The sequence below is a fragment of the Mirounga angustirostris genome, unplaced genomic scaffold, assembly GCF_029215605.1.
Source record: "Mirounga angustirostris isolate CCGP_5_RB_7025 unplaced genomic scaffold, mMirAng1.0.hap1 SCAF_6, whole genome shotgun sequence".
NCBI classification, from domain to species: Eukaryota; Metazoa; Chordata; class Mammalia; order Carnivora; family Phocidae; genus Mirounga; species Mirounga angustirostris.
The window spans coordinates 101,623,151-101,911,508 of record NW_026991714.1 but is presented as its reverse complement, the minus strand read 5'-3'; the positions used below and the strand labels follow the sequence as shown (position 1 = coordinate 101,911,508).

The window sequence follows — 288,358 nt, the reverse complement described above, 5'->3', positions numbered from 1 at the left end:
ACACCTAATGTGGGGCTCGAACTCACGACCCCGAGATCAATAGCCCATGCTCTTCTGACTGAGCCAGCCAGGTGCCTCTCACAAAGCTATTTAGTGGTAGAGGCAGAGCTATAATCCAAGTTTCCTAACACTCAAGGCAATTTTTTTTTTCACTATACCACAAAATCTGCCCCTCCCTCATTCTCTTCCTTCAGAGGTGGGTATTGGTATCGTGTCCAAAGTTCTTATTGACTCTTTAAACGGACTGGTTATGTGAGACAGGCAGGCTCTTTCATTAAATGCACACAGCTTCCCCTTCCTGGTCTGCATTCAACTCCACCTCTGGTTTGATACATTAGCAGACTATGTGTTGTGCTGAAAAGTCCCGTTTCAAACTGCTCTACATGACCTTTCCCTTGATACTTCAAACTCTCACAGTGTTTGCTCCTTTGGGTGGAAACACTGGAAACCTCTGTTAAAATGCCAACGGACAGTATAACTAAAGGAAGGTCTTGTCGATTCCTTAGTTTGAATTAGTTTATGCAATTAGCCCTCATCTCGTGGAAGAGTCCTGAAGGGATGGGGCTCTGGAGAGATTAGGATTTTCATGGCAGAACTGAATGGCGTAGGATGAGCTGAGAGAGGTGAGACAGTGGAAGCTGCAGGGACAGGTCATGGCCATATGAAGTCATTGAGCCCCTGGAGAGGTGAGAAGAAGCGAAAAGAAAGTGGTACAGAAGTGGGGTTGAAAATGGAGCACTTTGGTACAAATTCAAAAAAGAGCATCTTGGAGAAAGGAGCACAGACTAGATTTCTACTTTTACTGGCCCAACTTGCCCACTGAACAACCATTTGTGATAAACTTGTGTGAATCACATGCATCATCATGTCGCTGAGGGGCTGCCCTGCCTGCCACCGAGGCTGTTGCTACTCATTTCCCTGAGATAGCCACAGGAAAAAAAGAGAACTAACCTTCCCAATGCCTGGCCACAGCCCTCAGTGAATTTACTGAGCTCTTACTCTGTGCAGTCAGTCATCACAAAAAAACTCAGTGAGTTAGGTATTATTTTCCCAACTTTACAGATGAGAAATATAATGGCCCCCCAAATTTAAGTAAGTTCCCTCGGGAAACGCAATGAAGACATTGTTCAAAGAGGCTAAGTACAGTGTAAGGAGCTGAGTCAAGCTGGGTCAGTCTGATTCATGCTTATCTTTGTCTCACTATACCACACCTCTTCACAGAAAACTGCTTCTCAGAGTTCACGTACTTGTACATGTTCAATTATGCCAACACTATTCTTTACTACACTGCATTGACCTTCAAGGGTCTAATTTAACACAAGTAAGCACACAGGTTTCTCATTGGTAAGTGGACCATCTGGCAGGCAGCATATGGAAACAGACCCTTGGACAAGGTCATAAGAAGGTTAATTAAGTCTAGATTTTAAAGTATTTTTCTAAAATCTGAAAGAAAGAAAAAAAAATACTGTTAATGATAATATTGAGTAATAGCAGGGCGCCTGGGTGGCTCAGTCAATTAAGCGTTTGCCTTCAGCTCAAGTCCTGATCCTAGCATCCTGGGATCAAGCCCCACATCAGGCTCCCTGCTCAGTGGGAAGCCAGGTTCTCCTCTCTCCCCACTCCCCCACTCGTACTCTCTCTCGATCTCTCTCTCTCAAATAAATAAAATCTTAAAAAAAAGTATTGAGTACTAGCTAACAGCAAAGAATTATGCTGGGTGCTGTAATAAATATTACATTGTAACATCTTGCTTAAGCCTCACAATATTCCTTTGAGGAAAATACTATACAAGCCCCCATGTTTCAGATGAGAAAAATATGACATTGAGAGGTTACTTGCAAAAGATCTCCTGGATGAAGTAGTGGAGCCAAGATATGAATCCAGGATATCTTCTACCACATACTTTTTCCTCTGTATTATCTCCCCTGATAAATGGAACGGTTCAGTACATGAACATGTTTCTCAGAGAAAATCCTGTAGTATCTTATACTATTAACTCCAAAGTAATCACCTTAGGGGTTAGTGTCATGATAAAAATAGCAATATAAAGGAGATTTTGTGTTTTTTAAATAATTCCATTGATACATTAATTTCTTTGGTATGTTTCAGTATATTAGATGATTAGCACCTTCGGGTAAATGCCATGTATTTGACTTTTTCTGTTTCCTTCACTCACTCAATCATTATTGACTATTATTGAACAATATTGATATTTCACTGTGGAGAAGGCACCATAATGCCTAACACTGAGCTTGGTGTATAATAAACTCAACTTTTCATTGAGTGATTAGTTATAGAAGGAAGAGGTTTTACCTGAAGTTCTCTCGATGTAGTTCCATAGGAATTAATCATTACTGATTTTGATAATTTCATCACCAAATTACTAAGACAATATTCCATAGGCAGGGGTTGAGTTAGAATCTATGTTTAGTGTAACAACTTGTGAGTTGGTGGTGGTCAGCAAATGCTAGTAATTATAACCTTTCTAGGGAGTAAGTAAATTGAAAATAATACTTGTTTGCTTTTTCTCTAACATTTTATTTATTTTTTAAATTTATTTATTTTAGGGGCACCTGGGTGGCTCAATTGTTAAGCGTCTGCCTTCAGCTCAGGTCATGGTCCCAGGGTCCTGGGATCGAGCCCCGCATCGGGCTCCCCGGTCTGCGGGAAGCCTGCTTCTCCCTCTGCCACTCCCCCTGCTTGTGTTCCCTCTCTCGCTGTGTCTCTCTCTTCAAATTAAATTTATTTTATTTTTTAATTTAAATTAAATTAATTAACATATAATGTATTATTTGTTTCAGGGGTACAGGTCTGTGATTCATCAGTCGTATATAATTCCCAGTGCTCATTACAACAATGTCCAATGTCCATCACCCAGTTACCCCGTCCCTGCATCCCCCACCCCTCCAGCAACCCTCATTTTGTGTCTAACATTTTAAAGGCTCTCTAATACCTAACATTAGGCTATGCTAATATCAAAAGCTTGTAGCCCAGTTTATTCATTAGTGTCCTCTATCTTGCTTTACAAAGTAGAGGAAATCCTTTATTAACAGCAAGTCAACTCCTAGTTCTCATCAGGACTCTGCCTACAACCAGCAAGTTCACTTGTAGTACCTTTAGTGAACCCAAAATGAATAGGCATATGGTGCCCAGACTTTTGAGGAAGTGCATTTCTACCTTCTTGCTGATTCATACCTTCTTTAATTAAACAGAGATGATTGTTTCTAACTTATAATGTCTTTTTTCTGATACCTAATGAACTTCAGTCAACCAAGATCCTTTTTATATCACGCAAGTAAATACTCAGATAACAGAAGAAATGACAATGTCCAAAAACAATTCCAACTTAAGATACTTTTTTCCTGTAGGTAAGCCAAAATATGAATTATTCCGTCCATCTATAATGAAAAGTTAACTGAACTCATGCTGGGTTGTCTCTAATAGCATTAGGTTGCCACTTTTTGATGAAGTTCAGTAATTTAGTCCTGCAGCATAATGGCAGGATCAACGGACAAAGAGTTAGAACACTTGGACTCTATTTTCAGTTCTAGCTGTGGCTCATTACCATTTCTTTGCCCTGACCATCTTCTATTATTACTTGAAATCTCAATTATATTAGTAAAGCAGAAAGATTTAGAAAAACCACCCTGTAAGCTAACAACTAAGATGCAGTGGTCTTATTTCTGCAATTGGTGTACCATTGTGGTCTCAGGCAAGAAATTGGCTAACTTGACACCTCAGTTTCTTTATCCATGAAGACACGATAAATTATTTGTTCCTCTTTTCCCACCATTTCCCTCACAGAAATGCAGTAATGGAGATGAACCATGAGAGACTATGGACCCTGAAAAACAAACTGAGGGTTCTAGAGGGGGGTGGGGGTGGGGGGATGGGTTAGCCTGGTGATGGGTATTAAAGAGGGCACGTTCTGCATGGAGCACTGGGTGTTATACGCAAACAATGAATCATGGAACACTGCATCAAAAACTAATGATGCAATGTATGGTGATTAACATAACAATAAAAAAATTTTTAAAAAAGAAAGAAATGCAGTAATGGCAACCGTATTGACGCTATAAAAGATTTTGATCTCTCTAGGCTGTTGCTACATAAAGAGAAAGTCCTTTTTATATTTCAACTTGCATTTTCAGGTACTTAGTGCCCCCTGAGTTTGCACCATATCAATTCTATTTGGAAAAGATTACTATGTATACTGTTATTCTTTGCAGAACCCTTGCAGAAATAAAATGAGTCACGAACAATATGCTTTAAGAAAACAAAATTATTTCACAAAATTTGTGATTGTTGGCTGTTAAAAATTCTAATTCAAATTATCACCCTAATCATCTTAACTTGAAAGAGACAGCTTGTTCATTCAGAACTGTCTATTGCCATGTTGTCTAGGTAGCAAATACCAGCTAAAAAATGAGGATACCACTCAGTTGATCCTCGTTATTCCAGGATTTTTGTAAAATATCTAAGAAAAGTATGTAGGTATGAGGGATCTTAAAATCTAACAGCTGACAGATAGCTTCTAATCTTGGTTTTGCGTGTGTCAAACCTAAGAATGTTATAGGAGTATTCACCTATCTCACGTAGATAATAGGAGCGTTGACAGCAGATAATAAGTGTATCTTGTCTAATTGCTAGAAGAATGATTATCCTTACAATGCCCATTTTAGTTTTTGAGGATTGTGATGGTAATGTATCTTGTTTTACAATCTCTCTCTCTCCTCTCCCCTCTTTTTTTTGTATTCAAAATGTGTTAATTGGGATGGTTTCCCCCTCATCTTGATTCAGGGTGCTTTTAGTGCTTCTTCTATCTGAAGGAACATCCTTCTCTAAGCCTTGCTTTTCCTCCTATAGCCTGGCTGAGGACAGTGGAGAAGCCAACATAGAAATTACTATTTGTGCATGGCTAAAGATGGTTGTGATTTTATAGCATCCTGGGCATGGCCATGAAGTAGGAATCAGGCTCTGCACCAGGTGTTTCCTCTTGTGTTTCCTCTTCTCTTCTGGAAAGGGAGGGAGGAGATCCTTCTCAAGGGGCATGTTCTCACTGGGAGGTCATCACTGCTGGAAAGGCTGTTACACAATATCTTTGTCACAGAATACTAACAGATCCAAAGCTCAGACAGTAAAGGAAAAAATTCTTAGACTGAGACATGAAATTGTATCAATTCAAAGACAGGTCTGAAACTGAAAGATCAATTTACAGGGTAAAAGGAATAGAGGAACATATGTACCAAAATCTGCAGCAAGGAAGACCCAAGACATAGAATTGAGCTGGTAACTGACAGATTCTTATAGGCAAGTCAGAACTGCATGTGCCTGGCAACAAGTATTGGGGATTAGTCACTAGGAAACTGGAATCCAAAGGTAGGAAATCCAGTTACTTTGGTTACAAAAGATACACATAGAAAACCTATAAAATTCTTTGAGGACAGATCATTCGTTCATTCAGTAAATACATGTTAAGCACCTATATATGCTAGAGACTATTTTAGACACTGGGAAATAAGCAGTGAACAGAACAAAGTTCACTGAACTTGTGTAGCTAGTTGGGGTGGGGGAGCAGACAATAAACTAAGAAGTAAAATACATAGTTTGTCAATAGAAATAAGTTTACAGAGAAATTTTAAGTGGGAAATTTCTGGGCATGGGAAGTAGGGTTGTATTTTATTTATTTAATGATTTATTTATTTATTTATTTGACAAAGAGAGAGAGAGAGAGAGCACAAGCAGGGAGAGCTGCAGAGGGAGAGGCAGAAGAAGGTTCTCTGCAAGCAGGGAGCCCGATTTGGAGCCTGATCCCAGGACCCTGGGATCATGACCCAAGCCAAAGGCAGACGCTTAACAACTGAGCTACCCCGGCACCCTGAGGGTTGCAATTTTAAACAGAATGATAAAAAAGGCCTCACTGAGAAGATGGCGTATAAGCAAAGACTTGGACTAGACAAGAGGGAAGGAGACAATCATGCAGGTATCCATGGAAGAGTGTTCTAGGCAGTGAATAGAGCAAACACAAAGAACTTGAGGCAGGATCCTGCCCAGCACATTTGAGAAAAAGTCAGGAAGCCATGTTGGAGCAGTGAGGCAAGGGGAAGAGTAGTAGATGATGTCAGAGAAGTAAGAGAGAGACACCAATTATGTGGGGCCCTAAAGATCATTGCGAGGTGTCTGGCTTTACTTTGAGTGAGATGAGAAATTATCAGAGAATAGTGAGCAGAGAAAAAGCACAACATGACTTCCAGCTTAAAAGGGTGCATCTGACTTTTGTTTTGAAACTAGACCATAAGGGGGCAAATATGGAAGCAAGACCATTTAGGATGCTATTCCAATAATCCAGGGAAGAAAGAACAGGAGCTCAGACAGGCTCTTGTGCTGAAGTGGCAAGTGATCAGAAGTGATTCTGAAGGTAGAGCACTCAGGATATGCTAATGGACTTGAAATAAGAAGGGAGAGAAAGAGATGAGTCAAAGATGACACCAAGATTTTTGTCCTGAAAAACTGGAAAATGGAGACGCTCTTTATTGATATAGAGAAGAATGTGGGAGGAGTCTTTTTTTTTTTTTAAGATTTTATTTATTTGAGAGAGAGAGAGAACGAGAGACAGAGAGCATGAGAGGGAGGAGGGTCAGAGGGAGAAGCAGACTCTCCACCGAGCAGGGAGCCCGATGCGGGGCTCGATCCAGGGACTCCAGGATCATGACCTGAGCCGAAGGCAGTCGCTTAACCGACTGAGCCACCCAGGCGCCCTGTGGGAGGAGTCTTAACCTTTCTTGTGTCCTCATGGCCCTAGCACAAAGTCAGACACTTGGGAATGTTCAGTGAATACCAATAATCTAATCTGAATCTAGTTTCTGTGTATTTGAGATCAGAGTTGTTCTAGATACAGGGCTGACTCGTTGGAGTTACTCAACTAGGGCCTAGTTCTAGGCTCTGGGACGAGGTTAAAATCATTGACGTGCTAAAGCTAACTTGTACTAGCTAGCAAGAACCAACTGTTAAATTTTTGAGATACTGCAAGCCAGGTGTTAAACACAGTTGTTTTTTAAACTTGTTGTATACACTTACAGTTGGTAATTAAAAACAAAGGTAAAAATACCTAAAATTCATCACTTCCTAATTATTTTACTACATTTTACTATTATCTGTGCCCTTGAGGTTATTTGTGTTTGTTGTATCTGTACGATAGAAATACTGTATCATGGTGTGCTATGGTGCATCTCTCTCCAACTCTGTGTTCAGGGATGTTAGGTCAGTAGCTTTTTTTTTTTTTTAAGGTTATTTATTTAGGGCGCCTGGGTGGCTCAGTCGTTAAGCGTCTGCTTTCAGCTCAGGTCATGATCCCAGGGTCCTGGGATCGAGCCCCGCATCGGGCTCCCTGCTCAGCGGGAAGCCTGCTTCTCCCTCTCCCACTCCCCCTGCTTGTGTTCCCTCTCTCGCTAACTCTGTCTCTGTCAAGTAAATAAATAAAATCCTTTAAAAAAAAAAGATTATTTATTTATTTACTTGACAGAGAAAGAGAGAGAGCACAAGCAGGTGGAGTAGCAGGTAGAGGGAGAGGGAGAAGCAGGCTTCCTACTGAGCAGGGAGTCAGACGCGAGGCTCGATCCCAGAATCCTGGGATCATGACCTGAGCCGAAGGCAGATCCTTAACCGACTGAGCCACCCAGGCACCACAATAAATACTTTTAATATACCTCAGAGCCATTAGAAAAATACAGGATGGAAAAATTCAGCTATCAATAAGGAAAGTTTAAGCATTGCTACAAAAGAAATTAGTGTTGGGGCGCCTGGGTGGCTCAGTCATTAAGCGTCTGCCTTCAGCTCAGGTCATGATCCCAGAGTCCTGGGATCCCGCACTGCATCAGGCTCCCTGCTCAGCGGGAAGCCTGCTTCTCCCTCTCCCACTCCCCCTGCTTGTGTTCCCTCTCTCGCTAACTCTGTCTCTGTCAAATAAATAAAATCCTTTAAAAAAAAAGATTATTTATTTATTTACTTGACAGAGAAAGAGAGAGAGCACAAGCAGGTGGAGTAGCAGGTAGAGGGAGAGGGAGAAGCAGGTTCCCTGCTGAGCAAGAGACCCAATGCAGAGCTCGATCCCAGGACCCTGGGATCATGACCTGAGCCGAAGGCAGATGCTTAACAGACTGAGCCACCCAGGCACCCCTGTCAGTAGCTTTATATTGGCCATGGTGTGAGTATCTACAGTACAGAAATTGGCAAATGCTACAAATGAGGGATCTCCCCCGCTCCCTTTCCTGCCCCAGAGTTGGTTAAATCTATAAGTGGAAATTTAGTCATGCCAGCTTTGAAGGCAATGATAGGGGATGAGCAAACTGTTACATTTTGTAGCTACACACAGGAACAAGCACTGCACACAGAGTATTATAGTAATGGGTATGCAAGAGGTTTTCCCTGTTCTGATGAGGGAGGGTTGGGGCCTGAGGAAATTGTAGTAGGAGAAAGACACACAAGGAAATTCCACATAGGGAAAGAAAGGCCTTAATGATTGACCAAACTAGTAATTGCTAAAAAAGATTAGCATCTACGGTCAATCAATGGCTTAATAGAATAAACCTGGAGCAAATTACACACTTAACAGAGGAGATTAACAGCTTTGGATGGCTTATTTGTTTATCTGATATTATAAAGGATGAGGAAAAAATGGGGACTAGTCAATGCCATGAGTAGCAACTGCATATTAGCAAAACTTTCCTGTATTAAGAATCTTATATTTTGTTAGGCCTTGTAGAAAAGAAACATCAAGAATACTAAAGATACTATCTAATTATTCCTGTGAGAGAGCTAGAAAAACAGCACAGTTTATTTAGGTTTGTCATTTTTATTTTGCAAAGAAGGAAGCTGGAATCCAAGAAATATAATATAAATGGGTTATTGAAGATAACAGAGTGAGTGAGACAATTTAGGGGGAAAAGTGTATTCATGTGTGTGTGTGTGTGTGTGTGTGTGTATGAAACAGACAACAATGAAAAAGCCCACAGCATTTAGTGATTCATTTTTCAAGGGAAGCAGGAATAAAAATATGTATATTAATTACAAATGTGGCAGTCAAAACAACAAAAACATAGAAATGACAAAGGAGACTATGAAAAATACATCTTTGATCCCCAATTTTCCTCAAGTCTTTCTACTTCACTGATTTTCTTTTTTTAAGATTTTACTTATTTATTTGACAGAGAGAGACACAGAGAGAGCAGGAACACAAGCAGGGGGGAGTGGGAGAGGGAGAAGCAGGCCTCCCTCCAAGCAGGGAGCCGGATGTGGGGCTCGATCCCAGGACCTGGAATCATGACCTGAGCAGAAGGCAGATGCTTAACGACTGAGCCACCCAGGTGCCCCTCTATTTCACTGATTCTAAATGGTTCCAAAACTGTTCTTTTTTCCTATTCCTTAAATATATTCATTCTTCATCTCCCAATCTCCCCCATTGGCTTTTTGTTCAAAGCTCAATCTTTTTTATTTATAATGTTTTCACAAAGTTGTTTTGCATAACACAGTAAGACTTCATATTTAGCAGAATCACTTGGTTTGAGCATTAGTCTTATTTCCCCCAGACAAATTTACAGATGTGAGGATGTAGAATTACTAGGTAAAAGAATAGGAACATTTTGAAAGCTTATAGGTTTATCAAGACTTTAGTGATGTATGAAAGTACCTGTTCCTTGTACCCAGACTGCTTTGATATGATTGTTTAAAATATTTACTAAGTTCCTAAGTGAAAATGGATATTTTATTATTTTAGTTTTCATTTCTTTGATTACTAGTGAAACAATATTTTTTTCATTGTGCTCACTGTATAACGTCTTTTACTACCCATTTCTTTGAGGCTCAGTGTGCTTTTATCAATGTATCAATTTCTTTATATAAGAAAGATAACAGGGGTGCCTGGGTGGCTCAGTTGGTTAAGCGACTGCCTTCGGCTCAGGTCATGATCCTGGAGTCCGGGGATCGAGTCCCGCATCAGGCTCCCTGCTCGGCAGGGAGTCTGCTTCTCCCTCTGACCCTCCTCCCTCTCATGCTCTCTGTCTCTCATTCTCTCTCTCTCAAATAAATAAATAAATAAATCTTAAAAAAAAAAGATAACAGCCCCTTAAACTTGGTAGTTTTGCAGATATTTTCAGATTCTATTGTTGTCTATTCACTTTGGTTACTTAAAAAAAAGTCATATTTTCCTTTGAGTTTTAAAAATTGCTGCCAAGTGGGTGCCTGGGTGGCTCAGTCGTTAAGCGTCTGCCTTCGGCTTAGGTCACGATCCCAGGCTCCTGGGATGGAGCCCCGCATCGGGCTCCCTGCTCCGCAGGGAACCTGCTTCTCCCTCTCCCATTCCCACTCCCCCTACTTGTGTTCTCTCTCTCACTGTGTCTCTCTCTGTCAAATAAATAAAATCTTTTAAAAAAGAAAAGAAAAAATAAATAAATAAAAATTGCTGCCAAGTGTATAAAATAATCACCTTCCAGAGGCTTATTACATATTCTGTTCTATTTTCTTCTGACTTTTCCATTGTTTAATATTTTATATCTACTCTTTAATTCATCTGGAATTTATTTTGATATATAGTATGAGAAGATGATCTAAACTAATTTTTTCTTTTTAAAATTTTTTTAAAAGATTTTATTTATTTATTTGAGAGAGAGAGAAAGCGAGCACAAACTGGGGGAGTGGCAGAGGAAGAGAGAGAGGGAGAAGCAGACTCCCTGCTGAACACGGAGCCTGACATGGGGCTCAACCCCAGGACCCTGAAGAGAGCCAAAGTTAGATGCTTAACCGATGGAGCCATCCAGGAGCCCTAAACTAATTTTTTCTAAATTGATAACCATTTTGGGGGCACCTGGCTGAGTCAGTTGGCAGAGCATGCCACTCTTGATCTCAGGGTTATAACTTTGAGCCCCATGCTGGGTGTAGAGATTATTTAGAAATAAAATCTTAAATAAATAAATAGATAACCATTCCGGAATGGTTCTTCCTTTCTTGACTGATTTGTGAAATCCCCTATATTACACTTTATTTTTTTCTTTAAGATTTATTTTATTTGAGAGAGAGAAAGTATGAGCAGGAGGGGCAGAGGGAGAGAGAATCCCAAGCAGACGCCACACTGAGTGCTGAGCCCAAAGCGGGCCTTGATCTCACAACACTGAGATCAAAACCTGAGCCAAAACCCTGAGCCAAAACCCAGGGGGATGCTTAACCAACTGCACCACCCAGGCACACTGACCCTGTATTACACTTTAAATTCCAATGTATAATGGACTATTTCTGCACTAGGCTATTTTTTCTTTACTTGTACTTCCCTATTTTATTATTTATTTATTTATTCTTTTAAAGATTTTATTTAGGGGCGCCTAGGTGGCTCAGTCGTTGGGCATCTGCCTTCGGCTCAGGTCATGATCCCAGCGTCCTGGAATGGAGCCCCAGGTTGGGTTTCCTGCTCAGCGGGAAGGCTGCTTCTCCCTCTCCCACTCCCCCTGCTTGTGTTCCCTCTCTCGCTGTGTGTCTCTCTGTCAAATAAATAAATAAAGTCTTAAAAAAAAAGAGCTGGACACTTAACAACTGAGCCATATGCCCAACTGGGCACTCAGGTGCCCCCATACAATTTTAAAATTGTCAATCATACCTCAGTAAAGCTGGGGCGGGGGGAGTAAAAATTAAATGCCATTTATTACTAAATTTTCATGCTTTTAGATGGTTCTCTACAGGGCTCCACTACACCATCTTCTCTTTAATATATGAGTATAACTCAGATGAAAGGTAGCAGAAATATTGGATTTGAAGAACTTTCATAGGAGTCTATGATAATTCTTGAGAGTCTTATTTGCAGTTGTTCAATACTGCAATGTTTAAGTTTCTTTATTACGTGACAAAGGTGTTAGCCCTCCAAAAATAACCTGGAAACTGGACTTGCCCAATAGCAACAGGGCCTTTTTTTTTTTTTTTAAGATTTTATTTATTTATTTGACAGAGACACAGCGAGAGAGGGAACACAAGCGGGGGGAGTGGGGAAGGGAGAAGCAGGCTTCCTGCTGAGCAGGGAGCCCGATGCGGGGCTCGATCCCAGGACCCTGGGATCACGACCTGAGCCGAAGGCAGACGCTTAACGACTGAGCCACCCAGGCGCCCTGCAACAGAGCCATTCTTTGTAAGTGGGAAGCAGAAGGCATGAGTGGGAACTCACACACACACACACACACAAAAGCTTCATCTGCCCTACATTTCTTTTTCAAAATGACTCTATCATAGATACTTTATTATAATCTTGGTTTCTTTTATAATTGGCTCCCATTTCAACAGAAGCTGGCCATGTTGGAAAGAATGTCGAGTATCCAAGAGTTCCCTTTTGTCATTTCTATGTTCCCTTTTGTCATTTCTAAAGTCTTTGAGGTTTAATTTTCTCATCTTGCTTTTCTTTTTTTTTTTTTTTTTAAAGATTTTATTTATTTATTTGAGAGAGAGAATGAAACAGAGAGAGCATGAGAGGGGGGAGGGTCAGAGGGAGAAGCAGACTCCCCGCTGAGCAGGGAGCCCGATGCGGGACTCGATCCAGGGACTCCAGGATCATGACCTGAGCCAAAGGCAGTTGCTTAACCAACTGAGCCACCCAGGCGCCCCTCTCATCTTGCTTTTCTAAACTCTTGCTTATAAAACATCTATCTTCTACCTCTGATTTGTCATGTTTCTTTCTTTACACTGAATATTTATACATTTTCTAGGTCTCTGTAATTGCTTGATTTCCAGTTGTTGAGCCTTGCTTTGTTATCTGAATAAAGCATAAATGGTGTCTGCTGTGCAACTGGGTTTACTCGGGCCATTGAAGGACCACACCCTTATAATTAGAGATTTGGTAGTCACCAGAGTGTGGTATAGTCAGCACTAAAATATTATGCCACAGGCATTTATGTAAACACTATTTTTGAATGAATCTGGAAACCAGCCAAGAGAATCACTAAACACCACCATGCTGCTTATTCTTCATCTCTTTGAAATTAATAAGCTAAAAATTTGGTCAGAAAGATCTCACGGTTACAAAAGTATTACTTTTTATGCTTTCCACAGCTCAGAGGAAGTCTGCTTTTCCACGTTAACTAATCTTCCCCACGTGAACTAATAACCTCCAATGTTTGAATTATGCTGGGAAAACTTAGAATAAGAGGATTCTGGAGGGAAAGTGATAAGAAATCAGCAAATGTCAGCTTTAGTGCTTTTTCAGAAAACAGTCAAAAGCTTTTGAGAGCTATCTGCAACAACAGGGGTGGTTAAGTAAACTATAATTAATTTACACAATGGAATATTATATGGTCATTAAGAATAATGAGTAAATCTGTCTTTATTGACATGGAGAGATATTTATAACACATAAACTGATAAAAGGAGCTTATAAAAACATGATCTCACTTTTGTTTAACATAAGAAAAAATACGGGTGCCTGGGTGGCTCAATTGTTAAGTGTCTGCCTTTGGCTCAGGTCATGATCCTGGAGTCCCGGGATCAGGTCCCGCATCGGGCACCCTGCTCGGCGGGAAGCCTACTTCTCCCTCTCCAACTCCCCCTGCTTGTGTTCCCTCTTTCGTTGTCTCTCTCTCTGTCAAATAAATAAAATCTTAAAAAAAAAAATAAGAAAAAATAGTACTTGTATATAATGCATGAAAAGATATGTATCAAAAATACAGCTTGTGGGTATTGAAGTAAATATAATTTTAATTTTGAGTTTTTTGTATTTTCTGAATTTTTTACAATGAATATTTTATTACTTTCATAATCAGAAAAAACAAGAAGGATATTTCTATTTAAAAAAATATATATTGTTTGCTGATGAGAAAACAGGTTCTCTCTCACCTTCTCCATCTTTTAATTCTGCTTGCCTCTAATTGGTGTACATACAGGTTCTAGTCCCAAAATGAGAAAGATGACTGTTGCTGGCTCCAGACTTCAAAATGGTATCCACAATTAAGTCCAGCAGATAGAGACAATCTCCCCTATGAGCTCCAGCAAAAAATTCGTAGGGCAGACTGATTGTCTTGACATGAATTAGGAACCAAACTGTGGAGGGAAGTGAGTGGGAGTAAATAGATGCAGTTTTCTAATGGGATAGGTCTTGGCCACATTACACCCCCTATGGCCAGGGAGGAGAGAGAGTCTACATTGAGTTGGTTCCCAATAGGGAGGAGGGGTTTTACCACCTGAAGAAGAGAGGAGGAAATGATGTTGAGGAGACAAAAATAACAACTATCCATTCCAGTACTCATTCTAGACACTCATAATAATGATAATGAAGTTCTTAAAAAGTTACCACAGGAATGCCTGGTTGGCTCAGTCTATAGAGTATGTGACTCTTGATCTCAGGGTGGTGAGTTCAAGCCCCACATTGGGCATAGAGATTATATACATACATATGTATATAAATAAGAGTTACCACAGAGTTTTTCAGTGTTTGAGACTTGGAAACCACCCTTCAGTACCTAAACCACAGTACTTACTCACTCAGTAAACATTCATCTACTATGAACTTAGTAGTCCATATCCTACTGGGATGAGCAATAAATAAACAAACAAAACAAAATACACCTGCCCTCATGGATCTTACATTTTCAGATAATAGTAATAACTCTAAAAACTTAGTCTGAAATTGACCTCTGGCTGGAAATTTTACTGCAGTAGTTGAGATAAAAGAAAATGCAATTTGGCTTTCATGTAAATTTTTTTTTACTTGTCTGTGGTAAGATCCTTACTCTTGAAAGAAATTAAGCTGAGTCATGAGATTTACAAGCAAATGAGAAAACCATTGGCTTTTTTTTTTATTCTTATGTTAATCCCCATACATTACATCATTAGTTTTAGATGAAGTGTTCCATGATTCATTGTTTGTGCATAACACCCAGTGCTCCATGCAGAATGTGCCCTCCTCAATACCCACCACCAGGCTAACCCATCCTCCCACTTCCCTCCCCTCTAGAACCCTCAGTTTGTTTTTCAGAGTCCATCGTCTCTCATGGTTCGTCTACCCCTCCGATTTCCCCCGCTTCATTCTTCCCCTCCCGCTACCTTCTTCTTCTTTTTTTTTTTTTTAACATATATTGCATTATTTGTTTCAGAGGTACAGATCTGAGATTCAACAGTCTTGCACAATTCACAGCGCTTACCAGAGCACCTACCCTCCCCAGCGTCTATCACCCAGTCACCCCATCCCTCCCACCCCACCCCCCACTCCAGCAACCCTCAGTTTGTTTCCTGCAATTAAGAATTCCAACCATTGGCTTTTGATATTGATGGAAAATTACATTATCTAGACACACCCCAAGGTGTTCTGTAGCTTCCTTGAGGTTTCATTTCTGTGTTACCTTACCTGCCTTTACAGTGACACTGGCCAAACCAATTTCATGGTATATATTTAATTTCAAACAAAAAGTCTTGTTACAGTTGACTGGTAGCAATGAGCAAACTTCTTTTTGCAGGTCAATGGGCACATGGATCTAAGCAAGATATTCTTGTTCTGTTTTGTATCTTGTTAGTGTTTTTTGTTTTTTAAAGATTTTATTTATTTATTTGAGAGAGAGAGAATGAGAGAGAGCACATGAGAGTGGGGAGGGTCAGAGGGAGAAGCAGACTCCCTGCCGAGCAGGGAGCCCGATGCGGGACTCAATCCTGGGACTCCAGGATCATGACCTGAGCCGAAGGCAGTTGCTTAACCAACTGAGCCACCCAGGCGCCCCTGTATCTTGTTAGTGTTTATCTGCTATAGACTGCAAGTCTGTGTCCCCATCTCCCCCAAATTCATATGTTGAAACCTAATCCCCAATGTGACAATATTTGAAGATGGGGCCTTTGGAAGGTGGTTAAGTCATGAGGGTGGAGATCCCATGAATGGGATTAGTGACCTTTATATAAAAGAGACCCCAGAGAGTGCCCTTGCTCTTTCTGCCATGTAAGGACAGAGCAAAAAGACCGGGAGCAACTGACGAACCAGCCAATACACTGATCTTGGACTTCCCAACCTCCAGAACTGTGAGAAATAAATTTCTGTTGTTTAAGCCAGTCAATGATATTTTGCTATAGCAGACTGAACAGACTAAGACATTATTCTTGGTATAGCAAACACCTAACACTGAAAAAAGCTTTGGAAGGAGAACAAAAGCAAGTTTTGGCAAATGTATCTTTATGCTATGCTTCTCTCTTTTTCTTAAACCTTGAAGAGCATAACAATTATAACTCCGTAACACAGCGATTCTCAACTCTGACTACACATTAGAATCGCCTTTTAAAAAAATACCGGGGTGGGGTGTTGGGGGGTGGGAATGTAGGGTGGGGATGGAGCACTGATTGATAATCCTATAAAAAGTAACTTTGGTGATTTTAAAATGCAGATAGGGTTAAGAACTACCTAAACAATAAGACATATCCACTGGGGCGGTGGTGGATATTTTTAATCTAGAACACTTGGGTATGTTCTTTTTATTGCCAGTCTGACTGTCATCAATGAATCACTTTAATGCTTACCATTTATCCACCTTTAAACGCTTTTTTTAAAAGATTTTGTTTATTTGACAGAGAGAGAGCAGGAACATAAGCAGTGGGAGTGGGAGAGGGAGAGGCAGGCTTCCCGCAGAGCAGGGAGCCCGATATGAGGCTCGATCCCGGGACCCTGGGATCATGACCTGAGCCAAAGGCAGATGCTTAACAACTGAGCCACCCAGGTGCCCCCATTTATCCACCTTTAAAAGAAGGATAAATGATCCTACATCCATTCATCCACCCATCTTCCTTTCATTCTTTTTCTCTCTCTCCTTTTCTCTTTCTCATTCATGTATTCATTCAATCACTCATTCATTAAACAAATATTTATTAATGATAAGTATGTGCTAGGCACTAAGGATACAGAAATATAATTCACACTTTCATTCCAGTTTTATAATATTAATAAGGTAGCACATGTAAATTAATCATCTTGAGATTCTCAAGTTCAATTTAAAAAAAATAGTTGCAAAAAACACACACCAATCTTTCTCCTGCTTGATTTACTTTGTAAAAAATTGTGCTGAAACTTGAGTTGCTGTGTTAGACAAACATCAACATTCCTGAACTTCTGTGCTTTCAGTAAGTCATAGAGTAAGCTCTCCATCTGCCACAGTGTAATTTTCAATCTTTCATATATTGAATGAAAGAATGTAAATGCCTATAATTCATTAGGTTCTACTTAAGAAAAGATTCAGATACTATCAACTTTAATTAGAAATTATTCTTTGGGAGCCTGGGTGGCTCAGTTGGTTAAGCGACTGCCTTCGGCTCAGGTCATGATCCCAGGGTCCTGGGATTGAGTCCCACATCGAGTCCCACATTGGGCTCCCGGCTCAGCAGGGAGCCTGCTTCTCCCTCTGACCCTCTCCTCTCTCATGCTGTTTCTCTCTCGCTCGCTCTCCAATAAATAAATAAATAAAATCTTAAAAAAAAAAAAAGAAATTACTCTTATTTAAGACTGTTCAGATGTCGGGCACCTGGGTGGCTCAGATGGTTAAGCGTCTGCCTTCGGCTCAGGTCATGATCCCAGGGTCCTGGGATCGAGTCCCACATCGGGCTCCCTGCTCCTTGGGAGCCTGCTTCTCCCTCTGCCTCTCTCTCTGTCTCTCATGAATAAATAAAAATAAAAATCTTTAATAAAATAAAATAAATTTAAAAAAGACTGTTCAGATGTCTTCGGAATATTTTGTGAGGTTCCATTACTTCTGATATACCAAATCCCATGCAGGGTCCAGCGACATATCTTGATCTTTGACTCCTATCCAGTTCCCAAATCAGGTTACTTTGTAGATGAAGGCAGAACCCTACATATTCAAAGATAAGTAGATACTTTTTCCTCTGGACTGTTCATGCCATTTTCCCCATTTTTAAGCTCCAGTTTGCAGTATAACAGCTGGTCAAAAAAACACGTCAGTGGCCAGGTCCGAGACTATGACTGCTAGATCCCTCTTGGGAAGTTGGACATTATCATACTACTGAAATAGTTACACATATTTAAAGCTAAGAACACATGCAGGCAGACCTCACCCACAGAAGCACCATAATCATTTCTGATGCAGTAGTACACCCACCTAACTCCAAAAGACAAAAGGAAAATATTTTGAATTAAAATCAACATTAGTAGGAAAACAACAGCAAGGAATAAAGGGAGAACAATCTTCCTGCCAAGAACAAATTCAAAGCTAATAGTTTCCCAAAAAAGCAAGCCTTACCCATAGCATAAAGTTCCCTGTAATCAGGAATCTGACATTGGTACTACTACATAATTGTAATTATTATGAAGCATGAGTTTGCTCAGAGGAAGAGAAATACCATCAAAAAAGAAAAAGGAGAATCAACATGAAGGGAATAAAGTAATTCCATAACTAGGGGCAGACAGATTTACGTTTCTGAGATACATAACCATTCAGTACTCTCCATGAATAAACCATTGTGGCCTATGAAATAATAACGTTATTACCAATGATAGTAAGAATAGGTAATAATTACTGAACACTTATTTATATTATGCCAGGCAGTGTTAGTACTTTACATGCTTATCTTATTTAATCCTTACAACAACCTTATTTACTATTATTCCCATTTTCCAGATGAGAGCAGTGAAGCTGAGAATTTATGTAAGTTGATTAAGGTAATACGGTTTATAAATACTTAAGCTGTGATTTGAAACCTAGGCCTGCCTGACTCCAAAACCATGTTCTTAACCATCACACAACCCACTATCCTAATTTCCCACTAGAGATTATAGAGCTACAGCCATTAGGGACTTCTTAAGCCTTCTGTATCGTTGCAACTACTCTGGGCCTTTTGCAATGTATCTGTCAGCAGTAATAGACAAATCTCTAATGGTGATAAAGTACACTGACAAGGAGTTGCAACTAGAAAGCAATTTGTAGCTGCTGAGTGTGCACTGCACAAAGTTAGTTGTATCCTCCGGTTGGGTGGCAAATGTGAAACAGCAAAACCCATCAATATATATTGAGGTAACTAATTACAAGGAAGAATATTACTAATTCCTCCTCTTTAAACTTAAAAAAAAAAAAGAGTTAAAATGGTTATGGGTTGGGGTGCCTGGGTGGCTCAGTTGGTTAGGCGACTGCCTTCGGCTCGGGTCATGATCCTGGAGTCCCGGGACTGAGTCCCACGTCGGGCTCCCTGCTCAGCGGGGACTCTGCCTCTCTCTCTGACCCTCCGCCCTCTCATGCTCTATCTCATTCTCTCTCAAATAAATAAATAAAATCTTTAAAAAAAAATGGTTATGGGTTAAAAAAAACTATTTGTTATCCCTTTGTATTGAAAAGTAGTAAATACACACACACACACAATGTCCAGATTGTCTTGGATATTGTTTGCTTTATGGGGATATTAGGTATGTTGAGCTGATGTAGCAGCTTCAAACTCTGTTGGGGGAAATTATCCTAGGGAAGTAATTGATTTTCAGAGAAATTTTTTTAAATGAAGATTTTTTCTGGCAATACCAACTCTTTTATTATATTGCACCAAATGGAGCTGACTTCATTAGGATTGTGAGTTGCTAAGGACAGGTTCTGGCCCACGATATACATTTCCATATGTTTTGAACAGCCTACACACATCTGATGTAGGTCTCTATTTGACTTCTGAATTTTAAAACAAGTTTTAAAACTTGTTTTAAAATTCACTACCCATAACTTTCAGTTTAATAATGATACTTAACTTCCATGCATATATTGGAAGTTTTTTTAAAAAATCACTGAATCAGGGGCGCCTGGGTGGCTCAGTCGTTAAGCGTCTGCCTTCGGCTCAGGTCATGATCCCAGCGTCCTGGGATCGAGCCCCACATCGGGCTCACGGCTGGGCGGGAGGCCTGCTTCTCCCTCTCCCACTCCCCCTGCTTGTGTTTCCTCTCTCGCTGTGTCTCTCTCTGTCAAATAAATAAATAAAATCTTTTAAAAAAAGAAATCACTGAATCAGGAAAGGAGCAGGGAAAATTCTGGTGATAAGCTTCAGGAGATATAAATAGGCAGATGTGTAACTTGCTTTGGGAACCCCTTCAAGTGTATCTACTTGAACATTTCCAAAAAATATAGGAAGGTTTGGCTAATATTTATCAGCTACCTACCCTGTGTTGGTCATTGTGTCAGAAAAACCAGGGTCACATCCCCAAAGTTGATATTGCTGGTGGGTCCCCCAGGAACACAGTTGAATCTAAGTGTGGTGATACACAGATACAACAGTTTAACAGTGGTTTCCAGCAGTTGCAAGTGATCTAGTGTTAGTGCATCTCACACTTGACGGTGCATAAGAACCACCTGGAGAGCTTGTTAAAGGCAGTCTAAAGATAACTAGTCTTGGGGCGCCTGGGTGGCTCAGTCGCTGCCTTCGGCTCAGGTCATGAACCCAGGGTCCTGGGATCGAGCCCCGCATCAGGCTCCCTGCTCAGCGGGAAGCCCGCTTCTCTCTCTCCCACTCCCCCTGCTTGTGTTCCCTGTTTCGCTGTGTGCCTCTCTGTCAAATTAATAAATAAAATCTTTTAAAAAAAATGATAACTAGCCTTAACCCCAGAGATTCTGATTCTGTAGGTCTGGGGTCATCTGGGAAAATTTGCATTTCTGATGAGCACTTAGGTGAGAGGGAAGCTGCCCATGGAAGGACCATACCTTGAGCAGTACTAACATTATCTGTGAATAGAAAAGTTCACAAATTCTGAACTTTAATCCCATTCCTGTTTGAGTGCAAATCTGAATGTTGTACAAGGTAAGCTCCAGAGAAAGTAGAAACTGGCAAAAGTTGTATATGCTTTGGCTGGTTAGAACCATGATTCTTAGAACAGTAAAAAGCTATACATCTTCAATAGAGGTCCTCCATGAAACAATCAAGAAAGGCCCTTTTGCTATCTGATGATGCTGGAATACAGAAACTAATGAGAGTGTTTGTTGAGTTGATGGGCTTAGTCATAAGTTAGAGAAATAATTCAGCTTGAAGCAAATATCCTGATTCTAAGCCCTTCACAGTTATAATTTCATGATCCTGGGCCAGTGGTTGCTAAACTAGCAACATCAACATCACCTTGGAATTTGTTAGAACTAAAATCCTTGGGCCACACCCCAGATTTATTGAATTAGAAACTCTGGGGTGGGGCCTAGCACCCTGTGGTTTATCAAGCTCTCCAGGTGATTCTAATGCATACGAAAGACTGAGAATCACTGTCTGACTAGTGAGTCTCAAATTCACTGTGAATTAGAATCGAAATTACCTGGGAGAACTTATTTAAGACATATATTCCTGTTACTTCCTCAATGAGGGCCTAAATTCTATATACTTTTGGGGATTCCAATATAGACAATATTTACTGAAACAGTGCCCTAACTCAGAGGCTTTTAACCTTTGTTGACCAGGACCACTATTTACATGAGGACTCAATAAATATAAACATATTTGTAACTAAAACAAGAGTTTCATAAAACAATACCCTTACACATGTAATACACTCTAATATTTTCTGTTCTATTTCATTTTTAAAATGCTGGGAATGGAAGGACTCCCAACCACCTCCATTTTGACCTCAGTCTGTACTTTCTAATTGACTGAGTTCTTCTTTTCAGTTTATCTCTTAACTCAGTAATGGAAATGGAAACTACTCCCTCGAGCAATAACAACTGCCCTGAGCCAGCAAGACCCCGAGTGATTGACCCCAAGACAATGATCAACGTGACCTTCACTGCCCACCTGCAAGTACCCGCTGACCTTTGTCCCACATTTTCCTCATATAAACCTAGAGGTCTTTTCAGCCCTTAAGAGGCAGCCTTTGAGATGTCATCCACTGTCTTCCTGGTGGTGGCCTCACTGAAATAAATTCCTTTCTTGTTTCACCACTACTTATTCCTCTCCTCTGCCTTTGGATTTTGTCAGTGGCGAGTGGCCAAACCTGGTCTGTTTGGGACTACCTTTTTTTTTTTTAAGGATTTTATTTATTCATTTGAGGGAGAGAGAGAGCACAAGCAGGGGGAGAGGGAGAAGCAGGCTCCCCACTGAGCAGGGAGAATGACGCTGGGCTGGATCCCAGGACCTGGAGATCATGACCTGAGCTGAAGGCAAACGCTTAACCACTTGAGCCCCCCAAGGTGCCCCCATTTAGGACTTCTGAAGTCAGGAGCCCTTGCACCCTTGGGCCCCGGTTAGAGTGGCAGAACTACTAAATTGATTTCATGAGCCATTAATGGGCTGCACCAACAGCTTGAAAAACACACCTCGGATCAGCGCTTCTCAACTGTTACAATATATTTGATTCACCTGGAGACCTTGCTGTAATGTAAATTCAAATTCAGTAAGACTAAGGGCTTGAGATTCTGCATTTCTAACAGGCTTTGAAGTGCTGCAAATGCCGCTGATCTGTATATTACTCTTCCAGTGGCAAGGCCTGGACCACAAAAAGTTCAAGTGTTGCAGGACTTTTTCTCCATCAGTGCCTGTGGTTCTTGGTCACACTGCTTCGAAGAATGAAGAGGTAGATCAGACAGAGTGGTGGGCAGCAAAGAAGGTTTATTGAGCAATGGTACAAAGTTCCCAAAGAGGGAGGGGACCTGAGAGGGTTGCCCCCAGAGTTTCTAAGTCTAGGGGTTTTTATAAGCTTGTTGGCGCACTGTTTTAATCTGATTAACACTCCCTGTGACCATCAGCCTGTCATCCAATCAGGTTTTTGTCACCCAAAGGGTGGAGGGCTTGTAAGGTGTAAAATCCTTTTAAGGGTGGTTTCCTCTTAGGGCAGGGGGGGCCCCTTGTCCCTGCCGGCCTGCCTTCCAATTATCCTTCATCACAAGAAGATAACAGCAAACTTGATGCCTCTCCCAGTCATGAACCTATCTGTCTTTATGATAGCAAGCTTTACAAGAAATTGCCAATAGACTGTGGTATTTATCCTGCCCAGATGTAACGGACAGTGAGTTGTCCTTAATATCATTGTCAGTACTTATGGGGTTCAAATTCTCAACCTATGTGGGTATAGATAAGCACTGATTCACAACAGATCATGTCAGATTTGTCCATTTGTGGGACGCCTGGGTAGCTTAGTCAGTCAGCATCTGCCTTCGGCTCAGGTCATGATCCCAGGGTCCTGGGATCAAGCCCTGCGTCAAGCTCCCTGCTCAGTAGGGAGTCTGCTCCTCCCCACCCCCACTTCCACCCTGCTCGTGCTCTCTCTCAAATTAAAAAGAAAGAAAGAAAGAAAGAAATCTTAGTATCAGAATTGGAAAAATAAAAGACTAACTAGGATCATTTAGTTTTAGAACAATGATATGTATGTCCTGTGTCACATTATTAATATATCCCTTCATATAGGTGAGGACGTTTAAAGGAGAAGGTGATACGTAGAGAGGTCAGGGTATTGCCAAGGCAATGCTGGCTGCCTGACCCCATAGGTGGGCACCACCTGGGTGAATTCACAAACCAGTATCTGGCCCTCAGCGTTGAAGACGGAGAGGCCTGAGATGTCATCCACAAAGTTGCGCCAAGACGCCAAGAAGGTTGGCTGACATTAACCTAGTTCATAGAGACCAATAACATAAAATACAAGTGCTGGATGGTTTATTTTACAATAGGAAGTATAACTGCCAAGAGGACTAACGCTTGTGTCTTTAGGCTTGTGTGCTTTCTCTTCTTTTCGGAACTTTATATGGGAAGCAAATTATAATTACAAGGTTGCTGGGAGGACAAAGAATCAGAAAAAGATGTTCATTAAATATTTCAAATGTTTATACATCATTTCCAGAATATCACACCTGCTACAGAGCACCTGTAGCATTTGGTCAGGCTTCAGAGGGGCCCTTCCATTGTCTGTCTCTGGAAGTTTCTGTGTTCTAGACTCCTGCAGCTGACTGATCTCCATTTTGATGGAATCCTCAACCACATTAGCACATTAAGTCAAGACATCAAGTATTCTGTATCTTTTAGATACATGTCTCTGCTCTAACCCATAATTACACGTTATTTGTGTTCTCCCAGAGAACAATTTAATTTCCATTTTTTTGATGGACATCTCATTTGCTCCCTTTTATTAACTACCATAGGGTTAACTATTAGAGTCAAAGAAATAGCATTCTCTGCCTATTTCAGGCTAAATATTTTCCATTCTTTTTTTAAACTTTTATTTTTTTTTTTTATCAAATGAAGATAATACATTGCCTAGATTTAAAAGCCAATAATGCTAAAATGATTTTAACAAAAAGTGGTGGAACACTGTCCCTCCTCTCCCAACACTTTCTCTGCAGCTTGGTACAAAGAGGCAGCCATTTTCAACTTTTACGATCTATTTCTACTGACACTTTCCTCCATCCATGTTTCTAAATAATATCTTTAGGCTGTTATTTCTCGAATTTTCTATTCTAGACATTATTGACTGACTTCTTTCTTTTTTTTTTTTTTTTTAAGATTTATTTATTGGGCGCCTGGGTGGCTCAGTTGGTTAAGGACTGCCTTCGGCTCAGGTCATGATCCTGGAGTCCCGGGATCGAGTCCCACATCGGGCTCCCGGGGAGTCTGCTTCTCCCTCTGCCCTTCCCCCCTCTCATGCTCTCTCTCTCTCTAATAAATAAATTAATTAATTAAAAAAAAAGATTTATTTATTTATTTGTCAGAGAGAGAGAGAGAGAGAGCACAAGCAGGGGGAGTAGCAGGCAGAGGGAGAGGGAGAAGCAGGCTCCCCGCTGAGCAAGGAACCCGATGTGGGACTTGATCCCGGGACCCTGGGATCATGACCTGAGCCGAAGGCAGACACTTCACCGACTGAGCCACCCAGGCACCCCACTTATAAGGATTTTAGATTTACAGAAAAATTATAAGGATACCTATCTATAGGATATCTATACCCCACACCAGGGTAACTTTTATATTAGTGGGGTATATTGTTACAATTAATGAACCAATGAGCTAGAGTTCATACTTAATTCAGATTTCCTTAGTTATTACCCACTCTCCTATTCCTGTTCTAGGATCCCACATTCTATTTTTATTAAAGATTTTATTTTTGGGGGCGCCTGGGTGGCTCACATGGTTGGGCGTCTGCCTTCGGCTCAGGTCGTGATCCCAGGATCCTGGGATCAAGTCCCACATCGGGCTCCCGGCTCGGCGGGGAGCCTGCCTCTCCCTCTGACCCTCTCCCCTCTCATGCTGTTTCTCTCTCGCTCGCTCTCTAGAAAAAAAAAAAAAAAAAAAGATTTTATTTTTAGGTAATCTCTACACCCAACGTGAGGCTTGAACTCACAACTCCAGGATCAAGAATCATATACTCCACCAGCTAAACCAGCCTGGCGCCCCGCCCACGTTCTAATCTGCAGTTATGTCTCCTTACACCTAAGTCTGACCGTTTTTCAAACATCCATGTTTCTGATGACCTTGACAGTTTTGAGGAGTGCTGGTTGAGTATTTTTGTAGAATGTCACTCAATCAGGATTTGTCTGATAGCCTTCTCATGGTTAGCCTGGGGTTTTAGTTTTTGAGAGGAAGATCGTAGGGGAAAAGTGCCATTTTCATTTTTCAGTATAGTCACTGTCTGCTTCAGTTTGTTTTTCTCTCCTGGAGGCATTTCTTCTAGAACCCTCTGCCCTGCTCCAGTTTGGATTTGGTGTTGCCTGCTAATTGTCATCCCGAGATTTACCTTCATTCACTTTTTTCCTTGAGATTCTTTTCAAGGTTGTTCTGTACTGGATTTCTCCTCCCTGGATCTCTTTTCTTCTTCCTCCTCCCCTCCCGCTCTGGGTGCAAACATGCCAGGAGTTGAAGGGCAGTCTCAGGATTTCGGAAACTCAATCTCCTTTTCAAGTTTCATGTCTCATTCCTGCTCTCTACTTTGCCTAATATCTCTGACCTCAAGGCCTTTCTAGTTCAGTTCAACAGCAGGTTGCTAGAGAAGGGATACTCGCTGACCCTGCCAGAGGACAGAAGGGACCTGTGGGCCCAACATTCTTTGTATATTAGACTATCAACTTACCTGTTTTCAGCTCACTCCTTAGCTTCTAACATACCCGGTTCCTTCAGTTACTGACATTTTACAGTTTCTGCAACAATCAGCTTGCTGCTTGTTGGTTTCTCCTTTGACGAGACAGATTTCAGTTTCTCTTTCTCTGTTTTACCAAATTAGTGACTAGTCTTCCATCTATTTTGCATCATTTTGGTCTTTTCCCTTTCCATCTTTATCCACATGTGATAAATCATTTGGACCTTTTGATTCCACCTCCTAATTATCAATGAAGTTTACTCCCTATCTGTCCATTCTCATTGTCATGGTTTTAATGTAGGCCCTCATCATTTCTCTCCTATATTGTTACAATAAAAGTCTGTGTGTTCTCCATGTTTTTTCATCTTTTTCCATATCCACTACTGTCCCCATTTTCTTTCTAAAACATAATCTTACTTTTTTCACTTCTCTGTTTAAAATTCTTTGAAGAGTTTCCTGTTACTTGCTAGAATAAACTCCAAACTCTTCAAATACTATCCTCCTTCAAAATCTGGACCCTGCATACCTTTTCCAGTCCCATTCCTTGCCACCATCCCCAACATGGTATTCTACCTTGCAGAGCAAACTATTTTCTGACACACCTTTAGAACTTTTCATAACTTCTTTCCTCTTCCTAAACATCATTCCATTTTCCTCTTTCTGGAAAAGTATTTACTTATCCATCCAAGCTCAGATCAAACATCACCTCAGAGAAGCCTTTCCCAATCTCCAAAATGAATTAAGTCATTCTCTTCTCTATACTCTCATAGCACCTCTCAAAAACCTCTATTACAGCCCTTTTATATTGTGCGGTGATTGTTTATGAGTCTATTTCTCACACAGCCTATCCTTCTCATCTTTGTACCCTTCTTTTTCTTACCCTCCCCCTACCTCTCAGGTTATAGCATGATACCTTTAACACAGTAAGGCAACTAACATATGTTGAGCACTTAGGCTCTTAATAAATATTTGTTGGGGGCGCCTGGGTGGCTCAGTCGGTTAAGCGGCTGCCTTCGGCTCAGGTCACGATCCCAGGGTCCTGGGATTGAGTCCCGCATGAGGCTCCCTGCTCTGCGGGGAGCCTGCTTCTCTCTCTCCCTCTGCCTGCTTCTCTGTCTACTTGTGTTCTCTATCTCTCTGTCAAATAAATAAATAAAATCTTTAAAATAAATATTTGTTGAATAAATGAAGGCAACACATGAAAGATTTCAGGAAGTCTGAGAATCCCTACTGATGCAGTTTCCGAAGGTTGGTGAGGTCGGGAGCCGACCTTTTTGATGCAAAAAGGTGGTTTTATTAAAGCACAGGGACAGGACCCTTGGGCAGAAAGAGCTGCTGCCCTGGGGTTGTGAGGAATGGCTGATTATATACTATGGGTTTGGGGGAGCTAAGGAAAAAGAGAGGTGTCCAAAAGGACTTTCATATACTAAAGAAGACCCTAGGATACCGGAGACCTTGCTATTATCAAGCTAAGGTTGTTTTTCCCTCTAGCACAACATTAACATTAAGATAGTTGGAAGAAGGGGGGCCTGGGTGGCTCAGTCAGTTAAGCGTCTGCCTTCAGCTCAGGTCATGATCATGGGATCGAGTCCATCATCAGGCTCTCTGCTCATCGGGGAGCCTGCTTCTCCTTCTCCTTCTGTCTCTCTCTCTCTGTCAAATAAATAAATAACATCTTTTAAAAAAGAGAGAGTTGGAAGTTTCCTGGAGGAATGTCACACATGTCCCACCCAGGAGTGGGGTGGGGGGAGGTTGCTGGGTGTCAGCTTGTGCTTTGCCCTCAGCTGGCCTTCTGTTCCCTCATCACCTACCCTTGGGATTTTCTGAGGTCCTTATTTTAGGGGTTTGCACAAAAATACGCTTGCAGGCACAGGTGTGCATTTCCTTAATTGTGACTAATGACAAGACAGGCAGATAAACTTCAGACCAGCAGGGCTATAACTTAGGCAGTCTTGCCTGTAAGACACTTTTTTCTTTTTTTAAAGATTTTATTTGTCAGAGAGTGAGAGAACAAGCAGGGGGATTGGCAGACAGAGCAGGCAGAGGGAGAAGCAGGCCTCCCACTGAGCAGGGAGCCCAATGCGGAACTCGATCCCAGGACCCTGGGATCATGACCCGAGCCAAAGGCAGATGCTTAACGACTGAGCCACCCAGGTGTCTCTGCCTGTAAGACATTTTGAGGCTGGCTAGAATGTAATCTCCAGAAAGTGGGAATTTTTATCTTTTTGTTTACTGTTGTATCCTCAGTGCCTGGTACATAGTAAGTACTTGTCTTAGGGTACTAACAGAAAACTGATGGCACACACGAAATAGGATAACTCAAGGGGAGACCATTTATAAAGGTGTAGGTGGGGTGTAGGGGAATCACAAATGATAGCAAAATGGGGCGCCCAGGTGGCTCAGTCGTTAAGCGTCTGCACTTCGGCTCAGGTCATGATCCCGGGGTCCTGGGATCGAGCCCCGCATCGGGCTCCCTGCTCCGCGGGAAGCCTGCTTCTCCCTCTCCCACTCCCCCTGCTTGTGTTCCCTCTCTTGCTGTCTCTCTGTCAAATAAATAAATAAAATCTTAAAAAAAAAAAAAAAGAAAAGAAAATGATAGCAAAGTAGCCCAGGGCTTATAACAGTGAGAAGCCGTTACACCAGCCTAGGTCTAAAAGGGAGAAGTTATACAGACTCAGCTACCCTGCCCTTGAAAAGAACACTGACCGGCAGTCACGGCCAACTGGTTGCTGGAAAGGCCACCTCCATGAGGGTAACCTCAGTCTAAATCACAAGGTTCAAGAGCACATGGAAAAACTCCGGCTTAATGGCTGGCATTAACGCAAAAGGACTCTGGTATGGGGATCAAGCAGCAGGAATCTCTAAGCCAAGGTTGGCAAATGCATGGCATACGTGCCACCACCTTTTCCTTCCGCATTTCCCAATCTTGCCCTGAAGGCAGACTTTCTTGGTCAATTACGGTTCTCTTTCTTACTTCACCCAGAAAAGGCCCCACAGTACTCTTAGGCACAGTGCTCCAGGCAGCCAGCGACCGCCCGTAAATTGCTGTTACCTGATATGAAACCTATTTGCCAAACTGGCCCGGGTCAAATAAGAATAGAAGTGGGGTTAGTAGGGGTCTTTCCAGTTTGAAATAGGTCCCTGGCAATCAGCTGGGGATACAAAGGTTGGATCAGCTCCCGGGAGAAGAAACTGCCAAGTGCTAGACTAAGCAGATTTTGGGGGGCCCCAGAGAGCCAGGTTTAAAGTTTAAGTTAGGATTCTGGTCCTAAGGGAGGGAATGATGCAAATCACCAAAGTAAAAATTCTACAAACTGGTCAAAACAATTGAGAGTTGAGGAAAAGGCATATAGTAAGCACAGAGGATACGTTTTCCAGAGTAAGATTGATGTCAGACTCGTTTGCTGGGGGAAGTGCTATTTCTAACCTGTCATTAGGGATGGTGTGGATTGACTCCAGAATCTGCTATAACAGGATTCACAACAGCCATGTCTTAGGTACCTGCCGCTGAGCAGGGAAAGATAGGGAAAGGAGTAATGATCTGCTTTCTTTTTTCTTCTCCCCTCCTTTTAAAAATGATTCTAAATTAAGCCAAAAGCTTTTGCTGTGAATGTTTAATTAAAACAAGCGTATGAGGGCGCCTGGGTGGCTCAGTCATTAAGCGTCTTACTTAGGCTCAGGTCATGATCCCAGGGTCCTGGGATGGAGCCCCGCATCGGGCTCCCTGCTCCGCGGGAAGCCTGCTTCTCCCTCTCGCACTCCCCCTGCTTGTGTTCCCTCTCTCGCTGTGTCTCTCTCTGTCAAATAAATAAATAAAATCTTAAAAAAAAAATAAAACAAGCGTGTGAGATCATAATAACTACTATTTACTGAGTATCTGTTTTACGCTTTAGATGTATTCTCATTAATCTACATAACAACTCTATAAGGTGGATATAATTATACCTATCTTATAGATGAGGAAATGGAAGTTTAGAGTAATAAAACAAATAAGTTGTAACTTTAAGGTTTCGATCCAAGCTTACTTGGCTTTAAAGCCTGAATTATTTCTGGTACTTCAGCTGCCTATGCTATCCTGTTGAGACCCATGATTTCAATCAACCTCATCTTGGATTCCTCTGGGTCATTATAAATGATGAGGACAAGCAAACTTAATGTGATAAGGCCAAAGGAGGATAGATATTAGCACATTACAAAATATCAGCATGGTTAAGAATAACCAGAATATTTTATTCATCTTTAAATTTTTTTATGTTAAGTATTGTACCTGCCCATACTCAAAGTACTTTCTAAGAGAAATCGTCTCACTCATGGTTTCTGAGGACAGGGTAATTTGTACTATGCTATTTTTCTCTTGCATACTTCCCCTCCCCAGACGTGTGGCCCAGAGACAGGCAACTGTCCTAAGAGCTGCTAGTCCTTCAGCTAGCCTGGGACCTCCCACACAGCCTGAAACAAAGTAAGACACTTGCCTGAGATTTTCTCACTTAGAATTTGCGAATACAGAGAATGTTAGGGAAGGGTAGAATGGGAGGCTTGGTGGATCATGGCAAACCAAAGCAGAAGCTGTGAAATAAAACACACACAGAAAACAAGATAAACAAATATGTAACTCAGGGTTCTAACAAGAAACAAAAGACATGTGCAAATGACAAGTTGAGGAGAGTTTAGCTACAAAGGTACTAATTAGAAATGTGTGGGCAGGGTGTAAGGGAGCTATAGGATAGTAGAGGAAGATAATCTGGGTAGCAAGGGAGCTTTTACCACCCCTAGACCTGAAGGGACATGGGAAAGAAGAGGTTGGTGGGGAAAGTGGTGTCGAGTGAGTCACTTTGAGAGGAGCAGTGATCTTTGGTTGAAGGACAGTGTGCCTAAAGTGACCTTGCAAGGAGGGAGCTAGGAGGATAAATACACTGACCTCATTCTGTACAGGTCAGGATTTCAGGAAAGAGAGCCCTGTGGTGAAAGATGAAAAGTGGATCTGGAGGAGCAAACTGAAGATACTTTAGAAAGATAAAACAATGAGTAGAGGGAGAACAGAATAGACATGCAGAGAGAAAAAGTTACTATAAAAGAAAAAGAGATGCTACCTACAAGGAAGACTGAAAGGGTAGCTAATTCCTAGAGTTGCCTCAGATCTTGATGACTTTCCAGTTGGAAATCCAGTTCCAATTTTAGTCTAAGCATAGCTTTACAATAGACTCTCTTCCTTTAAAATAGTCTATGAGCAATTCATGGTTTCTTGTAGCCCTTATAAAATGCTGGGTACAATGAGAGTAGTTTATTCCTCTTAGAAATCCTGCAAATAGGGGCACCTGGATGGCTCAGTCAGTTAAGCATCCCTAACTCTTGATCTCAGCTCAGGCCCTTGTCTCACGGTTGTAAGTTCAAGCCCCACTTTGGGCTCCACCCGGGGCATGGAGCCTACTTAAAAAAAAGAAAAAAGAAATCTGCAAACAAAGACATTTGAGACACATAGGCCACTTACTGAGAAAGAATCATGACACTCTCCTCAGCCTTTTTAAAGTGTCCAGATTTAAAAATAAAGGTGTCAGTGTTGTGAAAACCACTTACCGTCAAAATTGAGAAGTTATAAAACTGACCTAATTAAGTGAATTCTCTTGAATTGTGGAAAATAAGTTGCTCTTTGAAAAAATCACAAACCGTTCTATAAGAAATTAAAACAATAATAATTTTCTTCTTTAATCACCTCTCCCCCAGCTTTATTGATTTATCAATATACCAAACTACTCATTTAAAATAAAAAATTTGATATATGTAATATGTCAATTTTGATATATGTATTCATCACCACAGTCAAAATAACATTTCCATCCACTCCAAAAGTTTCTTGTACCTCTTTGATCCCCAGGAAACCATTCATTTACTTTCTGCCACTTTGCATTTTCTACAATTTTATATAAATAGATTAAACCATATATTCTTTTGTCTGCCTTTTTTCTTTTTTTTTAAGAAGAGATTTTCTTTTTTTTTTTAAGATTTTAATTATTTATTTAAGAGAGAGAGAGAGAGAGCCAAAGCAAGGGGAGGAGCAGAGGGAGAGGGAGAAGCAGACTCTCCAGTGAGCAGGGAGACCTATGTGGAGCTTGATCCCCGGACTCCAGGATCATGACCTGAGCCGAAGGCAGATGCTTAACCGACTGAGCCACCCAGACGCTCCTTACCTGCCTTTTTTCATTCTGCAGAATTTTTCTGAGATTCAACTATTTTGTTGTATATATCAATAATAATTCTTTCTTTTTTATTGCTGAATAGTTTGTCCTTATATGAATATACCTCAATTTCTCCATTCACGTCTTTTTTTTAAAAGATTTATTTATTTGAGAGAGAGAGGACATGCATGTGCATGGGTGGGGGGAGGGGCAGAGGGAGAGAGACAGAATCTCAAGTAGACTCTGTGCTGAGCCTGATGTGGGGCTCGATCTCATGACCCCAAGATCATGACCTACACCGAAAGCAAGAGTCAGATGCTTTAACCAATTGAGCCACCTAGGCGCCCATTCATGTCTTTTTTTAAAATTAAGGTATAATTGACATAAAACATTATCTTAGTTTCAGGTATATGACATAATGATTTGACATTTGTATATATTGCAAAATTACCACCACAATAAATCTAGTTAATATCTGTCACCACATATAGTTGCAGAATTTTTTTTTAAGATTTTATTTATTTGACAGAGAGAGACACACACAAGCAAGGGGAGAGGGAGAGGGAGAGGGAGAGGGAGAAGCAGGCTTCCCGCGGAGCAGGGAGCCCGATGCAGGGCTCAATCCCAGGACCCTGGGATCATGACCTGAGCCGAAGGCAGACGCTTAACGACTGAGCCACCCAGGCGCCCCAGTTGCAGAATTTTTTTTTCTTGAGAGGACTTTTAAGATTTACTCTCTTAGCAACTTTCAAACATGCAATATAGTATTATTAACTATAGTTGCCACGCTGTGCATTATATCCTCATGACTTACTTATTTTATAACTAGTAGTTTGTATCTTTTGACTCACTTCACCCAATTCACCCACCTTTCACTCCCTTCCTCTGGCAACCTATCTATGAGATGATTATTATTATTATATTTTTAAAGATTCTACATACAAGTGAGGCAGTGTGCCCAGTGGTCCTGTGGCTCTGTCTCTTGCTTCAACAGTGTTTGGACAGAACAAACCCAGAGACGCCCCTTCAACCAGCCTCCTACCACCTTCCAACCTTTTTTCCAGTGTTAACTTTCAGAGCCACCTTCTTGGCCATCCTCTGGCTCCGGGACCGGCTAACACCCTATTTTGAGCTTAGCTCATTACCAATCAACCATGAGCACCCAGATTTGTCAGAATCAGTCCAACAAGGTGGAGGCCACCATCAGCTGCCTGGTCAACATGCATCTGCGGGCTTCCTACACCTACATCTCTCTGGGCTTCCATTTTGAAGGTGATAATGTAGCTCTGGAGGACACGGGCCACTTCTTCCACAAGTCAGTGGAAGGGAAGCACGAGGGAGCTAAGCGTCTCTTGAAGATGCAAAACCAGTGCAAAACCAGTGCTGCGTCCTCTTCCAGGAAGTGCAGAAGCGGTCCCAAGATGAGAGGGGCAAAGTCCTGGACACCATGGAAGCTGCCCTGGTTCTGGAAAAGAGCCTGAATCAGGCCCTTTTGGATCTGCATGCTCTGGGTTCTGCCCATGCAGACCCCCATCTCTGTGACTTCCTGGAGAACCACTTCTCGATGAGGAGGTGAAACTCATCCAAAAAATGAGCCACCACCTGACTAACCTCTGCAGCCTGGGTGGTCCCAGGTGAGTAGCTCTTCAAAAGGCTCACTCTCAAGCACGACTAGGAGCGTCTGGAGCCCAGCAGCCTTTGAAGGGCCCCTCTGGCATCCCCCTGGTGCCAGGGCTTGTGCCTGAAGCTCTCCTGCAGCCACTAGGCAACTTTTTTTTTTTTTTTAAGATTTTATTTATTTATTTGACAGAGAGAGACACAGCAAGAGAAGGAACACAGCGGGGAGGTGGGAGAGGGAGAAGCAGGCTTCCCGCTGAGCAGGGAGCCCGATGCGGGGCTCGATCCCAGGACCCTGGGATCATGACCTGAGCAAAGGCAGATGCTTAAAAACTGAGCCACTCAGGTGCCCAACTAGGCAGCTTTTTAACCACCCCTGGAGCCCTCTCCCAAGCCGTGGACCAAATGGAAATAATAAAGCTTTTTGCAGGGAAAAAGAAAAAAAAGATTCTACATAGACGTGAGATCATAGGGTATTTGTCTTTCTATGTCTGATTTATTTCACTTAGTATTAATGCCCTCAAGGTCTACCCATGCTGTCACAAAAGGCAAGCTTTCATTCTTTTTTACGACTGAGTAAATATTCTACACCACGTCATTATCCATTCTTCCATCAAAGGACACTTAGCTTGTGTCCATATCTTGGCTATTTGAAATAATGCTGTGACAAAAGTGAAGGCACATCTATCATTTTGAGTTAGTGTTTTTGTTTTCTTTAGATAAATACCCAGACTTAGAAATTGCTGGATCATTTGGTAGTTCTATTTTTAATTTTTTGAGAATCTCCGTACTGTTTTCCATTATTGGCTGCACCAATTTACATTCCCACCAACAGGGCATGAGGATTCCCTTTTCTCCACATCCTCACCAACACTAGTTATTTCTTGTCTTTTTGATAATAGTCATTCTAATAGGTGTGAGGTGATAGCTCATAGTGGTTTTGACTTTAATTTTCCTGATGATGAGTGATATTGAGCACCTTTTCATGTACCTGTTGGCCATCTCCATGTCTTCTTTGGAAAAATGTCTATTCAGATCCTCTGCACATTTTTTAATAAGATGTTTTTTGCTATTGAGCTTTATGAGTTCTTCGTATATTTTAGATTGTAATTTCTTTATTTTTATTATTATTATTATTATTTTTTTTTAAGATTTATTTATTTGACAGAGAAAGACACAGTGAGAGAGGGAACACAAGCAGGGGGTGTGGGAGAGGGAGAAGCAGGCTTCCCGCAGAGCAGGGAGCCCGATGCGGGGCTCGATCCCAGGACCCTGGGATCATGACCTGAGCCGAAGGCAGACGCCTAACGGACTGAACCACCCAGGTGCCCCTAGATTGTAATTTCTTATTAGATAAACAATTTGCAAATATTTCCTCCCATTCAGTAGGTTGCCTTTTCATTTTGTTGATGGTTTCCTTTGCTGTACAGACACTTTTTAGTGTGTCATCCCACTTGTTTATTTTTGCTTTTGTTGCCTTTGCTTTTGTGTCAAATCCAAAAAATCATTGCCAAGACCGATGTCAAGGAGCTTACCACCTATCTTTTCTTCTAGGAGTTTTATGGTTTCAGGTCTTATACTTAAGTCTTTAATCCATTTTGCATTACTTTTTGTGTATAGTATGAGATAGTGGTCCAGTTTCATTCTTTTGCATGTGGCTGTCCAGTTTTTCTAACACCATTTATTGAAGAGACTGTCTTTTTCCCAATGTGTATTTTTGGCTCCTTTGTCATAAATTAATCAACTTGGTTTTGGTTTATTTCTGGGTTCTCCATTCTACTCCACTGATCTATGTGTCTCTTTTTATGCCAATACCATACTGTTTTGATTACTGTAGTTTTGTAGTATAGTTCGAAATCAAGATGCATAATGCCTCCAGTTTTGTTCTTTCTCAAGGTAGTTTTGGCTATTATACAACTGTCAATTTTAAGATAGGAAATAGGAATAATATTTTTATGGGAGACCAAGAGATGTTAGAAGCAATTGCTTCAGTAAATGGAAATTCAAAGCACTAGACCTGGAGTTAGTGATCTCGGTTGGTCATTCATTGGCTATGGGACTCGGGTCCAATAACTTTAAACTTGCTGAGCTTTGATTCCCTCATCTGTAAAAGATTAATAATACTTGCCTTGCGGGGCGCCTGGGTGGCTCAGTCGTTAAGCGTCTGCCTTTGGCTCAGGTCATGATCCCAGGATCCTGGAATCGAGTCCCACATTGGGCTCCCTGCTCGGCGGGAAGCCTGCTTCTCCCTCTCCCACTCCCCCTGCTTGTGTTCCTGCTCTCGCTATCTCTCTCTCTGTCAAATAAATAAATAAAAATCTTTAAAAAAAAAAATACTTGCCTTGCACGGTTTTGTGAGGATTAAATGAGATAATTTATATATTTAACTCTGTTTAAATATTAACTTTGATTACTATGAAAGTACAGGCAAGAACATTAAAAAGTTAGGTCCTCTTTGTGGACTCCTATACTGAGGGCCAAAAGACACGATCAAGCATCACGGCTCTGAGCAAAAAGTTAAAATATGTTAATCAATGTTTCTTCCTCCTTCATCCTCCACTGGTATGGTACTCCATACCAGTTAAAAGTATTTTCTTTCTAGAACATTGTTTCTAATTTAACCAGCATGCTAAACATGGCCTGAGGATTAATCATATCCACTTTTTCTTATCTCATCTTTTTTTTTTTTAAAGATTTTATTTATTTATTTTAGAGAGAGAGAGAGAGCCCAGGGAGAAGGGCAGAGGGGAAAGGAGAGGAGCAGAGTGGGAAGGGAAAGGGAAAGGGAGAGACTCTCAAGCAGACTCTCCACTAAGCGTGGAGCCCTATTTGGGGCTCCATCTCACGACCCAACCAGGAGATCATGACCTGAGCCAAAACCAAGAGTCAGATGCCCAACTGACTGAGCCACCCAGGCACCCCGACATTTTTTTTGACCTATTGCAAAGATGTAATAATTTGTAACATAATATATCCATTTTGCATTTTTTACCTATTTAGAAAGTTCAAGGTTTTCATTTTTCTTTTGGGTTAATCTTGCTTCCCCTAACTCTCTCCTAAAAGGGATTTTTTTTTTTGTCCTTTAGATAAAAGAACATAAAATGGTTGGGGATGTTTCTTGTACAATCACTTTGTATTTCTTGGGGCGCCTGGGTGGCTCAGTCATTAGGCATCTGCCTTTGGCTCAGGTTCTGATCCCAGGGACCTGGGATTGAGCCCCACATCGGGATCCCTGCTCCGCGGGAAGCCTGCTTCTCCCTCTCCCACTCCCCCTGCTTGTGTTCCCTCTCTTGCTGTGTCTCTCACTGTCAAATAAATAAATAAAATCTTTTAAAAAAGAAAAAATCACTTTGTACTTCTATTGCTTGATCTTAAATTAGATGTTATCTCATAGGATCTAAATTGGTACTTTTTATGGTTAGCATATGACAAAGAGCTCGGCAAATGCACCTGACATGGGATAAGCTGGACTGTGTACTCTTCATAATTAAAGTTGTTGATGTTATTACTATAACTTATTTTGAAAATACAATAAAAACTATTTATTATAAAGAGGGACTCAATCTAGCTGGATTACAATAATTCTAGCTCCTCTAATGAAAGTGAATTGTTAAAGAGATACAAAAAGATAATAAAAACTTAGGTAAAATATTTTTCTATTCATTTTCATATAAATGAGATTTCATATTTCATAGTCTGAGTTTATAACAAGGCTTGTAATATATTAAGTTTCTCAAAATCTAGAAACTTATAAACCTAATTTAAAAATTTTTGATTAGTTTGATACTAAATGCTCTATTAATTAAAGAATGCTAAGAGTTTTTAACTATAAGAATTATTGGCTGTGGTTATTTATTTATTTATTTATGAGAGAGAGGGAGAGAGAGAGCACTAGTGTGTGCATGCCTATGAGCAAGGGGAGGGTCAGAGGGGGAGGGAGAGGGACAAGCTGACTTGGCACTGAACAGGGAGCCCTATGCGGGCCTCAGCTTGACCCCACAACCGGAAGATCATGACCTGAGCCGAAATAAAGTCAGATGCTTAACCAACTGAGCCACCCAGGCACCCTGAGAATTATTGGCTGTATCTTATTTTATTTTAAGTTTTAAGATTTTATTTATTTATTGGACAGAGAGAGACACAGAGAAAGAGGGAACACAAGCAGGGGGAGTGGGAGAGGGGGAAGCAGGCTTCCTGCGGAGCAGAGAGCCCGATGCAGGGCTCGATCCTAGGACCCTGGGATTGTGACCTGAGCCGAAGGCAGATGCTTAATGACTGAGCCACCCAGACACCCCTATTGGCTGTATTTTAAATGTACTAGGTAGCGCACCTGTCTTGTTCTATAGTTGGTAACAATCCTAGGATACTTTAGACTGATACTTTAGCAAGCCAAAATTGATAGATAAAGAAAGACAGACCTAAGTATATCCTTTAAGATTCTAAAGGTAATTACTGGGGCACCTGGGTGGCTCAGTCGGTTAAGCATCTGCCTTCAGCCCAGGTCATGATCTCAGAGTTCTGGGATCGAGTCCCACTTTGGGCTACTGGCTCCACAGGGAGTCTGCTTTTCCCTCTGCCCCTGCCCCCTACTCGTGCGTTCTCCCTCTCTCTCAAATAAATTTTAAAAGTCTTAAAAATTAAAAAAAAAAGGTAATTACTAGAAGAAAACAAAAACTGAGGGGAAGAGTAGATAAGGTAAAGTGAGAAGTAATTTGAGTGCTAAATTTTGTATCTTTCATAATTAGCAATCAATAGATGTTGAAAGTTGAAAAGTCAAGAAATGTAAATATCTTTATTTTTATTTTATAACTTGCAGTCCTGTTTAAAAATGTTTAGTCATGTGCAAACATTATATAATTAAAAAATTAAAACATGTCATAGTACTATTTTTAAAATACCACTTTGCTAGAACAAGTATTTTGAGCTCCAATTCTCTATCCCTTCACTGATTCAGGAGACAGGAAAGTTGTTTCCCAGGGATGTGGCTGTACTTTGCTGCTGGGGCTCAGAAGAAAGCCTTATATAGGCTGTGGATTATGTTCATTACTCCTCACTGAGCAACTAAAATAACTGGACTCTTTCTACCTACAGCGTAAAGTGGAAAGCAGGGAGACAAAAGGAGGGGATTTGCCAGCCTTTGGTCAAGTAGTTATAGTCCCTTGATAGAGAAATATTTATTGCACTTATAGAGACATAGGACATTCAAGGATGGGAGTTCCTACCTGTATATAGTTAGCATTGCTGATTAAATGCTTTAGCTTAGGGGCACCTGGGTGGCTCAGTTGGTTAGGCGTCTGCCTTCAGCTCGGGTCATGATCCCAGAGTCCTGGGATCGAGCCTCACATCAGGCTCCCTGCTCAGTGGGGAGACTGCTTCTCCCTCTCCCTCTGCCTGCTGCTCTCCTGTTTGTGCTCTCTCTCTCTCTCTGTTAAATAAATAAAATCTTTTTTAAAAAATTTAAAAATAAAAATAAATAAATAAATGCTTTAGCCTAGAAAGAAGTTAAGTTTTGAAGAGGCTGGAACCCTAGCACAATATTTTACACATAGTGAGCACTTAGTAATTTTCTATTGAACTGAGAGGAATGTGTAATGATAGATATTGATGCTAATACTGAGCCCTCCCTATGAATTCAAAGTCATTTGAATTGAGAAGCCAGCCTGGAAAAACAAAGCAGGGTGATGAGGAGGAGCCACACCACCTGTTGAATTGGAAGGAGAACCCTCTAACATAGAAGGTGCCCAGAGGACCTGATGTTTATTGTTCCTTTTATTTTTATGAAACTTCCTTCTGATATAATCTGACTAGCATCCTGGCTGTCTGATAAATAGATTTCCCAAGCATCCGGATGGAAGTTCAAGCCCAGCAAAGTATAACACACCTATAAAGTGTATCATAGTTTCATGACTACCTCTGACCCATGAGTCATTACTGTAAAGTCTTGTTGGTATGTGTACTTAGCAGTATTTACACTGTGTACATTCTCAAAAACATGTCATCAAAATTTCAGTACAATTAATTACTGGTAAAGGAAGTTAATAAATCAGTCTCATTTTAGAATAAACAACTGTACAGGATGAAGCTAAGTTTACCATGCTACAAAGTACGGTAGTTCAGTCCTTCATGCTTAAACGACTTTTATATTTATGAACAAAGAGGTTGTGCTGAGATAAGGATGCCCTAATATTTCATTGTCTTCATTCAGGGTTCCCCTATAAGCATGCCTAAGATTCAAATGCGAGTAGTTTATTTGGAAGGGCAGGGGACTGGGGAAGTAAGATAGGAAAAGGAAGGCAGTCAATAAAGGGTGCATCATTAAGGTGGCTACTGAGGTAATATGGGAGGGGCACCATAGACAACAAGACCAAATATGCGACTAGCTTTCAGAATTGGGCTATGACTTTAATTTATTTTAAAAAACCAAAAAACAGTGTATCATTTCTTGTGCACCCAGGTTTGTTGAGTGAGAATGATGCTCATTTAGTTCACCCTGTTAATATTATTTAGTTTAGAAAGAAATTAAGTTTTGAAGAGGTTGGAACCCTAACACAGTATTTTGCACATGGTGAGCATTTAGTAATTTTCTACTGAATTGAGAGAGGAATGCATAATGACATATGATGATACCAGCACTGGGCCCATCCCCATGAATCCAGAGTCATTTGAATTGAGAAGCTATCCTGGAAAAGATGGGGGTGGGGGCGGGAAGCCCCACTCCGTAAGAATTATTCTAGACCCTTTATGATTCTGGATCACATCTCAGGGTCATCTTACTAAGTATGTCAATCAGATTTATGGCAAAATATGCAAGTATGTGTTCTTTTTAAATGTTTATTTCAGGCATTTATTTTTTTACATTATGAAATATATCAGAAAATTGTACAATAGACACGAAAACATACAGAAAATTGTACAATAGACATCTATATATTCACCATGCAGATTTTACTTTATTTGCTTCCATTTTTTTTTTAAAGATTTGATTTATTTATCTGACAGAGAGACACAGCGAGAGAGGGAACACAAGCAGGGGGAGTGGGAGAGGGAGAAGTAGGCTTCCCGCCGAACAGGGAGCCCGACGCAGGGCTCCATCCCAGGACCCCGGGATCATGACCTGAGCCGAAGGCAGATGCTTAACGACTGAGCCACCCAGATGCCCCTCCATTTTTTTTTTAATAAAAAGATCTAGATAAGTTCAAGCACCACCTTTGCATCACCCACCTGCTTGTATTCACTAACTTTTGTCTTACATTTTTCCGTAAGTCTTCTTTCAGGCTTACCTCTTAACTCAGGCAAATGAAACCTGAAACCACCCATCAGGTGATGGCAACAGCCCTGACATGACCTCCAGTTGGCTCAGAACACCCAGGCTTTCCAGCTAAACCCCTGACTCATGCCCGTGCAGATGGGTGATGGTGTGACCAAATATACAACTGGAATGACCAGCAATTGCCTTTACCTCATTATGTTACTAAAATCTCCACCCAAGAAGGAGCATCAACCTCATTTCCATAATATACAATGTATGTATAGGCGTGTTTCCTTAAGGCGCACTCGAGACTTTAGGCTTCCCTCTACATGCCACGACAAGGCTTCCCTATCTAAATATTCATCCTAACCCCAAGCAAAAGTTCCCCATTCATGCTCTCTCGAGGAGTCCTGGTTTCTTATTTGCTGCAAATAAAAGTTTTCTTTGTGCAGCAACCCAAACTGGTGCAGTTTCTGACTCACCAAGGAGTGAACTCCCGTTGGTTCAGTTACAGTATATATGTTTGTTTTTATACTTCTACCTTATATGTATCCATCAACAGCCTAGTATTTTTGTGTTTTTAAACTTATATAACTGGCATAGTAATTTATATCACCTTTTGAAATTTAATTTTTTAACACATATTTTAGAGATTTATCTATGTTGTTACATTTGGTGCTGTATAGATTTCTACAGTATGAATAAATTACACAGGTTATATTCTTCTACTTGTGGATATTATTTCCAATTTTTGCTATTATGAAAAATGCTTCAGTGCATATGTGCTCAGTTTTCTCTAGGATATCTACATAGAAATGGCTTGTCTTTTCACGCAGCTTATAATAATTTTTGTAGGATGAAAGTTTTACCTTTTATGTCTTTTTCTTTTTTTAAATAAAGATTTATTTATTTTGAGAGAGAGAAAGCATGTGCATGCACAAGTGGGGGAAGGGGCAGAGGAAGAAGGAGAGAGAGAGAATCTCAAGCAGACTCCATGCTGAGCACAGAGCCTGATGCAGGGCTCAATCTCACGACCCTGAGATCATGACCTGAGCTGAAATCAAGAGTTGGATGCTTGACCAACAGAGCCACCAACATACCCCAACCTTTTAGGTCTTTAACCTAGTTAGAATTTATTTTTGTGCATGCTGTGAGGTAGGGATCTAATTTTATCTTTTTCCATGTGGAAAAAATACGAAAATTTCCCATTTTTTTCACATTAAACTGACACATTTCAGATCTGTATCTCTCTAACAGATAAAGACTAAAAACAAAACAAAACAAAAATGAAACACCTATAACCACAATGCCATTATCACACCTAACAAATTAATAATTCCTTAATATTATTTTATATCTCATCCATGTTCAAATTTTCCCAAATATCTTTTTACAGTTAGTTTCTTCAAATCAGGATTCAAATAAGGTCAACACATTGTATTTGGTTGACACATCTCTTAAATCTTTAGTTTATTACAGTTCCTCCTCTCCCAATTTTTTATGCCATTCATTCATTCATTCAACTCATTTATTTTATTATTTTTATTTTATTTATTTATTTATTTATTTATTTATTGTAAAGATTTTATTTATTTATTTGTCAGAGAGAGAGAGAGCGAGAGCACAAGCAGGGGGAGCGGCTGGCAGAGAGAGAAGGCTCCCCGCTGAGCAAGAAGCCTGATATGGGGCTTGATCCCAGGACCCTGAGATCACGACCTGAGACGAAGGCAGACACTTAACCGACTGAGCCACCCAGACACCCCTCATTTATTTATTTTAAAGAGAGAGAGAACATGAGCGGGGAGAGGGGCAGAGGGAGAGGGAGAGAGAGAAAGAATCTCAAGCAGACTCCCTGATGAGCAGGGAGCCCCACTCAGGGCTTGATCCCTCGACCCTGAGATCATGACCCAAGCTAAAACCAAGAGTTGAATGCTTAACTGACTGAGCCACCCTGGAACCCTTATGCCATTTGTTTATTTAAGAAACAGTCATTTGTAAAATCTGGATTTGGTTGATTGCATCCTTGTGGTATTGTTTAACATAGTTATCTACTCACCACATTTCTTATAAACTAGTAATTTGTTGTAGATGCTTGATTAGATTCCAGGTTTGCAGGAATACTTTGTAGGTGGTTCTATGTAACTCCTATTTCATTGCATCACAAGGAACTAATATCTGGTCATCTGAATTTTTTTATTAATAGATTTTACTTTTTTTTAAGATTTTATTTTTATTAGAGAGAGAGAGTATGAGCAGGGGGAGGGGCAGAGGGAGAGGGAGAGGAAGAAGCAGACTCCCCCTGCTGAGCAGGGAGCCTGACATGGGGCTTGATCCCAGGATCCTGAGATCATGACCTGAGCTGATGGCAGATGCTTAACCGACTGAGCCACCCAGGCACCCCAGATTTTACTTTTTGAAACTGTTAGATTTACAGAAAAGCTGAGCAGGCAGAGGGAGAAGCAGGCTCCCTGCTGAGCAAGGAGCCTGACATAGGACTCGATCCTAGGACCCTGGGATCATGCCATGAGCCGAAGGCACACCCTTAACCGACTGAGCCATCTAGGTACCCCTCTGCCTGCCACTCCCCCTGCCTGTGCTCTCTCTCTCGCACAAATAAAATCTTAAAAAAAACAAAACAAAACAAAAAAATAAATAAAATTCTATGATTTCTTCTGCAATTATTGCCTAGAATTCACCTACCAAGAAGAACTTTGCTTTTTCAACCATTTGGTTACCTTTGAAATACTGTACAATTTGTCTTGCATATATTTTAATCGTTCTAAATATTAATGATTCTAAAATAACCACGTGATATGTGTGAAATTCCAGTTACTTTTGAAATTTTTTAAATTATTTGCACAAAAATACAAAGAAAATATTTTATATTGCAAAATAAAAGCTGTGGCTTTCATATTCCTGAAAGTAATATCTGCCATTTATGCAGACTGCACAAAAACATGTTGAAAGGCTAATTAAAATACTTAAAAAGAAAACTATTATAGCATATTTGTTTTGAGCCAAAAAATTTCAGGCACTTAACTGGCATTAACAATTAGTTCTCATAGTTTTTTTAAAACTTCGTTATAATAAATACTATTCCTAATTAATGTGCATGTTGTAATAACAAATAACATGATAGTTTATAGCTGAGGAACTGAGACTCAGAGAGTTAAAGGAAGTAGCCTGAGGGAGTAAATAATTTAGATACACAGACCTATTAAAGGGAATTAGCAATGAAAATACAAAAGAATATGACTCCTTCTACAAAGGTATGGCATGTTAGTTATTTTTCTTCTTCCAAATAAAACCTACTTGTGTAGAGCAAACTTAATTTTCTTTTGTTTTTTTAGAGAGGGAGAGGTGGGGGAGGGGCCGAAGGAGAGGGAGAGAGAATCTCAAGCAGATTCCACGCCCAGCACAGAGCCCGATCTCACAATCCTGAGATCATGACAGGACCGGAAACCAAGACTTGGGTGCTTAACCAACTGAGCCACCCAGGTGCCCCAAACTTAACTTTCTAATAGTAAAAAAATTACATAATATTAGCACTATAGAAAAAGAATAAATACCTAATAATCAGTCAAAACTTGTTTCCAATAAAACACAATGGCCTATTGGGTTCTAATCAACAGAATATTCTCCGTGATTCACTATTTTGCTCACAAATATCAATACCACAATTGTTTAGAAATTAAGAGGGCATGATCCAAAGTTTTAGATATGTAAGGGGTTGTTGGCTAGTTCTTTTTTTTTTAAGATTTTATTTATTTATTTGAGACAGAGAGAATGAGAGAGACAGAGAGCACATGAGAGGGGGGGAGGGTCAGAGGGAGAAGCAGACTCCCTGCCGAGCAGGGAGCCCGATGCGGGACTCGATCCTGGGACTCCAGGATCATGACCTGAGCCGAAGGCAGTCGCTTAACCAACTGAGCCACCCAGGTGCCCCTGTTGGCTAGTTCTTGAAGGAACTTTTCACATTGTCCACTCATAAACATAGTATCAGAATGTATGTTCCTAAAATTAGACATGTACTCCATTGAATATGCTAGACTTAACTGATTCATGTCAATGACCTGGGAAGCAAGCAGCTGAAAGTGAGAGAAAGGTGGAATGAATAGTGAAGTAGGGAAATGATGAATACCTGTTGTGGCCTGAGGCTAACTGCAGGGATGGGAGACAATAGCTCATCCCACTCATCTTCCTCTTCTAAGCTTCTCCTTAGGAAAAGAAGCCCACAGGAACCATGGCAAATCTGCTTCCTGAACATATATGGAGAGATGGATCAGGACAGAACAAGAAGTGGACTGTGGTAGTCATGCGGGTGCTCCACTCAGATCTCCTTTCTAGAGATACTGCAGGAAGCATAGCCGACTGACGGTGGGCACACTTTGGGCTCTAATGCATTCATGCCAGGCCTGGCTTCCCCTAAGCTTCTCCCAGTCAACAACGAGTACAGCAGGGTAAAAGACCCAGTCTATTGTTGCACAAAGCAGGATTCCTATAATTGCAGCTTTAACTCAGGGACTTCCCATTGGCCTGGGTAAGATTTTCTTAGAACTGCTCTATGGTCTGAGGCTCTTCTCACTCAATCCTTTCTTTCCTCTTTTCCTGTCATAGGTGTTAGACCTGTATCACTCTCCCTGTCTACTCCTACTCCCTTGCCCTTTCTCTTTCATAAGCACTCCCCCCAGTAAATCCCTTGAACATCTAATATTGGTGTCTGCTTCTCCATGGATTCAAATTGATACACCTAAACAAGAATTTCGCCCATTAGATTAAACTCACAACTGTTTATAGCAAGTACAAACAATTTCTTAAAAAACTATATAGATCAATAGGGTGGCCTACAATTAGAATACATACTTTAATTTAAAAATTAATATTAATGCACATTTACATGTAAATTATTGAATGGTTTTAGGGTCTTAATGAGCAATCAGAATTTCTCCTGTGTTTTTGGTCTTAGAAGTTACATCTATCCACTATGTAACTGCTGTTCTCTCATTTGGGGATGCTGTGATTATGTACATCAGAACTTTCCTTCTAGGGATGCCTGGGTAGCTCAGTAAATTAAGCGTCTGCCTTCAGCTCGGGTCATGTTCCCAGGGTTCTGGGATCGAGCCCCACATTGGGCTCCCTGCTCAGTGGGGAGCCTGCTTCTCCCTCTCTCTGCAGCTCCCTCTGCTTGTTCTCTCTCTCTCTGTCAAATAAATAAATAAAATCTTAAAAAAAAAAAAGTGGCAGCCTACTTATTTTGCCTTTTGACTGAGAATTTTGTTATTAAGTCCTGGAATATGTTGTTTCTTTCAGTTCTCTTTCTGTACTATTGTGCAAATTTTGTCTCATAAATAACAATTTAGACACCAATCTGAGTGCTTTTTTTTTTTTTTTTTAAGATTTTATTTATTTATTTGACAGAGACACAGCGAGAGAGGGAACACAAGCAGGGGGAGTGTGAGAGGGAGAAGCAGGCTTCCCACTGAGCAGGGAGCCCAATGTGGGGCTCAAACCCAGGACCCCGGGATCATGACCTGAGCCAAAGGCAGATGCTTCACAACTGAGCCACTCAGGTGCCCCTGCTGAGTGCTTTTTTAAAAAAGTTACCACATCTGAAGAAATTCTGAGAGAAGAGAGAAAATAGATAGGAGGAAATTATCAAAGAAATAAATCAAGAAGTTTTCTTAGAACCAAAGGACCGAAGTCCTCTGATAAAGGACCTATTGAATGGCCAGAAAATTCAATTTTAAAATTTAAATGGGGTGCTTGTGTGGGCTCAGTCAGTTGAGTGTCTGACTCTTGATTTTGGCTCAGGTCATGATCTCAGGATTCTGAGATTGAGCCCTGCATCAGGCTCTATGCTCAGCATGGAGTCTGCTTGAGATTCTCTCTGTCCCTCTCCCTCTGCCCCTCCCCCTGCTCATGCCCTCTCTCTCTCAAATAAATAAACAAAATCTTTTTTTTTTTTAAAGATTTTGTTTATTTATTTGACAGAGAGAGATACACAGCGAGAGAGAGAACACAAGCAGGGGCAGTCGGAGAGGGAGAAGCAGGCTTCCTGCCGAGCAGGGAGCCCGATGCGGGGCTTGATCCCAGGACCCTGGAATCATGACCTGAGCCGAAGGCAGATGCTTAATGACTAAGCCACCGAGGTTCAATGGGTGGGTGAAAAAGATTTTCTTAAAATCTTTTAAGAAAAGATTTTATTTTTGGGTGGCGCCTGGGTGGCTCAGTTGGTTAAGCGACTGCCTTCAGCTCAGGTCATGATCCTGGAGTCCCTGGATCGAGTCCCGCATCGGGCTCCCTGCTCGGCAGGGAGTCTGCTTCTCCCTCTGACCCTCCCCCCTCTCATGTGTTCTCTCATTCTCTCTCTCTCAAATAAATAAATAAAATCTTAAAAAAAAAAAAAAGAAAAGATTTTATTTTTAAGTAATCTCTACACCAAACATGGAGCTTGAACTCACAACCTTGAGATTAAGAGTCCCGTGCTCCACTGATTGAGCCAGCCAGGCACCCTAGAAAATTATTTCTAATCTAGAGTTTTATACCTAGCCATACTATCAATTAAGCATACAGCTGGACTAAAGACAATTTCAGACATATAAAATCCCAGAAACTTTGCATTCCTAGGGGGCTGCCACCAAAAAGAAAGAATAAACTAAGAAAAAAGAAACACTATTGAAAAGAGGGAGAGGGACACCTGGGTGGCTCAGTCGTTAAGCATCTGCCTTCGGCTCAGGTCATGGTCCCAGGGTCCTGGGATTGATCCCTGAATTGGGCTCCCTGCTCTGCAGGAAGCCTGCTTCTCCCAATCCCACTCCCCCTGCTTGTGTTCCCTCTCTCGCTATATCTCTCTCTGTCAAATAAATAAATAAAATCTTAAAAAAAAGAAAAGAAAAGAGGGAGAAGAGCAAGAAAGTTAAGGGTCTGGGTACTAGGGGATCTACCCTAGGAGAAAGGTGAAGATGATACCCGAATTGATAATGAAGGCAGGTTCATAGTTGACAGCTACATAGGAAGACAAAAAAACAAATGATAGAAATGGGGAAGGGGAGGCTCCAAGAAGCACAAAAATTGGAAAGGATAGTTCTTCTGATGAGTTTGAACATATTAAGGGAAAATATATTCATTCATAATAAATATTTTAGTGACCACCTTGAGCCACAAACAATATTCTCATTGAGCTTTCACTGTAGCATAGGGAGTAAGATAATAAACCTAATAAATAAATTCTATATTAGAAGGCAATAATATCTATGAAAAAAGAAAAAGTAAAGTTGGATAAGGAGGATTGAAATTGCTATAGGTGGGGAGAGGAGGGTGTGTATTACAATTTAAAATAGGATAGAGAGGATAGACCTCACTGTAAAGTGACATTTCAGTGAAGACCTGAAGGGAATTAGGAAATTAGTCATATGACTATCTGGCAGAAGAACTTTCCAGGCAGAGAGAACTACCAGAGGGGGTGGAGAAATGTGAGAGGGGTAGATGCCAGAGCAGCAGTAGGAAATGAGGTCAGAGGTATAGGGTGAAGGATATGTCATGTAGGGCCTTGTAGAACACTGGAATAACTGATGTTTTTTCCAGGGAAATGGAAATCCATCGTAGGAGTGGAATGGCTTATGTTTTAAAAGGATCATTCTGGCTGCCTGTGTGAGAAAAGACTCTGCAGATAAGGGTGGGAACAGGGAGATAATAAGGAGACAAATGGATTGCCTAAGGAGGCAATTATTCCAATAATTTGGACAAGAAATGTTGGTAGCACAAACTACAGTGGTCCATCTGTTGAAGGGTCCTGGGATCAAACCCCGCATTGGGCTCCCTGCTCGGCAGGAAGCCTGCTTCTCCCTCTCCGACTGCCCCTGCTTGTGTTCTCTCTCTCGCTGTGTATCTCTCTCTGTCAAATAAATAAACAAAATCTTTAAAAAAAAACAAACAAAAAATTAAACAAAATTAAGAAATGAGCCAAGTATTAACTATGGGAAAAACAGAAATGGTATTGGTACTTTAAGAAAGGAACAGTAATTATAGTAGTCCTTATGACTCAGTTGTGAACAATGTTTCTGTAGTCATAATCACCTAAACCCAAAATGTTAATTTAACCAGCTATTACCATATGGTTATACTGGAAAGGTATGTGGTGAGAGTATGGCTAGTTTCCCTAACAATGAGTCACTATATATCACATAAAAAAAAAAAAAAAACAACCCAATAGGAAAATGTGTGAAGGCTAAAAACAGACAATTCAAAGAAAAAAAAGGACAACTGGGTCTTAAACTTATGAAAAGTTCAACTTCCCTCAAATAAAAGGAAGGAAAATTAAAACTACACTGAGGGGCGCCTGGGTGGCTCAGTCGTTAAGCGTCTGCCTTCGGCTTGGGTCATGATCCCAGAGTTCTGGGATCGAGCCCCACATCGGGCTCCCTGCTCCGTAGGAAGCCTGCTTCTCCCTCCTCTCCCACTCTCCCTGCTTGTGTTCCCTCTCTTGCTGTCTCTCTGTCTAATTAATTAATTAATTAATTAATTAATTAATTAAAAAAATTAAACTACACTGAGGTATCATGTTTCACTGAATTAGATTGGTAAAGATCCAGAAGTTTGATTAACACTCCATGTTGGAGAGAATATGAGTAAATAGGCATTCTCAAACATTCTTAATGGGAATATAAATTGGTATGGCAATTTGGCAAAAGCGATCAAAGTCACAAAATGTAGATACCTTTTTGGGTTGGATATGGAGGTGGGACACCCAGGTATCCTCCTTCAGGGAAGTTCTTGCTGTCTCAGCTGCTAGAAGTTCTGCAGCAGATAATCTTCAACTGGCAGCCCCTTCAAGTTTTGCCTCAGCTGCAAAGAGTAACCTCACCCAGCGTCATGCCTTTAAGGGTCAGCCCACATCTGGTGTCTGATGGAGGAGGGGTATAAAGGCCAAGCCATAGCCACCCAACGCAGGCTGATTCTGATAGGTCATCAGCTCCACTGCTTCCCTATGGGGTGGCTGAAGCTGTTTCAGGTGCCTCGAAGCTCAACTTCTTCTGCCTGATCCCACTGTCTCCTTCTTCCTTCCACAGCTGTTAAACCCAACGTTACTCCCTAATAAACATCCTGCATTCTAAAGGTCTGTCCCAGAGTCCGCTTCCCAGAGAACCTAACTTGTGAAACTTTTGACCCACAACTCCATTTCTAGGCATTTATTCCACAGATCACTTACACCTAGTCAAAAATTGTATATTCAAAGTTATTCATAGCAGATTATTTGAAAGAGCAAAAACTGGAAACACTCTGAATATCTGATTAAATAAATCAAGTGACTGCTTAAATAAAGGCATATCTATATTGTGGAATACCACACAGCTATGTAATAAACTGAGGAAGCCCTTTATTTAATGATGCAAAAAGATCTTCAAAACGTATGTGTGTTTATATGTGTCTATTTGTATATGCAAGAAGGATGCATAAAAACTAATGTCATTTGTTGCCTTTGAGTAGATTTGGGTGTCTCAGGGACAGAGGTAGAAGGAAGATTTTTCATAGTGTACACCTTTGTACTTTTTGAATTTTAAATCATGTGAATGGGTTACATAATTATTAGAAAAAATGTTCACTGGGTGAATTATTTGTCTTAAAACTACATATAGAAAACTACATATGCACAGCTTTGAGAAAATAAAAATTAAATTTAAAAAGACCTGTTACATAAGAAATAAAGGAACAAATTGTGCAGAATGATTTCCATTTTAGGAAAAACTGTCTACATATACAGATACACACACTGATATAAACATGGAAAAGGGTCTAGAAGGAATAAAAAATGTAATAGTTGTTAATTCTCAATTGTTTGAATTTAAGGGAATGTATATCTTTGTATCTAAAACATAATTTTTAAAAATCATGAAACAGCCTGGGGCGCCTGGGTGGCTCAGTTGGTTAAGCGACTGCCTTCGGCTCAGGTCATGATCCTGGAGTCCCGGGATCGAGTCCCGCATCGGGCTCCCTGCTCAGCAGAGAGTCTGCCTCTCTCTCTGACCCTCCCCCCTCTCATGCTCTCTATCTCATTCTCTCTCTCAAATAAATAAATAAAATCTTTTAAAAAAAAATCATGAGAGAACCTAAAACTTAAAAATAGGGAAAAAACCCTGACTTACCAATTATTTTAGAGGAAACTTTAGATGATGCTTATAGAAGGCTGAAAAACTAATAATTTGAGGAAAATGAAACAAGTGTACTACCTTTGCTTTGCCTGCTTGTTTAACCTGGATTCAACTTTATAATTGGCTGAATTAGTCCATTTCTTAAAACATCTAGAATAAAATTTGAGTTGCAAATATAAAAAGTTCCTGCAACTGGGATTAGGAAATTTTTTGGCCTTTTATAAATTCAGGTGCTTTTCTCCTTATTGGCTGTATATAATCAACTAAAATTATAAAATATAACTATCACTTGACTCTAATAATAATAGTGGAAATAGAAGGACTAAAACCAGTGGAAAGATTCATGATGAATGTTCTAGTCCATTTTGGAACAAAGTCTAAGACAGAGAGAGAGAGAGATTGGAGAGCCCTTAACTGTTTGCTTTTAAAACAATTTAAACATAGGGGGACTTGGGTGACTCAGGTAAGTGTCCTGACTCTTGGTTTCAGCTCAGGTCATGATCTCAGGGTCATGGGATTTAGCCCTGTGTGGGGCTCTGCTCTCAGTGTGGAATCTGCTGGAGATTTTCTCCTTCTCCCTCTGCCCCTTCTCTTCTTTGTATTTATCATGGGCATTCTCTTTTTAGGAATACTCCGAATGAACGAATAAATAAATAAATGAAATCCTAAATTAAAAAAACCAATTTAAACATACAGAAAAATTGCAAGAATAGGACAGAGAACTCCTGAATACAATTTATTCAAATTCACCAATTCTTAACATTTTGCTGCATTTGCTTTATCATTTTCTTTCTAGGTTTTTGGCTTTATTTTTTCCAAACCATTTGAGAATAGATTGCATACAGCATGCCCCTTTAACTCTTCATACATTAGTATATATTTACTAGGAAAAAGGATACTCTTTTATATAATTATCACACGGTTATCAAATATGGAAGCTACTTTAATCTATGGTCCCTATTCCTATTTTGTCAATTGTTTCAATAAATCTTTTCTAGCATTTCCCCGCAACTGGTACAAGTTCTAGTTAGGATCATGTATTAACTTCAGTAGTCAAGTCTTTATTCCCTTGTAACATGGAAGTTAGTTCCTCAGCCTTTTTTTTTTTTTTCATGATGGTTATTTCATAGAATGTTCCTAGTATGGGTTTGGTTGATGTTTCCTCATGATTAGATTCAAGTGATAAGTCCTTCTCAGGGTATCACATTAGGAGGCACATGATCACTGATGAAAGTGTTGCCTAGTTTCTCTACTGTATAGTTACTATTTTTCATTTCCAACAAACACACAGTATGTGGGGAGATACTCTGACAACATAAAGATATGCTGCTTCTCATCAAGCTTTCCCCCTGGATTTAGAATACATTGATGATGTTTCCCCAAAACAATCATTTCTGATAGTTGCAGAGTGGCAAATTTTCCAACTCCACCACTCTCTCTTTATTTACCATGACATTTTCTTTTTAGGAACATCTTTCCTCTTTCTCCCACTTCTCTCGCTCTCATTAGTATAGACTCATGGATTTGTATTTTATTCAATGGATCATAATTCATCCTTGTTCTTATTTTGATACTTGAGTTATCCCAGATTTGACCAAGGAGAGGCCCTTTAACTCCTGTTGACATGCCCCCATTTTATTTTCTGAGCATTCCTTATTTCTGGATTCCTCATTTCTTTTCTTTTTTTTTTTTAGATTTTATTTATTTATTTGAGAGAGAGAGGGTGAGTGAGAGAGAGAGAGAGAGAGAAAGCACAAGCTGGGGGAGGGGCAGAGGAAGAGGGAGGAGCAGATTCCCCACTGAGCAGGGAGCCTGATGTGGGACTCGATCCCAGGACCCTGGGACCATGACCTGAGCCGAAGGCAGATGCTTAACCAACTGAGCCACCCAGGCGCCCCTGGATTCCTCATTTGTTGTACCTTCCTGCCCTAGCCCTGAAATCAGCTGTTTCTCTCGGAAGCGCTGGTTACTTTTCGTGGGGACAGGTATTTAGAAATCAAGATCTGGGCAGGGAAACTTTAATTTTGAAGTTAGTTTCGATCATAAAATCAAAAGGAATATATATGGATTTTTTTTTTTAAAAAAACCTTTCTTTTAAAGTCTAATCCTTTATTTATTTATTTATTTTTAAAAGATTTTATTTATTTATTTGTGAAAGAGAGAATGAGAGAGAGCACACGAGAGGGGGGAGGGTCAGAGGGAGAAGCAGACTCCCCGCCGAGCAGGGAGCCCGATGCGGGACTCGATCCAGGGACTCCGGGATCATGACCTGAGCCGAAGGCAGTCGCCCAACCAACTGAGCCACCCAGGCGCCCAGAATATATATGGATTTTTACAAATCATCATATTTATGGCTAATTTAGCTATTTCCTTTTTTCCCTTTGTGGTAAGAAAAAAAGAAACTTTAGCTTGTTTTTTTGGATTTTTCTTATTTACTTGAATTTAATTAATTCTGGCTACAATTATTAGCAACAGCAACTGTGGATCTTAAGTCTCTAGATAACTATTGAATATAATGTATCATCAAAATAAATTTGTGATGGAGGATTGCATAAGTTTTGAAATACTATAACAATCTGTGGAACCCTGAAGATAAGTGTAATGAAACATGGAACATCTCACTGAATTCATTTTAAAGAAATTGAATCAAAGCTCTATAAAATAACACTTTCTGCAGTCAGATGCTTGTTGCAAAAGATGTTTTGCTTTTTACAGTGGTGTGATATGTTGAAAACTGCTGTGGTAATACCTCACATTATTATTTTGATGTGATAAAGGCAAATGAAATATTAAATGTTTGAAATAAGTACATCAGTTTCTATTTTAACTGAAATTAAATATGTACTCTGTCTCTTGATAACAGATTTTTTTTCAACAATGACATACTTTTGAAATATTGAAGATGAAATAAAAAGATCATATTTTATGTGTAATAGTACTAGGGGCAAAGACCAAATTCATTTGTTTGTTGCATATATTTCTCATTGCATTGGAATCACCTGGGTCACTTTTTAAAAAGCCAAATTCCTGGGGCACCTGGGTGGCTCAGTTGTTAAGCGTCTGCCTTCGGCTCAGGTCATGATCCCAGGGTCCTGGGATCGAGCCCCACATTGGGCTCCCTGCTCCGCAGAACACCTGCTTCTCCCTCCCCCACTCCCCCTGCTTGTGTTCCTGTTCTCACTATCTCTCTCTGTCAAATAAATAAAATCTTAAAAAGAAAAAATCCAAATTCCTGAGCTCCACCCTGGTCCACTTAAACAGGATATCTCATGATCTAGGAATCTGTATTTTAAAAATCTTCCTAGATAATTCTGAGTCATTTGATCATTAAGCTGATTTGGGAACTATTGGACATGGCAAAAAAAATACATTTATATCAGGATGTAAATCTCATTATATAAATAAGCTGCCCAAGGGCAGGAACTGTGCTTATAAATTTTTATAAGCCCAGCACCTATTATGAGCCCTGCATATAGTAGGCATTTGATATATGCTCATGAAAAGAATTTTGACTTCAAATTTTATTGCATTCTTAATACCTAGTTTGTGCATGGAATACAACCCACATTAGGGATATTCTGTATTCATGTAAGAGGAACTACTTTGCGCAGCAGCCTGAAAGACAGTATTGGATTGGTGGACTGATTTCTAATGCAGAATAGCTGTGTTCAGTTATAACCCTGAATTCTAACATACTCTATGCTTCTGAAAAATGAAGAAAGAATGCTTACATTTATGATTGATCTAGTCTATACATTTCTCTGTCTTGTTCCCCTTTCCACTAAATGTTCTACTTATTGCCAGTATGGCTAGACAAAAAGAAAATAGTAGCTAACATTTGTATGGTATAACACAGTGGTTCTCAAGGAGTGGTCCAAGGAGTCTTGGGGTTCCTGAAACCCTTTCCGGTGATCCATAAGGTCAAGACTTTTTTCCTAGTAATAACAAGCTGTTATTTGCCTTTATCACTCTCATTCTCTGAGTGTACAGTGCAGTTTTCCAGAGGCTACATGATATGTGTATCAAAACAGATTAGGGGCACCTGTGTGGCTGAGTCAGATAAGTGGCTGCCTTTAGCTCAGGTCATGATACCAGGGTCTTGGGATTGAGCCCCACCCTGGGCTCTCCACTGGGTGGGGAGTCTGCTTCTCCCTCTCCTCCCAGCTTGTGCTCTCTCTCATTCTGTCCTTCTCTCTCAAAAAAATAAAATCTTAAAAAAAAAAACAGATTAATGCAGAAAAGATATGAAAATTAGCTGTCTTCTATAACCTGGACATTATAAAAATTTGCAGGAATGTAAAACCATGCTGCTTTTCTGTGTTTTTGGAAAGTGTAGTTATTATTCATAAAGTGTTATTTATATCAGCATAGAATGGGTTTATTATTTTTAATGACTGAATATTAATTCTAATTTCTAATATGTTGAGTTTTAATTTCTAACACGTTAAGTATTAATAAGTACAATACACTTATTGTACTCAGTTGCTTGGGATCCTCAATAATTTTTAGGAGGGGCGCCTGGGTGGCTCAGTTGTTAAGCGTCTGCCTTCAACTCAGGTCATCATGGTCCCAGGGTGCTGGGATCGAGCCCCACATCGGGTTCCCTGCTTGGTGGGAAGCCTGCTTCTCCCTCTCCCACTCCCCCTGCTTGTGTTCCCTCTCTCACTGTGTCTCTCTCTGTCAAATAAATAAATAAATCTTTAAAAAAAATAATTTTTAGGAGAGTAAAGGGTCTAAAAAGACCAAAAAGTTTGAGAACCAGTGATTTATGTTTTTACATCTTATTTTGCTTTATATAGACAAATATTGCCTGAAATTAGATTAAATTACACCAACTCTTTTTTTTTTTTTTAGATTTTATTTATTTGAGAAAGCGAGAATGAGAGAGAGAGAACACATGAGAAGGGGAAGGGTCAGAGGGAGAAGCAGCCTCCCTGCTAAGCAGGGAGCCCGATGCGGGACTCCAGGATCATGACCTGAGCCGAAGGCAGTCGCTTAACCAACTGAGCCACCCAGGTGCCCCTAAATTACACCAACTCTTATTAATGGAATTTTGTTCAACATTTATGTAATGATGATTTAACTTCTCTTTTCCCTTGTTCTGAGAAATGTTTGAGTTAGCTAGTACTTAACATTCTATGGGACCCCCAAGATGTTCCATAGTAATCTGTAACACAACTAGAACTTTCCATTATGAGATTTAATAGACATGCTGCCTGGGATTCTTTGTTTTCTTTTCTCTTTCTTTCTCTTTTCTTTGCTTTCTTTCTTTCTTTCAGATTTTATTTATTTATTTGAGAGAGAGAGCACAAGCAGAGGAGAGGGGCAGAGGGAGAGGGAGAAGCAGACTCCCCACTGAACAGGGAGCCCAATGCAGTGTTCGATCCCAAGATCCTGGGATCATGACCTGAGCCAAAGGCAGACACTTAACTGACTAAGCCACCCAGATGATGCCCCTGGGGAAGGATTTCTATATCAGATTTTTCATTTAACAGTGAGCAGGCTCTAAATGGAGAGAGAAACGGAAAAGGTTATATTGACAGTCGAGAAGCAAATAAGCAAAGATCCCTAACCCCTGTAGCAGGTAGATCCAGAGGACAACAGATTGAAGAATACTGCTACAAGTCCAGACCTTGGTGTCCTTCAGATCAGAACTGTGTCCCACTTGCAGAATTTACTGCATTACTTAGAGTCTTAGCTTTCCCCCCTGCAATTGAATACAAACTATCCATCCCACAGGGTAGTTGTAAATAAACATTGGGTTGTATGTAAAGTGCTAGCACAGTGGCATGAACACAATGATTTGTTTTTCTTAGGTTAGTGGGGAGGGAGGGTCCTCTGAGAAGAAATGGAGAAAATAGTTGTTTCGCTTACTTCACAACTTAACCCAGTGAGAGTTCTGTTAGCGCCTTTTGTTTCCATGGTTGAGCCTTTTTCACAGCTCTTCGAAGGAAACTCTTGAAGAGGAATTTTTTATTTGAAAGTCCTCTGGTATCATAATCAAAATATTTTTATTCTATTTCTATAGCAAGAGAAGATCCGTTTCCATCCTCACTTCTGACAGTAACATCGTCGGAGAAAAACACGTTATCAGTAGCTTAGGGGCTAAACTCTCCCACAGTGTTACTGTGCAAAGAGAACAGCTGAAAAACCCACAGAGTAGAGGAAGTGGTGAGGTTTCTAAATTCAAAAAAGCTTCAAGGTCAGGAAATAGAGAAGTTTTACTAGAAGCCTAAACCTAAATACAGTTCAAAAGGAATAATTCCCAACTCACTGTAGTCCAGTTTTCTTTTCACTGACTCCTTTATGCTTAGTCAACACGTAAACGGGTACCAACGAAGTGGCAGTAGGCACAAAAAATTCAGTTTAACAGACTTTTTTGTGTACACTCACGTGCGTTGGAAAGAGGGGAGCAGAGGGAAAGGCGGAGAGCTTCTGGGAGCCCGCCCGCTTTCCCGCCGTAACATTGAGGGGGCGGGGCCCGAGGCCGGGGCGGGGCCCGAGGCCGGGGCGGGGCCCGAGGCCGGGGCGGGGCCCGAGGCCGGGGCGGGGCCCGAGGCCGGGGCGGGGCCCGAGGCCGGGGCGGGGCCCGAGGCCGGGGCGGGGCCCGAGGCCGGGGCGGGGCCCGAGGCCGGGGCGGGGCGGGTTCTCCGTGCCCTTCCCACACGTATTTCGCCACTATCCCAACAGGCCTAGCGGCTAGGAGAGTCACGTGAGGGTGGGCGGTGGAGGTGGAGTATTCTCTCCGCTGGTTTTTCATCTCTATGATTGTCAGAGGCGGGCGGCGTTGACCCAAGAGAATTGGCAGCTCTAGTGTGGACAGGTGAGTCCTGGGCTCTGAAGGATGTGAAGGGACAGCCATTTAGGGAGGGCGACAGGGAAGGCAGGGCGAAGCAGCTTAAGGGATCTGACCTCCGGGGCCGCCCGTTTGTCGGCTCTGGGATCAGGCGACTTCTCAGGTCTGGCGGCATAGCTGTCTTCCCTCTTGCGCTCAGCTCAGGGGCCTGAGAGGAGTCCTTAGTCGTGTCTGCTTCCAGTCCTCCGCTTTCCTTCAGCTCACCTCGTCCCATTTCGCTGTCCCGGGAGATCGGCCAGTGCCGAGTTGCCAACCGCAAGGTTCACTTGGGCGCCGTCGTCTCTCGCTTCTCGGACAAGCAGGAGACGCACAGGTATATTTGACTGGTTCAGCTGGGATTTGTGGATGTGGGTGGAATTGGGTGATGGAGTTTACACTTAGATCTCTAGTGGGTAGAAATATTAATCATTAAATCGAAAAAAAGTAGAAAATCAGTGGGGACCCGAAGGAGCAAAACAAGTGCAGCCTTCTTGGACTATTCAGTTTTTATCTTTTCCAGTGTTTTCCTGTTCTCAGTCTCACTCAAGTTTCCTTCACCGTTCCGTCCTGGCCCACCATAGGATGTTTTGAGAATGAGCCGAGTGTTAACTCTGTGCGAATGTTGAGAGAAGAGTTTAAAACTGGCTGTTCTTTAAGTTGCTTTCTCTGCGATCTTACGGTTTTCTTTTACTTCCCTTTCAGATGCCTAAAAAGTATTGTAGGTATTTGTAAATATAAGCAGAATAACCATTTTGTGGCTAAGGACTAGAGTAAAATATTCCCCCTGTGCATCTGGAAAGACCCATTTTCTTTGTTACTTTTATAAATGTTTTTATTTCAGTTTTTAAGGTGGTTTGGATATACCTTTGTTTATGTTAAAGTATTCCTTGGGGTCATGTGTGCAAGTGATCTAGCAGTAGAAGAAAGGAGTTTGCAGACAAAGTGTACCGATTTGGGGTTTGATAGATGTGGGAGAGTTAAGGTTTAGAGTTAAGTTAAACCATTTGACTAATTAATAAAACGTCCACATCTTGAGGCATAGCTGTTGCCCAGGATGACGAACAAGCTGTCTTTCTGGAGTTGGACAAGGTAATGAGCTTGTTGAGTATCACCTTATCTAAAAACGTTTTAGAACCTGCCGCTTGTTTGTAAGAAGATGCCTCTGGCCTCCAGATGCTCTCTGTAGTCACCCTTGATAGGTCATTATCTCTTCCACTTAAGAATATCACTCTGACTCTTAAAGGTAGAAAACAAACTGAGGGTTGCTGGAGGGAGGTGGGTAGGGGATGGGCAAGATGGGTGATGGGTATTACAGAGGGCACTTGTTATGATGAGGACTGGGTGTTGTATGTAAGTGATGAATCACTGAATTCTACTCCTGAAACCAATACTATACTATATGTTAACTAACTAGATTTTATTTTTTTATTTTTTATTTTTTTTTAAAGATTTTATATATTTATTTGACAGAGACACAGAGGGAACACAAGCAAGGGGAGTGGGAGAGGGAGAAGCAGGCTTCCCGCTGAGCAGGGAGCCCGGTGTGGGGCTTGATCCTGGGACTCTGGGATCATGACTTGAGCTGAAGGCAGACGCTTAATGACTGAGCCACCCAGGCGCCCCAACTAACTAGATTTTAAATAAAAATTGGAAGGAAAAAAAAGAACATCACTCTGGCCATCTGATTATGTCAAGAAAGTGTCATTGGCGCCTTCTGAGTGTCCTTACTGAAGATTATAAAACACAGAGTAATACTTACAAAAAGAGAAGATTCAGGAGTAGGTTCTGAGCTTAGGAAGAAAGGGAAAGAGTGCTAGAAGCTAACAAAAGCAAGAGAATAAAAGCATGTATTGCTGTCTTCCTTTGTAATTTATAGACTATTTACTGTATTCAGTAGACCTTTTACATTCTCAGAGACTGACTTTCCTATATTTAAGAAGAAACAATGGTATGGGGCGCCTGGGTGGCTCAGTTGGTTAAGCGACTGCCTTCGGCTCAGGTCGTGATCCTGGAGTCCCTGGATGGAGTCCCGCATCAGGGAGCCCGCTTCTGCCTCTGACCCTCCCCCCTCTCATGTGCTCTCTCTCATTCTCTCTGTCTCAAATAAATAAATAAAAATCTTAAAAAAAAAAAAAAGAAACAGTGGTATGTAACTTCTCCCATAATGCAATATTATGTAAAATAATTATAACTAAAAGATTTAACTGACCCTTCAGGTCTTATATTATTTAGAATTTATAGGACTGAAGTAATTGATAAAGTTATTAAACCTAATTTGGTCACTTTCTTTCTTTTTTTTTTTTTTTAAAGTAGGCTCCCTGCCTATCATGGAGCCCAGCTCGGGGCTTGAACTCAGGACCCTGAGATCAAGACCTGAGCTCAAGACCTGAGCTGAGCTCAAGAGTCAGAAGCCTAACCGACTGAGTCACCCAGGTGCCCCCTAATTTGGTCACTTTTAATCTTTAGTTTTAGTGAGTAATTTTTATAGTGGCTGTAAAACTTGCTGAAATGTTAACCAATTTTTTCCATACAGAATTGTTTCATATATTCCTTTTAAAAAGAGAAACTTTTTTTTTTTAAGATTTTATTTATTTGACAGAGACACAGCGAGAGAGGGAACACAAGCAGGGGGAGTGGGAGAGGGAGAAACAGGCTTCCCGTGGAGCAGGGAGCCCAATGCGGGGCTCGATGCCAGGACCCCGGGATCATGACCTGAGCCGAAGGCAGACGCCTAACAACTGAACCACCCAGGCGCCCTGAGAACCATTTTTTTTTAAGAGAACCAATTTTTTTTTTAAACTTTTACTCACAACCCCCCCCCACTCAAAACAAAAAATGGCTTTTGTGCCAAGAGAAAAAGTTGATTCTTTTAAAATAGATTTTCTCTACACTTTGAAAATTATGATAAAATTGTTAATGCTTTTAAGACATTAAATATTGGTATCTGAGCATATTTGAGAAGAAAACAGGCAGTATTTTTTAATGTTTTATATTTCCTATTATAGAAGTGTATGTGCCTGTTTTTGAAAAATGGAAACATTATGGAAAATATAACATTGAAAGTCGAAATCCTAGTTTATCTTTTCCCCTGCCAGCAGGTAACCACTAGTTCCTTTTGGATATTTGGGAATCAGTATGGAAAAGTAGAGTCTCAAGTAAAACTCCCTGGGAGAGATGGCACTAATAGCATCAGGTTTACATCCTACAGCCTTAGAAACTCCAAAAGAGAGAGAACTTCCCTTTCTCTATGATTCCAACAGACTACCGTGTGGGAATTTCATTAACCTGACTGTGTCATTGGGGCAGCTGGGTGGCTCATTTGTTAAACGTCTGCCTTCAGCTCAGGTCATGGTTCCAGGGTCCTGGGAGCCCCGCATCGGGCTCCCGGCTCCATGGGAAGCCTGCTTCTCCCTCTCCCACTCCCCCTGCTTGTGTTCCCTCTCTCGCTGTCTCTCTCTCTGTCAAAAAAAAAAAAAAAAAAAATAGTTGTGTTTAACCTGACTGTGTCATTGCCTATCCTAGAGGCAGTCTCTATGGCTAGAGTGACAGAATGCTTTGTGTAGTCAGGGTTGGATCTTGTTCTCCCCATGGAGTGGGGTGTAGGCATACAGTTTTAAACCACATGAATTAAGAGTAAACAACATCGGGGCGCTTGGCTGGCTCAGTCGGTAAAGCATCCCCCTGTTGTTGTGGTTGTGAGTTTGAACCCATGTTGGATGTAGAGATTACTTAAAAAAAAAATTAGGCAACAGAAGTATGGTTCCTCTTTAGGAAAATTGAGGTGTCGTTTCCTGGAGAGGAGAGAAAGATTGCTGGACAGACAAAAAACATATGTTCACTGAAATAATTTTACGTGTATTTGTTTTTTTTTAATTTAGAGAACTTGCTTTCCTTTCCCAATATAAATTAATTGTATTTTACAGTTTGAGTGTTATTTTTTTTAAATGTCTATTTTTTAAATGTCTTTTATTTTATTAACTAATGGAACTTGAAATTTAAACTCTTCAAGTAGTATATATTTGTTATATGTTTAGTACCTGTGCTCTGGAGTGTTCAGTTTTTCTAACTTTATATTATATACACAAATATATTGTGTATTTAGCCCTTTTGTTAAAATCATTTATTGGTAAATATTTTTATTACTGTGGGTAAACTTGATTAACAAATTGCAGTTTATAAATAGTATGTAAAAATGTTCTGAGTAATTTAAGTATATGTAGTCAATATGGTTGAATGCTTGATTCTTTTAATTATTATGTGTTTAAAAACCTGTTAGTATAGAAACCACTTCATTTTGAGCATTGTATGAAAATTAAATGACTATAATTGTCACAAATTGCTGTCACTGGGTATTAACTTTAAAACTATAGTTAACATTAATGTCTGCTTTTGTATCTCTGTGGATTATTCTGAGGGTTCATTATATATATATTTTTAAATTTAATTTTATTATGTTAATCACCATACATCATTAGTTTTTGATGTAGTGTTCCATGATTTATTGTTTGCATATAACACCCAGTGCTCCATTCAGTACGTGCCCTCTTTAATACCCATCACCAGGCTAACCCATTTCCCCCACCCCCTGAGGGTTCATTATATTTTAAGAGAAAATATAATTGAAATAACATTGTTTACTCCACTGTCTTGATTTTGTTTAGAAGAAAAGTTAGCAGTTCAATTCAGTGGACATTTGAGCTTAATTGCTACCACAGGTGTACACACTTTAGACAGATTTATATTCTTAAAACCCAATTCCATCACTTCTTGATGTTGAGCAGAATTTGAGTTTATTCCATTTGCAAAATAGAAATAATAATTCTTATAGGGGTCTTGTGAGGAGTAACTTAATGTATGCCAAGTGCCTAGGATATAGTAAGGTTCTCATTAAATGTAATTGTTAGTAATAACAACAAGTTAGTAATAACAAGAAATAGTGTCTAAAAGATTTTATCTCCCCAATTTCAGAATGTTTAGCCCCAGGAGTTTAAATGTATATATAGGTGTTAAGGAATTAGTCAGATAGTTCTTTTTTCAGGTTTGTCTTTATTTTAGCAGAGGGGTGTGTGTGTGTGTGTGTGTTGGCGGGGGTGGGAGGGGGCTTGAACTCAAAATCCTGAGATCAAGACCTGAGCTGAGATCAAGAGTCGGACACTTAATCCACGTAAGCCACAATTTTAGCAGATTTTTAATTCCATGTTGCGCATATAGCAATGAACTAGAAAACTTTGTTTGAACTACATAATTATTGGTGGACTGCCCAAGTATTTGAAGATTGCCTGGTCCAAGTATGATGACTGTTAGCCTGGAGGGATTTATTGAGAGATTTTTGCACAAATTCTCAGTAAAGTTTAATATTAAGTAGAAGGTCTCACATTCCTTGACTATACAAAGGGAGCTAGGTGTTGAGCACCTTGGGTGTTCAAAGCAGAATTTATGGTGACTTGTGGTTGTAGGCAGAAAAATAAAAATGGATTTGTTTTTATTTTTAAGGAAAAGTTCAGGGTGATATTTCTGTGAAGTAATGCTTTAAGAACATGTTATGTTGGACACCTGCAGGAGGAAGAGATAACAGTTTGGAATGCTACTTGAAAAACCAAAAAAGGCAACTGTGGAATTGAATAATTGTGAAAAATGATTGACATTAAATATAATTAATGATCTGGCATTGGGAAGTTGGTAATTGCCATATTGGGAGGAGAGGTGTTTTAGCCCTATTTATGAGAAAATAAATAACTAGAAATGGACTAATCTTTTTTCCCCCAAAACTAATAGAGTAATCAGTTTTTGCAAATTGTAAACATTTCCTAGGCCAGTAATAAGTTCAGGGTGGGTTTTACTGACTATGAGAAAATTGAAACTTTAGTGTAATCTTGGATAAATATATTCCCATAATTCATGTCAGGTATACAAAAAATGTTTACATTTCTCTTCAAAGTGATTTAATGTTGGTCATTTAAAAGTTAAAGTTCCGGGGTGCCTGGGTGGCTCAGTCGTTAAGCGTCTGCCTTCGGCTCAGGTCATGATCCCAGGGTCCTGGGATCGAGCCCCACATCAGGCTCCCTGCTCAGCGGGAAGCCTGCTTCTTCCTCTCCCACTCCCCCTGCTGTGTTCCCTCTCTCGCTGTGTCTCTCTCTGTCAAATAAATAAATAAAATCTTAAAAAAAAAAAAAAGTTAAAGTGCCTATCCTAATACCTTGCTTGTTCAGAGTTGGACAGTTACTTGGTATCTATGATAAACACTATTTATAATTTTGCTTTTGCTTTTTAAAGTTTGTTCATTGAGTAATGGAATTAAATCTGCCCACTACTTTTTTCCTTTTTAAAAAAAATAAACATCAGTACTTTGTTTACTGTCCTGTTAGGATTAGGTGGGCATTCTATAACATGACACATAAAGAGCATTAGAATTTAGCTTTAAAAAAGATCTTCCTTGACTTATAATGGGGATATGTTCGATAAGCCATTTTAAGTTGAAAATACCAGAGTGAAAAATGCATTTAATACACCTAACCTACTGAACGTCGTAGCTTAGCCTAGCCTACCTTAAACATGCTCAGAACAATTACTTTAGCCTACAATGGGCAAAATCATTTAACACAAAGCCTGTTTTATAATGAAGTGTTGAATATCTCATGTAACTTACTGAATACTGAAAGTGAAAAAAAGAATGGTTGTAAAGATCCAGAATGGTTGTAAGTGTGTTGGTTGTTTATTCTCTTCATCGCATGGCTGACTGCGAGCTGTGGCTTGCTGCTGCTGCCCACCATCAGGAAAAAGTATTGTACCATGGGGGCGCCTGGGTGGCTCAGTGGTTAAGCGTCTGCCTTCAGCTCAGGTCATGATCCCCGGGTCCTGGGATCGAGCCCCGCATCGGGCTCCCTGCTCCGCGGCGAGCCTGCTTCTCCCTCTCCCACTCCCCCTGCTTGGGTTCCTGCTCTCACTGTGTCTCCTTCTGTCAGATAAATAAATAAAATCTTAAAAAAAAAAGTATTGTACCATGTATCATTAGCCTGTGAAAAGTTCAAAATTCAAAATTGGAAGTACGATTTCTACTGAATGCCTATCACTTTTGCACCATGGTAATGTTGAAAAATCCAAAGTCACACCGTCGTGATTTGTGGACCATCTGTATATCTTTCTAGTTTAGCTCTTAGGACTCTACCATGCCTTCCCCCGTGTTCTAGTCATAGTGAACTACTTTTTGCTCCCCCCAACAAGCCATGCCTTTTTGTGGGGTTTTTTTTGTTGTCGTTGTTGTTGTGTTTGGAATGCCTCACCACCATCCTGCCATCTCTCAACTGGTGAGCTGCTGTTCATCTTTAAACTAGATTGAGTTGTTCTTCAATTTGTAAAACTTTCCTCTACCCTCAAGTGGTTATTATTATTATTTTTTTTGGTGGTTCCTGTAATAATTATTTTTACCTTTTAAAAGTATTCTTACTTTGTGGAACAGTTGCATGTATTTTTCTATCAGATGGAGTGATTCTTGATGCCAGAAACAAGTCTTATTCATCAAAATATCCTGAACATGCAACAGAGTGCCTGTAGTCTATACAAGCTCAGAACATGTTTGGTGAATATATGAGTAAGATACTTCATTTGCTTTAAAAATCAGAATAGATATAATCCAATAGATTAAGTCTGCACACTGTAACCTGTATCAGCCTGACACATTTAGAAAACTTACTTGGACACTTCTAGTAAATTCCATCCACACATTCTACCACACATCAGTAAATGTGTATACCAAGGCACTGGAGAGAGAGAGAGGGGGGAAAAACATTCCATTCATTAAGGAGCTCACAGTCTAGTGGTAGAGACAGACCAATGAATTGATAATTACAACTTAGATTTATGCTAATTAAGATTCAAATTAAAAACTCAGTTTATCAGTTTTAGTAGACATCCAATGCTCAGTAGCCACATGTGGCTAGTGCTTACTGTATTGAACAGTAGATATAAAATATTTGATATTGCAACACATTCTATTTGACAGAGCTGTTGCAGAACATTATACACTTGAACCTACATTCTCTAGTTTCAGATGATAGTTAATATTCATTTCAATCATATTCTTTATTCAAATTAAACTTGCTTTTAGATTTGAAAGTTGTATTTTTATAAATTATCAAGTGGATTTATAGTACACTTCAAATAAAGCAGCATTGCTCATTTTTTCAGGTCTTTGATCAGTGATAGCATTTAAATTAAGTAGTTTCAGAATTTGATTTTTAACTTCAGCATTGATAACATCTGACTTTCTATCCTAATAATTCCTGAGATAGCAGTGAATCATAATGGTTAAGAACAATGGCTTTGGGATCAGAGAAACTTCTCTGTCATCTATTGGCTGTGACCTTAGGCAAATTTCTTAAAAGCATTGAGTTGTGGCGTCCTTGGTAAAATAGGAGTAATAACAATACTTATTGCAAGGGTTATAGAGGATTAAATAAGGCAACATATATTAGGCATTTAGCGTAGTACCCCTCACAGTGTTCATTAAATGCTAGCATTAAAGAGAGTTTTGAACAACCAGATGTTTATTTTTTTTAGATTTTTATTTATTTATTAGAATGAGAGAGAGAGAGCATGAGAAGGGGGGAGGTCAGAGGGAGAAGCAGACTCCCTGCTGAGCAGGGAGCCCGATGCAGGACTCAATCCCGGGACTCCAGGATCATAACCTGAGCCGAAGGCAGTCGCTTAGCCAACTGAGCCACCCAGGCGCCCCTGAACAACCAGATGTTTAAAAGAAAACCAACTTATTAGGAAGTTGGAGAAACTGGAGTAGAGACTAGGTATTAGAACATACCAAACAAAGGAAGTGAAATTTGTTAAGTGTAAGAGTGACATGATCGTGTGGAAGGAAAAGTCCGTATTTTTGGAGACATACTAAAATATATAGCAGTGAAATGACAGAATGTCTGAGAGTTGCTTAAAAATAATTCACAAAGACTTAAGAATAAAAGAGACAGAAAAATTGGTTTTAATATCCATTTCTGGTGAAGAAAGAGTAACAGGTACCACATGTACCTTCCTGCCTGAAACAGCTTAAAAAGGCAGATGAAATATACAGAACAGTGGTTTCCTAGATTTTGGACATTGTACAGCAAAGGGAAGTGATCCCTGAGAGATGGGAAACAAAAGGGGTGAGTTCTGTGACTGCTCTGGTTTGCTGTCTGGAAAGTTTCCCGGCTGTGGGGGATCCCATCCAGAGAGCACAGTGGTCTCCTTGAATTGAGTCAGTCTGGGGAGGTCAAGGCAGGTGGAGTTTGCAGAGCAGAATACTAGAGATGAGAAAGCTAAAAGGAGACTTCCACTCACGTATTCAGCTGAGAACTATGATCAGTGCATACATGTGAGGAAACTACTGAAGTTAGGAAAAGAACCACCTGAAAAGAATAGTGAACAGTACTCGGAGTTTCTGCAGAGGCAGAAATCGTGCCAGAATGGAAAATGTCTTAACAGGTCATCATGTAGACTACTCACGAGGGCTTTGTCTTAGTAGTGGGATAAAATTCAGAGCTCCAGCCCAACCTAGAAAGCTTAAATGCAAGACCTGAAAGGGTCAGACTGTTTCCAAGAAACTTAATTATGTCCCAGAACTAAGCTCAAGAATAGTTATTGGAATACAAAATATCCAACACCCAACAAGGTAGAATTCACAGTGTCTGGCATGCAATCAGAAATACTAAGCATACAAAGGAACAGGAAAATATGACTGACCTATGATGACAAGAAAAAAAAGTCAAAACCAAAACAAGTGACAGGTGATAGAATTAGTAGAGAGGGATATTAAAACAGTTTTTATAATTATGTTTCATATGCTTAAGAAACTAGAAGAAACATTAAAAGAATTTTTTTTTTTAGAGAGCATGTAGGAGCAGGGGGTGGGGGGGAGGGACAGAGGGAGAGGGAAAGAATCTCAAGCATGCTTAATGCAGGGCCTTACTTGGGGCTTGATCTCAGGACCACCCTCCCCCCTCTTTTTAAGATTTTATTTGTTAGAGAGCACGTGCAAGTGCACACAAGCAGGGGGAGCGGCAGACCGAGGCAGAGGGGGAAGCAGTCTCCCTGCTGAGCATGGAGCCGGATGTGGGACTCAATCCCAGGATCCTGGGATCATGACCTGAGCCGAAGGCAGATGCTTAACCGACTGAGCCACCCAGGCACCCTTGATCTCAGGACCTTTATTAGATCATAACCTGAGCTGAAATTAAGAGTCAGACACTTAACCAACTGAGCCACCCAGGTGCTCCCAGAAAGATTGAGTATGTTAAATAGAAACATGAAGATAAAAAAAGACCAAAATGTAGTGGGGGAGGTTGTGCATGTGCAGGGATAGGGGGTATGTGGAAACTCCTTGTACCTTACACTCAATTTTGTTGTGAACCTAAAACTGCTCTAAAAAATAAATTTTACTGGGGTGCCTGGGTGGCTCATTCAATTAAGTGTCTGCTTTCGGCTTGGGGCATGATCCCAGGACCCTGGGATTGTGCCCTGCATCTCTCCCCCTGCTCATGCTCTCTCTCTTAAGTAATTAAAATATTTTAAAAAGCTAAAATTAATTAAAAAGAAAAAGACCAAAATGGAACTTTTGGAGATGGAAACTATAATGTCTGTGATGAAAAAATACACTAGGTGGGATTAATGGCAGATTAGACATTAGGGGAGAAAATTATGCCAAAGCTCATAAAATATACAAAATAATCTATGAAGAGTTCTTTTTTTTTTTTTTAAGATTTTTATTTATTTATTTGACAGAGAGAGACACAGCGAGAGAGGGAACACAAGCAGGGAGCGTGGGAGAGGGAGAAGCAGGCTTCCCGTGGAGCAGGGAGCCTGATGTGGGGCTCGATCCCAGGATGCTGGGATCATGACCTGAGCCGAAGGCAGACACCCAACGACTGAGCCACCCAGGCGCCCCAATCTATGAAGAGTTCTTAATTTGAATTTGATTATGCTTTTATTTTCTTTAAAGATTTATTTATTTTTGAGAGAGCAAGGGAGCAAGTGGGTGGAGGGGCAGAGGGAGAGGGAGAGAGAGAATCTCCAGCAGACTCCCCGCTGAGTACAGAGCTTGACATGGAGCTCGATCTCATGACCTTGAGATTATGACCTGAGCTGAAACCAAGAGTCAGACGCTTAACTGACTGAACCACCCAGGTGCCCATCGAATCAAGCTTTTAGATGTAACTTGAGTATATAGGAAATAAAGGGACTGGAGAAACATTTAGACCATACTAGGAGGAAGCAACTAGATAAATCCAGAATTTGAGAAATGATGCAATATAGTTGCTCTGTTCTCCTTTTATACCTCCCCGACCCATCACTGGCATCATCAATCTACTTTCCATTTTTATGAATTTCACTACTGTCATATAAATGGAAGCTTAAATTATTTGTCTTTTTGTGACTGGCTTATTTCACGTAATGTCTTTAAGATTGATCCATTTTGTAGGATGTATCAGAATTCCCTTCCTTTTTAAAAAATTGTTTTTGTTGTGGTAGAATGCACAATATAAAATTAACCATCTTAACCATTTTTAAGCGTAGAATTCAGTGGTATTAAGTACATTCAGATTCTTGTGATACCATCACCAACATCCATCTCCAGAACTTGCAAACATATATTAAATACATCTGTTAAGTAGTAACTCTCTATTACCACTTCCGCTCCCCCCTGCCCGGGCCCTGGTAGCCATGATTCTGCTTTCTGCCTCTGTGATTTTGACTACTCTAGGTACCTCATATAAGTGGAATCATACAGTGTTTATTTTGTTGAAACTGACTTTTTTTACTTCACATAATGTTCTCAAGATTCATCCATGTTGTATCGTTTGTCAGAATTTCCTACCTTTTAATGGTTGAATAATATTCCATTGTATGTATAAACCATATTTTGTTTATCCATTCATCTCTTGAAGGGCACTTGGGTTGCTTCCACTTTTTGGTTATTGTGAATAATGCTGCTATGAGGGGCGCCTCGGTGGCTTGGTCGGTTGAGTGTCTGATGCTTGGTTTTGGCTGGGGTCATGCATGATCTTGGGGTCGTGGGATCGAGCCCCATGTTGAGCCCTGTGTTGGGCTCCCTGCTCAGTGGGGAGTATGCTCGAGGTGCTCTCTCTCGCTCTCTTCCCCTCCCCAAACCCACATGTTCTCTCTCTCTCTCTCCCTCTTTCTCTCTAAATAAAATAAAATAAAATAAAAATAATGCTGCTTTGAGTATGGCTGTGCAAATATCCCTTCAAAGTCTCTGCTTTCAATTCCTTTGGATATATTCTCCAAAGTAGAATTGCTGGATCATATGGTAATTCTGTATTTAATTTTTTGAGGAACTGCTATACTGTTTTCCATAGCAGCTGCACCATTTTATATTCCCATCAACGGTGTACAAAGATTCCAATTTCTCTAATACTTGTTTTTTCTGTTCATTTCCTTGATTAGAATGGCAAGATTTATGGTTAGAGTCTTACTTTGCATTTTGATTGTTTGCATTAAAAGAAAGATATTTAGGTGTAATATATTTATATAATGTCTTAGGGAAATTTATGTTACATAATACAGTTTTTATTTGAATTATCACCATCAGCAGCATCCTGTTGTTAACTTCCAAACAAATATTTATTCATAATTTACTGTGTTAGACACTGTGTTCAACTTTATACAAGCATTTTCTCATTTAATCCTCCTCATAGTCATTTGCAGTAAGTACTATTATCCCTGTTTTATGGAAGCATAAAGTTGCCAAGTCAGGAATCAAACACAAATCTGACTGACTTCAAGATTAATGGCCAGTAAGAGGTCAAGTTAGTAAGTTCTAGTATCTAGAATTAATGAATTAGCTAGATTACCTTTTTTTTTTTTAAAGATTTTATTTATTTATTTGACAGAGACACCAGCGAGAGAGGGAACACAGCAGGGGAAGTGGGAGAGGGAGAAGCAGGCTTCCCGCTGAGCAGAGAGCCTGATGTGGGGCGATGTGGGGCTCGATCCCAGGACCCTGGGATCATGACCTGAGCCGAAGGCAGACGTTTAACGACTGAGCCACCCAGGCGCCCCTTAGCTAGATTACCTTGGTACAACTTTCTGGTCCTCAGCTTATAAAAACAAAAGAGAACAAAACAAAATACACAACAACAATACAAACTTACCTACATGTTCAGTAAAGCTTTAATTTATGATCTAATTTTGCTAATTAAATCCTAAAGTTGAAAATAACATCTTCAAGTAAGCAAAGGAAAATCTTTTTTTTTAAAGATTTTATTTATTTATTTGAGAGAGAGAGAGCACATGAGAGGGGGGAGGGTCGGGAGGGTCAGAGGGAGAAGCAGACTCCCTGCCGAGCAGGGAGCCCGATGTGGGACTCGATCCAGGGACTCCAGGATCATGACCTGAGCCGAAGGCAGTCGTTTAACCAACTGAGCCACCCAGGCGCCCCAAAGGAAAATCTTTAAAAAAAAAAAAAAAGTACCTGGGGAATAGAAATTGGAATAAAGATAAAAAAGATAGGACAGTATCCAGTGAAATATCTAATATTGCTGTCAGCCTAGCAGGTTGATTTCTAGAGAGAACATAAATACAGACAGATTGTTATAAAGGAGTATCTATAAAGATGTCTGCTGCTGTGAAGACTAAAAAAAAGTTCCACTGAAATTGTTATTTATGTAGAAGGAGACTTCCTTTGGCAGAAATATGTATTATTCTTGCACATTGGTCCATAGCAGTGATCAATTCTTTGCTGTTGAACGGGACTCTGAGTAACATATCATGGACCCACAGTTGAGTTCTGACATGGAATTATTGTTCATTTTAATCCTGGCACCCCATTTTCCATATCTGAAAATCAAATATAGTGCAAATGAGAGATATTCATTGGAGCTCTTATAAAATATAAAGTTCTGTGCAAACAAGGTGACATGGTTATCAAATACTGATTCCTTTGTTCTGTCTTCACATATTTCTATATCACAGGAGGATTTAGAGCTTTTAATTTAATAGGGAAGCCTGTAAAGTATCCTAACTCCGGGTTCTATAGTGCTTGTAATGCACTATTGTTGATCAAAGTTTTATATTTTCCTTATTTAAAAAACATTTGCTCTTTCTGCAGTCAGTCTCAGACTTTTGTAGAGTTAGGCTTAGTCAACTGGTACTTTTATGATACGTTTCCATGTTAAAGCTTTATGGACAAAGCAAACAGACTTAGCAATGAATGAATTAGCTAATTAACAAATTACAAATAGGGACATGGTTTCAGTAGACCATTTAGGTTTATGCTGTTGTATGATTAGATTAACTCAACCTAATAACAGCTTATTGAATGGTTGAGTGTCTTTTTTTTTTTTTTAAGATTTATTTATTTATTTGATAGAGAGAAACAGCCAGAGACGGAACATAAGCAGAGGGAGTGGGAGAGGGAGAAGCAAGCTTCCTGCTGAGCAGGGAGTCCGATGCAGGGCTCATCCCAGGACCCTGGGATCATGACCTAAGCCGAAGGCAGATGCTTAAGGACTGAGCCACCCAGGCACCCCTGAATGGTTGAGTGTCATTAAAATAGAATTTTATATTATCTATATTACATATAGATATAGCATATATAAAGAAGACTACATGAAACATATATGTATACTTTAAAGAATAATTATAAAAGTGAACCATGTAGATAACCATCATCCAAGCCAAAAAAGAACATTCCCATCACCTGAGAAGTCCCCCATGTGCCTTTTCCTAATCACAGCCCTTTTCAGGAGACAAATTACCACCCACAATTTTGGTGATAATCATAGTTATGTGTATCATTACATACTTTATTCGTTTTGCCTTTTTGGGGGCCATATATATATTCTTCATGATTTGCTTCTTCACTCAACATTACATTTGTGAGACTTAATCATTTGTTACTTGTAAAGCATTTTTGGAGGGATGCAAATTTTCCTAAAATTGATCTTGTGATTCTCTATCTTCTTTTTTCTTTTATTTATTTTTTAGTAATTTCTATATCCGTTGTGGGGCTCGAACTCATGACCCCCCAGATCAAGAGTCGCATGCTTTTTCGACAGCCAGCCAGGTGCCTCTCAATTTTTTTTTTCTTTTTTAGGGACTATTAATAAAGTTTGGTTGTTAGTCCTTTGATGGTTATATGAGTAGCAACTGTTTTGTCCCTCTGTGGACTTGGTAGTGTTTTTTGATGTAATCTTTTATATTGTTTTTGTGGTATCTTTTATGATGCCTTGTGTGTTGTTTTTATGGTTGCTTTTAATATACTTTATCAGTTTTTTATATTTATTTTTTTGTCTTGTTTTAAGTTTTCTTATTGTAATGTCATAGAGATGTTCTCTTATATCATCAGTTAGAAACTTTACATTTTTTTTCCTTGTATATTGAATGTTTAATCCACTTAGAACTGATATTTGTGTATTGTGAATCCATTTCATTCTTCCCCTATGCATACTCAATGTTCCAGGCTCATTTATTGGGTAGTCTTCCTTGTCCTACTGATTTGGTATCCCACCTCTGTCATGCTTGAAGTATCTATTTATGTGGATATGTCCTAGGGCTTTAAAGGTTTTTTTGCTGTTCTATTTGTACCTATGTGGCAATATCACATTGTCTTAGATACTAAGATTTGTAATTAGTTTAAATGTTAGAGTAGGTTCTCCTATCTTGAAGTGTTTTTTTTTTCTTCCTAAGCATGTCTTAGTTTTTCTTGTCCTTTTGTACTTCTATATTCATTTTAGGGTCAGTTTGTCAAGGTCCACTAAAATCCCATTGAGATTTTCATTGGGATTGCATTGACAGTGTAGTTTAGCTTGGGGAGAATTGCCATCTTTACAAAATTTTGCTGTTCAGTTTATTAGCATTATACTACATTTATTTAGGTCTCCTTTAAGGAGGTCTTTCAATGAGGTCTACTAATTTTCTCTCTCAATTTTTGCACATCTTTTATTAGACTTATTCCTAGGTCCTTTATAGTTTTGCTTTTTCTATTTTAATTTAATTTTATTTTTAAAAAAGATTTATTTATCTGAGAGAGAGCAAGAGAAAGAACAAGAAGGGGATGGTCAGAGGGAGAGGGAGAAGCTGACAGCCTGATGTGGGACTCAGTCCCAGGACCGTGGGATCATGACCTAAGCCAAAGACAGACACTTAACAGACTAAGCCACCCAGGTGCCCTAAGTATGTTTTGAGAGAGAGAGAGAGAGTGTGTGTGTGTGCAAGCAGAGGGAGGGGCAGAGGAAGAGGGAGAGAATCCCAAGCAGACTCCCTGCTGGGCACAGAGCCTCACATGGGGCCGGATCTCATGATCCTGAGATCATGACCTGAGCTGAAATCAGGAGTTGAGCACTTAACCGACTGAGCCACCCACACACCCCACTAAGTATTTTCTTTTAAATAGTGTGTCCCACAAGTATTTTATAAAAGCAACTATATTGAGATTTATTGAAGTATAGTTTACTTACAATAAAATTTACCCTTTTTTTGTATACTTGAAGTTTCAATAAACACAATCATGTATTCACCACAATAATCAAGATATAGGGCAGTGCCTTTTACCCCCAGAAATTGCCTTATGCTCCTCTGTAGCCAACCTCTTCTTCTAATTTCCACCCCTGGCAACCTGATCTGTTTCCTGTTAGGGTTTTGCCTTTTCTACAGTGTCATACAAATGGAATCATACAGTATATAACTTGGCTTTTAAGACTGGTTTTAAGGGGCGCCTGGGTGACACAGTCAGTTGGGCATCCAGCTCTTGGTTTAGACTCGGGTCGTGATATCAGGGTCCTGGGATGGAGCCCTTCCTCGGGGTCTGTGCTCAGCAAGGAGTCTGCTTGTCCCTCTCCCTTTGCCCCTCCCCCCAGCTCTCTCTCTCCCTCTCTCTAAAATAAATAAAAAAATAAACTCTAAAACTGCTTTAAAATTATCATATAGTAAAATTAAGTTTTTTCTCTTGGTGTACAGTTCTATGAAATTTAATATATAAATTTTAATAATATAGATTCATTTTACTACCACCTCAGTAGGATACAGAAAAGTTCTCAACCCTCTCATACCCTCCTCCACCTCTGTTTCTTGGCAACTTACTGATAAGTTCTTATCAATAGTTTTTTCTTTTTAAGAATGTATATACATGGAATCATACAGTATGTTATCTTTGAGACTGGCTTCTTCCAATATAATGCCTTTGAGATTCATCCAAGTTGTTGTATGTATCAAGAGTTCATTCCTTTTTAATTGCGGTTATATTCCATTGTATTGTTATGCTGGAGTTTATCCATTCAGCTGATGGAAGATATTCGAGTTATTTCTAGATTTTGGCAATTAAAATAAATGTAAACCTTCAAATACAGGTTTTATGTGAGCACAAGTTTTCATTTCTTCAGGGTAAATACAAAGGAGAATTGTTGGGTCATATGATAAATATATGTTAAATGTTATGAGAAAATGTCAAACTGTTTCCAGAGTGGAGGTGCCATTTTGCATTCCCAACAGCAATGTATGAAAGTTTCACTTGTTTGGCATTCTTGCTGCATATAATATTGTCAGTAATTTTTCTTTTAACCAAGTAGGTATATAATGGTATCTCATTGTGGTCTTAATTTGCATTTTGCTAATGGCTAAGGATGTTGACTATCTTTTTACGTGCTCATTTATTTAGGAATAGAGCTGCTAAGAATATTAATTTACAGGTTTTTGTGTGTGAACATGTTTTCATTTCTCTGTGGTAATTACCTAAATTCAGCTAGAATTTTTCATACATTGCTAAAGATCAAGTTTGTGGTAGTGCAAGGGTATGGAATCTCTAGAAACCATAGACAGAGGAGAGTTCACACTCACTTGCGGGCTCTTTTCAGTAGATCTTACCCAGAAGCTTACCTGTAACACTGGGGCCTTAAAGGGTAGGAGACAAAGTGCCTCCCAAGGATTCCGGCCTGTAGTAGGGAGCATGCAGTACAGTGAGAAAAGCAAAAAGCTCGATTCAGATCTAAATAACAAAGCCTTAAACCACTGGGGAAAGATAGCAAACCCAGTCACCTCAGGTGAAGATCCATTGAATCTAGAGGAGGGGAAAAGAAAAATCCTCAACCCCTGAGGGAGGGGCAGAAAACTGTCAGAAGCCTAGATTATCAGAAGTCTGTATCTGAGGAGAGACAGGGCCGTAAGACCCAGGAGCCTGGGATCATGACCTGAGCCGAAGGCATAAGTTTCTCCTGAAAGTTGTGGCTATCCCAGGACAATAAGAGAACCCATCACCAGGCTAGCACACACCAAATAACAAGCACTCAGGAAAAATGACGTGGATTATCTGCAAAGGAACAAAGATAAGAATTACAGCAAACTTCTAGGGCGCCTGGGTGGCTCAGATGGTTAAGCGTCTGCCTTCAGCTCAGGTCATGATCCCAGGGTCCTGGGATCGAGCCCCACATCAGGCTCCTGGCTCAGTGGGGAGCCTGCTTCTCCCTCTCCCTCTGCTTCTCTCCCTGCTCATGCTCTCTCTGTGTCTCAAATGAATTAAAAAAAAAAAAAAAAAAAAGAATTACAGCAGACTTCTCAGAAATGACAAAAGTTTTTTTTTTTTTTAAGATTTTATTTATTTGAGAGAGAGAGAATGAGTGAGAGAGAGCGCGCACATGAGAGAGGGGGAGGGTCAGAGGGAGAAGCAGACTCCCTGCACAGCAGGGAGCCCGATGCGGGACTCAATCCCAGGACTCCAGGATCATGACCTGAGCCGAAGGCAGTTGCTTAACCAACTGAGCCACCCAGGCGTCCCCACAAAAGCCAGTTTCTGTTGCTCTTCCTTCATTCTTGAATTTCCAGGTTTCCTTCCAGTATTTGTTTTTTCCCATCTGAAGAACTTTTTGTAGTTTTTTAGAGCAGGTGTGCAGGCAGAGAATTCTTCTAGAATATCATGTTTTGACACTACAGATCTTATTTAAATTGTATGAAGAATGCTGGGTGCCTTTTTTTATTTTTTGGCCTTAGCAGGCAGTTGGAGTTTAGTTAGTTAGAGTTAGGCTGCAAATTCTGACCCACCTTTTATGGGTTGTAGTTCCAATGTCAGTTCAGTTTTCATAACTTTGAAGTACTATCCAGACTTTTCCCTGTGTTTACCACACAGTAGCCAGTGGTGGTGGTCTACCCCATATTTTAGTTCACATATCCTTTATTTTGCTGTTTATGGTGGGATCCATACCTGTGCACCTTGGACATGAGCTCAAGATATCACACTGAACCTTATGGTTTCACTTTATTGAGCTTTACTTCTCTGTGATATTCCCAACATTTCTTTGTTCCAAAGGACCCCTCTTCTTTTGACTTAATCCTGAAATTTTCCTTTCCCTACTCTGTCACATAATTTGACTCTTATCAGTCTCCTGGATCTAGTGACCAGAGGATAGAAAAATAAGCAGAAGAGATCCTTCAGTGCTTTTGGAGAAGACTTCCTCCGGTCAGAGAGAATTTTTCCCTTTTTTCTGATTTTAGATGCCTTCCTAGCTGCTAGTTATTCTGTACTACTATAGGTGTGCTTTGTTTCTGGGGTGGGAGAAAATGAGAAAAGGTGCACGTGCAGGTGCGCACGTGCACACACACACACACACACACACACCCCCAAGGAATTTCTCCCACTCTCCCTTTCTCATAGAAGCTCTTTCCCCACTCATCAAATCAGAAATAAATGGCTCTTCTTGGAGATCTGCCTGCATCCAGTGCACACATCTGGTGCCAGGCAAACTTTGAATTTTGGTATGGGGAGACTGGAGGAAAAAATTGGGAAATTCACTGCCATTTCAGTGCTACTTTGAGTTCTGTTTCATTTTCCATTCTGCCTGCTAACATATTACTTTTCAGAGTCCTCAGATGCTTATTCCATCCAGGGCTTTTATTTGCATTCAGTGGGAGACAGGAAGGAGTGTGCTGACTTCATCTTAACCTGAGCCAGAACCTCTATCTATAGTTAAGTTTTAAATACTTTTTATTATGAAATATTTTAAACATATACAGAATTATGTATTGTCATACATACACAAAACCACCATGTACCCATTGCCCAGCTTCACCATTAATCAACATTTGGCTAATCTTTTTCATCTGTAGCTTCCCACTCACACTGTCTCTTGACTTCATTTTTTTAAAAAGATTTTATTTATTTGTCAGAGAAAGAGAGCACAAGCAGGGGGAGCAGCAAGCAGAGAGAAGCAGGCTCCCTGCTGAGCAAGGAGCCCAGTACGGGGCTCAGTCCCAGAACCCTGGGATGATGACCTGACTGGAGCCGAAGGCAGACGCTTAACCAACAGAGCCACCCAGGCACCCTGTCTCTTGACTTTTAATTGCAAAACCCAATTGTCATTTCATTCCATTTTATATGGTCAATTTCTATAATTTTTATTTGTATTTTTTTTTTAAGATTTTATTGATTTCTTTGACAGAGAGAGACACAGCGAGAGGGAACACAAGCAGGGGGTGTGGGAGAGGGAGAAGCAGGCTTCTCATGGAACAGGGAGCCGGATGCAGGGCTTGATCCCAGGAGCCTGGGATCATGACCTGAGCCGAAGGCAGACGCTTAACAACTGAGCTACCCAGGCACCCCTTTTATTTGTATTTGAAAAGAATGTATAATATGCAGTTGTTCAGTGTTGGCTATTAAGTTGTTGATCATATTGATAAAAATATTTTATATCCCTACTGGTTTTAAAAATGTTTTTACTGAGGGGCGCCTGGGTGGCTCAGTCATTAAAAAAAGTCTGCCTTCGGCTCAGGTCATGATCTCAGGGTCCTGGGATCGAGCTCCCGCATCGGGCTCCCTGCTCAGCGGGAAGCCTGCTTTTCCCTCTCCCACTCCCCCTGCTTGTGTTCCCTTTCTCGCTGTGTCTCTCTCTGTCAAAGAAATAAAAAGTCTTTAAAAAAAATGTTTTTACTGATAAATTTTTTTTTATCCTGCGCAATATTTCTTGAAGCTCTGTAAAACAATAATCTGTAGTTGTATTATTTAAGTCTAATATATTTGTGTTCCAGGGCACTAAAGATAGTTACCTTTTTTTGTGTGGCCTTGAACTCTTTGTTCAAGTAATTCTTTTAAGCTATTATGGAAATTAATATTTAAGAGCTTAGAACTACATATGATAAACATTGTGTGATGTACTGTTGTCTTGCCAGTAGGTTAATTGAGTTCTAGCTTAAAAATCTTAAAAAATGCATTTTCACTTTTGACAGTGGTCATCCTAATAGGTGTGAAGTGGTATCTCATTGTGGTTTTGATTTTCCTTTCCCTAATGACTAATGATGTTGAACATCTTTTCATGCACTTATTGGCCATTTGTATAGCTAATTGGAGAAACATCTGTTCAAGTCCATTTTTAAATTGGATTGTTCTTTTTTTTGTTGAGTTATAGGAGTTCTTGATATATTCTGGATATTAATCCCTTATCAGATACATCATTTGCAAATATTTTCTCCCTTTCTGTCAGCCATCTTTCCAGTCTCTTGATACTGTTCTTTGATGCACAGAAGTTTTTTTATTTTGATGAAGTCAGTTTATTTTTTCTTTTCTTGCCAGTGCTTTTGGTGTTCAATCCAAGAAGTTATTGACAAATCCAATATCATACTGATTTTCTTCTTTTTTTTTTTTTTTTTAAAAGATTTTATTTATTTATTTGACACAGAGAGACACAGCGAGAGAGGGAACACAAGCAGGGGGAGTGGGAGGGGGAGAAGCAGGCCTCCCATGGAGCTGGGAGCCCGATGTGGGGCTCGATCCCAGGACCCCGGGACCATGACCTGAGCCAAAGGCAGATGCTTAACAACTGAGCCACCCAGGCGCCCCTTCTGTGTTTTCTTCTAAGAGTTTTTTAGTTTAGTTTTTTTTTTTGAGTTTTTTAGTTTAGCTGTTATGTTTAGGTCTGTGGTTAATTTTGAGTTAATTTTTGTATATGGTGTAGAGTCCAACTTCATTCTTTTGCATGTGGACATACAGTTTTCCCAGCACTGTTTGTTGAAAAGAGGTCCTTTCCATATTGAATCGACTTGGCATCCTTGCAGAAAATCAATTGTCCATATACGTGGTTTATTTCTAGGCTATTTTATTCCATTGGACTGTGTATCTGTCTTTATACAAGTTCCACAGTGTTTTTCTTGCTGTTGCTTTGTATTTTTTTTTTTTTAAGATTTTATTTATTTCAGACAGAGAGCATGATGGGGGGGGCATGGGGGGGAGGGGCAGAGGGAGAAGCAGACTCAGGGAGCCCCACATGGGGCTCTATCCCAGGACCCTGAGATCATGACCTGAGTGGAAGGCAGGCACTAAACTACTCAACCAGCTGAGCCACTCAGATACCCCTATATTAAGTTTTGAAATCAGAAAGTGGGAATCTTCCAACTTTTTCTTTCTCAAAATTTTTTGGCTATTTGGGGTCTCTTGATTTCATATGAATTTTTTAAGAAAAACATTTCTTTTTAAGAACCATTTTAGATTCACAGCAAATTGAAGAGAAGGTACAGAGATTTTTCCATATACCCTCTGCCCTCACACGGGCATGGCTTCCTCCATTGTCAACGTACCCCACAAGAGTGGTACATAAATTACAGTTGATAAACCTACTGATACATCAAAATTGACCAAAGTCCATAGTTTATATTACGGTTCACTCTTGGTGGTGTACAATTTATAGATTTGGACAAATGTCTAATGACATGTGTCCATCCTTATGGTATCATACAGAGTATTTTCATCTCCTAAAAATCCTCTGCACATTGCCTATTTATTTTTCCTACCATCCCAACCTTTGGCAACCTGTGATCCTTCCATTGTCCACACAGTTTTGCCTCTTCCAGAATTCATACAGTGGGAATCAACTGTGTGTAACCTTTTCATATTGGCTTCTTTCACTTAGTCACTTGCTTTTAAGGTTCCTCCATGTGTTTGATGAACTGATAGCTCATTTCTTTTTAGTGCTGGATGATATTCCATTGTCTAGATGTACCACATTTTATCAATCCATTCACCTACAGAAGGACATCTTGGTTGCTTCCAGGCTTTGGCAGTTATGAAGAAAGCTGCCATAAATATCTGTGTATTGGTGTTTGTATGTAATTAAGTTTTCAGTTTCTTTGAATAAATTCCAAGGAGTGCAGTGCTGGATCATATGGTAAGAGTATGTTTGCTTTTGTGAGAAACCACCAGACTGTCTTCCAAAGTTACTGTACTGTAGGAGTGCCAACAACACTGACTCCATCCTTGGCCCTCTGGTGCACAGATGGAGCTACATAGATAACCAGTAGAGAGCCTCTCTGGCACACAGATGGTGCCACTTTAGATAACTACCCTATGACCTCACCACTGTGCCCCTTGCTCCATAAAAGCTAGGAATTAAGGTCCAGATAGGGGTGGAAGATAGGGGCAGAGAATAGTGGTAAAGGATACCTGCGTACTGCCTAGATGTCTGTCCCCTGAGCCTCCCTGCTGTGTAAGTTACCCTGAATAAAACTCTGTGTAAGCAGTATGTAGTGACTTGCTTTGTTTTTCTGTACTGAAGTGTCTTCTCAGTCTGGAGGATACATTACTGACCCTCCTCCACCTTCTAACATTCACCTTCATGCATTCCTATCAGTATTGAATGGGAGTTCCTATAGCTCCACATTCTCTCCAGCGTTTGGTATTGTCAGTGTTCCACATTTTGATCACTGTAATTGGTGGGTATTGTATCTCAGTGTTTTAATTTGCATTTCCCTGAGGACATACGATGTGGAGCATCTTTCTGTATGCTTATTTGCCATCTATATCTTCTTTGGTGAGGTGTCAGGCAATTCGTTATAAATTTTAGGATTTAAATTTTGTGTTTCTTCTAAGTGGTAGAAGTTGAGTTTTTAAAGAAAAAACCACATATATCCCATTTCCTAGTTTTCTTCCTTATCTGCTTTAAGGAAATTTTGTGTCCTTGTTCAGTTTCTTTTTTTCATTATCTGTCAGTTAACACCAGCATTTTAATGTTTTGATTCTTAAATATTTTTTTTATGTGGGGTATTTATTTTTGTAATGCATGAATTTCTCATATTGTTTGCTCTTCTTGTCTTGTTAAAAGATAAAGCAAGAAGTACAGATTTCTAGAAAGATGAATATATGGGATTTAATTGAGAGATTAAAGTATTTGAAGAGGATAATGAAATCTGACAAGTGCTTTTTCATATATCTTTTAAGGTGACAGCAGAGGTCACTTGAAATTACTAGGCAAGCACATTGAAATCAGAAAGAAAGAAAAAATTATGTGTCTTGCTTATTACACCTTAAATGTCAGCTGTTAAATTCAGAATCAGGGATTTTTACTACCTTTAATATTTGAAATTTTATTAAAAAATTAAGAGAATAGGGAAGCCTCATTGTACTGTGTGGTTGATAAAGTAATTAAAGTGGAGTTGAAAACATTTCAGGCAACAAAGACCATAGGCTATGAAAGTAGAATATAATGGTTTTTATTTTATTTTTTAAGATTTTATTTCCTAGAGTAGGAGCAGGGGTGAGGGGCAGAGGGAGAGGGACAAGCAGCAGGGAGCCTGATGGAGGGCTTGATCCCAGGACCCTGAGATCATGATCTGAGCCAAATCGAGTCCGATGCTTAAACAGCTGAGCCACCCAGGCGCCCCTGATTTGGACATTTCTAATGTACATTTTTAAAAGATTACTCTAGAAAAAAGAAATCACTCGCTAATGTACAGAATGAAAGCAAGGAGTCTGCTTAGGAGACAATTGCAGAAATCCAAGCTTGATAGGATGGTGGTATAGACTTGGCTGCCAACAGTGGAGATAGAAGTTTATGGATTAGCATATTGTTTAGAAAAGTGTGACTTACAAAAATAGTTTGAAATAATTTCTTTTGATAGAAGAATATTTAACATTTAAATATATCGAGACCATAATATACAAAGTAATGGTTTTATTTTTAGTGAAAGGCTTCAGATGCTACAAGGAAGGCCAGAAAAGACTTACATCCAGTATGTGAGGAAATGTTTGTTAGTGGAGTGTGTATTGGGTTTTCAAATCTCTGAGGCTTACATTGTAGTATGGCTTTACCTAGTTCAGATCGGATTGGGCCTGCTGTTGGAAAAGTCTAAAGTGATGAACTGTGTACTAGTTTCTTTCTTTCTTTTTTTTTTTTTTTAAAGATTTTATTTATTTATTTGAGAGAGAGAATGAGATAGAGCATGAGAGGGTCAGAGGGAGAAGCAGACTCCCTGCCGAGCAGGGAGCCTGATGTGGGACTCGATCCCAGGACTCCAGGATCATGACCTGAGCCGAAGGCAGTCGCTTAACCAACTGAGCCACCCAGGCGCCCTAGTTTATTTCTTAGTAGAGTAAACTATTTAGTTTTTACGGCTGATATCATTTATATTTTTTGGCTTTAGCAAGGTAGAACCAGCATTCAAGGTCAAAATAACAAATTTATGATTAAGAAATATATAAAAATTATCCCATTTATAAGACTGAAAATAATTTTCTAAGTGACCTCTGCCTTTTTATAATTATTTATAATAATAATTTTTAAAAGGCCTTTTGACTTAAATGGGATCCTTTAACCTTTCTGGCTTTTACCTTTCTTTACCTTCTTAGAGCTACTTAGTGTTTCCTAAGTACATTTTCATCGCCTGAGATAGGTAGAAGTGGAGAATTTAAACCAGTCACTAGGGGAAAAACAAACATTTTGTAGAAACTACTTCTCAAAATAAAAAACAAAATGATCATTAGATGGTAAATAGGCATGCCAAAGAAACAGTTTATTACTATTTTTTAAAGATTTATTTATTTATTTTAGAGAGAGAGCGTGCGTGCGAGTGTGCACTGGTGGGGAAGGGGCAGAGGGAGAGGAAGAGAGAAACTTAAGCAGACTATGCTGGGTGTGGAGCCTGACACAGGGCTTGATCTCACAACCCTGAGATCAGGACCTGAGCCGAAATGAAGAATCCGATGCTTAACTGACTGTGCTATCCAGGTGCCCCAGAAACAGATTATTTTTATACTATTTTAACCTGCCTAGAGCTTAGCACACAAATTATTGCTTTACTACATTATTTAAATTTGAATTTAAGCAAAACTTGACAGAGATGAGAAAAAAGACTACAGTTAATATAGATATAGAAATCTTAAATAGAATTTTAAAATCATATTTTAGTATACATTAAAGTTGACTTATATTTTTGTTGTGCATTTCTTTGAGCTTTAGCACATGTACAGATTTGTGTGACTGTCCCACACGGAATATAGAATTTGTCAGGATATAGAATATCCCCTCCAAAATTCTGTGTGGTTCCGTTGTAGTAAAATCTTCTACCTACCTGTAACCTCTGGCAGTCTGATCTGGTCTCCATCACTACTGTTTTACTTTTCCAGACTGTCACATAAAAATATGTAACCTTTTGAAACTGGCTTCTTTGATCATCAGCATAATACCTTTCAGATTCTTGTTGAGCATGTCAATAATTCATTCCTGATTGATTGATTACTGAGTTTTCCATTATATGGATGTACTGGAGTTTGTTTATCCATTCAACTGTTGAAAGTCATTTACGGTATTGACAGTTTTGGTAATTATGAATAAAACTGCTGCGAACATTTCATGTACAGGTTTTTGTGCAAATGTTAGTTTTCATCTCTGGAGTATCTAGTAAGAGCGTATCATCTTTCATTTCCTCCAGCAATGTGTGAATGTTATAGTTGCTCTGCATCTTTGATAGTGTCAGATATTGTTAGTTTTAGTATTTTTTTAGCCATTCTACTAGGTGTATAGTAGTATCTCATTGGGGTTTTCATTATCATTTTTCTAATATCTAATGATGTTGAGCATCTTTTCAAGTGCTTATTTGCCATTTATATATCTTCTTTGATGAAGTGTCTGTTCAAATCACCTGCCCATTCCTTAATTGGGCCTTTTGTATATACTTTATGATTATAGAAAGTTCTAGGAAATGCAGACTCATCTATAAGGTTGTGGTGGCCCCGGCACTATGTAGGCACCTAAAGTCTGAGAAAGGGGAACTCTTCTTTTTGACTAAAGGAACTGTGAACCTAAGAATGTAGGGAGGATTCCTATTGTGGTTTTTTTTTTTTTTTTTTTTCTTTTCTATCCTCTGGCACACTGGTTTTCAACTAGGCCTGATTTTGCCCACCCTCCCTCCCCGCACTGGCCTGGGAACATTTGCCAATGTATGGAGACATTTTGGGTTCTCAAAATAGCACCTACCTGGATAAAGGAAGAGGAAACTTTGGGTTAGAGGAGAAAAGTGAAGTCTAGGAGAATTGAAGGGCTTTGTGAATTTGGGGCTTCTGAGAATTTTGGGTAGGTGATAGGATATTTCTGTGAATCTTCAACGTTTACATCACAGAATTGCAGAATGTTAGATAGACTCGTAGAGACTTTGTAACCTGATTCCCTTAATTTTATAGGTAAGGAAATTGAAATCAGATAATATCTAGAATTTAAATTTGAATAGCTGGGGTTTGAATTTAAGACTTTAAGTTGGGGCACCTGGGTGGCTCAGTTGGTTGAGCATCTGACTCTTGATTTCAGCTAAGGTCATGGTCTCAGGGAAGTGGGATAGAGCCTTACCTTGTTGGGCTCCCTGCTCAGTGGGGAACCTGCTTCTCCCTGTACCTCTGCAGCTCCTCCTGCTTGTGCTCTCTCTCTCTCTCTCTCAAATAAATCTTTTTAAAAAATTAAAAAAAAAAAAAAAGACTTACAAATCTAAGTCCAGTGTACTTTGTTTTTTTTGGTTTTTTTGTTTTTACACATCATTGCTCCCTTCTCTCTTTTTTATTTAGGACTACTTTCTGTTTACCAGAAGGCCAAGATGATCACTGAAAGCTAGGGAAAGATGAGCGGAGGCATTTAGATTACCATCTACTTTGGCTTACCTGGCAGAAGCTCTGTATAAGGATAAAGATTGAGCATTTGATGTTTCCTTTGTGCTCTGACTTAGAAACCTGACCATGGATGATGGAACAGGAAACTCAATTTTTAGGATGTATTAGTGTTGGGAACTGTAAGTGAGGCTAAAATTTCCTTGGAAAGACTTGTACGCTTAAGGTATGAATATGAGTAGAAGAAGAGAAAAAAGAAAAAAATCAATAAGAAAAGAAAGCAGGAATAGGGTTGCATTTCTTGGGTTTGGTAGAATGCACTGAAATGTGTGTGTGTGGTTTTTTTTTTTAGACTCTAAATAAATTTTACAGTGGTATTATTTTAATATTTCATTTTTAGGAGCTTCCTGTGTTTGAATTTGGTCAGAGACTAATCCTGGCGTTTCCTTATAACTATCATCAAGATTGTAGTATATTCTCTCATAGTAATTAATATACATATCAGGAAAATATTAATGGTTATTCTTGGTTTATGGATATATTTGATTAAAGTGATCTAAAGGGGGGCGCCTGGGTGGCTCAGTTGGTTGGGCGACTGCCTTCGGCTCAGGTCATGATCCTGGAGTCCCGGGATCGAGTCCCGCATCGGGCTCCCTGCTCAGCAGGGAGTCTGCTCCTCCCTCTCCCGCTCCCCTCTCTTGTGCTCTCTCTCTCTCTCTCTCACTCTCTCTCTCAAATAAATAAATAAAATCTTAAAAAAAAAAAGACTCAAAAATTAAAAAAAAAGTGATCTAAAGGGTTTAGCAGAGGCAACTTAAGATATTTTATTTCTTATTTTTATTTTTTTAGAAGATTTTAAAAAATTTATTTGAGAGGGAGAAAGAATACAAGCAGGGGGAGCAACTGAGGAATAAGGAGAAGCAGGCTCCCCACTGAGCGGGGTGCCTGATGTGGGCCTTGATCCCAGGACCCTGGGATCATGACCTGAGCCGAAAGCAGACACTTAACTGACTGAGCCACGCAGGCACCCCTTAAGAAGATATTTTAAAAGATGTATTTTAGGGGCGCCTGGGTGGCTCAGTCAGTTAAGCGACCAACTCTTGATTTTGGCTCAGGGTCATGAGATCAAGCCCAACGTCAGGGTCCACATGTACAGAATCTGCTTGGGATTCTCTCTCTCTCGTTCTTCCTCTGCCCCTTCCCCTGCTCATGCATGAGTGCTGTCTTTCTTTAAAAAAATCTGTAAAAAAAGTAAAAGATGAAGTTTAAGTAGTTCATTTACATATCTTACCCCAGTGTTAACATATATGTTTTTATTTTGTTAGTTCCTCTGTTCGCTATACAAAATAAGGATGGGATGACTAATAGTATTAGCTACTCCTAATGCTGTAAGTTCTGGATAGTTTTTCATATCTCTAATAGTCTTTTGCAACCAGCGTTGCTCATCTGAACTACAGAACAAAGTAAATTATTTCTGTGATTATTTTCTCAGTCCTAATCCTATTGGTACAAAACTACTGCCATTCTAGATGTATATGAGAAAAGTTAAGTCATTGCCCAATGAATATGTTAATTCTCTTGTGTAACACCTGTTGAGAAAAACTGCAAGAGGTCAGTAACTATGCTGTGTTAACTCCCTACCATTGCTACATAGGGATAAAGTTGATCACAGCTGGTGAGAGTGCAAGTAAAAAAGATTGTGCACATTTTTATCTATTTCATCCTGTTTGGAGAAATATTGTGAGCAGTCATAAGTGTAATTGAGTATTTCCTCAAGAAGTATGAAACATGTATGATCATTGTGATCGAATCCAGGTAAATGATGTTTATAAATGGAAAATACTTTATATTAGGAAATATTTTTTTAATTAGTAGACTTTTTTCCAGTGTCTTTTTAAAATTTGAATTCAGTTAATTAACATATAATGTATTATTGGTTTCAAAGGTGAAGGTCAGTGATTCATCAGTCTTATATAATACCCAGTGCTCATGACATCACATGCTCTCCTTAATGCCCCTCACCCAGTTGCCCCATACCCCCACCGTGCTCTGCTCCAGCACCCTCAGTTTGTTTCCTATGATTAAGAATCTCTTATTTCCCTCTCTGATTTCGTCTTGTTTTATTTTTTCCTCTCTTCCCCTATGATCCTGTTCTGTTTTTTTAAATTCCACGTATGAGTGAGATCATATGATAATTGTCTTTCTCTGATTGACTTATTTCACTTAGCATAATACCTTCTAGTTCCACTCACATAGTTGCAAATGGCAAGATTTCTTTTTTTTTTTTTTTGATGACTACTTGGTATTCCATTATATGTGTGTGTATACATACACACACACACACACACCACATCTTCTTTATCCATTCATCTGTCAGTGGACATCTGGGCTTTTTCCATATTTTGGCTATTGTGGACATTGCTGCTATAAATATTGGGATGCAGGTGCCCCTTTGGATCACTAGATTTGTATCTTTGGGGTAAATACCCACTAGTGCAATTGCTGGATTGTAGGGTAGCTCTATTTTCAACTTTTTGAGGAACCTCCATACTGTTTTCCAGAGTTGGCTGTACCAACAGTGTCAGAGGGTTCCCCCTTTCTCTGCATCCTCACCAACATCTTTTGTTTCCTGACTTGTTGGTTTTAGCCATTCTGACTGATGTGAGGTCATATCTCATTGAGGTTTTGATTTGTATTTCCCTGATGCCGCATGATGTTAAGCACTTTTTCATGTGTCTGTTGGCCATTTGGATGTCTTCTTTGCAGAAATGTCTGTTCATGTCTTCTGCCCATTTCTTGACTGGATTATTTGTTCTGTGGGTGTTGAGTTTAATATTGTTCTTTGTAGATTTTGGATACCAGCCCTTTATATGATATTTCATTTGCATATATCTTCTCCCATTCTCTTGGTTGTCTTTTGGTTTTGTCGACTGTTTCCTTTGCTGTACAAAAGCTTTTTATCTTGATGAAGTTCCAATAGTTCATTTTTGCCTTTGTTTCCCTTGCCTTTGGAGACGTTCTAGCAAGAAGTTGTTATGGCCTGTTTTCTCCTCGAGGATTTTGATGGATTCCTGTCTCATATTTAGGTCTTCCATCCATTTTGAGTCTGTTTTTGTGTATGGTGTAAGGAAGTGGTCCAGTTTCATTCTTCTGCATGTGGCTGTCCAAAATTTTCCCAATGCCCCTTGTTGAAGAGACTGTCTTTTTTCCATTGGATATTCTTTCCTGCTTTGTCAAAGATTAGTTGACCATAGAGTTGAAGGTCCATTTATGGGTTCTCTATTCTGTTCATTGATCTTTGTGTCTGTTTTTGTGCCAGTACCATATTGTTTTGGTGATTACAGCTTTGTAATAGAGCTTGGAGTCTGGAATTGTGATACCACAAGTTTTGGTTTTCTTTTCAACATTCCTCTGGCTATTTGGGGTCTTTTCTGGTTCCATACAAATTTTAGGATTATTTGTCCCATTTCTGTGGAAAAAGTTGATGGTATTTCGATAGAGATTGCACTGAATGTATAGATTGCTCTAGGTAGCATAGACAATTTATCAATATTTGTTCTTCCCATCCATGAGCATGGAATGCTTTTCCATTTCTTTGTGTCTTCCTCCATTTCTTTCATGTTTGTTCTATAATCCTTTGCCTCTTTGGTTAGCTTAATTCCTAGGTATCTTATGGTTTTTGGTGCAGGTGTAAATGGGATTGACACCTTAGTTTCTCTTTCTTCTCTCTCATTCTTAGTGTAGAGGAATGCAACTGATTTCTGAGCATTGATTTTATATCCTGTCAGTTTACTGAATTCCTGTATGAGTTCTAGCAATTTTGGGGTGGACTCTTTTGGGTTTTCTATATAGAGTGTCATGTCATCTGCAAAGAGTGAGAGTTTGACTTCTTCTTTGCTGATTCAGATTTTTTAAATTTCTTTTTGTTGTCTGATTGGTGAGGCTAGGACTTCTAGTACTATGTTGAACAGCAGTGGTAATAGTGGACATCTCTGCCATGTTCCTGACCTTAGGGGAAAAGTTCTCAGTTTTTCTCCATTGAGAATGATAATCACTGTGGGCTTTTCATAGATGGCTTTTATGATATTAAGCTATGTTCCCTCCATCCCTACACTGTGAAGAGTTTTAAGAAAGGATGCTGTACTTTGTCAAATGCTTTTTCTGAATCTATTGAGAGGATCATATGGTTCTTTTTCTTTCTTTTATTAATGTGGTGTATCACATTGATTGATGTGGATGTTAATCCACCCCTGCAGCCCAATAATAAATCCCACTTGGTCATGGTGAATAATCCTTTTAATGTACTGCTGGATCCTATTGGCTAGTATTTTACTGAGAGTTTTTGCATCCATGTTCATCAGGGATATTGGTCTGTAATTATACTTTTTGGTAGGTTCTTTGTCTGGTTTTGGGATCAAGGTGATGCTGGCCTCATAGAAAGAGTTTGGAAGTTTTCCTTCCATTTCTATTTTCTGAAACAGCTTCAGAAGAATAGGTATTAATTCTTCTTCAAATATTTGGTAGAATTCCTCTGTGAGGCCATCTGGCCCTGGGCTCTTGTTTGTCAGGAGTTTTTTGATTACTGCTTCAATTTCCTTGCTGGTTATGGGTCTGTTCAGGTTTTCTATTTCTTCCTGGTTCAGTTTTGGTAGTTTATACATCTCTAGGAATGCATCCATTTCTTCCAGATTGCCTAATTTGTTGGCATATGGTTGCTCATAATATGTTCTTATAATTGTTTGTATATCTTTGGTGTTGGTTGTGATCTCTCTTCTTTCATTCATGATTTTATTTATTTGGGTCCTTTCTCTTTTTCTTTTATCAGTCTTACTCTAAAAGAAGCAGTTCCTAGTTTTGTTGGTCTGTTCTACTGTTCTTTTGGTTTCTATTTCATTGATTTCTGCTCTGATCTTTATCATTTCTCTTCTCCTGCTGGGTTTAGGCTTTATTTGCTGTTCTTTCTCCACCTCCTTTAGGTGTAAGGTTAGGTTGTGTATTTGAGACCTTTCTTGTTTCTTGAGAAAGGCTTGTATTGTTATATACTTCCTCCTTAGGACCGACTTTGCTGCATCCCAAAGGTTTTGAACAGTTGTATTTTTTTTTCTTTTTTTAAAGATTTTATTTATTTATTCATGAGAGACATAGAGAGAGAGAGGCAGAGGGAGAATCAGGCTCCCAAGGAACAGGGAGCCCGACGTGGGACTCGATCCCAGGACCCTGGGATCGTGACCTGAGCCGAAGGCAGACGTTCAATGACTGAGCCACCCAGGTGCCTCCGAACAGTTGTATTTTTATTTTCATTTGTTTCCATGAATTTTTAAAAATTCTTTAACTTCCTGGTTGACCCATTCATTCTTTAGTAGGATGTTCTTTAGCATCCATGTATTTGAGTTCTTTCTAAATTTCCTCTTGTGATTGAGTTCCAGTTTCAAAGCACTGTGGTCCAAAAATAGGTAGGGAATGATCCCAGTCTTTTGGTACTGGTTAAGACCTGATGTATGACCCAGGATTTGAGCTGTTCTGGAGAATGTTCCATGTGCACTCAAGAAGAATGTATATTCTGTTGCTTTAGAATGGAATGTTGTGATTATATCTGTGGAGTCCCATCTGGTCCAGTGTGTCATTCAAAGCCCTTGTTTCCTTGTTGATTCTGTTTAGATGATCTGTCCGTTGCTGTGAGTGGGGTTAAAGTCCCCTACTATTATTGTATTATTGTCAATGTGTTTCTTTGACTTTGTTATTAATTGGTTTATGTCATTGGCTGCGCCCATGTTAAGGGCATAAATATTTACAATTGTTAGATCTTCTTGTTGGATAGACTCTTTAATTATGATATAATGTCCTTCCTCATCTCTTACTACAGTTTTTGGTTTAAAATCTAATTTGTCTGGTGTAAGGATTGCCACCCCAGCTTTCTTTTGATGTCCATTAGCATGACAAATTGTTTTCCACCCTCTCACTTAAAATCTGGAAGAGTCATTGGGTCTGAAATGAATCTCTTGCAGACAGCATAATCAATGAGTCTTGCTTTTATCCAATCTGACACCATGTGTCTTTTGATTGGGGCATTTAGCCCATTTACATTCTGAGTAACTATTGAAAGATAGGAATTTAGTGCCATTGTATTACTTGTAAAGTCACTGTTTCTATATATTGTCTCTGTTCCTTTCCGGTCTATGTTACTTTTGGGCTCTCTTTTCACTTAAAGGATCCCTTTTAATATTTCTTGCAGAGCTGGTTTAGTGATGACAAATTCTTCTAGTTTTAGATAAAAAGGAAGCTTTTTATCTCTCCTTGTATTTTTGAATGACACCCTAGCTGGATAAAGTATTCTTGGCTGCATATTTTTCTCATTTAGCACCCTGAATATATCATGCCAATCCTTTCTGGCTGCCAGGTCTGTGTAGTTAGGTCTTCTGCCAGTCTAACATTTCTACCCTTGTAGGTTATGCACTTCTTGTCCCCAGCCACTTTAAGCATTTTCTCTTTGTCTCTGAGGTTTGCAAGTTTCACTATTATATGTCAAGGTGTTGGCTTATTTTTATTGATTTTTTGAGGGTGATTCTCTGTGCCTACTGGATTTTGATACCTGTTTCCTTTCCCAGATTAGGGAAGTTCTCCGCAGTAATTTGCTCCAGTAAACCTTCCCCCCCTCCCCACTTTCCTCTTCTGGGATCCCAATTATTCTAATACTGTTTTATTTTATGGTATCACTTATATCTCAGATTCTCCCCTTGTGATTTAGTAGTTGTGTTATCTTTTTCTCAGCTTTCTTCTTCATCATTTTGTCTTCTATATCACTGAATCTCTCTTCTGCCTTATTTATCCTAGCAGTTAGAGCCTCCATTTCTAGTTACATCTCATCATCAGTACCATTTTTTATTTTGACTTGATTAGATTTTAGTTCTTTTATTTCTCCAGAAAGGGATTCTTTAGTGTCTTCTATGCTTTTTTCAAGACTGGCTAGTATTTTTATAATCATTATTCTGAACTCTGGTTCCGACATCTTACTTATGTCCATAGGTCCCTGGCAGTCAGTACTTCCTCTTGTTCTCTTTTTTTGAGGTGTTTTTCCATCTTGTCATTCTGTCCAGAGAAGAATAGATGAACGAGAGAACAAAATAGTAAAAGGGGGATAACGACCCCAGAGAAATATACAATAAACAAATCAGAAGAGACCTGAAATGGGGGGGGGGAAGAGAGGAAAAAAGAGAGAGAGAATATAATCAGACAGGTGAACAGAGTAGAGCAATACACTGGATCCTGTGTGTATTTTGGTCTGTTAGAAAACTAGGTCCCAAAATTGTAAAGAAAGAAAAACATATATACAAAAATAAATTTAAAATGGAGTCTGCTTGTCTCTGTCTCCCTCTGGTCACTCTTCCTACCTCTCAAATAAATAAATCTTTAAAAAAATTATTTCCAGGTGAAAAGTTAGAGATTTGTTTTGCAACAAATTGCATATACTTAGCACTACTTTACTGTACAATTAAAAATGTTTACAATGATGAATTCAGTGTTGTGTTTTTCACAATAATTTAAAAAAAACAGAATATCAACAGAGAATGGATCCTAATATTAATAAATGACTTATTTAATAATAATGTATCAATATTGGATCAATTGTAATGTATTATACTAATGCAAGATATTAAAAATAGGGGAATTGAGAGAGTAAAAGATAGTAAATGACATTTAGCTCAATGTTTTCTCTCAACCTAAAACTGCTTTAAAAAGTCTACTAACGGTGGATAGTCCCAAGATGGCGGAGGAGCAGAAGACCTTAGTTTCGTCTGGTTCCGGGAATTCAGCTAGATAGCTATCAAATCATTCTGAACACCTGTGAACTCAACCAGAGATCTAAGAAAATAAGAGCTGGAACTCTACAAATAGAAAAGCGACCACTTTCTGCAAGGTAGGAGGTGCAGAGAATTGAATCTGAGGCGCTACACGGGAAGATAAACTGCAAAGGGGAGGGAGCCTCCCTAAGCCGGCACCTGAAAGTGATATAGCAGTAGAGCACAAAATCAGAACTTTTAGAAGTCTGCTCTGGTGAGGGACGTTGCTGCTTGAAAGGTGCTCAGGTGGAGAAGTGGGGCGGAATCCAAGGTAGGACAGTGTGGTGTCAGGATCCCTGGGGTTACAGGAAGACCAGGGGTGCCTGAGTGTGGCAGAGTTCCCAGACATCACAGCAGGGAAGCCAGCTGCAATTAGCAAGCCCAGGAGTGTGCTCTCAGCTCCTGGTTGGCATATACCTTGAACCACAACACGGTTGGGCAACCGCTTTCCAAGCAGGGGCCCAGTGAGCGGCAGAACTGCAGCAAGACCTCGCTTCCTGCCCTGGCAGGAGCAGCCCGGGTGCACAATGCAGGAATCTGCAGGGTTTTACAGACTCAAAATGGGGTGGCGTGCCTGAGATAGAAAGGCTTAGTCATGGACTGGGTGAGCAGAATGCGGATAGAGACCAAGGAGACAGGAGTGACTGACTGCTTTTCTCTGAGGTCACACTGAGGAGTGGGGCCTGAGCTCTCAGCTCCAGGGCTGGAGATTGGGAGGCCACCATTTTCATTCTCATCCTCTAAAGCGGCCTGGAAAGCCTTCAGAGAACAAAAGCCACAGAGAGCAATCCTGAGCTGCTTACTTAGCCTGGCCCCCTGGCAAGGGCGGTACAATTTCACCTAGGGCAAAGACACTTGAGAATCAACGCAACAGGCCCCTCCCCCAGATGATCAGCAGGAACATCCAGCCAATAGCAAGTTTACCGATCACTGAGAACTGCAAAACTCCAGTGCTAGGGGAAAATAGTATATAGATTTCATGTGTTTTTTTCCCCACGATTCTTTAGTCTTCCAACTTTAAATTTTTTTCCTCTTTCCTTTTTCAACCAATTTATTATTTTATCAACTTTTTTTTAATCTTTTAAAATTTTCATTTATAGTTATATTCTGTCCTTTCATTGTATTTAATTTTATTTTTGTATATGTTTTTTCTTCTCTACAATTTTGAGATGCAGTTTCTTCTAACAAACAGACCAAAACACACCCAGAATCTAGTGTATTCTCTTCACTTGTCAATCATATATTTTTTTTTTACTACTAGTTTTTTTTTTTTTTTTGGCTAAAGTCTATCCTTTCAATGTATTTAATTTTAAATAAAATTTAAAGTCCCCATTGAGCAGGGAGCCCAGTGCGGGGTTCAATCCCAGGTCCCTGAGATCATGACCTTAGCTGAAATCAAGAGTCAGATGCTTAACCAACTGAGCCACCCAAGGGCCCCTAGAAATAATTTTTTAAATGTGTTGCAGTTCTGATATATATATGTGTGTGTGTGTGTATATAAATATATATGAGACTGATTAAATTATAAATTTCTTTTTGACTTTTTTTCTAACTTTCTGTATCCTTAAAAAAAAAAAAAAAGAGGAAGAATAATAAGCTTCTGTTGGGAAGATTGCTGACCAGTGGTAGTGTTAGAGATCATATTTTCCAGAAATTGGGACATCTTTTTTGAGCTTGACTAGACCTGTGTGATCCTCCATGGGTATAGTTAAAGGTAGCAAAGAATTTCATGCCTCCTACATTAGGAACATGGACTTTGGTTTTGTGATCATAGTGGTGAGAAGTGTGGAAGAAGTGATTAGTCGTTTTCCAGATTCTGCCTGTATTTCTGCTAATCGTCTTGACATTATTCCTCTAAATACTGTTTTTATCCTAAGTGTATATGGTCTTATAAAATTGGAATGACTGTCATGTTCCATGTCCCTAGATAATCTCTCTCTTCTTGGATTTGACACATGGAGAGACACAGAATTTAAACTCTAAGAAGAGTGCTCATATTTTCAACAAAATGAGAGGGATGTACCTCAACATACAGCCATGTATGATAGGCCCACAGCTAACATCGTAGGGAATGGTGAAAAGCTGGAAATCTTTTCTCTAAGAAGAGGAATAAGATAAGGATTCCCACTCTTGCCATTTTTGTTTCCAACATAGTACTGAAAGTCCTAGCCAGAGCAGTTGGGTAAAAAAGAGAAATAAAAGGCATCCAGATTGGAAAGGAAGAAGTAAAACTGTACTATTTGCAAATGACATGATATTATATATAGAAAACCCTAAACACCACACCAAAAAACTATTAGAATTATTACATGGATTCAGTAAAGTTGCATGATATAAAGTCAGTATACAAAAACCTGTTGTGTGTCTATACACTGATAATGAACTATCAGAAAGAGAAATAAAATAATCCCATTTATAATTGCATCAAAAAGAATAAAATACTTAGGAATACATTTAACCAAAAGTTGAAAGACCTGTACACAGAAAATTGTTAAGTCATTGATGAAAGAAATTGAAGATATAAATAAATGGAAAGATACTGCATGCTAATGGATTGGAAGAATTACTATTACTATTAAAATGTCCATACTACCCGAAGCAATGTACTGAATCAGTGTAAACCTTAGCAAAATTCCAATGGCGTTTTTCACAGAACTAGAAACCTGAAATTTGTATGGAATCAAAAAGACCCCAAATAGCCAAAACAGTCTTGAGAAAGAAGAATAAAGCTGGAGGCATCACACTGCCTGATTTCAAACTATGTTACAAAGCTGGAGTAATCAAAACAGCTTGGTATTGGCATAAAAACAGACACATAGACACAAAGATCAAGGAACAGAATAGAGAGCTTAGAAATAAACCCACACATATATGATCAGTTCATTTATGACAAAGGAGCCAAGAATATACAATGGGGAAAGGATAATCTCTTCAATAAACAGTGTTGGAAAAACTGGACTGCCACATACAAAAGAATGAAACTGGACCACTATCTTATACCAAACACAAAAATTAACACAAAATGGATAAAGAGTTGAATGTAAGGCCTGAAATCAAAACTCCTAGAAGAAAATATAGGTGATAAACTCCTTGATGTCAGTCTTGGTGATGATTTTTTGGGTCTGAGTCTAAAGACAACAAAAGCAAAAATAAACAAGTGGGACAACAAACTGAAAAGCTTCTGCACAGCAAAAGAAACCATCAGCCAAATGAAAAGGCAACCTACTGAAGGGGAGAAAATTTTTGCAAATTGTATATCTAATAAGAGATTACAATCCAAAATATATGAAGAACTCATAAAACTTAATAGCAATAAACAACCATATTAAAAAATGGGCAGAGGATCTGAACAGACATTTTCCCAAACAAGACATACAGATGGCCAACGGGTACATGAAAAAGATGTTCAATATCATTAGTCGTTAGGGAATTACAAATCAAAACCACAGTGAGGTATCACCTCACACCTGTTAGAGGGGCTATTATCAGAAAGACAAGAGGGGTGCCTGTGTCGAACAGTTGGTTAAGAGTCCTACTCTTGGTTTTGGCTCAGGTTGTGATCTTAAGGTTGTGAGATCAAGCCCCACGTTGAGCTGTGCACTCAGTGCAGAATCTGCTTACGACTCTTTTCTCCCTTTGCCCTACCCCTCCCCCCTGCTTGCACGAGCTCTCTCTCTCTCTCAAATAAATAAAATCTTAAAAAAAAAAATAGACAAGAAATAACAAGTACTGGTGAAGATGCAGAGGAAAGGGAATGCTCATATACTGTTGGTAGAAATGTAAACTATGCAATCACTATGGGATACAGTAGGAAGGTTCCTCAAAAAATTAAAAATAGAACTACCATATGATCCAGCAATTCTACTTCTGGGTATTTATCTGAAGAAAATGGAAACACCAATTTGAAAAGATGTATATACCCCCATGTTCTTGCAACATTATTTACAATAGCCGAGGGGTGGAAATAATGTGTGTCCATCAGTGGATGAATGGATAAAGAATGCTGAATCATACGATAGTTGCGTTTTTCATTTTTTGAGAAACTTCCATACAGTTTTCCATAGTGGCTGCCCCAGTTTACATTCCACTTAATATAAATTTTTAATTTCAGTTTATATTTCTTTTTTTACCCAAGTGTTGTTAATAGTTGTTTTATTTCTATTTTTAGCTGGTAGGACCTTTTTGTTATTTTTATTAATTTCTAGTTTTATTGTTTTTAGAAAGGTTTTTTGGGGTAATATTTCTACTTTTATGTGACCTAATATTAATCTGTTTTTATTAATGATCCTTGGGGCACTTGAGAAAAAGGTGCATTCTGTATTACCAGTGTATTGTTTGATATTATCTGTAAGATATACTCTACTAATTATGTTGCTTAGGTGTTCTTTAGAATTTGTAAGTTTTGAAGGAAGACTTTCCAAATCACATATACTTTTAATTTTAAGTCCTTCTCAGATCCTTTTTTTTTTTTTTTTTAACATTTATTTATTTAGAGAGAGTGAGCAGGGAAGGGGCAGAGGGAGAGGGAGAGAATCTCAAGCAGACTCCCCGCTGACCGCAGAGCCTGACACAGGGCTCAATACCAGGACCCCAAGATCATGACCTGAACCAAAATCATGAGTCGGACGCTCAACCAACTGAGCTACCCAGGAACCCCTAGACAGCTTGCTTGCTTGCTTGCTTGCTTGCTTTTTCTTTCTTTTCTTTCTTTCTTTTCTTTCTGATTTTATTTATTCATTTATTTGAGAGAGAGAGAGGGAAACAGCATGAGAGGGGAGAGGGTCAGAGGGAGAAGCAGGCTCCCCGCTGAGCCAGGAGCCCGATATGGGACTCGATCCCAGGACTTAGGGATCATGACCTGAGCCGAAGGCATTCTCCCAACCAACTGAGCCACCCAGGTGCCTGACAGATCTTTTTTTAAAAAGGATTTTTAGGATTTATTCCTGGGATGCAAGGATGGTTTAATATTCCCAAACAGGGACGCCTGGGTGGCTCAGTTGGTTAAGTGTCTGCCTTTGGCTCAGGTCATGATCCTGGGGTTCTGGGATCGAGTCTCACATTGGGCTCCTTGCTCAATATTGAGAGCCTGCTTCTCCCTCAGCCTGCTCTACCTGTCATTCCCCCTGCTTGTGCTTGCTTGCTCGCTCTCTCTTTCTGTCTCTCACAAGTAAATAAAATCTTAAAAAATAATATTCACAAAACAATCAACATGATACGTCCCATCAAGAAGGGAAAGGATAAAAACCATATGATCATCTCAATAGATGCATAAAAACATTTGACAAAGTACAACATCCATTCATGATAATATCCTCTGCAGAGTAGGTCTAGAAGGAATACTTCTCTGTATGAAAATCCCACAGCCAACTTATACACGGAGGTGAAAAACAGAGCTTTTCCCCTATGGTCAGGAATAAGACAAGGATGTCCACTCCCACCACTTTTATTCAACATAGTGCTAGAAATACTAGCCACAGCAATTAGACAACATAAAGAAATAAACAGCAACCAAATTGGTAAGGAAGAAGTAAAACTTTCACTATTTGCAGATGACATGATACTATATAGAGAAAACCTTAGACTCCACAAAAAATAAAAACAAAAAACAAAACTAGAGCTGATAAAGGAATTCAGTAAAGTCACAGGATACAAAATCAGTGTACAGAAATCTGTTGCAAACCTATATACACTAATAATGACAGAGCAGAAGTGATGGTAAGGAAAAAATCCTATTTACATTTGCACCAAAAACAATAAAATACATAGGAATAAACAATGCAAGAAGTGGAAAACCTGTACTCTGAAAACTATAAACACTGATGAAAGAAACTGAGTATGATTCAAAGAAATGGGAAGACATTCCATGCTCATGGGTTGGAAGAAAAAGCATTGCAATGTCTATACTAAAGCAGTCTGCAGATTTAATGCAGTCCCTATCAATGTACCAACAGCATTTTTCACAGAACTAGAACAAACAATCCTAAAATTTGTACAGAACCACAAAGACCTCGAATAGCCAAAGTAATCTTGAAAAAGAAAAACAAAATTGGAAGTACCACAATTCCAGATTTCAAGTTATGTTATAAAGCAGTAGTAATTAAGACAGTATGCTACTGGCATAAAAAATAGACACATAGATCAATGGAATAGAACAGAAAACCCAGAAATAAAACCACAATTATATGGTCAATTAATCTTCAACAAACGAGGAATGAATATACAATGGGAAAAAGATAGTCTCTTCAACAACTGGTGTTGGGATAGTTGGACAGCCATATGCAAAAGAATGAAACTGGAAAACTTTGTTTTACTGTACACAAAATTCTCAAAATAGACTAAAGACCTAAATGTGAGACCTGAAACCATAAAAATCCTTAAAGAGAGTACAGGCAGTAATCTCTCTGATATTGGCCATAGCAACATTTTTCTACCTACGTCTCCTGCAGCAAGGGCAATAAAAGCAAAAATAAACTATTGGGACTACATCAAAAAATTTTTTTTCTGTATGGCAAAGGAAACAGTCCATAAAATTACAAGGCAACCTACTGAATGAGAGAAGATATTTTCAAATGACATATCTAAAAAAGGGTTAGCATCCAAAATATATAAAGAACTGATACAACTCAACACCCAAAAACCAAATAATCCAATTTAAAATGGGCAGAAGGCATGAATAGACATTTCTCCAAAGAAGACATACAGATGGCTAGAGATACACGAAAAAGATGGTCAACATCACTCATCATCAGGGAAATCAAATCAAAACTACAGTGAGATATCACCTTATACCTGTGAGAATGGCTAAAATCAAAAACAAAAACAAGTATTGGTGAGGCTGTAAAGACAAAGGAGCTTCTTGCACTGTTGGTGGAATGCAAACTGGTACAGAGACTGTGGAAAACGGTATGGAGGTTCCTCAAAATAGTAAAAATAGAACTACCCTACAATCCAATAGTCACACTAGTGGGTATTTACCACCCAAATAAAAAAACCCACTAATTCAAAGTGATACATGCACCCCTGTACTTTTTTTTTCTTAAAGATTTTGTTTGACAGAGAGAAAGAGGGAGAGAGAGAGAGCACATGCAGGGGGAACAGCAAGCTCCCCACCCAGCAGAGAGCCCGATGTGGGGCTCAAACCTAGGACCCTGGGATCACAACCCGAGCCAAAGGCAGACATTTAACCCACTGAGCCACCCAGGCGCCCCACACCCCTATACTTGTAGCAGCATTATTTAGAATAGCCAAGATATGGAAACAGCCCAAATGTCCATTGATGGATGGAGGGATAAAGACAATGTGGTATATGGGTACAATGGAATATTACTCAGCCATAAAAAGAATGAAATCTTGCCATGTTATTTGCAATGACATGGATGGAGCTAGCGAACTAAGTCAGTCAGAGAAAGACAAATACCATATGATTTTACTCATGTGGAATTTAAGAAATAAAGGAGCAACGGAAAAAGAGAAACTAAAAAAACGGACTCTTAACTATAGGGAACAAACTGATGGTTACCAGAGGAGTGGTGGGTGGGGGTATGGGGGAAATAGAGGATGGGAATGAAGAGTACACCTACAATGATAAAAATAAAATGATTAAAAAAACATTTTTAGACTTAGTGTGGACTTAGATCACCCATTGTGTTTTCAGATCAACCTTAGGCCCTATTCCTAGTTTCCCTTCTTCATTATTCCTGACATGTATTCTCAGTCTACTTTTTTCACCACAAAGCCTTGAGGCAGGAAAGGGATGGGGGAGGCACATGAGATCACACACCAAGATTTGGTTCTTTTTCTTTTTTTACTTAGTGTATTTTTAAGTTTAGACTGTCTTCAAGTTAGGCAGAGGACATGGTTTTCATATAGCTATTTTTTTTTCCTTGTTATTGTTCTATATTGTTTGTGGAGAAAATATTGTGAGATTGGGACGTAAGCATCTGCCATTGTCTTCAGATGCTCCGTTGTCTTTAAATCATATATACATCATAGCAGAAGTTAATCTAACACTTTATACTTTGGTTTGATGATAAAGATTAAGGTTTACGTTCTGTGGGGGTTTAGGCTTACAGAGTCCCAAGTGAATAATCAAATATTAATTAATATCATCTTACTGGATTAACCTTATAATAAGAATTGTTTAAACAGAAACATTTTTATTTCTTTTTTTAAAAGATTTTATTTATTTATTTGACAGAGAGAGTCACAGCGAGAGAGGGAACACAAGCAGGGGGAGTGGCAGAGGGAGAAGCAGACTCCCCGCGAGCAGGGAGCCCGATGCGGGGCTCGATCCCAGGACCCTGGGATCATGACCTGAGCCGAAGGCAGCCGCTTAACGACTGAGCCACCCAGGCGCCCCATTTTTATTTTTTTTTTTTAAGATTTTATTTATTCATTCGAGACACAGAGATAGAGAGAGAGAACACGAGCAGGGGGAGAGGCAGAGGGAGAAGCAGGCTCCCCACTGAGCCAGGAGCCGGATGTGGGGCTCAATCCCAGGACCCTGGGATCATGACCGGAGCCAAAGGCAGATGCTCAACCATCTGAGCCACCCAGACACCCCAAACAGAAACATTTTAAATGAAGTTTTATGTTATATGTTAAGATTTTGACTGCTGGTATTGCTATAAAATAAAGCAAAGTAACTGTAAAATGTGTGAAACTTAGATTGGGCTTAAAATTGAAATGTGTCTTTGTTTTGGACAAATTAACATAAACCTAAGAGTTTGGGGGAGGTGGAGAGTAAAAAATGGTTTTTCACAGGATGCCTGGGTGGCTCAGTTGATTAAGCATCTGCCTTCAGCTCATGTCGTGATCCTAGGGTCCTGGGATTGAGTTTCAGATCGGGCTCCTTGCTCTGTGGGGAGCCTGCTTCTCCCCCTGCTTGTGCTCTCTCTGTCAAATAAATAAATTTTTTAAAAAAGTTTTTTCACAATGCTTTTTCTATACTGTTCCATATCTTCTTCACTTTTACACACCCTCCTCACCTTTGCTTTATACAAGTTAATACTTCATTGACACGAATTTCTTTCTTTTTTTTTTTTTTTAAAAGATTTTATTTGACAGAGACACAGCGAGAGAGGGAACACAAGCAGAGGGAGTAGGAGAGGGAGAAGCAGGCTTCCCGCGGAGCAGGGAGCCTAATGCAGTGCGCGATCCCAGGACTCTAGGATCATGACCTGAGCTGAAGGCAGACGCTTAACGACTGAGCCACCCAGGCGCCCCAACACTAATTTCTTTTGTAGCAATGCTTAAACTTTCCGTATTGATAGCTGAATTTTTCCATCCTGTATTTTTCTAATGGCTCTGAGGTATATTAAAAGTATTTATTGTGGTGCCTGGGTGGCTCAGTCGGTTAAGGATCTGCCTTCGGCTCAGGTCATAATCCCAGGGTACTGGGATCGAGCCCCGCGTCTGACTCCCTGCTCAGCAGGAAGCCTGCTTCTCCCTCTCCCTCTGCCTGCTGCTCCCCCTGCTTGTGCTCTCTCCCTCTCTCTCTGTCAAATAAATAAAATATTTTTTAAAAAAGTATTACGGGCACCTGGGTGGCTCAGTGGTTAAGCGTCTGCCTTCGGCTCACATCATGATTCCGGGATCCTGGGATGGAGCCCCACATCGGGTTCCCTGCTCAGTGGGGAGTCTGCTTCTTCCTCTCCCTCTGCCTTCTGCTTGTGTTCCCTCTCTTGCTGTGTCTCTGTCAAATAAATAAACTCTTTAAATAAATAAATAAATAAATAAATAAATAAATAAATAAATAAATAATTAAAAGTATTAACCGTTAAAACTCTACAGCTACCTAATTTCCAAATGAGTGATTTCTGGGGCTGGAGAAGGGTATAAGAATTGTGTTGCTGCAGCTTAGGTCATAGGAAGCAGGAGAGAAAAATCATTATTTTCCCACTTTGTCCATAAGAGCAGGATTTAGCTCCAACTTTGAAATTGGGCCTAGGTTGAATGAAGAGGGCTAGGGGAAAGGTTTACTTAAGAGATTATAGGTATAGGTCCCAGAGAAGAGTTAGTAACTGGCTCCATGATCTTAAGAGACAGCTAAGTAATCTAACTTTGATTTGAACCCAAGTGGTAAAAGACATACTTTTCTTAGTATATTGGGTCTTAGAAGTATATTTAAATGTTAGGAGCTAGTACCTGTGTGATTTGTACCTTTACTTTCATGTGAAAGTACATTATGTAGTTAAATGTTTTAAACACCTATAATGTAACAGGCCCCATACTAGACCATATGTTTATGATGAGGAAAAAAATAATTTTGGCAAGGCCAAGTGGGGAAGGCAGACTTACATATGAACAAATGTATTAATTGCCATGGAAGATATGTATAAAGTCCAAGATAATTTAAATTAGGAAGCAGTGAACTGTGCTTGGAGACAATCAAAGGGGAGGAAAATGAATACTTTATGTGATTTGAATGAATTGCCACTATAAAAAGTCGTATAACCAGGAGGAAATGCCCCTTTCTCTTTCAGTCTGCCTGCTGGAATAAAAGAATGAAGACTATACTCTGGCCTCAAGATACTGACTAGAGGAAAAAATCATTTTCTATCAATTCTCTTTATAGAGGTGCCAGAACTGATCCTGTCATTTGGGGTATCCATGAAATTTCTTTGAGTTGATCAAAATTTTATACCATTCTGAGTCTCAGAACTAAACAAAAGCCTTTGCTGACCTAGTCTTACCCTGGTGTTTAAACGTTTTTTTAATTCTCTAATATCTATACCCTAATATTTTTATACTTCTTCAGGATACCAGCTTAGAAACGTATCATTTGAAAATGTTTCATGTATATCTTGGCTAATTAGAATGTAAAATTCTTTTTGACTTTTTAGGTCTTACATAGGGCTGAATAGTATGAACTTAGAACATTTTTGTTGAGGGGCGCCTGGGTGGCTCAGTCGTTAAGCGTCTGCCTTCGGCTCAGGTCATGATCGAGCCCTGCATCAGGCTCCCTGCTCAGTGGGAAGCCTGCTTCTCCCTCTCCCACTCCCCTCGCTTGTGTTCCCTCTCTAGCTGTCTCTTTCTTTGTCAAATAAATAAATAAAATATTTAAAAACAAAACAAAACATTTTTGTTGAATGAGAACTTCCCAGTAATTCTCTTATATGCTGAATTAGTTAGCTTTTGCTGTGGCAGTAAACAACCCCCGATTTTAGTGGCTTATAATCATAAACATTTATTTCTCACTAGCATTCTGTAGGTTGGTTGTGCTCAGCTGGCTCAGCTGATCTTCACAGTGCCTGGCTCCAGCCTGAGATATGTTCGTTATTGAACCCAGGTTGAAGGATCATGTCTATCCTGGACATGATCTTCTCTTCATAGAGTGTAGGAGCACAAGAAGGCTAATAGCAATACTTCTTAAAAGTGCTTTATGGAACTGGCCCACATTCTGTTGGTCAAAGCAAGGTCAATGGCAAGATACATATCCAAAATAAAGAGTGTGGAAAATTGTATTTGCCTATGGGATGGGGGATGGGAGAGTGAATGTTTTTTGAACGATAGTATGAGCTAATACAGATATTTCTGAGTTCAACAATGAGAGGAACAGGTGAAGTTATAAGTATGAAACTAAAGAATTTAGTGGGTAGGAGCCCTTCCAAGGACCTGGGAATGAAAAAGATTTAATTAAAACTTAAATTACTTTAACAAAAACAGTATCATCACAAGGTAGGGGGGGCAGCAAAGTGTCCTAGAACCTGTCCAGAACCTGGGTTCTCATGTTAGTCCATTTATTTTAGATTCTGGATCTACTTCTAGCTGCATACTCTAGAGCAAGTCACTGTGTCTCAGTTCCCACATCTTCAAAATGGTTTGTGCCACTTATAAATCTGTTGCTTTGCAATTCTAAATTCCTCCTTCAATGTCCTTTTTGTGATACTGGAAATTTCTCTCTTGCCACCTTTTGTTAAGGTTTGTCAGTAGAAGGGCTAGAGGGAGACTAAAGAAGGAAGAAGTTTGTCTTCCTGATTCTTGTATGCACTGTAGCACACAGTGGCCAGCAGTGTGTGGGACACCCTGGGACTCTCAACCCGTAGGTAGTTTTAGCAGTAGTACTCCCAAGTGCAGTTTCCCAGGGAGTTCCATACTCTGACATCTCCCCATGGATACTTTCCTGAGTTCCACTGGAATGTTGAATTCTACTAGATGACTGGCCTGGCACTTTAGTAAATTTCTCAGATATCCATGGCCGTGTCCTCACCACGGGCCTGTAGCTCAGCCCTGTTGAGAGTGGCCCCGTTACATATTTATTCCTCTCCTATTGTTCTGCATCAGCCTTTGAAATAGTAGCTGCTCCCTACATCTGTTATCTCTTTAACCCTTAGTATTTTACCCCTGTTATAATTAATAATGCTTTACTTAAACTTTTCCTGTTCAAGTTATCATGTGTTTTTCGTCTTCTAATTGTACTTTGATATATCAGGTTTATAAGTAGTATTTTTTTCGTACAGTTGTTCTGAGGATTAAGTTGGATACTATATGGTATTGCAAAGTGTTTAGTGTCTGCCACTGAGTAAGTCCGTAATGTTTGTTGGCGACGTTGATACTGTCATCATCATCATTTCATCATCGTTGTTGCTACAGCTAGTTAGGAGTAACGTTTTTACTTTTTATCCACAGAATGTTTCGTCTTAACTCCCTGTCTGCACTGGCAGAACTGGCTGTGGGCTCTCGATGTTACCATGGAGGATCACAGCCCACCCAGATGAGGCGACGGCTAATGATGGTGGCTTTCCTGGGAGCATCTGCAGTAACTGCAAGTACCGGTCTCCTGTGGAAGAGGCGAGTGTTAGCTGAGGATCCTCTTGCTGCACGTGCTTTCATTTTTCCAGTAGTCTCTGTTATCTCAAAGGATTACATTGATTTCTGGCATAACTTTGTACCAAAATTTCTTGCCCAAATCATTTGGCATTGATAATATGTGCCTATGAGATAAGATGTTTCAAAGAATTCAGCTATTGTGTCAAAGCAACAAATAGGAAATATTCTGCTTCAAGGTCTGTCTGTCTCCTCTGCTGAGCTATTTAAATAAATAAATAATATATAATAGTAAGTGAATAAATTTAATAATTTACCAATTTAGCATGTACAATTCACTGGTTTTCAGTATATTTACAAAGTTGTGCAGCCATCGCCACTATCTGTTTCCCAAAATTTCCATCACTCCATAAAGAAACTCCGTGCCATTTAGCAGTTATATCCTGCTTTATCCATCCCTGCCAACCCTAAGCAACCACTGATCTACTTTCTGTCAATAAACAGTAAAATGGGGATAATGATAACACCTATCTCAGAGGGTAGTTACGAAGATTAAATGAGTTATTGGGTTTTCAATTTTTATTTATTTATTTTTATTTTTAAAAGATTTTATTTATTTTTTGACAGCACGAGAAAGCACAAGCAGGGGGAGCAGTAGAAGGAGAGGGAGAAGCAGGCTCCCCCCCAAGCAGGGAGCCTGATGCGGGGCTCGATCCCAGGACCCTGGGATCACGACCTGAGCTGATGGCAGATGCTTAACCATCTGAGCCACCCAGGCGCCCCAGGGGTTTTTTAAAAAAAGCATTTTGCTTTATTTAATTTTAAAGTGGGCTCTTCATTTCACGATTCTCAGATCAAGAATTGCACATTCTACCAACTGAGCCAGCCAGGTGTCCCAAGTTTATATGTTAAATGCTTAAAAAAGTGCCTGGCACTTAACTTTGTAAATAAAAATCATTTATGGAAAAAGTACTTGGCACATAGTAAGCTATCAATAAATGTTAACTATTATTATTGGATATAATATGAAGATGAGAAGTGAAGAAAGGAGATAGAGTACTAGCAGAAAAGACTGGGTTTCCAAGAAAAGTTGGAGTTGTGATATAAAAGATCCTATATGCCATGCCAAGAAGTTGCAATTTTAATCTCTAGGCAATGATGAGTTAAGAGGTTTTGAAGCAAGAGACTGATCACAGACAAGTTTGAGGAGAGATTAATACAGCGACAACAGAAGAATAAACTGGAATGGGAAGAAGCTACTGACACTAATACTAGTTTGAGATGATGATGGGGGTACTGGAATCTTAGAAAGGAGTGCGTGAGTTTAGAAAAATTTCCAGGTAAAATGGACAGGAAGAGAGACAGAAAGATATAGACTGTGGGACACAGACAGAAGGAGGAAGATAGGCAAAAGAAGGAAAGGAGGAATAGGAAATGCACCCTTTGTCCTTTCACTGTGATAAATAGTAAATGCTTAGTAATTTCTTCAGGGATGCTTTCCTACAACAGAATTAGAGGACCCCATGCAGGTGCATTTAGCATTGTCTTTGGCTTAGTCTGAAATCAAAGATGACAACAGCGGTACCTGAAGAAATTGAGAAGTTGTTTGATGATTTGAATGTTTAAGAAGAGTAGTAAACTCTTTCTCTGAGTCACTTTGTTTATACTACTCAGTAAATGCTGATGAACAAGTTTAGGTTATTTTACTTTTATTAATTTATGAAGTTTTTATGTAATATTACTCCCAGGAAAAGAATAAGAAGATAATTAGGAGTGTTATATAAAGGAAACATTCCTATGTTTGTTGTAACTTTTAAACCCCAAAACATCCAAAAGCAGAAAATCTACATATTGACAGTATGTTCCCAATATGAGGCTTCTTCTAATGTATATGCTTTTATCACAGATTCTAATTTCATGAATGTTTCAAAATCATAAATATACCAAGTGCCAAGATTTTAGTGCTCAAAGATTGTTAGGTTTGTGCCTTTGCTGTGCTGTTTAAGAAGTTATAATGAGATAACTATAACTATTCTCAAGTTTTGAAATAAAAAATAAAACTCAAGATCAATAGCAAAAACTCTCTAAAATGGTTGTGAATTATCTTGTCAGAGAATGCAGGCATAGAGTTTGCCATTTAATTTTATATCTTTTTTCCATCCTCTTTTAAAAAATCTTGAAATGAGCAGAAATAAAATGTTTTCCTAAGAAGCGAGATTTAAAGCTCTTTTTGAAAGGGGGCAGGATATACTATTAAACTTAAAAATTTTTAAATTTATGAACTTTAAATTTTAAAACTTTAAAATTCATAAATTTAAATTACAAAGAATATGATCCAAAAACTAATATAGAAGTAAAGAAAAAAAATTTTTTTTCCATCCCCAACCCCTGTACCTGAACAAAAAATAATATAATACAATAATGTAGTTTTGAATCATATAGGTAAATAACAAAGAATACAATTTGGAATGTTTGCCTTCAAAGTGAGTATGTTCTGGGATATATAATTAGGTATGTGTATAGACCAGATATACTACTTAAATCCATTAACATAAATTATGATCCTCAGAAACCATATTACAATACTGTTAGAGAAGGACCATTTGTCATTTTACTTTTTTTTTTTACTTCCTCAGTCTCAAGAAAGATACTGAGATATAGTGGTAAGGATTGAAGGTTTGAAGTCTGAGTATGTGGGTTTAAACTGGCTATATAATCTATCTAATATCATTCTTCTACAGCCTTAAGTAATTCCTTCACTCGGGGTTCTTATCTGCTGGAGATAGATTCTATCAGCTTTTGTCTGGAAATGTCTTTATTTTGCCTTCACTTTTGAAGGATATTTTCACTGGATATAGAATTCTAGGTTGACTGTTTTCTTTCTGGCACTTTAAGGCTGTCATTCTATTGTCTTCAGTTTTGATTTTGTTTTGTTTTGGCTTTTTTCAGCATGGTATCCTCATTATATTCTAGTATTCTTTTTTTTTTTTATTGTGGTAAGGTATATGTAGTATCAGATTTACCATTTTAACCATTTTTTAAGTTATTAACATTAACTACATTCACAGTGTTGTGTGACCATCACCACATTCATCTCTAGAATTTTTTCATCATCTCAAACTGAAACTCTGGACCCATTAAACAGTAACCCCTCAGTCACTTCTCCCCCTATCCATGGATATTCTGCTTTCTCACTTTATGAATTTGACTATTCTAGTACCTGTAACCAACTGAGCCACCCAGGTGCGCCAAGCATGTGACTCTTGATCTCAGGGTTGTGAGTTCTAGCCCCACATTGGGTGTAGAGATTACTTAAAATTAAAAAAAAAAAAAAATACAAGTACCATTTAGAAAATATTTTAGAAAATATCGTTAATTGGAGGATCTGAAAAGATGGCAGCATAGGAAAATCCTGAACTTACGCACTTCCTTAAACATACCAAATCTGTGGCTACATATGGATAATTTCCCTCTGCAAAAGATCTGAAAACTATAGGAACTGCTCTCCACAACAGAGAATATAAAGACCACATCAAGATGGGTAGGAGAAGCAGAGAGAGACACAGTCCTACAAAAAACCCCACCCCCTGAGTGGCAACATTTCAATAGAGAGGGAATTTCACCAGGCAGTGCTTCTCCCAGAGGAGGGAGGAGTTGGTGCCCCACATTGGGCACCCTGGCACCTGGAATCTGCACTGAAGAGACAAGCCTGAGAGTATCTGTCTTGCAAAACCAATGGGTTTGACATCCAGAAAATTCTATAGGAAACTGAGATACCCTTCTCAGAGGGCTCACGTGCAGTCTCGCTTGCCCTGAGACCCAGAAAAAAAACAGCAACAAACAGAAACAAACTTTTCAAACAATTTGAAAAGGACTTGCCAGTGACTCACAAACAGAAGGCATAACAGGTGTGGAGGTCCTTCCTGAGGAGCAAGGGATTCAAGCCCTGCATTGGGCACTCCCTGCACCACCCCTGCACCGGAAAGACAAGCCTCCATTTTGTCTGGCTTTGAAAATCAGCAGGGCTTAACTCTAGGAGAGGTGAAAGACCATAGGAAACCAAAACTGTTCTTAAAAGGCCCATCGACAGTCTCATTCACTCTGAGATCCAGCATATTAGAAGCAGTTTCAAAAGCACCTAGGCCATATATGAGGGTTTATTTACTAATTGTAGGGCTTGTGTCAGAAGGGCAGGGTTCTGTAGGAACTTTTTCCAGGAATGGAACTGCTAGCAGCCACCATGTCTTTTGCCTTCCTTCAGCCTAGCTGGCCCAGTGAAGGTGCCGGTTCTGACACTCTCCATTTACATTGCTGGCACTGCTTACCCTGCCCTGGCGCTTCCCTGTGGACCGACCTGTCATGGCAGGTACTCCTCCAAGGCAGCTCCTCCTTTGCCTCACCTGATAGGCAGTCTCAGTGAGGACCGGTGTCCCTCCAAAGCGACTCCTTGGGAGAGTTGGGGGGTCAGCCCTGCCCATGAGCACACCCGTAACAGTTGCAGCCAGGCCTTGCAGATAGCCACACCAGGTGCTGGCCCCACCTGCTAGACACCCACAGCAGCTACAGCCTGGCCTCTAAGCCTGCTAGGCTGGGGTCAGCCTCATCCACCAGTGCAACCACAGCAGTTGCAGCCCAGTCACAATAAAAGGGTGCCTGCAGCCTACATAGGCTGCCTGTTGTTGGGAAGGCTTTTAGAATGTATTGGACCTTAAACAACCAGCAACTTAAAATAGACTGCTATATATATGAACCTCATAATAATGTAACCACAACCCAAAAGCCTATGATAGATACACAAAAAATAAAAAGAATCCAAGCATCACACTAAAGAAAGTCATCAAATCACAAGGGAAGAGAGCAAGAGAAGAACCACAAAAGCACCCAGAAAACAGAATCGCAGTAAGTGTGTACCTATCAATAATTACTTTACATGTAAATGGGTTAAATGCTCCAATCAAAAGACATGGAGGGGGCGCCTGGGTGGCTCAGTCGTTAAGCGTCTGCCTTCGGCTCAGGTCATGATCCCAGGGTCCTGGGATCGAGCCCCGCATCGGGCTCCCTGCTCAGCAGGAAGCCTGCTTCTCCCTCTCCCACTCCCCCTGCTTGTGTTCCCTCTCTCACTGTGTCTCTCTCTGTCAAATAAATAAAATCTTTAAAAACAAAGACATGGGGGGATTGAATGGATTCATCTATATGCTGCCTAGAGGAGTCTCACTTCAGATCTAAAGACACATACAAATTGAAAGTAAAGGTTGGAAAAAGGTGTTCTGTGCAAATGAAAGTGGAAAAAGAAAAGCTAGGGTAGCAATACTTAGACAAAATAGACTTTAAAACAAAGATTGTAATAAAAGACAAGGAAGGACATTAGATAATGATAACCGGATCAATCCAACAAGAGGTTATAAAGGTTGCAAATACCTGTGTATCCAACACAGGACTTTAACACCACACATACATCACTGCAGAGACTCTCTAGATAAAATCAGTAAGGGAAGAGTGGTTTGTTTTTTTTTTTTTTAAAGATTTTATTTATTTATTTGACAGAGAGAGACACAGCGAGAGAGGGAACACAAGCGGGGGGAGTGGGAGAGGGAGAAGCAGGCTCCCCACAGATCAAGGAGCCCGATGCGGGACTCGATCCCAGGACCCTGGGATCATGACCTGAGCCGAAGGCAGTCGCTTAACCAACTGAGCCACCCAGGCGCCCGTAACAGTGGTTTTGAACAACACATTAGACCAGATGGACTAAATAGGTATATACAGAACATTCCATCCCAAAACAGCAGAATGTACATTCTTTCCAAGTGCACATGGAACATTCTCCAGAATAGATCACATGTTAGGACACAAAGCAAGTCTCAATAATTTAACATTGAAATCACATTAAGCATCTTTTCCAATCACAACAATATGAAACTAGAAATCAATTACAAGAAAATAAAAATGGAAAAAACACAAACGCATGGAGCCTACAGCATGCTACTAAACAACAAATGCATCAATGAAGAAATCAAAGAGGAAATTTAAAAATACCTCAAGATAAATGAAAATGGAAAGACAGCATTCCAAAATCTTTGGGATGCAGCAAAAGCAGTTTTGAGAGGTTTATAGTGATACAGGCCTATACCAAGGAACAAGAAAAATGTCAAACAAATCTAACGTTATACATAAAAGAACTAGAAAAGGAGAACAAAGTCCAAAAATGGTAGAGGAAGGAAATAATGAAAATCAGAGCAGAAATAAACAAACTAGAGACTAAAAAACAATAGAAAAGATTAATGAAAATAAGAGGTTGTTCTTCAAAAAGAAAAATGAAATTGATAAACCTTTAGGCAGACTCATTAAGAAAAAGAGAGGACTTAACATCAGGAATGAAAGAAGTTACTGCTGACACCATGGAAATACAAAATATTACAAGAAACTACTATGAAAAATTACATGCCAACAACTTGGACAACCTAGAGGAAATACTAGATAAATTCTTAGAAACAAAAATTATTCCAAGACTGAATCAGGAAAAAATAGAACATCTGAAAGAACGATTACTGGTAATGAAATTGAATCACTAATTATAATAATAATAAAACCTCCCAAGAAACCAAAGTCTAGGACCAGATGGCATCACAGGTGAATTCTACAAAACATTCAAAGAAGAGTTAATACCGGTCCTTCTCAAACTATTCCAAAAATTGAAGAGGAAGGAACACTTCCGAATTTATTCTATGAGGCCATCACTTCCCTGATAGCAAAACAAAAGACCCTACAGAAAAAGAAAATTACAGGCCAATATGTACCTCATATAACTGGAATCATACAGTATTTGTCCTTTTATATTTTGCATATTTAGTGTAATGTCCTCAAGTTTCATCCATATTGTAGCATATGTCAGAATTTCCTTTTTTTTTAAAGGCTGAATAATATTCCATTCTATGCGTGTAGTCCATCTGGACTGTTGTAACAGAAATACCACAAACTGAGGAGCTTACAAACAAACATTTCTTATAGTTCTGGAGGCTTAGAAGTCCAAAATCACGGCGTTGGCAGATTCAGTGTGTGGTAAGCATCAGCTTACTAATGGCTTTCTTGCCACTGTAACTCTTCATGGCAGAAGGGTGCAGGGGAGCTTAGCCTTTTTTTTTTTTTAAATAAGCGCACTAATCCCATGAGGATAGAGCCCTCATGACCTAATCACCTCCTAAAGGCACCACTTTCTGATACCGTCACCTTGGGTGTTAGGTTTTTAACATATGAATTTTGGGGGGACACATTCAAGCCATAGCACTGTGGATACCATGTTTTGTTTATCAGTTCATCTGTTGATGGACATCTGAGTTCCTACTACCTTTTGGCTATTGTGAATAATGCTGCTGTATAAGTATTTGTTCAAGTTCCTGCTTTCACTTTTTGGGGCTACATGCCCAGAAGTGGTATTGTTGGATCTCATAATAGTCCTCTTTTTAAATTTTTGAGGAATCTTTATACTTTTTTTCCGTAGCAGCTGCACCATTTTACTTTCCCTCTAACAGTGCATAGGAGTTCCAATTTCTCTATATCCTATGGGTATAGAGGGAATATACTCCAATATAATAAAAACCATATATGACAATCCCATATGTAATATCATACTCAGTGGTAGAAAACTGAAAGCTTTCCCTCTAAGATGAGGAAAAACACAAGAATGCTCACCCTTGCCACTCTTATTCAACATAGTATTGGAAGTCCTAACCAGAGCACTTAGGCAAGAAAAAGAAATAAAAGGCATCAAAATCAGAGAGGAAGAAGTAAAACTTTCTATTTGCACATGACATATTATAAATAGAAACCCTAAACACTCCACCAAAGTAACTATTAAAACTAATAAATTCAGTAAAGTTACAAACTGAATATACAAAAATTTATTGCATTTCTGTATACTCTAACAGTGAACAATCTGGAAAAGAAATAAAACAATTCCATTTACAGTTGCATCAAAAAGAATAAAATACCTATTAATAAATTTACCCAGTAAGTGAAAGACACATACACTGAGCACCATAACATACTGATAAACAAAATTGAAGAAGATACAAATAAATGGGAAGACACTCTGTGTTAATGGATTGAAAAGTTAATATTGTTAAAATGTCCATACTACTCAAAGCAGTTTACACATTTATTGTAATCCCTATCAGAATTCCAATGCATTTTTCACAGAAATAGGGGGGAAAGTCCTAAAATATGTATAGAACACAAAAGACCATGAATAGCTAAAGCAGTCCTGAGAAAGAAGAGCAAAGCTGAAGGGAGCAAATCGTACGTCCTGATTTCAAACTGTATGACAGAGCTATATTAATGAAAACAGTGTGATACTGGCATAAAAACACACATAGGCCAATAGAATAGACTAGAGATCCCAGAAATAAACTCCTGCATATGTGGTCAATTAATATTTGACAGGGAGCCAAGAATTCTCAATGGGAAAATGATAGTCTCTTCAATAAATAGTATTGGGAAAAGTGGGTAACCACTGCAGAAGAAGGAAATTCAACCTCTATCTTACCCCATTTATAAAAAATAATTCAGATGGATTAAATACTTTAACATAAGACCCCAAATTGCAAACTCCTAGAAGAAAACTTAGTGGGGGAAAAAAAGAAAATAAAACTTAGGGGAAAAGCTCCTTGACATTGGTCTTGGGACTGTTTTTTGGATAACAAAAGGACAAGCAACAAAAGCAAAATCAGCAAGTGGGACTACATTAAGTTAAAAAGCTTGTGCACAGCAAAGGAAACAGTGAACAAAACAAAAGGGCAACTTATGGAATGGGAGAAAATATTTGCATACCATATGTCAGTTAAGAGCTTAATATCCAAAATATATAAATAATTCATACAACTCAGAAGTTGTATGAATGACATTGGTTTGGGAACTATTTTTTGGGTAACAAAAGGACAAGCAACCAAAGCAAAATCAGGAAGTGGGAGTACATTAAGTTAAATGTAAAAAAACAGATGATCTGATTAAAAAACAGAGGACCTGAATAGACATTTTTCCAAAGAAGACATGGAGATGGCCAACAGGTGCGTGAAAAGGTGCTCAACATCACTAATCATCAGGGAAATGCAAATCAAAACCACAAAGAGATATCACTTCATAGCTATTAGAATGGTTATTCTCAAAATGATAAGGCCGAACAATTGGTATAGATGTGGAGAACTAGGAATCCTTGTGCACTATTGATGGGAATGTAAACTGATGCAACCACTATGGAAAACAACATTGAGGTTTTTCAGGAAATATTACCCACCATTCCTACTTCTTGGATACATATCCCAAGGAAATGAGAACAGGATCTTGAAGTTGATATCTGCATTCCCATATTTAATTCAGCATTATTCACAATAGCCAAGATATGGAGATGACGTAAGTGTCCTTCAACAGATGAATGCATAAAGGTGATGTGCTGTATGCACACACATACACACACAACTCATAAATATTATTCAGCTATGGAAAGAAGGAAGTCCTGCCATTTGCATCTACATTGATGGGCCTGGAGGGCATTCTGCTACTGAGATAAATCAGACACAGAAAGATAAACTGTATGGTATCCCTTATATGTAAAATCTCAAAAACTTGAACTCATAGAAACGGGCATTAAAATGGTGATTACCAGAGGCTGGTGGTTGGGGAACTGGGGAGTTGTTGGTCAGAGTACAAACTGCAGTCAGAATATAAATATGTTCTCGGGTCCAATGCACAGCATTGTGATTATAGTTAATAATACAGTATTGTATACTTGAAAATTGCTAAGAGACTAGATAGATTTTAAATGTTCTCACTCAAAAAATGTGATAATTGTGTGATGTAATAGAGGTTTTAGCTACTGCAATGGTGGCAGTCAGATTGATACACATAAGTGTATCAAATTAATACATTGTACACTTTAAACTTATAAAATGTTATCATCAGTTATATCTCAAAAAACTGCTTTGAAAATACACTTTTATGTAAAATATACTTTCAGGTAAGGGTAAAGAAACTAATTATAATCATAATTATAGAAATGAGTCTGCAAAGCTTGCAAAGATCTTCTGGAAAAGACCTTACTAATTTGTGGACTCTTCTAGTTGATGGCCAGTATAAAAAGTAAGGATAAACTAAAAAAATGTGTGGTTTTTTTTTTTTTTTTAAGATTTTAATTATTTGAGAGAGTGAGTAGCACGAGCAGGGGGAAAGGCAGAGGGTAGGGGAGAACAGACTCCTCCCTGAGCAGGGAGCCTGATGTGGGGACCAGGACCCCAGGATCATGACCTGAACTGAAGGCAGACGCTAAACCAACTGAACCACCTAGGCGCCCCCAAAATGTGTTATTTTTAAAAGTACAAAACAAGATAACTTCAGTCACATACAAATATTCTGTACTTTTATTCCTTCCTTTCTCACTTTTTATGGTACTGATATCACAAGTTACATCTTTTATATTGTGTATCCATTAACATGTTTTTTAGTTAAGGTGGGGTTTTTTTATTTTTTTTAATTTTATTTTTTATTTTATTTTTTAAAGATTTTATTTATTTGACAGAGAGAGACACAGTGAGAGAGGGAACACAAGCAGGGGGAGTGGGAGAGGGAGAAGCAGGCTTCCCGCCGAGCAGGGAGCCCGATGCGGGGCTCGATCCCAGGACCCCGGGATCATGACCTGAGCTGAAGGCACACGCTTAACGACTGAGCCACCCAGGCGCCCCAAGATGGTTTTTTTTAATATTTGATCTTTGATCTTCTGTTACAGAATTTAAAGAGATCGACACATCATCATTATAGGACAACTGTATTCCGTATTTGTGTATATATTTGCCTTCACCAGTGAGCTTTATACTTTATCTGCTTTCATGTTGCAGTATAGTTTATTTTAATTTGAAGGACTCCCTTTAGCTTTCTTTCTTTTTTTTTTTTTTTGGTAATGCAGGTTTAGTGGTGTGAACTTCTTCAGCATTGTTTATCTGGGAACATCTTTCTTTCTCCTTCATTTCTAAAGAACAGTTTTACCAAATATAGTATGTTTGGTTGGCAATTTTTTCTTTCAGCACTTTCCATATTTCATCCTATTTCTTTATGGCCTACAAGGTCTTATAGTTTTATGGGTTCCCCTTGTACATGATGAGTCACTTTTCTCCTGCTGCTTTAAAAATTCTCCCTTAGTCTTTGACTTTTGGCAATTTGATTATAATGTGTCTTAGTGTGGATTTCTTTGGGTTCCTCCTCTCAGAAGTCTCTTGAACTTCTTCAGTCTTGATGTCCATTAACTTCCCCAAATTTGAGTTTTCAAGTTTTTTGCCATATTTTCTTTAAATGAACTTTTTACCCCTTTCTTTCTCTTCCTTCTCCTTCAGGCATGTAGTGGTTTTCCATAAGTCCCTTAGGCTTTTTCTTTTGTGTTTTGTTCCTCTGACTGGATAATGTCAAATGATCTATCTTTGAATTTACCTTTGAGTTTATATTCTGCTTCATCAAGTCTGCTTTTGAGCCACCCTAGTGAATTTTTCAGCTCTGTAATTGCACTCATCAGCTCCAGAATTTGCTTTTTTTAAAAAAATCTCTATTGGTAGTAATTTTTTTAATGCAGTGCTTTTTTGAGCTTATAGAGCATCTTTATGATGGGTATTTTGAATTCTTTTTTCAAGTAATAAATATTTCTATTTCTTTAGGATCCGTTTCTGGAGCTTATTTTGTTCTGTTTGGGCCACATTTCTCTTTCTTCATATATCTTGCAACTTTATGTTAACAGTCACATTTTTGAGAATCAGCCACATATCACAGTCTTTATAGACTGGCTTCATACAGAGGAAGACCCTCAGAATCAGCCCAGTTACAGATTCTGGTGCCTCTGAAGCTTTTTTGGGAGAGGTTACAGCTTCTCTGGGTCTGTGTAGGCATTCTCAATTACAGAAGCTTGCCGATTTCTGTTTCAAGAGCTTTTCATCTCTTGTTCCCTCTGGTGTTTATCTGCAGCACTGCAAGTTCTCTAGCGCAAGCCACCTACTGTCTCTTCTCATCAGCTTCTGGGCAGGCAAAGTATGCCACCTTCCCATTCCCACCTCAAGTCAGGTGAGGCACATACCAGTCTTTCAGGCAGCCTTCTGAAAAACTAGAACACCAGACACACCTTCCACTTCTTGCCCTCCCTCCTGAGGGAGAAGACATGTTTTGCATCTTTTCCTAATTGTGCCAAGCTGTGCCAATGCCACAAACCACCTCCCACTTTTCTTTTTTCTTATCCACCCTCAGGAATGCAAACTATGCCACCTTCCGTCAGCACTCCAAGTGAGGTGAACAGAAGCCAGTCCCTGGAGCAGCCCTCTGAATAGTTAGAATGTTGAACACCCTTCCATTCTCATTCCTCCCTGTAGGAGATGCTGAGCTGTGCCTGCTGGGGGGGAGGGGCTGACATGGGTAAAATGAAATTGTTCTTCTTACCTATTTCATTGTGTCTGTTTTTGGCATTGTGTCTTTCCTGGTGTACTGCAACTTCTTAACTGTATTTGGGGAATCTCATAAAGGTATTTTGATCTGTACATTGTTGTTAAATCAGTGTTTCTGTGGTGGACAAAGCCTGTGACATCCTATTCTGCCACCTTGCTGACATCTAATAATTACTTCATTAGATATTTTTCATTGTGTATGTTAACATTTTTGAGGGTCTGGATTTTTTTGTTTTCCTTTAAAAGTATATTGATTTTTGTATTGGCAGGCAGTTATTGAAGAATCTGATCATCCAGAGCTTGTTTTTAAAGTGTTTTGTTTTTGTTTTGTCAGCATGCTTTAGATAGAGTATCCTTTGCTCTAGGGCTAATTTAGCCCTACTAATAAGACATGGCCCGTCTGTTGTGTTTGCTAAATGCCTTGAGTGTTCAATGATTTTTCACAGCTTGAACATTTCCTGCTTGTGAGTTCCGGAAATTATTTGGCCAATAGCTCTTTGGTAATTGTTCTTTGCCCAACATTGGATACTTTAATCATAAGAATGTACTACTTAATATTAACTTAAGGGAGATCCCATTAGGTTCACGGAACTTTGTCTTTTTGTAACTTCCTCCTCTCCGGTCCTCTTCCCCACCAATTCCTGCCACCTCAGCCTCTCCAAACTGTGATCTCTGTCTTCTCAACTTAGGATGGTCACTCTACATTGCTTGGGATCCTGCTCCTGATCTGGAAAATGTCTGGAAAATGTCTCCAAATAGAACTTCAGGACAGTTATAGGCCTAATTTTTTCAGAGAGTTGCTGTCTATTGTTCAGTATCTGAAAATGTGTTATATATTTTGTTAAACTTTCTGTATTTTTCCTTACTCTGGGAAGGCAAGTCTTGTGTAGTTACTCCATTGTAGTTGAACACAGAAGTCTTCTTTCTGTACAGCATTATATGTCATCAGTTTGATAATGTTTAAATCACTGTATTTTTATATCATTACCACTCTTGGAAGTGTGCAACTCCTAAGGTGGTAAAAGTTGCAAGGATGTAATAGGGTGTAACCTACCTACTACACATGAGCAGCATTCAGATTATCAGGGATATCAACCTGTAAGTTTTTCAGAAGAAGTTATGAATGCTGTTTAATTAATTGAACTGAATAAAACCGTGTGGTTAGAGTGTTTCTGTTATACCAGATGATATTGAATGTCTGTAGATTTTCTTTTCTAGAACATTAGGTTTTTGAGAAATCAGGTTATGAGTCGCCCTTTCTAGGAGGCTTTTCCTGACCCTATTCTCTGTCCTTATGTGTTCTTTATCATTTGACTTATCTGTTTTCCCTATTTACTGTGACTCTCTTGAGGACAGAGATAGTCTTATTTATACTTACCTTAGCAACTAGTGGAGCTCCTACAGCATTTGAATGAAGAAATGAATGAATGCTGTCTCCTTTCTTTGTGAATAAATACCTTAGGTCTCTATTTTACCAGCCCCTTATCATTTGGTTCCACAAACTCTTCAGAGGGAAATAAAACAGGGAAATGATCCAACCTTGATGAGTTGGGGTCAAGGTTGAAAGGAAATTTGAGCTATGGTCAAAAGATTGCTTTTGAACCAGGTGGGGAAATCTACAATGAGTTAGTTTCTTTTTATTTATTTCTTTATTTTTTATTAACATATAATATGTATTTCAGGGGTGCAGGTCTGTGATTCATCAGTCTTACACAATTCACAGTGCTCACCATAGCACATACCCTCCCCAGTGTCCATCACCCAGCCACCCCATCCCTCCCACCCCCCTCCACTCCAGCAACCCTCAGTTTGTTTCCTGAGATTAAGAGTCTGATGGTTTGTCTCCCTCTCTGGTTTCATCTTGTTTCATTTTTCCCTCCCTTCCCCTATGATCCTCTGTCTTGTTTCTCAAATTCCTCATATCAGTGAGATCATATGATAATTGTCTTTCTCTGATTGACTTATTTCGTTTAGCATAATACCCTCTAGTTTCATCCACGTCTTTGCAAATGGCAAGATTTCATTTTTTTGATGGCTGCATAATATTCCTCTGTGTGTGTGTGTGTGTGTGTGTGTGTGTGTGTGTGTGTGTGTGTACACCACATCTTCTTTATCCATTCATCTGTTGATGAACATCTAGGCTCTTTCTATAGTTTTGCTGTTGTGGACATTGCTGCTATAAACATTGGGGTGCATGTGCCCCTTCAGAAGTGAGTTAGTTTCTTCTTTTTAAAAATGTGTTTATTTTTAGGACTTAACCTTTAAAAAAAAAACAACAGTATTTTTCTTGCTTACAATTCACATACTTCTTTGCATTTGTTAATATGCATAAAATATTATTTGCAAGTAAAGGAAATAACTATTGGTTTATATCTTCTTTGAATAGTCATGTGAAAGGAATGCGTTAAGAATTTTCTCATATTGCAGTATTTTAATCCCAGTGTATATTTTTCTAATCCCTTTTCTGGTCAGTATAGATGAGGACTTTGATTTTTGTTCCTTAGTCAGCCATAGACACATTGCATACTTTGTCTGTGTAAGGCACTGGGTTGGGAATTCTGGATAATTAAAAGAATAGTATCTAGTCTCTTTTTTAAAAAAATTAGTTTTAATTAATTAATAATTATTCCAGTATAATTTATATACAGTGTTATATTAGTTTCATGTGTACAATATAGTGATTCAGCAATTCTCTGTGTTACTCAGTGCTCATCACAATAAGTGGACTCTTAATCCCCTTTACCTATTTTACTCAGCCCCCCACTTGCTTCCCCTCTGGCAACTACCAGTTTGTTCTCTATATTTAAGAGTCTGTTTTTTTGTTTTGTCTCTTTTTTCCTTTGTTCATTTGTTTTGTTTCTTAAATTCCACATATGAGTGAAATCATATGGCATTTGTCTTTCTCTGACTGATTTATTTCATTTAGCATTATAACCTTTATACCCTCTAAGTCGATCCATATTGTTGCAAATAGCAAGATTTCATTCTTTTGTATTGCTGAGGAATATTCCTTTGTGTGTATGTGTGTTTATACACCACATCTTCCTTATCCATTCATCTATTGATGGGCATTTGGGTTTCTTCCATATTTTGGCTATTGCAAATGATGCTGCAATAAACATCGGGGTGCATCTGTCGTTTAATTAGTATTTTCATATTCTTTGTGTAAATACCTAGTAGTGGACTTACTGGATCATATGGTAATTAGCTAGTTTTAACTTTCTGAGCAACCTCCATGCTGTTTTCCACAGTGACTGCACCAGTTTGCATTCCCAGCAGTGCACAAGGGTTCTTTTTTCTCCACATCCATACCAACATGAGCTGTTTTTTGTGGTTTTGATTTTAGCTATTCTGACAGGTGTGAGGTGATACCTCATTTGTGGTTTTGATTTGCATTTCCCTGATGATTAGTGTTGTTGAGCATCTTTTCATGTAACTCTTGGTTATCTGGATGTCATCTTTGGAGAAATGTCTGTTCATGTCTTCTGCCCATTTCTTGACTGGATTATTTGTTCTTTGGGTGTTGAGTTTGATAAGTTCTTTATAGATTTTGGATACTAGCCCTTTATCTGATAAGACATTTGCAAATATCTTCTCCCATTCTGTAGGTTGTCTTTTTGTTTTGCTGATGGTTTTCTTTGCTGTGCAAAAAAGCTTTTTATTTTGATATAGTGCCAGTAGTTACTGGGGTTTTTTTGCTTTTATTTCCCTTGCCTCAGGAGACATATCTAGAAAAATGTTGCTACAGCCGATGTCAAAGAAATTATTACCTGTGTTCTCTTCTAGTATTTTTACGGTGCCAGATCTCACATTTAGATGTCTGATCCATTTGGAGTTTATTTTTGTGTATACCTTAAGTGCTTTGGTTTCGTTTTTTTGCATGGAACTATTTAGTTTTCCCAGCACCAATTGATAAAAGATTGCTTTTTTCCCATTGCATTTTCTTTCCTCCTTTGTTGTAAATTAATTGACCATATAATTGTGGGTTTATTTCTGGACTCTTTATTCTGTTCTGTTGATCCGTGTGTCTGTTTTTGTGTCAGAACCATACTGTTTTGATTACTACAACTGTACAGTATCTCTTTTTTTCCCCCCTTGGAGCCCAACAGGGGGCTTGAATTCATGACCCTGAGATCAAGACCTGAGCTGAGATCAAGAGTTGGATGTTAAAAAAAAAAAAAAAAAGTTGGATGCTTAACTGACTGAGCCACCCAGATGCCCCTGTAGTGTATCTTGAAATCTGGGATTATGATACCTCTAATTCTTTTCTTTTTCAAGATTGCTTTGGCTATTTGGGGTGTTTTGTGATTACACACAGATTTTGGAATTATTTCTTGTAGTTCTGTGAAAAATACTGTTGGTATTTTGATAGGGATAGCATTAAATCTGTAGATTATCCTGGGAAGTTTTAGCAATATTTAGCAATATTCTTTCTCCCCATCCATGAACATGGAATATCTTTCCATTTATATGTTTAATATTCAGTTTCTTTCACATTGTTTTATACTTTGCAGAGTACAGGTCTTTCACCTCCTTGGTTAAGTTTATTCCTAGTTATTTTATTATGTTTGGTGCAATGGTAAATGGGATTGTTTTCTTAATTTCTTTTTCTGCTACTTTATTATTAGTGTATAGAAATGCAACAGATTTCTATATGTTGATTTTATATCCTGCAACTTTACTGAATTCATTTATCAGCTCTAGGAATTTTTCGGTGACATCTTTAGACTTTTCTATATGTAGTGTTTTGTCATCTGCAAATAATGATAACTTTACTTCTTTATTGCCACTTTGGATTCCTTTTATTTGTGTGATTTCTGGTAGCCAGGATTTCCAGTACTATATTGAATAAAAGTGGTGAGAGTAGAATCCTTGTCTTGTTCCTAATCTTTTCCTAATCTTAGGGGAAAAGCTCTCAGTATTTTACTACTGAGTATGATGGTAGCTGTGGGTTTTTTATATATGACTTTAGAGTTATGTTCCCTTTAAGCCTACTTTGTTGAAGGTTTTTATCATGAATTGATGTTGTAATTTGTTAAATGCTTTTTCTGCATCTATTGAAATGGCCATATGGTTTTTATCCTGTCTCTTGTTGATGTGAGATATCATGTTGTTTGATTTGCAAATATTGAACTATCCTTGCATGCCGGGAATAAATCCCACTTGATTATGGTGAATGAGGTTTTGATGTATTGTTGGATTCTGTTTGTTAATATTTTGTTGAGGATTTTTGTGTCTATGTTCATTGAGATAATGGCCTGTAGTTCTCTATTTTTATAGTGTCTTTATCTGGTTTTGGTATCAGGGTAATGCTGGCCTCATAAAATGTATTTGGAAGCTTTCCTTCCTCTTATATTTTTGGAATATTTTGAGAATAGGTTTGTTTTTTTTTTTAAGATTTTATTTATTTATTTGACAGAGACATAGAGAGCACAGATAGGCAGAGCGGCAGGCAGAGGGAGAGGCTCTCTGCGGACCAGGGAGCCTGATGCTGGGCTCGATCCCAAGACCCTGGGATCATGACCTGAGCCAAAGGCAGACACTTAACTAACAGCCACCCAGGCGCCCCAAGAATAGGTTTTAACTCTTCTTTAAATGTTGGATAGAATTCACCTGTGAAGCCATCTAGTCTTGGACTTTTGTTGTTTGGAAGTCTTTTGATTACAGATTCAATTTCATTGCTGGTAATTGGTCTGTTCAAATTTTCTATTTCTTCCTGATTCAGTTTTAGGAGGTTATTTGTTTCTAGGAATTTATCCATTTCTTCTAGTTTTATCCAATTTGTTGGCACATAATTTTTCATAATAATCCCTTATAATCCTTTGTATTTCCCTGGTGTCAGTTGTTATTTCTCCTCTTTCATTTCTGATTGTGTTTCTTTGCGTTCTCTCTCTCTCTTTTTAATAAGTATTGCTAAAGGTTTATCAATTTTGTTGATCTTCTCAAAGAACCAGCTTCTGGTTTCATTGATCTTTTTTTTTTTTTTTTTTAGTTTCTATTTTCTATATTTGTACTCCTAATTTTTATTCTTCTTTCTTCTGTATAGCTTGTCTCTTAATGATCTTATGTTGGCCATATGACATTGCTGATATTTGACAGTTTTTGATTTGTAAAAAGAACAGAGTCATTTCACTCTCTAATAGTTAAAGAGCAAGGTAGATTCTGGAAATATAAAATAACAAATTATGTGATATGGTTTAGTCACTAAACATGTAGCAGTTTGAAAGAATAAAGTCATTACCTTGGATGAAGAAAATAGGAAAAATCTTCATAGAATAGAGTTTCAGTTTCAATCTCTAATCAGCTAGAGGGGCTTCTCCTGAACATTCAGTTTTTTCTTGCTATTAATAGTTGAATTAACCTGGTAAGCCCATCAAATTTTTGTCTTCATGTAGAATTTTTTTATGTACATGTTTTTATTTGAATACCAGTTTTTACTCTTTTGGTCCCACATTTATTCTTTCAGTTCATTTTTTGTGTTTAAAAAAATAACAAAATTTATCTCCCTAATCATTTTTAAGTGTACAGTTCAGTAGTGTTAAGTATATTCACACTGTTGTCAAACAGATCTTTTTAGAACTTTTTCATCTGGCAGAACTAAAATTCTTTATCCATTAAATGCCTCTGTTCCCCCTCCCTGCAGCCCCTGCTTATGATTATTCTATTTCCTGTCTCCATGAAATAGACTATGTTAGATAGATATATCCCTCATATAAGTGGGATCAGAGAGTGTTTGTCTTTTTGGCTCATTTCACTTGGCATAATGTCCTCAAGGTTCATCCATGTTATAGCATGTGATACAATTTCCTTTCCTTTTTAGTTTTCTTTCAGAGTTACTTAAAAAAATTTTTATACAAAAAATACAAAAAGCTGTACATAACTAATGCAGACAAATTAAGGAGTTAGAAATAAGTGTACACCTGTGATCATCATTGCAATCTATGCCATAAACCTGTCCATCACTTTTAGAAGTTTTCTCCCACCTTCTCACTTGTTATTATTTTAGGTTGTTTTTTTATTTATCTTTTATTATTTTTAAAAAATTTTTTAAAGATTTTATTTATTTATTAGAGAGACAGAGAGAGAAACAGCATGAGAGGGGAGAGGGTCAGAGGGAGAAGCAGGCTCCCCGCTGAGCTGGGAGCCCCATGTGGGACTCGATCCCAGGACTCTGGGATCATGACCTGAGCTGAAGGCAGACGCTTAACCGACTGAGCCACCCAGGAACCCTATTTTAGGTTGTTTTTTTTTTTTTTAAAGATTTTATTTATTTATTTGTCAGAGACAGAGCACAAGCAGGGAGAGAGGCAGGCAGAGGGAGAAGCAGGCTCCCTGCTGAGCAAGGAGCCCAATGTGGGACTCGATCCCAGGACCCTGGGATCATGACCTGAGCCGAAGGCAGACGCTCAATGACTGAGCCACCCAGGCGTCCCTATTTTAGGTTGTTTTAATGATAAACACTTAATATAAGGGCTACCCTCTTAGCAAATTTTTAGAAGATTTTATTTATTTATTTAAAAGAGAGTGTGAAGGGAGGAGTAGAGGGAGAGGGACAAGCAAACTCTGCACTGAGCATGGAGCTTAATGTAGGGCTGGATGTAAGGATCCTGAGATCACTACCTGGGCCGAAATCAAGAGTGGATGCTTAACCCACTGAGCAACCCAGGCACCGCCCCACTCAGCAAATTTTTAAATATACAATACAGTTTTGTTAACTATAGGCCCTGTGCTGTTCAGTAGATCTCTAGGACTTACTTTGTGTAACTGAAAATTTGTACTCTTTGACGAATATCTCCCTCCCCTAGCCCCTGGAAAGCACCATTCTACTCTCTGCCTCTATGAGTTTGACTTTTTAATAGTCACAATGTAAGTGGTATAATGTAGTATTTGTTCTTCTGTGTCTGGCTTATTTCACTTAGCATAATGCCCTCTAGGTTCCTCTGTGTTGTCATAAATGGCAAGATTTCCTTCCTTTTTTGATGCTAAAAAGTATTCCATTGTGTGTGTGTGGCACACACATACCACATTTTATTTATTTGTTGACTGATAGGCATTTAGGTTGCTTCCGTGTCTGGGCTATGGTGAATAATGCTGCAGTGAACATGGGAATATAGATACGTCTTTGAGATCCTGATTTCAATTTCTTTGGATATATATCCAAAGTGGAATTGCTGAATCATACTGTACTTCTGTTGTTAGTTTTTTGAAGATCTTCCATCCTGTTTTCCAAGGTAACTGTATCAATTTACATTCCCAACAACAGTGTACCAGGGATCCCTTTTCTCCACATCCTCACCAACACTTGTTATCTTTTTTTTTTTAAATCATATCCGTCCTACCAGGTGTGAGGTAATATCCCATTGTAGTTTTTACATTTCCCTGATGATTTTTGATGTTGAGCACATTGTCATATATATGTTGGCTACTGATGTATCTTTTTAGAAATGTTTGTTTACTTCCTTTGCTCACTTTTAATCAGGTTATTATTATTTGTTTTTGCTATAATGTTGTAAGTTCTCTATATGTTTTGAATATTAGCCCTTTATTAAATACATGGTTTGCAAATATTTTCTCCCATTTCATAGGTTGTCTTTTCATTTTGTTGGTTCTTTCTTTTGCTGTGCTGAAGCTTGTTAGTTTCATGTAATCCTGCTTGTCTCTTTTTCCTTTTGTTGCCTGTGCTTTTAGTATCATAACCTTTATTTTTAAGGCTGAATATTATTCTTTTGTATGTGTATGCCACATTATCTTTAACCACTCATCTATCAATGGTCATCTCAGTTGCTTCAAACATTTTAGCTATTGTGAATAATGCTGCTATTAATATGAATGTGCAAAAATCTCTTCATGACACTGCTTTCAATTCTTTTGGATATATAACCAGAAGTGGGATTGCTGGATCATATAATAGTTCTATTTTTAATTTTTTGAGGAACCTCTTCATGTCGAAGTTTTCACAAGTTTAATTGCTGTTGCTTCTGCTAAACTATCTGAAAATCTTTATTTCTTGATTAATGCAATTTTTTTTTTTTTTCATATCCAGGGCCCTTGCAGAATCTCCACCATCTGTAAACAACCTCAAGAGTGAACTTGGTGATAAAGGGAAGAATAAAGATGAAGGGGAAGTTTGTAACAATGAAAAAAAGGCTGCAGGTGTTTGTCTTGAGCCTCACCCAGAAGAGAAAAAGAAGAAACGTTCTGGATTCAGAGACAGAAAAGTATGGAACACAGTCTTATAAATTAGTCAGAACTGTTCTTAATTCTAAATTAGAATAATGCAGTTGAGTCTCTTTTATTGTTTATTTCAGATGGTTCGTATTCTCCTTGCAGTGATATTCACCTTTCTGCTATTTTCTTTCCTTTTTTTTTTTTTTAAGATTTTTTATTTATTTTTTGACTGAGAGAGACACAGCGAGAGAGGGAACACAAGCAGGGGGAGTGGGAGAGGGAGAAGCAGACTTCCCACTGAGCAGGGAGCCTGATGTGGGGCTCGATCCCAGGACCCTGGGATCATGACCTGAGCCGAAGACAGTCGCTTAACCAACTGAGCCACCCAGCACCCCTTTTTTTTAACATTTAAAAAAAAGATTATTTATTTTAGGGAGAGAGAGAGAGAGAGAGCAAGCGCACAGGTGCATGGGGGAAGAAACAGAGGGAGTAAATCTTCAGGCACACTCCCTGCTGGTCAGGGAGCCTGATGCAGAGCTCAGTGTCATGACCCTGAGATCATGACCTGAGCTGAAATCAAGAGTCGGATGCCCAACCAGCTGAGCCACCCAGGCACCCCATCATTTCTCTTTTTGATTTGAGGTGTGAGGTGATATCTCCTTATAGTTTCAATTTGCATTTTCCTGATAATTAGTGATGTTGAGCACCTTTTCATGTATCCATTGGCCATTTGGATGTGTTCCTTGGAAAAATGCCTATTTAGGTCATTCTGCCCATTTAATTGAATTGGTTTTGTAGGTTTTTTGTTTTCGTTTTTGCTTTTTTTTTTTTTTGGCTTTGAAAGTTTTTATTTTAATTCCAGTTTGTTAACATACAATGTTATATTCATTTCAGGTATATAATATAGTGATTCAACAATTCCATACATCATCCATTGCTCATCATGACACTTCTACTCCTTAATAATCCTGTCACCTTTTTAACCCATCTCCCTACCCTCTCCCCTCTGGTAACAATCAGTTCTCTATATTTAAGAGTCCATTTTTTGTTTGTTTGTTTGAGTGTGTCTTTTTAAATAGACTCCTCACCCAGTGTGGGGCTTAAACTCAAAAACCTGAGTTTGAGCTGAGATCAAGAGTCAGACATTTAACTGACTGAGCCACCCAGGTGCCCTAAGAGTCTGATTTTTTGTCTTTTTTTCCCTTTGTTCATTTGTTTTATTTCATAAATTCCACATATGAGTGAAATCATATGGTGTTTGTCTTTCTCTGACTGACTTATTTTCATTTAGCCTTTTACCCTCTAGATCCATCCATGTTGCAAGTGACAAAATGTCATTCTTTTTTTTTTTTTTAAAGATTTATTTATTTATTTATTTGAGAGAGAGAGAATGAGAGAGAGCACGAGAGGGAAAAGGGCAGAGGGAGAAGCAGACCCCCTGCTGAGCAGGGAGCCCGATGCGGGACTCGATCCCGGGACTCCAGGATCATGACCTGAGCCGAAGGCAGTTGCTTAACCAACTGAGCCACCCAGGTGCCCAAAATGTCATTCTTTTTTATGGCTGAGTAGTATTCCATCGTGTGTGTGTGTGTGTGTGTGTCCGACACACACACACACACACACACACAACCTCTTCTTTATCCATTCATCTGTTGATGGACACCTGGATTGCTTCCATATTTTGACTTCTACAAATAATTCTGCAGTAAGTAGGGGTGCATGTATCTCTTAAAATTAGTGTTTTTGTATTCGTTGGGTAAATACCCAGTAGTGGAATTACTGGATCATATGGTAATTCTGTTTTTAATATTTTGAGGAACCTCCATACCGTGTTCCATAGTGGCTGCACCAGTTTGCATTCCCACCAACAGTGCACAAAGGTTCCTTCTTCTCCACATCCTTGCCAACACTTGTTGTTTCTTCTGTTGTCGATTTTAGCTATTCTGACAGGAGTGAGGTGATACCTCATTCTGGTATTGATTTGCATTTTCCTTATTAGTGATGTTGAGCACTTTTCCTGTACCTGTTGGTCATCTCTGTGTCTTCTTTGGAAAAATATTCAGATCTTCGGCACATTTTTAAATCAGATTTTTTTTTATTGTATGAATTCTTTGAATTTGATAAAAGACAATGTCTTTTTGTTATAAAAGCCCTCAACAAATTGGGTAGAGAAGGCACTTACTGCAACTTAAGAAAGGCAGTATATGACAAACCCACTGCTAACATCATAGTGAACACTGAAAGGTTGAAATCTTTTCCTTTGTAATGAGGAAGAGGGCCCACAGGGGTGCCCACTCTAAACTGTCTTTTACTAAAGTACTGGGAGTTCCACCTAGAGCAATTAGGAAAGACACATATAAGGCATCCAAATAGGAAAGAAAGAAGGAAAATTGTTATTAATCTGGAGATCATATGATCTTACATAATGATAATCCTAAAGACTCACTCAAAAAGCTATTGGAACTGATGAACAAATTCAGCAAAGTTGCAGGATATAAAATCAATATGCAGAATTGATTATGTTTCTGTATACTAACAGTGAATTATCTGAAAAGGAAATAAAGATAATTATTCCATTCACAGTAGCATCAAGAACAATAAAATACATAGGAATAAATTTAACCAAGGTAATGAAAGATCTGTGCAATGAAAACTCTAAGTCTTTGATGAGAGTTATAAGAAGACACACACAAATGAAAAGATGTCCTGTGTTGGGACGCCTGGGTGGCTCAGTTGGTTAAGCGACTGCACTGTCACTTGCATTCACTTGGCCTCAAGGTATTATAGCCTTGATTTTCCTTAGGCATTATACCAAAATTAAACCCTAGCACTGGTTTCAGGACCAGCAGTTTTATTGAAGAGAACTGTCTTAACATCATGAAGTTCAAGAATGTTTTAAGTAAATGATTGAATGTAACTATTATAATTCTCTTAGTAAATCTTTTCACCAGGCTAACCATTTCAAAATCCTACAGTTATCTATATGTCTTAGCTTCTAAGCCTTTGTTATCTTAGAATGCTGTATTCCAAACCTTTTATAGTTTGTTAGCATTCCTTTGAATATAACCACTTAAAGGAGGCAGCTTTATATCATTTAATGTGGTGTGATCTCCAATATATATTGCTAAGTGAAAAAAAGTAAAATATGTACTGCACAGTGTATCTATATTAAACTTTAACAATATTGGGAATGCAAAAATCTGTTACATTCCTTGGCCTATTGTTTTAAACTAAAACTAATAATATTCAGCAACATAATTTAGGGACTTGTAACAACCCAGGAATCTGGTGAGTCTGAAGATTATTGACTTTTAAGGTGTTGTCTTTCTATCTTTATCTTGTATAGGATGGACTTAATTTTTCAGTTCACGAAAACATCTTTTGCAGTAGCTATAGTTTATATCCTGAACATTGCAAACTGAATATTTTTATTGTTGTTGTTCAGAAGAACAAGAATACAGATGTCCTAAATAAAGTTATTTATTCTGTAGCCAGTATTATCCAGCAGGTAGTTGTAATATAATATAAAATGCCTTTGAGTTAAGACTTGTAGCTAAGTTTTAAGGCCGCTAAGGGGTTGAAAAGCTCCTTAGTGTGTTTGCCACATGCCGAATATTTTGATAAAATCTCTGAAGTCAGTACTCAGATTTTAATGCAAATTAGCATTGGAAGATTCTTGTGATGTATAGTTACAAATTAGCAATCCTTTCATAGTTACTGAATGCACATCTGGTAGTGGAATTAAGACCACCACAATAGGGGCGCCTGGGTGGCTCAGTCATTGGGCATCTGCCTTAGCTCAAGTCATGATCCCAGGGTCCTGGGATCGAGCCCCACATCAGGCTCCCTGCTCAGCGGGAAGCCTGCTTCTACGTCTCCCACTCCCCCTGCTGTATTCCTTCTCTTGCTCTCTCTCTGTCAAATAAATAAAATCTTTAAAAAAAAAAAAAAAAAAAAGACTGGGGCGCCTGGGTGGCTCAGTTGGTTAAGCGACTGCCTTCGGCTCAGGTCATGATCCTGGAGTCCCGGGATCGAGTCCCACATTGAGCTTCCTGCTCAGCAGGGAGTCTACTTCTCCCTATGACCCTACCCCCTCTCGTGTTCTCTCTCTCATTCTCTCTTTTGCTCGCTCTCAAATAAATAAAATCTTTAAAAATTAAAAAATTAAAAAAAAAAAAAAGACCACCACAATAGCTGTTGTCAGTGACCTCAAAGTGACCAGTTAGCCAGGAATGGCATGTAGTGTTAGTTGTGTTAATATGGTAAATTAAAAACATTCATAAAGTTTTTCTTAACACTAGCAAATGACTTTTAGACATTGAACTATTAGATTTTTAGATCGTATTGTCTTGACACATTTCTTACCAGTTACTTATAAGATACTGCTTATTTTTGGCTACCTCAACATCTAAAATTCAGGTATGAGAGAAATCTTTTCACCAGAATACTATGTAGTCGGTATTCTGGTAAAAGAGATTTCTCTCATTCCTACATTTGTAAAAGAATATTATGTAGAAGGTACAGTGTTTTGTATGTTTCATGCACAGAATCACAGCTTGGTTGCCAGATTAAAAAAAGGGCATATTAATATTATACTCTTTTAGTAAAATGCGTGCCGTATTTTATTTTGTTACTATTCAAATACTATTCAAATATTGTGTTCTTCCCAGCTTTTTTCTAAGTATGGTGTTTGTAAAATATTTCCTAATCTAATAGTCAAAAGTAAATGTCTTATTGCTTCAGACTTGTTAATAGTTTCCATGATATGTAATTTTATTTTTTAATGCTATTATTTAATGTACTTTGTGTTTGAAAGACTACTAGCTATTTAAACCTATGAATTCCCAATTCTGTTTTGTTTGGGGATTCAAGAAATTCTGTCAAAGTAAAAACTGTAAAATCAATCCCTTTTTAAAAATTTGGTATTTAAGAATCTGTAGGCTACCCTATATGTGTCATTATACCCTGTTACTGAGACCTTTTGAATTCTTGTATGACAGTTTTCAGTTTTATAGTTTTCAATGATTTAAGACCTTAAGAAATTATTTGCAAAAAATTCTAAACAAAAGTTACAGAAGCATTGCCTCAACTGGAGTATGAATAGTATTTTGGAGGGGAAAGGTTTGTAAGTTTTTGAAATTCAAGTTTATGTCTAATATAAAAAAATTAGTTATAGAAAAAAAGATATAATAAAATATCTCCAAAAACAAGATAGAAGATAAATGAAAATGAGAATTACTTAATATAGAAATACTCTGGATTTCTAATTGTAGGTGATGGAATATGAGAATAGGATTCGAGCATATTCTACACCAGACAAAATCTTCCGATATTTTGCCACCTTGAAAGTAATCAGTGAACCTGGTGAATCTGAAGTGTTTATGACTCCACAAGATTTTGTGCGATCTATAACACCCAATGAAAAACAACCAGAACGTAAGTGCTAAAGTGAAAAATGAGATTATGATATTAATTTTGTTATATGCTTCTTTGTTTCTTTCTTTGTATTGCCTAGCCATTATAGTTATATGCAATAATTATATTCATTGTGTAGTGACTGAATGTCAAGCATTATTCCAGTCTATCGGAGTACAAAAAAGGACTATCCTCGACCAGGGTATGGGTTGAGGAGATTGTACCCAGGTGTCATCTACTAGAAAAATTTAAAGACATATACTTGTTGCCACTGGGCCAGAGGGGCACAAATGGGACAAGCAGCAGACCAGAAAGCCTGGAAAGGAGGAGACCGAGAAGGAAGACATTTCAGGGAGTAGGAGTTTTGTAGGACACTGCATACACCTGTAAATCCAGAGTATGCCCAGGGCCAGACATGTTTGGAAAAGACTTGAGTGGGCTTGTACCCCTTGCTGATCTTCGTGCTCCATGTGAGGAGGTAGTGAAAGTTAAAGCAGAGTTGTAGGAAGTCTAGCTAAAAATCAAAGGAAGTCCCCAGCTCAGAGCCAATCTGCAAATGTTAGGAGAGTTGGGGTGTTTTTTGTTTTATTTCTTCTTCTTTTTGCCTCCGGCATTTAAAGAAGTCTCTGTCATGTCACTTGCTGACTGTTTAGGTAATAGAACAGAAATTTCAGTAGTGACACATGACAGAGAACACGATCTTTGCAAACATATTTTGGAAAAAAATCACTAAACACTGATGACTGTAGTCCTCAACAAGGTATATAAATCAAACACTGGGAAATAGGGAGAATCTGTTTTAATTACCCCATTATAATATTCAAAATGTCCAATTTTAATAAATTGTATGGCATACCAATAATCAGGAATAAATAACCGATCAACAGAAAGAAAAAGAAATTAACTAGAAACCATCCCTGAGGAAGCCCAAGCATTACACTTATTAGACAAAGACTTAAAATCAACTGTCTTAAATATGCTCAAAGAGCTAGATGAAACCGTTGACAAAGAGCTGTAGGAACCAAGGTGAACAATGTGTTAATAGAGAATACCCATAAAGGAATAGAAATCATAAAAAAGGAACCAAGTAATAATTCTTAGGCTTGAAAAGTACAGTAGCTAAAATAAAAAAATTCACTAGAACCGTTCAACAGTAGATTTTTTAGTAGGGAGATAGAAGAATCACAGAACTTAGATTAATTGATACTGTCCAATCAGAGGAGCAGGATGCAAAAAGAATGAATAAAAATGAACATAGCCTAAGATACATAAAGTATACCAACATTTGTGTAATGGGAGTCTAAGAAAGAGAAATTAAGACATTTCCAGATCATCAAAAGCTGAGAAAGTTTGTAGCTTGTGGTTCTTCCATACCAAAAATGCTAAATGGAATTCTTTAAGATGCTAGACAGTAACTTGATGCCATACAAAGAAATTAAAAAATAATAAAGACCCGTAAAGGTAATTACATAGGGAAATATAAAAGCCAGTATTGCTTTATTTTTTGTTTGTAACCCCTTTTTGCTTCCTTTATGATTTAAAACACAAATTCATCAAACAACAATTATAAGTATGTTAATGTTGAATCAAACTACATTATTTTCTTTTCCTTTTTTTTTTTTTTAAAGATTTTATTTATTTATTTGACAGAGAGAGAGAGAGAGAGAGGAATCACAAGTAGGCAGAGTGGCAGGGAGCGGCAGAGGGAGAAGCAGGCTCCCCGCTGAGCAAGGAGCCCGATGTGGGACTCGATCCCAGGACCCTGGGATCATGACCTGAGCCGAAGGCAGACCCTTAACAACTGAGCCACCCAGGCGCCCCTCAAACTACATTATTTTCAATTTAAGATGTTAATTATCCCTAGATTAGCCACGAATAAAATAACTAAAATCTACAGAAAAGGAAATGAGGAGAAAATAGAAATGGTACACTAGAAAAAATTAAACACAAGAGGGCAAGATTGGAGGATTCAAGGGACAAAAAATATGTAAGACATATAGAAAACAAATTACAAGATGGCAGAAGCAGATCCTTTCTTATCAGCTGTCACTTTCAAGTGAATTAAACTCATCATTTAAAAGAGAGTGAGAGGAGAAGAAATATGATTCAACTTTATATTGTCTACAAGAGACTTACTTTAGATCCAAAGACACAAGTAGGTTGAAAATGGAAGTGTATAACTAGTAACCAAAAGAGAGCTGAGGTGATTTTACTAATATCAGAAAAAAATAGATTTTTCTGAGAAATTGTTACACAAGACAAAGACATTATGTATTGATAAAGGGTCAGTTCATCAAGAAGATATAATCATGATAAATACATACATACCAAATGACAGACCCCAAAATATATGAAAGAAACATTGACAGAATTGAAGTGAGAAATAGTTTTTCAATAATAGTTGGGGTACCTGGGTGGCTCAATTGGTTAAGCATCCAACTCTTGCTTTCAGCTTCGGTCGTGATCTCATTGGTGGTGAAATCGAACACTGCATCAGGCTCCGTGCTCAGCAGGGAGTCTGCTTGAGGTTCTCTCCTCTCCCTTTGCTCCTCCCCCTGCTCTCTCTCTCTCAAATAAATGAAGCATTTTTTAAAATGCTAAAAATGGTTAAATTAAAAAGAATAATAATAGTTGGGAGACTTCAGTACTGCCATTTCAATATAGACAGAAGGTTAGTCAAGAAAGAGGACTTAATGCTATAAACCAATTAGACCAAAGATATTTACAGAACATTCCACTCAAGGAGAGCAGAATACACAGTCTTCTCAAGTGCAAATCAAATAGTCTCCAGAACAGACCAGATAAACCATATGTTAGGTAATAAAATGAATCTTAATAAATTTTAAAAGATTAAAATCATACCAAGCATCTTTTCTGCTTACAATAGAATGAAACTGCCCATCAATAACAGAAGAAAAACTAGAAAATTCATAAATATGTAGAAAGTAAACAACCAGTGGATCAGAGAAGAAATCACAAGAGAAGTTAGAAAATACTTTGAGATAAATGAAAGAGAAAACAGAATTTACCAAAACTTATGCAGTGCTGCAAAAGCAGTGCTTAGAGGTAAACTTACAGCTTTGAACACCAAAATTTAAACAGAAGAAAGATCTCAAATCAGTTTCGTAAAAACTGGTATTGGAATTAAAAAGAAAAGCAGCAAAACCCAAAGATAGTAAAATAGGGAAATAATAAATAAATGAAATGGAGAATAGAAAAATGAAAGAGAGAATCAATGAAACAAAAAATTGGTTCTTTGAAAAGATCAACAAAAATGAGAAGGCTTTAGCTAGACCAGGAAAAAGAGAGAAGGAAAATAACTAAAATCAGAAATGCAAGTGGGGAAATTACTACCTACTTATAGAAATAAAAAGGATTATAAGAGAATACTATGAAGAATTTTATACCAGCAAATTGGATTATACCTAGATAAATATGGACAGATTCCTAGAAACATACAAACCACCAGAACTCTTTTTTTTTTTAAAGGATTTTATTTATTTATTTGAGAGAGAGAGAGCGCATGCATTCTCTCACAAGTGGGGGTGGGAGGGGTGGGAGAGGGAGAAGCAGACTCACTGTTCAGCAGGGAGTCCAATGCAGGACCCTGGGATCATGACCTGATCGGAAGGCAGATGCTTAACCGACTGAGGCACCCAGGCACCCCCAAACTACCAGAACTCTTACAATTCAACAAAAAGACAAACAACTCAAGTAACAAATGGGCAAAGGACTTGAATAAACATTTCTCCAAATAAATAGGCAAATGGCCAATAAACACATGAGAACATGCTTAATTTATTAATCATGAGGGAAATAGAAATCAAAACCTTGATATACTACCATACCCACCAGATTGGCTATAATTTAAACACAAACAAATGTTGGTGAATATGTGTAGAAGTTGACTTGTTGCTGGTGAGAATGTAGAATGGTGCAAACACTGTGGAAAGCAATTTGGACATTTCTCGGAAACTTAAACGTGGAATTAACCATAGGACCCAGCATTTCCACTACTAGTATAAGCCCGAATGAAATGAAAACAGGTGCTCAAATGAGTACGTACATATGAATATTCGCAGCAACACTATTCACAGTACCCGAAAAGTGGAAGCACCCCAAATGTTTAACAGCTGAATGGATAAACAGATTATAGTATATACATACAATGGAGTATTTTTCAGGTGTGGATGAACCTTCACAACATTATGCCAAGTGAAACAAGCTAAACACAAAATGCCACATATCATATGATTTTATTTATATGAAATACCTAATATAGGTCAATCCATAGAGCTAGAAAGTGGGTTGTTAGTTGCCAGTAGCTGGGTTGGGGGAATGAGAACTGATTGCTTAATTGCTTTGAGGGTTTCTTTTTCGGAGTGGTGAAACTAGATAGAGGTGGTAGTTAACACAACACTGTAAATGTACTAAATGCCACTGAACTACACACTTTGAAATGGTTATTTTATTTTAATTGAATTTCACCTTAATTTTATTTTATTTTATTTTTAAGATTTTATTTATTTATTTGACAGAGAGAGACACAGCGAGAGAGGGAACACAAGTAGGGGGAGTCTGAGAGGGAGAAGCAGGCTTCCAGCCGAGCAGGGAGCCCGATGTGGGGCTCAATCCCAGGTCCCTGGGATCAGAACCTGAGCCAAAGGCAGATGCCTAATGACTGAGCCACCCAGGCGCCCCCACCTCAGTTTTTAAAGGGGGGAAAAAGTGAATGTGCAGTCAGTCCTCATTTGCAGATTTTGTGTTTGCACGTTGGCATACTCACTCAAATGTACCCGTAACCCCATAATCCCTGCTTGCAGTGCTTTTGCAGTCATCTGCAGATACGTGCAGAAGAGCAAAAATTTGAGTCACCCCTTACATATGTTGGCCAGCTGAAGTTAAGCAAACTAAAGCTCTGCCTTTTTGTTTCAGCTTTCATTCTTTAAACAAGTGTCCTTGGAGGGAGGGCAGGAGAGAAGAGGGGGAGAGAATAAAATGTCTTTAAACAGAAACACCCGTAAAACAAGGTTTTTTATATATTGATTGACTAACAAAAATGTTGTGACTAGAGGTTCGAGGAACCTAACCCCATATTCCCCCTAGGAGAAATTGGTCGGTATTTAGCAATTCATTTTTCACGGCAATTTTATAGAACATAAGTACCACAATTAGCAAGAAATGATGATATGATGTCTTGATTGGCTTTAAAACAATCTGGAGTGAGGAGAAGAAGTAAGAAGGTTATAAATGAAATAGGGTTGGCGATGTGTTGACAATTGTTAAAGCTAAGTGATGAGTGTATATATGTTGATTATATTATTTTCTGTATTTTTATACTTGAAAATTTCCATAACAAAAAATGTAAATATGTAGATTTCTTCCACCTTTGAGGGGGTGATAGTTCTACCCAGAGTTTTCATTTGTCCTAAAGATGTATTAATGTTAATAAATAGGGGCAAAACATTACAAACTCCCTCGTTAGAAAATGTCATAACTCTTTCTGGTTCCCCAAGCTCACACTGCTATTTCACATGTTTGTATTTTGACCATATAATTTACTCACCCTGAGTGATGCCCTTTCCCTCTCAAATACATGATGAATTCTTATTTATTTTTCAAAACCCAACTCAAATGCCGCTCCTTATGGTGCCTTCCTTAAACATATCGTTTTGTTTTTATATCCTACTCCTGTACCATATATGCTTTAGAGGATCTCTGCTGCTGTAGCATGGGACCTCTGCAGGAGCCCACTCAACTGTGTTGGAATATGCACACATGTGGAGGTACAACGGAGTTTACTCTTTGTTGAGATTTGGTGGATAAATACTCTCTTCTCCACTGTCTTGGGTGGTCAGTTCTGAGACATAAACTACATGGTTTCTCAGATGGACCAAGGAGAAGTGAGCCCTAGTTGTCTAAAGCAGTAATCAGCTCAATAACACACCCTTGAATTGGTTTTCCCTCCTTTCCTGTTTGCCTTTTCCTGATCCTCTTGCAATGATTCCCTACTTTTCAGAAAACCCAATCTAGACATCATTTATTTTACCTCATTTGTATTATAAAATTTCACACATTTTGGATTTTCCTGATTGTATCCCTATGGTATTATTTAATATGTTCTTCTATACTTTGCATTTCACCCATGTAGAAAATATATAGAAAGCAACTGAAAGAGAATATATCAAATGTATTCTCTAAATGCTGAAGTTATAAGGAATTATTTTATTCTTCTTTATGTGTTCCTTTATTTTCTAACAGACTGCATATACATTTATTCAACGAGTATTCATTGATTGACCTCTGCTGTGAGTTAGACACTTTTCTATGTGGAAGGGATGCAGTAATGAATAACATAGACAAAAATTCCTCCTTTTACAGAGTAGACAGTCTCTTATAATCAGAAAGAAGGTATATAAGGTTTCTACTAATTGCATTGAATTTTAGATTAAGAACCTTTTAAATTAGTTTTAGCTCCTTGTGAGATGTGGAAGGAGAGATTAAAGAAGGCTTCCGTTTAAGATGGAGAAAAAAGGATTGTAAAATATTTTCCTGGTTTTTATGATAGTAAAATATTTTCGTACCTGTCAAATTATTTCTGAATCTAATTTATATCAGTAACTTTAATTTAAATAAGAATGTGCTTTGCTTCCAGTGTGACAGTGAAAATGAAGCAGTATTCTAGGCATGTCACTAAAGATTATTTGGTCATTTAAGGAAGATTTTTTTTTTCCCTTTAGAAATCATATATTTTAATTGCTTCTACCCATTTTGATATTTAACTTTATAATCTTTTGTTTTTTAATTATTGAAAAACCTGTTACATGAGCAGAATAGTTACTAAATATCTAATATGCCATGCATATTCCTGGTTTTCATAAAAAGCCAGAATAATGAATAATTGCTTTTCTTTTAAGGTGATGATCATGAGGGAAAATTATAATATATTAAAATGAGATCCATTTGGGAAATCTGGCTTCATTTTTGTTTGCTCATGAACAAGAATTTCCACAAATGTTAATGCAGCAGAAGTAAAATATGTATTATTCCTATATGGGTTGAAATAAAGAAAAGAATAAGGCTATTTCTTTTTATAGTTTGAATTTCTATCATCAGATGGCTGGACTATAGCCAGTAGTTCATATTTCAACTTTGTTGTGTCATGTCTTTCACACATACCATATCCCAGGATACCTAACAGATCTAAATTTATAAATTTTAGTTTTAGAACAGTTTAAAGCATACAAAGTCCTAAAAGTGAGCAGTTTTTTTTTTTTTCAAAGATTTTATTTTAGAGAGAGAGAGAATGCAGGCAAGTGGTGGGGAGGGGGGACAGGGGGGAGAGAGAGAGAATCACAAGCAGACTCACCACTGAGCAGGGAACCCGCCATAGGGCTTAATCCCAGGACCCCGAGATCATGACCTGAGCTGACATCAAGAGTCGGGCACTCAACAGACTGAGCCACCCAGGTACCCCTAAGCAGTTTTGAAATGAGTGGAGAGCTAGGGGTGCCTGGGTGGCTCAGTCGGTTAAGTGTCTGCCTTCAGCTCAGGTCATGATCCCAGGGTCCTGGGATCGAGCCCTGCATCGGGCTCCCTGCTCCGTGGGGAGCCTGCTTCTCCTTCTCCCTCTGCTTATGCTCTCTCTCTCTGTCAAATAAATAAAATCTTAAAAAAAAAAAAAAAGAGTGGAGAGCTAGTGAAGTTCAGTAAAAAGCTGACTAAGAATATTTCTGCACTGAATACCAAGAAAATTTAGAGTAGCCAATACATTAAATGGGGAAAAAAAGCATAGTATATACTTGAATATGTCTCATCTTCCTTTCTGTTCAATCCTCATGTCTGCACCATCCCCAGGTATAGTGGATAAGGCAGTTGCTTCAGGCTCTGGGCTTTGAGTGACTCTTGCTACTGTAGTAACCAGTATTGCATAGCCAGCCAATGATTGGGAGAAGCAGCAGCAATGGGAGAATTTTTAAAGAACTATATAGAAAAACTTGAGCTTTAGTTAGAGTAAAGAGGATCCCTATTTCCTTTCCACCATATCCCACTGGCTGACAGTATTTATATTGACCTGATTTTGTCTCTGTGGAACATGAAAAGAATGTAAAAAGGTAAACATAGATCATACTGTGATTTACTTATCCTGAACTTCATGTTCCCTCTGGGATGACCCTTCATGCATTTAATAATCTTACCTTTACTTTGAGACACATAATTTTATACTTGATCATATACAGTGGGTTCTGGCTCAAGATGGTGACGTAGGAGGATTCTGAACCTCCTCCCACAGACACACCAAATCTGTAGCTACATACAAAACAATTTCCTCTGAAAGAAACCCAAAAACTAGATGAGCGACTCCTACACATTGGGCAAATGAGAAAAAAACCCACACTGAAATAGATAGGAGAGGCTGAGACACATTCTTGCCATAGACCCCATCCCTGGCACAGCAACCAGTAGTCAGGAGGGAATTCACAACCCTGAGCTTCTACTGGAGGAGCTGGGGCACTGAACCCCACAGCTGGCACCCCAGTTTTTGAGACCTGCACCTGAGAGATGAGCCTCCTGAACATCTAGCTTTAAAGCCAAGAGGCCTTATGTCTACAACATCCAAAGGGCCCGTGCAAACACTACATCAAAAACTAATGATGAAGTATGGTGACTAACATAACATAATAAAATAAATAAATAAATAAAATGAATTTGGAGGCCAAAAAAACCAACAAAAAAAACAAAACAAAGAACAAAGGGCCCATGCAGAGGCAGGACTCACATTTGTAGGTTCTATAGGACTGTATCAAACAGAGAAACAGTTCTTAACCAGGGCACAGTGCAGAGACAACAGACTGAAATACATCCCCAGTCTTTCTGTGAAAGAGGCCTATTGGCTTGTTTTGAAGCTTTGGCCTGTGGAGCAGGCTTCTGGTTTAACGCACATCTGAAGGACTGCTGAAATACTCTGCAAAGACCTTGGAAGTCAGTGGGAGCTATCTTTGTACTCTCCCTCTGCCTCACTCCAGGTCACCAGGATCTTCTGGAAGGGAACTTGTGCACATGTCTGGAGCTCTGGTTTGTGTCACTGCCACCCAGGACACACCCCTTGATCACCTGGCTATCCTGGCCATAGGGTTTATGTTTGCAGGTGCCATGGGACTGTAACAAATGGAGAAACAGTTCTTAATTGGCTTCCTCCCCAGGGCACAGTGCAGCAACCTGAGACTGAAAAATACCCCAAGTTTTTCTGTGATAGAGGCTTATTGGCTTATCTTTATAGCTGTGGCCTGAGAACAGGCTTCTAATTAAACACACATCTAGGGGCCAGCTATAATCCTGTCCAGAGACTGGGGAGACTCATGGGTGTCATCTTCATCCTCTCTCTGCCCTGCCCCAGGTGGCAAGTTTCTGAGAAAGGAGCTTCTGTACATATTTGGCTTCCCAGCTTTTGTGGCTTCCGCCCAGAGGACACAGCTTTTAATAATTTGGCTCTGGTAGCAGTGGGGCTTGTGTTTACAGATTCAATGGATAATAAGAAACAAACAAAAAACAATTTTTAACTGGCTATCATTCAGGGCTCAGTGCAGAAGCAGCAAACAAAAACACCCATCTCCCAGTCTTCCCCTGAAAGAGGTATATTTGCATACTTCAAAAGCTGCTACCTGGAGCACCTGCGTGGCTCAGTCGGTTAAGTGTCCAACTCTTGGTTTAGCTCAGATCATGATCTCATGGGTTCTGGGATCAAGTTCTGCATTGGGCTCCATGCTGGGCATGGAGCCTGTTTGGGATTCTCTCTCTCCCTCTCCTTCTTCCCTCCTCCCCTCAAAAAAGCTGCTACCTGAGAGTCTGGCTTCCAATTAGTTTGAATCTAGGTGCTGACTGAGATTCTCCTCTTTGACATACTGAGAAGGTCTTGGCATATCCTCAACTACTAGGAGTCTCTAAGAGTAAAGTAGGCTGCTTGGACAATCAAAGGTTTGAGAGAAAACCAAGAACTAGGGCAGGGTTGAACAATAAGGTTGAATTTCTAAATGAGGTCATTCCTTTAGGATTGAGAGAGGTGGCTGTTTTGTTGAATGCATGGAAACCCAACACAGAGAGTCAAAGAAAAAGAAGAAATAGAGGAATATATTCCAAAGGAAAAAAGATAAAACCTCAGAAAAAGACCTTAATGAAATGGAGATAAGTGATTTACTTGATAAAGAGTTCGAAATAACAAAGATCCTTACCAAACTCAGCAGAATAATGTGTGAATAAAGTGAGAATTTCAGCAAAGAGAGAAAATATAAGAAAGTATCAAATAGAAGTCACAGAACTGAAGAATACAATAACTGAACTGAAAAATACAATAGAGGGGTTCAACAGCAGGGTAGCTGAAGCAGAAGAAAGGATCAGTGAACTTGAAGAAAAAGCAGTGACCTATTCAATCAGTGTAGCAAAAAGAGAAAAGAATAAGAATGAGTGAAGATAGCTTAAGGAACTTACGGGACAACATCAGTGGACCAACATCCACATTATAGGAGGCCTAGAAGGAGAAAAGAGAAAGGGGCAGAAAAGAAATCTTATTTGAACAAGTAATGTCTGAAAATTTCTCTGAGCTGGGGAAGGAGACAGACATCCAGATCCAGGAGCTCAGTTCTAAATAAGATGAATCCAGGGGCGCCTGGGTGGCTCAGTCGTTAAGCGTCTGCCTTCGGCTCAGGTCATGATCCCAGGGTCCTGGGATCGAGCCCTGCATCGGGCTCCCTGCTTGGCGGGATGCCTGCTTCTCCGTCTCCCACTCCCCCGGCTTGTGTTCCTTCTCTTGCGGTGTCTCTCTCTGTCAAATAAATAAATAAAATCTTTAATAAACAAACAAACAAATAAGATGAATCCAAGGAGACCCACACTAAGACACATTATAATTAAGTATCAAAAGTTAAAGGCAAGGAGAGAATCTTAAAAGCAACAAGAGAAAAACAACTTGTTATGTATAAGGGAACCTCCACAAGACTATAAGCAGACTTTTCAGCAGAAACTTTGCAAATTGGAAGAAAATGGCACCATTTACAGAAAGTGCTCAAAGCAGAAAACTGCTAACCAAGAACACTCTACCCAACAAAGCTGTCCTTCAGAATTGAAGGAGAGAGAGAGAGTTTTCAAGACAAGCAAACACTAAAGGAGTTCATCACTACTAGACTAGCTTTATAAGAAATGTTAAAGGGAGGGGCACCTGGGTGGCTCAGTCATTAAGCGTCTGCCTTCAGCTGAGGTCATGATCCCAGGGTCCTGGGATTGAGCCCTGCATCGGGCTCCCTGCTTGGCAGGAAGCCTGCTTCTCCCTCTCCCACTCCCCCTGCTTGTGTTCCCTCTCTCGCTGTGTCTCTCTCTGTCAAATAAATAAATAAATCTTAAAAAAAAAAAAAAGAAAAGAAATGTTAAAGGAAGTTCTTTAAGCTGAAACAAAAGGGCACTAATTTAGTAATAGGAAAACATAGGAAAGTACAGACAATGAATATATTTTTGAAGCTTTTTTGTGCTACTGTTTTCTCTCCAACAAGGTAAGTGACTTCTGTTGAAGAACCTTGTCTTCTACTTTCACTTTTAGTTCCTTGCAGTGTTGCTGAGTATAGAGCAGGTGTTGGTCAGCAACAGTGAACTGCCTGTTTCTATATGGCCTATGAGCCGAGACAGGTTTTTACTTTTTTTTTTTTTTTCTCATTTGAAAAAGAATACTTTGGGGCGCCTGGGTGGCTCAGATGGTTAAGCGTCTGCCTTCGGCTCAGGTCATGATCCCAGGGTCCTGGGATCGAGTCCCACATCGGGCTCCCGGCTCAGCGGGGAGCCTGCTTCTCCCTCTGACCCTACCCCCCTCATGCTGTTTCTCTCTCGCTTACTCTCTAAAAAATAAATAAAATCTTTAAAAAAAAAAAAAAGAATACTTTGTGACACCTGAAAATTATATGAAGCTCAAATTTAGGTGTCCATAAAAGAGTTTTATTGGGGTATATCCAGACTCATTCATTAGGTATTATTTATGACAGCTTTCATGCAATAGCAGAGTTAAATAGTTGCAACAGAGACTATATGTGGCCCACAAAGCCTAAGATATTTTCTTTTTTTTAAAGTTTTATTATGTTCTGTTAATCACTATACATTACATCATTAGTTTTTGATGTAGTGTTTCATGATTCTTTGTTTGCGTATAACACCCAGTGCTCCACCTAAGGTACTTTTTTTTTTTTTTGATACTTTCTATTTGACCTTTTATGGAAAAAATTTATGACCCCTTCCAAAACAATAAGAAACATATGTATTGTTCTCTGTCCTTGGTTTCTGACACAGAGCTCCTAAAGCCCTTGTAGTTAGGATGCCAGGAGCTACCCAGAATCTGTTCTTCTCATATGGATGGCAGAGTTGTAAGAAATCAAGCCAACCTCAGAAGTCCATTCCAGAGGTGACTTAAGGTGGCTCAGTCAGTCAAGTGTCTGCCTTTGTGATCTTGGTGTCCTGGGAATGAGCCCCATGTCCAGCTGCCTGCTCAGTGGGGAGTCTGCTTCTCCCTCTCTGTCTGCCTCTCCCCCCACCCCGCTTGTGCATGCGCTCTCTCTCAAATAAATGGATGAAATCTTAAAAAAAAAAAAAAAAGCCCATTCCACTCCCCTCCCCTTACCTTATCTCTCCCTCCCTCCCTCTTTTATATTCTATCCCTGAGATAGAACCAATTTAATGTGTCTCTCTCTGTCAAATAAATAAATAAACTCTTAAAAAAATAATAATAAAATGGTAGACCTAAAACCAAACATATCAAAAATTACATTAAATACAAATCCTCTAAACACATTAATTAAAAGGTGGAAACTATGATATTGGATAAAAAATAAAATCCAATTATATGTTGTCCACAGGAAACCCATTTTAAAGATACTGCTATATTTAGGTAGATTAAAAGTAATAGGATGGAGGGATGCCTGAGTGGTTCAGTTGGTTAAGCATCTGACTTGATTTCAGCTCAGGTCATGATCTCAGGGTTATGAGACTGAGCCCTGTGTTGGGCTTGCAGTGGGTGTGGAGCCTGCTTAAGATTCTCTCTCTCCCCACCCTAAATCAATCAATCATCAACCAACCAGTCTCTCCCTCTGGCCCTCCCCACCCAAAATAAACACATAAGGTGATAGGATGGAAAAAGATATAATAAGAAAAATAAATCAAAATAAAGAGTGGCTACATAAATATGAGACCAGGTAGACTTCAGAGCAAAAAAATATTAGCATAAAGGTCAGTTACATAATGATAAGAGAGTCAATTCATGAAGAAGACAGAATAATACATTTTAAACATGTATGCACCTACATGTAATTAACATTACATGTTAATTAGTTAATTAGTTGAATTTAAATTAAAAGCATAAAAAAATAAAACAAGTCTTTTAAATGTTCGTTATGAAGCTTCAACTGAGGGGCGCCTGGGTGGCTCAGTTGGTTAAGCGACTGCTTTCGGCTCAGGATCCCTGGATCGAGTCCCGCATTGGGCTCCCTGCTCGGCAGGGAGCCTGCTTCTCCCTCTGACCCTCCCCCCTCTCATGTGCTCTCTCTCTCTCTCAAATAAATAAATAAAATCTTTAAAAAAAAAATGAAGCTTAAACTGAGAGTATTCTTTTATTTATTTATTTATTTATTTATTTTTGAGAGAGAGCCAGCGAGGATAGGCGGGGGCGGGGGGGGGGGGGGGACGCAGCGGGAGATGCAGACTCCCTACCAAGTAGGGAGCCTGATGCAGAGCTCGATCCCAGGACCCTGGGATCATGACCTGAGCCGAAGGCAGATGCTTAACCAATTGAGCCACCCAGGCACCCTACTGAGAGTATTCTTACAGCACTTCTGCACATTTATATTATTTTTGGTGTGGGCTCAAGAAGAGAGCCAACCGCCACAATTAAAAGGTTTTTAGACAAAATCAGAAAACATTCATTTTATCTTTCTGAGCTTCAGCTTTCTCATTAGTAACAACAATAAGATAGTGTTTACATCACACTAGGAGCATTTAATGACTTCGAAATTTCTTTGGATAAAAGTTTAAGAGTCACAGGAAGCACCTTAAGGAAAACAGCATAATGTCCAGTGTTTCTAATCATGGACCCAAAGAGCAGAGGTGGAGAAATGGAAGGGAACCATGTTATAGGGGAGTCACTTGAGTATCATTTTCATACTACACAGTCTGTGTTTTCCCCTTCCTTCTCCATACTCTCCCTCCTCCCAGTAATTGGACCTAATAGAAGCTCTAGAGGAGTAGTGAGTAAGAATAGCTTGAATTATTTCATCCATCCACATTTCCCATACTACATCCACCCCAGTCATGTTAAGAACTGATCTAATCTGACCATCTGCTTCATTTGACAGGTAAAGAAATCTAAATATAATAAGATGAAATAGGGCGCCTGGGTGGCTCAGTTGGTTAAGCGACTGCCTTCGGCTCAGGTCATGATCCTGGAGTCCCTGGATCGAGTCCCGCGTGGGGCTCCCTGCTCGGCAGGGAGTCTGCTTCTCCCTCTGACCCTCCCCCCTCTCATGTGCTCTCTCTCAAATAAATAAATAAAGTCTTTAAAAAAAAAAAAATAAGATGAAATAATCATTTTTTTCATCTTAAAAGTATTAATCTCTTGGCCTATTTTATATCTGTATTTGCTTATAAATGACAGGAATTCTCAGTGTGTGCCAAGTTGTCCTTACATGCCCCTCCTTTTTTTATTTTTTGCAAAGGTACATGGTAAAATATTTTCCAAACTATAACAAAGAGCATTCAGTGAAAACACAAATCTGTTCCATCTTCGCCACCCTCTGATTCCATGTCACATAAGCTACCACTTTTTAAGTTTTAAGTTAACTTTTTTTTAGTTCTTTTAGGTATTACTCGAATAATTTGATATGTGGCTAGTTTGAATTGAGATGTGCAATAATTGTAAAATGCACAACAGATTTTGAAAACTTAGCATGAAAAGGTTAAAATATCTCATTAATAATTTTTATATTGATTAGACGTTGAAATGATGCTATTTTGAATATATTTTGTTAAATAAATTATATTAAAATTAATTTTACTGGTTTCTTTTGGTTATTTTAAGAATAATTAAAATGATTAACTGTTAGAAAATTTTAAATTATACATATGGTTCACATTTGTTGCTCACATTATATTTCTTTTGGACAGTGGACTTTTAGGACTACTCTAATTACTAGTAAGCATGTATTTCCCTTAGTTGATGTACCAAGTTTACTCATGAGATAGCTGATTCTAGTCTGATTCTCATTCTTTTATAAAGGACCAAGGTTTTTTCTGGAAAGTCTTAGGATTTTCTTATTCTTGGTATTCTGAAATTTCATAAGCATATACTGAGTTGTACACAGTTCTTGTTCATTTTGCTTATTAGAACACTTGGTAAGCCCTAGCTTGTGTTACTCTTCAGCTCTGAGAAATTTTCTACTAATATTTTTTTTTTAAGATTTTATTTATTTATTTGACAGAGAGAGACACAGTGAGAGAGGGAACACAAGCAGGGGGGGAGTGGGAGAAGGAGAAGCAGGCTTCCTGCGGAGCAGGGAGTCCGATGCGGGGCTTGATCCCAGGACTGTGGGATCATGACCTGAGCCGAAGGCAGACGCTTAACAACTGAGCCATCCGGGTGCCCCTGTACTAATATTTTTGGATTATTTCCTCCCTATTTTTTTCTTTTGTACAAAATTTCTTTGCTATTTCTGAATGAGAAAAGGTCTTGTATGATATTAGACCTCTAGTATTAAGTCTCTGTTTTTCTATAATTCTCTCTTATATTTTCTATTTTCCATTCTGTTGTCTTTTTTGCAGTGGTCCTCGGAGGAAACCTTATCCTAACCTTTTGACAGTTTATTAAAAAATAGGATGAGATAGGGGCTCAAAGGGGCATGTGACTCTTGATCTAGGGTCGTGATTTCAAGCCCCACGTTGGGTGTAGAGATTACTTAAATAAATAAAACTTAAAAAAAATAGGAGGAGATAAGCAAACATAGTTGTCTACAACTCTTTCTTCTCTGTTCTTTTGTCATAGAAGTATGTTCTGCCTTTATGACTGTGCTGTCTTCTTGAATATATGTGAGGTTTCAAATTAGATTTGGTTTTTTGTTTTGTTTCGTTTTGTTTTAAATTTCCTTCTGTTTCCTGACTTACCTCTGTTTTGCAGTCAGTGGTTTGTTTTGTTCAGGGCAGGCTGCTAGAAGTGAAGCACATTTTAGATAAGGAAAATATGTAACTAAATGTGTAGAAGCAGAAATGCAAAAAGCTTCCTCTAGGAAGATAATCTGATCGTTGTAATACTGTGAATGTAATGAGATAAGGGCCTGAACTATCATGAATGCAGTGAGAACCAAAAGAAAAGAACTGAGTAATTATGCAAGAAAAGTAAGTGTAATTATGAACTGATTTCTCCACTCTAAAACCTCCCAAAGCACCACTTTATTGAACTAGTTATATGCTCCCTTGTAGTGTTAATTATTATACGTGTATGCCTTTCTAACTAAATTGTGACTCTTCAGGGCCGGGCTTATATCTTACTCGTTAACTTTTTTTATAAGTATTTATTGATCAAGCCCTATGCCAAGGGCCAGGAGAAAGCAGTAGTCAAAGACAAATAATCCCTGCCCTCAAGGATACTTAATTACTTACATCTTTCACAGTGCTTAGAATTAGATGCTAGGTATTCGCAGAGAAAATATTTGTTACTTAACCCTACTTTAAAAGGTAATATTAGGATGGTCTATTGTATTTGTTTAGGTGTATTGCAAAATTTATTTGATATTAACTATTCTCTCTTTAACTTGATACTAAAAAAATTATTATGCATTCAGATTAAACTAATATCCTTCACCTTATTTAAAGGTAATATAGCACATTGATATAATGAAAACAGCCCGCCCTTGAAAGAGTCCAGGTTCTAGTTTAGCTCTACTGTTGAACAGGTTTGCACATGAATTTTTATCCTCTTTATCTTCTCAGAGCCTCAACTTTCTCGTATGTAAAATAAAGGTTAGATCTTTTAGCACTGACACTGAATCCAAAAGTGGAAAAATTTTTCATTCCCATAACCTTTGAATAATGTTGTGGCTAAACCATCTAGTATATTTAATTGAATAATTGGAAATGACAGAGAGCTGTCATTTCATGTTTTATTTGAGTTATGATCATTGACTAAATACTGTTTTTTTTTTTCTCTTTTACAGACTTGGGTCTAGATCAATATACAATAAAACGCTTTGATGGAAAGGTGAGCGAGCTATGACACCTAATATATATATCCTGTTGTTTACTAAGAAGATTTTAAAGTTCCTCTAGAATTATTTGTGAGAAATTTCTGAATGCCTGTTCTTCTTGTCAAAAGAGCATGTTTCTTAGGTTGGAAGGCCTATAAGTGCCTTCAGATGCTTCTACCGAAAAAATCAGGCAGATTTTTCTACATTTTTCCATATAAGATAACACTCATGGGTAGCCTGCTATATATAGTAAGGACTAATTCGGTGTATGTTGACATTTGCATTTTAATTCAATTGCCATCATAAAGCTTAACAAGCCCCCAATAGTACATTTGCATTTCTTATAAAAACACTTATTTGATTTGACCTTCCTCAGACTTTGACACTCTATAGCAGTAATCCTAACTAGAAAATTATAGAAGTCTTTACTGGTGCTTTTATAATAATTATGAAGGCCACCCCAAATTTGCATATGCATTTGCATTATACTTTCTTTCAATTCTTTATTTTATGCACAAATAAATCACATAATTAATTGTTCTTCAAGTATAGAAAATGAAACTTTCAATTTTATCATCTCAAAGCAGTCAGTTAAACATGTTTTTCCCTTTCAGGCTGAGCTCTACAAAAAGAAAAAGAAAGTATTACACAGGGTCAGAAAGAAAAGTAAAAGGTCAATTTTACAGAGGAGGAAGAAAGCACATCAGAAAGAAGAGAGAGCCCGGGATGGCTCTACAAAGCTTAAAGAGAAGGAAATCAGAAGGAAAATCATGCGGTGGCTGGAAAAGGCAGGACCACAAGAGGGGTCTAAATGGGTGGAGGTCAGGGTTAGTAGAAGCTGATCTTGCAGGAATATGTCGATCCTGCATCATTATATAAAACTCTATGTACTCATAAGGTGAAGATATAAATAGGAAGATCTTTTGCACAGGTGGAAAGAACGAGTGGCCACCTTAAGAGCTGAGCGATCTCAGTCAAGGCTTCCAGCCTAACAATTGCCTTTCCCATTCATATGGCCCATTGCCTTCATCTGGGTATGCTCTTTTTAAAGTCACATATTCTAAAAGAAAAAATGATCAAAAACAGCATTGAACTAGAATGTTAGGAGACAGGTTCAGAGCTGGCTCTGCTTTGGGACAGCCACATCTTTGATCCTTGGTTGTCTCTGCCTCATGTATAATCAAGTACCATATCCATGTGAAGGTTATTTCAGGCACTGATGTCAGGGTCTTATTTCAGAATCTCTGGCAAATCAGGCCCCTGTTTTATCTGTCTTTGTGTCACTCAGAGTCCAGCATATGTCTGCCATATAGGAGGGGACCAATAAACATTTGATGACTTGGAAAAATCAACTAATCAATCACATATTCTTTGGAGATATGGCTCATTAAGTCAGTAATATGTTATAGCAAAATCAGTCTAACAAATCACAGTTTTTGGTCACTGAAGGAATTCAGAGTAGCATGAGATTTCTATCCTCTATTATATTTATATATATGTAAATCTGAAAACATGTAAAGAAGTTGAATATGTGCAAGTTGAACAGCAAATTTACATGTTATAGGAGAATTTCCATTCCTAGAGGTCTCCCAAATATAAAATCCCTAGTGGTCACCCATGTTTCATAAATGCTCCTTAAATTTTTCATTTCAGCCCATAACTGTCCACTTGAGGCTAAAAATTTGCAGCTCTGGGCATGACCGGTGAGCTCCACCTTTGTTTCAATCATATTCAGTTTATGAGCTCTGTATTTCCTCCCATTAGTATCATCTGCATTTTTCTGTTTTCACTTATTTTTATAAAATAACAAAAGTAAACTGCAGTAAGACATTATAAGTATTTGAGTGCCCGCCTTGCTGTAGAGATGAAAACGGCAGTACTTTGTTTAGAAGGCAGACTTTATGACAGATTGTAGTGCAAATGTTTGGGCTCTGAAATGGGAGTAGGAAAGCAGGATTTAGGGATCTCAACATATAATGGTTCAAAGTATGACTCGTATGAAATTCAGGCATATGAAAGTTGACCAGGGGAACAGGTTCTGCAGGAGAATAGAGGAATGGCAGACTCACATAGGGGTAGTGTAGAACTGAGCCAGCCAGCTTGTCCCCTAGCAAAGAGTGCATGGATTTTTCTTTCATCCACGTTATGATATGCATATTTAATCCCTTTGCCAAGTACGTCATTTAAGTACTGTATTAATTTCCATCAACTATATCCTGAAGGTTATGGTTCTTAAATAGGATTTTTAAACTAAGTTCACCTCTGGTTTATGTCTTTATGAATAGTCTTTTATTTCATATGAAGTTTAAGAAAGTAGTTTCTGTGCTGTTTTTAAACCTTGTATAATGAGGTATACAACATTCATTAGGGTTTTATCAGTTTAGAAGTTTTTCCAGGGATTTTTGCCATGTATTTGTGATATTTGTAATAAGAATCATCAATGCTTATTCAACTGTTGATCTTATTATTTTCCTTTAGATCTTCATGTCTCTCTTTCTCTCAGTCAGAATATCTTAATTCTTAAGTAGCAGCTTCCAGAGTGTATAAATCCTAAGACAATTTCCTCTTGAAAAAACAGATTTGTGTAGTAATTATAGTACATTTTATGCAAGATGGCCAGAAATTTAGTCCAAAACTAATACCCTAGAGGAATTTCCTTTTAAACTTGCTTTGATTTTTAGATGGGTCATTTTCTTTCTCTTGTTTTAACTTGAAAGATAAACTAGTTATGAACTACTTAGAGATTTACTCCCATCTTCTTATCCCCCCGCCCATTGTTTTAACTTTTAACACACCATGTAATAAAGTGTATCATTTGACCAGTAGGTAACACTGCCTTATTTTATTGTCTTTTAATTGAACTGCACTTTAGCCTTTTTGTCATTGAAAGCAAGAACAAATGTAGAAACAGTATCATTTTGCGGAGTTTTCTCATTTGTGTTTGAATTTCATACAACCTCTAAATGCAAAGTAGAAAAGAAGGCCCAACTGATACTGAGAAATAATTGGAGAATTATTTCTTGTTTTGGTGCCTATCATCTTCTCTCTTCTTTTGTTTGACTAGAAAAATGCTCTTAAGTAAATGAAACATTCCTGTTTCAACTGATAGTGAAACTGAATTTGATTAAGCAGCTTTTGAATTTGGGGGAGGATCTTTTTCCAGAGCCCATCACTACCTAGTGTTAATGTACACTAATCCTTTACTCTTAGTAGCAATTTCCTTTGTAGAAAAGTCATGAAATACATTATTATTGGCACTTGCATCTTTTATGCATTTCAGAACTATACTAACACAGGCCTTATATAAAGAAGCGATAGTGTACCTTCACTTTAAGAAAACGCTTTGTAGATAGGTGATACTTTAAAAGACATTCAGACTGGGTCTTTAAAGTTCAAAAACTCAGAGCTTGAAAGTTCAGATTTTTCTCTTCAAGGATGTTTGAATATCACTACAGTGTACTAGCACTATTATACAGATGGAAATACAAAATATAGTCTGGCTTTTGTTTTAGTGTAATATATCATAGATTTTTTTAAAAATGCACCCTCCCCCTGCAATGTCCATGCATTCTGCTTATGACTTGTTCATGTAGTTACTTCATGAAGTTTGGGTTATTTCTTTAATAAAAGCTATATTTTTCTGGTTTAATTTTTTTTTTTTAAGATTTTATTTATTTGAGAGAGAGAGTGAGAGAGAGAAAGAGCACAAGAGGGGGGAGCGGGAGAGGGAGAAACAGACTCCCCGCTGAGCAGGGAGCCCGATGCGGGACTCGATCCCGGGACTCCAGGATCATGACCTGAGCTGAAGGCAGTCGCCCAACCAACTGAGCCACCCAGGCGCCCTCTGGTTTAATTTTTTAATCACATAATAACTGGTCTATAAAACAAAGCATCATTTCTAAATGGAGGCTTTATATTATATAATCATCAAATATTTCTTTCCTTTAATGATTTAGTTGCTGTTTTTTATTGGTGTGGCTTATCTCAAGTGGTTATACCCTTTATTTTCCTGTTTCTCTTAGCCCTCCCTTTTTTCCCTCAGCATATCAAAGATAGAAATTGTTTTGGATTTTCTGTTCCTGTTGTATGTGATAGACAACCCTCTCTGGACCAGACACCACCAATTTTTTTTTTTTTTTTAAGTTACAGTAGAAAACTGCATGGTCTAGGTAAAATTGTTTCTTAAGCAAGGAATACCTATGTTCCAGAGTTTTGACATAATCCTCTTCTCGCTTCTAAAAACTTTGTAAAGCTCATACTCTTTGTCAAGTAACAATGAATTGCCCATTGAAAGTAAATTGTTCATTGTTATCATTTTACCATGTATTTCTTTTTCAGAAGATAGTTTTTTTAATTCTTCCTTCCCTGTCAAATTCCCTTTTCCCCCAACCACTACCTGAACATTTCAGAAAGCATCCCTCTGGACTGCATTTTCGTTATTTGTATTTACAGTACCCTTAGAATCTCTCCAGTTTGGAAGAAAGAGTTAATGTGTGTTTTATTCCTCTCTTTTATGATACCTACAAGAATATTTGTACATGTGGAACAGAAAAAATATTTTACATCAAATTAAAATGACATTGTTTCCCCCCCTCCCCCCCAAAATGACATTGTCCACATTCAGGTGAAAGAGATAAAAGTATGGTCAAAGCCTAGAAAAGGAAGAACTGATTACAGTGTTTATAACAGAAAAAGTTATCAGCAGAAAAAAAAATGGCAGCCATAGTTAAAAATCAAAGCTTTAATATAACCAAAGGCTTTTAATTGCTTACTAGATAAGAGTTCTTTAAAAAAAATATTGATATGGGGCGCCTGGGTGGCTCAGTCGTTGGGCGTCTGCCTTCGGCTCAGGTCATGATCCCGGGATCCTGGGATCGAGCCCCACATCGGGCTCTCTGCTCAGCGGGAAGCCTGCTTCTCCCTCTCCCACTCCCCCTGCTTGTGTTCCCTCTCTCGCTGTGTCTCTCTCTGTCAAATAAATAAATAAATAAATAAAATCTTAAAAAAAAAATATTGATAAATGAACTTTAAAATGATATTCTGCTTAGGGGAAAGTCTTGGTTCCCCAAGGGAAATGTGAGCATTTTCCCCTATTTAATGCTTTTACTTAAGTTGTTTATTTACTTTATATCAAAGATAAGATCTTAGTGTGGAATAAGGGCAAGTATAATATTACTTCTTGACATGCATAGTAATGTGAAATTTATTGTAGATCAAGGAAATGTAAATTAGGAGAGGGGAGGGACTGAAAGCTCCATGGGACAAGAGTTTGATGAATCTTCACATTTATTTGAAGTGTTTTAATTCTGCTCACATTTATATAGCAGGTTATGATGTTATGGGAATTCTGCATTGTTCACTAGGCACATCTCTCTTTCTCTCTTTTAGTTTCCAAAGATGAACCTAAGTCAAGTCTAAATTCTTGGTGAATTGATATATTTCTTCAGGTTTTTCTATTAATAAATACAAATATATAGACAGAATTGTGTGATTTTTTTCACCATGTTTTTATGTTTTTATTTGCCCTACCAATCCCATCTTTACAATAGAGTATATCACCTGTGTTGTCTTACTTTTATAATAGGGAAATTTTTTATTTAAAAAAAGTGTAGCAGATTCCAAGAGAATGCACAGATTTCCCCCACTGTCTAAAATTAGAGCATCCCTATGGAAGCTTTCATTAAGCTGAAACAGCATAAAGCAAAGAAACTATTACCATTTTCATAAAAGCAAAAATCCTCTTTGGATTTTTTTCAGTTAGCAAAAACAGGTACCAGCATAGGTCTTTCGTGAAAGAGAAGTGGTATAAAGCAGACTTTCAGATAGCAGGGATCCTGTAATTCCTGGAAGCCTGAAGTTCTCCGCAAGTATTTCATATTCACATATTTATTTTAGGGCTGAAGATTTAGCCCATTTTAAAAACCACATTAACATATTCACTCATTAGTTGTCAGTTGTTTATTTTTGCAATTTAAAGTAAACTGTCTAAATGAAAAATACTTGACTCTATTTGTCTCTTGCAGGAATTATTACTAATAATAACTATATGAAAAAGAAGAATAGTTGAAGCTTTTTGAGTGTTTATCACATGCTACACTCTATTTTTGTTTTCTGGTTTTGGTTTCACGTGCAATGTGGGGCTTGAACTCACGACCCAAGATCAAGAGTCGCATGCAGTGTGGACTGAGTCAGCCAGTCACCCCTACACACCGTTTTAAGTGCTTACATATAACTCATTTAATCCACACAGCCACTCTTTTAGATAGCTTACTACTTTTATCATCATTTTACAAATAAGAAGCTACATAATAATTTTTTTTTAACATTAGATCATATAAGCTAGTAGGTAGTAGAGGCATGATTCCAAATTCGTAGTCTGGCTTCAGAGTTCAGTCTTAAGCACTGGGGTATCTTATTCATATATCTAAGCAATTTGTCTATATGATCAATTTGTAAATAGAAATTTCTCTAGTCAAGTAGCTATTTTAATACTAACTTAATGCCGTTTGTGCAAAAAAAACCTTGATATTTCACTTTCTTTTTGCTAAGCATGTTGAAGTTAATTTTTTCTGCTTTGATAAAGTACAACTAGAAACCCCTATTAACCTGAGAACCCACATAGTATTTTTAAAGAAAGAAAATATAAGGAGTATATAAATTTTAATACTTGAATTTAGGAATCAGAATTTCAGCTTCATTTTTATTTGCTCCATTATTTTCTCATATGCCATGAACACTATTGAGCATTTTGAAAAATGCAGTGTCTTTTCTTTTTATTGAAACGATCTCTTAAAGTGTGCAGTATTGAAAATTTGTATCTTGGCTCATTGTCATCAAGATATTAGAGAAAATAATATTTCTATTACAGACGAAACTTACTCTCAAATATTGATTGGTTGTGCGTTAAATGTAGCATCGTTTGAATAGGGCCACTTACTATAGTGAGTCTAAACAAGCAAAAGTTTAGAATGTAATTGCATTACCAAGGAACTTAACATTGTGATTTAGCATTTCAAGAAATCCTTTGACACCTGTTGCAGTTTTCTGTTGTACTTTTAGGCTGTTTGTTCATCTTTCTTCTTTTGCATCCATAGTTCTCTAAATTATTTTTAAGCCATTTTCTCAATTTTCTCTCTTCTTACAAATTAGCAAATTTAGCTCTTTTGTAACACACCACAACCCTAAGAAAATCTGGCTTTGGTGTCTGAAATATTTTCCAAGAGATTTCCATTTTGAGCATCTAAGTATTTGATAGCTCTGTGTAAATAATTAGTAGATGTTGTAAGTATGCTGACCTTGAGTAGGAAAAATACAACATTATGGATTGCTGTACTTCTTAGTATGTAATAGCACAGGATGAAGAGTGTGACTTTGGATATGACAATTCTATATTCATAAATGGGCTCTCTACATACTTGATAGGTAACCTTGGGCAAGAGACCATTTAACCTCTCTGAGTATCACCTTCTCAGTAAAATCAGGACAATGTGGTAAAGTATCTGGCTCTACAAATTATAGCTACTTTCCATGACTTTGAGCCCTTTACTCAATTTATAAAAGGAGTTAGCTGCTGTCATATATATTATCCTCTTAGTTTGTATGAAATGCTACAGAATAGCATCTCCTCTGCCTAATTGCTCTCTCCATGCCAGTTAAATCAGCTGTAAAAATCTCCTTGGGCTCTCTGTAAGAAGCAATTGGCTGGGATTAAATAGCTAGTCCATGAGCTAAAGAGAGACCTCTGGTTTGTTTTCTCATATCTGAGCTATCCTTCATTCGCAGTGATTCATCTCACCCATGTGTTGTAAAATCCTCTGGGCCTCTGTCACATCAGTCCCAGCTTTAGGTTTGTAAATTGCTAATAGCATGTATTTCTCAGTCAAGAACTTTTATCACTCTGCTAAGCTTGTTTTGAGAAGTATGGTAAGTTTGGGTTGAATTTTATTTCACAGTGAAGTTCATTTGTTGAAAAAAAAATCTTTAAACCCATTTGATATATGAAGATACTTTGTTTTTGTTTTTTTTATTTATTTATTCATGAGAGATAGAGAGAGAGGCAGAGGCAGAGGGAGAGGGAGAAGCAGGCTCCCCGCGGAGCAGGGGGCCTGATGCGGGACTCGATCCCAGGACTCTGGGATCATGACCTGAGCTGAAGGCAGACGCTTAACTGACTGAGCCACCCAGGCATCCCTATGAAGATACTTTGGAGTGGTGTACCCAGCTAAATCAGCTAACCTACACTGCTTAATCAAATGCCATCCTCCATGATGGCTGGCTTTTTATCACTAATGTGAATAGTAATTCATTTAGTGCAACATAATTTTGTAGGAGACCTGTTGCTAAGTAGTCATTCTGAACTCTTCGAGTAGTTACTAATCCTTTAAACTCATCTGAGTTTGGTTGCCTGTATTTTAGTATGGATGGTAAAGCAACAAATTTGTCATGAAGTTTAAAAATATTATATCCACGAGACATCCTAATAGGAAACCTTAATTAAAGAAATGCTTTGACTTCCCATGACAAAAAATGAAATGTTTGCCTTCCCATTTCTGTAAGAAACAGACTATTACTCATGTGTTTTCTTTTTATAATATTATGAAGTTTTTCTACAATTGTGTGTTTCATTTGGGGGAGGTTAGGAATTGAGGTGTTGGGGTTTTTGTTTTATTGTATACCTAGCAGATAATATATAAAACATTTCTGTGTATTCCTCCTTTCCTGTTTCTAGGTGTTCAGTGAATTTATTACAGATCTAAATTCGTCCTTATATGTTATAATACTTTGTGATATGTATGTTTGATTTTGGAGTTTTTGTTCATGTAATCAGACGATGTCCATTTTTTTTCTTTTTCTCATCTTCTGATCAGGATTTCTGGCAGGTACTGACTCAGCAGCATGTGCTTTAAATTAATTAATGTTCCAAAATCCATAGTAATGCTTCAGGGACAAAGGTTCAGTGCATGCTCATGTCCTTCCCCCTGCTCCTTTCAGAATGATTCAATTCCTGTCACTTTAAACTAACATATTTTATCTTTAATATGACAATTCCAACACTGCCCTGGCCCTTGAGAATATAATACCTAGCATGATTTAAAAGGAAGTTTTAACATTATGTGTCACACAAAAGGTCAAGAAAATGTTACCACTAAGTTGTATAAGGGATACTCAGTCAGTTGGGTCATTTAACTAGTCTTAGGATGTCATGTTCCTAGTTAAACTGTTAGCAGGAACAGTGACTGGCAGCAGTAATTTCAAGTGAAAATTGATCTTTTCTTTTGTTTTGAAATTTCTTACATGATAAATACAGATAAGTCTAGTTGCACTTGTTCAATAAAATGGCTTAACAGGAAAGAAATGGAACATTTAGAAAGACTGCATTAGTTTGCTTTTTTGAGCTAATCAACAAATTTAACTTGGAAAAGCAAGCAAATGCATGAAGAAAATCATGAAAGAGAATATATAGGTTGTAATCTGGCAAAAGAGAAGTACTCTTTAAATAGATCTTTGAAGACTTACACTCTTTAATTATAATTTATAAATTATTAAAATTTATTCATTTTTTAAAAAGACATTACTCTTGTATTGCTTAATAGAAATAGAAACTAAACTAAATTATATCTTTTGTTTTAAAATAATTAATGATATAATTAATGAGATCACAGTGTGCTCTTTACTTTTATGTAACATTTTTCCTGTGCTTCCTTTTTTTAAAAAATGGGATATATTTTTAGTAGTCTTCTTACCAAATCCCAAACCAATTATCCTGTTATTGGTACAGTTGATTATCTTACTTCTGTTTTTAATTGCATTCTGAAATAAACCAACAAATACTTGAATGATTATGTCAAAATAATTTATCGATGATCCTGGTATCAATGTTTCTAAGCCTGGAGATTCTGTTTTAGAATAGCTATGGCACAACTAGTAAGCATAGTGCTAAGGAGAGTATATCAGATAAGGTACTTAATACCTGTGATTGAGGAAAGCTGCTTCTACTTCTGTAACTGTGGCAGGACAATTTGTAGAAGGCATCTAAAAACTCTTTCTTCCCTTTGATGGTTGTATGGTTTAAGGCTTGAAAATTTAAAATGACTTGCCTCACATAGCTGTCCCTTTTAGAGAATGAGACGAGAAAAGAGGTAGGAATTGGTTAAGTGCTTGGAAGTCTCTGGAATCTGCAGTATTGGGTAATCAGCCACCATAGTTGACAAAAGAGCACTGGTCTTGAAACTTTGACTCTTGAAGGTGATATCCTTTGTTGAGTAAGGATTCAAAATCAAGTTTTACTCTATTATTAAGGATATCTTGTGAATAAGCTTTTTGTATTGAAAATAATAAACTTTTTTTTCATAGACTAGATAGTGGGGGATTGTTTATCTCTATCACTATAAATATCACTCATTTTGGTGACACTAGTATAAATCCTTTAAGGTTCCAAAGGTCAGGGAGCAGTTACTTTATAGAAGAGGGCTTTCTTGCTTGCTTCCTTAACAAGGATTTGTCCTTTGCATGCTAATAAGTTCCTATTGCCTGTGGAAAGGCTGGAATCATTTTGTTTTTCTGGTAGCATAGAGCTGTTCTTCAGATGCAGCTTATGAATGGTGTGAAATAATTATATTGCTGTGAGGAGTATTCATAATGTCTCTTTCCAGTCTCTGAGTTCCACCACTACTAAAATATGTTGATTTAATTCATGTGTTTGATGATTCAAGCTGAAAAAAGAAATGATAATATAATCATGAAGTGCTCCCAAGGAGGGTGTAGTTTACTTGATTGCCCCAAATATTCAGACATCTATTAATATGTCTTTAAATACATTTTTATTTTAGATTGTTTTGTTTGAACTTGGGGTCAACTACCCATTTGATTTATCATTGTTGATTTGAAAGCATAAACATGACTAAACATTACATTTCTAACACCTTCATGTTTCATTTTTCCATCATGAAACAAGATTTGAAATTCACTTTGACATGGGAGGACTTGGTTCCAGATAACTTCCTTGCACAAATACTCTAACATGTTTTGAGGTTACACAAAGTGAAAGATACTCAAAACATTTTTTTCTCCTGTTCCAGTAAAAATGGGCTCTCAACTTAGCCTAAACATCTATTGATGATCTTTGATTGCAGAGAAAGTGTGAGAATAGCTTTTGCTTTGCATATTTGTCTTTGCCATGATGCATTTTTTTAAGTTCCAAACTTAAATAAAAAGCTTTTCCAATTACAGTTTAGTCTAATATCTATTAATTAAGAGCATGAAGAGCCATTACCTTCTTGAACTGATACTCATTTTCAAAATGATTAAAATATGCATTTGAACAAGTCAAGGCATAAAAATACATTGTACACCTGCATTGTTAACTACTTTCCTCTTCAAGATAACTGAGCTGATACAAGCAAAGCCCCAGGATTAATATTTTACAATAGTGAACTCTTGTTTCGCTCTGAAAATATTCAGTCCCCATTAACAATTTCAGAAGTTGCAAGTAATTTCTCTGCATTTGATACAATATAACATATAATGGTTCTGGAGTCAAACCATGACCTGTCCTGCCATTTTATAGCCTTGTCACCTTGCACTACTTATTTAATTTCTCTGAACTTCAGTTTTCTCATCTGTAAAGTGCAAATAGTAGTATTACCTATCTCATAGGATTGCAGTGAGGACTTAAAGAAGTGTATGTAATCCAAGTGCTTAGCACAGGGCCCACAATGAAATATGCAAACTATAATTTTTAAATTCTTTTTTTTTTTTTAAGATTTTACTTATTTATTTGACAGAAAGAGACACAGCGAGAGAGGGAACACAAGCAGGGGGCGTGGGAGAGGGAGAAGCAGGCTTCTCATGGAGCAGGGAGCCTGATGTGGGGCTCGATCCCAGGACCCTGGGATCATAACCTGAGCCGAAGGCAGACGCTTAACGACTGAGCCACCCAGGTGGCCCTAATTTTTAAATTCTTAATATACCTTTAATGGTCAGTGGTGTTCAAGGGATACCTATAAGTGTTAAGAGTTCAAGCTGATTTAAAAATTCTTCATCTAGAGGGCTTCCTGGGAGATGGTAGTTATTAGAACAGTGTAGAATGGTTGGTGATCCTCAGAGTGAAACTCTGTTTTTATGATGTGATTTTTTCTTTTTTTTTTTTTTTTAAGATTTTATTTATTTATTTGACAGAGAAAAACACAGCGAGAGAGGGAACACAAGCGTGGGAGAGGGAGAAGCAGGCTTCCTATAGAGCAGGGAGCCCGATGCGGGGCTCGATCCCAGGACCGTGGGATCATGACCTGAGCCAAAGGCAGACGCTTAACGACTGAGCCACCCAGGCGCCCCTGATTTTTTCTTGTAATAATTTTTTCCTTATGGGAGACAGTGAGATGCTATATTGACTGACTTTTCAAAATTTGTATGTGAGATGGTTTTTCCATGAAGTAATAGGGAAGCCTTTTATAACCCACGTGACTGAAACCAAGACTATTGCTGAACCCATGACACTTCTTTTCACTACTGATTGAGTGGCCAAAGTTCAAAATTACATTCTTAGATTTAAATAGCGAATAATCAATAATGGTAAAACATAGATTCTCCCACCCACAGCTGCTTCAAAGCAAGTATGCAGGCATAATGTGGTAGGAAATAATAGAGTTAACAATTTTCCCCTTCTAAGGTTTTGATAATACCTTATCAGATACTGAAGACTGAAATCCCTTCAATAATGTTGTACACTTCCTTAAAGTGAATGTTATTCCAGGAGACTTACAAATTTTTAATCATTGCTTTAATCAAATCTTCTGCCACCCTTTTTTTAAGCATCTTCATTTGTATCCATTTCCTCTATAGCCATCTAGTTAATGAAGTAGGAAAACATTTGCATGATAGGTATTTAGAGTTGTTCTCAGAGCTAAAGTGGTTAGAATTGGGACTGAAAAGAGAATGGCTTTCTGGCCGCGTGAAGTTTACAGGATCTTAAGCATTCACCTTCCACAGTTTGTTGCACAGTCATTTCTGTTTGTCTGCCTCAAATGCTCTATTACCTTTGAGAAGGTTGCAAACTCTGAGTCAGGAGAAAAAGTCCTAAACTACTCTAAATTAGAAACTTCTTAATTTAATTTTATCTGACACATCCTCAACTCCTACCTTTCTGCAAGTTCAGGTATGGGACAGGGGAGGAAGAATACATATTTTAACTGTGCAACATTTTCTGTTTGATTGGGAATAGTGTGATTGTTTAAGATGGATATCTTACCAAGGCTTTGGCATCTATGCACCAACTTAATAATGAAGTATGAGCATTAATTGCATGGGAAAATTGCCGAATTTTCTAACACTCTTCCCCTCCCTGCCCCAACCCCAACCCCATGTAGAAATAGGTCAAAATTGCATTTTCTGGAAGAAGCGTATTATTATCATTACTTTGTTTTGGAAGTACCTCAAGTATTTTCTTAAGGGATTTAGATAGACTTTGAAATGTATATCAGTCATCTAGGGAAATGTTAATATTAAAACAATCCAATTATCTCAGTTTCATAAAGGATGACATCTTAATTTAAGTAGGAAAACTGTGTTCTTTATCAGATTTTTCTATAAGCCAGAGATGATTTGAGGTTCTAGATGATATATTAGCATCTATTTTGCTGGCATAGTCCTTCAACTACTATTTGGTAGGAAGTTTATTTCGAACTGAAATTGAAATTTCATCAGAATTGAAAAGTGGGTTTTAACTAGAATAAATAATGAGATTAAACTTCTAGATACAATCTTTCTCTTCGGCTTCATCCAGTTGAGTCTTAAAAGGCAAAATTATTGGCCCTATTTTGATCAACCCTGTTAAAGTTAGGATTCACTGAGCACAGTTGGTATTAATGAACTTGAATCATGATTGGAATTCCCAGTCCCAAGGCTCCTGATGGCACCTGCAACCATGGCAGTGTTATATAAGTTTATGTGATTGGTCAGAAACCAGAGTGTGGATGCTTTAGCACAAAAACATTCTGGTAAAACAGTTTTGGTTTTTTTTAAGATTTATTTATTTATTAGAGAGAGCGAACGTGGTGCATGCATGAGCAGGCAAGGGACAGAGAGAGAGAGAGAGAGGAAGCAGGCTCCCACTAAGCGGGGAGCCCAGTATGGGGCTCCATCTCATGACCCTGAGATCATGACTTGAGCCAAACCAAGAGTTGTGTGCTTAACTGACTGAGCCACCCTAGGTGCCCCAAATAGTTCTGTTTTAGACTCATTGAGAGGTATAATAATTACACATGTATAGGGTATGATTTGCTTTAAGTTTCTTTTTTTTTTTAAGATTTTATTTATTTATTTATTTATTTATTTATTTATTTATTTATTTATTTATTTATTTATTTATAGGAGAGAGAGAGACACAGTGAGAGAGGGAACACAAGCAAGGGGAAGTGGGAGAGGGAGAAGCAGGCCTCCCGCCGAGCAGGGAGCCCGATGTGGGGCTCGATCCCAGGACCCTGGGATCATGACCTGAGCCGAAGGCAGGCGCTTAATGACTGAGCCACCCAGGTGCCCCTGCTTTAAGTTTCTAATTAAGTGTTTCTGCTTACCTAAAAATAAAAAGATTCAGGATGTGATGGAGTTGAGGTCAGCACCAAGACCCTATGAGGTTATTTATTTATTTGTTTTTACTTGAGTTCAGTAATTTGAATCTTTTATGGTAGTGAGTCTAGTTAGGGTTTAAATTTTGAAACATAAGATCTTAGGGTAGGTCATATAAATGAATAGTAAAACAGTTAAATTTCCCTTGAGTTCAGTGAGCACATTGCTTTGAAATATTTTGCATAATTTTGTTCTTTAAAAGAAGTAATATTTGTCTGTAAATTCTGATCAGTTGATCTGCATTTCTGCATTTCAGCCTTAATTTCAGAGATTCAAGTGATTTGACTAGAGCTTGAAATGTAACTTTTAAGATGTGCTAAATATGGTTAGAATTGTTGAATCACTGTGTTGTACACCTGGAAGTAATAGAACACTGTATGTCAACTATACTTTAATTTTAAAATAACAGTAATAAAATAAAATAGCATAATGCTCTGGAAGGTATCTGCAATTACAATCTCTTTTTAAAATATCCATTGTTCTATTTCACCGTATATACTGAAGAATTGGTACAACCTTGCTCAGTAACTTTAAGATGAAAACAAGCTTCTCTTAGACCCTTACTATAAATTTTTTGGCTAAACTTACATTTTAATATATTACCTAATCTCCCATTATATGGTCTTACAATAGATTTGGAATATATTCTACTTCTTTTGACTTCTTTATACAGAAATTTCTTCCTTTTAGTTTGTCTAATGTTTATTATTTACATTGAATTTCCTACTTATATTGAATTAAATACAAATATTTATGATAGATTTTCCTTGTAAAAATTCATTATATATGTTCATTAGTATAATATAAATGTTCATTAGTAACAAAAGATACAAATAACTACCTCTGAGATAGTGAGAGAAAGTGAACATTACCAATCTGCTAAGGAAGATTATGTTTTCCTTGGACTGTGCCCCTATTTCATCCCTAAAGTGTATAAATGATATTTGCTTAGGAAAAAAATGACTTAAAATTTAGTCAAAGATTAAACATTATTCAAAAGATTAAGTGAAGAAACATTTTACTTGACATTCTCAGTTTGCAGAATTAAACATTGATAAGACTTCGGAGTAAGAAAAAATAACCCAAAACCTTCCCTCTAGTTTCCTTCCTTGAATCTAGATTTTCCATTTTCACCATACTTTGGGAATTTAAAAATTTTATTCAATATCAAACTTAAATATCTATATTTTCACAGATTCCCTTTGTACTATGGCTAGTTGGTTTGAGGATATTATTTATGGTAGAATCAGGCCTTTGATTCATAAAGACCAGCTAAGAAGCAGTCATACAAAACCAAATAGTCTAAAAATTGGTTTTGTAGTAACTCTTATTTCCTCCCAAATTTTAATATATTTATTTGATTCTTCTCTTAACTTTAAGTAATTTGAGAGATCAGATTTGATAGTTTTATGGCAGTTTTTGATTAATGTCAGGAATTTTTTTAAGAAAATTGTCTTTGGAGTTGTGGATACTCAACCCACTTATAAATTCTTTGAGATAATTAATAGGTGTATAATCTTAAATGCACCTGAACCACTCTTTAAGTGGATGCCTTGAAAAACATACATGTAACTTCCCTCTGTCTCTCCTTCTACTCCCACCACAACTCCAGAAGCATGGAAGAACAATGTAGACCTTTAAGAAAGAATCAGAAGATTACGTTGCACAGGGCACGCTGAAAAGCATGGCTAATTTAAAAATCCTCTTTAAACATCTTTCTCATTTTTAAGGAGCTCTTGCAAAACATGTACATTCTCTGTTCTTTCTCTTAAACACATGCACACATATGTGCATACATGCTTTCCCTTTCCTCCGTTTTTTCTGACTTTGATATGTCCCTTGCTCTCTTTTTTTCTTCACCTTTCTAGGGTCCTTTTTCCTTCTATATCTTGTCTTTCAGATGTTTTCAACCTTTTCTTTTTTTTTTAAAGATTTTATTTATTTATTTATTTATTTTATTTTTAGAGAGCAAGTGAGAGAGAAACAGCATGAGAGGGGAGAGGGTCAGAGGGAGAAGCAGGCTCCCCGCTGAGCCGGGAGCCCGATGTGGGACTCGATCCCAGGACTCTGGGATCATGACCTGAGCCGAAGGCAGACGCTTAACCATCTGAGCCACCCAGGTGCCCAACCTTTTCTTATATGGAGCACTTTGGCCTTCTTTTGGCCTCTTCTTCCTATCACTCTACTCAGTTCAGCAGAGATCTCATATTCAGCTGCACAAACAGAAATATTTTCTCCTTTAGAGGACTGAGGGTTGCAAACATGGACATATTCTGTGTAAGGCATTAGAGGAAGGATGCCTTCCTGGAGAAAATCACACTAACTAAAGTAGCATTGTAAGGTATTTTTATTTAGCCCCTATGGAGATATGTTCCAGTAGTAATTCTCAATCAGTATACAATCGAAGTATGTTCAATGTCATCTTTATTATCTCTGCACACTTTACAACTGTCTAATAGTGGAGGTGGCTAAGCCTAAACTCTGACCCCAGATGCATCTCATGCAGAGTTTTAAGCTACGTTTTTAACCATTCAGATAATTTCATGTTCACTTATACTTTGGAAAATAGTCATACACTTTGTTAGCAATCAAAAGATCTTCAAAAGAAAATGGGCTACTCAAATCAGCAAATATTATAGAAAAAGTAGCCACACTTATATGGTACATTAATTTTTAACAAAGGTGCCAAAATAATTAAATGGGGAAAGGAAGGTGTTTTCAACATAGAAACAACTATATATCTATATTTTAAAAAAATAAACCCTACCACTTCCCTCACTATACACACAATTTACTTGGAATAGATCATAGACCTAAATGTAAAATCTATGACCATAAGGCTTCTAAAAGAAAATATGAGACTATTTTAATGGACTAAAGAGAGGCAAAAATTTATTAGCATATAAAAAGCAATAACCATAAAGGAAAAAAAAAATTAGACTTAATGAAAATTTAAAACTTTTCATTGTTAAGATAAAATAGAAATTATATGCCACAGACTAGCAGCAAATATTTTTAATACATGTATTTGACTATATTTGTTATCTTTTGCTGAGTAATAAATCCAAAGCTTAGTGGCTTAAAACAGTAATAATCATTTCTTGTCACTTATGCTTTCTGTGAATAAGGAATTTGGGAGCAGTTTGTCTAGATGGTTCTGACTCAGGCTTTTCATGAGGTTGCAGTCAGAGGTTAGCTAAAGCCTTAGCCATCTAGCTGGACTGAGAATGGGAGACTCATTTCTAAGCTGGCCCACTAAAATATCTGGTACTGACTATTATTGGAAGGCCTCAGATCCTCTCCCTGTAGGCTCTCCACAGTCCTGCCTGAGTGTTCTTTTCTTTCTTTCTTTTTTTAAAGATTTTATTTATTTATTTGACAGAGAGAGAAAGCACAAGCAGGGGAAGCAGCAGAGGGAGAGGGAGAAGCAGATGCGGGGCTCGATCCCAGGACCCTGGGATCATGACCCGAGCCGAAGGCAGATGCTTAACCATCTGAGCCACCCAGGCACCCCCTGAGTGTTCTTATCAAATGACAGCTGGCTTCTCTCCAACAGAGCAATGTGCCTTTTATGCCTTTTATGACCTAGCCTCAGAAGTCAGACATTATGACTTAAGCTGTCTTCTGTTGGTCATACAGACCAACCCTGATTCATTGTGGAAGGGAACTAGGTCTACATAAGAATGTGAATAATAGCAGGCAAGAATCACTAGGCTACCCAGGTCAGGCTCCATGAAAAGAGCCTCATATCCAGGACATACGATGATAGTGATAAACAAAACAAAACAACCCCAATTAAAAAGGGCAAAAGACTTCGGTTTTGCAAATACATAATTTCCAATAAATAGAGAATGCTCAACAACATTGGCCAGCAAGGAAATGCACAATAAAACTACAATGAGATCCTACTACGTACCCACTCAAATGGCTAAAATGAAAAAGACTGGCAACACAAAAGTTGGCAATGATGTGGAGTAACTGGAACTCTCATACGTTGATGGTATGAGTAAAAAATGTACAGCAACTTTGAGGAAAGTCAAAATAGCCAACAACTGAAAGGAGCCTGTGTTTATCCATAAAGGAATGAATAATATGTGTGCATAATGATTATACACAAATTATAATAATTTCACTTTTAGGGGCACCTGGGTGGCTCATTCATTAGGCAACTGCGTTTGGCTCAGGTCATGATCCCAGGGTGCTGGGATCGAGCCCCGCTTCGGGCTCCCTGCTCTGCGGGGGGCCTGCTTCTCCCTCTCCCACTCCCCTTACTTGTTTTGCCTCTCTTGCTGTGTCTCTCTCTGTCAAATAAATAAAATAAAATAAATTTTAAAAAAGAAAATCTCTTTTAAAAAATAAAATAATTTCACTTTTATTTTATTGATGACTAATAGACTTCTTTCTCTGCAATAAAAATGAATGAACTACTGAAAAATACAGTATGAATGATTCTCTCCAACATTATGCTGAACTAAAGAAGCTGTACACCAAAGAGTATGCATTTGTGATACCATTTATAAGAACTTCTAGAAGAGGCAAAACCAATCAATGGTATAAAAATATCTTGGGAATTAAATGTGGAGGGGCATAAAAGAAACACTGGAAATGTCTCCAGTGGAAATGTTCGATATCTTGATGGGGATGTGGGCTACTCAGATATATATTTATAAAACTCATTGTTTTGTATCATTAGATTTGTGCATTCTACCAAAAGTAGATTTTATTTAAAACGAAACAGATACTGAATTCTAGTTGCTGTGTTTGTTTTTTGCAGACATCATTAACAATTGCGAAACTACTCTCTGTATATTCTAAGCTTAAGTAACTATATTGAAGATAATGCGAACCAGGTTTCTTCCTGTTGGAGAAGGGAATAACAAGTATGTATGGGGTAAGACTACATTGTACCCCATAGTATTAGAGTGAAATTAGAGATACCAATATGAATTCATAGTTTATAATAGATAAGAATGTAATCATGAGGAAGCATCAGCCTAATTTAAGTTGAGGGATATTCTTCAGTATAATTCTTTAGTATAATTCACTTTTCAAATCTTTCAAGGTCAAAAAAGTGCAAAGAGATTTAAAAAAAAAAAAATGGCAGAGTAGGTGACTCCAAAACTACATCTCTCCACTAAGACAGTTGGTAAGCTGGCAAAAACTATCAATCAACTTTTTCAGATCTCTGGAATGTAATCAAAGACTTTAAACAACCAGGGGAATGCTTAAAGAAGAAAGAAGATGCTAAAATTTGGTAAGATAAAGTTGTGGCGTTACTTACTTGATGACCATTTCCCCACTCACCAGCACAATGGAGCCATAAACCATTCCTGGTACAGCTTGCTTGTGCCAGAATAAGCAGTGTAGACCTTCTTGGAAAATAATGGATGTGGGCATTGACTTGTCTGGTCAATGAGGAATCAGCTTGTGGGCTTGCCTTTGTTTTGCCTACATTGGAACTTTCTTAGAACTGGGGTGGCCTCCCAAGTGGCATTTGTCCAAAGCATTTAAAGTTAAGTATACTAGCCACAGCAGCCCGAGACAAGCAGCAAACAAACCAAAAAGCCTGGGAATGAAGAGGCTGCAGCTGAAGATAGCGAGAGAATAAGGACTTTGAAGTGCTACCCCATATACTGAGGAATCTGCAAGGCCTTGCATGTCCAGAGCTGAATGAATACTTAGAGGAAATCTTTGCCAACCCTAAGCTTTCACCTCTGGTTGCCTTTTAGCTTCTATGCAAGCAAGAAGTGAAGGCAGAGGCAGTCTATGCAAGCAAGAAATGAAGGCAAAGGCAGATTTTTAAACAATGGCTAAGCATTGAGAGAATCCCCAACACAGAGCCAACCTGCAAAAACATGGAAAGTATACCACACACCCATCTTTGGCTCCAGGAATTTAAGGAAATCTCTGTTAAATCACTAGCTGACCACTAAGATAATGGAACAGAGACCTAAGTGACCATGCTTGAGAAAGCATACAATATTTACAAAAAGAATTTAGAAAAGTCACTAAAGAGGGCGCCTGGGTGGCTCAGTTGGTTAAGCGACTGCCTTTGGCTCAGGTCATGATCCTGGAATCCCAGGATCGAGTCCCACATCGGGCTCCCTGTTTGGCAGGGAGTCTGCTTCTCCCTCTGACCCTCCCCCGTCTCATGCTCTCTCTCTCTCTATCTCATTCTCTCTCTCAAATAAATAAATAAAATCTTTAAAAAAGAAAAAAGAAAAGTCACTAAAGAAATAACTACAACCCACACAAGCCGCAGCAACAAACCCTGAGAAGAGGAATGATCTGATTTTCAGAGTTACCACATTATAATATACAAAATGTCCAGTTTTCAGCAACAAATTTTGCTTTCAAAGAATAATGTATGGTCCATTTCACAGGAAAAAAAAGAAATGGGAAAGCTCAAACATTACACTTACTACAGACTTTAAATCAATTGTCTTAAATATACTCAATGACCTAAAAGGAACCATAGGAAAAGAACTCAAAGGAAACAAGGAGAATGATATATGAACTAATAGAGAATATCAACAAAGAGATAGAAATTTCAAAAAGGTATCAAGTAGAAATTGTGAAACTGAAAAGTACAATAGCCAAAAGGAGAATTTCACCAAAGAGGTCTAACAGCATATTTGAACAGTCAGTAAAAAAGAGAATCCATGAACTTGAAGTTAGGTCAATTAATACTATCCAGTGTGAGAAACAGAGAAAAAAGAATAAAGAGAAATGAACAGAGTTTAAGATATCTTTGTGACATCATTAAGTGTACCAACATATGTATAATAGGAATTCCAGAAGGCAAGGAGAAAGAGAAGAGAGCAATATTTGAAGAAATAATGGCGGAGAACTTTATAAATTAATGAAATATGTGAATCTACACTAGGATAAATTCACAGATACCTACCATTAAACGCATTATAATCAAGCTGTCAAAAACTAAGACAAAGAATCGTGAAAGTAAGTGTTGCTGGTAGACTTAACCCTATTTTTAAAAATGCTAATGGGAGTCCTGGGATGCCTGGGTGGCTCAGTGAGTTAAGCATCTGCCTTCAACTTGGGTCATGATCCTAGGGTCCTGGGATCGAGTCTCGCATTGGGTTCCTTGCTCAGCAGGGAGCCTGATTCTCCCTTTGCCTGCTCTACCTGCCACTCCTCCTGCTTGTGCGTGCTCGCTCTCTCTGACAAATAAATAAAATCTTAAAAGGGGGGGGAGTCCTTAAGGCTGAAATGAAGACACTAGATAGTAACTTGAAGCTATATGAACAAATGACACCAGTAACTAACAACACAGGTAAATAAAAGCCAATTGTGATTGTATTTTGGGTTTCTTTTTTTTTTTTTTAAAGATTTTATTTATTTATTTGAGAGAGAGAGAATGAGAGGGGGGAGGGTCAGAGGGAGAAGCAGACCCCCTGCCGAGCAGGGAGCCTGATGTGGGACTCGATCCCAGGACTCCAGGATCATGACCTGAGCCGAAGGCAGTCGCTTAACCAACTGAGCCACCCAGGCGCCCTATTTTGGGTTTCTAACTACTTTTTTCCCCTGTGTGATTTAAAAGACAAATGCATAAAATAATTTTAAATCTGTGTTAATGGGAACACTGTATAAAGATGTAATTTATGAAAATATTTAAAGAGAGCTCTAGAGGAGCAGAGTTTGTTTTAATATTATTGAAGCTAAGTTGGTATTAATTCAAACTAGATGGTTGTAAATTTAAGATGTTAATTGTAATCTACAGAATAACTGGTTCCATTTATATGAAATATCTGGGTGACTCCATAGAGACAGAAAGTAGATTAAGGGCTAGAAGAAGTGGGGCAGTAGAGTGTAACTGTTTTATGGGGAAGGAGTTCCGGAACTAGATAGTGGTGATAGTCACATAACATTGTGAATGCACCTACTACCATTGAGTTGTACACTTTAAAAAAGTTTTTGTACATTTTACCACAATTTTAAAAATTATAAAAATATAAACAGTATGGTATTGGCATAAAAAAGACATATATATCAATGGAATGAGATTGAGAGCCCAGAAATAAACCCACATATTTATAGTCAGTTGATTTCAACAAGGTGTGAAGACCATTCTGTGGTGAAAGAATATTTGTCCACAAATAGTGTGGGGTCAACTGGATATTCACATGCAAAAGAATGAAGTTGGATCCCTACTTCACAGTACATACAAAAATTAACTCAAAATGGATCAATAACCTAAATGTAAAAGCTAAAACTACCAAAGTGTTAGAAAAAACATAGGAGTAAATCTTCATAAACTTGGATTTGGTGTTGGAGTCTTAGATACGACATCAAAAGCACAAGCAAATTGAACTTCAATATTTAAGCCCTTAGTGCATCAAAGGACACTATCAAGGTAGTAGAAAGGCAATGAACAGAATGGAGAAAACTTTTGCAAATCATACCTGATACAGGTTTGTATACAGAGTATATGAAGAGCTAAAAAAAAAAAAAAAAAAAAAGGCATATATAAAGAACTTTTACAACTCAGTAACAAAAGGACAAGTAAATGAAACCACAGTGAAATACCACTTCACACTCACTAGAATAGCAATATAGTTTTTTAAGATTTTTTTTATTTATTAGAGAGCATGAGCAGGGGGAGGGGGGAGAGGGAGAAGCAGACTCCCCACTGAGCAGGGAGCCCAACGCAGGGCTGATCCCAGGACTCTGAGATCAAGACCTGAGTTGAAGGCAGCCGCTTAACGAACTAGGAGCCCTGGCTCTAATTTTTTTTAAAAAAGGAAGTTAAGTGTTAATGATGGTGTAGAGAAATTAGAGCCTTTGTACTTTGGTAGTAGTAATGTAAAATGGTGCAGCCGCTCTGAGAAACATTTTGGCCATTCCTCAAAAACTTCAACATAGAGTTATGGTGTGACCCAGCAGTTCTACTCCTAGGCACATAACCCAAAAGAATTGAAAGCAGATAGTCAAACAAATACTTGCACATGAATGTTCACAGTAGTACTGTTCTGAAGAGCCAAAAGCTCAAAACACCCCAAATATCCTTAAATGGATGAATGGACAAACAAATCGTGGTATGTATCCAATGGAATATTATTTGGTGATTAAAAGAAATGAAGTACTAAGTGGATGCTTCAACATGGTTGAACCTAGAAGACATGTGCATGAAGGCAAAACCCAAAGGCCCACATATTGTATGGTTAAAATGGTGAATTTATGTTACATATATTTTTCTATGATCAAAAATAACAATAAACCTCCAAAGGAAAAAATAAAGAAGGGCAAAAAAAAAGCTGTTTTGGATTACAGAGGTTGAAGAGACATGAGAATTAATGCCACTTATGATTGTGGATTCCATCTTGGGCTGGGGCAAAAATCGTTAGAAAGGAAATTTTTTTAATAGTTAACTACATTTGGGGCGCCTGGGTGGCTCAGTTGGTTAAGCGACTGCCTTCAGCTCAGGTCATGATCCTGGAGTCCCTGGATCGAGTCCTGCATCGGGCTCCCTGCTCGGCGGGGAGTCTGCTTCTCCCTCTGACCCTCCCGTCTCATGTGCTCTCTCTCTCAAATAAAATCTTAAAAAAAAAAAAAAATAGTTAACTACATTTAAAAGACTGGATTAGATAATAGTATGTATCAGTATTAAATATTCTGGTTTTATTAAATTTATACTGTGGTATGTAAGAGAATGTCTGTTCATAGGAAGTATATAGTGAAGTATTTAAATGTAAAGGGACATGTGTATTGAACTCTCAGAGGTATAAAAGAATATTTATATAAAATGAAGCAACTAAGGTAATATGTAAACTATTGGTGAATGTGGGTAAAAAGCATAAGAGGAAAAAAGTATATGTTAATTTCTTATATTGATCTTTCCACTTTTCTGAGTTTGAAATTATATCAAAATTAAAAGTTACCAACAGAATTAGATTTATCTTTTTGTCATCTTTGGAACAGTAGCATAGTCCAGATGATTGTTAGAAAAAAAATACTGTTAGATATGCTTCTTTGTCTTAGTTGCCTCTTTTCACTCTGTCTTTAAGACTTTTGTGTGTTTCTCAACTTCTGGATCCCAATATTTATTTTATTGGCTTATGGCAATCTCTCTGTGCAATCATTACATAATTAATACAAAGCACTCAGCTTTTATACATATTTATTGTTCTAGCTAGTAATGTTATGCCTGTGGGAGCCTGTTCTCATTTTATGTAATTTTTCTTACATACTTTATTTTTGCGGTATCTTGGATAATGTAAAAAATGTAACCATTTATTTCCCTTTTTTGAGAAATTAAAATGTTAACTTTCCAGTGAAAGGCTTTGCTGCTTTAGTTCTCTTCCAGTAGGCTTTTTTTTTTCTTTGAAATTTGTGTTCAATCTCTTGGTAGAAGATCAAGTGTGATAGGAGATCTAACCTTAATTTGAACACATTGGACTATGTGCTCATTTTTGTTGTCAGTTCAGAGAAGTAATCTCTAAATGCTGTCAAACAGAACCATGCTTTCTGTCCACCACAGATGAGTCAAGGAAGTCCTTTCCTAACTAGAATGTGCCATCAGAACCTCACTGCTTTGTTAGCATTCAACTGTGGACTTTTTACCTGTTTATGCTTACCGTTTCTTATGAATAAGCAAATACCCAATACAGGCTATTTTGGATAGGTTTATTAAGAAGACCATGATGATTCATTTAGTACTTGTATTTTCAATTGGTTAACTAGTTTTCTTTCTTTTGTGATGTATGATGGGATCTTCACTAGACAGAGGTAACCTATTGGATAGTTGTGTACCTGGATGCTGGTGTGGTGGTGCTTGTTGGTTTAGTTTTCATGATACTCCTCCTGAGGTTATGTTTGCAATGCTGCTTCTTATTTTGTGCTTGCATGACATTATTACTTTGATTGCTCTTTGTTGGTTTGGGTTCTTAAAACCTCCTATTTCTATTTTTGGTACCCAGAATAATTCCTTGACTGTTTTTAGTTGGTCCAGAACTTACGGAAATTAGTTCCAAGTCTAACTCTTTGGTGGATCCTTTTCAGTTTTTGAAAATATCTTCAATGTCACCACTAAGTTTATCATTTGGCTAGAAATTCAGAAAAAAGGTAGCTTTGCTTAAACACACAGGAGGACACCACTTGGCAGACAGGCCATTACTAAGGCTAAGAATCAACTCTTTGTGAGTTTTATAGATTAAGCAAAAATTAATATATACTTAGAATAAAATGTAAGTTTTAGGAGAGTTTCATGAAATAGCTGAAACTTAGGAACCTTCGGCAAGGTATCAATAAATACAACTAAATTAAATCATGCCTAAATCTTAGTGTGCATGTCTTGATTTGCCATTATCTTTCAGAGGTGCTGTTTGCTCTGCAAACTGTCCTACATTCCAAACCTAAGATTCTTGGGGATCCTAAGGTAAAAATTAAAATTAGTATTTTAGAATTTATTTATCTGAGCATTTGTGTGGTCCTTGAAAATAGTTGCTTACCTCTTCATTTCTGATCACGAGTGGTGTAGTTTTTCTTAGGCAATAAACTGACTTCTTTTGGGCAAATTGTACTGATTTTATTTTGGGGGTTTTTTTTGTTTCTTTTGTTGTTTTGTTTTTGTTTTTTTTTTTCTACTTTATATGCCTCTTTAGAAAAAGGTGGATTGTTTTTATTTTTTTATTTTTTTGAAGTTTTTATTTTAATTCCAGTATAGTTAACATAGTGTATTATATTAGTTTCAGGTGTAAAAGATAGTCATTCAACAATTCAGGCGGATTGTTTTTAAACCCAAGAAACAAAACCAGTCCGAAGTGGACCAGTATATGTCAAATAGCAGGAGTTCATAAAATTGAAATTATTTTCTAGTGTTCATTTTAAGCCAGTTTTGAAATAAGCAAAATCATCTTTTGTCTTATAATTTTAATCATCTTGGAAACTGTAAAGGATCCATTAATTTGGAATGGCCATCAGAGAATTGCTTATGATAAGTAGCGTAAAACTATCACATAAATGGTGATTCATCTCTAATGATCTGTGTTCTCATTCTGCTATGTCTTCTTTTTATCTCTTTGGGGGACCCATGTATTTAATAGAAAATTGCCCAGGAACGAGAAAAATTTGCTGACGAAGGCAGTATATTTTACACCCTTGGAGAATGTGGACTCATATCCTTTTCAGACTACATTTTCCTTACAACTGTTCTTTCTAGTAAGTATAAACTTTTCTTTTTAATTGTTTATAGGGAGCATACAGGACTCTGAAAAAGCTGATTGGAGGGGGAAATAAAGCATGTTTGTAGAGTTAATGAATTATAAGTTACATATAATTTCATTTGTTTGAATTCTGTGTAACTTGTATATAGAACCACCTGCGAAAGAGGAAGAAAAATGAAGTATCAAGGTAAAGTTAAGAAAAAAACAACTGTGAAGTCAAATCTTCCTTTAAGTGTTTGAAGCCCTTGTATTCTGTGAAACTAGATTATTCATTGTATAGACTTTATTAATGTTTCTACTTCCCAATTAAAAAACATATTGATCTATCATTTCTCCACTAAAGAAGAAAATTGGCTCAGTTTTTCTAATTGTGTTGAATATTCACTTTTGAATCTTAGAGCATTACTCCTTAAAGCACAAAATTCAATTTGACTCATTTAGAGCACTGATGAATTGCTGATTTTTTAAAGCTAAACCATTTGGTTGGTAAGTATGCTACTCTACATGGCTTTTTTTCCTAACCATTCAGAAAAACAAACCAAAAAAAATGTATGTTTCTAGCTTTCTGTGTATCTACCTAACTTGGGGCACCTGGGTGCCTCAGTTGGTTAATGTCTGCCTTCTGCTCAGGTCATGCTCCCAGGGTCCTGGGATCGAACCCCGAGTTGGGCTCCCTGCTCTGTGGGGAGTCTGCTTCTCCCTCTGCCTCTGCCTGCCACTCCCCCTGCTTGTGCACATGCTCTCTCTCTCCCTCTCTCTCTGTCAAATAAATAAATAAAATTTAAAAAAAAATCTACCTAAATTGAACCAAAGAGATCTGATTTGTATGTTTGAAAGAAGTGATTCTGAAGTTTCTTTCATGTGTGACATATCAAACAAAAGTAACTGCCTCTTCCTTCCCTTCTGTAGACTAGTCATCTATAAAGATAAAACTTTAAGGTAGATATTAATAAATGACATACACAATACACAGTTCCTGTTGTAGCTCTGACCACTCTTACCGTACTTCCCTCTGTTGACAGAAAAATGAAGAAATATAGGCTAATATGCCTTACCACAGCTGTCTTTGGGATACCAATGTGTCTGAATAAATTCATGTGGTGGACCAGTGCTCTAACAATATAGATATATATAGATTTGTTGTGAAGATCCAAAATAGTGAACTAAAATAAAAGAACATTTATGATCTTAAGTTGAGTATTGTTAAAGCTAGTTGTTATTTTGATAGTGCATTGTTTTCCAAAATAGACTTCAGTTCAAATCCTGGCCCCACCACTTCTTAGCTTTGTGATTAGGGGCAAGTCAGTGAACTTGTTCATCTGTTTTGTTTGCAAAATGAAGGTGGCAATAATACCAAACCCAAATTACTTATTTGAGGACTATGAGATCATAAATATAAAGTTCCTAGTTCAGTGCCTAGTATTTAGTAGGTATATAATCTGCCTGGGTTTTTATTCTTGATATCCTATGACAAAATGCCATTTCATATCTGATTTTAAAAGATCCATAAACCTTGTCATTAAGAAAACCCCAGCAGAACTGGTAGGAGTTTTTAAGCCTTTTTTGTGACTTTGAATAGAATTTGCATTCAATAGGCATGATGTGTCAGAAAGATTACTGCATTAAATGAAGAGACCAACTTGGAGAATTGTACTGATATATACTATATACAATGGCAGTAGTCCCTGTAAATGTTTATTAAGCTGAAATGAGATTTTAACTTACATCCAGTACTCAGTCCTGTTACCGGTCCAGGCACCTTTACTTTTGGTGGTCAGCTCCTAGCTTAAACATGGTGGGTGATTTACAAAAAGTGCTTAGTATTACAATATCACATACAGTTGACCCTTGAACAACGCTGGGGTCAAGGGTGCTGATACTTCTCCCTCCCCCCACAGTTGAAAATCTGTATATAACTTTTGATTCCCCCCAAACTAAGTACTAATAGCCTAGAGTTGACTGGATACCTTACTGATAACATAAATTCAATGAGCACATATTTTGTATGCTACATGTGTTGTTTACTGTATTCTTAAAGTAAGGTAGAAAAGAAAATGTTATTAATACAATCATAAGAAAGAGAAAATACATTTATAGTACTGTACTGTGTCCAAAAAAATTCACATGTAAGTGGACCCTCCACAGTTCAAACCTGTGCTGTTCAAGGATCAACTGTACTTTTTGTATTGTCAGGAATGAGAAAATATAATAAGGATATGATTTTAGATTTTCTCTTTATATCAGTGGTTTTAAGCATTTTGATTATTAAATGCCTCTAGTGTTTCTTAACCTTAGCACTATTAATATTTGTGGCAGGATGATTTATTGTTGTGGGGGCTGTCCTGTGCATTGTAAGAGGTTTATTAGCAACATTCCAGGTTTCTACCCACTAGATTCCAGTAACACACCTGTTCCCCTCTCTCAGTTGTGACAATAAAAAATGTCTTCAGGATTGCAAAATACCCCCTGGGGGTTGAGGATGGAAAGGAATCATCCCTGGTTGAGAGCCACTGCCCTAGTTTGGGGCAGAGTTTTTTGTTTGTTTCATTTGTGTTATTATGTGCCTTGACGTAACATTCTTCATGTTTCCTGTCTTGGGGTTCTTTAACTTTTTAGATCTGTGGGTTTATAATTTTCATCCAGTTTGGAAAAAATTCAGCCATTATTTCTTGAGATACTTTTTCTTCTCTTTCTTCTCTTTGGGGACTTCAATTACACATACATTTTCCTCACATCAACCTTATAATGTTTGTACTATTATTTTCTTCATTTTACAGATGAGGAAATTGAGGCATACAGAGGGTTACATACAAAAAATTTGCTCCAAGTCCCAGAGTAAGTAGATGATTCAGGGTTTGAACTCAGGCCAACCGCAGCATCTAGGCTCCTGTTGATTGGCTTTACGTCTGTGCTTACATGTTTAGCGGTGATAAGCCATAACTTACCCAGTGCCTCTTCTTTCTCTCCGGCTGGCTGTGGGAAGGTTGGTCATAAACTCTCCTATAGATAACGGGCAGTTCAAGCATTCTTGTAATCTGAATGTTGCCCATTGCCTTGTCCACTTATCCAGCAAACCATGGGGAAAATGTGTCACAGGAATTATACTGAGATCAGTTCTTTCCCATGTCCTAGCTTGCTGCTAGGATGATAGGAAATGAGGCTCTCAGTGGATCATCTTCCTTGTGGTTAACAAGATTTCATTACAATCTAGGCACGCTAAATGTCCCAAATCATCCTGCAGGAGAGAATGCAATTCTTTAAGCACCAAAAGATTTGCCAAAGAGTGGTTTGGGATGAGGAGACATGCATTAGCATATTCATTAATCTGTTACTCTGGTGGACAACAGGGGCTGTCCTGATGATTTCCAATACAAAATCAGCAAAGCAATGTAAAACAGCATAACCCAGACAATGCAAGACTGTCATATTTCTAAGTAGCTGGGTTTTTTCCAAAATTGATGGACTCAGTAGTGTTCAAGAAATTGCCATCATTTTGAAGAATATGAACTCTCTGCCCAAATGGATTGACATTTGGGACCTTCACGTACTTTAAAAGCTCTACTATGTTGTCTAAAATAAAACTTGACAGCTATATATAGCAAATCATTCATTTCCCTTCTCGATTTATAATTACTTCTCCTAAAAATAAAAACAAGAAAGCTGCTTTTCTGAGGTGCTTGACTGACTCAGTCAGTGAAGCATATGCAAGTTGATCTTGTGGTCATGAGTTCGAACCCCACATTGGGCATAGGACTTACTTTAAAAGAAAAAAAAAGAGTAGGCAACGATGTAAAATAAAGCTGGATACCTTTATTTAAAAAAGAAAGAAAGAGGGTGGGGGGATGGGTTAGCCTGGTGATACGTATTAAAGAGGGCACATATTGCATGGAGCACTGGGTGATATGCAAACAATGAATCATGGAACACTGCATCAAAAACTAATGATGTAATGTATGGTGATTAACATAACAATAAAATAAAATTTAAAAAATAATAAATAGAAAGGGAAGGAAGGAAGGAAGAAGCTTTTCTTTAAAATGCATGTTATATAAATAAATATTTAAAAAGCATGTAATTTCACCTATTAAATAGAGTCAGTTCTTCTTATTTAAACTTTTTAGAAGTTTGATTTTTAGCTCAACAAGACTATCTTGGACACACACCAAGAATAACAAGCAATTTGGCAGCAATATCCTGTGTTTATAACCAGCAGTGGCATGAATTTCTCACTCTTCTCTGTATATGCTTTGGATAATGGGGTCCCTCTTCGGCCTATCTGAACATTTTTCAACACCTTTAAATGTTTTAAACACTGCCACGCACACAGACACTTAAACATACATACCCCCTAAACTTTACCCTTTCCTGCTTTATTTTTTCTCCTTGGCACTTATCAATATTTAACATTCTATATAATTGATTTCTTTTTCTTATTTATGTATGATTACCTAGCATGTCAACTGTATGACAATGATCACAGGTTTATAATAATATTCACTACAAGTTTGTAATGGTATTCACTATAGACATATCTGTTCCATATAAAGCACTGAGGCAAAGTAACAAAGCAAGACTATACCATTTTTTTCAATATTCTCCAAAAGGTAGTTTAGCAAATGTAAGACTCAGCTTTGCTGTTTATACCCTAAATTGAAAACAGTTCTTGTAGCTGTTGTCGTTAGTCTGCAGCCAGTACCAATAGAATGAGGAAAACATGTTTTTAAATTAATCAATTTCCATATAAGCTTGGCTTCTTCTAATTTAGAATTTATGTATTTGTTTCCCCCCCTTTATTCCTAATTCACACATTCTGTTGCTTTATAACGTATCTCTGTGATCAGATTTGATGGATTAACTTGAATTTTCTACATGAGCCTTAGCATCCACATCTTTTTTTTTAAAGATTTTATTTATTTGACAGAGACACAGCAAGAGAGGGAACACAAGCAGAGGGAGTGGGAGTGGGAGAGGGAGAAGCAGGCTTCCCACTGAGCAGAGAGCCCGATGTGGGGACTCGATCCCAGGACCCTGGGATCATGACCTGAGCCAAAGGCAGACGCTTAACGACTGAGCCACCCAAGTGCCCCTAGCATCCACTTTAAATAGAATATTAAGTATTTAGTAAAGAGCTACTTATTAATAAAATAAATCTAGATTCATTCTAGGCAAGATAAAGAGGTTGTTAATAATTACTATTATTAAATAATTTCCAAAAAGCCTCTGATCCTTAAAGTAGGTTAATAAGAATTGAATGAGAATACAGAAGCGTGATTATTAATGGCTTAATTCTCTGCACTAACCAACTGCAACATTAGCTGATGGTCTTAAATCTTAAAATAAAAGTCAGAGATTTTTCTCATAACTAGGTGCAGAGAAAGGTCATCCGGAATTAACAAGAATGCTACACAGCATTTATTGATTTGGATCATTCTTGCTAATGCTAAGATTCATTAGATAATGATGGTATGACTTAGGATCTGGATCTTGGCCATTGACAATTACGAAATATTTATTTTTGTGCTCTTTATCTCCATATGTATTCTACGGAAGTTATTAGCACTGCATTGTGGCCTCATAACATGAAAATAATTCTAGATAGCTTAAGGAAGAAGTAATAAAACAATTATAAAAGTTGATTATTAAGTATCTTTCTTATTAGTTACTATTAATCTTCGAAAAGCCACCAGAAAAATCAAAAGCAAAAAATGCTACAGTATGTTCAGTACCTAGGAAAAGACCTAATGAGAGTCAGGCATAATTCAGTGTATTCTGATTTTGATTCCCTCTTTAGATTTTGAGGAATCAGTGGAGAAATTGAATTCAGTGATTTTCACTATAGCAGGATTTGATACACTGAGAAGTAAACCACATTCTCATTGTGACGCTTATTTCTCACAAACCTTTTGAAAAATTACAACAACATTCAAGTGAATGTTTATATTTTATTTCTCTTGCTATTCTAAATTCAGGAGCCAGTCACAAAGTATGTGACTTGGAGATAGTGGTGTTGATCAGTGCCATTCCGTCTAATGAAAATGTTAACAGAAGTTATAGATGAAAATGTTTTTCAGCCTGAGTGATCTGTTGAAAAATTCGGGCAAGGCAGCATACTGAGATCTATCAACAGATTTAAGGCAGTTACAAATCTTTTTTATTGGGGGTCGCCTGGGTGGCTCAGTTGGTTGGGCGACTGCCTTCAGCTCAGGTCATGATCCCGGAGTCCTGGGATCAAGCCTCGCATCGGGCTCCCTGCTCTGCAGGGAGCCTGCTTCTCCCTCTGACCCTCTCCCCTCTCATGCTGTTTCTCTCTGGCGCGCGCTCTCTGATAAATAAATACATAAAATCTTTAAAAAAAAAAACAAATCTTTTTTATTGGGACATTGGAGTTGGGGAAGTTACAGAAAAAATTTGGTTTAGCTATTAATCTGCCTAAGCTTTTTATGTCTGGGATTACCTACCATTGCTAAATTGACATTATGAGGAGTAAGACAAAGCAGATGAAAGGATGATCTTACTCTATGTTATTTCTCTGCCTGTAAGAGATGCTTAGAATTTTAGAGATACTCATTTGCATGTTCTAAAGCCAAATCTCATTGTGTTGATTACCAGTAACTTCTTTCTCTGGCATTACCTGTTCTTAAGGTTAGTGTGTTGATTTTATAATAATGCAGCTTTTACAAAACAATAAAATAATGCTTTTAAATATATCAAATATTTATGATACTAAATTCATTTTCAGCCAGTTGTATCTGAGAACACTATGCCATTTCAGTAACCCTGGTGTTAGAGAATGTTAAAGCATTTTCATCTTTGTATCAACAACCACATAAGAATTTTTTTTTTTAATAATTCTAAGAGTTTATTTGAGCAAAAATTGATTCCAGTTGGGTAGTGATAAACCGGAAGTGTTTAGGTGTACTCAGCTGACAGGAGTTAGGAAAAAGACTTATACACAAGGAAAGGAAATTAGTCTACAGCTTAAGGAAAGGCTATAGCTTCTTTTTTTTTTTTAATTTTTTTATTCTTATGTTAATCCCCATACATTACATCATTAGTTTTAGATGTAGTGTTCCACGATTCATTGTTTGTGCATAACACCCAGTGCTCCATGCAGAATGTGCCCTCCTCAATACCCATCACCAGGCTAACCCATCCTCCCACCCACCTCCCCTCTAGAACCCTCAGTTTGTTTTTCAGAGTCCATCGTCTCTCATGGTTCGTCTACCCCTCCGATTTACCCCCCTTCATTCTTCCCCTCCTGCTACCTTCTTCTTCTTTTTTTTTTTCTTAACATATATTGCATTATTTGTTTCAGAGGTACAGATCTGAGATTCAACAGTCTTGCACAATTCACAGCACTTACCAGAGCACATACCCTCCCCAGTGTCTATCACCCAGTCACCCCATAAGAATTTTAGCTCAGATGAGCAAGAAATAAGTGGTGTTTGTGTTTAACTCTCTTAGTTCTGCATATGACTATATGAGAAGATTAAAATGTTTTCTTTATCTGCAAAAGGAAGGAAGTTAGTATTTTGGGAACAATTGCTTGAGATTTCTTCTGAGGGTTCACAAGGCTAAGAGGAGAACAGAGACTAAAGAAGCAAATCATGGCTTATAACAAAAATAAGACTGAAACGTATTTTGCCTGTATCTTGAGGATTTCATAATTTTACACTTTAAGGAAACTAGTTCCTATTTGCCTTTTCATACTTGTGTTTTATTTGAATTGATCCATTTTCATTTTTTGAAAATTCTAATAAAATTCTAATACTCACTTAAAATGTTCCAGAAATCTGGTTAAGGGCACATGATGTCTGTAGCTCTCCTCTTTCAGGAATAATAGTCAAGCTAAGGCTGTGTTCTAAAGAAGAGGGTATGAATGAGATAGTCAGGAGTGTTTTTGTATGCTCAGTGAGCAGATGCTACCACCATAATTATGTCTGCATACACTTTGTCCTCTCTTGAATGGCTTATGTTGGCTTTGTGCTGCTTTTCCAGGGAGTCAGTTCTCTGTGATACCTGAGATTCAGGTAGGGACTCCAGAAGAGAGAGAAGAGAGGAGGTCTCTCCTGGTTCTACTTCTCTGCTCCTTAGGCCCTTGGGAACAAAAGCCTAATAGGGGAGGCATTTGGTAAACCCAAAGGCTTCCCTCTTTCTTAGGCTGCATTTATCAATGCACTAAAAGTTCATGGAACAAGAAAAATAAAACTACAAAATAGGCTAAATTCTCTGCTTTCAAGAAAGTGCCCTCACGTATAAAATTATTTCTTTTTCTCCCTTCATTCTTCAGATCAAAACTACCTTTTTCTTAGCATACCTCAGTTAGAATTTTGTGTTTTTTAAAACAAACATTAGAATTAAAAAAAAAATTTTTTTTTTTACATTGAATTGTGAGTCATTACAACTCGAGAGATATTTGCAGGAAAATGCTTATTATTCAAAAGAATCTCTAATTAATGAAAGTTTAGACAATGGATATGGTATCACTAAATAATATCTTGAAGTAGGAACTATGTCATGTGGTTTTATATCCCCAAAGTACCTAACACTGTATCTTACTAAATACTATTCATTCTAAAAATATTTGAATGAAAGGATATTTGGGATGTGGCTTCTCTGAGTCCCTTTAAGTAGAATGAAGACCCAGCTACCCATCCATCTCCATACCCTTGATTACAGTGTGAAATGGACCTCAGTTTACCTTTTTTCCCTATAACAGGTTACAGAAAGTTTTCCAGATTTCAGCCTCTTATAATTCTTCTATCTTCCTTAAGCTCTATCCTGTTCTGTTTTTGTTCTGTTGATAGTTGGGATTGTGCTATAAGAATTTAGTCCTGGGGCGCCTGGGTGGCTCAATGGTTAAGCATCTGCCTTTGGCTCAGGTCATGATCCCAGGGTCCTGGATCGAGTCCCGCATCGGGCTCCCTGCTAGGTGAGGAGCCTGCTTCTCCCTCTGCCTCTGCCTCTCTCTCTCTCTGTCTGACTCTCATGAATAAATAAATAAAACATTAAAAAAAAAAAAGAATTTAGTCCTTAATAATTGATGATGTTTAAAGATCTTTGTTTTTGCTCCATGAGCCCCACCTTTTCACATTGTCTCTTAGAAGTTGGACTGGAATCAAATGTACATGTCTACCTATATAGTTGACCTTTCCCTAAAACCACAACTTAATGGTATTTGGTTATACTTAGGCTTCATTCTGTGTTGTTTACCTGTTCCTGTAACAATTTTACAAAATGCTTATTTGTTGTGCTGGGGAATTTGAGGGTGCACAAGGGAAATCAAGGCAAAAATAGTGGTTGTCCCAGAATGGTTTGCTTAATCACTACTCTTCTTCTTCTTCTTTTTTTTTTTTTTTAAGATTTTATTTATTTGACACACACAGTGCAAGAGAGCACAAGCAGGGGAAGGGCAGAGGCAGAGGGAGAAGCAGGCTCCCCACTGAGCAGGGAGCTGGACACAGGGCTCCATTACGGGACCCTGGGATCATGACCTGAACCAAAGGCAGACGTTTAACCAACTGAGCCACCCAGGCGCCCCAGTCACTCCTTCTGAAGAAGATATTCAACACAGTATCTGACACATAATAAGTACTCCATGTATATTTGTTGGCTAAATAAGTATCTTAAGAATTTTTCTGAAGTTACTTTTTTTTTTTTTTTTAAGATTTTATTTATTTATTTGACAGAAAGAGACACAGTGAGAGAGGGAACACAAGCAGAGAGAGTGGGAGAGGGAGAAGCAGGCTTCCGCGGAGCAGGGAGCCCGATGCAGGGCTCGATCCCAGGACCCTGGGATCATGACCTGAGCCGAAGGCAGACGCTTAATGACTGAGCCACCCAGGCGCCCCTGAATAGTTACTTTAGTATACATATTCATGTATACTAGTAATCCTGCCTAGTATTTAAAGCTGTTTTAAAATGATAGCTATTCTCTATGAATATATACATGATGAAATCTAGAAAATTAATTAGAATACTAAAATCTTCTATTTGGACACTGAACTGAAGAAAGAAGTAACTTTTGGGTGAATGCCAAGCCAAGTCACAGGTAAAGAAGGTCCTTCAAATTAGCATTAATTAAGTATCAAATATCCAGTCCCTTCATTAAAGCAGCTAATTCTGAGCATCTATGCAGTAAGTTGTATCTTGGCATAAGCCATCACTTTGGCTATTATTGAGCATATGGAGTGGACTAAAACCACATAGAATGAAATGAAAGTCAAGCAGATAATTTTTTTAAAGATTTTATTTTTAAGTAATCTCTATACCCAACGTGGGGCTTGAACTTACAACCCTGAGATTAAGAGTCGCATGCTTTACGGACTGAGCCAGCCAGGCACCCCTATAGATGATTATTTTTTAAGATCTTTCAAGACAGGAGTGGGGATCTGTCTCCTAGCATATGTAATTTGGGCATAAAAATAGTAACATGCATTTGAAGAAAATACATTCCTAAAGTAGAGCATGACCTTAACCAAGGGTAAAGCACTGGCATGCCTTTCAGAATCTTGCTCCCAGGAACTCTTGGGGAATCCAAGCTTTTTGACATCTCTGGCATTGAATACTCTCTGTAACACAACTGTCAAATAACAGTGTAAGGAAGAGCAATTTAAATGAAAGACTGTTTCTGGCAGCTCTCGGAAGGTCATCCAGTAACTGAGGCTGAGATACAGCTCAAAGACAGTTATGTACCTATGTACTAGAAACATAGCTATTTCTTCTCTTCAGATGTTTCCATTTTCAATATTCCACTTTCAACAATTTTTTATCTTTATTATTTTTTATATATTTCTTATAAATAACATGGCTTGATCCAATCTGGGAGCATTTTGTCTTTTTGTAGAGGAATTTAGTTCATTTAACTTTGTTGTGATTTGTTTGGTCTTCTTTCGCCTCATGTTTCTATAACAGTTTTAAATACACATGTGAAATTATAAATCTTCTTTTTTGAGAATCAGGGCTGAAATGTATTTTCTAGAAAAATGTAAATGGTAGAAAAGCAATAATTAGAAGGAATAAGTCTGTACAGCTGAAGCCTTGCTGAAGGAATTCAGATAATTTTCACAATCTTACGAATATTTTGAACTCAGGTTCTTGACATGTAGTGTTCCATATTTAAAAAAACAAAAACAAAAACCTTGCCAATTGACATTAAATAACTAAATCACATGGAGATGCAGTAAAGAATAAAGAGTTCCCTTTATAGCCATTGCAGAGTCTATATGTAATGATGGTAGGCTCATCTAGTTTCTTTCATTGTTTTAGGAGTTCCAAATAAAAGCCAGACCAAGTAAATGTGAATTTTAAGTGTGTTTTAAGAATATACATTACATTTCTAAATTTTTTTTCATTATGGTCAGAATTTATTCAGCACCTGTGTGGCTCAGTCAGTTAAGTGTCTGACTCTTGATCTCACCTCAGGTCTTGATCTCAGTGTCATGAGTTCAAGCCCCGTGTTTGGGCTCCACGCTGGGTGTGGAGCCTACTTAAAAAAAAAAAAATTTTTTTTTATTAGAGTAAGAACATGGGTCTTCTAATCAGATCCTCCCAGTAAGTGCTGCTAGGAATAGCAACTTAACTCCTGTCCCCTACCCCCTGTAGTCATGGTGTCCCGGCTATCCTGTGACTGACTATAGACCAGTAATCACAGATATTATGGGTTTGTCTAGGAGCTATACAAGGTTTAGGTATCATGGCTGTACCTTGCATCTTGGGCAGCTTTATCCCCCATCTGCCCTACAGTTAGACTAGCTTAGACTTGGGCTTAGTCCTCAAAACTAGATGAGGTGAATGAAATTTTTTCTAAACTGAGATCACTCTCAAAGATGAAGTCCTTTAGACCTCTGAGAAACTGGGGTAAAGATTAGGGTTCATTACCTCTTTTGGGGGGCAATTAGTTGTTCCTCCTCTCATTGACTACCAAATTCACAGTGTACCCCAAACCATTTGTGCATCAGAATTTGGAATGGTTTTGGGTAACTATGAATTCGGTTGTCAAATGAGAGGAGTTGCTTCAGTTTCACCCCACCCAAAGACCAGCAAAACTGAGATATACAGAGTTAGCTAGGAACAAGGAAGAAAGGCAGGGAGACGACTATCAGCCATAGTGTGGGAATGACCGGGATTCCAGTGATGTGCCCTGTGGAAGACCCCAGCAGCTTTTGCCACTGAAGATACTGATGGCTAGCACAGCTACCACATACTTCTGTAGATTTCACAGGTTTTCCCCCCCAAAATATTCATATTCACTGATGCCAGCCACCCTCCCTCTCCCATTCTCCACTGGAGCCTGGGACCTGCACCAGCAGCCAGCCCAAGCCTCTGCGGCTGCACATATGCAAGACTCCAGCCTAGACCCCCTACAGCTAATCCCCACCACTGTGTATGCACTCAGAGCTGACCCCTTCAGCTGTGCTCTTGCATACTGCTGATCTCATGCCCTTCACTGGCCTTCATTGTGGTGTTTGAACCTGTGGCAAGATCCTGTAGCCATGGAAGTACAGGGTTAATTCATCAAGAGGATATAACTGTTTTAAATACACATGCATCCAACTTTGGAACACTTAAGTATATTAAATACAGATCTGAAGGGAGTAAGTGACAATAAATTAATATTGGGGGACTTCAATATTCAATATTCCACTTTCAGCAGTTTCTTATCTTTATTATTTTTTATATATTTCTTATAAATAACATGGCTTGATCCAATCTGGGAGCATTTTGTCTTTTTGTAGAGGAATTTAGTTCATTTAACTTTGTTGTGATTTATTTGGTCTTCTTTCACCTCATGTTTCTGTGCTTCCTTGCTATTTTTTTCTTTTAAACTTTTGTTCTAGGCATTGTAGCTTTCATGGAGCTTTTATAGCAGTTTGTATTTTAGAAGGCCTCTTTCTCCTTTTTGTTTCTTTTAGTCTTGGGTGGTGTTTTGGTTACCCCCTGAGGTATTTACATTTCAAAGACATGCTAAGATTTACATCTTCAAGGGACCTAGAAAGAAGCTCTTAGGCGTATTAGTGCCTTTTGGCTGGTTTTGGCAGTCCCAATTAAAATGTTGTAGCACCACCCTGTGATTCGAGGGGGCACACTAGAAATAATTCTCTGGACTCAGGGTCAAATGGGACCTCTTTTAAGGTTTGGAAATGAAGGAGGGGGTCATTTGGGTCACTGTGGTCATGGAAATGATAAACCCATTGGACCATGCCAATTTTGCACAGCAGGACATGGGCTTTATCTTAATGTTTTCTATTCATTGTGATCCTTAGCATTGATCACTGTGATGGAAGGATGGGCACGGAGAGCCAGGCAATAAATGAGGAGAGGGAGGGCCCTGGTATGAGTATCAGTAGTTCTAGGGGACTTCTCCTTCCCCTTTCCTTCTCCCTCCCTGCTAGAGGCCTCAGTAACCCAGTCATCTATTCCCCTGGTGGCAAGGATGCCTCCTGAGATGTGTTTCTCACTTCTGCCCTGTTCAGGGAAAAACTGATGGGGCTCAGGGTCTGTAGTATCTTGGAGGAAACAAGCATATAGCCCAGATAGATCTTCAGGACAGTTATGGATTTTAGAGTCTTTAGAGGTACTGTCCAGTTGACACATTTTGGCAGCTGTGACTAACAGTTCAGAGCCCTTTCAAACAAATAAGAAAACCTGCAATAGCCAGTTAGTTCCCCTCTCTGTTTCCTGCTACCTAAAATCTTAAAGATTTGAATTTCAGTTAAGGTATAGTTTTTTATCTCAGTTTCTACTTCTAGATTTTTTTTTTCTGTGACCTTAATCTTATGTGTTATTGGGGTGCCTGGGTGGCTCATTTGTTAAGCGTCTGCCTTCGGCTCAGGTCCTGATCCCAGGGTCCTGGGATTAAGCCCCACATCAGGCTCCCTACTCTTCGGGAAGCCTGCTTCTCCCTTTCCCACTCCTCCTGCTTGTGTTCCTGCTCTCGCTAACTCTCTCTCTCTCTGTGTCAAATAAATAAAATCTTAAAAAAAAGAAAAAATCTTATGTGTTATTACCAGAAATTTTTGGATGACATCACTGTGAGCCTTCTTCATAGGTGCCTGCTTCTTTTTTCAGGGTGTCCCAAGAGACCTCTCCATGATTGAGGTCTGCCTCCACTCAGGTGATATGCAAAGGGTCTTTGGGAAAAGCCCCTAGGCCTTTGGAGTGTGATACCAGAGTCTTGGCATGTTGTTGTATACATGACATTGAATAACATCCAGGAAGCGTCCATGGGGTTTTGCATTTATCAAAGAGCTGGTGTCCCTTCTTGGGGTTCTTAGGAGATGCTGGCTGGCACCAGGTGGTCAGGACATTTATCTTTATCTGTTAATTTTTTTAGCAACATCACACCAGGGATTAGACCCATAATACCCTGTTGGGTCAGTGAATGAAGAGCAACAGTAGTAAGTGAAGTAGTGATACAAAGCCCGTAGGCCTGTTGTATTTTCCTCTGTTGTATTTTTCCTCTGGTTGTGCCACTGGTTTCCATTTGCAAGCTATTTCATTCTTCTGGGGAAGGACATAGAGTCCTGGTACGGCCCTCTGGCTCCTTGGTCAAAGGTGGAGGTCTCCCATCCTCACTAATGGCAATCTTGGCCTTGTGCCTTTAGCCTAGAGCCTCTCAGGCAGTGACAAAAGCCTTGTGATCCAGTCAACTCTCCTTAACAGGTCTTGGCCTTGAGGCTTGGAGTACCCTGATGCACATTGATAGTCAGTTAAGGCCCTTGTAATTAGTAGTCTAATAGTCTTGTTAGACCAGATGGCTTTGATCATGCTGCTCTGGGGAGATAGTTGGATTATTACAGCAGACCTGACGTTTTGGGTTGGCTACCCCAGGCAACACAGGACAGAAGGCAAGATGAGAAAGCACATGGCAGCCTGACAGACCCCCACCCCCACCCCCCCAGCAAGCAGTGCTCATTTCTCAAATGGTGTTACCTCCTGAATTAGGTAGTTAGTAGGCAAGTTGCAGGTAGAGGGCATTCCCCTCAGTTAACTGCACAGACAATCATGCATTTCTGGGGCCTATTTCAGTTGATTTGCTGAGGCCTTAGCTTCGGCATCATAGAAAGGAACTCAGTCACCTAGAAATGCCTTGGGAGCACTCATCTGGGCCCAGTGAGCTTCCACAGACATCTCCCCTTTCCAAAACAATGTTATGACTAGACCGACCCTGTGGTTCTTACTGTGAATTGCAAGATGCCCTTCAGCAACGACTATCAGGAAACTTTGAAAAAAAAATAAAGGTTTATTACTTAAAAGACCTGGAAATTACACAGCACACCTAGGCCCACACAGTGAGCGAGGTCACAGGTAGAGAGTGCCGAGGGTACACTGGCCTGGGGTTCTGCTTTTATTGGACTTGAGGGTAGGGGCCCAGGGTTTCACAGGCTTACTATTCATTGGTGAATTTAAAACATAAGAGTCAGGGGGTGCCTGGGTAGTTCAGTGCGTTAAGCATCTGCCTTCAGCTAGGGTCATGATCTCAGGGTCCTGGAATCGAGCCCCATATTGGGTTCCCTGCTCAGTGGGGAGCCTGCGTCTCCCTCTGCCCCTCCACCTCGTTCTGCTTGTGCGTGTGCTATCTCTCGTAAATAAATAAATAAATAGAATCTTTTTTTTTTTTTAAAGATTTTATTTATCTATTTGACAGAGAGACAGTGAGAGTAGGAACACAAGCAAGGGGAGTGGGAGAGGGAGAGAGAGAAGCAGGCTTCCTGCTGAGTGGGGAGCCTGATGTGGGGCTCGATTCCAGGACCCTGGGACCATGACCCGAGCTGAAGGCAGACGCTTAACCGACTGAGCCACCCAGGCACCCCTAAAAATTTTTTTTAATTTAAAATAAATAAATAAATAAAACATAAGAGCTAGAATTTAAAGTTGGGGAAAAGACAAGTGGCCCAAATGGTTAGTGATCAAAATCACCCACAATCTCTAAAACAAAGGAGCCTCCATGCAGGGAAGTGGCCCAGCTCTGTCTAGTCGCGTAGCTGGCAATATGTCTGTTTGAGACAGCCATCTTTGAAGTGCATGCCGTGGCCACCAAAGCTTAACGCACTTGCATTACAAAAAAGACAGCTGTCAGGGCTTACAATACAGGTCGCATTTGAATTAAATTATAAGTGTGTGTGTATATTGGGGAGTGGGGGGCAACATGACTTTTATCCAGGATGAAGTCATCCATTTCTCTTGATGTTTTAGAAGTTGAGAAATGTAGCTTCCTTTCACTTCCTTCTCTCAACTCAGTTTTTACAATTTTAATAATCTGGCATTTTTTTATTCCATATTATTTCTTTAAATGACTTTACATTACATATTTTCTCTTTCAGGGATATTTCTTACACTTGATTACTATACATTTTACCTTTTGGCAGAATAGCCAAGAGTGTGTGCACGAGGGGCCTGCCTGGATTTGAATTCTGGCTCAGTGACCCTGGACACACTGTACCTTAGTTTACTCTTCTTTTTTTTTTTTTTAAGATTTATTTATTTATTTGAGAGAGCGAGAATGAGAGAGAGAGAGAGAGTACATGAGAGGGGGAAGGGTTAGAGGGAGAAGCAGGCTCCTCGCCGAGAGGGAGCCCGATGCGGGACTCGATCCCGGGACTCCAGGATCATGACCTGAGCCGAAGGCAGTCACTTAACCAACTGAGCCACCCAGGCGCCCTAGTTTACTCTTCTTTAACAAGGGATGGGTATAATAGTACAATATCATGGAGCAGTTGGGAGGATTAGATAATTCATATAAAGTACCTGTACATAATAAATGTCATGCCAGTTGCCATGACTATTATTGTATTAATAACCATCATTTAAGCTTAACTCTGTTATACTGATTTTATTACTCACTTAATTTATTGCTCACTTCTTAATTGATTTTATCTTCCCTGTCTTTATTTCTTTGATTGATTTTTGTTGTTGGCTAAAGAATTTCCTCAACCGGGGATTGTAAATTTTTTCTTAAAGGGCATGATAAATATTTTAGGCTTGCTGGCCAAGACGACTACTGCTTCTTAACTACTAAGGTCTCTGTTGCCACTACTCACCTCTACATAGCTTGTAGCTCAAAAGCAGTACATAAACCAGTGGCTAGCCAGGAGGACATAGTTTACTGACCCTTGCCCAAGACTTTGTTTCTGTTTTTTGTGTAATCTTATTAAGGTATGTGGATTATACAATTTCAAAGCCCTTGCATGCCCGAGAATATCTTCTGTCACTAATGTAGGTAAATGATGACTTCATGTGTTTGTAACTCTTAGATGACAACTGTTTTCCCTCAAGATTTTATAGAACTTGCTCTGTAGTGTTCAAGTGTTGCAGACAATTATGATACAACCTGATACTTCTTTTTTTATGATAACTAATGTTTTTTTCCTCCTGGATGGCTGAGGATTTCTGTTTTCTTTTTCTTTGTCCTTGGCATTCGTCATTTCACCAGGGAAACTATTTTTGTGTTCTGTGTTAAAACAACAAGGCTAAGGAGAAAAACTAGATTCATGTACCATGAACTTTGGCTATTTCAGATTGCCTTATTGTCTGTTTTCATCCACTAAGGACATTTTCTGTATAGTATGTAGTATTCCAAAGTTAACAATGAAAATTGTTTATTTTATAATTTTGAATTGCATATGATGTAATATGGTATTTTAAGTGGCAGAATGTTCACTATTTTGTATTATATAGTTTGGTTCCTGTTTAATGGAAGCATACAGCTGCATAACCACAGAAAACACATTCAGGAGCGGTGCCTGGGTGGCTCAGTTGGTTAAGCATCTGCCTCTTGGTTTCCGCTCAGGTCATGATTTCAGGGTTGTGAGATTGAGCCCCGCATCCAGCTCTGTGCTTAGCTGGGAGTCTACTTGAGATTCTGTCTCCCTCTCCCACTGCCCCCGCTGACCCTGCCCTCTCTCACTCTTTCAAATAAATAAATAAATAAATAAATAAATAAATAAATACATACATACATACATACATACATACAATTCTTTTTTTAAAAAAAAAGAAAACATTCAGGAAACAGTCTAATTAAATTACCCTTGTTTGAGCATACTAAATCACGAAATGGTAAGGAACTAAAATTTATAGTATAGTCAAAGTCTTTTAGTTTTTTAAATTGTAATTCTAGCACAATCCACAGAAAAAAAAAACACCTTGATTTTAACTTTATTTCATAACACAGTGTCTGTGTTATTTCACAGTAACTGGTTATGAACCAGTTATACTCCATGTGGATTTTTTAAATTTGCCATTCCATATCTTGTATTTCAAGAATAATTGTTTGCCCGATTTCAGAGCAGAATGCCATAGTTATTCTCATCAATTCCATTGACTTCAAATGGCAAGAATAATAGTGGATATTTTGGTCAGTAGGTAATTCTACAAGACAAAGATGAGGGAAAGCCTGACCATGGGACTTCTGAGTTGAAGCAGAAAGTATAATAGTTAAATTTTTGAGCCACTGATATTCTCATTATGCCCTGCTTCACATAAATATGCCTTGATACCCAGTTAACTGTGTATAAAAATTAAATGTAAAATACATAACTTTATAAAAAGAAGTTTTTGTACTTACCTTTGTACTTACCTTTTCTCATTCTTTAAGTCTTTTATATTTTTCAAATATTTGCAGCCCTTTTTATTAGCTATAGTGTTAACGTGACACTTGCCATGAAACTATTAGAAAATGCTGAAAAAGCTAACATTATCATATTTACTTCCTATACAATAGTTACTAAGATTAATAAAATCAGATTTATAAGGCAAGTTATTGATGAAAAGAAAATCAATCTGCTGCTGCTTAAGTGTGTTTAAAATAATTCCTAGGATATTTTCGTTTTGTATAGCACCCTTCTTCTGAAGCTAAATCATCCCAAGGAAATGCACAACTACAACACATTATACTGTGGGAACTTTTCCCCTCTCCTCTGTATAAAAGACAGAAAGATTTCTTTCAGACTGCATATAACCATCATACCTAGAAGAATTCAGGGAGGGGTACTGTTTTGAAATCCAGTCTTGCAGGTTTTTCTCCCCTCTTTCCCCAAGCCTAATGTTATATAGAAAGCAAGACACTATGCCTTCATATAAGAGGAATGCTAGTATGTTAATCAGCAAAGAAGCAATTCGGTTGTTTCTAGAAAGGATACGTCATTCCAGAATTAACTACATATAAGATATTCTGCATTCATGGGAGACATTGACCATCTGAAGTACCCCAGGGGAGGACTGTTGAGTGCTGAATTCTGGAAGCAAGTTCTGAAAAACCCTAATAGAGACAAGATAATATGTTTTTATGTATTCAGAAGGCCATCATAGAGACAAGGAAGCAGATTTATGTTTTTATGTCTGTAGAAACTTAAGCTAAGACAGTTTGTGGGAGCTACACAAAATTAGATTTGTATTCTGTATGAGAAGAAAAGCTCATTACAGCCAACAATGGTTAGACTTCAGAAGTGGTGACCTCTCTCTCTCAGAAATAATCAGAGGCTATGTGATCATCCTTACAAATTCAGTAGGCAAGTTCATCATTAAATAGAGGTTCATCATAATCTAAAGGGTTTTTTCCTAACTCAGAGTTCTCTGACATTGCATATTAATTACCTCATTTATCCTATAGCATCATTTTAGAACAAGAATAGTGCAGGTAGGAATTCTGTGGTAGGAGAATCAAACCAACAGGAAATAAGAATCTCACCTATTCATGTTTTTGTTTTTTGTTTTTTGTTTTTTGGGTTTTGTTTTTTTTTTTCTGACAGAGAGAGGGAACACAAGCAGGGGGTGTGGGAGAGGGAGAAGTAGGCTTCCCGCAGAGCAGGTAGCCCGACACAGGGCTCGATCCCAGGACCCTGAGATCGAGACCTGAGCCGAAGGCAGACGCTTAACAACTGAGCCACCCCAGGCACCCCTAACCTATTCATGTTTTTGTTTATTCCATCAGTACTACCAAAAAAAGATTTTAAGGCATAATGACTCATGTTGTTGGAAGAGCTAGAATTAGAGCCCTAGTCTTGTGCCTTTGCTGTTAAAAATCAGTAAGTGAAACAGTCATGAAAGTTTTGAGACAGCTAGTGTCGTTTCTGTCTGATATTTGACTTACTACACATAGACAAAGATGCTTTTTTTCTTATTACTAAAATGAAGCAGAAAAATCTATTGCGCTTCCAGGAACAATCTAGAGTCGTTATTGTTATCACTGTTGTTAATGGTAGACTAATATAAACACAGATTCTTAACTAGAACAGACCTAATGCATCTCCATTTCCTAGTAGCAAAGATTGTCATGGAATTCTGAGTAAAAGATGTATAGTAATGAACTTTGTATAGAATCTTACTGTTTTAATCAGTTCCAACATATGCTGTCATTTTGGAAATCATTGTAGAGGAGGTAGATTTATGTTGTTAACACAGTGGGAGAAAACTTCACCGTTCACTCTGTCAGTAGCCTGGGATTCAAAAGAATTCCTCTCTCAGTTCCTTTTTGTGGAAATTGATTGTGAGTTAGCAGAAACCCTGGACATGTTAAAGCTTTCCAGAACAGCTAGATCTAAAAATTACACTGAGGGACACCTGGGTGGCTCATTTGGTTGAGAATCCAACTCTTGATTTTGGCTCAGGTCATGATCTCAGGGGTCCTGAGGGGTCAAATAAATCTTTGAAAAAAAAAAAAATATATATATATTACTCTGAAGCCTACATTTAAAGGGAGACAGGGAAGTACAAGAGAACATGATCAGGAGATGAAGATTGAACAGGCTGAGAGAACCACTCCTGGAAGGACCTTTCCTGATAGACTGCAATGTTTCTCTTATGTCAGGTATGTCCTTGAAATGAACAGCTTGGAACTCAGCTATTGCAGACTGATGTAATCAGTGAGTCATGTTTTGTTTTTTGTTTTTCTAGGTTAAAACATACCAGAATAGAGTATGTGTTTATTATCGTTCAGAACCACTGTCTTACTATTGGATGCCATGGAGCATAATGAAAAAGTTTATTGCCTTTGGATTCAGCATTGACCTAGGTTCACTTACCATTTCTGCCACATATTAGCTATACAACTTTGAGCTAGTCATGTGTGGCTTTGAGCCGCAGCTTCCTACTCTCTTTAAAAAATAAATTAAAACTTTCAGGGTTGAGCATACAAAATCAGATAATTATGAAACTTTAAATTATTGAGCTCAATGCTTGGCGTAGTAACTCTTCAGTAAAAGCACCCAGACAAGTAGGAAAAATTTAAGAAGTCACAGTAAGTATACAAAAATCTAAATCCCCCCAGGTGTATCCTTTGCAATAATTTGTACTTGTGACCCAAAAAAGCACAAGCCCGTTGGAAGCCATTATCAAGTGAGGCAGGCAATTGGAAGCTGACAAGCACATGATTTACCCAGGCAACTAAAAACCAGGAGCTCACCAGCCTAGCTGGCTAGCTAGCTGAAAATGGAATTTAACCCTACAGGATGTTACTATTGACAAATTCATAAGCAAGATGGGAATATGGATTCTCTGTAACTGTGGATAATGTATTAAGCCCTTTTTACTTTTTTTTTGTCTACATATAATCTTTAAATTTTTAAATAAAAGTTATGTTAACTGAAAATCTAATTCAATAGTATTAGCATATATAGGATATTTTATTTTGGTTTATTCTCCACGTCTATATAAATTTGAAGTACCAAAGGAAGGAAGTAAACAATATTGTTTACCAGAACATTTAGCATGGTAAGGAAGAAGGGACATTACATTTTATTCTAATGTACAAGTATATTAATTATATTTACATTATATTGATTGATCTAGGAGCTCTAAAGCGTCTTGAAGAGTTTTTACCATTCAGTTAAGGGAAAGAAAATATATACATCCACCTTCTCAACCTTTGCATTTTTCACTTTATTTTTAAACTCAACTTTATTTTAGCATTTACATATACTTTGCTCAGTAATTTGTATACCTAGCTGACGTGGTTGAAATAGGCTGGGTAGCTACCAGTATGCTTTTCTGCCTATAGATAATAACCTGATGGCTGAATGACATCTGCTGGACTCCTGATAGCACTTAAAATGGAGAGACTAGAAAGACCAAAGTAGAATCTAGCTGGTTTTATTTTTTTTAAAGATTTTTGTATTTATTTATTTTAGAGAGAGGGAATGCACACACATGCATGCATGTGTACACGTGAGTGCGTGGGGGGGGTGGGGGGGTGAGTGAGGGAAGGGGCAGAGGGAGAGGGAGAGAAGCAGACTCCCGGCTGAGCCTGGAATCTGATGCTGGCCAATCTGGCCAATCTCACAACCCAGAAATCACAATCTGAGCCGAAACCAAGAGCCAGGCGCTCAGTCAACTGAGCCATCCAGGTGCCCCCAAATCTAGCTAGTTTTAAAAATGCAAGACAAAGACTTAGAGTTTCAGCCTCTTACTTTGCAGCAGTATGTCTCACCCCAAGCTGACTTTCATGCCCAGATAAATAATGCTATATTTAAGTAACAGAGCAACATTAATATGATACAGTTAAGAGGATGGTTTCTAATAAAGCAAAGCTGAAGTATATAGGAGATTAGTGTTGAAACTCAAGAGACAAGTGCTATCTTAATGGCAGTCAAGTTTCTCTTTTGGTTTTAAGGAGTATCACTACAAATTAATCTAGATAAATATGGTGGCATTCTGTGACTTGATAATACTTTGTGTTTAACCATCTGTTTTTCTTAAAGGAACGATTTTTTATTTTTACTCAATGCCTTCTAAATACTTTTCTTTCTCCCCCCCTCCCTCTTCTCTTCCTTCCCTCCTATCCTTTCCTTCCTTTCTACTTGTAGCTCCTCAGAGAAATTTTGAAATCGCCTTCAAGATGTTTGACTTGAATGGAGATGGAGAAGTAGACATGGAGGAGTTTGAACAGGCAAGTTATTCTGGAAAGTTCCTTTAAGTACATTAATATTTAATACATTTTCATGTATCTTGGAGTTATTTTGGTCTTGGTCATCATACTCAGATGCTATCCAGTTTTTGAAGTACCTAATGTGTCATTTAAAAAAATCGTCCTCACTTTTAACAAGTGGGTTTTATTTGTTTGTTTTTACTCTAAATGTAAGGAATTATTTGAGCATATGATTAAGATCAAAGTTCTTCTGATTCCCCAACATGAATTAGACTTTGACGCTGAGAGGAAAAATTATGGCTATTCAATCATGTGTTTAGTCAATGCTTATTAAACAGCTCCTTTGTGCCAGGTAGTTCCAGAATAGAAGGATGTTCTGAAAGGATTTCTGTAGGAGAAGGAAAAATGATGCCATGCCTTTGACTGTAGCAGGTCCAAGCCATAGATGTATACAGTTTCTGATGAATCCTAGGAAGAGACCACATTTCCATAAAACTTCTATCATTGGTGGGCCCTGATACCTCTTTAGATACAATGATTCTGATTGTCAGAATGGCTTCAAAACAAAACAAAAGATATATATGTGGATGTGTAAGAGAAAGCATTTTGTATTTAAAATAAGGAATGTAGCAAAAAGGAAATGGGAAAAAGTATGAGGTACAGTATATCTTTAAATAAATTCACAGAGACAAATATCTTTATTTTTATTTATTTATTTTTTTTAAAGATCTTATTTATTTATTTGAGACAGAGAGAATGAGATACAGAGAGCATGAGAGGGAGGAGAGTCAGAGGGAGAAGCAGACTCCCTGCCGAGCAGGGAGCCCGATGCGGGACTCGATCCCGGGACTCCAGGATCATGACCTGAGCCGAAGGCAGTCGCTTAACTGACTGAGCCACCCGGGCGCCCCCAGAGACAAATATTTTAAATACCTGGAGACATTTATTCAAATCTGCTTGCTGTGTACATTGAATACCTTCACTTTTCCATAAGCCTGCACTTTACTGGTATTGCCCGGTAGCCTCAAATGATTATACAAAGAACTTACTTTGCTATTTTTAAAATTTTATTTTATTTGAAGAGGGGATAGGGCTAATTTTATTTTCATTTGGACTTTAGTTGAGAAACACAATTTACCCCCCCACACCCCCCTTTTTCTTTTTTTTTCTTGAGTTTTTATTTTAATTCCAGTTAGTTAACATACAATGTGATATTAGTTTCAGGTGTACAGTATAATGATTCAAAACTTCCATGCATCACCCTGTGTTCATCACAAGTGCATCTTTAATCCACATATTCAACCCATCCCTGGATTTTATTTTATATAAAACTATTTAATTCTATTTTTATTGAGATATTATTGACATAGCATTGTATTAGTTTTAGGTGTAAAACATAATGATTTGATCTGTGTATATATTGCAAAGTGATTACCACAATAATTTTTTTTCTTTTTTTTTTTTTAAGATTTTATTTATTTATTTGACGGAGAGATAGCAAAAGAGGGAACACAAGCAGGGGCAGAGGGAGAGGGAGAAGCAGGCTTCCCGCAGAGCAGAGAGCCCGATGCGGGGCTCAATCCCAGGACCCTGGGATCATGACCTGAGCCAAAGGCAGACGCTTAACCGACTGAGTCACCCAGGCGCCCCGTTACAATTTTTTTTTCTTGTGATGAGAATTTTTAAGATCTACTCTCTTAACTTTCAAATTTACAATACAAAACAGTGAATTATAATCACCATGCTGTACATTAATCCCCAGGACTTATTTATCTTATAACTGGAAGTTTATACCTTTAGACCACCTGCACCCATGGGGACCCCCCGCCTCTGTCAACCAACAATCTCTTCTCTGTGTCTATGAGTTTGGCCTTTTTTTTTTAAGATTATATATATATAAGTGAAATCATACAGTATTTGTCTGTCTTTGTCTGACTTATTTCATGTAGCATAATGCCCTCAAGGTCCATCCATGTTAATCACAAATGGCAGAATTAAAATTAAAGCAGAAATCAATGGATTAGAAACCAGAAACACAGTAGATCAGATCAACGAAACTAGAAGTTGGTTCTTGGAAAGAATTAATAAGATCGATAAACCACTGGCCAGACTTATCCAAAAGAAGAGAGAAAGGACCCAAATTAATAAAATTATGAATGAAAGGGGAGAGATCACGACTAACACCAAGGAAATAGAAACAATTATTAGAAATTACTATCAACAACTATGTGCCAATAAACTGAGCAATCTGGATGAAATGGAGGCCTTCCTGGAAACCTATAAGCTGCCAAGACTGAAACAGGAAGAAATTGACAACCTGAAGAGGCCAATAACCAGTAACGAGATTGAAGCAGTGATCAAAAACCTCCCAAAAAACAAGAGTCCAGGGCCTGATGGATTCCCTGGGGAATTCTACCAAACATTCAAAGAAGAAATAATACCTATTCTACTGAAGCTGTTTCAAAAAATAGAAACAGAAGGAAAACTTCCAAATTCATTCTATGAGGCCAGCATTACCTTAATCCCCAAACCAGGCAAAGACCCCATCAAAAAGGAGAATTTCAGACCGATATCCCTGATGAATATGGATTCCAAAATCCTCAACAAAATCCTAGCTAATAGGATCCAACAATACATTAAAAGGATCATCCACCACGACCAAGTGGGATTTATCTCCAGGATGCAAGGGTGGTTCAACATTCACAAATCAACCAATGTGATAGAACACAATAAGAGGAGGGAGAAGAACCGTATGGTCCTCTCAATTGATGCAGAAAAAGCATTTGACAAAATACAACATCCTTTCCTGATTAAAACTCTCCAGAGTATAGGGATAGAGGGAACATTCCTCAAGCTCATAAAATCCATCTATGAAAAACCCACAGCAAATATCATCCTCAATGGGGAAAAGCTGAGAGCCTTTCCCTTAAGATCAGGAACACGTCAAAGGTGCCCACTCTCACCACTGTTGTTCAACATAGTACTAGAAGTCCTAGCAACAGCAATCAGACAACAAAAAGAAATAAAAGGTATTCAAATTGGCAAAGAAGAAGTCAAACCTCTCTTTTCGCAGACGACATGATACTTTATGTGGAAAACCCAAAAGACTCCACCCCCAAATTACTAGAACTCATCCAGCAATTCAGTAATGTGGCAGGATACAAAATCAATGCACAGAAATCAGTTGCTTTCTTATACACTAACAATGCAACTGTAGGAAGAGAAATTAAAGAAACGATTCCATTTACAATAGCACCAAAAACCGTAAGATACCTAGGAATAAACCTAACCAAAGAGGTAAAGGATCTATACTCTAGGAACTACAAAACACTCATGAAAGAAATTGAAGAAGACACAAAAAGATGGAAAAATATTCCATGCTCATGGATCGGAAGAATAAACATTGTTAAAATGTCTGTGCTACCCAGAGCAATCTATACCTTCAATGCCATCCCGATCAAAATTCCAATGACATTTTTCAAAGTGCTGGAACAAACAATCCTAAAATTTGTATGGAATCAGAAAAGACCCCGAATCGCCAAGGAGATGTTGAAAAAGAAAAACAAAGCTGAGGGCATCATGTTGCCCAATTTCAAGCTATATTACAAATCAGTGATCACCAAGACAGCATGGTACTGGCACAAAAACAGACATACAGACCAATGGAACAGAAGAGAGAACCCAGATATGAACCCTCAACTCTATGGTCAAAGAATCTTTGACAAAGCAGGAAAAAACATGCAATGGAAAAAAGACAGTCTCTTCAATAAATGGTGCTGGGAAAATTGGACAGCCACATGCAGAAGAATGAAACTTGACCATTCTCTAACACCATTCACAAAGATAAACTCAAAGTGGATGAAAGACCTCAATGTGAGACAGGAATCCATCAAAATCCTAGAGGAGAACATAGGCAGTAACCCCTTTGACATTGGCCACAGCAACTTCTTTCAAGATAATCTCCAAAAGCTAGTGAAACAAAAGCAAAAATGAACTTTTGGGACTTCATCAAGATAAAAAGCTTCTGCACAGCAAAGGAAACAGTCAACAAAACAAAGAGGCAACCCATAGAATGGGAGAAGATATTTGCAAATGACACTACAGACACAGGGCTGGTATCCAAAATCTATAAAGAACTTCTCAAACTCAACACCCAAAAAACAAATAATCAAGTCAAAAAGTGGGCAGAAGAGATGAACAGACACTTCTCTGTAGAAGACATACAAATGGCTAACAGACACATGAAAAAATGTTCATCATCATTAGCCATCAGGGAAATGCAAATCAAAACCACACTGAGATACCACCTTACACCAGTTAGAATGGCAAAAATGGACAGGGAAAGAAACAACAAATGTTGGAGAGGTTGTGGAGAAAGGGGAACCCTCTTACACTGTTGGTGGGAATGCAAGTTGGTACAGCCACTTCGGAAAACAGTGTGGAGGTTCCTCAAAAATTTAAAAATAGAGCTACCCTATGACCCAGCAATTGCACTACTGGGTATTTACCCCAAAGACACAGATGTAGTGAAAAGAAGGACCATATACACCCCAGTGTTCATAGCAGCAATGTCCACAATAGCCAAACTGTGGAAAGAGCCGAGATGCCCTTCAACAGATGAATGGATAAAGAAGATGTGGTCCATATATACAATGGAATATTACTCAGCCATCAGAAAAGATGAATACCCAACTTTTACATCAACATGGATGGGACTGGAGGAAATTATGCTAAGTGAAATAAGTCAAGCAGAGAAAGTCAATTATCATATGGTTTCACCTATTTGTGGAACATAACATGGAGGACATTAGGAGAAGGAAGGGAAAAATGGGTGGGGGGAATTGGAGGGAGAGATGAACCATGAGAGACTATGGACCTGAGAAACAAACAGGGTTTTAGAGGGGAGGGGGGAGGGGGGATTGGTTAGCCCGGTGATGGGTATTAAGGAGGGCACGTACTACATGGAGCACTAGGTGTTATACAAAAACAATGGATCGTGGATCACTACCTCAAAACTAATGATGTATTGTATGGTGACTAACATAACATAATAAAATTAAAAACTACAAAAATGTATATATAATTAAAAAAAATTTAATTTAATTTATTTATTTATTTATTTGAGAGTGAGAGAAAGAGAGAACACAAGCAGGGGGAGCAACGGGCAGAGGGAGCAACAGATTCCCTGCTAAGCAAGGAGCCCAATGTGGGACTCGATCCCAGGACCCTGAGGTCATGACCTGAGCCAAAGGCAGACGCTTAACCGACTGAGCCACCCAGGCATCCCCTTCTGATTCCTTCTGATTAAAAGTCTGGCTATTTAAATCATTGTTGTCCTATTTATATGTTATTTTCTCTCTCTGCTTTCCAGATTTTCTCTTTATAATTGGTTTCTAGAAATTTGATTACAACGTGCCTCAGTGTGGTTTTCTTTGTATTTATTCTTCTTGGTATTTGATGAGCTAATTGTATATATAAATTTATGATTTTTATCAAATTTGAGAAGTTTCTGGCCATTATGTCTTTTTTTTTTAAGATTTTTTATTTATTTGATAGAGAGAGACACAGCGAGAGAGGGAACACAAGCAGAGGGGAGTGGGAGAGGGAGAAGCAGGCTTCCCACTGAGCAGGGAGCCCAATGCAGGGCTTGATCCCAGGACCCTGGGATCATGACCAGAGCCAAAGGCAGACGCTTAATGACTGAGCCACCCAGGCGCCTCCTGGCCATTATGTCTTAACATTTTTTTTTTCTTAAGATTTTGTTTATTTTTTGACAGAGAGAGATAGGGAGAGATGAAACACAATCAGGGGGAGTGGGAGAGGGAGAAGCAGGTTTCCCGCTGAGCAGGGAGCCCGATGTGGGGCTCAATCCCAGGACCCTGGGATCATGACCTGAGCCGAAGGCAGACGCTTAATGACTGAGCCACCCAGGCGCCCCATGTCTTCACATTTTTTTTTTGGCTCCATTCTCTCTTACCTCTCTCTGACACTCTAGTAACACAAATGTTAAGACCATATGTGATATTGCATCACAAATCTCTAAAGCTCTATTTTTTTTTCAATCTCTTTTCCTCTCTGCTGTTCAAGTTATGTAGTTTTTATTGATTTATCCTCATATTCATGGACTTTTTCTTTGGTCAATTCTGCTATTAAGCTAATCTAGTAAATTTTTATTTCAGATATTGCATTTTTCAGTTCTTGAACATCCATTTCATTTTTTATATAGTTTTCTTTCTCATCTGAAATACCCTATCTTTTCCTTATTCACAAGTATATATTATACTCTTGAACATTATTATTTAACTGTTTTAAAATTCTTGTCTATTAATTTCCAGTATCTAGGTCATCTTGGGATTGATCTCCATTAATTGTCTTTTTCTCTTGAGGATGAGCCAAGTTTTCCCATTTCTTCATATGTTAAGTAATTTTGGATTTTTGTCTAGATATTATAAATGACATGTTATTGACTTTAGATCTTGTTATATTCATCTGAAGAGTATTAGCATTTTGTTTTAGCAGGCAATTAGCTCAAGTGGATTTGGCTAGAGTTTATATATGGAATGTGGGGCTCCCCCTCTTTGGCTTTCTTCTTTTCAGGATTTCCTCCTCGCTTTCCAGTGGTTGTAGTTGCTCCAAATTCTGTCCTTACAGTTTTTCAAGCCAGAGAAACTGAGAGCACCAACCCTTCTGATGCAGACTGGGGACTTCCTTCACCTCTGAGAAGCCAAATAGCCATACTCCTAGTACAGATACTAAACTCTAGATTTGAATTTAGAGCAGATGGGTCCTGGAGGCACCTGGGTAGCTCAGCTGGTTAAGCATCTGACTTCAGCTCAGGTCATGATCTTGGAATCCTGGGATTGAGCCCCGCATAGGTCTCCCTGCTCAGCGGGGAGCCTGCTGTCCCTCTGCCCCTCCCCTCTGCTTACACCTTCATTCTCTCCCTCTCAAGTGAATAGAGCAGATGGGTCTTATTTCTATCTTTGATGTTGACATGCAAAATGACTTGGGGCAGTCACTTCACCATTCCATTCACTTGTTAGAGAAGGGAGCGCTATTTCATCTAATATGATCCCTTGATAACTGACTGCCTTAAACTGATACAACTTCTAATATTGATCACAAGGAATCTTGATGTAAAAACTCTTTTAGACCAAAAGCAAAAAAATAATTGTAAGGTAGCTCATGCGCAAATGGCTCTCTTTATTCTTGGGAAATATAAGAATTTATTAAGTTGAAAGTGCTCTAGGCTGGGGCACCTGGGTGGCTCAGTCGTTAAGCGTCTGCCTTCAGCTCAGGTCATGATCCCAGGGTCCTGGGATGGAGCCCCGCATCTGGCTCCCTGCTCCGCCAGAAGCCTGCTTCTCCCTCTCCCACTCCCCATGCTTATGTTCCCTCTCTCGCCGTGTCTGTCTCTCTGTCAAGTAAATAAATAAAATCTTAAAAAAAAAAAAAAGTGCTCTAGGCTTCCAAACATTCAAACTTTGCGCTTACTTCCCAGGTAAACAGGTATTTTCTTGACAGTGTATTCATCAAGCTTATAAAAAAAGTTAAACAGAAGCAGGAAGAGGACCTCACATATTTCAAAGTTAATGTTGCATGAAGCAAACTAATAGCTAATATTACTCTTTGATTCATCTTTTTCTAAAATCACTTTGATCATGCATAAACACATATTACTAAAAGGCATTATTAATCTACTCTTAATACTCTGAGTTTTCTCTGACCTTGCTTTCACACAGATTCTTTCTCTAACCCATTTCCTTCCAGATCAAAGCAAAAGATCATAACAAAAGATAGTTTAAAAAAAAAAACCCTCGTAACTGTTTGGGCTCTGTTCGCTCAATGCCATGACAGAAATGTTTTTTTTTTAGTATGAAAGTATGAGAAATAACTCATTTACGAGACAGAAGAAGAAGAATGAAATTTTATTTCAGAGATCATGTTTTACATTTCTTTTGACTTCCTCCACAGCATATAGCATATAGTAAGCATTCACATGACTAGTTGATGTCTTGATTGATTCTCATGTTATGCCCTTAACAAATTATCTAAATAAAAATATTTAAAAAAATATTGGGGTGTCTGGGTGGCTCATCAGTTAAGCGTCTGCCTCTGGCTAGGGTCGTAATCCCGGGTCTCAGGATCAAGCCCCGTGTCAGGCTCCCGGCTCAGCAGGGAGCCTACTTCTCCCTCAACCTCTGCCTCCTCCCCACTCACGCAAGTGCTCTCTCTCTTTCTCTCAAATAAATAAATAAAATCTTAAAAAAAAAGAAAAAAATTTTCCAGCTGAGAAATTCTGAGAAAACATTTTCTCACACATACACACATACACAAAATCTAGTGATATGTGCTTTTTTTTTAAAGTTTTTAAAGAATGCTTATTATAGGGGCAGCTAGGTGGCTCAGTTGGTTAAGCAGCTGCCTTTGGCTCAGGTCATGATCCCAGGGTCCTGGGATCGAACCCCATGTCGGGAATCCCTGCTCAGTGGGGAGCCTGCTTCTCCCTCTCCCTCTGCTGCTCCCCCTGCTTGTGCTCTCTCTCTCTCTGTCAAATAAATAAATAAAATCTTTAAAAAAAAAGAATGCTTATTATAAATAGTAGTTTATATATAAATGGTTAGTATTTAGACTATGCATTTAATCACTAATGAAGAAGATATAGCATTAGTTAGTTAATTTTCCCTAAACTCTTTTTCCCAGTCACTTACACACACACATTCCCAGCACCACACTCTTGAAGCTAACACACAGTTTCCACCATAGGAAGGATATAAGCTGCAATATTTATAGCTACAGGCAAAATTTAAATCATGGCAGGTTCTCAATACTGGTTCACTGCTATTGGAAATTCTTCAGTACTCACAATGAAGCAGATAAAATGAATTGTGTATTACCTTCAAAACAACAACAAAAAATGTTCTGATTATCCTGTATTCAATTTAAAGTCTAAAAATCTTCAACCTAAAGAATTAAAAAATCCGGAGCACCTGGATGGCTCAGTCGTTAAGCCTCTGCCTTCGGCTCAAGTCGTGATCCCAGGGTCCTGGGATCGTGCCCTGCATCGGGCTCCCTGCTCTGCGGGAAGCCTGCTTCTCCCTCTCCCACCCCGCTGCTTGTGTTCCTTCTCTCACTGTGTCTCTCTCTGTCAAATAAATAAATAAAATCTTAAAAAAAAAAAAGAATAAAAAAATTCATTGTATCCCTGTCTTTCAAATCTCTATGTGCATAAGAAACAAATGTCAACTAATCTTATTACCATGAAAAAACATGAACCCCGAAGAAATTATAGCAAAACCATGTATGATACCAACCTAGAGTTACAAGGAGATTCAAAAATAATATACTCTGTGACTTTTCTAGTGAGACAAGTAAGGCCCAAAGAGTTTCAATGACCTGCATAAATTCTTCTCTTACAAATTCTTTCTCAGAAAAACAGAATCAGACCTCACGTCTCCTGACTCCTTGTCTCCTGTCTTTCCATTGTACAGCCACAGACTTAAATCTTCTTTATGGTCACAGATAAGAAATAAAATACATGAGACATTTAACTAAAGTAAACCTGTTGTTACAATTCTTATGTTTTTAAGTGTTAATGCTTTTCTAATTTGGCAATTTAAAAAGCATTACCCACAAAGCTATCTGTATTGTTTATTTATATAGCACACCTTTATTATTTATCTTTACATATCCCAATTTTAATTATTCTGAATGGTTGCTTTTTAGGCTTTTTAGAGGTAGAAAAGAATGCAGGAACTAGTAAAGGACAAAAAAAAGCTGTAACAATCATAGACTTCAAAAAGCTCATTTATATAGTTAGGCCATAGTTGCTGGTTCCAAAACTTATCCTTTCTCAAAAGGCTCATTTAAAACTTCTCAGAGGGGGTGCCTGGGTGGCTCAGTCGGTTAAGAGTCTGATTGTTTTGCCTGAGGTCATGAGCTCATGGGTCGTGAGATCAAGCCCTGTGTGGGGCTCTGCACTCAGGGGGCAGTCAGCTTTAATTTCTCTCTCCCTCTGCTTCTCCCCCGACTTGTATGCATGCTTGCTCACTCTCTCTCTCTCAAATAAATAAATCTTTTACAAAAATAAAAATAAAAATAAAAATAAAACGTCTCAAGGATTAAGCTAATTTCCCAACTTTTCTTGGGGAATTATTTCATACCAACTTTGTATTTTAATTTATCATTCTAATAAATGTGTTCTCTCTCTTAGATGTCAGTATTTGCCTACAGCTATGCTTCCTCTTGTCATAACTATAGAGTCAGTAGTTAGAAGTATGAAGTTTTTAAGTTTCCTGAGATATGGAATGTATTAATGTGAGGTTGATGATTATTTTAGTGTTTTGTGAGAGGTTTTGAGCCTCAAAAACAAATGCATGCTCTTTTCTGAAGAGGGATTTTTTAAGAGCATCTCAATTATAAAGGTGTCAAGCGTCTGTGTTAAAATCCTGGGTCTGCTACTTGCTAGCTACTTGACCTTGAACAAGTTATTAAACACTATGTGCCTCAAATTCCTCATCTATAAAATGAGGCCAATCCTAAGACTTAATAGGATTGTGAACATTAAAAGAAAATTGTAGCACAGTGTAGGCAAATAATAAATAATCAAGTAGTTATCGTTCTTACTTTTTTATACTTCTGTACTTTGTAATGTTTTTCTGGATGGGGGTTTGCTTCTCTTTTAGGTTCAGAGCATCATTCGCTCCCAAACCAGTATGGGTATGCGTCACAGAGATCGTCCTACTACTGGTAACACCCTCAAGTCTGGCTTGTGTTCGGCCCTCACAACTTACTTCTTTGGAGCTGATCTTAAGGGGAAGCTGACAATCAAAAACTTCCTTGAATTTCAGCGTAAACTTCAGCATGATGTTCTGAAACTAGAGGTAGGTATTCCTTGGACTTCAGGGGAACAGGGCACTGCCCGTCACATAAGCACATAGAGCCACTGGATGGGGAGGGCCTGCACTGTAGACATTCTTTCAGTCTATCTCCAACTGTGAGAACTGATTGGTTTGAACCTGACGGCAGATAAGAAATATTATGTTCTGCGAAGGTGTTTGGAGTAAGGTGGTTCTGGGACTGAAAACTAAAAAAGCCTAAATTGAAAATCTTAGTTGTCTTTGGATACTCAGCTTGAGGAAAAAGAAATTCAGGGGTCAGAGCAGTTCCCAATCTGAGCATGTATCGCCAATTTTATGTTTATTTTGTAGAAGGCACCAGGAGGTGGAGATGAGGGGGGATAATAAGTAGATCTTTCATTGAAAGCTTACAAAGGTAAAAAGAACTGGAAACACAAAAATGTCAGAATAAAAATATACGTGCTCAGAGTTGCAAAAATGTCATACTGTGTTGGAAGATTTACTTTTCCACTTACAGCTTAGAGACCATCATGCCAATCACTTCCTGGACACAATACTGTAAGAGCATTACCTTTCTCTATGTATATATTTAGTGAATTAAGTGTATTTTGGGTTAATTGGCTACTAAGGCTATTCAATTAAAAACATTCATTAAATGCCTCCTAATGCACTTTTTTTCCTGGAAAAAATGAAATCTGATCTTCAGGTTTTTAAAAATTCCCCTACATTGGTGTTTCTCAACTTCTTTTTTTAAAAAACATATTTGATATTATTTGAAATTTGAAAACATTAAATTACTATGACAAAAAACACATTAAAGTATTGGAGAAAAGCACTGCTTTGTTTTTAAACTATGTACATTACCTCTTTATCTGCTTTTCCATTTTTCTCCAAGATTCTGATAAGCTACTCCCACCTCTTCCACCCACTTAACTCAACTGAGACAGTTTGAAAAATCACAACTGAATTCTCATTATTGATAAGAACACCATTGAATGTTCATACTCTAGGAAAGAAGTATGGATAATATACTAAAAATCAGGTCAAACTTTGAAATGTGCTTTTGTACTTGTTTTCTGAAAATGGTCTAATTGATATCCAAAGAATTTACATTAAAAAAAAAACAAATTAATGGAGCTCCACAATTCAGCCTTCTTGAGGGCAGTTCTTGACCCCTATAATAAATGGTAAGTGCTGTGTATATGTGTGTGTATGTATATGCATATGTGTATACACACACACACACATATGGCATGGGAAGCAAAACTTTACCCTCCTAGAGTCTCTGGCTGGGGCTGAGAATCAAATTGACATAAGACAGATGAACAGGAGAAAAGCATATAGATTTTTAACATACATGGGAACCCCCATAGGAAAATGAAAACCCAAAGAAATGGTTAGGCTTACTAGACTTTATATACTAAGTTGAACAATGACAGGCAACTTATCTTTATGAAGTTTGCATTATTATCACCAGAGAAGGAGAGTCAAAGTAGAGAGTAATCTATACAAAAATCTTATCTTCCTTTAGTCTCCCCATGTATTTCAGTTACTTTTCCACAACTGCCTGTCTTCATTTCTTTCCTGCTGGTATAGGAAGGACATCTTTCACATCGGAGTTTTATTTCCTGCTTTCAGGAGTCTAATAACTTTTGTGTAAGAGTTGGTATGTACTGGGATTCTAGACATATGCCTTGGTCCCCAGTATGCATAACTGGAATGGTCTTTTTTGGAAACTTTATAACATAATTTGGGAATGTAAATTACTTAGCTTATTAATTATATAATTACAATTTAACACAGAGTATAGATCCACAAAATGCAGTTGGAGAATAAAGGGAATGGTACTTTTAACAAACTTTAAACAACAATATACAGTCATCCAGAGCATGGGACAGGTGCTAGCCTGACTCTCATTCGTGGACACTCAAGTGGGAGTCTCAAGAGACACAGCATGAGGGGCACCTGGGTGGCTCAGTCGGTTGAGCGTCTGCCTTCGGCTCGGGTTGTAATCCCAGGGTCCTGCAAACCCCATGTCTGGCTCCCTGCTCAGCAGGGAGCCTGCTTCTCCCTCTCCCTCTTCCCCTGCTTGTGCTCTCTCTCTCTGTCAAATAAATAAATAAAATCCTTAAAAAAAAAGAGAGACAGCATGGGACTTTTTTGTCTTTCACTCTGAGATGCTATAGAGCAGAAAGCCCCCCAACATCGCCAGTGAGGTAGATTGTCAATGAGGTAGATTGTCAATGAGGTAGAATATTATAAAGTAGATTAGGGATTTCATACATGGGTACCAGCACAGAGCCTATGCTCAAGTGCAGGGAAACAAAGATCTAAGAGACAGTTGTATCTAAGATATTTATTGTGGAAAACACTCTTGTATTTTGACATTGGCTTAGGATCATCTATAGGCTGTGGTCCAAGACTACCAAGACTATTCCTGTTTGCCATTCAGCAATTCCTCATGTAAGGGAATCAGTAGACTCTTTTGTGAAAGAGCCCAGCCTAACATGTAATACATATTCTATAAATGTGTATTAATCCTGAATCCATTCTTTCCATGTGATGGTACAAGTCTAGTGAATAAGTGCCTCCTTATCAATAACCCCCATATTTAAAGTTTCACGAATCAATACTTTGTCTTTCCAATTAGATTTGTAATTCTTTGAGGAGGTGTGAATAGAAGAAAGAACATACCTTTGGTGCTTTCATAATGAGACCTGAGTTAAAATTTTGTTTCCACCACTTACTGGCTATGTGACATTTGAGTTATTTACTCTCTTAGAGCCTAGCTCCACATTTGTAAAACAGGGCAATGGTTAAGTGAGATCATGTTCCTTATGGACTGGATTATGTTCCCCCAGAATTTTTTATTTTGAAGCCCTTACCCCCAGTACCTCAGTATCTGACTGTATTTGGAAATAGAATCCTTAAAGAGGTGATGGAGTTAAAATGAGGCCATTAGAGTGGGCCCTAATCCAGTTCTACCAGTGTCCTTGCACTAAAAGGAAATTTAGACACACAGAGACCAGGGGTGCCCATGCACAGAGGGACAACCATGTGAAGAGACAGCAAGAGGGTAGCCAACTGCAAGGCAAGGAGAGAAGCCTCAGAGGAAACCTGCTCTGCCTATACCTTGATCTTAGACTTGCAGCCTCCAGATCTGTGAAAAAATAAATTTCTGTTGTTTGTCAGCCAGCTGGTGGTATTTTGTTATGGCAGCCCTAGCAAACTAATACAGTGATATGCCTGATGCCACATGACCTATACTATACCTTTAATAAGTATTCTTTTTATCTTCTCTGTATGTCCTCTGTCACTTAGTATGGCAGTTGTCATATATTACGCACTTAAACAGGTCATCTCAAATGAATGAAAGGCCCTTTGTTAAAATACTTTTTTTTTTTTAAAGATCTTATTTATTTATTTGACAGAGAGAGACACATGGAGAGAGGGAACACAAGCAGGCGGAGTGGGAGAGGGAGAAGCAGACTCCCCGCTGAGCAGGGAGCCTGATGTGGGGCTTAATTGCAGGACCTTGGGATCATGACCTGAGCCGAAGACAGACGCTTAACCAACTGAGCCACCCAGGTGCCCCTGAAATACTTTTTTGATAAAACTTCTGGAAAACAGAAGCAAATTTTTGTTTTTATGAAACACTTTTGATTTCACTTTTCAAAGCTTGGGTAATTTCTCCCTTCACTGAATATGAAACACAATCTCATAATCGTAGCCACGAGGAAAATGGAAATGATTAATAGTATCTTAACTTTCATATGGGTTTTTATAATTCCATCATTCTGTGTACCTCTTACTAGTTTTATTTCATAACTTATTTACTTTAAAATTTCAGAACAAGGAGGTTTATTATTCCATTTAGTTATTTTTTTAAAGATTATTTATTTTAGGGGAGCAGCAGCAGAGGAAGAGGGAGAGAGAGTCTTAAACAGACTCCACGCTGAGCACAGAGCCTGACTCAGGGCCTGATCCCACAACCTGAGCCGAAACCAAGAGTTGGACGCTCAGTGGACTAGGCCACCCAAGCACCTCTCCATTTAGTTATTTCTGTCTTTTTCTCACTACAGTAGCTTTGAGAGTGAAGAGAACACTGTCAAATTTAATTTCCATCAGGATCAGGGAAGAGGGGAAAAGAAAATCCATAAACATTTATTGACAGCCTACTATGAGCCAAGCACCTTACAAATATTACATGCCTTTATTTTAAATCTTGCCAACCCTATTATATTTAGTGGTATTATGCCCATGTTTCAGAAGTGGAAACTGAAACTCAAAAAGATAAAAGTCACAGAGCTATCAAATGGTAAGAGCGAGAATTCAAACTCAGTCTTTCAGACTAAACTATCTTCTATTCTTTATCTGATTATTATTAGTTTTAGTCTAAGATGAGGGTTTTTGCCTGACTTATTTGGAACTGTAAAGAAAAAGAAAATGTTCTGAATTTTAGCAACAGAAAAAGACCAAATTTCTTGAATATCTCGTCTACCTGCTTTAGCACCATCTTTTCCTAGTTCTTTTGCCCCTCAGATTGAGTCTTATGACTGAGAAGAAATACACTGTTCTTTTGTGTTTATAAGATATTACCTAAACTAGTCGTTTAATATCTTTTTATTACAATCATTAGCTTGTGAGGTTTTTATAAATGTTTTAATGATTTTAATTCTGGTTATTTTATTCTATCCTTATTTCTCTATCTGGAAACTCAAAAAAACATGGGTTTGAAGGAATGACTTAAGGATACACGGTTGGTTTTTCAAAAAAATCTCTTTTGAAGTTATTAAAAATTCCATCTAAGGCTACAAAGAACTATTGAGTTCCTTAGAGACGGATGCCAAGTCTAATTCCAATTAATATATTCATTGATTTCTTGAGGACTACAGTAAGTAGGATGTCAGTCAAAAATGAAAGGTAATAGAAAACTCTTTGAAGGAGTATAATTAATTTTAATTTGGGGGGAGGGGAAAAAGGAGCTGTCATGTCATCAAAGAAAAGCAGAAACTAATTTATACAAGAACGAAGAAGCCAACTCCAGAATATACAAGAAAACTGAAAGAGCATCATCTAATGAAATTCCAATCTGTAGCATGACCTCTTTTTTTTTTCCCTAGGTTTTGGGGTTCACGTACTTATTGCATAACTGATCAGATTATTGCATTTTAAGAAGGCATGAGTACCAATTATCTGAAGGCAAACTGGATATAGTTCAAAGGATAACAGTGAGGGGCACCTGGGTGCTCAGTTGGTTAAGTGTTGGACTCTTGGTTTGAGCTCAGGTCATGATCTCATGGATCCTGAGATTGAGTCTTGCATCCGGCTCCCAGTTCAGCGGCGAGTCTGCTTGAGACTCTGCCTCTACCCCCGCCCCACTCACATGCACACATATAAGCGCTCTCGCGCGCTCTCTGTCTCTAAAAGAGAAAATTTTTTTTTTTTAATTTTAAAAAGGCTAACAGTGACTGTCTTATATTCCCAGTCTTCAAGAAAAAAAATATTGAAGTTAAAAGATCTGTTCAGTCAGGAAGAAAGATAAAAGGGAGACATAAAGAACGAAGCTAATTATTTTCATTTGTCAATAAAAGTAGAGCAAAAAAGAGAAGGTTAATTTAAATTAAATATTGAGGAACTTAAAAAAAAATTATACCTAGAACTGCATGATTAAAAATGCCTAAGGAAATTCCAGATCACTTACTTTATATCATCAAGCTGACGTCTTTGTAGTCATCTCTCTAAAGTGCTAAAGTAGAATTAAATCTGTCTTGCTCCAATGTGGAGGACCATATTAAGAGACAAACCTCAGCTCTTTTCCTGGCCAAAAGATTTGGAGTAGGAGACCAGAAGGCAAGAAAGCTTTCAATCAAACACTTTCTGGAACTAGAACACCCTTGGCAGAGCAGATTGCTTTTTATCCGAATACAAGTTTTGTTTTGTGTTCTTTGTGTTCTTTCTTCTTATGTAAACTCAAAGATGAAAATTGACTCTTGATTTAATTAAATCTAAGAAATTAAATGAGATATGTTCAATAGGGTTTCTTTTAATATTATTATTCAGCTTTTGCTAATACAAAGCAGAATGTGAATAATAATAAATCTATAGTTTCTTATTTCATCCTTAGATGTTTTCAGCTTGATTTTCCAAAAATCATTAAACGGGTTATTAAACAGTACTAGTCTCTTGTAGGTATTTATAACTTAAGGAGCCAAGAATATGTTTAAAGGTAAAAAGTAAAAACCTATTAAAGTAACAATCTCCACTATAGAAATATTTGGTTGTAATAATAAAATTATTTTACTAGTTCATTTTTTCCAAAAAATTTAAAGTACTTAGCCAACATGAATTCCTTCACCTTATAAAATTCTGAGGAGAAAAAGCCATAGCAAGCATTATTTTCTCAGATGTTTAAAAAAATGAGGATCTATTACTTTAGCCATATAAAATATTTTTATTTCTTCTTTCAAGTTATTTATTTTTATCCCCTTTCTTATTTCTTAAATCCAGGCATTTGTTTCTTTTATAAAAATAACAAGTTGGGGTGCCTGGGTGACTCAGTTGGTTAAGCATCTGACTCTTGATTTCTGCTCAGTTCATGATTTCAGGGACATTGGATGGAGCCCTGCTTCAGGCTCCATGCTCAGCAGTAAGTCTTCTTGTCCCTCCCCCCCTCCCCTCCCGTTATGCAAGAGCGTGCGCACGTGCTCTCTCTCTCAAATAAGTAAATAAATAAAATCTTTAAAAAAAATTGGCTTAGTACCATGATCCATCCAACCTACTAGTCTTTCTTTGCCTGGGACACCAAGGGATACTTTAGGAACTAATCATTAATTTAAAAAATAGAAATATATAAAAATAATAGAATAAAAATTTAATTGCCCTCAACAATTATTTATAAGTCAGTCACCCATGACTTGATGTCAGCACTTTTTAAAGCTAATTATATTTTCTCTCTGTATCACACATCGTGAAGTAGTTACAATATTTTGCTCTGATGAGAACAAGTTAGCTCTCAGGATGAATTAGTTTAACAAGAAGATATGCAAAACCCAAAGCCGAACTCTGATTTAATTTCTTGCAATTCCCTTAACACCCTGTAACTCAAGTTTGCTATCATTTGTGGCTTATAGGTTCTCCAGCTGTAAAATTAGACTGAAAATACTAGATATGGTAGAATGTCCATGATATAAAGCCCCCTTGATGTTGTAAATACAACCTTGATAATTATTCTGTAAAAAGCATACAAAACAGTGCTTTTTTGTTTCATATCTTTTGGAGAATGAAGGAAAAAGTTTTAAGAGTGATACTTGTTGCTTAAAATGTATGATTCTAGACATGACTTTTAGAGATTCTTTTTTTTTTTTAAGATTTTATTTATTTATTCATGAGAGACAGAGAGAGGCAGAGGCAGAGGGAGAACAGGGTCCCCGCTGAGCAGGAAGCCCAATGTGGGACTCAATCCCAGGATCCTGGGATCATGACATGAGCTGAAGGCAGACGCTTAACCGACTGAACCACCCAGGCATTCCTAAACATGACTTTTAAAAGGCACTGACTGGTACTTCTATATCTGACCTTTTGGATTGATGATGAAGTGCAGAAAACTGTTAGAGATTGATATTTTTCTTTGATTTGCAGATAGCTTTACAATTCCAAAGTCAATATGTTAGTGGTACCTTTGCAATACGGGGAAATCTCTGGGATTTTCCTATCGTCAATATCTTTAACTTTACATTCTAAGTTAATTTTAAACTGGGTGCAAGACAAAAGGAACTCAAATGAATCATGCAGATTTGATCTTTCTCTGGAAATTGTTCCTCAGTGTATCATTCATATAGTCTTATCAGCCGTCTTTTTGTAGAACACAGGTGCTTCTCAATTTATGAATGAGCTGTGTACCAACGTATCAAAAGTTCATAGGTCAGTTATTTGGAATTCAGAATGCAGTGATACTTTTTTTTCCGTGTCATACACAACAGAATACTTAAAATAGTGTTGAATGCAATAATAGTGAAATGAGAAGTAGCATGAAAGAAGATGATTGTGTGAATTTATAGTTCAGTGCTTAATCTATATGTACCCTTCTAGCCGCAGCAATCTTGGATATAGACCTCTAGTAATATCAAGTATTTTAACCAAAGTTTGAGTACATACTACATAAAATGAAAATACTAGCCAACATTTCTTGAGAGGTTACCGTTGAGCCAGGCACTATTCTAAGTGCTTTATGTACATTATTTCATTTAATTTTCACAAAGCTATGAGGTTGGTATTGTAATTATCAATATTAAACAAACAAGGAAACTGAGGCACAAAGAGATTAAGTAACTTGCCCAAGGAGGAGCTAAGATTTTATTCCAGGCAGTCTGCCTTCAGAGTCTGCTCTTACAACTTACGCTGGCTTTCGAGGAGTTAAATGCTTAAGATACTGAGTTGAACAAAACATTGTTCTCCCAAGAAGCTTAAGGTGAGATGAATGAACCACAAATTCTTGCGCAGTGTTATAAGTACAGTACCAGACGTATTTTTATGGTGCAATGGGAGTATAAAAGGGGCCATGTATGTAAATCAGTCTGTGAAGAGCGCAAGAGACTGCTTAGAGAAGCTTTCCCCAAGGAGGCAATATTTGAGTCAGCTCTAACCAAAATTCATTCTATACAAAAGAATAGGGTGGTTAATTTTTATTCCTACTTTGTTCGGGTTGTAGGATAGATGAGAAGAGGCAGGGGAGCCCTGAGGAACACTGGGACTGGAGCCAGGAGAGGGTGACAGAGAAAATGACCTTTCTTATCAAGTCCATCCCAAACCGGGCTGAAATTAATGTGTCTCCAAGGTGTTCTCATTTTGGTAAAGGGACCCTGTGCCTTCAAGTTCCAGGTCTCTGGAAATCATCAAGAAAGAGATAGAAAGCAGGGGGCAGGATAAGAAAAGAGGCTTTCTCCAGATTTCTCCAAGAGTTAGCTGGGCCCTTGGGCAGGTCAAATTTGGCCCCTGACCCAGACTTAGAAGGAAGAAGTCGGGACTAAATGATGGGCAGTGTGTCTGAGTAGGCCTTTTCATTTTTCTTCCTCTAGGAGCCATCTTCAGCCGCAAATGCCTTTCAGAATTTCAGTCTTTGGAATTACGAACATTTAAAAATAAAGAATTAAGGCTTTAAAGAATGTTGTACTAACGAGTGGAAAGAAGCTTTTTTGTCCTTTTTCTCCACCCTTCTTTTAACTAATTCGGCCTCAAGTAACTCTAGTAGATCTCTCTCTTTTTTTTTCCTTAGAGGAAAAGGAGATTTTTTAATAATAACTGTAGCCTCTAGCCTGCCATACAGCCTTGGAGGTGTCTAGGGAGTCTAGACAATGTCTTAGGAACCAGAACCAGCTTTGCAGTAGTTTGTGAATAAATAATGCATTACAGCCTGTTGAATTCAGACTCCCAAGCAAATGCCACTTCAGAGGGTCATATATATTACATCAAGTTATTATCCTCCGAATTCAGTTAACAGCATAGAAAAGTCTTTTTCTCAAGTCTCCTTCATTTCTCCTTTTTCCTGTTATAATAGAATGCCTTTTCTCCCTCCCCACCCACATTCTCCTCATTTGTTTTGTATCGAATCTACCACATTAGCATGAATGATTTTTTTTTTCTTATTAAAGCTTCTTGGACTAATGAAGTACAAGCTACATCAGTCATTTTTTTTAGCATTAAAAAAGGCCTTTCCAAATAAAGTAATGCCAAAACGTCTTTTTTAGGATGCCCCTTTTCTTTACTAGTCTTTCCTTGAAATCTGATAGCCTGTCTACCTAGCAGAAAGATAAAGCCAAAAAATGTAACAATTGGTTGTTTTTTGGGTTTTTTTCTTTTACTAATAACAAATTAAAATTATCGAGTCCTTAGGTATATGCCAGACATTGGGTTAGGTACAAAAGCAGGTAGACCCCAGTTCCTGAATTTAAGGAGTTATAATCAGGCTAGAAGTTAGGCAGTTATTACAGCATTGGAAGAAAAGTACAATGATGGAGCTATGCACACAGTAGGTGCACAGTAAATATTTGTCAAAAGAATAATCAGTATACAATTATGTCATTTGGATTTTTAAATTTTACCTCTTTGACCTTGGGAGCCTTAATTTCTTCAGATGTACAGTCATAGTAATATCTACCTCATAGAGTTGTCAGGAAGACTTCCTGAGATCAGAAAGCAGCCAGGGTAATGCGTGACACCCATCATGCGCTCTAGGAGGGTTGGTTCACTTACGCATTCCTTCATGGCCGCCTGCTTCTTGCCAAGATGCTTTGTGTCCAGCTGCTCTGCAGAGCACCTTCCCACAGACTGTTGGTGTCTCCTGCCCTTCTTCCATTATCAGCAGAGGAAGTAAGGGAAGACCAGCGACCTGTGCTTCCTGACATCTCTGGCCAGTGGCCCATCTGGATATTTTCTGCAGCTTCAGAGCCTCTAAAATTTGAAAAGATTCCAGGAAACTGCCAACTTCACAGTCGTTGGGTTGATTAGATTTGTAATCCCAAATCAGTGATTTACATTATATCCAACTAGAAAAATAAGTGAGGTGTATTGAATTCATTGTGCTGGAAATATTGCTCAGTGAGATGTTTGATAATATTTTTTATATTTCTTTTTTTTTTTTTAAGATTTTATGTATTTGACAGCGAGAGACACAGCAAGAGAGGGAACACAAGCAGGGGGAGCAGGAGAGGGAGAAGCAGGCTTCCCGCGGAGCAGGGAGCCCGATGTGGGGCCCGATCCCAGGACCCTGGGATCATGACCTGAACCAAAGGCAGACGCTTAATGACTGAGCCGCCCAGGTGCCCCTATTTTTTATATTTCTATGTAGATACATTTATGGAGCATGATGCCAGAAATTAAGGAAGAAACTGAAGTAGTTTTCCTTGAATACAGGATTGATCATTTTCCCTTTACCGGACATCATATACAGAATTATTTGTCATCGTTGTTAAGAGTATTAATATACTATATTTTCCTTTCAGTATAGAAATAGTTCTCATGGGGGCGCCTGGGTGGCTCAGTCGGTTAAGCATCTCCCTTCGGCTCAGGTGATGATCTCAGGGTCTTGGGAATCGAGTCCCACGTCAGGCTCCCTGCTCAGCGGAGAGTCTGCTTCTCCCTCTCCCCCTCCCTCTCCCCCATCTTGTGCACGCATGCTCTCTCTTCTCTCTCTCTGTCTCTCAAATAAATAAAATCTTTAAAAAGAGAGAGAGGGCGCCTGGGTGGCTCAGTTGGTTAAGCGACTGCCTTCGGCTCAGGTCATGATCCTGGAGTCCCAGGATCGAGTCCCACATCAGGTCCCTGCTCAGCAGGGGGTCTGCTTCTCCCTCTGACCCTTCCCCCTCTCATGCTCTCTATCTCATTCTCTCTCTCAAATAAATAAATAAAATCTTTAAAAATAATAATAATAAATAAATAAATAAAATAAAAAGAGAAAGAGTTCTCAGATTTTCTGTACTATTAAAGTTGGCAAAGTGAAAACAGAAATTCTGGAAGCATCTGGAAGCATTTGCTGTAGTGGAATTACTTTCCCCATCTGGTAGCTTTTTTGTTGTGGTAATTGTCTTTCTTTCTTTCTCTCTCCTTTCCCTCTCTCTGTATAACAAAATGACGTTTGGGATGCATTAATGTTAATAGGACCAATTTAGCTGTCGCTCTTGTCTGAGGTAATGTGTCTGATTCTGCAACTCCAGCTCTGGTGTCGCCGCCATTGCTGGTATAGATTCCTGCTCAAGCTCTAGTGGTTTTGCCATGGAAGAAGATAGTTTCTAACCCCTTGTCTCCAAAATTGGACCATTACAGCTGTATTAGTTAGCTATTATGACATAAGAAATTACCCCCAAACCTAGCAGCTTAAAACAAATATTCTATCACACAGTTGCTAAGGGACAGGAATCCAGGAGCAGCTTAGCTGGTTCCGGCCGTCCCTCATGAAGTGTAGCCACACTGTCAGCCAGAGACGCAGGCTCTAAAAGCCTGACTAAGCTAGAGGATCCTCTGCCAAGCTCACTCACACGGCTGTGGGTAAAAGGCTTTAGTTCCTCACTCTGTGGATGTTTTCACAAGGCTCTCAGGACATGGCAGCTGGCATCTCGCACAGCAAGTGATCCAGGAGAGAGAAAATGCAACCAAGATGTCTTTTATTACCTCCTCTGAGGAGTGACATCACTTTTGCTGCGTTCTTTTGGCCACACAGACCTACCCTGGACCATTATGGGAGGAGACTACGCAAGAACTTGAGTCTTCAGAGATGGGGAACATGGGGGGACATCTTTATACAGACTACCACACGTATAAACTCACCACCTTCCCCAGAATATAAGACTGGCCTTTGGAGGCCTGTGTCAAGAACATTCCAGTGACATGCTGTCCATGGTAGTGCTGTCTCATGGACCCAGTGCCGTTGCGCCCTTTCCCAGCAGTTGGCTCATTGTAGAGGCTGTCCCACCAGTTTATCTTCCAGCTCTGTGGTGATTTTATTTTCAGATGCCTCATTGCCTTTCTGCACCACTTGGCACTGCTCAGGGCCACCCTAGTCTCTCCCCACCCCCCATGTTTCATTAACTTTGAATCTAGTGAATAGAGCGGCAGCCTTGTCCCTTTCCCTCCCACAATACGCTTGCTTCCTAGGAGAATTCAAGCACTGTATGTTAATAGTTTCTCTCTGCTTCACTGGACACCCAGCCACATGTTATTGCAATCCAGGCTATGCAAATGCTTGGTATGTTCCCATCCCAGACCCTTGAAATGTGCCTTCTATGTAGCTTTTGAATTAATGAGGAAGGCTCCTCTAAATCTTCAGGATTCGGTTTTCTTTTTTTCAAGGAGTGGGGTTTAGTCCCTGTTATGCTATGATCCATGGTTTATTGCTCCCATTAGTGGCAGAAGTATTGAACATTTTAAGTAAATCTCACTTTATGGCCAAAACATTAGGATGTGTTTAGTTTCCATGCTTGTAAATTTATTCCCTCAATTTAAGGAAAATGTCTGTAAAGATCACTCTGGGGGTGCCTGGGTGGCTCAGTCGTTAAGCGTCTGCCTTCGGCTCAGGTCATGATCCCAAGGTCCTGGGATCGAGCCCCACATCGGGCTCCCTGCTCGGCAGGAGGCCTGCTTCTCCCTCTCCCACTCCACCTGCCTTGTGTTCCTGCTCTCGCTGTCCCTCTGTCAAATAAATAAATAAAATCTTAAAAAAAATATATCACTCTGTAATTCAGTATCTATTATGAGAGTAAATTTTTTTCCATGATATTTTATAGTCAACTTAGGAAATTCCCACTAACATAATGGTGGTGTGTTAAAAACCTAACAAGTTACTTTTTTACTCAAGATGTAAGGAATTTTACTCCCATAATACATAAAATATAAAAACACTTAGATAATGTGTCACTTAGTGTTAGCCTTCTGGGTGTCTGAAAATGTTCATTTCTTAAGTGTGATGAACTGTGAACATTATTTATTTGTTTATTTAGAGAGAGAGAGTGGGGGTGGGACAGAGGACAGAGAGAGAATCTTAGGCAGGCTCCACGCCCAGCGAGGAGCCCAACACAGGACTTTATCTCACAACCCTGAGATCATGACCTGAGCCTAAATCAAGAGTCAGACACCAACCGATTGAGCCACCCAGGCGCCCCTGAGACTGGTTTTTAAATTTGAATCTAAAATAATGGCTAGGATTCTTGTAATGCTCAGGAAATTATACTGGTTGGTTTACTGATTTTGTCTCAGTCTGATTTCAGAGAGCCTATGAGGGATTTTTTTTTCCCCTGTGGATTTGAATTAATTTTTTTTAATATTTTATTTATTTATTTGACAGAGAGAGACAGCGAGAGAGGGAACACAAGCAGGGGGAGTGGGAGAGGTAGAAGCAGGCCTCCCGCCGAGCAGAGAGCCCGATGCGGGGCTCGATCCCAGGACCCTGGGATCATGACCCGAGCCGAAGGCAGGCGCCCAACGACTGAGCCACCCAGGCGCCCCTGAATTAATTTTTATAGTTCACTAAAAGTATATATCTTTATGTTCTGACAGGGTTATGAAAGCTGGAGAGCAATCTCTTTGGTTTTCCTCACTTGTGAGTATGTATAACCTCACGTGTGATGTTAATGTGGTTTTACATTCAGTTTCTGCCCAAGAAAAATAATAAATTGTGGAGTTGGTTGATCCAGTGAGTATACTAAGTCCATTTATTTGAACATGCAATCATTAACTCACCAAAAGCTAATCAGATTTTAAGCATACTTTGTCAACTGTGCCCGGGAGCCTACTCTCCTGGTGAAACATAATTAATTTCAAACCGGCATAATGGGACATAGGTTTCCAGTCCCTTCTAAACCTGCTTTATAGAGGTCATCCAAAACGACTCACCTTCCCACTCAGGTTTTTCAGTAGTCACCACATCCATCTGCCAAAGGGCTCAATATATTGGCAGATCCTCAGAGCAGAGTAAAAGTTACATCATCTTGATAAATGAATACTGCTAGGCTATAATTAGTATATGTCAAACCCTAGTTACTAGATAGCTTCAAATATTTGAAATACCTGCCTCTCTCTGCCAATATTTGCTGGTAAATACGTGACCGAGCAATGTGCGATTTTCCCCATGATGTTACCATGGTGGCATAATTTTAGTATATTCCATTGGTTGGTCCTCATCGAAAATACCGATTAACTTCCTCTCTGCCTCCATATTGAAGACAGTGCAGTAATTTTGACCTCGTGTATATGTGGCAGTCTTGTCTAGTACGCAAAACCATGGACGGCATGTATCCTCCGTCAATGATTTGGGGCTTATTGTTGCCACCCAGCAACAGGACAGCCGGAGGCAAGGAGGTGGGTATTTGAATTGTAGTAAAGGGATAGAATTGAGAATGACCAACTAATATTAGTATCTTTGTCTCCTGTGTTACATCTCCTCAAGTTAAATACCCTTGAAAGTAGGGGATCTCTGCTATCTTTGGGAGCTACAGGAGATTGTAAGAGCAGCTTCTTTAATAGTTGCCACGGGCCCTATTACCTTGCATTGGCCATTCACATTGATGTATCAGGTGTTTCAAATTTAAAGGGACCCCAAGGAGGAAAGATAGTAAAAGTAATTTAAAGATTTCAGGGAGTATAATTTTAAACATAAACATTCTGCCAGCACCAGCAAGAGCAAGACCTGCTGGACAGAAATGAGGAGTCATCTGACTTTCTTTAAGTAAAGGCTTAGCGTTAAGCAGTAAGAAAGCCAAGCAACCATAGGCTTTGCACGTAGCTAAAGTGACAGAAAAATGTGTGCAAAGCAGGAAAGAACCTAATTAGGCACAGATCTCTTCATCACACCCACTCCCACAATCACTGTCAGTAACATCATCTCATTCAACCACTTTTGTCCATCTCCACCACCATTCTAGTCCAAACTACAGTCATCTTCTGCCTGGATTACTTCAGTTGCCTCTTTACTAGTCTTACTATAGCCACTCTCGCTTTCCTTATCCTTCTTAGAATAAAAACTTAAACCCATGCCTATAGGCTCTGTATAATTTGAGCTCTGCAGCTGCCTCCTCCAAATTCATCTCATACCGATCAGTCTTCCCCCTCAGGGCCTTTGCACTACTGTTGATTTGCTGGGACACTCTCATCCTCCTTTCCCTTCCCCTAGTTGCCTTAGAGCTCAGTTACACCTCACCCAATCAAAGAAGTCTTCCCTGCTTCACCATCTTCCAAACCCAAATTAGACCACATTTTTATATTAGATGTTTCCAAACCGCCCCATACTTTTTCTTCAGATCACTTAATTATATAGTCATCTGATTGTTGAATATCTGTTTCCAAACACTACTTAAATCCTTCTGAGAGAGAATATTAGGCTCATCATTATTTCCTTAGTGCCTGGCATAGTACCTGACTCAGGATACTCAGGAAATAGTACTGAATTAGTAAATATATCATCACATGTGGACAACAGCCTGATAAAGGCACACGCACATGCACATACCCTCCCTGTCTCTCTCAATGGCATCCTATGGGTTAGTGTATCAAGTCCCTTTGGGGATATCTATTCAACTTCCAATAGTTCCTTCTTCTCTAGGATTTGTTCCATAGTACTTCTCAAACTCAGGTGTGGGCTCCTGGAAACCACACTTGTACTTTGTGCCTCCCTCGTTTGCCCCCTGTCACCCAGTCCACCCCCACCCCCACCCTCACTCATTGGATCAGGAGTGGATGCCCAGCCGAGGTTGGACCAATCAGAATTTCTCCATAGGAAATTTGAAATTGGGACTAGGGACAGTTGGTCTTTTCTGGTGGTTAAACTATAACGTGTTCTCTGGAATGCCAGGGTAATGGCCTCTACCCACTGTGTAGACCCATGAAGCACTGAGAAGAAAGGCTAACAGAACCAGAGACCGAAACAGCTACACAGAAATGAGAGCTTCTAGTCCTGGCTTTCAGTCCTTTCCCGTCTGTGAGCTGCCTCGGTCTCCTAGGGTTCCTAAATTTCTTTTTTGCTAAAGCTAGCTTGCACTGGTTTCCATTATTTGCAGCAAAAGGAGGCCTTAATACAACTAGAGAAACTAAAAATCATGACCCCCAAACATGCCCAGACTTTATGGAAGAAGACTCTGGGGTCACTGAGCTCATAATAGAAAATGAATGAACTTCAGATGACTTTTAGGTGCCTTATAGGGTATCATGGTTAGTTTCGATTATTCTAATTAACTGCCATGTTAAAGAACCTTATGCTTAAGCAGGAAACATTCCTAATTAGCTCTTTTTAGAAACAAAGAGGCTGCCACATAATTGAGAAGTATCTCTATGTCTCTGAAGTTGCTTTAAGAAAACAAAGCAAAATGAAAAACTAACATTTAAGAAAGACAATCTTAATTAGCTTGGTGACTTTAAAAAAAAAAAACAAAAAAACCTTTAGCGCTGAGGATTTGACACATAACTTCACTTGATAGTTTCTCTTTAGTACTCTAAAATGGGTGATTGGCCAGCCAGGAACAGCTGAATGTGTTGTTAATAACCTAGAAAATAATAGAAATAGGGGCACCTGGGTGGCTCAGTCAGTTAAGTGAATGACTCTTGATTTCGGCTCAGGTCATGATCTCAGGGTCGTGAGATCGAGCCCCAAGTTGGGCTCCACACTTAGGGTCTGCTTGAGATTCTCTCCCTCTGCCCCTCCCCCACTCGTGCGTGCGCACTCTCTTCTGCACACGCGTGCTCTCTCTCTCAAATAAATACATAAATCTTTAAAAAAGAAAATAATAGAAAAAGAAGGCAAGTTCTCTTTCTGTTTCTCACCATTGTCATCATAAAAGAACTTAATGACTTTTATTTTTTAATTCTTTGGGGAAAAACAGGTTTTCTTTTTTTTTTTTTCTTTAATGAAAGGAGTATGATACTGATGTGTTCTTGCCTAGGAGATACTTTGCCTTACACCTGCCTATGATTGGACCCATCGTTTCTTCTGACTTTCTGTATCAAAGCTTCAGTGAGCTATCTATTTGTGAGCCTCAGTCGCCCCATCTTTCTTGCATTTGCTTTCCTATGCTTGTCACTCAATTTAACCTGAATTCTAACTCCTGTATATTATATTCCACTCTCTGGCTCTTCATTTTCTGTCCTAAAAAATTGGCAGTTTCCAACATCATTTTTAGTGTATTGAAAAATATTAACCAGCCCATAGAACCTAATGAGCATGAGCTCATTGCCTATACAATGACTTTCTGAATGGTCAGAAATAAAATGAGTGATAAGATTAAGCCATCCAAAAAGGGATCAGTCTTTCAAGTGAGATAAACTGAGATTTGAGGTCTGGAGAACAAAGAATAGAATGTGTTTCTAATTTTAGAGGTAATACCCTCAAACTATAGTTTTTTTAGCTGTTTTCTGAATAACGTAGAAAATTGAGAATATGCAACTTAATATTTAGCTCAGTTCATATGGGTAAAAATGGATATAACCTTAACTATTTTATTGTTTTAGTATAATAGACCTGTGTTTCTCTCAGTTAAACTATTTAGCATGTGTAGAACATAGGGTCCTCATGATGGATTCCTTGAACACAGCCTTTTTTCTAACTCAGGCACAACTGATTTTTTCATAACTTGTGTCTGTGGACATTGTTCTTATAGAAAACATCAACTAATAACTATTTATGATGCTGTCTACTCCTGAGTATAATCTGGCAATGTAACTTATAATTACCTGTTTGGGTTTTTTCGTATTTATTAGGAATATGTACACAGATGTGATCTTAAAATCAGCCTCTAGTCATGGGCTTGTTAGATCATTTTTTTGTAAAAACAATATTATGCAATTTTTTCATGGCTGTAATCATGCCAGTAATACATATCCATGTAGAGTTGTTTTATTTTATTTTACTTTATTTTATTTTATTTTGGTGAGGGAGAGGTGGAGGGAGAGGGAGAATTCCAAGCAGACTCTACACCCAGGGCACAGCCCAATGCGGGGCTCGATCTCATGACCCTGAGACCGTGACCTTAGCTGAAATCAAGAGGCGGATGTTTAACCAAATGAGCCATCCAGGTACCCTTCCATGAAGAGTAATTTTTTTTTTTTTAAAGATTTTATTTATTTTTTTGACAGAGAGAGACACAGTCAGAGAGGGAACACAAGCAGGGGGAGTGGGAGAGGGAGAAGCAGGCTTCCCGCGGAGCAGGGAGCCCGATGCGGGACTCGATCCCAGGACCCCGGGATCACGACCTGAGCCGAAGGCAGACGCTTAACCGACTGAGCCACTCAGGCGCCCCCATGAAGAGTAATTTTAAACTCTACCAGACTGTATTGTAGTCTTGGCTTTGTCCCACTACTCTTCACATCTCCGGTTCCTCTTACATAAATGGAGACTGTAGCTATTTTACCTATCTCAAGGGTAATTATGAGATTTAAATAAGAGAATGAACAGGAAACATTTTGTACATTATTATCCCTGAGTCCATTTGTTTGTGTCCCATATGTAGTAACTACAGGACTTGTAATTTAGTCTTACAGCTCCTGTTTCCATAAATTTTTGCGTAAGTCCAGTTTTTATGGAAAATAAAGTTTATAATTTAACTTTCCATGCTCTAAACATAGTTCCACTCCTGCCTCTTTTCCTCCTCATAAACATATAAAATGTGAATGTGAAGAGTAGAAAGGAGAGTTAAAAGAGTTACTGGGCTGCGCTGTTTTTCTTTCCTTTCTCAATTTCTTTTCTGTATTGTCTTTATAGAGAACAAAGTTTCTCTCTAAACAGAGCTGAAGTTAACAGAAGCAAGTGTGACCCCCAAATTATTATTTGTAGCTGACATTTATTGTTATTAATAATACTGTTATGAGGGGCGCCTGGGTGGCTCAATCGTTAAGCGTCTGCCTTCGGCTCAGGTCATGATCCCAGGGTCCTGGGATCGAGCCCCGCATCGGGCTCCCTGCTTGGCGGGAAGCCTGCTCCTCCCTCTCCCACTCCCCCTGCTTGTGTTCCCTCTCTCACTGTGTCTCTCTCTGTCAAATAAATAAAATCTTTAAAAATAATAATAATAATAATACTGTTATGAATAGCTGACATTTATTCTGCTCTTAGTATGTGCTGAGTAGGTGTGGTACTGCCATTTTTCATGGAATCTAAAACATGAGCAGTGGAAAAAAGAAAAAAACAGTGGGAAGATGGACCATTATTTTATGTGCCACTAAGAAAGAAAAAAAAATGCTGTCAAGTAAACCATGACAAAAATGCTCTCTTTATACCAAAAATACTTGGTTAATATCTATTAAAATGCTCCTGTAAGTTAAGATATATTATATGCCATTCTTGTACACACATAAGAGGGAATTATGAGCAAAATAAATTGGTCTAAAACTTCATCATATTCAGGCCCAACTCTTCTAAATTTTTATTTGACTCAAAATCTGTGTTTTTCCACACAGTACTGTCCTTTGAGCCATCAAGAGCATTAATAATGCAGCATTTCTTAAAGGAACACTCCACTGCTACCTGGGATTTTCTTCTGATTTTTCAACATCTACCCTGGCTTGAATCTTATACAAACTGATGATATGGTAATTTTCTAATATAAGTGACAGAATTATTGATGAGTTTTTGTGGTTTTCACTGGAACGAATAAATGTACCTCCCATTCTCACCCAATTTATCATTCCAGCATAATTTCAAACTCTGAGTAAAAAGTGTTTTGGCTTATGGAGTCTGGCATCACCTCTCTTGTCTGCATCCTCCTGTGTGCTTAATTTACCTATTTTTATTGTTTCTTGTAGTTTGTTAGATGCGGACTAAGTATTATTGAGAGTTTTATACAGTTGACCATTGAACGTGGGGGTTAGGGACAGTGACCCCTCCCCCCACACAGTCAAAAATCTGCATATAACTTTTGATTCCCCAAAATCTTAACTACTAACAACCTGCTGTTGACCAGAAGCCTTACCAGTAACAAAAACAGTCAATTAACATGTATTTTGTATGTTGTATATATTATGACTTACAGCAAAGTCAGCTAGAGAAAAAATTGTTATTAAGAAAATCATAAGGAAGAGGCGTGCCGGGCTGACTCAGTTCATAGAGCGTGCGATTCTAGATCTCAGGGTCATGAGTTCAAGCCCCTGTTGGGCATGGAACCTGCTTAGAAAAAGAAAAAGAAAAATCATAAGGAAGAGAAAATACATTTACAGCCTTGTACTGTATTTATTGGAAAATTCTGGGTATAAGTGGACCTATGCCATTCAAACCCATATTGTTCAAGGGTCAACTGTATATAACTGCACTCAGGTAAAGGAGCAAATGGAGCTTCATCGCAGAGCCCGCCATCTAATCATATCCTTGAAACTTAGGGGCAACTGTAGGATTTTTTTTCCCTAAATTACCCTAAATAGAATAATTACCAATTCTAAAGAAGTGGCACAGTCTCTCCTTAGGTATTCAAGAGTGTAGGCTGGAAAGCATGTCTTATGCTCCTACTAGATAATAAAATGAAATTAGTAGGTGATCTTATAAATGAGCACATGCTGTGTGCTCACAGCTCTGGGTGTGACACAGTAAAATATACAAGGCATACACTCCGTCAAAAAGTGTATAATGTTGGGGCGCCTGGGTGGCTCAGTCATTAAGCGTCTGCCTTCGGCTCAGGTCATGATCCTAGGGTCCTGGGATCAAGCCCCGCATCGGGCTCCCTGCTCGGCAGGAAGCCTGCTTCTCCCTCTCCCACTCCCCCTGCTGTGTTCCCTCTCTCGCTGTGTCTCTCTCTGTTAAATAAATAAATAAAATATTTTTTTTTAAAAAGTGTACAATGTTATGAGAGAGATATAGGCACTTTAAAAAATAAAGGATAATATAATGCAAAGCATACTCTTCTTTGAGATCTAGACCTTACCTACTGTAGGAGCTTAGAAGACTCAAGAAAGTTGAGTATATTTTGGAATAGCCAGCAGAGCCATGAAGAGACATTAAGTTCAATGGAGGACAGGGTTTGTGTTGCTAGATACGAAGGGGGACAACATCCCAGGCAGGGAAAATAACATAAAAACCCAAATGCTGGGCGCCTGGGTGGCTCAGTCGGTTGAGCGACTGCCTTCGGCTCAGGTCATGATCCCAGAGTCCTGGGATCGAGTCCCACATCGGGCTCCCTGCTCTGCGGGGAGCCTGCTTCTCCCTCTCCCACTCCCCCTGCTTGTGTTCCCTCTCTCGCTGTGTCTCTCTCTGTCAAATAAATAAATAAATAAATAAATAAATAAATAAATAAATAAAACAAACCCAAATGCTGAGCATAAAATAAGTCTTTTTCTGGGGCCAGGAGGGAGTCCAAGTCCTTTCACAGCTGATGAAAGTTTTCTTTGGAAAAAGAAGGTCTGAAATTGATTAGACTCCCCTTGCATAGAAAGGCTTTTGTGTTTATATTGTATTGCTATGAAAAAGCATTAGGCACATGATCATCACAGCTTGGGGGACATGTTGCATATTTTAGTGAGTTGATGGCTAATTTACATCATGCTGGGCCCACTAAATATTAATATCCTCCTTGCCTCTGTTATGCAAGTTTTGATATTCTGATCATTTGCCAGTGATTACTGCCTACTGACTTAGAAGGTTTTCTCCCATTATAATAATGGGCTAAATTACCCATATTCTCCTATGAAAATGGTAACATGAAGAAATTAGTGCCTCTCTCCCCAAGATTGCTATTAAGAAGTATTTGATTTGGTTTTATAGTTTTTCTTTTTTTTTTCTTTTTGGATCATGTAATTTTTGTATCTTTATTCTATTGATATGATATCTTACATTAATTGATTTTCAGGTGTTAAACTACCCTTTCATTTATGGGATAAATTCCACTTGGTCATAGTGTATAATCCTTTTTATATGTTGCTAGATTTGGTTTGCTGGTATTTTACTGAGACTTCTTTTTCTTTATTCAGTCACTCACTATGATGAGGAAGTGATCAACTGTGCATACACCAAGGCCAAAGCAAATTGTTTATCTTAACTGTCATCATTATTTTTTAACAGCTTTTCACACTGGCTGCTGCCTTCCATAGTTTGCCACACCTTTAGGTAAAGTCAACACATCAAGCCTTGTAGAGTGGTCATTAAGTGTTAACTAATGAACAAGCTAAATCTCCAACTCTCTTAGGAATGCTGACATGCTGTCAGCAATGCTGGGACAAAAAAGGTATGGAAAAATGTACTTTTCACCTTGACAGTAGATCCCAGAGAGCTATCTACAGAAGTGATGAAGTCAGAGGAAAATATTGACATGCAGTGAAAGAAAACAGCACTTTGCTTTCCTACTACAGTTAGTCCTTGGTTCTTACCTCCTAAAATTGGAGCGTTTATATTTTTTTCCAATAGTCAGACTGTCTCCAAAACTCTTATGATCTCATATGAAAAGAAGAATGTCCTTGAACTCTGAATAATGCTGAGCCTAAACTCTCAAAGGAATATATTAACACAAGACAGATCTCTTTTTTCTGTTGCTGTGATTTAGAATAAAATGGTTATTTGAAAGCAGAAATTGGTTATGATAAGACCTGCTTGCTGAAAGAGTTATCTTAAAGGAAAAAATAACTTGAGACCAATCCTATATAACAATTCCATGTGGAAACATTAGTTTCATAGATTGATTGGAATATTAAATAGCAGTTAATTTTGCCAGAGTCTCTTGTTCGTATTGATCAAAGTCTTAGAGGAAAATAACCACACAAATTTTGTGTAATTCAAAATGCCATGTGAGTTAATGTATGGGAAGCACTTAGAACAGGATCTGACACATAGTAAGTGCTATATAAATGTTTGCTATTGTGAATGATAGAGTATGGATTATTCTTTAACTACCTAAGAAATTTTTTCAAGTAAATGTACTAGCCTTTTTATGCCTTCTTTTCTTTGGAGTTGAACTATGATTTTTTTCCTGCTTTCTCCTTTGTTCAATATTCGGTTGTATACCTTTAAATAAAACAAAACAAAGGAAGTTAACTGGACTGAATTTACTTGAGATTATTAGGCTTAAACTTAACCCCATGTTAGTCTAAACTCCCAAACATTCAGACTAGTTTCAAAGTCAGCAGACTGGAGGACTTTTTAAAACGAACTTAGCTGATAATCTCCTTTTTTGTTCTGAGTATTTAATCACTTTGGTTGGTATTGAGAGATATGTTTTAATATTTTGCTATGTTTTCTCGTCTTTTTTTTTTTTTAAGATTTATTTATGTATTTTAGAGAGAGAGAGAGCATGAGCGGGAAGGACAGAGGGAGAATCTCAAACAGATTCCACGCTGAGCACAGAGCCCAACATGGGGCTCAATCTCATCACCCTGAGATCACGATCTGAGCTGAAACCAAGAGTCAGACGCTCAACCGACTGTGCCATCAGGCACCCCTGTTTTCTTTTTTTTTAAATGAAGAAACCATAGTCAATACTTAGCCTCTTATCTCACAAGGAAAGAGTTGCTAGATATAAACCAGCAAAACAATTCATAAAGAAAAAGATCCATGCATTTCACTGCAATAAAGATTTAAAACTTCTATGCATTAAAAAAATAATAAAAAATAGGGGCGCCTGGGTGGCTCAGTCGTTGGGCATCTGCCTTCGGCTCGGGTCGTGATCCCAGGGTCTTGGGATCGAGCCCCGCATCGGGCTCCCTGCTCTGCAGGAGGCCTGCTTCTCCCTCTCCCACTCCCCCTGCTTGTGTTCCCTCTCTCACTGTCTCTCTCTGTCAAATAAATAAATAAAATCTTTAAAAAAAAAAAAAATAATAATAAATAAAACTTCTATGCATAAAACAAACTTAGACAAAACTATATTAATAAAGGGCAAATACTTTTAATCTTATAAATTAATGAGACAAATATGAGACAAAAATTTTTCTACCAAAAAAATAGGCAAAGAACATACACAAAAAATTCAAAGGAGGAAATAGAAATGGCCAATCCACGTGTTAGAAAAATGGTCAGCCTCACTAGTAATCAGAGAAATATTCATTAAAATAAGTTACCGTTTGGGATGCCTGGGTTCGGCTCAGGTCATGATCTTACGGTCCTGGGATGGAGCCCTGCTTTGGGCTCCTGGCTTAGCGGGAAGTCTACTTCTCCCTCTACCCTTTCCCCCAACTCATTCTGTCTCTCTCTCTATCTCAAATAAATAAAATCTTTAAAAAAAAGTTACATAGGGCGCCTGAGTGGCTCAGTTGGTTAAGCGACTGCCTTCGGCTCAGGTCATGATCCTGGAGTCCCTGGATCGAGTCCCGCATCCGGCTCCCTGCTCGGCGGGGAGCCTGCTTCTCCCTCTGACCCTCTTCCCTCTCGTGCTCTCTGTCTCTCATTCTCTCTCTCTCTCAAATAAATAAATAAAATCTTTAAAAAAAAAAAGTTACATAGCTATAGCTATAATTTTTTTTTATTATTATCATACTTGATACTGTCAAGTGTACTGAGAAATAGGTATTTTCATATACTACTGGGACTGTAAATTGAAATATCTTGCTGGAAATTAATTTGATAATATGAATCAAGAGCATTAAAGAGTTTATACCTACCACTTTTCAACACACTAGATTGGCAAAAAATAAAAAGTCTGACAATACCAGGTGCTGAAGATGATAAGCAATGGGAGCTCTTATATATAGCTGATAAAAGTATTGGAGATTCTTTTGATATTTTATAATAATAAATATATGATAAATAATAATATATAAAATATATTTTGCAATATCATATGTAATGCATAGAGACCAAAAACCATATGACCAAAATAATATAAAACATAATAATATATAAAATAAATATTTTTAAAGTAAATATAATAATAATTGGATATTCATAAGCCAGCAGTTCCATTTCTAGATCTATACCCTAGACTAGAGATTCTTGTTCATGTTTCACAGACATTGATAGAAGAATATTCATAATAGCATTGTTCATAACAGCAAAAAAACTGATAATAATTCAGATATTCATTTGTAGGAAAACAGATAGTAATACTTTCAAACAACAGAAATCTGTAACAGTAAAACTGAAAGAAGTACATGTAAATGTATCAACATTGATGAGTCTGAGAAACATAACACTGAAAAAATATAGCACTGAAAAAAACAAATTATGAAAGAATACACTCACTAAGATACCATTTTGTGAAGTACAAAAGCAAGCAGAAATAATATATTGTTTAGGGATACAAACGTATTTTAAACTAAAAAAAAGAACAATAGAAAAAGAAATCCAGATGGTAGTTACCTCTTACAGGAGGGAGGGAGATGAGCTTCCACCATTGTGCTAATTCTTCCTCTCTCAGGTTAAGTGGGAGATTCATGGTGTTTTTTATTATTATTATTATTATTTCATAACTTGTCTATTATGTATATTATTGTATATATCAAATATTTCATAATAAATTTTAGAGAGCTTGTAGAGTGTTATTTCATAATTCCATTTTTAGAGATCAAAAACAATGATGAAAAAATAAGTGCAGAAAAAGTTTATCCCAATGGTGGTATTTATTGTGACCCCAAACTGAAAAAACCTAGACATCCAACACCATTTTTTTATATCTTGCCTTGTTCAAAAAAGGATTTATTTTAAAGATTTTATTTTTTTAAGTAATCTCTACACTCAACTAGGGCTCAAACTCACAACTCTGAGATTAAGAGTCACATGCTCTACCGCGTTATCCAGCCAGGTTCCCCAAGAAAGGACTTTAAAAAGGCCTTAAAAAATATATTAAGTGAGATAAAAGTTAATTAAAACTTGCTGAGAAGTGAAAGTTAAAGCAAGAAGGTAAGAGAAAGCCAGGAGTAAGGTTATTATGAACAATATAAATTATAAAGTCTCCTGTTCTTATTAGAGGTAGGCCACAAATTTGACTCCAAGCTTCCAGTAACCAGGATAAAAAGGGAAAGATGATTTATAGTGCACTTAAGATAAGAGCAAATCAACTGTTCTGATTGAGACCAGAGAGAAATTTCTCCCCAGATTAACTGTGCAGGCAAGTTACTTACATTCTCTCTGCCTATGTTTCCTCCGCAATAAAATAGAATAATAACAGTACCTGTTATAGGGTGTTGTGAGGATTACATAAGCTAAGTTCCCAGGACAGCACCTACCAGGTAGTAATCACTCAAATCGGTTACTGATTAGCCATAATGAATGACATTCTCAAGGGTGGCTCAGTTGGTTAAGCGTCTGCCTTCAGCTCAGGTCATGATCTCAGGGTCGTGGGCTCCCTGCTCAGTGGAGAGTCTGCTTCTTCCTCTTCCTCTGCTCCTTCCCCCTGCAAGTGCGTTGCTCTCGCGCTCTCTCTCTCTCTTAAATAAATAAATAAATAAATAAATATCTTTTTTAAAAAAAAGTGTTCTTACAGAAAACACTCATGGAAGTAGATACCGTTATGGGAGAAATTGAAAGGTCACCCTTGTCTCAGGTAGGAAGTTCTCTCAACAGTAGGACGGTGTTGTAAATTAGTTGTCTGGTATTCTGTCTGTGCTCACTCAATACATATTTATCAGGCACATTTGTTATGCACGTTTTCTGTCTGGTAATAGATGACCAGGATATAGGATTTGTTAAGTGATGTTCTGCTTCAGCCAACTGTTAAGTAGTCTAATCTTGAAATCATTCTAATGTGTTGAATAATAAATAAAATTTGTTGCATTTACGTTTTTTGCTTTCCAAATGTGAAAGTAATATTCTGCAATCAAAGACTGACCGAAAGCAATTATGAAAAGAACAGCGAGAAATAGTAATTGAACTTAGTTAACACCTGCTAAGAGCAGAATAATCAGTTGAAGATTTTAGCTTCCTGGGAAGTGATATCATGGTGATAAAAGTATTAATTGCTACATTTATTGAGTGTTAACTATGCACCAAACTCTGTGCTTATTTCTTTACATATAATACCTCACTTAATCCTTACAACACTTTTAGCTTGTGAGTATTATCTCCATTTTTTTGGTGGGAAGATTTTGAAGCCTTAGAGGGAATAAGCCACTTAGCTAAAGTCAACAGCAGCAAATGTGGGTTCAACCCAGGCCTTGCTGGTTCTAAAGCCCTTGTTCTTGGTCACTTTAATATATTACCTTTCATAGAATGAAACCAAAACTTACCATACCTTGAAACCCCTTGTTCCAGATCTAAAATGTTTTTTCCCTGACACCCTCAGTCAAGTATACCCTGGTTTTTACTATCCTGTAATAAGTTTATGCATCAGTCTTGTTATCTTCCTGGTTTTGACTATCAGACTGAAAAGTTAACCTTCTTCTGGTCTAACTACGTGATTGATACTCATGCCATTTAATCACTTCATTTGATCACCACCCTGGACTTAAAAATAATTTTAAAATGGAAAGTTTCCTTGGTTTTGAAGTAGAAAAGGTCAGCAGTTTAGTTTGGTGTGATATTAGTGTTGACAGTGAAGATGCATCTTATATTTAATGATCAAGAAAATTCAGGCTCCAGGCAGTTTGACCTGAGTCTCTCTGATGTCCCCTGCCAACTATAGAAACAGATTTCTCATTCAAACTATGAAGTGTGTATGTCATGCTCACTGAGTGGGTTAGAGAACATGGCCTATCATTGTTTTTCCTTTTTGTCAGCATAACAGACAGTTGTCCTGAGACTCCTGCAGTGGTATGGTGAAGATCTCAAAAGACAAATACTTGGGGCACCTATCTGGCTCAGTCAGTAGAGCGTGTGACTGTTGTTTTCAGGGTCATGAGTTCAAGCCCCACGTCGGGCATAGAGATTACTTAAAAAAAAAAAAAAGACTCAAAAGACAAACACTGTCATGTTGAAAACAGATGTATTCAGGTCAGTGGCTTAAGATTATATTAATTGCATTGTGCAGTTCAGAAACTAGAATAAGCCTATCAAGAAAATGATCATTCTGAAATACTTGTATAAGGGCAGGATTTACTGTAGGAGGTAGACAAAATTTCCTGAAAGATAACTGTATGAAAGAAAATAAGGTTGAAGTTTACATTTGTTGAAATATATTAACGTTGAATGTCTTTAATAAATTAAGATCCACTTGCAGATACTGATTTCCTTTTCTTTTTATGATTTTTTAAATCTTTTTTTGGCCTTTGTTCATAATACATATTTTCTTCTCTTTCTGGCTTCCCATATTCCTTAAATCATTTCATCTAGATCTATAGACCATCTGTCCTTCCAAAAGGCTATTCCTTCTCTCCACAAGGGGCAAGGGTGGAAATAAGAGGCATAATATGGAAAGAAAGCCAGGAAAAATCTTGCGGACAGTTTTCTGGCTCCTCTTCTCTGGCCCCTCTTTGCAACCCCCTAGGGAGTGACAGGGAGCTGACAGCTTGTATCCGTGAAAGTGGCAGTGGCTACGGAAGAGAAAATGTGAGGCTGTTCAGCTCTCTTCCTAGACGGAAAAGCAATACAAATGGTGGATGGTGTGCTGGAATGCACACGTTCTTTGCCACAGGACCAAGTAGATTGGAATTTCTTATTGCAGTGGAACATAAGAGGCTCCGACAATGTTTGACTAAGTAAAATGCAAGCTAGTCATTTGAATTGCTTCCAGATACACAGTTGGAAGCTCTCTGCGTTGTGATAATTTTGTAATAACCTGTCTTCCAAAAGACAGTCTCATGATCTGGGGGATTACATGCACACCGTGCTCCAGGAGCTGCACCCACAGGATTTTACAGGCTTAAGATACACAATTCATCCTGAGAGCCACATGGTGTCTAGCGATAGCCTGGGAAAATGTAGCCCCGATGAGGGTCCTTGAGGAATTGCCCTTGGAGCTCCCTAGCCTCAGCATAGGAGGTCTTCAGCTAATAAATGTTGAATGAATGGCACATTAGTTCAAGCCAGTTTCCATTAGCAGTTTTGTATGTAAAGAGAAACCACTCTCTCCCACCTCCTCCAGCATCATCAGTCTTGTTATTTTCTTGGTTTTGACTATCAGACTGAAAAGTTAACCTCAGAAATAAGGCAGTCTTGCCTCAGAGGAGCCTAAAAACCTAAAAGGAGAGGTGCTGTCCGAAACCAAATTACAGAGGAGGTAGTAACTTTGAAGTGGGCCATACTTGATGGAGCTGAATTTTCTAGTTTTTAGGACCTTTCAGGTTCCAGCTACACAAAAATAATGACAATAATAGAACCCATTGCCCAAAGTCAAGTCTGAGTTCTCAAAAGAACATTAATAAAAATACTAATTTGAGCATTAGAATTGTTACTCGGAAATTTCTCCTGGAAATGGTCTTTATTGTCTTTGAAAATCACAGAGGTGAAGCTTTATGCCCCTTCGGGGAGAGCAGATGAATACAGGCTTTTCATAAGCCCTGGAGCAAGCTGCTGCTGCCAACTTTATAAACAAGAAGCTTTTCACCCTTGAGTCTGTCATGTAGGATAAAGCCTCAAACTCATCTAGTTCAGATATATGGAATTGCTCCAGAGTTGTCAGTTCTCCCAGATAAAGGTAAAATGAGCACCCTAAATTGTTAAAGCCTGCCTTGGGGAGCAGGGACCACAGCTTTGTTTTCTCTTGCCTCTCAAAGCCACTTGGTGACCTGGGCATCTCCAACTTCTGCCTGGGTACCACCTTTCACTGAAGATCTGATGTAAACATTGCAGAAAGTATTCCCACTTGCAGAAATCTTATCAATCCTCCCTTTTGTTTCAAGATGGTAAATTGAACCATAAATCAAACTTAAATTGAATCCTGAAAACTTTTGATATCATCAAAAATTAATCAAAAAAATTAATCAGCTCTGTAGAAGTGATGAGGTAACAAAAATGAAGCATTGAGTAGTTGAGTTAATAAAAAAGAGGCCTTCACTTAATATTGATGTTGTTGATTTCTTTGGAAATAGTTTTGAAGTTTTGCTTCAAGGGCAGTTTCTCAGTAGTTTTAAATATGACTAAGCCCCATGGCTGTGTTAGTTTATCTAAAATAATGCAGTGCCATCCCACAGAATGAATATGTACCATTGCTTAGAAGGATGAAACTGTGATATTGAGATACAGTCTTTGGATTCAGACAGAGCTAAGTTTGAGCCCCAACTCTACCAAGTGGAACTTCCTGTTGCCTCGGTTTTCTCATCTGTAGAATGGAGCTGATAATATCTACTCCATAGTGTTGTTAAGTGATTAAATGAAGGGATGTATGGGCAAAGTTCCTGGCCCATAGTACATGCTCAGTAAATGGTTGCTGTTGCTAAAATGTAGTTCTTGTGTCCTGCTCACTGATACAGTCTCACTAGGGAGGGTATGAGTGTATATCAACTTACGCACACTGAGGAAATAAGAATTAAAAGAGCATTTCATTCTGGACTACATACTTCCTTATTTTGTGTCTCATGTTAAGTCTTATCTCCCTACTAGATGGTGAAGTTCCTGAGGACAGAAACTGAATCTTCTCCTTCTTCTGTACTCCACAATGACTAACACAGTGCTAGATAACCTAGTAGACATTCTGGAAATGTTTGTTGACATACCTTACTTAGCAATGTCATATGTCTTTCTATACCCCTCTTACGAGAACAGGATTATGCCCTGTCACATAAGAATCTTAAAATTTCCTGGTAATTGTTATTTTCCAATAGATCTGTGGGGATATTTTACCATCTTCAAATTGTTTTTGCTTTCTAATTGGTTTCTGGGCTCATCTTTAGCCATTTTGTTATTTATGCATTTGTAAGTTTCATTAACACTGCATTTGGCACTGAAATAACTTTCCTGTCTCCTTTTTTTTTAAGAGGGTGAGGAGGGGCAGAGGGAGAGTGAGAGAATTCCAAGCAGGCTCCACACCCAGCACAGATCCTGACTCAGGCCCGATCTCAAGACCCTGAGATCATGACCTGAGCTGAATCCAAGAGTCGGACGCTTAACTGACTGAGCCACCCAGGCACCCCTTCCTGTCTCCATTTTTAAATGAAAATCTTAGTTTTCTAATATTACTGAAATTAGCTAGAAATTCTTCATACTTAACCTTTTCATCTGCATATTTAAATGTATTTGATGATTTTTCAGTAGTTTTGTGGTAAATAAGCATGTCTAATTAAGGCATCCTGCACTAGGCATTTTTTTCAAGCTCTATTGATGTCTTAGTGTTTGATTAACATTCTGGGGGAAACCTGAAAATGCATTACTTTTCTTTTAAATCCTTAAAGGTGTGAGTGTATAACAATATTAAGTACAGATTGAGGAATTGATACGACTTTACAAATATACAGTTGATCAAATTTATAATTTGCTTTTTTTTTTCAGAGTGTTTTTTAATGGTAATTGGCCTGTTCAGATTTTCTACTTCTTGACTCAATTAGAGAGGAGGGTAATTAGTATTTTTCTTAAGAAAAAGTTCATAGCCTAAAATTATAAAGTGAATTCATCTTCAGGGTCTGTATTTTTTGTTGTATACGATTTTTTTTTATGATTTATCATTTCTAATTTTGTGTGTTAGGATTTTTTTTTTTTTTTTTTGATTAGGCAAACTGAAGTTTTATAGGCACATTTGGGCAGTTGGAAGATCACCTTTGGCCATACCTTCTAAGTCCCGATTTATCATGTTCCCATTCCCATTCATTTCCTTTTTTTTTTTAAGAGCCTGTGTGAACTTTTTTTTTATAGATTTTATTTATTTATTTGACAGAGAGATAGCGAGAGCAGGAACACAAGCAGGGGGAGTGGGAGAGGGAGAAGCAGGCCTCCCGCGGGCCGAAGGCAGAAGCTTAACGACTGAGCCACCAGACGCCTGTCCCATTCATTTCTAATAGCACATAATTGCAGGTTTTGTGAAAGTTTAGGAGTTTTGTGTCTATGACTTGCATAGACATCCGTCATTAACTTCTAGTTTCTGGCATATTCCCCACTGTCTGAGAGCACCTCCTTACCACTGTGAGGAGCTTCTGCACGGTCCTCCCTCACCTCTAGCACTCGGTGCTCATCTTCTTCTAATTAAGGCATACTGCACTAGTGATCCCCCTCCTTTGTCATTCCTTGTTGACTATAATAAGTACTGGTAGGGGGGCGATAATTAGGTTTTAAGTTATTTCTGAGTAGCAGGGACATGGATGATCCAGAGAGCACTTATTACCAATAATATTACTCATGAATTGGAATGGAGTTTTAACATTGTTTTTATCCCCATAGGGATGCTCCTGCTCTGTAAGGTCTGAGGTGTTATAGCAGCTCTGTTTTATCCATGAGGATATTGAGGCCCAGAGTAGTTGGGTGACTTTCCTAAAGTCATAAATAGTTACTGATAAAGCTGGAATAAGAACCCAGGTCTTCTGTTTCTGATTAATTTTTTCAAATCTTAGTGAGAATTACAGTTCAAATATACAGTCTCGGTGGCCATCAGCTGTTTTCTGCCATCCAGTGCAGTTGATCATTCCACATTCCATGTCAAAATACCTTGCATTTGACCCATGAACACTCTGTTTCTCTCCCAGTTCGAACGCCATGACCCTGTGGATGGGAAAATTACTGAGAGGCAGTTTGGTGGCATGCTGCTGGCCTACAGTGGGGTGCAGTCCAAGAAGCTGACCGCCATGCAGAAGCAGCTCAAGAAGCACTTCAAAGAGGGAAAGGTAGGTGTCTTTGTTTATCGGAAGAAAAGGAACCATGGGAAGGTATGGTTATATTGCAAAAGTACTAACATAATGAGAGTGTCATGACACAAAGATGATAACCAATTCATCTCTGCTACATGAAAAAACATGAGCAGTGGATGAGGAAGAAGGGAGAGCCCAGAATAAGCCCTTAGGTTTCTTGTTCAGACGAAGAGTGGCACCATGAACTAAGATTGAGAAATTAAACGGGGTGCCTATCTGGCTCAGTCGGTTGAGCATGTAGCTCTTGGTCTCAGGGTTGTGAGTTCAAGCCCCCCATTGGACCTAGAACTTACTAAAAAAAAAAAAAAATTTCAGAAAGTCTGTCTGGAGAAAAATTAAGAGACTGGTTTACAGAGGAAGATAAGGAGTTTAGTTACAGATATCTTGATTTAAGATGCCTGTGGACTATCCAGTTAGAGATGATTAGCAGGCACTTGGATATTCACTTCTACTTCATTCAGATGACTGAGATAGGTTTGGGAATCATCAACACATTATTCAAGTTAAAGCCATGAGAACCCACGCGATTCAGTCAGAAGACTGTTATACAGGAAAGAAATGCCCTTTTTTGGCCAAAGAAAAAATAGAGTGGAACATGAACATTTAACAAACTGAGCCACCCAGGCACCCGGAACATGCACATTTAACTAGCACGGGAAGGAAATGGTTAGAGAAAGTACTGCAATTGAAGCCAAGGAAGTAGAGGGTGTGGGGACAAGAGGGGTCTGCAGTGTCACATGGGACAGAGCGGGTCCAGTAAAGTAAGATGATAAACATCCATTGGCTTTGGCAAAATGGTAATAATTGATGACCTTTGGGAGCGGTTTTATTAGAGTGGAGGACACATTACAATGGGAAGTAAGGAAGTCAAGAAAGGGAAGAGAGGAAGAAAATGAGGACGAGGGAAGAGGGGCTCCAGAAAGAAGGAAATAGAATATGTTCAAAACTCTGAGACAGTGTATTAGTCAGCTTGGGCTGCTACCACAACACACCACGGCCTGGGTGCCTTCAACAACAGAAATTTATTTTCTCACAGTTCTGGAGGCCAGACAGCCATGATCGAGGTGCAGGCAAATTAAATTTCTAATGAGGGCTCTCTTCCTAGCCTTTGGACAGCTGCCTTCTTACTATAGCCCCACGTGGCCTTTCCTTGGTTGTTTGCATGGTGAGAGACAGAAAGGGAGAGCGAGAGAGCGAGAGCCGGAAAGCACACATGCACACCAGCTCTCTGATGCGTCGTCTCATAAGGACAGTAATCCTGTCCAGTCAGGGCCCCGCCCTTCTGACCTCATTTAACCTTGGTTATTTGCTTAGAGGCCCCACCTCCTAAGACAGCCACACTGGGGGTTAGGGCTTCAGTGTATGTTTAAGTTTCGTCGTCGGGGGGACACATTGAGTCCATAAGAGACAGAAAACACGAAGATCTAGCATGTGTGAGGAACTGAGAGGGGGCTGTTGTGGTTGGAGCATACTAGCAAGGAGGAGAATGGCCCGAGATGATGTCTGAGAGGGAGATTGGGGCCAGCATGTGCATGGAAGGAGTTTGGGTTATGTTCTCAGTGGGATGGGAAGCTATTAAAGGGCTGTGAGCCATGAAATGCTTGTATATTTGTATGTATGTTTAAATAAATGACTCTGGCTGTTTTATGAAAAATAGTTTGGAAAGGAGCAAACATAGAAGCCAAAAGACTGATACTAAGATTATTAGAGAATTCAGGAAGAGATGATGGAGCATTTTTTGAGCAGCACTGCAATTGGAGACTGTGAGTTTGCAGGGGCCCCAGTCAGCACTGCTCTCCGTAGCTTTGCACACCAGCTTGTACCTAGTGCAGGAGGGGGCAGATGGTAGAACTGATTCAGCATCTGGGGTTTTGCCGGCTTGTGGGATGGACATACTGAAGCAGAGATCAGTGAAGAGGCATACCTCTTAACGATCTCTTTCTCTCTCTCTCTCTCTCTCTCACACACACACACACACACACACACCCACCCACGATGCCAGATCTTCTCATTCTCGCCCATTACCCTTTCCCCTGGACAATGATTACCACTTGACCAAGACCAAAGAAACTGACCTGACTCATCATTAACAGAAAGTGACAGAGAACAGTACTCTCTCTTAGAGACAACTTTTACAGTGCTTAGTACCCAGCTCATATCTGTTAGAAATTGTAATTTCCAAAAATTAAAGGCGAATGTTCAGGTGGATTTTTTAGCCCCCATGCTGGAAGCACAGTATTTGCATTAGGAAACACTTTTCTTTTTACCAGACTAATTTTTATTTTTTTTATTTTTATTTTTTTAAAGATTTTATTTATTTATTTGACAGAGAGAGAGATAGCGAGAGCAGGAACACCAGCAGGGGGAGTGGGAGAGGGAGAAGCAGGCTCCCTGCAGAGCTGGGAGCCCAATGCGGGGCTCGGTCCCAGGACCCTGGGATCATGACCTGAGCTGAAGGCAGACACTTAACGAGTGAGCCACCCAGGCACCCACCAGACTAATTTTTAAATAAGTTTGGTCCAGACATTTATTTGACCTTAATTATCTATTAATTATCTATCATAATAGACTAATTAATGTTTTATTATGAATTCATATTTAAAAGCAATAAATTGGGTGTTGGAGACATCTCCCTTGAAGGAATAGAGTAGCTTTGGCGGGACTTAATTTAGGACCTGGAGACCTTACAGAAGAGCTGTGAAGTGAAAGGAGAGATTTTGTCAGATAAAAATCTGGGATGCTAAATTACTCCTGGCCCAGAATTTCCAGGTTGCGTTAGCAAGGAGATTGAGATTGATTGTCTTCTCATGTTGATTAAGTTTGTGAACATAGCAATTAACTAGAATGAAAGTTAATGAAGGGCCTTTGCTCTTGAGGTTACCAGTCCATCTCTCTAGGACCATGTCTCATTAAAGAGGAATCACCATCTGCTTCCTAATTGTTTCTTTTATTCCACTCTGGACTTGTTAACATGAAAATGTAACTTTTCATTTGGCTCATATTAATCATTTTCTGTGTGGGATTCTGCACAAATTATCTATACAGACCTAAAGGACTGGCGGTCCTAGTGGTAGTATTAAGTAAATATTTGCGTATCACTTAATGACCGTGCAGTGTTTCACTGCCTTTCACATTGTTCTTTTTCTGTCTTTCTAACAGCCTTGTTAGATCTCATTTTGCCTTTGAGAATCTAGAGACAGAAAGAAAGAGAAATGAATGACCCACCCAGAGTCTGGACTGAAATCCAAGGTTTTCTATTCCAGATCTTGTCCTTTCTATAGCAGAGTTCTCCTTAACCATACCTTTCCTCCAAAGCAGTGCTTCTCAAGCCGGGTCGTCCGGTATCACTTGGGGAATTTTTCAGAAATGTGATTGTTGGGGCCCTCTTCAGACCAACTAAATCAGAAGCTCAGTGGGTGGGTCCAGGCATCAGTGTTTCTTAAAGGCTCCCAAGGTGATTCTCATGTGCACCTTAGCTTGTGGACCTTTTGCTCTCGAGGGGCTGCACTCTGTCAGTGTCTCTAGATCTTTTGTCCCTGAGTAATAGCTGGAAGGATTGGGGAACCTGGCATGCTGGACAAATTACTCTATTCATACTCTGAGGAACTGCCGTGTTTCTTATTTAACAAAGACAGTTTTCATTTCTTCCTTTTTTTTTTTTCCTTTTAAATGGGGAACATGTTTTGTTTGGGCTTTATTTTAAAAATTAGTCCCTATCCTCTACCAGATTTTCCCCATTCCGCTCAATATCCTTTTTCCTTTGAATAATTCTTCTAGGCCAAATCTGACTCAGCTCTAAAATTTGCCTATTTTCCTTCCTCCATATGGTCTTCTCATTAAAAGAAAGAATTTTCTGAGACTTTATAAATGTAATTCACAGGGATGGTTCTCTATGCTTAAGAGCGCAGAAGTGGCAGACTTTAATAATTTAGCAAATCCGCTTAAGGCTGAACTGAAAATGATATTCAGTTCAATGTTGGACATTGCTGTGTGAAAGACACTAAGCCAGGTGCTATGAAAAAGATAAAAGATAAACAAAAACCATCACCTATCCCCAAGAAATATATAGTCTGTAATAATTGAGTAAGAAAAATATATATATACACACAAAGAACTATATAATTTCATATTCAGTATTTACTGAGCATCCACTCTGTGCTAAGCACTCTTAAAAATATTGGGAATACAGTAATGAGCAAAACCAAGTCTCTGCCTCATAGAACTTAACATTCCCAGTGCTGGGAGACAGGTAATAAATAATTATAATACAAGGCATCTCACTCGACTTTGAGCCTCTTGAGAGCAGTGTCTTACTCATCTTTGCATGTCCACAGTATAGTGAGTGTCCCTAGGCAAATGTTTGTCAAATGCATTGGTGAATGTATTAAGTACCCTGGTAAAGCTCTGAAGACTTTTGGGAGCACCAATGAGAAAGATTAGAAGAAGAGACTAAGATTTCTTGGCAGAGATACAATTTGAACTTGGCCTTAAAAGCAGAGTAGGGGGCGCCTGGGTGGCTCAGTTGGTTAAGTGACTGCCTTCAGCTCAGGTCATGATCCCAGGGTCCTGGGATCGAGTCCCGCATCGGGCTCCCTGCTCTGCGGGGAGCCTGCTTCTCCCTCCCACTCCCCCTGCTTGTGTTCCCTCTCTCGCTGTGTCTCTCTCTGTCAAATAAATAAATAAAATAAAATCTTAAAAAAAAAAAGAAAGCAGAGTAGGATTTTGCAGGGTGTCAGCTTGTGGCTTTCTCCTCAGCTTCCTTCTGCTCCCTCATCATCTCCCCCCTGAACAATCTTGACCCTTAAATCTTTAAGGTTGTTGAAGGCAGAAAGTCTCATCTGTAATACCTTCCTGCTGAAGACGGGCGTAGAGATGGGTCAATATTAGTCAGTTGGGGAACGTATAGGGGGATTATAGCGGAGTTCTGAAAGGAAGAGGCAGCTAGAGGGAAAAACAACCTTAGCTTGACAATAGCAAGGCCTTCGGTATCCTGAGAGTCTTCTTTACCATATGAATGTCCTTTTGGACACTTCCCTTTTTCCTTACCTCCCCCAACTCCCAAGTATATAATCAGTCATTCCTCACAACCCCAGGGCAGCAGTTCTTTCTGCCCACGGGTCCTGTCCCCGTGCTTTAATAAAACCATCTTTTTGCACCAAAAAAAAAAGGCGGGGGCAGAGTAGGATTTTGACAAGCAGAAGTTATAAAGCAGTTTGCTTTTGCTTCATGTTTCCTCTTAGATCCCCATCCTTGACAACCTTCTGTGTGTATCATGCTTATTAATACTGCTACCAGCTATGAAGCTGGGTTGGTATTTACCAAACAGAATAAAACTATTAGATTATTAACTTTGCATCTTATCTGTGGATAATATTCATGTGGGCTCTCCTATTCACTTATTTTCACAGATATTTGAGAGGTAAGCCACATTGTAGTCATCGTAGAATATCACGATTCTAGAAACATTGCTGCATAGCACTTGAAAAACTCTGATTCCGATTATTAGATGCCCATCAGAGTCACTATGTAGTAGAACACCTAAGGTGTGGCCATTAAACTAAAAAGACTAGAACTCTGCTTTATTAATTAGCTTTGAAACTTGTACTTCCTCCAAAGAAGTACTAAGCTGTGAATTACTATTTTTTTTTTAAGATTATTTAAGATTCTTTATTTATCCACTCTCTGAGAGACAGTGTGAGCGAGAGAGTACAAGGAGGGAGAGCAGCAGAAGGAGAGGGAGAAGCAGACTCCCCACTGAGCAGGGAGCCCGATGTGGGGCTCGATCCCAGAACCCTGGGATCATGACCTGAGCTGAAGGCAGACATTTAACCGATGGAGCCGCAGGTGCCCCAGCTGTGAATTACTATTAAAAGAATTTATGGATTTTCCCCCCAGTATATTTCTGATTTGCCCTTGCTATTAGTCTCATATACTTGAAAGGTATATGAGAGTATACTTGCCCCTGTTTTCTATCCCTCAAGGTCCTACACATACCAGAGAAAAGAGAGTATTTCAGAACCTAATTGAATGAAGTCATTGCCATTGGTTCTCTAGTAATGGGCCTGCCAGCCTACTAAGGACTTAACCTACTTCTTACTGAGTACTTGCCAAGTACTAGGCATTTTATCTGTCTTCTTCCTAATTATCACATCTGCTTGGTGGATAGAATCCTTGTTTTTCAGATGAAAAAATACTTTTCTGAGCCTTAGTGATTTGCCTGAAATCACACAGGGTCTTAAGAGGTGGCACCAGGGTTCAAAGCCAGGACTATCTCATTCCACAGTCCATAATCTTCCTACTAATGAGCCTATTCATTGCCACTCCTTATTCTCCATGATTTGAATAAGTATAAGGGTTTGGGGGAAACAAGAACACCAGTGTTGCTAGACCCTGGCCTATAGGGAGATGGCTAGAAAGGTAATTTATGGAAGCATTTTGTGGAGGACCTTGAGTACTAGGCAAAAAGTTGAGTTTATCCAGTTGACAGTGAGAAATCACTGATATTTTTGAGTAGGAGGAATGAACATTTGAAGAAAGTGATGTTTCAGGGCGATTAGATACTTGTAGAAATATAAGTAATAGAAATGGTGTAATTTTCCCCCACTGCCAGGCAACAGTTGAAGAGAAGTCTGGGGTTTGCAATGGGAATATGACTTATTGGAGCAAGATCAGCATAATTACACCTCTGAAAGGGTACCCAAGAAATTGGTGACAGTGACCACATGTAGGGAGGGAGACTGGAAGACAGGAGTCAAGGAAGAATTCCTTTGTGCGGTTCATGTATTACTGTTCATAATATTCATATATTAAAATAATTAAATGTTTTTTAAAACTCTAAAAATAAATGTTTTAGAAAACTAAGCAGAAGATTGAGCAGATGATAAGTGATAAGATTGTGCAAGGCATAGCATATATAGGAGAAGAAAGGAGAGTATTTTATCTTTTCAGCGGGCCATAGAGGGAGCTCGGCCAATGGGATTGATTCCTGGCAGGTGGATTTCCTGTGACTGATTACAAGACAAGGCAAGGGAATCATGTGTTACAGTGTGTTGCCCTGTAATCCTGTGTTACCCTCACCCGTGGCCTGTCAGCACTTGATACCTGAAGTTAAGGGACGAATCCAGAGGAAGCCAAATTTCCCTTACCCCTCTTTCTACTCCAACTGCTTTTTATTTTGTTAACAGCTTTATTGAGGTACAATTTAGACCATAAAAGTCACCACCCATTTTAAGTGAACTGTTCAATGATTTTTAGTAAATTTACAGAGTTATGTAGTTATCACTGCCATCCAGTTTTAGAATATTTGCATCACCCCAAAAAGAATCCCCCATGCTAGCTTGCAGCCAGTCCCCAGTTCCGCCCTCACCCCCAGACAACCAGACATCTTCTTTCTGTCTGTCTCTTCTGGACATTTCATATAAATGCATTCATAAAATAATGTAGTCTTTTGTGTCTAGCTTCTTTTACTCATCATCGTATTTTGAGGTTTATCCATGTTGTTGCTTGTATTCATAGCTTACTGTTTTTTTGCTGAATATAGTAAAAAGAATTCCATTGTATGGATATACTACATTTTGTTTATCCATTCACTGGTTGAACATTTGAATTGTTTCTAGTGTTTGGCTATTATAAATAATACTGCTATGAACATTTGCATACAGGTCTTTATGTGGACCTATCTTTTCATTCCTCTTAAGAAAACTGCTAGGAGTAGAATGGGTAGGTTGTATGGAAAAATTGAGTTTAACTTTTTTTTTTTTTTTTACAAAAGCACCAAACTGTTTTCCGAAGTGGGTGTACAATGTTACATTTCCACAGCAATATATGAGAGTTCCAGTTTCTCCACATCTTTATTAAAACTTGTTATTGTCTGTCTTTTTTTTTTTTAAGATTTTATTTATTTATTTGACAGTGAGAGAGGGAACACAAGAAGGGGGAGTGAGAGAGGGAGAAGCAGGCTTCCCGCTGAGCAGGGAGCCCAGTGGGGCTCCATCCCAGGATCCTGGGATCATGACCTGAGCGGAAGACGCTTAACGACTGAGCCACCCAGGCGCCCCTTGTCTGTCTTTTTGATTACAGTCATTCTAATAGGTATGTAGTGTTTTCTCGTTGTGGTTTGAATTTGCATTTCCCTAATGACTGATGATCCTGAGCATTGTTTCACGAACTTATTAGCCCTTCAACTATCTTGTTTGGTGAAACGTCTGTTCAGATACTTTTTTAAATTGTGGGGTTTTTTTCTCATTATTGAGTTGTAAGAGTTCTTCACATAGTTCTGGATACAAATCCTTTATCAGATATATGATTTTTAAATATTTCTCCCAGTCTGTGTTTTGTCTGTTCTCTCGGTATTTTTTTTAAGATTAATTTATTTATTTTAGAGAGCGAGAACAAACAAGGGGAGGGGCAGGGAGGGGAGAGAGAATCCTGAGGCAGACTCCCCCCTGAGTGCAGAGCCCAACGTGGGGTTCGATCCCAGGACCCCGAGATCATGACCTGAGCGGAAATCAAGAGTCAGCAGCTTAACTGGCTGAGCCACCCAGGTGCCCCTGTTCTCTAGTATTTTGAAGCACAAAAGGTTTTAATTTTGATGAAATTTAATTTATCAGTTTTTTTCTTTTATGGATTGTGCTTTTGGTGTCATATCTAAGAACTCTTTGTCTTACTCGAGGTTAAAAAGATTTTTTATGGGGGCAGCTGGGTGGCTCAGTCGTTAAGCATCTGCCTTCCGCTCAGGTCATGATCCCGGGGTCCTGGGATCGAGCCCCGCATCGGGCTTCCTGCGCAGCAAGGAGCCTGCTTCTCCCTCTCCCACTCCCGCTGCTTGCTTTCCCTCTCTCACTGTGTCTCTCTCTGTCAAATAAATAAATAAAATCTTTAAAAAAAAAAAGAAAAAGATTTTTTTATGTTTTCTTCTAAACATTTTATCAATTGCTTTTAGTTTGGAAAGACAATTCTAGGGGCACCTGGGTGGCTCAGTCGATTAAGCATCTGCCTTGGCCCAGGTCATGATCCCGGGGTCCTGGAATTGAGCCCTGCATCCGACAGGCTCCCTGCTCAGCAGGGAGTCTACTTCTCCCTCTCCCTTTGTCCCTCTTCCTGCTCATTGCTCTTTCTCTTGCTCTCTCTCTCTCAAATAAATAAATAAAATCTTAATAAAAAAAGACAATTCTATTTGCTTGTTTAACAAATTCATAATGTTAGTTTCATGTTTTAATAAACATAAAGAAGTGTTTCTTGGGGCACCTGGGTGGTTCAGATGGTTAAGCGTCTGCCTTCAGCTCAGGTCATGATCCCAGCGTCCTGGGATCCAGCCCCGCAACTGGCTCCTGGCTCAGCAAGGAGCCTGCTTCTCCCTCTCCCTCTGCTTCTCCCCCTGCTCATGCTCTCTCTCTCTCTGTATCTCGAATGAATAAATAAAATCTTAAAAAAAAAAAAAGTGTTTCTACTGTCCACAAATTATATTAACTTTATCTTCTTTTGTTAGTCACCTAGAGCCCAGAACCCAGTTTCATATAAGTCCATCTTTCCCAAGGTAGCTAGATAACCAGTTTGTTGAACAGTTGGCCACAGGATAAAATAACTCCTCCTTCTTCCACTTCCCCGTAGTGTGTCAAGAAATTCCCTTTGACGCCATGCTTAAGGAAAGATTATTTCCTTTTGACTACTATTCTGCAGGTCAGGTCACTGCCCATGGTTGTGCACAGCTAATGCCTTCCAGTCTGAACACCTCCACTTGCAGAAAGCACATCCTCTCACTTTCCATCCACAGACCTCATGTTATAGTCTTATTATAGCTTTCTTGATAAAAATCCCTCTGGATTTTTTTACTGAGGTAGTTACAAAGGAATAAGAATAGGAATAATAACTTTGTGACTGGCATCCTTTCTTTAAGGAGACCTATCTAAATTGTAAGCTCTATAAAATGTCCAAGGCCCATGTCCAAAGCAATTTTATTTCCTTCACTGTTCCTAGCATAGTGCTGAGTTGTTAGTAGGTGCTCAATAAATATTTTTATTATATCTATATAATAAAAGGTAAAATGTTACATATTTCAATTTAATAATGGCATTAATGTAATTTGTATCCCACTGTTTTTCTGAGTCATCAAATGAATAGCCATTCAATTAAGATTTTCTCTCTGTCCTGAAATAATTCTCAGCATGAGTACTCTGGCCTGTTGTATGTGATGTTTCACCATAAATTTACTAGCAAACATTAGAGCTTGTTTGTCAGAGTGGGTAACATTTCCTGTACCATGTGCTTTGTTTTAGGAACTTTATGTTAACCATTTTTAAATGTATAGTTCAGTGGCATTAAGTACATTCATACTGTGTACAACCATCACCACCATCCATTTTCCCAAACTGAAACTCTGTACCCGTTAAACAACAATTCCTGGGGCACCTGGCTGGCTCAGTCCATAGAACATGCAATTCTGGATCTCAGGGTTGTGAGTTCAAGCCCCATGCTAGGCATAGAGCTTACTTTAAAAAAAAAAAAAAAAAGCCCCCATTCCTCCTTCCCCCCAGCCCTGGCAACCACCATTCTACTTTCTGTCTCTATAAACTTAAATAATCTAGGTACCTCATATAAGTGGAATCATATAGTATTTGACCTTTTGTGACTGGCTTGTTTCACTTGGCATAATGTCTTCAAGGTTCATCCATACTGTAGCTTATGTCAGAATTTCCTTCCTTTTAAAGGGTGAATCATGGTGCTCCTGGGTGGCTCAGTCGTTAAGCGTCTGCCTTCGGCTCAGGTCATGATCGCAGGGTCCTGGGGGGGGCTACTTCTCCCTCTCCCACTCCACCCTGCTTGTGTTCCCTCTCTCGCTGTGTCTCTCTCTGTCAAATAAATAAAAAATAAAAAATAAATCTTGAAAAAAAAGAAAATAAAGGCTGAATCATATTCCACTTTGTTTATACATTCATCCATCAGTGGACCCTAGATTGTTTCAGCCGCTGCATGTCCTTTGGTGGAAGGGAGGAGAAGATGGTATTAGTGTACCATCCCCAAGCTGGTGTTATTGTAGACCCTGTACTTCTGGCCCAGTAGAATTCTCCTCTCAAAGGTTGATTCTAGCCTAGTGTTTACATTAGATAGTGTACTAAGGCATTCATATAAGGAATAAGTCCTATATCTGGATGCTCTAATAAGACAGAGCCAAGAGAATGGCCTCAAGTTAGGGAAAAATTATTTTCTATAAGCCTTCCAGTTCACTGACAAAAATTATGGAACTTGGTACATAGTAGATAGTCCATAAATGTTTGGATGCATACCTAAACACCACTGTGCATAATTGCCAAAAACTGGAAACAGCCCAAATAGAATGGATTAAAAAAATTGTGGTATATTCACACTACAGAATACTAATAGCAATAAAAATGAGCTAACTACAGAATACAAAGCATAGACAAATACTAAAAAGAGAAGCCATATATAATAGAATGCATACTGCATGATTCCATTTATAAAGTTCAAAACAAGCATAATTGAACTGTTTCTGTTTGAGGCTGCATAGACAGATAGTAACACTATTTTTAGTATTTTTATTTTTTAAAGATTTTATTTATTGATTTGACAGAGAGAAAGAGCACAAGCAGGGGGAGCAGCGAGGGAGAAGAAGGCTCCCTGCTCAGCAGGGAGCCCGATGCGGGGCTCAATCCCAGGACCCTGGAATCCTGACCTGAGCCGAAGGCAGATGCTTAACCGACTGAGCCACCCAGGTGCCCCAATAGTAACACAATTTTTTAAAAAGGCAAGGAAGGAAATGAATCCACTAAGAGTCAGAATAGTGATTAACACCGGGTAAAAGGGCTTATGACTGAGATGGAACATGTTGAGGGGAGAGACGAAGACTTCAGGGATGCTGAAAATAGTCTGTTCCTTGACCTCAGTGGAGGTTCTATGGGTGTTCATTTTACAGCAGTTTGTTGTACATTTATGTTTTATGCAACTTTCTATATGGTCATCATATTCCACAATAAAAAGTTTTTTAACTTCTATTATTCTAGGGAAAATTATAAGATCGTGTGACATAATTATACATACAGTATTTTAGCTCTTAGTTTGGTTGATTAAATGAGAAAGATACCATTGACCCAGTTTGGAGAGTACCAGGAAAGAACTATACATTGTCAGTATTGAAGTTTCCTTATTAGTGGGTACCCCATGTGGATTCCAGGGCTCCCTAGTTTGGGGAAATGGAAATTGGAAGAGGGGCAACACTCAGTAGAGGCCAGTCAACATCGGCAATGTTAAGGACCTGATGCTTCATTAAGTCATTCACCTCAGCTTCTCCCCAGTGTTACACAATTTCTTAGAAATTGTATTCATTTCCATCACAGCATGATGTGTGACAAGTGGGAAATAGTCAAATAGGACAAATCCTCTACCCCGTAAGGAGACTCCCTTGCCCCTAGTTATACAACTACTCTCTCTTGAGCCATCAGAGAAAGTCAGATCAGAGATCAGCATATCATAGGAGCAGTTTTAAAAAGAGCTTCTTCATTCAGGGAATTTCATCCGATTAAAGTTAAGTGGCAAATTGCTTCATTAGTAGCTTTTACATTGACATAATGAACAGCTTCCCAAGTGCTTAGGTTCTGCTAAATTCTCAAACCATTCCCCTGTCTCACTGACTTGGTGATATTTTAATTAATTTAAGCCTCAAAAAGCTTAGCTGGCATAAGGGTAGATTATTAAAATGGAAGTCCTGACTCCAGTCCAGTTTGTTAAGATGTATAACATGTAACAGATCAAGAAGCTAAAAGCTCGTTTAGGAAATGTCATAATAGATACTGTGACTAATTGGAGGGCACAGTTAGAAGTATTTTTATTAGGGGCGCCTAGGTGGCTCAGTCATTAAGCATCTGCCTTCGGCTCAGGTCATGATCCCAGAGTCCTGGGATCGAGCCCCATATTGGCTCCCTGTTCAGCAGGAAGCCTGCTTCTCCCTCTCCCTCTGCCCCTGCTTGTGTTCCCTCTCTCGCTGTCTCTCTCTCTCTGTACATCACTGTAAACAGCTTCATGTCAGATTTTTACATGGGAGGGGAAAGCAGTTAGCCAGCTTGCCTTTCTCAGGGTAAAATTCTAGAGTTGTGTTCCCTTGTTGTATACAAATTTGGCATTCCTTGACGAATTTATTCAGTTTCTGTTCTAAACATAGCATAAATTTCTGATTTATAGACATGAATAACTACCTACTTCTCTGTATTTTGTGCTGCTTTTTGTTACAGGTTCCTGCCTTATCTTGCTGTCTCTCTTCTTTCAGGGTCTGACGTTTCAGGAAGTGGAGAACTTCTTTACTTTCCTAAAGAATATTAATGATGTGGACACTGCATTAAGCTTTTACCATATGGCCGGGGCATCTCTTGATAAAGGTAATGAGACCCAAAAATGTTTTCTTGAGGGTATGAACATTGAATCTGTAATCTATTAGGTGACTACCCCTCCTTAACAGTAATAGGTGAGTTTTTCTTGACATTGTTTTTGATTTGTTTCATTTTGTTGCCATTGCATGAGCCTTGCATTTCACCTGGAGAGACCAAGTTCAGCAAATGTATTTTCTTGTGCTTTGCAAAGGCTGTAGTCAAGGCAAGGCAGTTCTTTTTTTTTTTAAAGATTTTATTTATTTATTTGACAGAGAGAGAGGGACAGCGAGAGAGGGGGACACAAGCAAGGGGAGTGGGAGAGGGAGAAGCAGTCTTCCAGGCGAACAGGGAACCCGATGCGGGGCTCCATCCCAGGACCCTGGGATCGTGACCTGAACCGAAGGCTGATCCTTAATGACTGAGCCACCCAGGCGAAGGCAAGGCAGTTCTTTAGAAACTTTGGAACTTCTCTCATTGGAGCCAGAATCATGACATATTGAATGTGCAGCTAAAGCCAGTATGCATTTCAATTCATTCTTTGGTGGGAAGCAGTAGTTGTTTCATTTCTTGTGTTACCTGGTTTTTTGTTGTTTTTAGATAAAATCATGGCTCAGAACAGCACCCCCTATTGGCTTACTTCCTACAAATTCAGTGTGAGAGAACAGGGGAAGTAAAAACATTATTTTTTCCCCCAGCATTTTATTACGAAAAATTTCAAACATTGAGAACAGTTGAAATAATTATTCAGAGAACATCCATATATGCACTTGAAAATTTTTCTGTATTTCCCAGATAATACATCTGTGTATATGTTCATCCCTCTATCAATCTCTCTTATTCTTTGATGTACTCAGAGTAGGTTGTAGACATAAGCACGTCTAAATACTTCAGCATGAATACTAACTGAAGTTCAATATTTGTTTAAAGTTCCCTTGTGCCCCTTCATATTCTGTTTCTGCGCCCATGCACGGAGACAACCTTAATTTGTGTGTTTTTCCACCATAGATTGATTTTGTTTGTTTTAGAACTTCTTACAAATGGAATCATCCAGTGTATAATCTTTTAAAGTTTCTCAGCATGTTTTTGAGATCCATCCATGTTGTCATGTGTAGAATAGTTTGTTCCTTTTTTGAGTCATAATTTGTTGTATGAATACTCCACAATTTGTTTATCCATTCTTCATTGGTCACCTCATCTGTTTCCAGTTACTGGCTATCTTGAATAAAGCTGAATATTCTTGTGTTAGTCTTTTTGAGGACATGTATTGCCATTTCCCTTGAATAAATTACTAGGAGTGAATTGCTGGGTCCAGAGGAAGGTATTTAGTTTATAAAAAACTGTCAGTCCCTTTTTCACAGTGTATCTTTTTACATTCCCATCAGCAGTGACAACAGTTCATGTTGTTCCACATTCTTGTCCACAGTTGGCAGTATTCTGGAGTGTATATAAAGACATCTCATTGTGTTTTTCTTTTGTATTTCCTTGATGACTTCTGCTATTGAGCAGCTCTTTTGTGTTCTTGTCATTCAGATATCTTCTTTGGTGAAGTGTCTATTCAAGTCTTTTGCCCATTTTTATCAGGGTGCTTGACTTATTATTCACTTGTTGAAGTTCTTGATACATTCTAGGATACTAGTCCTTTATCAGATACATATATTGTGAATATTTTTCTAGACTGTGACTTGCCCATTCACTTTCTTTAATGGTATCTTTTTCATTTGCAGAAGTTTTCTTTAATTTTGTCTAATTAAAGTCTAATTTATTGAATTTTTATTTTTTTATTATTACTTTCTGGTCCTAATAAAACATTTACCCCCAAACTGTGTAGATAGTCTACTATATTTTCTCCTACAAGCTTTAGAGCTTTAGTTCTTACACTTCTTATATGATCCATTTCAAATTAATTTCTATATATGGTGTGAAGTAGAGTATTCCACATAGATATCCAGTTGAACCAGCACCATTTGTATAAAAAGCCCTCCATTGGTTTGCTTTGGCACCTTTATCAGAAATCAAATTACCTTTTAAGTGTAGATCTGTTTATGAGCTCTCTATTCTGTTACACTTATCTATAATGTCTATACCCATACTCAGTCTGATTACTATAGCTTTATAGAAAGTCTTGAAGTGTCAGGTATTATAAATCTCTCAACTTCATTCTTCTTTTTCAAGATGGCTTTAGATATTTTAGGTCCTTTGTATTTCCACATAAATTTTAGAATCAGCTTGTCACTTTCTATGTAAAAAGGAGGTGGGATTGGGGTGCTTGGGTGGCTCAGTCGGTTAAGCATCTACCTTCAACTCAGGCCATGATCTTGGGGTCCTGGGATCAAGCCCATGTTGGACTTCTTGCTCAGTTGGGAGTCTGCTTCTCTCTCTCCCTCTGCCTCTCCCCTACAACTCATGCTCGCTCTCTCTCACTCTCTCTCTAATAAATAAACTCTTTTTTAAAAAAAAGAGGTGGGGGCGCCTGGGTGGCTCAGTTGGTTAAGCGACTGCTTTTGGCTCAGGTCATGATCCTGGAGTCCCTGGATCGAGTCCCGCATCGGGCTCCCTGCTCGGCGGGGAGCCTGCTTCTTCCTCTGACCCTCCCCCATCTCATGTGCTCTCTCTCTCTCATTCTCTCTGTCTCAAATAAATAAATAAAATCTTAAAAAAAAAAAAAAAGAGGTGGGATTGTGATTACAATAACATTGACTATATATTAATTTGGAGAGAATTGACATATTAGTGATATTGAGTCTTCCGATTCATGAGCATATTATATCCATTTTTTTAGATCTTCTTAGATTTTTCTCAGCAGTGGTTTTGTAGTATTAAGTATACATATTTTTAGAAATTTATGCTTAAGTATGTTATGGTTTTGATGCTATTATAAATGGAATTTTATTTCATTTTCCAATTATTTGCTGCTGTTATTAAAATACAATTGATTTTTGTATATCGATCTTGTATTCTGCAATCTTGCTAAAATTCACTTACTCTTCTAGTTGTTTCATAGATCCATTAGGTTTCTCTGTGTAAGCAGTTGTCACCTGCAAACAGAGATAGTTTCACCTCTTCTTTTTTGAGATTTATGCCCTTTTTCTTGCCTTGTTGCACTTATCCACCAGTATGATGTTGAATACAAGTAGTAAGAGAAGGCATCCTTGATCCTTGACTTCTTCCAAATTTTAGGGGGAAAACATTCAATATTTCATCATTGAGTTGGATATTAGACTGTAGATGCTCATTATCAGATTAAGGAAATTCCTTTCCCTTCCTAATTTAAAAAAAGGTTTTTATCATCAGTGGCTATTGAGTTTTATCAGATACTTTCCCTATGTGTGTGTGTGTATATATATATATATATATATATATAAATGATTATATGACTTTTCTCCTTTATTTTGTTAATATGATGGATTACCATATTAAGGGATAGGATTATCCCTTATTGTCCTGAAATAAACCCAGCTTTGTAATAATGTATTATTAGGCTTTTTATATATTGCTAGATTTTATTTACTAACATTTTATTAAATATTAAGGGATAATGGTCAATAATTTTCTTTTTTGTAATATCTTTTCAGGTTTTGTATCAGACTATACTGTTCTCATAAAATGAATCAGGGAGATTTTTCTCCTTTATTTTCAGAAAGAGTTTGTGTAAGATTACTGTTCTTTCTTTCTGAATATTTTGATAGAATTCAACAATATAACTATCTGGGCCTGCAGTTTTCTTTGTGGGAAGGTTTTGGTAATTTAGTTTCTTTGATAAATACACAGGTATTCAGAGTTTATGTTTTATCTTGTGTGAATTTTGCTAAGTTGTGTTTTTTTAGGAATTTTCCCATTTCATCTAAATTATTGAATCTATTGACAAAAAGTTGCTCATAATATTCCATTATTATCCTTTCACCGTCTAGAATCTGTAGAATCTGAAATCACCTTTTCACCCTAACATTGGTGAATTACAACTCTATCTTGTTTTTTTTCTTACTTAGTCTATCTAGGGGTTTGGCCATTTTGTTAAACTTTTTCAAAGAACCAATTTTTGACTTTGTAGTATACATTACTTTGCTTTTTTTTTCTAGCTTATGATGGAACTTTACCTACCTTTTCTTTTTTTAAAGATTTTATTTATTTGAGAGGGAAAGAGCACGAGCGGGTGGGGGCAGGGGGAGAAGCAGAGAGAGAGGGAGAAGCAGACTCCCCGCTAAGCAGGGAGCCCAACGTAGGGCTTGATCCGGGGCCTCCAGAATCATGACCTGAGCAGACAGACACTTAACCGACTGAGTCACCCAGGCCCCCTTTACCTACCTTTTCCAAGATAAGCTTTGAAGCTATAAATTTATTTCTAAACATGGTTTTATCTATATCCCACATATTTTGTTATGTTGTATTTTGATCATCCTGTTTGAAATATTTCCTGATTTTCTCTGTGTTGTCTCAGGTGACCCATGTGTTATTTATTTATTTTTCTTTTTTTGTTGTTGTTTTATTTTTTATTTATTTTACTTTTTCTTTTCATATATGCTAGAAATATTTATTTACTTATTTTTGCATTTTCATTGTTTTTTATTTTATTATGTTATGTTAGTCACCATACAGTACATCGTTAGTTTTTGATGTAGTGTTCCATGATTCATTGTTTGCCTATAACACCCAGTGCTCCATGCAGTATGTGCTCTCCTTAATACCCATCACTGGGCTAACCCATCCCCCCACCCCCCTTCCCTCTAAAACCCTCAGTTTGTTTCTCGGAATCCATAGTCTCTCATGGTTTGTCTCCCCCTCCGATTTCCCCCCCTTCATTTTTCTCTTCCTTCTCCTAATGTCCCCCATGCTATTCCTTATGTTCCACAAATAAGTGAAACCATATGATAATTGACTTTCTCTGCTTGACTTATTTCACTTCACATAATCTCCTCCAGTCCCATCCCTGTTGATGTAAAAGTTGGGTATTCATCTTTTCTGATGGCTGAGTAATATTCCATTGTATATATGAACCACATCTTCTTTATCCATTCATCTGTTGAAGGGCATCTCAGCTCTTTCCACAGTTTGGCTATTGTGGACATTGCTGTTATGAACGTTGGGGTGCATATGGCCGTTCTTTTCACTACATCTGTGTCTTTGGGGTAAATACCCAGTAGTGCAATTACTGGGTCATAGGGTAGCTCTATTTTTAATTTTTTGAGGAACCTCCACACTGTTTTCCAAAGTGGCTGTACCAACTTGCATTCCCACCAACAGTGTAAGAGGGTTCCCCTTTCTCGAACAACCTCTCCAACATTTGTTGTTTCTTGCCTTATCAATTTTTGCCATTCTAACTGGTGTAAGGTGGTATCTCAATGTGGTTTTGATTTGAATTTCCCTGATGGCTAATGATGATGAACATTTTTCATGTGTCTGTTAGCCATTTGTATGTCTTCTACAGAGAAGTGTCTGTTCATGTCTTCTGCCCATTTATTGACTTGATTATTTGTTTTTTGGGTGTTGAGTTTGAGAAGTTCTTTATAGATCTTGGGTATCAGCCTGTTGTCTGGAGTGTCATTTGCAAAAATCTTCTCCCATTCTGTGGATTGCCTCTTTGTTTTGTTAACTGTTTCCTTTGCTGTGCAGAAGCTTTTTATCTTGATTAAGTCCCAAAAGTTCATTTTCGCTTTTGTTTCCCTTGCCTTTGGGGACATGTCTTGAAAGAAGTTGCTGTGGCTGATGTCAAGGTTACTGCCTATGTTCTCCTCTAAGATTTTGATGGATTCCTGTCTCACATTGAGGTCTTTCATCCATTTTGAGTTTATTTTTGTGTATGATGTTAGAGAATGGTCGAGTTTCACTCTTTTGTATATAGCTGTCCAATTTTCCTGGCACCATTTATTGAAGAGACTGTCTTTGTGTTACTTAAAAGTATGTTTTTAAATTTCCAAATATTGTTTTTTCTAGATATATTCATGTTTTTTATTTCTGATTTAATTCTATAGTAGTCAGAGAACACACTCTAAAATTTCAGTTCTTAAAAATTGAAACTTGTTTTATGGCTCAGCATATGGTTAGTTTTTTAAATAATGTTTCAATACACTTGAAAAAAATGTATATTCTGCACTTTTGAGTATGGTGTTGTAAAAATGTCAGGTCAAGGTGGTTGATAGTGTTCAGATCATTTACGTCCTTACTGACTTTTTTGTCTAGTTGCTCTATCAATTAGCGAGAGAAGGATGTCAAAATCTCCACATGTCATGCTTGCTACGGCAGCACAGATACTAAAATTGGACCGATACAGAGAAGATTAGCATGGCCCCTGCAAAGGATGACATACAAATTCTTGAAGCATAAAAAAGAAAAGAAAATCTCCGCATATGATGTGTGGATCTGTCTGTTTTTCCTTTGAGTGATGTCAGTCTTTGCTTCATGAATTTTGAGCTCTGGTATTAAGTGCATACACATTTATTGATTAGGATTATTGTGCTTTCCTGATGAACTGACCCTTTTATCATTATGAGATGTTCCCCTTTTGGGGTGACTGGGTGGCTCAGTCGGTTAGGCATCTGCCCTCGGCTCAGGTCACGATCCCAGGGTCCTGGGATCGAGTCCCGCGTTGGGCTCCCTGCTCAGCGGGGAGTCTGCTTCTCCCTCTCCCTCTGCTGCTCCCCCTGCTTGTGCTCGCTCTGTCAAATAAATAAATAAATCTTTAAAAAAGAATAAAGAAAAAAAAATGTTCCCCCTTTATCTTTAGTAATACACCTTTTCTTGAAATCTACTTTATCTGATAGTGGTATAATTACTCCAGCTTTTTTTATGGTTATTATTTGCGTAGTATGTCTTTTTCTATTCTTTTATGTTCCAGCTATCTGTGTCTTTAGATAAGTGCATCTCTTCTAGACATATAATTGGACCTGGCGGCCTTTTAGGTATATCTCTTTGCATTTCATATCTTAATGGTTTCTCTAGATAATGTTTCACAGTTCACTTAAAGTTAATATTGTGCCACTTCCAGTGAAATGTAAGAAGCTTGCAGTCAAATAGTTCCATTTACCATCACCCTATGTTTTATGCTATGGTTGTCATTTGTGTTTCTTCTGTATGTTATAATCCCTATGATACAATATTAGGATTGTTGCTTCCAACAGTTTTTTTTAAAGAAATTACGGGAAAAAAATAATCTTTTACACTTACCCACATTTACCATTTACTTGTATTTACCACTTTGAGTGCTTTTCACTTATTCCTGAGTATCTAAACTTTTATCTGGTATCATTTCTCATCAGTCTGAAGAACTTCTTTTGTCATTCCTTATGGTACAGACCTGCTAGCAATAAATTCTCTTAGATTTTGGCTGATCTGACAATGTCTTTATTTCACTGTTGGGTACTGCAATGTGTAAGTTTTAAATCTCTCCAAAGCACTGACAGGTTTTATAAACACAATCTTGCTTTTTCAGCACTTTTCAGTGGATTCCTTAAGATTTTCTAATATAAAATGATGCCACCTGCAAATAGAGAATATTTTACTTCTTCCTTTCCAGACTAGATGCCTTTTACTTCATTTTCTTAATCCACATAGGTTTTTTTAAAGAACAGTTGCTTGTTTGCTTATTTGTTTATTTAAAAGAATACCTCCTCTGACCTTTGTAGAATCCCTTGGAAAAAAAACTAATGGTATCATAGAGGTTATGTATGTTTGTGTAATATCACAGGGTTATTTCTCCAGAATAGCTTTGGTTCTATTGCTCTGTTTCACAAAACGGATTTGACAGCATCTGAAAATCTGAAGATATAAGATTTAAAATCATAATTTGTTGTAAAAATAAAATTAATAAGTTCCTCTTTATATATTCATACCTTTTTGAAAAGCTCAACTAAAGACAGTAGAATTGCTTTAAAGAACAATTATCCTGGATGAATCACTGTCTATGTTAAAATTATAGGGTGCATAAAATAGAATGATTCAGGGTAGTGGTGGCAAAGGAAAGTGCAACCTAGTGGTTAAAAAAAAAAAAAAGAGGGCGCCTGGGTGGCTCAGGCGGTTAAGCGACTGCCTTCGGCTCAGGTCATGATCCTGGAGTCCCGGGATCGAGTCCCGCATCGGGCTCCCTGCTCGGCAGGGAGTCTGCTTCTCCCTTGACCCTCCCCCCTCTCATGTGCTCTCTCTCATTCTTTCTCTCAAATAAATAAATAAAATCTTAAAAAAAAAAAAAAAGACAGTGTTTATGACTTCAGGCCATTTCCTGGGATGTTTAGTCTCCATATAATCCATGCCTCATTATCCTTGCTAATAGAGACAGTGTTAAAAATTATAGTCACATCTGACATCCAAATATATGTTTGGCTTTGAGATATATGGTATTTAGCATCTGTTTTGACTTCTTGGTTTGTTTTATCTGTGTAACTTTGGATTGCCTGGGTGTAAAACGGTAGATATCTAGGGGAAGCTGGCCTAGATTCATACTAAGTAGCAGGGAGAAGCCAAGTGTATTAATTTCCTAGGGCTGCCATAACAAATTACCACAAACATGGTGATTTTAAAAAAACAGAAATTTATTCTCTCACAGTTCTGAAGGCCGCAAATCTGAAATCAAGATGTTGGCAGGGCTATGCTCCATCTGAAGCTCGGTGGGGAAATCCTTGCCTCTTCCAGCTTCTCATGGCTCTAGTCATTCCTTGGCTCATGGCTGCAGAACTCCAGTCACTGCTTCTGTCTTTACATGGCCTGCCCCTCCTTCTCGCCATGTCTTTCTTCTCTGTATCTCTTAAAAGGACACTTGTCGTCGGATTTAGGGTCTGCCTGGGTAATCCTTAGCCCAGATCTCATCTCGAGATCTTTAATTTAATTACATTTGCAAAGACCCTTCTTCCAAACATAGTCACATTCACAAGTTCTAGGGGTTAAGATATAGACATATATTTTAGGGGACCACCGTTCAACCCCCATAGCAACCAAGAACTAAATATCACCCATAAGTAGTCCACCAAGTAATACTAAAATGGAAGTCAGGGGAGAGAGTGAATTTAAATTACCTTGAGAATACTTGTATTGTCTGTTTAAAACCTCAAATTTTTCTAGAAACCTGATTTTCTATTTACCTGGGTAACTTCTATTTGTCTTTCAAGTCTCACTTCAAATGTCACTTCTTCAGAGAGGCCTTCCCTAACTACTCAATATAAATTATTAAAAAACTAACTATATTGTCTATAGTCCTTATAATTTTTTTTAAAAGACACATTAACCTAAAACCCTTTGCCTTCACTATTGTCATCAATTCCTATCCATAAATTATGGACAGGGGCTTTAATTTCCACAAATGTAGCTAAACGGGCAGAGCAGAGACCACTAACTATAATTTTTTGTATATGGTAGGCCCTCAATAACTTACTGAGTTATTTACCACCTATCCAGGAGCTCAAAAAAAGTAGGCATTAGCCTTGATTTCTTGCTATCTCACTCGCACATTCATTTCTTCAATAAATCCTTGTCTCTACTTCCAAAATATACCCTGCATCTAACTCCATTTCTGCATCTCTCCTACTAAAGCCCTTGTCTCTCTACCCAGGCTTACGGGGTCCATATATCATGGTCCTGTATACTCTGAGTATACAAATACCACTTTCTTCCCAGTTCACTCCACACCACACTTTCTTTGTTTATATTCTAAACATACCAAGTTCATTCCCTCCTGAAGGCCTTTGTTCTAGCTGTTCCTTCACCTCAAGTGCTCTTTCCCATGATCTCGGTGTATTTGGGGCCCTGTAATTCAGGTCTCATATAAATCACTTCCTCAGAAAAACCTTCCCGTCCTAAAGTCACTCCATCACCCTGTGTGTCATAGCATTTGTCACTACCTGGTATTTTCTTTTTTTTTTTTTTAAGATTTTTATTTATTTATTTGAGAGAGAGAGAGAGAGAGAGCGAGAGCAGGAACACAAGCAGGGGGAGTGGGAGCGGGAGAAGCAGGCCTCCCGCTGACCAGGGAGCCAGATGTGGGGCTCGATCCCAGGACCCTGGGATCACGACCTGAGCCGAAGGCAGACGCTTAACGACTGAGCCACCCAGGCGCCCATTACTACCTGGTATTTTCTTATGTGTTTATTATCTCATGCTTATTTGTCTTGTTTGTGGATATATTCCCCACGCCTAGGACAGTCCCTGGAATACAGTCGACACTTTATAAATACTTGACCGGTAAATGAATAAGTGAATAAACATTTTGATGGATTGAGTAAGACATCGATCTCAAGCCAATAAACCCTCGCCTTTCCCAGTAGTCCCAGAGCACAGACCCCCGCCCTTAATCCATTATGTTCGTCTGTGACCCCTGTCTTTGAGACTTGACGTTATGTCACCTTCTTGCGTGCTTCAAAGGGTGATATCAGTACCGTGAGCTGTTCGCACACTAGCACTTGCCTGCAAAGACTGGCGTGTTTTCAGCTGTCCTCACTAAGTTCCCTCACTCTGCCGGATGTGCCTCTCTTTGCACTTTTCCCTTTGCTTTCAAAGCTTCCTAATCCCGACAGCCCTACTAGGGACTTTCCCACTGGTTTGAGTTCTACCCGAATTCTCCCTCTGCAGAATCATGGGATTTTACTGCTAAGGCGAAACTTGGAAGGGAGGGGGGAGGTGTAGTGGTTAAGAACACGGGTTCTGAAGTCCTGTGGTCTGGCTTCTAAGCCTGGCTCCGTCATTCACTAGCTGAGTTGCCTTGGGCCATTTCTGAACTTAGCCTCGATGTTTTTAAAATCAGGATCATGATACCTACCTCATAGGGTATTAACCTTGTGCCTATCATCCGGCGACTGTTTAATAAATGTCAGCCGCTTTCATTATGAAGTTGATGATGTAAACCAGATTTAGTGTGGTTCGTCCGTTTGTCCAGCCAGCAGCATCGGTACCGTGCTGGGTTCTACCCTCAAGAAGCTCGCAGTCTAGGGCGCCTGGGTGGCTCAGTTGGTTAAGCGACTGCCTTCGGCTCAGGTCATGATCCTGGAGTCCCGGGATCGAGTCCCGCATTGGGCTCCCTGCTCGGCGGGGAGTCTGCTTCTCCCTCTGACCCTCCCCCTGTCTCATGTGCTCGCTCTCTCTCTCTCAAATAAATAAATAAAATCTTAAAAAAAAAAAAAAAGAAGTTCGCAGTCTAATAGGGGAGAAAGAGAAGCATACAAGCTGTTCAAGTTTGCTGTGATAAGTGCTATTTAGACATAAGATTAAAAGTGGAGCCTCTGCCCCATACTAGGGGTGGCGAAAGAGTGGGGCAGGGATAGAGACAGAGTACTTCTGTCTTCCTTCTGTTCTGTCTTGGCTGTCTTCATTTTTCCGCGGAAGGTTAGGACCTTCAGAAATTGGCACCTTTTAGAGGCCCTGACAGTGTCTCTTCCTTAGCTATTTTAGAGCTTGCAAACCTGTCTTTAGACACAATTTAGCACAGAATTTCCCAAACAGCATTGTGAAGAACACTATTTACTGCAATATGTTAATGGTTCTGTGGGTTTAAAAAAAAAAAAAAATGTTCCATGGTTCAAATAAGTTTGGAAAATGCCCAGTTAAACAGAATTTCTTCCTGCAGCACCACTCCTGCCAACTTTCTAATATGCTAATGTGCATTATTAATCTCCAAGAGAGCCATATAGTTCTCAAACTTGATTTGCGCCAAAATGTCTCTTAACAACTTACAGAGCTAATGTTCTTCAGAACAGTTTGAGAACCCAGGCAGGTGGCAACTACAGATTCACCATATGACAGCATGATCCAATCCCTCCAGAGTAAAAATAACAAAGTTCATTGAGCCTCTTTCTTTAGTTCCTCGTGGCCCATGTGAGAATAACAAACTCCCAGACAAATGCGAAATGTCCTTGGTGAATTCTGACCATTTGAAGAAAGAACCTTCCTCCATGAAATAGTGTCTATTTCCCCTACAGGTCGTCTTTTGTTTAGCACTTAAGAGGAATTGGTTCTATTGCTTATTCGTACACATAGGGGGCATGAACTTAGATATATAACCTCTCAAGTGCTGTCTGAATGATTTACCTGGTCTGAACAAGGTAATGGAAAACTGAACACAACTTCCTCCCTGATGGCATCCTCTGATGGAAAGGTTAGAAATTGAATTGGAGCTCTAAAATGAGCTGTGGTTTGTATAACTTAGAATATTCTTACTTTTGGGGTGCCTGGGTGGCTCAGTCGTTAAGCGTCTGCCTTCGGCTCAGGTCATGATCCCAGGGTCCTGGGATCGAGCCCCGCATCGGGCTCCCTGCTCAGCAGGAAGCCTGCTTCTCCCTCTCCCACTCCCCCTACTTGTGTTCCCTCTCTCGCTTTGTCTCTCTCTGTCAAATAAATAAATAATCTTAAAAAAAAAAAAAAAAGAATATTCTTACTTTTGCGAAGAGAATACAAGGTTTCCAGGTATGGTGAGGCCCCGTTATAAAGCACCTCAGGATATTATAGATTTGGTAAACTTGTAGGTCCAGTTGTGTTCCCTGTGTCCTTTGAATGGTAATACAGGAGAATAATCACACAAATATAGTCCATGGCCTTTAATACTCATGTCCCAGCACAAGCCTGCTTAGATTGTAAATCGTAATTTATGACATGGGTGTCCTTAATTTTTTATAGTCATTCTATACACACAGTTTACCTTGTCTGACAAGCCAAGAGAGTAACTAGTAAAGCCTGTGCCGAAACTCCTGCAGGATACTCTTGTTATACCCCCAGGTGTTTTTCCTAAAATATCAGTCATATCAAATGGTCTCTGTTGCCTTTATTTCTGAAGTGACCTGGATGGCATAGATGACCTTTAAGAATCCTTGTGGCTTTGAAATTCTTTGAGTCTCTTATTTTGAATGAGTAAAGGGGCCTTAGTCTTTTGGTATTTAGGTCCCTACTGGGTTGTTGGGGAAGTTAGAAATTAGTAATGGAGTAAATTCTAACACACAACCAACTGCTGTATCCTGAACAATTACCTTTAACAGACAAACTGCCACCCTCTGCTGAGACCTAAGAATGACCCCTAGCAGTGTCATCTGGAGGACTGTGAGGCCATCGCACATCTGGGACAGTAATAGCGACTGTCATTTCATAGCAACTTCTGTATGCCAAGCATAACTCTGAGTGCTTCATGGACATTATCTCTCTTAATCCTTGAAACCTGAAAAGTAGTTGGTATTATCCCCCATTTGATGGACAAGGAAATATAAAATAAAGCAGCTTACTCATAGTTACCCAGCTAAGCAGGTAGAGCAACGATTCAAGCTCAAGCCTCTCTAATCCCAAAGTATGCATATTCCTTCCACACCGTCATGTTGCCTCTCAGTACTTCCCAAAATGCCCCTGGAATTTGAAAATCTTTGCTGAAACACAATCCTGAAGGCAATGAAGGTTCGCCATTTTGAACCATCCTTTTCAGTAGCTTAAGACAGGCTCGGGCGCCTGGGTGGCTCAGTTGGTTAAGCGACTGCCTCGGGCTCAGGTCATGATCCTGGAGTCCCTGGATCGAGTCCCGCATCGGGCTCCCTGCTCGGCAGGGAGCCTGCTTCTCCCTCTGACCCTCCCCCCTCTCATGTGCTCTCTCATTCTCTCTCTCTCAAATAAATAAATAAAATCTTTAAAAAAAAATTATCTCAAAATGGATCATACAGGGGCACCTGGGTGGCTCAGTTGGTTAAGCGACTGCCTTCGGCTCAGGTCATGATCCTGGAGTCCCGGGATCGAGTCCCGCATCGGGCTCCCTGCTCGGCGGGGAGTCTGCTTCTCCCTCTGGCCCTCCCCCCTCTCATGTGCTCTCTCTCATTCTCTCTCTCTCTCAAATAAATAAATAAATCTTTAAAAAAAAAAAAAAAAGAATGACAGGCTCTAAGCTATTTCTTTCCAGTTCCCTTTGGCTAAGAATAGACCATTCTTAGGGTGAGAATAAAGGCCTTTTAGTAAACTGTGGTGTTTTGGAGTTAGTGCCCTTCTCTTGAATATGAACTATGACATGACATTTTCCCCATCCAGTTGTCTCTTCTGTTCAGGACCAGGTTCTGCAGACACATTCTGACATCTATAGTGCATACCTTATAGTGACTCAGAGTTGTTATCTAATCTAGCTTCTTATCCCACATAGGAACGTCTTAGTAGGCAGATCTGTGTTCTTCACCTTCCTAATCATACTACTCTTTGTGAAGAAACCAATACACAGAAGCCTAAAGTCGTTTAAGTAAGGTCACTTAACAAGAAAAGTTGGTATCCCTTTAAAGGATACCACAGAACAGAAAAAGACATGTGTATATACTAAACAGTCCATTTCTCAACATTGAAACATAGGATGTACAGATGTGGACCTCTCAGATTCTAATAATCAAGATGTTCTTCACCACATCTACTCATTGGTGTGGCAATGCTTTGTTACACTTTTAATACTGTCCTAACATCTAGCATTTATTGAGAGTTAACTGTATGCACGAAATTTGTAAGTATAAATTTTGGTTTCAAACTCAAATCTGAGTTTGAGTCCCTGCTACCCACTGCTTTGTGGCCTTGAACAAATTACTTAAGTTCTCAAAGCCTCAGTTTTCTGATATGTAGAATGGTGATAATAGAATATTGCTTCAGGGTTATTATGACAATTCATGAGAGAATACTATATTAATATACCAGATGGAAAGTATAACTATACCCAGATGCCTATTCTGGTTTTCAACCCCTAGATATTGTCTTTCCTCTGCCCGATTATCTCATTAAGGAGCTTATAGACTGGAAACAAGCTTTCCCAATATGAGAACTTAGCAAAAAGTTATTAAACAAAAGTAAAAAGATTACTCTAGGACCTCATGGGGCTTACTTTTGTTCTCTTAGGAAGTAGTATCTACTGCTTTTTTTCAGTCATTTTTTTTTTTTTAAGATTTTATTTATTTGACAGAGAAAGACACAGTGAGAGAGAGAGCACAAGAAGGGGGAGTGGGAGAGGGAGAAGCAGGCTTTCCCGCTGAGCAGGGAGCCCGATACGGGGCTCGATCCCAGGACCCTGGGAACATGACCTGAGCCGAAGGCAGACGCTTAATGACTGAGCCACCCAGGCGCCCCCTTTTCAGTCGTTTTTGAGCTTCAGATCAGTTTAGAAGTTGTAAGTTGTTTGCACTTATTAATGAGGAGGATTGGAGCTTCGAGCTTCTCCATAGTTTTATCATTCATCCAAAAATTCTTGAGATCATTGCTTACAGAAGGCATTATCCTTATTTAAGTTCACTCTTTCTAGGAATATCTAACTCCTGTTAACATCTCTAGTATCCTCAGCATTCAAGGGAGAGTTTTCACTACACCATAAACTCTTGAGGACATGAACCACGTTTTCCACATCTTTGTGTCCTACTCTGGTTATAGAACAATTCTTTATATATAGTAGATGTTCATCTAATGTTGACTAAATGAGTGAATTAATTCTAGACATGGTCAGATCTTAGAATGGATGGTGAAATGCTCTAATAAAAGCCTAGTGTGAGGGGGAGAATGATATAACTATGTCACCTTCCCAAGTCATTAGTTTTCTTGACACCATGGGCAAGTCACAACTTCTCTGACCCTCAGGTTTGAGTAATATTAAATATCTCCAAAGGTTCTGGGGCGCCTGGGTGGCTCAGTTGGTTGAGCGACTGCCTTCGGCTCAGGTCATGATCCTGGAGTCCCTGGATCGAGTCCCGCATCAGGCTCCCTGCTCGGCGGGGAGCCTGCTTCTTCCTCTGACCCTCCCCCATCTCATGTGCTCTCTCTCTCTCATTCTCTCTGTCTCAAATAAATAAATAAAATCTTTAAAAAAAAAAAAATCTCCAAAGGTTCTTCCAGATTTGAAATTCTAGGACTATAATTAAATCAGCTTTTTTACTGAATGTAGTAATGTTTTAAGGGACATGTTATAACCTAAAGTTACATCCAAATTTGTGTGAAAATGAACTAACTTATAATTATCAGATACATTTGAAATCAGAGCAGTGCTGTTGAATTCCCAAAAGTAGGGTGGCAGATTTAATTTATTTTCTTGTTAAGAAATTTAAAACTTAATTAGACTTTGGCCAGTGTATCTAAAGATCTCATTTGTGGAGTTTGGTATAGGAGTTGCAGAAGATCGACAGTTCTGTAAAATGTACCTAAAATGAGTGCAGCTGTATATGAAGTATGATTTCAGGAACCTCAGAAGGACATTCCCAACCATTAAATACCTTCTCCACTTAGCTTTCTTGCTGCATAACAAATGACTACAAATTTAGCAGCTCAAGGGGCGCCTGGGTGGCTCAGATGGTTAAGCGTCTGCCTTCGGCTCAGGTCATGATCCCAGGGTCCTGGGATCGAGCCCCGCATCGGGCTCCCTGCTCCGCGGGAAGCCTGCTTCTCCCTCTCCCTCTGCCACTCCCCCTGCTTGTGCTCTCTCTGTCAAATAAATAAATAAAAATCTTAAAAAAAAAAAATTTAGCAGCTTAAAACACCTGTTAGCTCAGTTTCTTTGAATCTGGGCACAGCATAACTGGCTTCTCTGCTCAGTCTTCTTTTTTTTTTCTAAGGTTTTATTTATTTATTTGAGAGAGAGAGAGAGAGCATGAGCAGGGGGAGGAGCAGAGGGCAAAGCAGGCTCCCTGCTGGCCCAACATGGGGCTCAAACCCGAGGACCCTGGAATCATGACCTGAGCCAAAAGCAGACGGTCGACCGTCTCTGTGTCCCTTCTCTGCTCAGGTCATAACAAGGTTTAAAGTATAACAAGTGTCAGAAGGGCTGCATTTTCATCTGCAGTTCAGGGTCCTCTTCCAGGCTCATTTAGGTTCCTGGCAGAATTCATTTCCTTTCAGTTGTAGGACTTTTCCTTGCTGGCTGCCGGCCAGGGATCACTCTCAGCAGGGCCCCCTCACAACATGGCAGCTCACTTCTTCACAGCCAGCAGGAGACTCTTTTTCCCCAGTGTGCTGAGTTGCATTCTTTTATTATATAATTGTATTCATGGGAGTGACTATCCCATTACCTTTTTCATATAAAGTGACCTAATCACAGAAGTGATATCCCATTATATTCACAGGTCCGACCTGCACTCAAGGAGAGGAGATTATAGAGGGCATATAGATATATATATATACACACATATACCAGAGGATGGGAATGTTGGGGAACATCTCAGAATTCTGCCCGCCACACCAGCCATAATTCCAGAAATTCACGAACCTTTACATTTATTCTTTGAAGACTTCTGAAGATATGGACATTTTAACTGTCATCTAAAAAGTAACATGGCAGCCATAAAATTTTAGTGTGAGAAGGGAGCTTGGAAATAATTTTATTTAAACCCTTACTTTATTGTTCTTAACCTCTTCATTTACACATGAAGGAAATGACTGGCTCAAATCACAGTAGTGTGCCACAAACTGAGACCAGAGATTTAGGTTCACTGACTTCCACACCATTGTTTTCTTTGGCTCATGGCAACCACTGCTGCTAGAAGAACCTAGAGAATTATATAAGGGATTCAGTGCTTATATGTGAAAGCAGAAATAGGAAAAGTTCACAGCAAAAATGTATGAGAGAGCATCCCCCAGACAGCCATAGCATGAAAGCAGGAGTAGAAATGTCACAAAGATGTGTGGGGAACAGGTTATATGGGGGGAAAGCTCCTATTTTATAAATTCTTTTAAAGTTTGTGGGAGGCAAGCCCCTGTGCTTCAGTTCATCATTGCATTTTGTAAAAACATTTATATGTGAAGAGGAGTGTTGGCCAGGATTCCATTCATTTAAGACAAAGTCATCAATGTTTAAAATGATTCATGATGAAGTCAAGGAAGCTCAAATTCTGAAAGAAATGTTTGCTTTATGAGGCAGTTTCTCTGCAGAGACCTCGTTTATTTTCCCAAATTTAAAGTCGCTTAGCAATTCTAGGGGCGCCTGGGTGGCTCAGTCATTAAGCGTCTGCCTTCGGCTCAGGTCGTGATCCCAGGGTTCTGGGATTGAGTCCCGCATCGGGCTCCCTGCTTGGTGGGAAGCCTGCTTCTTCCTCTCCCACTCCCCCTGCTTGTGTTCCTGCTCTCACTCTCTCTCTGTCAAATAAATAAAATCTTAAAAAAAAAAAAAAAAAGCAATTCTAAAGGTTGATTCTGACTTAACTACATTACTTTGACTATATTATGATTTAGTAAAATTATATAAGTGCCCCAAGGAGGGAGAGAGCTGCTTTGGAGATTCATGATTACCAGTGGGAGAGAGAGGAGGGTGGGAGGTAGGATAAACTGCCCCAAATCCACATAAATGGATACATAAGGACAAAATTAGCCAACATTCCATCCCACTGAGCAAAGGATCAGAAAGGAATTCCACCAACTGGGGAAATATAGAGATTAATAATTATTGCAAGCCCTGTTACTTCAAGGTTTACTACCGTTAGAAGCCTCTGAAGCTTTGATGAGACACTTGTAAAGGTGAAGAATATTTAGCCTTTTACGTTATTTCATCAAGTCAAATTTTAAATATATCATTTGCTCTCCCCTTAGCTATCAGAGATTCAAGTTCTGTTGAACCAGGCCACCAAGGAAGTAATGTTGTAAGGGAAGGGGCAATAAAAGGTACTTCCTCCTCAAGATTGAGGTTGGATAAATTAGGAACTGGTTAAATAAATGATATATATCCTGCCAGTGGAATACTATGCAGCTGTTAAAAAAGAACTGTTTTTGTACAGGTATGGAATTCTAAGATATGTTGTTAAATGAGTAAAGCAAAACCCATATATTTAGCAAAAACCCATATACTACCATTTTTGTGGGAAGAAATGAAGAATGAAAATTTGATTTTATATCCATATTTCTGGAGAAACTGGAGATACTGGTTGCCTCCGGACAACTAGGTGACTGGGGGATAAGGTCGGGAAGGATACTTCAGCCTTTTGTACCATTTGAATTTTCAAACAGGTGAATATATTACCTAATGGAAAACAGCTTTTTCAAATAAAAATAATGCAAATTTAAAGAGCCAAGGAGGCAAGAACAAGTGAATAGGGGAAATTGGTCTCCACATAAGAGCTGGCTTTGTTATAAAGGTTTCCTTGCAAAGGGCCTTGACTGGCACGCTGTAATGTCCATCCTGAGGCTCTCCCCACCCACCCACCCCTCCACCTTCTGTTCTAGCTCCCTAGCCAGGCGTTAGCATCCTTTCCGGCTTTCAGGACTCCTCCGCCCCCCACCCCACATCACCCACTGCCATACATGCACAGATCTGGAGCAGTCGTCTCTTCAGTCCTTTAGAATTCAGATCCAAAATGTACCTCCTCCCTAATACACACTATTCCACTGTAACCCTTATGTGTCTAATAATATGTCTGATATTTCTCCTACGTATTTCTCAATCTTAATGATATATATGGTCTCCCCCACTAAACTGATCATTCTCTGGGTGTGTCAGCTGAAATCACTGCCTAATGGTGCTGGTAGAAATTTTGCCTTTTGTGAACAGAATATGATGAGGATTTTTTTTTTAAATAGTTTTTTTTTTTAAAGATTTATTTATTTGACAGAGAGAGACACAGCGAGAGAAGGAACACAAGCAGGGGGAGGGGGAAAGGGAGAAGCAGGCTTCCCGCAGAGCAGGGAGCCCGATGCGGGGCTCGATCCCAGGACCCCGAGATCATGACCTGAGCCGAAGGCAGACGCTTAACGACTGAGCCACCCAGGTGCCCCTATGATGAGGATTTTTGATGAAGCCAGATATAATAATGGATAACGGCAATAAACCTTACTGTAAATCAGTTTGTACTAGATTTTTTTTTAAGATTTTATTTATAAGCCAAAAAAAGATTTTATTTATTTGACAGAGAAAGACACAGCGAGAGCGGGAACACAAGCAGGGGGAGTGGGAGAGGGAGAAGCAGGCTTTCTGCTGAGCAGGGAGCCCGATGCGGGGCTCGATCTCAGGACCCTGGGATCAGGACCCGAGCCGAAGGCAGATGCCCCCAGTTTGTACTAGATTAAGCCTGTAAGCCCATTGAAGCAGTCATCTGGGGTGATGCTCTGAGGTTCAGGAAACCTGACTGCAGGTTTTCTCTGTGGAATGTACTGGTATTTAGGAGCCAGGACCACCAGCATCACCTCTGTTGAGTGGGCAGCCTGAGGGCACAGAGTGGGGGGCCACCCGCCTGCAGCTTAAAAACACCAGGCAGAACAAAGAATTTTTATCATTTTCGTTATTAATATACTGCATTGCTCTTGGCTCCTTAAATTGCTCGTTCCCTTGAATGCTTTCCTTCCTGCCTCCCCCGACCCCCAGAATCAGGTTGAAATGCGTGTGTTGTATTAGCCAAAGTACCTTGGAAGAAGATACAAAAGAAAGGACAAGTGCTCTCCAAAGGAAAATCCTTCCCCCTCTCCCCCACCCCACCCCAACCCCAAAGCCATCTAAGGATGGACTTAAGAAACTAAGACATCTGTATCATAAGCCTTTCCAGGGCTGAAGCAGAAATGTCTCCCCTCCCTTAACCTTGGCAGTCACAAGCCAGCTTTTCATTTTCCCTGCTGCGGTCCAGGAAGACCGGAATCACATGGCCACGCAGCTGGAGACCGTCAGCCCAACTTGGCATATCACTTTTCCAAACACCTTTGCAATTAGGAAGAGACAGGCAGCTCCTAACTGGGTCACGCCCACTCTTTGGAGCTGTCTCTGGGCATCAGAGGCAACTGCGGGGGAAGAGCTCCCAGGGCCGCCTCTGTTTCACATGTTTTTCATTGGGTTGCAGTTTAATAAACCTTTTATGTTGTCCCCGAAATTGTCAGTATTCCCAAGGGAATGCTAATGTCTTCCAACATATAGGGCGATCAGATCTGTGATCAAACTATAATGCTGACTCCTGGCAGCCTCCAGCTACTCAGTTATTCATCCCTGCCCACTAGCATGGAATACTCCCTGATTTGGCTTTCCTTTCACCTGGACACATTCATGGGGGAACTAGTATTGTCCATATAAGGGTTCAAGGAGCCCCAGCATGCATAGGGAAAAGATCCTTGGGCCAGAAGTTGGGAGACGTAGATACTAGACCCAGCCCTGCTGCCTAGCTGTGTGACCCTGGGCAGGATACTAACTTCTCTGGATTTCACACTTATCTCTGAGATCCCTTCTAGTTCTAAGGGTCTCTAAGGGATTCCAAGTGGGTATCTGGGCTCTTATCCCTCCAGGACTCTCCCTTCTTCTGTTTGACCACTGTGATAAATAATTTTATGTAACATAGCTTCTGACAAACTCAGCATATGTTCTTTCTACTGTTGAATTCTCCAGTTATGGATCATGCCAGAGAGTAAACTGGGGACCTGGCATGACTCAGGTTGAATGGTACCCCATTTTTAAGAGCCAACTGAGCCCGCTTCTACAAATTCTCCCCTATCCTAATCTAGTAGAAATCACCCGATCTCATGTCCATCTGTTGTTCAGGCAGCCACACCACATTTGTACCAAAGAAATACATAGGCCTTGGGGAACCTGGACCTTCTCCAGGGTGACTTCATGCTCCAGGTAAACATCTTTCAGATTAGAAACTAGAATCCCAGCCATCAATCAGCATCCTCAAATGAGAGAGACCCAGATTCTAGTACCAATACCTGGTCTACATGGGGAGGTCAAGACCTGGACAGGGCAGTGGTGGGGGAGTGGGGGTCGGTGTTCTGCTTGCTGTGATTTAATTATGACTTTCTGATTCAGGAATGTGGAAGCAAATGTGAATGAGCCAACTCTCAGGACCAACTGTCAAGCATGTGGCTTGTAATCTGCTGTCATCCTGCTTGTCCCAAGAGCTCACAGTTTGACAGCTCACCAGTTAGTGAAATATTTCCTCCACTGCTCTGATTCATACCCTGGGGACCTGAGGATCTTGGACAGGGAAAGGGCACCCCAGCTAGGCTGTTCGCTGGCTGGTAATATCCCAGTGGTTTGCGTTACAATGACTCAGCAGCCCTCATTTTTCCCCCTATAGAACAAATGGTGTCAGAACCCTCTCCAAATGAAATGGAATGGAATCTGTAATTATTCTGTCAAGAGATGGCATTTGTAATGAGGCATTCCTGCTGGTGGCCTCCAGAGGTCCCTTATTCTATAACCACTAAGTACCACTTTAATGAGCTTTTCACTAAAAATTGTCAAGAGCTCTCACTGACATCCTTGGATATTATTTAGTTAAGGGATTATTTAGAGGAAAGGGCCCGTCTTCTTGGGGCGAAGGATGGGCACTTGGAATATCAAGAGGAATCAGCAATAGACAGTCTGCCCTGAGAGAATGGAAGGAACTGGGAAAGAGAAAAGAGGCCAGTTACCAGTTATGATGGAAGTGAGATTGATGTGAAATGCAGAAAAAGGAATGGCTAATAACAAAGTGTTCCTGTTTAATACAAAACAGGTTTTAATCCATTTCTCACAACATTATTTCTGTGACTGCAAAGGGTAATTCTGTTACAGTTTGAGAGCATCCAGTTTCTTCTAATCTGATTCTGTTTGCACTGAGCAATCTTCTGAGGTGAATTGAATTTCCTTAGTAGATTTTCCAACTGAGAAGTATAATAACCAGCTGTTACCATTTTAGTTCTCTTAACAGTTACTATTCTTGTTGTAAATTGGCCTGCTGATTTCTCTTCCTTCCCCGGGCAGTTTAGTTAGCAGGAATCAATTCTTCCTGGGGCAGCAGAGAAAATCACATGTTTAGACCTACGAGGCGAAGTTTTTTAAACCCTAGAACTTCTACAGTCATGCAGATTCTTCAACTCCCCTGTCAGCAATTAACCACATCTCATGAACATCCACTGAAATAATATCTTCTGCTTAAGTCTTAAAAGGTCCAAGGGACGTTGATGTCTCCATCACCCTAACTCACATCCTGGGTGCGGGATGAGAAAACTGGCTCTTCCTGCCCTCCTGGGCAGCCGTCCCCCTCAAGCCAGAGGCTGTGAACACCAAGGCATAGCCTAGCATGTGGCCAATACAACTTTCCTCTACCCTTCATCACACCGATCCTCAGCTATCTCTGTATACCTCCACCCTCAGATTCTAGAAAACACCAACTCTTCTTTGCAGAACTAAGATAACCTCGGCAGTTATCTTGTGGATCCCCTCATGTGAATATGAAAAACTTAAAGAGATCAAGCGACTTCATCAGGGTCACACAGCAAGTGGGTGGTGGAGCCGGAACCAGAACTCACGTCTGGGGACCCCAAGCAGCTTCTCTCCTGTGTCCCTTGCACCTCTGCCTTGCTCTGGTATTTGTATCTGCTGACCTTGGGGGCACTATGGTGAATAAACGGAGGTGACAGAGGCCAAGTGAAAGGTCGAATGCAGAAGAAAATGACAGGAAAGAACTGAAATTATAGGAATGAAATCAGAAGGCACACTGACTAATTCAAGTTCACACTGCTTCTGGATGAATCTAATCTGATGTTTAGAACACTTCATTGCTAGGTGATTGATAAGTAAAAATCAATCCTTTTCCTTCCTCCGAGGTTCACCTCACTTAAGAGTGTATCTGTAAGCAATAACATAATTTTTACGTGCCCCTAGATAGGCGATGGAAATGGCCTAACCCTTCCTGGCTTGTTTTTCATGAGAAACCCAATTCTCACATGAGTGCCAGTGTTTAACATAAGTGTCAGATGAAGAGAAAATGGTAAGAGAGGAGAGATTTGGAAGTCTGGAAGAAGAAAAACAAAAAAAGCTGCAGCCACTGAACTAGTGAGATGGGGGCCACGGTTACCCCAGGGGGCACAGTTGGAAAAGACAGAGTGGCAGGTGGGAAGCCGGTCGGGAGGAAGGGCAAGGAGCTCATCCATGCAGGTGCTCAGCCCGCACTCAGCAGCGGAACGGTGCCGCCCTGGTGACCTGCCACAGGCCTCCTCATTCCTCACCTCCCATTCTTCTGCTGCCTGCTTATTTCCTTGACTTTTTATTATCATATTCTATCCTGCGGGAGGGAAATGCCAAGATGGAGACTATTGTAATATCAGGTGTTCTTAGTTGTTTTTTTCACTCTTCTGTTATCACTCTTCTGGTGATAATTTATTAGGAAAGCCACCAATGCATGCTCTAGACCATTAGAATCCCATCTTTGCGGCGCCTGGGTGGCTCAGTCGTTAAGCGTCTGCCTTCAGCTCAGGTCATGATCCCGGGGCCCTGGGATCGAGCCCCGCATTGGACTCCCTGCTCCTCGGGAAGCCTGCTTCTCCCTCTCCCGCTCCCCCTGCTTGTGTTCCCTCTCTCGCTGTGTCTCTGTCAAATAAATAAAATCTTAAAAAAAAAAAAGATTCCCTGGGGCGCCTGGGTGGCTCAGTTGGTTAAGCGACTGCCTTCGGCTTAGGTCATGATCCTGGAGTCCCTGGATCGAGTCCCGCATCGGGCTCCCTGCTCGGCGGGGAGTCTGCTTCTCCCTCTGACCCTCCCCCTCTCATGCTCTCTCTCTCGCTCTCAAATAAATAAATAAAATCTTTAAAAAAAAAAAAAAAAGATTCCCATCCTTAAATATTATGTGGGTTTTCACCTTTTAAATTTTTACTGTGGTAGGGGGCGCCTGGCTGGCTCTGTGGGTGAAGCCTCCAACTCTTGGTTTTGGCTCGGGTCATGATCTCAGGGTGGTGGGGTCGAGCCCAGTCAGGCTCCCAGGCTCAGCCAGGAGTCGACTGGAAATTCTCTCTCCCTTTCCGTCTCCCTCTGCCCCTCCCCACACATACTCACACTCTCTCTCCTTCTCTCTAAAATAAATGGATGAATCTTAAAAAAAAAAATTTTTTTTAAATTTTTACTGTGGTAAAAATATATATTAACATAAAGATGCCAATTAAACCATTTTGAAGTGTACAAGTATCAGCATTAATTACATTCACACTGTGGTACATCCATCACCACTACTTCCAAAATGTGTCCATCACCCCAAGCAGAAAATCTGTATCCACTGACCACTAACTTCCCATTCGCCATACCCTCAGCCCCTGGTAACCGCTCATCTACTTTCTGTCTCTACGAACTTAATACCAGGCATTCTTACTTAACTGTATATACCTCCTAAAATGTAGCAGCAGTAGAAAAGAATGGAACCTGAGGTGAAAAGGAAAAGGGTGTTGTGGGTTAAAAAACCAAACTCTCACTTTCTGAAAACTTTATTATGACTGAGTAGTTTTATCCCACCCACTCAGAGAAAACTGAATGTCCCTCTGCTGTGCTAATTCAGCATCTTTCTTTCTTCTTTCAGTGACCATGCAGCAGGTGGCCAGGACCGTGGCCAAAGTGGAACTCTCGGACCACGTGTGTGATGTGGTATTTGCGCTCTTCGACTGTGATGGTGAGTGGGGCCCTCTCGAGTCCGGCGGGAAAACTGAGCCTGACCATCCTGGAAGTGGCCACAGTTGATACTGGAGGCTTGCAGACCACCCCAGTGCGCTAGCCTGAACCTCTTCACCTTACCCCTCTCCCACAGCGGTAGCTCAGCCATCAGCGCCATGACACTGAGAACCAGAACCCCCGGTCCTGGTTTGTGTTTTCCATTTCTTCTTGTAATTCCAATTTGTCTAGTTCCAAATCCTTCTACGTGAATGTATAACCATAAGAATCTTAAAAAAAGGAAACGATTCAACTCTGGTAGTGTTTTTAAAAGGTAAATAAACTCAAATATAAAAGCTCCAAAAAAAGGAAACAAGAATATTAGACCCAACTTGCTGCTTCCTAGACTAGGAGCATGCGATTATCTGACTGTGTCTAGAAAGAAGGTGGTCCTGATCTCTCCCCCTCCCAGAGCACATTGCGGTCATTCACATTTCTGCCTCCCAGCTCGCAGTGGTCTGTTGTGTCTGTGACCACTCTGGAGGTTAGCCCATGTGAGAAGTCCTGGTTCATCAGCTGTCATGAGTTCTCAGCTCTGTCGCCTGACATAGTGCAACTACGAATACTCACCACAGAGACTTACGCTTTTTCTCAGTGCTTACTAAGACCCAGGCATTGTGCTAAGCTGCTCAGGTAACCCTCTGACGGAGGAACTGTTTTGCACCACATTTTCCAGATAAGGACGCTGAGACTCAGGTGAAGTCATTTTCCCAGGAGCGCACAGGTAGTGGTAGATAGCATAGCTAGGATCTGAATCCAAGCTGGCCGCCTCCCTCTATTTTCTGTTCCCTCCCCTGCTTGTTTCCCAGCCAGAATTCATTGCTCATCTTCCTCTAGGAAGCGAGGCTAATGGAATCCAGGAACCAGGTCAAAAGTTCCTGCCTCGGTGAAACCTCTGTTCTGGTCCCAGCGTAATAATGAGTCACTCTGGCTTTTTCATTCCTTAACTTGTTTCAGTTCGTCTTCATTACTACGTGTTGTACTCTATCTCTGTGTATGTGACCTAATAACTTCCCTACTAAATTGTGAGCTTTTTAAAAAGTGTTTACTTTAATTCCAGTGTTATATTAGTTTCAGGTGTACAATATAGTGATTCAATAATTTTCCATACATCACCTGGTGCTCATCATGACAAGTGCCCTCCTTAATCCCCATCACCTATTTCACCCATCCCCCTCCACTCACCTCCCCTCTGGTAACCATCAGTTTTCTGTAGTTAAGAGTCTGTTTCTTGCTTTATCTCTCTTAATTTTTTTCCTTTTGCTTATTTTGTTTCTTAAATTCCACATGAGTGAAATCATATAGTACTGGTCTTTCTCTGATTGATTTTGCTTAGCATTATATACTCTGGCTCCATCCATGACATTACAAATGGCAAGATTTCATTCTTTTTATGGCTGAATAATATTCCTGTGTGTGTGTGTACATATACATACAAAGCACATCTTTATCCATTCAGCAGTTGGTGGACACTTGGGCTGCTTCCATATCTTGGCTATTGTAAATAATGGTGCTATAAATAAATGGTGAGCTTTTTAAGGGTAGTAGCAAGTCCTTTGTTCACCTTTGGACCCTTTCATAGGACCTCGGGTACCACTTTGCGCATAACAGGTGTTCACTAACTTAAGTTATTGAAGTTATCTTGTTGAACTTGAGTTATTTAAACCTCCCACCTGCACCCATAACCAAGGTCTGAGTGAAAGAAAACTCCAGGGTTAGGACAAGAAGATGGCCTCACCCTCAGGTAGGGGTGGGTTATTCTCTAGTGCTACCCTGTCCAATATGATATTCTACTAGTTTCGTGTGGCTATTACATTTAAATTAATTAAAATTAAAAACAGCTCACAGCTCCCCTCTTCTAGGAAGGCCTGAGAAATGAAATTTGATTTTCCAGCCTTTTAGAAGGAGATTCTGTCAATATCTATTTGAATCACCTTTTAAAAAATCATTTAACATCTCTGGGGCTTATTTTCTTAATCTACAGAAAAAGGAAGTACATATTAAGTTAAAAAGCCATTGTTATTTCTACCAGCACTAGATCTTAGGTCAAAATACCAAAGGACGTTGACTTTTCAGACTTGTTCACCTCAGAATTTAGAGTTGCACTCACAGATCACATGTGCACACAGATGACATTCAGTCATATACCTGCTTCATAAGTAACAGAAGCCATTCACATTGATCAGCTCTGGCCTCAGGGAAGCAGGAAGCAAATCCCCTGGCAGCCTAAATTACTTAAGATTTTTTCATCTTAAGCCTCTCTTTATAAAAATATTAAGAATCTCATTTAGACCTTTTTTATTCTTTTAATTATATTCTTTTTTTTTAAAGATTTTATTTATTTATTTGACAGAGAGAGAGAGAGAGAGCGAGAGAGGGAACACAAGCAAGGGGAGTGGGAGAGGGACAAGCAGGCCCCCCGCAGAGCAGGGAGCCCAAAGCGGGGCTCCATCCCAGGACCCTGGGATCATGACCTGAGCCACCCAGGCGCCCTTTTAATTACATTCTTAATAAGCCATATTACTGATTACTTTTCAGCCAGCCAGGTTACTTTTTAACTCTTTATATTGAAGTATACATACAGAAAAGTGCAAATATCATAAGTATACCGCTTGCTAAATTTTTAAAAACTGAACACACCTGTGTAACCAGCATTATCCAGAAACATCACATTAGCAGGACCACAGAGCCCCCTGGTGCTGCCTTCCAGCCACTTCCTCTCCCAAGGGCAGTCCCTCTCTTGACTTCGAATGACACAGATCAGGTCTCCCTGGGTTTGCTTGTTTGATCTTGCTGTGGGTATCTCTGAGGCTGTCCGTGTTCCCTTCAGCCAGAAAACAAGGGCCAGTTTAGGTTTTCAGGTACTGTCCACAAAAGTAAACCCTGTGTTCCTTCTTTCCACTCTCTTCCCAGACCAACCGTTAGTAAAAGTCTGTTTTATGGTTTCCTGTTGTCTTATCACCACCAGTAACAGCTGCCATTCTTTTAATCAGCAGACATTTACTCCTGGGCATGTAGTCAAAGGGTAACTACCCTCTACTGTTGAAGTGGTTACTGTTCTGTGTGGCTTGAGAGGTTGACCTTTGGTTAAACCAGATGCTGTCCAGGTTCCTCTCCAGACCTGAGAGTCTGTCACTGAAGAGGGTGGAATGGGAGGCCATGAGAAAATGGGCTTCACCCAAAGCCAGATTTTGACTTTGGTTTTTACCATGAACTGCCCCCTCCGTCTCTCACCTGGACTATTGCAGCGGCCTTCCTGACTGACTCCCTACTGCCCCTCTCCAGTCCCATCCCCATACATCCAGCCAGAGAAATCCATCCAAAATGGAAATCTAACTCCATCTCACTTACTCACTTCTAGTCCTTTCCTGGTGCTCTACTGCCTAGAAGATAAAGCACAAGCCCTTTAATGAAAATACAAGAGCCTTGGGGACCTGTCTCCTGCCCGCCTCTTCTGTTCACGACCCCGCCCGTGTGTGCACTTCCTAACTCCTCAACAGTCGGGCTGCTCCCTGCCTCTGCCTTTGCTTGTGCCCCTCCCCACTACCTAGAACGCCTCCCTCGTCTCATTCCCCTCTAATTGGCCAATTTCTGCTCATCCTTTGGGATTCAACTTAGGAGTCACCTCCAGGAGGCCTTTACAGCTCTGTACTTGCCCCACCCCCAGCCTGGGTTAGATCCCTTCCTCCGTGCCCCCATAGCATCTTCTCTTTACCCCACGATGGCATTTACCACGCTGTTGAAATAATGTATTTGTCTCTCCCACAGCCTGGGAGTATCTCAAGGGACCAAGTCCTATTTACAAATCTCTTTATTCTCAACTCCTAGTATAGGACCTGACCTACAACGTATTCTTGTTCAACCTCTGTCGCGCTACACTAAACTCTCACTGACTTGTAATCGGAAACATCAAGGAAGGAGCAAACCATTCGTTTGAATTTGGCTGTGAGAGTGCCAAATGGGCTCCGGAACCCACCTTGTGTGAACGATGGAATTTTCTCAGTGTCTTTGTTCCAAGGCCTCCACTTACCCCTCTTGTGTTTGTCTCTTCCTCTAGGCAATGGGGAGCTGAGCAATAAGGAGTTTGTTTCCATCATGAAGCAGCGGCTGATGAGAGGCCTCGAGAAGCCCAAAGACATGGGCTTCACCCGCCTCATGCAGGCCATGTGGAAATGTGCACAGGAAACTGCCTGGGACTTCGCTTTGCCTAAACAGTAACCCAGAACTGCAAGAGGGACCTCCTCCTCCACCTGAAGCACCCTGACCCCTCGAGCAGAGCCTTGGCACAACCCTTCCAGCTGCTGCTTCTGAAAGTAGTGCTCCCTTCCTTTTGGGAATGATCTCAGGATTCACCCAGTTTCCCCTCTCCGCCCTTCCCCTCGCTCAGCATTTCTGCGAGGCTCTGCTTCTGCCCAGTGATCATCCCCATAGGTTCTCAGAAACATGAACGAGTCCTAAGAGGTCAGACTTCTGGCACCTTCATCAGCTCTATGCTACTTCAAGCGACCCTATGGATAAAGAATGCAGGGAACCATCCACATGCCTGCCCACCCCGGGAAACACCCAGTTCTCGAGTCATTTTGGCTGTGGACTTACATTAAGAACATTCCTTGCTTTTCCTCCCGCTGGTGTTTTTAAGCCACAAGTTGGGAAGACGTCTCAAAGGCAGAAGGAAGGCTGTGATGAATGGTCATGAGGAAGAGCCGGGCAGCCTGAGCTGGCGGGAAGCCTGGGCCAGAGAACGGATCCATGTCGGTCCCCAGGGTGGCTCTGAGGCCTGCCCCGGGAAGGTGATGTGCACGGCGGGGGTGGAGCAAGATTTGGAATTTCGAGCACCTGTTTCCCGGCTCCCTCAGAGGACTCCGCCGCGACTCGGTGCCTAATGGGCAGTAGTGATTGAGTCCCGCGTTCCCTGCAAGGGCCATTTCCCTCCAGGAGTGCATCTCTGAAGCGGAGGCCTGGCTCACAGCCTGTCTGCCCTCTGTCTTAAACACTTGTAAAATATCACTTTAATTATAACAGTTTGCAATAAATTCTCCCCCACCCCACCAAAGGCTCTTGTGTCTTTTAGGATCCTCTGGGGTACTTTTCATTTCTCCACTGGGTTTGAGATCAGGCTAGCAGCAGACCTGTTTTCTTTCTACCACAGTCTGGTTCTCCCTGTTGAAAGGCAACTTTAGACACAAAAAGTGAGGGCATTGGGAGGTTAATGGTGGCATCGTCCCCACAGTTTGGATGGCATTTCATCTTAGGCCAGGTGCATAGTCCTTGATAACTCAGACCCCACGATTAGGA

The 288,358-nt window shown here is 38.9% G+C and overlaps 1 protein-coding gene, 1 non-coding gene and 2 pseudogenes across 6 annotated transcripts; 3 read left to right on the top strand and 1 right to left on the bottom strand.

Annotated features, from left to right (window-relative positions):
• Window positions 1-4,807: 4,807 nt before the first annotated feature.
• On the bottom strand, window positions 4,808-5,052 carry LOC123845477 (small ribosomal subunit protein eS27-like; annotated as a pseudogene).
• Window positions 5,053-33,329: 28,277 nt separating this feature from the next.
• LOC123845476 (ferritin light chain-like) lies at window positions 33,330-33,850 on the top strand (annotated as a pseudogene).
• A 24,004-nt stretch (window positions 33,851-57,854) lies between these two features.
• On the top strand, window positions 57,855-288,116 carry MICU1 (mitochondrial calcium uptake 1). 5 transcript variants are annotated; one of them, XM_064594796.1, is made up of 14 exons: window positions 57,889-58,012; window positions 93,603-93,780; window positions 106,334-106,495; window positions 127,976-128,150; window positions 133,374-133,536; window positions 150,744-150,787; window positions 151,388-151,561; window positions 177,458-177,572; window positions 200,380-200,462; window positions 211,127-211,324; window positions 244,220-244,357; window positions 257,658-257,766; window positions 282,936-283,025; window positions 287,121-288,116. In XM_064594796.1, the coding sequence occupies exons 3-14, from the start codon at window positions 106,335-106,337 to the stop codon at window positions 287,279-287,281; spliced, it is 1,611 nt and encodes a 536-aa protein (XP_064450866.1). In that variant the 5' UTR covers window positions 57,889-58,012; window positions 93,603-93,780; window position 106,334; the 3' UTR covers window positions 287,282-288,116. The 5 variants fall into 5 exon arrangements, with proteins under 5 accessions (XP_064450865.1, XP_064450868.1, XP_064450866.1 ...); XM_064594795.1 differs by lacking the exon at window positions 93,603-93,780 and having other exon boundaries at window positions 57,855-58,012; XM_064594797.1 differs by lacking the exons at window positions 57,889-58,012; window positions 93,603-93,780 and adding an exon at window positions 58,040-58,358.
• Window positions 263,979-264,084, top strand: LOC123847215 (U6 spliceosomal RNA). Its single transcript, XR_006791464.1, has one exon. It is a non-coding gene; the product is annotated as a U6 spliceosomal RNA (small nuclear RNA).
• Window positions 288,117-288,358: the final 242 nt, after the last annotated feature.

What these genes read in the sequence shown, in the direction of transcription:
- MICU1 (XM_064594795.1), top strand. Translation starts at nt 106,335, where the DNA reads ATGTTTCGTCTTAACTCCCTGTCTGCACTGGCAGAACTGGCTGTGGGC. An exon ending in CTGGATTCAGAGACAGAAAA is followed by an intron (nt 128,151 to 133,373) that starts GTATGGAACACA and finishes TTCTAATTGTAG; the next exon opens with GTGATGGAATATGAGAATAG. An exon ending in CCTTACAACTGTTCTTTCTA is followed by an intron (nt 177,573 to 200,379) that starts GTAAGTATAAAC and finishes TTCTACTTGTAG; the next exon opens with CTCCTCAGAGAAATTTTGAA.